Source organism: Castor canadensis, chromosome 13, assembly GCF_047511655.1.
Source record: "Castor canadensis chromosome 13, mCasCan1.hap1v2, whole genome shotgun sequence".
Taxonomy (NCBI): domain Eukaryota; kingdom Metazoa; phylum Chordata; class Mammalia; order Rodentia; family Castoridae; genus Castor; species Castor canadensis.
The window spans coordinates 32,537,535-32,825,892 of NC_133398.1; the positions used below are offsets into that span (position 1 = coordinate 32,537,535).

At 38.6% G+C, this 288,358-nt stretch overlaps 3 protein-coding genes across 11 annotated transcripts; all 3 read right to left on the reverse strand.

Moving 5' to 3' along the window:
• Positions 1-94,899: 94,899 nt before the first annotated feature.
• Cavin4 (caveolae associated protein 4) lies at positions 94,900-109,010 on the reverse strand. Of its 2 annotated transcripts, XR_012440361.1 has the most exons (3): positions 108,240-109,010; positions 99,454-101,499; positions 94,900-96,048 (listed from the first exon to the last, which is right to left on the reverse strand). XR_012440361.1 is itself a non-coding variant. In XM_020185521.2 (2 exons), the coding sequence occupies exons 1-2, from the start codon at positions 108,645-108,647 to the stop codon at positions 100,822-100,824; spliced, it is 1,086 nt and encodes a 361-aa protein (XP_020041110.2). In that variant the 5' UTR covers positions 108,648-109,010; the 3' UTR covers positions 98,245-100,821. The 2 variants fall into 2 exon arrangements, 1 of the variants encoding a protein (XP_020041110.2); XM_020185521.2 differs by lacking the exon at positions 94,900-96,048 and having other exon boundaries at positions 98,245-101,499.
• Positions 109,011-109,141: 131 nt separating this feature from the next.
• Tmeff1 (transmembrane protein with EGF like and two follistatin like domains 1) lies at positions 109,142-193,660 on the reverse strand. Of its 2 annotated transcripts, none has more exons than XM_020185519.2 (10): positions 193,365-193,660; positions 171,464-171,573; positions 161,801-161,930; positions 157,782-157,808; positions 155,545-155,641; positions 135,161-135,309; positions 133,299-133,364; positions 121,767-121,890; positions 113,909-114,067; positions 109,142-110,270 (listed from the first exon to the last, which is right to left on the reverse strand). In XM_020185519.2, exons 1-10 carry the CDS (start codon positions 193,555-193,557, stop codon positions 110,186-110,188), a joined length of 1,140 nt encoding a protein of 379 aa, XP_020041108.1. In that variant the 5' UTR covers positions 193,558-193,660; the 3' UTR covers positions 109,142-110,185. The 2 variants fall into 2 exon arrangements, with proteins under 2 accessions (XP_020041108.1, XP_073907465.1); XM_074051364.1 differs by lacking the exon at positions 193,365-193,660 and adding an exon at positions 189,356-189,395.
• Positions 193,661-210,271: 16,611 nt separating this feature from the next.
• On the reverse strand, positions 210,272-239,495 carry Msantd3 (Myb/SANT DNA binding domain containing 3). Of its 7 annotated transcripts, none has more exons than XR_012440362.1 (4): positions 234,832-234,915; positions 222,932-223,382; positions 212,166-215,781; positions 210,275-211,222 (listed from the first exon to the last, which is right to left on the reverse strand). XR_012440362.1 is itself a non-coding variant. In XM_074051368.1 (3 exons), exons 2-3 carry the CDS (start codon positions 223,347-223,349, stop codon positions 215,372-215,374), a joined length of 828 nt encoding a protein of 275 aa, XP_073907469.1. In that variant the 5' UTR covers positions 223,350-223,382; positions 239,476-239,495; the 3' UTR covers positions 210,272-215,371. The 7 variants fall into 7 exon arrangements, 5 of the variants coding, with proteins under 5 accessions (XP_073907469.1, XP_073907467.1, XP_073907468.1 ...); XR_012440363.1 differs by having other exon boundaries at positions 210,282-212,252; positions 215,231-215,781; XM_074051368.1 differs by lacking the exon at positions 234,832-234,915 and adding an exon at positions 239,476-239,495 and having other exon boundaries at positions 210,272-215,781.
• Positions 239,496-288,358: the final 48,863 nt, after the last annotated feature.

The following is a 288,358-nucleotide window of genomic DNA, read 5'->3' on the forward strand; positions in this document are numbered from 1 at the left end:
CCTCTGGGATAAAATTGCCTGTGGAAAGGTGTAATCTGTGTAGTAAACTAGGATTGACATGCCTGAGATTTGGGAGTCAGGAATAGTAGTGTAATGCATGCTGATGCTGAAAGTCTCTCAGGTCATTCTAGCCTAATGCGTTAAGAAGGTATTTAAGTATGGACTAAGGAAATAGCAATCTTAGAGTCTAATGTGAGGCATCACAGTGGTCTGTACAGAAATTCGACATTCATTGTATTGCATAGGGAAACATCAGCATCCATGGGACTCTACAGGAGCCATTTCACTGCACACTACATAGCAGCACCATGCATTCTAGGAATCAGTGACCAGGCTTCCCATTTCCCTCTAATTCTGGCATTAGAAGGATACATAATCCCCCTCAAAATTTGGACAGAATAAGTTTTGGGTGTTCTTGGGAATTTTTAAGTGAGAAGTAGAGGCCTTGAGGCAAACACTAGACATCCTATTACTAGCATACCTGGGTCTTTCACAATTAATTTAACAAAATAAAGGTGATGTGACCACATTTTTACCCTGAGTTAATAGTTATGTTGGTTACACTGTTGTAAAGGTGGGATCCACCTAAGAACCAAGCAGATACTGGCATGTTGAGGAAGCAGGTGCTGGCCAGAAACAGGCATCAATCTCTCATTAGCAAGGAATTGCCACCTTCTGAACTCAGGCATTTAGTTTAATATCTTACTTAGCATATTTTCAAGTTTTGTTTATGTCGTAACATGTACTAAAATTTTCTTATTCTAATGTATATATGTGCCAAATTTTGTTTATCCATCAATCTGTTGATGGAAGTAGTAAGTACTTTTAGTATTTTGTTGATAAATAGAAAAAATATGGTCAAAGAACTTTACTACCTACAAAAGTGTGCAAAGATCAGAAGAAACTTGGAACTTTCTGCTCATAGGACATGTTTATAAAAAGGAAAGAACGAAAGAACCTATTGTAACCTACTATCAGTGAAACAACTCATACTCCCTCACTGACATTGTCAAGGTGTCCATGCATGTCATGCTATAAGCCCTCACCAAGACTCTTGGCCCAGAAGTTAATATATGAATGAACTCCCGTGAAGTGAGCATGTGCACAGATTGGTACAACTCCATACATCATCTCATTAATTCTAATGAAAGAGACATTCTCCATATTAAAAATCTATGCACTCTTTGAACAAACATTGTATACATCAATATTTCATATGCATTTTAATGACACAAATAACCTGGCTTCTCCCAGATTAATATATATATATATATATATTCATCAGAGGTTATGTTGATAGGAAAGGAAGAGAGATTTCAAGTAATTTCTACAAGTTCAGAACTTCAAATTCATTTCACAATACAATAAAAAACAGCAATCATTTCTGTTTTCCAGATAAAGAAAAAAGGCTGAAAACAGTCAGTGACTTACCAACCTAGCCTACAGGACACAAAGTAAAAGGCAATTTCACCAAGAACTAAGAATTCACTGTCTAGAAAATCAAGAGTACATGACAGAATCAAAGCAGGGGCAGTAAGCAACTATCCGGGGCATAGTTTCTGCATCCCCACAGCCATGATGAGGGGTTAGGGTGGAAGTTTTTCCTTCCTGAATGTGTACAGTTGAGGATAAGAGTTGAGAACGTGTGCCCACCGTCACAGGATTCAGGCAGGCCTTATACGCCAAATAGTCCCCTAACTCAACTCTTGTCTCTCAAATCAAATAAGGCAAGAGGGTAGGAGACAGTGGTTCTCACCATTAGCTACACACTGGAATCACTAGAGCAGCTCTTACAAAGCACCCAGGTCCAGGCCCACCTCAAATAAACCGCTACAGAATATAAGGGTGTTGCCTGTATGGAAACCACTGGGGCAAAGGCACCACTTCAGTAAGGGACTGGAAACGTGTGTGTGTCTGCATCAGATATGAAGGAGCTACCACCTCTGCTATGGCCTTCCTTGTGACTATCACTTCAGGGGGTAAAGGCCATAAGAATTAATAATATGGAAAAGATACACAGGTGGCTCAGACAATGAGCAACAAATGAAAAGCAAAACAATGCAAGCAACTCCAAGAACCTCTCTTCAACCAAAATTAGATCAGTGATGTAGCCATGGAAATTAGTTAAATCCTCCACTGGCTTCATTTCTTCCACTGACTTCTTTCTGCTGCTTTTGACTCTTTTTTCACTAGAAGTGATCCCTGTAGATGGTGCCAAACAAGCTTATTCTTATTGATTTACTGCTGTTGAGACACTTTCTAAGATTATCCAACCTTAATGGGATTATTCAGAGGGTTTCCAATCCTTTCAGAGGTCGAGAACAAAAAGACATGTTGGAATATATTATCAGGAGGCTGCTATACCATGACAGTAAATAATGCATTGTCTCCCAACAAATGCGTAAATGCATTATGGGGACAGAAGTTCTGAATAGTCCAGGACATTATTGAATTTTATTTCAGATAGGTGCCAATGCTGATGGGAAATTTGTTTTTCACTTCCCCAAATAAATGTATAACCCAGTTCACTTGAAGGGTGAAATAGGCTTATACATGATAGTCTCAAAAAATACCTAGGCATAAACTTAATCAAGGAGATAAAGGACCTCTACAATGAAACCTACAAAACCTTGAAGAAAGAAATTGAAGAAGACAACAGAAGATAGAAAGACCTCCCTTGCTTAGGATTAGCAGAATCAAAATTGTGGAAATGGCCATACTATTGAAAGTAATCTACAGATTCAATGCAATACATCAAAATTCCAGTGTCATTCTTTGCAGAAATAGAAAAATCAATCCAGAATTCATATGGAAGGATAAAAGACCTTGAACAGCAAAAGTAATTTTGAGAAAAAAGAGCAATGTTGGAGGTATCACAATACCGGCCTTCAAATTGTACTGCAGAGCCATAGTAACAAAAATAGCATGGTTCTGGCACAAAAACAGACATGAAGACCAACGGAATAGAAAAGAAGACCTGGAAATAAAACCACAGAGGTACAATCATCTGATCTTTGATAAAAGAGACAAAAACATACACTGTAGAAAAGACAGCTTCTTCAACAAATGATGCTGGGAAAACAGGATATTACATGCAAAAGACTGAAACTAGGCCCTTGTCTCTTACCCTGTATAAAAAACAACCCCAGTTGGATCAAAACCTTAATGTAAGACTTAAAATTTTGACACTCCTACAGGAGTAAATTCTGGTAATGACTTTCTAAATAGGACACCAATTGCCTAGGAAACAAGAGCAAGAATTGACAAATGGGACTGCATTAAATTTAAAAGTTTCTGTATAATGGGCAAGAGGTGTGGCTCATGCACTAGAGTACCTGCTTAACGAGCACAAAGCCCCAAGGTGAAACTCCAGTACCACCAAAACAAATGGATAAAGTTTCTGTATACCGAAGGAAACAATTACCAAAATCTGTAGATAACTCACATAACGGGAGAAAATCTTCACCAACTAGTCAACAGATAAAGGATTAGTACCCAGATATATACAAAGAATATACAAAGAGCTGGAAAAATTAAATAGCAGGGCTGGTGGAATGTCTCAAGTGGTAGAGTGCCTGATTAGCAAGCATAAGGCCCAGAGTTCAAACCTCAGTACTGCAAAAAAAGAAAAGTTAAACAGCCAAAGAACAAATAACCTCATTAATAAATGGGCAAATTAACTGGACAGTTCTCAAAAGAAGAAATTCAAATGGCAAATAAACACATGAAGCAATGTTCAACATCCTTAGTCAAAAGGAAATGCAAATCAAACTACACTGATTCCATCTCACCCCAGTCAGAATGGCTATCAAAAAAACACCAACAAAAGCTGACAAGGATGCTGAGGAAAAGGAACACTCACACACAATTGGTAGGAATGTAAACTGGTCCAACTACTATCGAAATCAGTATGAGGTCCCTGAAAAAATAAAAAATAGTTTGTCTCTGCCATATCATTCTTGGGCATATAGCCAAAGGAATGTAAATCAATATACAAGAGAGATACCTGCATGTCCATGTTTCTTGCAGCTCTGTTCTTAGTAGCTAAACCAAGGTGCCAAAGAACTGATTGAGTAGATAAAGAAAATATTATAAAGATATATAGAGATCTATACATATATATACATACATACCTTGGTGGATTACTCAGCCAAAAAAAATGGAATTATGTCATTTGCTGGAAAATGGATGGATCATCATGTTAAAAAGCCAAACATCACATGTTCTTACCCATTTGTCAAACTTAGACCTAAAATGATGATGATGATCATGGGACATGAATGTAAAAGGGGGATGATCTGGAGGGAAGCAAAAGAATGAGGAGGGGGAAAGGAAAGGATACAAAAGGGGAAGAGGACTGAAATATGTTACATGTATATGTTCAAAGATAACACAATTAAACCCACCAAATGCTGTATGAAAAGGGAGAGGAAAAAGAGGGGGTGATCTTGTTCAAATTACACCATACACATGTATGGAATTACCATGATGAAACCTCCACATGCTATTAACATACTAATTCAAAATATAATAAAACCATTTGAAAAGAAAGAGTCACTAATCTGAGATCTGCTCTGCTGTTTTTGAGAAAAAGAAAAGTGAACTAGCAGCTATTGGGCACTGTGTGAATGCCTCTCAAAAACTAGAAGCTACTAAGGGACGCTTTGGCTAAACCTGGGCCTGCTGCATGGTACACCCTTGAGGTGTTCCCACACAAGACATCTATCATGAGTTGAATTGTTTCTTCCAAAAAGACATTAAAGTCCTATCATCCAAAACCTTTGACTGTGACCTTATTTGGAAATAGGGTCTTTGCAGATGATCAAGTAAAGTTGAGGTCACTAGTGTTAGCCACAATCCAATTTGACTGGTGTTCTTATAAAAAGGAGAAATTTGGACACAGAGACAGACATTTACAGAGAGAGGACAATGTAAAGACAGGGAAAATGCAATTTACATTCCAAGAAATGGCTACTGGAAGTTAGGGGTGTGGGGAACCTGAAACAGATCCTTCCTCACAGCCCCAGGAAAAAAACAATCCTGCTGACATCTTGATTTCAGATTGATAGCCTCCAGAAGTATAAGACAATAAATTTCTGGTGTCTAAGGCACCCTATTTATTGTGCTTTGTAGAGTGTATGCTTAATACCCACAAGGTCCTGGGTCCAATCCTTAGCACCAAAGAAAAAGAAAACATTAGTTTAAAACTTGGTGGACAGTTCAAAACTAGACCACAAACCCAGAGGTCCAGATAAAAAATAGGTATGCAGGGTATAATGTCAAAGAAACCATATAACAGACAGAGCTGGCTAGAGAAAGTTAAAGGGAGTAGGGGGGAGAAATACCTGCAAATTCAAAGTCAGAGATTAGACTGACTTCATGAACAGCACCCATTGTGGACCAGGCATTATTTTAGGTGCTGAGGATAGCAAAGTTATGTACCATCTGCCTCCCAATAAGGAGGCATTGTTGATATCGGATGCTAAGACAGAGGTAAGCAGGGTACTTCCAGAACACAGCGTGGGAGTGCTCACAGAGTAACCCAGGCATCTGGGGAAGACTCTTGAGAATGAGATGTCCAAGCTCATCTCAAAAGATAAGAAGTTGGCATGATGTGACAAAAGATACCTAGTTTCATTTAAAAAAAATACTAGGGATTTCTTGGTACTTTATTGGTACAGCATCTAATAGGATGATTTTCTACAAAAAGGAAGAGGCAAAACCTTCACACACACACTCAAACTCCAGCAGTTGGGCACCTCCAGAGCTGGAACACACCCAAGAAATATTCAGCAGAAGCAGTAATCACATTTACAGGGCAGAGGGAATGGTGGCCAGTGGAAGCAACTGACCCTGCCATATGGGGCCATGAGAGCAAGAGAAGGGGAAAAAAATGCACATGTCATGTGCAAACTGGTTACATCTGTCTTCAATATGTGTGAGACACTATACCACTGTCACCTTTGAGAATTACCAGAAAACATAGAGGATTTTGCAGGGGCTCGTGACAGAAAGTGGGAGGAGAGCCAGAGAAACCAGAGTAAGAATTAAACTAATAAGCCTTGTTGTAAGAAATCAATACAGAATAAATAAAGCAACAGGGATATACCACCTCTGCTCTATCTATCAATGTTTGGCCAATCTGCATTTGCGTTTACTTTATCATCTTGTGTTCATTTGTCATCATTATCACCTACCAATATTCATTTCTTGAAAGCAACCTATTGTGGGAATGATGGCTTCGGACCACAAATGAGGCTACTTTAATGAGTCTAGTGAGTGACAATCTAATAGGGATGACAGCACTGTTAGCATGGGCACAGACGTCTGTCTGTGCACACACCAGCCTCTTTTGTGTGCCAGTGCTCTGCTAATTGGGTCTAATGGAGGAGTTGGAGGTATTCTCCTTCTGTTTTCCCAATGGTATTAATATCTTCATGAGGTTAATGAAACCACTAACACAGGCCAACTGTGATAGGCTTCCTGCGTAATATAAAACCACCCATTTGGAATCTTATACGAACACTTGCAATTGCTATTCTTGTGATGGTTTTGTTTATAGTGCATGACATCAGGTTTTTTACTTTTTTTTCCCCTCAAGGACCACAGTCAGACAGCACCAAGGACCTGATCTGATCCAGAATCCTGGCAATTGAGCAGAACCCCAGAGGGGAAGTGGTTAGGGTCCCTCTTTGGCTATATCCTTTATGATCTCTACTGTCCCCTGCTGGTCTGGAGAAAAAAGAACAGGTTTCCAAGACCCCCTTAGGAGACAGAAAATACCACAGTCAAAATATGAAAAATATGTGCTTTCTGGATTAATGTTAAAAATTAGTACTGTCATCTTATACATGAAGAAAATTAGGCTTAAGCCAACTTACCTTGGGACACAAGGCACGGGAGTAGGCAACCCAGGACAAGGTATAAGTCTGTCTGGCTCACAACTGTTGTCATATTCCCACTAGGAAACACGAGTGAAGAGTACATTTACTTTATCACTTGATCAAACTTGAGTTTTGACTTTTCATTTCCTAAATATCCTGCTTACGTAAATTTATACAGCTCAATTTCTTCATCTGTAAACTGTAAATCGTATTACCTAGGAGGGTTAGTGTGAAAGTTAATAACAAAATAGACAAAGCACAAGACCTGGAATACAACAGATGTCAAATGCTGTTTAGGACCAGAGAGAGGAGATGGACAGAGGTTAGCACTAGTGGCTCAGTGGATGATTTATTTAGGTCCCCCAGGACACTCATACTCAAAGTCTGATACATATATATATATATACATATATGTATATATATATATATCAGAGTCTGATACATATATATATATATACATATATGTATATATATATATATATCAGAATGCTCAAATAACAATGTTGACACATCTGAACTGCTCTTTACTGCTTATAAATTACTTTATGTGTACTTTATTTGATTACAATCATATACCTATAGATTCATATGCCACAGATGATTGAGGAAATTCACAATATACCCAGCATGATACTAAGCACATAAAATACATAGCTGTTTTTCAACTTCATAGCCACCTCATTGTTATTTTTCACATTGTTAGGTAAGTAAACTGAGGCTCAGAAATGTTTAGGAACTTTCCCAGGATCACATTGTACTAAGTAGCAGACTTGTAAATTGGCCAGTCTGACCACAGCGATCATTTCTCTCAACCATTGGGCAAGACTGCCTTTTTCTGAAGGAAATAGAGAAAGTAGGCAATTTTTACTGTATACACAAGGGTATGCTGACCCATATAAAGGTAAAGCAACTTGCTCAAGGACTCACAAGTTGTATTTGACTATTTTAATGTGGGTAGGCAGGCCTCAATGTCCTAAGACCAGAGCAACTTTTTTTACGACAAATGTAGAGCAACATTGGCACAAGAAGTTTCCAGGTGACAGCTGAAGAAGAACTTTGTGAAAATAGTAATTGCTCAAAAAGCATTAATGTCCAAAGATAAATTAATAACAATGGGAAAGACCAATTACTCATTGGAACCAGAATGAGGTGAAGAAAAAAATATTATCTTCCTGCAAATCTGGAGCAGCACTTCCAGTATGAATTAAAATCTATGATAAATCATAAATAAATTGGATGGACATCTGCAGCAGAAATTAAATTACCAAAGAAAAACTGCACATTTGGGGGATTTTATGAACGTGGAATTCCCTAAGAGAGATGGCTTTCCTTATGTATTGTTTAATGGATTAATTTCTTATTTAAAATGTTTTAAAGAAGAAATGGAATGCCTCCTACTGATTAACTATTTTTGAATATGGAGGTTTTCCTAAGTACTAGAATTTGAGGAAGGTGTCTCCAGCCCTCTCTCCAGACATGGTCAGTGCCATGGTAGCAGACATGCAAGGACATAGCAATGAATAAATGTGATGCCTATATGCAAATTTAATGAGTTGTAGATACAAGTCAAACTTGTGAGCATGGATATAAAATCATGGTTCGGTTATTATTATGAAAACCATGAAGTCAGGATGCAAAGGAAGGTTTGTATCTGAAATGTCCTGAAGGCTCCTGTGTTAAAGGCTTAGTTGGCAGCTGATGGGATTTTGGGAAGTGATTGGATCATGAGGGCTCTAACTTTTTCAGGACATTAAACTATTGATGGGTTCATATATTGATGGCATTATTAGGAGGTGACAAAAATTAGTTGAAGGACATGCCCTGGAATAGAATGCCTTGCCCCTTGTCCCTTCTTTTGCTCTCTCTGCTTCATGGCTGTCAGGAGATGAGCAACTCTATCCTACCACATGCTGGCTGGCACCATGTCCTCCCTCAGCACCACCTAGAAACAACAGAGCCAGCTAACCATGGACTGAAACCTCCATGAACCAAAATAAGTGTTTGCTCCCTTAAGTTGTTTGTCTCAGGTATTGTTGTCCCAGTGACAAAAAGATTAAACTAACCCAAAGGCCTTTAAAAATATAAACTGCCTCATCTTTAAAAATTGCCTAGGTTTCTATGTATCTCAAGGTTGCTTTATATCTAAAATGAACAGTGAAAATAGTATAAGTAAAATATATGTAAAATAATGTGTTTCTTAAAAGTTGCATATACAGGAAAACATTTTTTTAATTACTGGAGATCCTGCTGTTTAAAATAAACCTATGGTTATCCTTCCCTTTATAAAGTAAAAAATAATTTACTGTTCCTCAGTTATTATGGTTTATTGATTTTGAATTTATATGTTTTCTTTCATTACAAATATTTTTATTTTTTTAATTCAGTCACTCAAGGTGAGAAAGTACAGTTTGGCTTAAACTGAGGTTTGCCTACTTTGGAAGGAGTTTGCCCTGTCTGTGACCACGGCATAAAAGAAGACACACTGGCCCTCAGCAGCAGTGGTCAGGGAAATTGCCTGCATCTTCTGAAACCCTATGGGTCACCACAACTTAATGACAAGATGGGGGATGTTAAGTGTTCAGGAACTAAAAGGGAAACCTCCCATCCATTATGAGATGCTTTTATTGTGGAAGGAAGCAAAAGTCATCCCAACAAATAACAGACTTCCTCAACCCTCAGCCTCTCCCCTCCAAACAGATGCCACCTTGTGACCAAACCCAACATAGTCCCTTCCCACTTAGGGTTTCTGCCAGCAATTCCCACTGCTGTTGATGGCATGATGTGTACTAGTCTTTCCTCTGTCTGCAATAAAGAGTGTCTTGGCCAAGAAGCATATAAAGTGACTTTTAAATTATCTCTTGAGGTGAACAAAAATAGGAGTTAGGAGCAGCATCCTTTAAAAGGGCCAAAGTAGATCCATGTGCTATTCACACCTCAGGTTGGACTATGAGCCCTGAAACAGTCGAGCAAAGCTTTCTCTCTTTCCCAACAAGGTTTTGAAAGCCATCCAGTCCAGCCACTAGCTATCAGACCAGAGGAAATATTCAGCCACCGTCACACAGAAGGACATGGACATTGCAGTATATGCTTTTGTCTGGGTGAATAAACCTCTTTATGCTAGAAAAGAGGGATGGGGGAGATGCTTATATCTTTTAGAAGTACTTAAGGAGTAAAATCATTTCAACAGCATAGAAAGGGGCTCCATAAATTGGACACTAAATCCTGGATTTCAGTGTGTAGTAGCCAGGAATTCTTTTTTTTTTTTTTTTTTTTGGTGGGATTGGGGTTTTGAACTCAGGACTTTGCACTTGCAAAGCAGGCACTCTATGGATTAAGCCACACCTCCAATAGAAACAAAGCTTGATGGGACTTCACTTGTCCTCCACATGGTCTCAGAGTGGAATGCCACTGGAGCTGAAACTGTATTCCAAGGTAGGAAAACTCCAGACATACCCATGAAAGTCAGTTTCTGCCTGCCCAGACAGGTACTCTAACACAGGAAGTAATATATATCTTTCTATAGCACCTTCCTGATCTGCAGCTTATAAAAGGAACTTGACACTCTCCTTTTCTAATGGTATAACATTGTATAAATGTTGATCATTATTATCATCTGGAATTAAATCAATAGAACTTAAAAGGTAAATGTGCCAAATTTTAGGATGTGCTATAAGATTGGACCTACATTTGGAAGACCTGGCTTCTACAATATACCACCAAGTTTTCTCTCTCTCTCTCTCTCTCTCTCTCTCTCTCTCTCTCTCTCTCACACACACACACACACACACACACACACACACACACACACGCGCGCGCGCTGGCTCTCAACTTTCCCCATGAAAACCAGAGTGCTTGTAAGATTGGAAAATTGGCAACTTGTAGGCTGAATGTTCACTGTTTCTCAAAAAGTTGACTTCCATCACTTTTAGATGGGGCATATGCTCATTTATGACCAGAGTCCCATAAATGGGGCATATGTCCCATTTATGACAGAGTCCCTTTTGTCTCAGACTTGGTCTTCCTGTGCACATTTATGATGCTAGCCTAGCCCTAAAAGTATTTGAGCTTAAAATTAAAGAATCTCAAAGAATCTATCCTAGTCTTTAAAGAAAAAACAAACTGGAAGGTTGTGACACAGGGTTACAATAGTTAATGTTCTCCCTTTCCCTTTCTACTTGGGCATCTCAGCCTGAGCTGCATTTTGAAAATGAAGAAGGAGATGAAGGCAGCCCAACAGGAGGAAGGAGAAGCCTGTGTTCAAGTGTGGCACAGTGATGTGTCATGCCATGAGGAATGGAAAGCCATTGGGTGGAATAAAGAGAACAGTATAGGAAGCAAGGTAAGGGGAAGAGAAAAAAAATGAGCAAGGTACATAAGAAGAGACAAATATAGAAAGCACTTATGGCTTAACTGAAAACTCAGAACTTTTTCCTAAAAACTGGAGGGAGACGGGAGGAGGAAGAAGCATGGATAGCTTTAACCTGTTAGATTTCTATTTTAAGGATATCATCCTAGAGGCTGGACAAGTATTTTCCCCACAACCAGCAAAAAAAAAAAAAATCCTTTCCTTCCTCACTTGTAGCATGAGTTGGTGTAGATCAAGGCTTCAGGATGCTGTTTTTGTGTAAGAATCACCTTAGAAGCTTGTAAATGAGCTGATAGCCTAGCCTTACACCAAGAGATATTTGTTTAATTGGTAGAAGGAGGGCAGATGGGGGCATTTGTTAAAGCCTGAGAACCCAAAGGGGTCTTCTTGCTCTGAAATGCTATCAACAATGTCAAGAAAGATTCCCACCACTCAAAGTGAAGAGTGGTGAAAAGTGGTTTCCATAGCATTTTCAGAAACCAAAAACTGCAGCAAGGTTTGGGAAGTACCTCCAAACAATTTATATCTCTCCTTTAAATAGGCTTTATTGGGCATATCTACCAGCTTCCCCCTAGAAAAGCATATTATTATTTCATAGAACAATTTCAAACTCCATTTTAGAATTTCAAATAGTCAAATCATTTAGATATGAAAAAATACCAACATCTCCCAAATAAATGGGAAACTAATACACAATAAGTAAAACCTACTCATATAATAATCCACTAAGGATTATTATAATCAGTTAATGAGAATATATATAAGATTTTAATGTAATATTTTCAGAATGAGTCATTCCAGTATTGTAGGTGCTCATTTTCTACTTTTTTCCCTAGTCTGAATCTGAGGATATTTTCTTGCTTGCTTGCTTGCTTTAAAGTATGATTGAGTACTTTATAAGGCCAGTACTCAGGGACTTTAACAATAAGTCATTTCATTGAGAAAACTGAAGAGAAGAAAAGTAACTCAGGCAAGGCCACAGAGCTTGTGAGCAGCAATATTGGAATCTGAATCCACAATCACATGTCCACAGGCTTCACCATTACCCTACACTGCCCCCTCATCCCTCCCCTGATCTCTAACTATATCTTGTCTCCCACCCTGACTTGCAGTACCAGATTCTACTCTGAGTTCACCAAACACATGTGAAGAAGGTAAAGAGAAAGGTTAAGGCAGGGTATAACCTGGTCCCTTAGATCTCCTTACCCTCACTCTGGGGCTGGCTGTAAGAGTGCTGTCAGTAGAGCGCCCTCTGCTGTTTAATAAATGTAGAAGTGAGTTTTAAGAGCAGAGGCTATATACTGACAAAGCCTGATCTTGAAATGAATTCACCCCTTATCAACAAACAGCTGTGCCTTACAATCGTAAAGAAAATCCTACTGCTCCAAAGTCTAATTCAAAAAGGGCTTCAATCCAAAAAAAACCACAGAGACAACAATCCCAATTTTCAGGATTCTGTCCAAATTCAAACCATGGAATTATTTACAATGGCCCTGAAATTTGTCTTTACCCTCTGGTTAGAGGTTATGTTCCTGTGTTCACATTGCCCACATTGAAATGAAGTTTTAGCCTTTCTGGCTATTGTCTTCCTTCGAAAGTATGATTGTGAGAAAAAGGAATGTCTCCTCTCCTAGGCGTTGTAATGGTTTTGAGCTTGCTGCTAAGAGCACACAGCCCTAGATGTTTGCTTTCTTTACCCAGAAATTATAAAACATTTAGGGACTCCTGGGGCAAGTTCATCATAAAATATTCAGCAACATCTATGTCATATTATTTATTGACAGAGTAGACCCAGAAAATATGGTGCCTGTGTGACAGGCTGCCTCCCATCATGTGGACAGTTAGACTGTGTCTGGAAGGCACTATTTTATGGTCTCTCTCTTTCTATCTCTCCCACACACACCCTCCCTTCCCCACCCCCCACCTCTCAGCCTTTCTCCCCCAGCACCTCACACTCATGGCCTCCTGTACAAGCTCAAGCAAAGTAATTTCTAACAAAGGCAGCCTGGTCATGCAGGGGCAGAAGTGTATGTATTTCCTCAAGATCTTCCACTGGTGAGCAGCAAGGTCAAGGAAAAAGCAGGTAAGGTCACAACCTGAAGAGGGACTTACCTCCCAGATGTTGAGTGCAATCCCTCCCTCCCTGGATTCTATCCATGCAAGCAACACATACATACACAGTGTACACACACACACACACAAGCTTCCAGCTGTTTTGCACCAAAAACTGACAGAATTCCCTAGAAAGGCTAACAACCAGAAGTCAGGACACATGAGTTCCTTAAGGCAGACAGTCAATAGACACACAATCAGCATCTTCCTGAGTAAGGCTCTGCCACCATGTGACCCTCAGTGTTCTTATAAGGGGTGGGCTTTAGGGAAGGGACTAGGCAGTCACTTGTAGAGCTACAAAAAACTATGCTAAATTCCTGGCACACAATTCTGACAAACAGCTGCTCTCTCCACCAGACTCTCGCCCTGCCCCCAACTGCATGCTTTTTCTGAAAAGTGCTTCACAGAATGTGGTTTGTTCCCTTCAAGAACAGCTGGATCCAATCTTGGATAGGCAGAGTAACCATACATCTGGCTTCTTCACACAGTTCCTATTTACACCTGATCTCCTGGCCATTTTACTAATAAGATCCCCTTCCAGTCTCAAACGTGTCCCACTTTGGGATATAAATTATATGGTCATCCTGTATATGGTCCCTCCCAGATTTAATGTGACTTTAAAACACATCTCTACTGAAAATGTCATAGCCTTTATAATCTTCCTTTAAAAAAATCTCCACAACTATTTTGAGATACCCAATTTCCACGTCACACAGAAGCTTCCACTTTTCATTGTCTCCTGTTGCTAAAAGCTCCAGGATCTCCAGTGAGAAGCTGAATGAAGACCCCTGGCCTCTCCCAATTCTGCCACCAAGGCCTAACACAGCACCTGCACAGCTCCCAATTCTGCATCTGAAAGGAGAATTCTGCTTACCTCCTGGTGCCACACCCAGGCAAAAAACCTCAAGAGCAAGGTCAATTACAGATCCAAAGGACTCCCAAGTCTTTCTTGCATAATATCTATTCTTACTCCTCATTGCCCCATCAGAGATACCAGAATGATGTCCCTTCAGCCGTACCTAAGTTGAGGATGTGTTTCTTAGGCCCACCATGTTTGGGGGTGGTATTTTTGCTTGTTTTGTTTTGAATGTTGAGCCAACATTTTAAAATTAGATTTCATATAAAATTAGTAAAGAACCACTGGCAAGAACCAAGTGATAATTTTTTCAAGAATTTTGTGAGTAACTATTAAATGTAGCTACTATTAAAACTTAAATTAGGGCTGGGGATGTAACTCAAGTTGTAGAGCACTTGCCTAGCATGCTTAAGACCCTGTGTTCAATCCCTAGTACCAAAAGAAGAAAAAATTTAAATTATATATGCATACAACTTAATAAATTCTATTAAAAACAAAGGCAATAATTAGATTGTGATGATGGTCATACAATTCTGTAAGCATACTCATTGAATTATATAGTTAGAACTGTGAATTTTATGGCATGTAAATTGCACCTCAATAAATCTGCTAAAAATTTTAAGACAATACTCAAGATACATCAGTTGCTAATTATTTTGTTACAGTTTACTATGATCTACACTCTTGAGGTTATTTTCATGTATTGTAGCTCTAGGGTAGAAATACTGTCTAATGGAATATCATTGTACATCTCTTCACAATTCCATGTAACGTTCTGTTGATGACTTAAACTAAGCTGAGAATTTAACAGCGCAGAAATGGGCAAACATTACAAAATCAGGGCTGGTTCATTGTTTAATTATTGTCCAGACTTAATAAAGTAATGGAGAAAATGTTAACAATGCAGATCAAACTTTAAAGTGTATTATGCCTACAGTCTTCACGATGGAAACTGAATTTTCTAATATTTGAAAACTATTATCCAATTCAGAAGTCACCTGTGTCACTTATGAACAAGTATAGTGTCATGTGGATATTGGTTGATATTTTCATTTACCAAAATGAGACAATAAAAGTGAAACAATGAAAACATATTGGAACTACATTCATAGTCAAGCTTTTGTCCATATTTGGTTATGTGACACTGTTGTTGGTGATAGAATTATAAAAAACTTTTTAGCATTTAGGATTTAGTAAGAAGTAGTGGGTCACACAGAGTGTTTAAAATGTAATGAGTGGTTGCAAATTTTATACTATGCATCTTGTATATCAGTGAAATTATAGCATATGTTACATGTATGAATATATACACACACACACACACACACACACACACACATGTAGTTTTTTGCTTTAGACCGTTGTATAAAGTCCTCATTTCCAGGCTTCTCTTGAAAAAAAAAGTCTGAAAATATTGTCTGTATGCCTGCCAAGTCACTGGAGTTGGCTGGAGTTGAGATGGCATCTTATCCCCCTTTGGGTGATCCAATCTCCAGTTCATGCACAGTCCCTGCCACTTTCTCTGGTTTTATACTCTGTTTCTCGTGTTTTCATGACCTCCCTGACTCTTCTTGTAAGCTTCTGAGTTTAAGTTCCCTCTTGAAGAACACATGCCCATATAATTCAACCGAAGAACTAACAACTAAAATAGACACAGCACTGACCTCCTATGGTAGGCTAACTAATGACCTCTAAAGATGTCTACAACCCACCCCCCCCAAGGACCTGTGAATATATTGCTTTATGTGGGAAAAGGGACTGTGCAGGTGTGATTAAGTTAAGGTTCTTTCACTGGAAAGATGAGTGTGGATTATCCATGTGGGCTCAATGTAATCACAAGATTCCTTGTCAGAGGGAGGCAAGAGGATTAGAGTCAGAAAGGAGAGAAGTGGAGACAGAAGCAGTGACTGGTGTGATGTGCTTTGAAGACACCATGAGCCAAAGAATGCATTCAGCTTGAGAAAAAAAGAGAAAAGCAAAGAAACAGACACTTCTCTGGAGCCTGCAGAAGGAACACAGCACTGCTTTTAGCTCCTTAAGACTCATTTCAGACTTCTGATCTCTAGAATTGTAAGATAATTACAAGATAATAAATTTGTGTCATTTTAAGTCACCAAGTTTGTAGTAATTTGTTACAGCAGCAACAGGAAACTAATATGCCTTCTAATATCCTTCCCTAACATATGTTCTCCCTCTGCCCAGATTCTCTTGTCTCTTTCAAGCCAACCACACCCCACCTGAAGTTTTCTAACCAAGCCTTTCTAACCAAGAACTGTGTTTTTGTTTAAAATATTGACTTGAATTCTGTGACAAATGGAGGATCAAGCAGGAGCAGACAGGGAAACCACACTTGGAGCAGTCTCCTGACCGTTGATGCTTTGGTTTCCTCTCGTATAGTTCCACAGATTCTTTGTTCACACTCAGAGGGAAAGGGATGGTGAGAGAACCACAGAAGCTTGTATGAATAAACACCAAATTCCTTACGGCCTGTCATACCTCCTGTTGCCTCTAGCTCCCCATTTCCAACTTTTGCCTTTTGGTCAATCCAATTTTCATTCTGTCTCCTCTTCCACTTTATGTTACCAAGCCAACTAACACACCAATCTGGTCTTTTAGCTCTTAAGCACCTGGTTTGTTTCCTGAACTCCATCTAAATGCTCCTTCTTGCTATGGTATCTCCATGAATCTCCTCAGAATTAAAACTCTTCTTGGTCCAGCACTGGAACTTCTCCCAGTAAACATTTCAGACTTTGTGGACTATATAATATTCATGTCAACTACTGAGCTTTGTTACTGTATAATTTATCAATGAATGGGTGTGACCATGTTCCATTAAAACTTTATAAAATCAAGCTACATGGTTTGCACATCCCTGGACTAATGGTTTCTAAATGTTAGCCCTCATGGGAATCAAAAGGGGACTGCTTAAAATACTATTAGCTGGACCAGCTCCATCCTCAGTTTCAAACTCAGTAGTTTAAGGAAGTATCTGGGAATTTGCATTTAGACAAGTTTCTGGGTGACATCAATGCTGGTGGGACCACACTTTGAGAATCACATTCTAGCTTACTAGTTTTCAACTCTGACTGCACACAAAAATCATCAAGGAATCTTTTTTAAAATTCAGTGCCTGAGGGGCCAGGCTCAGTGGCTCAAATCTGTATTCCCAGCTATGCAGGAGGTGGTGGAAGAGGGTCTTGGTTTGAGACCAGTGCACAGAAAAAGGAATACTTAATAATATTCTGCCCAATTCCATAACTCTTCAGTTTTTAGAGTGTCAGGATGACTTTCTGGACTTAGCCAGCAATTATGTCTGACTATGCAGTTTTACTCTAATTTGAGCCAGGTAAATGCCTCTTCCTCTCTTTATTAAGTATTCCTACTACTTAGCAAGGAGAAAACGTGCGGAAGTTATGAAAATGATAATTACTGAAGACTCCAATATAGCATCTGTGTTTGCATTTCTTTCTTTCTTATCTGAAATGGGATAATAAGTTATACATTTGTCTCCTTCATGCTCTTTTCTCTTAACTATCCATTCTTATATTTCTTCTAGCATAGAAAAAAATCACTATAAATTGAAATTGTCTACATATTCGGTTCAACCAGACTGAAATCTTTGCAAGAGCAGGCCCAGTTCAGTCAGAATATAAAGACAAAAAGTAATTGAAATGCCTAGTATGTCAAAGGCAAGAGAAATCTGGAATTCTAATCCACTAACAGTGGAAGCATAAATTGACAGAACCTCTTAATTTGCCAAAAAATCAAGTTCTTATAAATATGCATAAATTTTGACATAGAAAATTAATTTCTGGCAGTTTATCCTAAGGAAATAATTAATGTAGCAAATATTTCTGAATGAAAATAGCTATAAAATAGAGGTCCTCTAAACGTCAAAAATCAGGCGAAAGTCAAATAAATGATCATATTTATAATAGAATTTTATGTAGCTGTTAAAATTTGCTTCATAAGTGTTTTACGTTTATTGATATATGTTTGTAACATATTAAGTGAAAAAGAAGTATAAAATACCAAATATCATTTGATTACATTTTTACAAGAAGAAACAACTCTAAATGAAACAGAAGATCAGAGGGATATACACTGAAATGTATATTAAAATACAGTTTTCTCCTTATTCCCATTTGTTCTTTACAGCACTTTCAGGTTGGGGTTATCATTATGTGTAATGCTCTTTAGCTTATCTATATTTCCTTTCTTCTCTACAATTAGCTTATATTGCTTTTTTGTACTAAGGGGAAAAAAGCATAATTTTAAAACAAAAGAAAGAGAACTTCCCATCCCAGAATATAGTTTGGTCACGATACTTCTTCCCAATCAGCTTGAAAACAGCTGTATTTCAGTTAATTGCTACTTCTCTTCACAGAGCTCTTCTCCTTGTGGTGATATCATGCAGAATCATGGCAGATTCACAATTACTCATCATCTCCTCCACATATCTATTATTTTCGTCACATCTCTGGTAGGTGTATGTCATGTGGGCAAAAACGGAGAAGCAATGAAGCAACTCATCAATGCTGCTGCCACAGATTCAAATAGGAAATAAAAAACAAAGTCGAGAGCAAGAATTATTTGTAGAAGCTATATCCAGAATTTAAGCTGTCACATTATGGAAAAGAAAATCAGGGGAAAACTGCAATTGCATTTACTGTCCACGTGTTGGAGCAAACAAAGAGAACTTGACTCTTCACCTACTCCATACAGCTTGTACTACCATTTTATACATTTGCTTTGCTTATGTAGGTGATAAAAGGGCATGCTGTTTCTTCTGCTTTCTCCTTCTATGCCAGTAATGCACTTTTGGCTCTATCATTTGGCCCCAATTACCAGATCAGGAACCATGGGTTTTTCTTAAACCTTAAGCTAAAAAGCATAATTTACTTGGATCCAATAGCTCCCTCTGAAGCCGATTATTCTACTGGACAAGGAGTATTCATTCTTTAGTCTTTTACAGGATTGTAGCATGTTTAAAAATGAAAATATCTTAGAGATAACAGCAATCACTTAGAGTGATCATTAACTAATAGGTACTATTCTAATAGCTATGCATATCCCCTAACATATTTAAACCTTACTGCTATAGAATAGGGCCTGCTTCTCATTACATAGATCAAGAAACTGAGGCACAGACTGCCAAGGTTAAATGGTATGGTGTGGCACAAGAAGTATTCCAGGACTGAAACAGAGGTTATCTGCCACCAAAGACCCCTCACCTTTCTTGCTGCACTGTATTCTCAGTCATTAGCTGCACACCAAGTACAATGTCCAATGTAGAAAAATTAGAGAATATAGATTATTATAAGTGTCCTATGTTGGAGAGGGAGATGGCTGCCAATTTTTGCTGTTATATACACATGAGAGAGAGAGAGAGAGTGTATGTGTGTACATGGATGGATGGATGGATAATGGGTGGATTCATCTTTGCAAAGTTCTCCAATTATTGCTTTGAATGAATCTTTTAGATGTGAAATTGCTAATCCAATGTATACATACACTCTTCAGGTTCTTTATATATAATATTGAATATTTCTTATAAAAGATGATTCCAAGTTTTACTCCCACTGTAAATACTGAAAGTCTTGACTACTCATAGTCATGTCACTGGGTATTAACATTGCATATTAGGTATCTTTAAGTCTTTGCCATTCTAATGGGGAAAATCAAATTTCATTGTTACTTTAATCGTTTCTGTTCCCAACATAAAATGTCAAGATAAACAAAGCTTTATTGTAGAAATACTTCTTATCAATAAAATTAATCTTTTTATCAAATACTTAAATTATCTGTTAATATTACAAACTTTTTATTTGTATTTACAAAGTATATTTTATCATTGTGCTTTCAACTTTAATAACTCGACTTTTAACTAAATGTGTCTGTCTATATAGACACAAGTAATGAGATTATAACTATTATGCAACCTAAGAATCTTAATCTTTTAATAGGGAGGTTTTACCTGCATTTATTTACTATTATATCTGGTATACAGTTTTGCTAAGTTTTCACTAGTATTTTGGAAGCACTGATCTCATAGTTACATTAATTACATTAATGTTTTCCAAAAGAGTTTAAGCTGACATTTCTGTAGCTATAAAAATTAAACAGTAACTACATTTAGAATCGACCATGTTTTAAAAATATGTAGCACAATTTTAAATACTGCTGCTTTTCCAATAATCTAATTTTCCATCTTTTATTTTTCACCTATAACTCTTTTACCTGATTTATGTTTGTTTCATGAAAACAATTTTGACATTTGCATTAGGTTTGATAATCTGATTTTCTGTGCTTCATACATCTCAGTGCTCCCATAAAGATAGCAGGGAAGACTATCAATCATACAAAGCTGGGTTTTATTAAACTTGCTGAGTAAAAGAGCACCACACTGAGGAAATCTCAATACAGCCTCCACAAGGGTGAAGGAATTTAGGAATGGGAACTTTGGTGATTTAAGGAAGCACAGTGATACAATAGTCTCAGGGTAAAAATTACCAACTGTAGTCCAGGCAGGAATTGTTCAGAATTTAAAAGTTACAAAAGTAATCAGTGGTCTTCTCTTTGGAACACAAGTCCAAGTGGAATTTCTGTGAAAACAGTATGTGGTCTTAGCAGTTTATCTGTGGATCTGCATGAACTAGTGTTAAAAACAATTGGGCTTCAATCTTGAACTTCATGATTTTACATATCTACTTTGGTAGGCAACCATGGTCAGTTTCATTTCACTACAAAATCCCTGGTTTTGTTCATCTGTCTGTGATTAGAATATAGAGACTGGGATGATTAATCTTGATGTCGACTTGACTGGATGCAGAAATGTGTAAGGGAGCAGTAAATCACAACTTTGGATGTGTCTGTGAGGGCATTTCCAGAGACTATTGGATCGTGAGGTCTCTGACCTAATGATTGAGTTAATCCTGTGATGGATTTATATGTGATGGCATGATTGGGAGGTGATGAAAAGTAGAAGTGGGGTCTAGTTGGAGGAAGTAGGTGCTGGGGGTGGGCACTGGAGGCTATACCTTGCCCTAGCCCTTTCCTGAATTCTCTTCTCTCTGCTTTATGGCCACCATGATGAGAACGCTCTATTCTGCCACACCATTCCCACCACTATGGACTGACACCTCAGAAAGCATGAGCTGAAATAAATCCCTCCTCATTTAGTTAGTACTAACAGGGTTTTGGTCACAGCCACACAAAAGTAAATAAAAGAGATAGAGAATATTTTCTGAGTCCTTTAGTACATAAGTTTTTTTATGGTTTTCTGCAACTCCACTTCATGTAACATAAGTTATATGGGTGTAAGTTGTTTTGTTTGGTCACAACCTTTTCCAAAATTCTGTAAATGCTACTTGATTATCTTCTGACATTTCTAGACATAGGAAAAAAACTCTTGAGTCCAATGGTTTACTTCTTTCGTTTTTTTCCTGAACACACAAGAATTAATTTGCTTCTCATTCAAAAATTTTGATAGTATATTTCTTATGTGTAGATTTCTTTTTAGCTCTTAACTGGAGTAGTTGTATATTTATTTATATACAAAGACATCTTTTCAACCCAGAAACATTTTCATTCTATTGTTTCTTTCATCTCTTCCCCCCTTTTCTCTAAAATCTGTGAGTGTTTCTTTTATTATTATTATTGATGTACTGAGGGTTCATTGTGACATTTGTAAAAGTTCGTATATCGTATTTGAGCCAGGCACCTGTGGCTCATGCCTACAATCCTAGCTACTCAGGAGGCAGAAATCAGGAGGATTGTGGCTCAAAGCCAGCCTGGGAAAATAGTTCTCTAGATCCTATCTCAAAATAACTTTCACAAAAATGGGCTGGTGAAGTGGCTCAAGGTGTTGGTTCTGAGTTCAAAACCCAGTACCCCAAAATATATATATTTATCATAGTTGAATTCACCTTGCCCATCATTCTCTTTTATCCTTCCCCCCTCCATTCCTGGAATAGTTTCAACAGGTCTAATTTTTCCATTTACATATAAGTGAACATAATATTTCCACTGCATTCACCCTTCTACACCCTTTCCCCACATCCTCCCCTCCCCAATGGACACAACCCCCGCCCCAAGACAGGACTTATTTTGCCTTCCTGTTCTCCATTTTTGTAAAAAACAAAAAAAATGACATTTTTGTTTGTTTAAAATGCCTACACAGGGAGTTTCCATGTGACATTTCCATGTACATATGTATTATAAGCCAAATTGGTTCATCTCCTCTATTTTTCTCCCTTCTACCTTAGTTCCCTTCTTATGGTGATTTCAATAGGTTTAAAAATTCTATATTCATTCTTGCATAGGAAGCATGTCAATCATATTCACCTTCTTAATTTCCTTCTTTTACCCTCCCTCTCTTGTACATAACCTTCCCTTAGTGTGACCTGTTTTTCATAATACTACTTATATTTAAATTGGATCTATATTCTGCATATTAGAGAAAACAGGCAGACTTTAGCTTTCTGAGCCTGGCTAACTTCACTTAAGATGATGTTCTCTAGTTCCATCCATTTACCTCCAAACATCAAAATTTCATTATTCTTGATGGCTGAATAAAATTCCATTGTATATAAATACCACATTTTCTTAATCCATTTATCAGCAATGAGGCATCTTGGCTGTTTGCATAGCTTAGCTATTGCACATAATGCTGTGATAAACTTGGGGGTAGAGGTGTCATTATTGTAACCTGACTTATATTACTTCGGAAATATCCCTAGGAGTGAAATTGCTGGATCATATGGCAGTTCTATTTTCAGTTTTCTGAGGCACCTCCATACTGTTTTCCATAGTGGTTGTACTAATTCACATTCCCACCAGCAGTGCATAAAGGTTCCTTTTTCCCACATTCTCACCAACATTTTTGTTGATTGTGTTTTTTTTTTATTCATATGTGCATAAAATGTTTGGCTCATTTCCACCCCCTTTCCCCACCCTCCCTAACCCCTTCCCCCACACACCCTCTCTCTCCCCACCTCCCTGGCCTCGATACCTGGCAGAAACTATTTTGCCCTTATCTCTAATTTTGTTGAAGAGAGTATAAGCAATAATAGGAAGGAACAAGTGTTTTTGCTGGTTGAGATAAGGATAGCTATACAAGGAGTTGACTTACATTGATTTCTTGTGTATGTGTGTTACCTTCTAGGTTAATTCTTCTTGATCTAACCTTTTCTCTAGTTCCTGGTCCCCTTCTCCTATTGGCTTCAGTTGCTTTTAAGGTATCTGCTTTAGTTTCTCTGCAGTGATGGCAACAAATGCCATCTAGTTTTTTAGGTGTCTTACCTATCCTCATACCTTCCTTGTGCACTCTCGGTTTATAATGTGATCGAAGTCCAATCCCTTGTTATGTTTGCCCTTGATCTAATGTCCGCATATGAGGGAGAACATACGATTTTTGGTCTTTTGGGCCAGGCTAATCTCACTCAGAATGATGTTCTCCAATTCCATCCATTTACAAGCAAATGATAACATTTCGTTCTTCTTCATGGCTGCATAAAATTCCATTGTGTATAAATACCACATTTTCTTGATTCATTCATCAGTAGTGGGGCATCTTGGCTGTTTCCATAACTTGGTTATTGTGAATAGTGCCGCAAAAAACATGGGTGTGCAGGTGCCTCTGGAGTAACCTGTGTCACAGTCTTTTGGGTATATCCCCAAGAGTGGTATTGCTGGATCAAATAGTAGATCAATGTTTAGATTTTTAAGTAGCCTCCAAATTTTTTTCCAGAGTGGTTGTACTAGTTTACATTCCCACCAACAGTGTAAGAGCGTTCCTTTTTCCCCTCCTCCTCGCCAACATGTGTTGTTAGTGGTGTTGCTAATGATGGCTATTCTAACAGGAGTGAGGTGGAATCTTAGTGTGGTTTTAATTTGCATTTCCTTTATTGCTAGACATGGTGAGCATTTTTTTCATGTGTTTTTTGGCCATTTTTTGAGAAAGTTCTGTTTAGTTCACTTGCCCACTTCTTTATTGGTTCATTAGTTTTGGGAGAATTTAGTTTTTCAAGTTCCCTATATATTCTGGTTATCAGTCCTTTGCCTGATGTGTAGCTGGCAAACATTTTCTCCCACTCTGTGGCTGTTCTCTTCAGTTTAGAGACCATTTCTTTTGATGAGCAGAAGCTTTTTAGCTTTTTGAAGTCCCATTTATCTATGCTATCTCTTAGTTGCTGTGCTGCTGGGGTTTTGTTGTGAAAGTTCTTACCTATACCTACTAACTCCAGAGTATTTCCTACTCTTTCCTGTATCAACTTTAGAGTTTGCGGTCTGATATTAAGATCCTTGATCCATTTTGAGTTAATCTTGGTATAGGGTAATAGACATGGATCTAGTTTCAATTTTTTGCAGACTGCTAACCAGTTTTCCCAGCAGTTTTTGTTGAAGAGGCTGCTATTTCTCCATCATATATTTTTAGCGCCTTTGTCAAAAACAAGTTGGTTATAGTTGTGTGGCTTCATATCTGGGTGCTCTATTCTGTTCCACTGGTCTTCATGTCTGTTTTTGTGCCAGTACCATCCTGTTTTTATTATTACTGCTTTGTAATATAGTTTAAAGTCGGGTATCATACCTCCAGCATTGTTCTTTGACTGAGTATTGCCTTGGGTATTCGTGGCCTCTTGTGTTTCCATATAAATTTCACGGTAGATTTTTCAATCTCTTTAATGAATGTCATTGGAATTTTGATGGGAATTGCATTAAACATGTAGATTACTTTTGGGAGTATAGACATTTTTACTATGTTGATTCTACCAATCCATGAGCATGGGAGATCTCTCCACTTTCTATAGTCTTCCTCAATCTCTTTCTTTAGAAGTTTATAGTTTTCCTTGTAGAGATTGTTCACAACCTTTGTTAGGTTTACACCTAGGTATTTGATTTTTTTTGAGGCTATTGTAAATGGAATTGTAATCATATTTTTTTTCAGTTTGTTCACTATTAGTGTATAGAAATGCTAATGACTTTTCTATGTTGATTTTATATCCTGCTTTCTTGCTATAGTTATTGATGGTGTCTAGGAGCTTTTGAGTAGAGTTTTTTGGGTCTTTAAGGTATAGGATCATGTCATCTACAAATAGGGATATTTTGACAGTTTCTTTACCTATTTGTATTCCTTTTATTCCTTCTTCTTGCCCAATTGCTCTGGCTAGGAATTCCAGTACTATGTTGAATAGGAGTGGAGATAGTGGGCATCCTTGTCTGGTTCCTGATTTTAGAGGGAATGGTTTCAGTTTTTCTCCATTAAGTATAATGCTGGCTGTCGGTCTGTCATATATATAGCTTTTATAATGTTGAGGTACTTTCCTTCTATTCCTAGTTTTCTTAGAGCTTTTATCATGAAATGGTATTGGATCTTATCAAAGGCTTTTTCTGCATCTTTTGAGAAGATCAAGTGGTTTTTGTCTTTGCTTCTGTTAATGTGGTTTATTACATTTATTGATTTTCGTATGTTGAACCACCCCTGCATCCCTGGCATGAAGCCTACTTGGTCGTGGTGAATAATCTTTTTGATGTGTTGTTGAATTCAGTTTGCCATTATTTGAGGATTTTTGCATCAATGTTCACTAAGGAGATTGACCTATAGTTCTCCTTTTTGGAGGTGTCTTTGCCTGGTTTTGGGATAAGTGTAATACTGGCTTCATAAAATGTGTTAGGCAGTTTTCCTTCCCTTTCTATTTTGTGGAACAGTTTTAGGAGGGTTGGTATCAGTTCTTTTTTAAAGGTCTGATAGAATTCAGCAGAGAATCCATCAGGTCCTGGACTTTTCTTTTTGGGGAGAATCTTGATTGCTGCTTCAATTTCATTTTGTGTTATAGGTCTATTCAGGTGACTAATTTCCTCTTGGTTCAGTTTTGGATGATCATCTGTATCTAGAAATCTGTCCATTTCTTTAAGATTTTCAAGTTTATTTGAATATAGGTTCTCAAAGTAGTCTCTGATGATTTCCTGGACTTCCATGGTGTTTGTTGTTATCTCCCCTTTTGCATTCCTAATTCTACTAATTTGGGTTTTTTCTCTCCTCATTTTAGTCAGGTTTGCCAGGGGTCTGTCGATCTTGTTTATTTTTTTCAAAGAACCAACTTTTTGTTTCATTAGTTCTTTGTTTTTTGTTTTTTTTTTTTTTGTTTCTATTTCATTGATTTCAGCTCTTATTTTTATTATTTCTCTCCAATTTGTTTTGGGGTTTGATTGTTCTTTTTTTTCTAGGAGTTTGAGATGTATCATTAGGTCATTGATTTGGGATCTTTCAGTCTTTTTAATATATGTACTCATGGCTATAAACTTTCCTCTCAGGACTGCCTTTGCTGTGTCCCATAGGTTCCTGTAGGTTGTGTTTTCATTTTCATTGACTTCCAGGAACTTTTTAATTTCCTCTTTTATTTCATCGATGATCCATTCTTCATTAAGTAATGAGTTATTTAGTTTCCAGCTGTTTGCATGTTTTTTGTCTTTACTTTTGTTGTTGAGTTCTACCTTTACTGCATTGTGATCAGATAGTATGCACGGTATAATTTCTATTTTCTTATATTTGCTGAGGCTTGCTTCGTGCCCTAGGATATGATCTATTTTGGAGAAGGTTCCATGGGCTGCTGAGAAGAATGTATGTTGTGTAGAAGTTGGATGAAATGTTCTGTAGACATCAAGTAGGTCCACTTGATCTATTGTATATTTTAGATCTTGGATTTCTTTATTGATTTTTTTGTTTGGATGACCTATCTATTGATGATAATGGAGTGTTAAAGTCTCCCACAACCACTGTGTTGGCGTTTACATATGCTTTTAGGTCTTTCAGGGTATGTTTGATGAAATTGGGTGTGTTGACATTGGGTGCATACAGGTTGATGATTATTATTTCCTTTTGGTCTATTTCCCCTTTTACTAGTATGGAATGTCCTTCTTTATCTTGTTTGATCAATGCAGGTGTGAAGTCTACTTTGTCAGAGATAAGTATTGCTACTCCTGCCTGTTTTCGGGGGCCATTGGCTTGGTAAATCTTCTTCCAGCCTTTCATCCTAAGTCTATGCTTATTTCTGTCAGTGAGATGGGTCTCCTGTAAGCAACACATTGTTGGATCCTCCTTTTTAATCCATTTCGTCAAGTGGTGCCTTTTGATTGGTGAATTAAGTCCGTTAACTTTTCCTGTGGTTTGGTGCTGCCTGTATTTTCATGGTTAAGTTGGGTTTCACTTTCTGTGTGCAGAATCCCTTGAAGAATCTTTCGTGGTGGTGGCTTTGTGGTCACATATTGTTTTAGTTTCTGCTTATCATGGGAGACTTTTCTTGCTCCATCTATTTTGAATGATAGTGTTGTTGGGTAGAGTATCCTGGGGTTGAATTTATTTTCGTTCAGTGTCCAGAAGATCTCACCCCACGCTCTTCTTGCTTTTAATATTTCTGTTGAGAAGTCTGCTGTGATTTTGATGGGTTTACCTTTGTATGTTATTTGTTTTTTCTCTTTTACAGCCTTCAATATTCTTTCCCTAGTTTCTGAACTTGTTGTTTTAATGATGATATGTCGTGGGGTAGTTCTATTTTGATCTGTTCTATTTGGTGTTCTGGAGGCCTCTTGCATATGTATGGGAATATCTTTCTCTAGATTTGGGAAATTTTCTGTTATGATTTTGTTGAATATATTACACATTCCCTTTGCTTGCACCTCTTCTCCTTCTTCGATGCCCATGATTCTCAGGTTTCATCTTTTGATGGAGTCACTGAGTTCTTGCATTTTCTTTTCACAGGTCTTGAGTTGTTTAACTAATAGTTCTTTGGTTTTTCCTTTAATTACCATTTCATCTTCAAGTTCTGACATTCTGTCTTCTGTTTGTTCTATTCTGGTGGATTGGCCTTCCATTTTGTTTTGCAGTTCTGTTTCATTCTTTTTTCTGAGGTTTTCCATATCCTGGGTCATTTCCTCTTTAATGTTGTCTATTTTTGTCCTGAGTTCATTTATCTCTTTATTAATCATGTTCTTTGTTTCACTTTGGTGTTTATACAGTGCTTCTATGGTTTCCTGTATTTCTTCTTTTGCTTTTTAAATTCTCTATTTTTGTTGTCTTGGAATTTCTTGAGTGTCTCCTGTACATTTTGGTTGACCCTATCCAGTATCATCTCTATAAAATTGTCATTGATTACCTGTAGGATTTCTTCTTTTAGATTGTTCTTGTGGGCTTCACTGGGTTCTTTGGCATAGTTTGTCTTCATTTTGTTCAAGTCTGGATCTGAGTATCTGTTTTCTTCATTTCCCTCTGGTTCCTGTACTAATTTTTTGCTGTGGGGAAACTGGTTTCCCTGTTTTTTTCTGTCTTCCCATCATTGCCCTTGGTGTTGTTATTGTCCCTGTACTGTGTGCAGTTAAGTATTTTCTAGCTGGTAATAATAGCCCTGGTGATATTTAGAATGGAAGGGTGAGAGGAGATGGAAAGCAAAGTAGTTAAAGAAAAAGTGAAAAACAAATAAACAAACAAGTAAAAAAAAACAAAAGAAACAAAAAAAATTTTTCAAAGATATAAACAGGGAGAGATAGTGTACTAATCAACAGTAAGCTGTTCAGGCATTAGAGAGACAGAGAGAGGACTGAAAATAAAAAATATATAAATAAAAAAATCTCCAAGTTAAAATGCAATAAAGTTTCAGTCTTAATAATTTTGGTGTTAGTTCCTCAGCCTCCAATCCTGGAGATGGTGTCTCAGAAGTAGTTCTGTCATCTCATCAATGGGGAAAAAAACTAAAACAAAACAACACAAAGCAAAAAAAAAAAAAAAAACTCACTAAGTGTCCCAAGTTCATATGCAATACAATTTCAGTAAGTTTTTCAGCATGTAGGTGTAGTTCGGTTGTTGTCTCATCAAAGGTAGGGAGGAAAAAAAAAGTCTGGAGACAGGTCTATCTACAGCTATCTGAGGCTGTGGCTCACCTGCCCGCTGTGTCAGCCTGCTGTTGCTGGAGGCATTATTTATGCAGATCTCAGGAGTGAGCTTAGCACTCATCTGGCCCCTCAGGCTTTGTTTACTTAGAGTTCTCCTTGGTGTGACCACCACTGCTGCAAGCTTTCCCCTTTCCAAGCACACTGGGGGAGGTGACACTGCACCATCTTTCTCAGGCTGGCATGTTTATTTATAGTTCACATGGGAAGTGGGCCTTCCCCCATCTCCTGTGGAGTTTTCCTCCCACCTCCACTTTTACAAGCTTTCCTACTCCTGGTTGCTGGGCATGTGCCACCACTCCTGCCTTTTCCAGCTGGCTTGTTGTGAGGGATTTCCCCTCCTTCCCTTTGGCGCTCAGGGTGCCCCACCCTCTTTGCTATGTGTCTTTTTTGTTGTTATTGTTTATTATTCAGTTGTTTTTCTTTTTTGCCCTGGGTGGGGGTCGGTCTGTCCAGGGGGCTATGCTGTTCTGGCCCAGGATTGTCTGTGGGAGTACCGCATGCCACTTAGCTCACCTTGTGGTCCACGTCTTCCCAAGCCGTCTGGGTGCTGCCATCTGGCAGTGGCCCAGGGGCCCTCCTGGTTTCTCTGTTTAATGTGGAGTGGAGAAGCTATGCACAGGCTTGAGGTGTGGAGGAGTCAAAGTTTTGCCTCTTCTCATTGGTTTTTCCTGTAAGGTGTATCTCCAGCATCTCTCCAAGATTTTAGTTTAGGAGGCACACTTTCTGCTTCCTCCCTCTAGCTGCCATCTTTGAATTTCAATTGTGTTCTTGATGGTAGCCATTTTAATAGGAATGAAGTGAAATCTTAATGTGCAAATCTTAATTTGCATTTCCTTTATGGCTAGGGATGTTGAGCATTTCTTCATGTGCTTTTTTGCTATTTGGACTTCTTCCTTTGAAAAAGCTCTGTTCAGTTCATTTGTCCATTGCTTCATTGATTCATTAGTTTTTTGAAGTTTAGTTTTTTGAGCTCCATGCATATTCTGGTTATTAATCCCTTGTCAGATGTATAGCTGACAAAGATTTCCTCCTATTCTGTGAACAGCCTCTTCAATCTGGTCATCATGTCTTTTGTTGTCAAGAAGGTTTTTACGTTCATGTAGTCCCATTTGCCAATCCTTTCTCTTTTTCTGAGTCATTTGATTCTATTGAGGAAGTCATTGTCAATTAATTCTAGTGTCTCCCCTGTTCTTTCCCACACAGCTTCAAAGTTTCAGGCCTTATATTAAGGTACTTAATCCACATTGAATTGATACTTGCGCAAAGTGAAGACATGAATCTAGTTTCAGTTTTCTGCATCAGATATCCAGTTTTCCCAGGATCATTTGTTGAAGAGTCTATCTTTTCTCCATCATATTTTTTGGGTTCCTTTGTCAAAAATCAGGTGGACTAGCTGTGTGGAAATATATCTGGGTCCTGTATTCTGTTCCACCAGTCTTCATGTCTGTTTTTGTGCCTGTACCATGCTGCTTTTATTGCTATGGCTCTGTAGTGTAGTGTATCACTAGTTGTGATAGTACCCTGTGAGTGTTCCTAAGTTTGACATCTCATCACTGTTTCAGTTTCCAGTAGTATTATCTCTGCTCTAACTTCCTTCAAGGAACTATGATGCTTAGTGCAAGCCACCACCTCTGGACTGCCTGGATTCAAAATCTGGGCTCTTCTCTTAACTAACTCTGCAGTCGTAGATGAATTTCTCTGTGCTTTCCTTTCTTCATCCATAAAATCAATAAAGATTCAAAGAGTTAGTATACAACTGGAAATGCACAGAGCTGACACTCAAAAACAGTTAGCTATGTTCTCAATTCTTCTATTGTGGGGTTTTTTTTTAATATCTTTTTTAATCCTATCATTTTCCCCTCATTTTTTCATCTTCTCATATAAGTCTATTCTCTTCATGGCTTCATCTCTCAATTCACAAGTCTTCTTAAATTCAACTGAGGATATAAGACATTTATCAAAAACTTCTTCTTGATCCTGTAGTATTTCAATGTGCTCTTCTTCTGAGTCTTCAGGATCATATTTATTCTTCCCTGTTTTATAATCTTTTTCCAAATGTCCCATGTTGAGTTCAGGGCTTTTATTTTTAAATGCAGTAAGATGTATTAAGTAAAGCACTTGCTAAGAACAAGAAAGCAGATTTTTCTTGTCCACTTGGTACTTCTGTACTAGTTGTTTTTCTACATGAGACAGACTTTCACTCCTGACTCCAACTCTACAATTCTGATATGAAGAGTTCTTTTGCCTATGTCTGGGTCTCTGGCATACTGAACCAACCCAATGATATAAGAAACTTTTGGGGCCAGGCACAGTGGCTCTTGCCTGTAACCTCAGCTATGTGTGAGGTAGAAATCAGAAGGATCATGGTTCAGAGTCAGCCCAGGCAAAAAGTTAGTGAGCATGGTGGTGAGTGCCTGTGGAACTAGCTTAGGGAAGACCATGGGTAGGAGGTGGTGGTCTGAGTCTGGCACCAGGCAAAAATAAGAGATCCTACCTGGAAAACAATTAAATCAAAAAGGGCTGACGGCATAGCTCAAGTGGAAGAGTGCCTGCCTAGCAAGTGTGAGGTCCTGAGTTCAACCAGGTGGCCATGAATGCCACCAAAAAAAAAGAAAGAAGAAGAAATCTCTATTTCAAATCTAAACACAATAATTCCACAAGATAAAATTATCTACATATCCCAGAGGAGGGAATTGAGGCCCAGACAGGACAAATCATTTTGCCAACACTATTTAAAGTGGAAGCAGTAAGCTTCTAACCCATCTTTTTATCATTGTTGTTGTTGGTCCTCTGTACCAGATAATGTGGCCCTGACAGCACTTACCCCCTTCTTCCAATTCTGTTGCTTATTAGCAATCTTTTATGTGAACAAATACCAAAAGATACAGAAGTAGATAGGTGACCCATACCTGTAATCACAGCTACTCAGGAGGCAGAAATTGGGAGGATCACAGTTGAAGGCTAGCTCAAGCAAAAAGTTATCAAGATCCCATCTCAACAAAAAAGCTGGTCATGGTGGTGTGTACCTGTCATCCCAGCTAGGGGAGACATTAGCAGGAGGGTTGCAGTCCATGCCAGCCCAGGCAAAACCACAAACCCCTAACTGAAAAACAATTAAAACAAAAAAAAGTAAAGCTGGGGACATGGCTGAAGAGGTAGAGGGCCTGCCTAACAAACATGAGGACCTGAGTTCAAACCCCAGTACTGCCAATTAAAAAAAGAAATAATGAGACAGAATTTTGTAGCATTGCCATCTTTAAAATTATCAGTTGTGCAGAAAGGAATATTAGATGCTGGGCCCCTAGGACAGAAGAGATGGTGAGAATTACAATATTTCCTTATCTTCTATCTTTTAAATAGGGTCTGTTTCATAAGAAGAGAAAAATAAGGAGATATTTTTTAGCCCACCTTCTGTCAGTATGGGTTTTCTTCTATAATATTCTTGGGTGGCATAAGATTTTTAGGATTTTCTTTTGCCCTTTCATAATCATTTTCATGCAAACTTGGAAAAGGCATGTCAGAGGCTGCTAATCTAATACTATTTTTAAACACTGTAATTTTCTACAATTAGACCCTCTTAGTAGGTCTCTGAGAGCCGGTAAAGTACATAGTGCACACTGACCTTCCCCTTCATTCCCTTCCCCTCACATGAGCCTATGCCACAGAAATTATAGAAACACTAAGCAGGGGATCATGAGACAAGTAAGAAAAGCACTCGGCCATGATCTTCAAAATACCCATGAGTTCACTTGAAGTCAGTTAGGAGGATATGTTTTGCCATAAGGCCAAACACCTCCTCCAAGTAAAAGAAGTGATCAGAGCATGTCATTTAAAGGTGACAAAAAGGACCTAGTGTCACTTGCTGGTTATAATCATTTCTATTTATATTGGCCTTTTTATAATTTTCTACTTGAACCAAGGAATTTGAAGGAAAATAAAATAACTATTATCCATATCCAGCATTCCTTTTCACATGTGAAAATGTTCCCTAGATATTTTTCCTAGAGAAAATATTAATTCAATTACTAGAATGCTAAAAGAGCAGAATATAACCTAGGTTTTAAATTAACAACTTAGCCTATTAAATGATGAGGTTTATTCATAAATGAGCTAAATACAGAGGACAAAAATGAATTTTATTTCTTCCAAGTCAGTTGACAAAAGTGTTAGTTAAATTAGAGCTTGAGCATACCCTGAGATAAAATATTCTCTAAAATTTTCTGATTCAGTTCTTCAATAACTAAAGCACACTGTTTAGTTTCCAGGAGCCTTCAAATCTGTCCTTTATACTCTCGTTATTCATAATTTTGTGTGTACAACTATGAGTTACTAAAAATATTGAAGGAATTAGCACAAGGTTACAACAGACATTCAGAGCTGAAATCCTATGCCCAAAAACTGCTGTCGGTTTTGAAATCACCCATCACTGCTGAGTCAGTTGTTCATGGGCACGTCTGCCAGGGAGCAATGATCATTTTGTGCCAAATTTAGCAGGTGTTGTCCTCATATTCCAAAGTAGAGAAAGAATCTCTCTAAAAATATCTTTCTTATTCACACAGGCACCATATTATTCTGGGAATGAATGCCTTACTACCAACAATAGGGTATGTGTGTATTTGTTTATCTTTGTACCACTTCCTGTACCAAAAAAAGATTTTTGTTTATGACATATTATAAGATGGAGCACCAAACCCTATGTCTTCAAACATAGTTCTCAACAGATGCTGAAGGAATGACTGATTCAGCAAGCAACTCACTCTTTCCCAGGAATTATATTGCAAAATTTTCATTGTCCAAAGCATTGGTTTATTTTTAAGTATCAGCACATTTCTTGTGCATGTCTGTTCATTTTCATAACACTCATACTCACCTAGCTATGTGACAGTAGTTTTTGCAAACACAACGTATTTTTTTGCCAACACATTCCCTCCAGCTCCTGTCCTGCCAACCATGACCTTTCTCCTAAACAAATCTCCCTAGGCTCCATCTCACTACCTCTGTTCAAGCCGTTATCCACACCTCAGATAGGCTCTTTATCATTGTACAACAATCAGCATCACTTAAGTCCCAGACAAAAAATTCACCTCTTATGAGAATTTTTCCCCAGGAGACTTGTATCCCTTCCTACCCAGTTTTACCCTTCAACACAAACGTACAATGTCTGTGCTGGAGTCCCAGTATTGCTAATTCTTTATAGTTGTCCTCAAACTGCTTATGGAACTCATATCCTTCCTTAATTATGAATACCTTCAATAAAGCACCTGTTGTTTTTGGATCTTTTGTCCCACTCTCTCTGGCTTCAATTTCCCTGTGTTTTATACATGAAGAACTCAACAGTTGCTCTGCTGGGTGAAAAGCACACTTCACAACATATCCACCAAAGCTCAAAGCAGTTTTTTGTTCTCAGCAGTTCTTCAGGCAATCGATAAAGCCCTCTGACTCTATCTTTTCTCTAAATACAATTTTGCAGTAGGGCACAAGCTATCCTTTGGTGATATAGTCCAAATACTAACCTTCTATACAACCATCCTAACAAGACTAGCAAGTAATTTTTTCACAGAAAAGTGTGCATTTTCTTTCTATGTGTAAGCTTTGTTCTACTTATCCAGTATGATAGTAGGCTCTTCAAGGGGAAAATGTGGCTTCATAAAACCACCTTTAATGAGACTTCTTTGTATTTTATTATCATACAAAGTAGAAAACCAAGCACTGTTCTGCTCCTAGTTCTCAAATGATAATAACAAAAGAGTTCAGTAAGAGCTTTGCAAAGCAGAGAAGAGCATTCCGATTTTCTTCTACTATAATGGGAAGCTGCTGAAGTGCTTTACACAGGGCAGGGTTTTCTTGAGGGCCACTCAAGCTGCAGAACAGGGAACAGATGGTAGAAGAGGGGGATTGGAGGAGGAGGCTGTGGAGCAGCCCATGTTGAGGATGGCTTGGACCATATCAATCTTTACTCAGAGAATATTGGAAAATAATTGTCAAAAATATAAGGTGAATCATGATTAAAAGGAAATTAAATGCATCTTTTTGCAATTCAGCAATGCCTAAGAGTTGACTCAACAAGCACAGAAGCTCAGGTGTTCCTGTGCTGCTTGTGGATGAGAAAGCCGAGATGCCTGCATGTAGGGCTAAAGCAGCAGGTGAGCTAGGCCGACTGTGCCTTGATGTTTGTTTTATGCCCCTGCATTACATGGGATTCAGGAAAGTTCCTTGTGTATTGCAATAATTTGTTGAGAAGGTCACCTGGCTGTATGTCAAGACTTATCCCTGAACTATACCAAACTGAGAAGGCAAATCCAGAGTGTATCAGAGGTTTTCATCTCACACACCCAGTTATCCCCCACTCTGAAATTACAGGGGCAGAGCATCTACAAGAACAAGTTCCTATGTGACCGAAGATGTGATAGAAGGATGTGCCAACATCCTTCTATCACCTAAGTTAACTATCCAAAATTTGACTCAACATACACAGAGAAACTGTTTTACAAAAGTAAGAGAATGGGAAAAAATATTTATTGATCCCCTCTGTACCAAGCTCTGGGAGGTATTTTGTACTCATTGTCTTGTTTTCTTCTTCCATAAATCAGCAGGGAAGTTGTGGTTATCTAATTTTAGAGAAAAGTAAACTGAAGCCCAGAAAAGTCAGGGACACAATGCCAATGAGCATCAGAACTCATATTTGATTACAAAGCTCATATTTTAAGGAAGTTAGATACATAATACACCTTTGATTTTTCTAAAAGAATAGGAGAAAGTTAAGGCTTTAAAAAGGGAACAGTCATATCTTAAGGCAAAATAGTTTTATTTTTGTTTTTTTTCTGTGACCGGATAGAATCACTCTCTCGTTTACTTTCTACAGACCTCCACTTAGGCCTCTGAAATCTCCCCACTGTGACTGGCTATTTGTGTGTCTCTCTCCTCCACTGAATTCTAAGCTCCAAGAAGAGTAGGAGCCATTTCTTATCAGTCCTTTTGCCATGATCAGAAATGTCCTGGCATGACATGTAGCAAAACCTCACAGCAAGGGAAAATCTATCATTTCTATTATTACATGGAGAGGCAGCGTAATACAGTAGTTAGGAGAACAAGATCTGGAGCTAGATTCCCTGGTTTCAAAAAGTGATCCGGAAGCCAGGGGTGGAAGCTCAGGCCTGAGGTCTCAGCTACTTTGGAAGCAAAAGTAGAAGGATTGTGGACCAAAGACATTCCAGAAAAGTTAGTGCAACACCCTATCTGAAAAACAATTAAAAAGCAAAATAATGCAGGCATGATACCTTGCAAGTACAAGGTCCTGAGTTCAATCCCCAGTACAGATTAAAAAAAAAAATCAGTTCTGCCTTTACTAGTTCTGACTTTAGACACATCAACCTCTTCATGCTTCCATTTTCTCGTCTGTAAAATGGGGATATTGATAGTACTCACCTCATAGTACAAGATCATGAGGATTTAATGAGGTAGTATTTGTAAAGAACTTAGAACTGACACTAAATAAATGTTTGCCTAAAGTATTTGTTTAAAGGGAAAAATGCAACCCTCCCACTGCGTCACATCATTAAGAGAGAAGAAAATATAACTCATGATCACACTCGAGCCTGACATTTTTCTCCAGTGGTCCACCAGGTATTTCCACAGTTAGGGCACATGGACACCTGATACTGTCCCCTCATTGCTAAACACAGAGATCCGGTAGCTGGAACTGAGTTCAGAGACCACTGAGTTTAAGCTACTCCTTAATGGGTAAGAAGACCAAGGTGATGTGGCTCTCCAAGGGCCCCGGCTCACTTACCACAGTGCTGCCCTTGCCAACCATGAGCTCTTTCCACACATTCACAGATAAGGCCAGAAAACTCAAATGTTGCTAAAATTATCTGGAAAAAAATGCCAGCAAAACTTGTGTAAGAGCAGGGCTGATGCTGATTAACCAGCTGTTCTTATGCAAAACAGATCTCATTTCCTAACCAAAGTTGTATTTGACTCTTTCCAGTGAACTACTATGCCTTTCTCCTTGGATAAAATTGCCATGAGTTCCAGAAAACGCCTCTAATTGCTTAATGAATTGCTGGAAGAATTGCAGAATGTGAAATTGCCTTAGTGTCATGGGGGGAGAATTTCCTCAATGTTATGCTTTCAGGGGAAGAGTGGAGATGATTGTTAGTGTCACAACAAACTCTAGGATATTATGGAACAGAAATTTCTCACTTCTGGGGCAGGTGCTTTGGGCTATACCACCATCCTTTACAAGTGGAGTTCATACTCCTCTACCCTTTAGGTACTTCAGGAGGACATTTTGAGACTCAGTGAAACATTGTACATCTTAGATTACTCAATGGGAACAGGCACAAAACGCCTGGAAAGATGTAAGGACTTAAGTCTACCAAGAATCTTCAGGAGGCTTCAGGGGATTTAGTGCCTCCCTAATAACTAGTTAAGCCATTATACTTTAAACATACAATACTATTAATATTTTGTACTTCATCTTGTTAAAGTCACACTTTACCCAAAGGTTTATTTATCTAATAAACATTTTTATAGCATGTGCTATTCAACAGGCACTGTTCTAAACGAGCACCTCATTAAGTGCTACTCAGATGTATTCTGTGTTTGAAATGGGCTGCTGACTTTATAAATAACTGACTTACAAGTAAGGACAATCCTTCTGATGCAAACATTTTGCTCTAGTTATACCCAAAATCTGTCACTCCATATTTTTACCAAGTTCTACTGCCATCATATAAACATACAGTTAGCACTACATCAGCCAGTTCCATATATATATATATATATATATATATATATATTTTATATTATATATATTACTTTAATATAATATAATATATAATTATATATTATATATAACATAATATTTATACTATATAATATATATGAATCCAACCAGCCATGGATTTAAGATTTTAAAAAATGCATCTATACTGAACATATGCAGACTATTTTTTGTCATTATTCCCTAAACAATACAGTATTACAACTATTTAAATAGCATTCACATTATATTAATATTCCCAGTAATCTAGACAAGTTTGTATGTAGATTATATGCAAATACTACCATTGTACACAGGGACTTGAATATCCTTGGAGTTTGATATCTACAGGAAATCCTAGACCCAGTCCCTGGTGGATTTGGTGGAAGGAAGGACTGTACTTAGGCAATAAACATGTGTCAAAAGAAAGAATACAAGCTATCCAATCAGCAAACACATTCCGAGAGTCTCCTGGGTCCCAGAGCCTTTGTTACACACTGGAGTCAAATAAGGCACTGTCCCTGCAGTGTCCCTTTGTGACTGGAGTCACAAAGTCAAATAAGACACTGTCCCTGCATCCAAGAGGGCATTTTTGTAGAAGATTATACTTGTTTCAGCAACCCCGTTTTCCCTCCCCTTCTATTAACAGAATCTTTTTCTAGCTGTAAGTTGCATGGCCCCAACTCTGCCCCAAAGTGCTCTTTCCCCTGTACTCAGTGATCAGAGATAAACATGTAACTCAAATAGGGCTAATCAGAGATCAGGTTTGAGGATCTGAAACACACATGGAGTCTTTCCCTGTTGCTAGCCTGCCTCAGCATCATCTGAGCCATCAAAATGAAAACAGCTCCCCTCCACCTGTTTTCAATTAATCCTCCTTTTGGCTTAAGCCGGTTGAGTTATTTCCCATTGTTAATACAGCTCTTTTTTTTTTTTTACAGGGATAATTTCTAGAAGTATAATCATTCTATGATCAGAAAATATGACTAACAATTCAAAGGACATCCCTGAAGTCACTGTGGATTTCTGTTTGAATTCGATTCAGTGCACACTTGCTGCTCCTGAAGATGGACTGATGGTGGCAGAGAGTGGGAACAATTGTTACCAGTTGTATCCATCCCTATCTTGAGCTCTGAGTTCCCAGGAGTCTCCCTCCTTTGAGCACACACTACCGTGCTGTCCTTTAGTTTCACCAAAGAATATGGGGTCCTGTCTCTGAGCCTCCTTCTGGTAACTGGGAGCTTGAGATCCACAAACAGAATGACAGGTCAGCTTGCTCACATGGACTTGGCACTTACCCCCAAATCCTTTCTGGATTTCATTCATTTTCTCAGCTCTACCCCTTACCAAGCCCTCCAGCTTGATCAATCAGCTTCCTGGTGCTAACCACCAGATGGCTACAGATTACTAAAACCCCTGGATCCCTATCCCTCTGGCCTCAGTAAATTTCCCCACTACCAGAGAGGGGAGGAGAGGGGAATGGGAGGGAAGAGAAGGGGAGAAATCATGTTCTTTCTTAGAACATTTCCTTTAGAAAATTGAATTATCAGTATTTTCTCCTCTCTTTGAAAGTATATAAATAATTTCAAAAACTATATAGGTCTTTTGTCAGTTTTTTGACCTGAGAAAAACTTACTCAGAGACCTGGAAACCAAGCTGTTGAAATGCAAATATCAAGAGAGATAAAGTCCCTTTCTCCCAGTTCCTATAGGATAGGGTGATAAGAGCCTAACTGAGGTGGGCATCAGGTTCCAGGCTGCAAAACTCCCTCTTGTCATAACAATACAAGAAGTTTGTTTTTCCTTTGTATAAAACCAATGACTAACAGATCCTCACACCAATTACCAGGTGAAGTTAGAGTGAACTATGTGTGACAAATGGTACTGTGAAGTTCTCTGATCAGTTACTGTTTATCTTGTGAAAAGGTATGGAACAGGTGCATCTGCTTGGCAGTACAGAAGGGATGAGGTTTCTTCCTTTTGTTTTTTTTTTTTTTTCAGTCTCTTAGCAGGTGGCTTGTGATGGACATCCCATTCTGGTTCAGTGCTTACTTAGTGATAAAACTGGCTTTCTTCCTCTTCTAGTATGTGTGGGGAGGATTTCTTAGGCTGGGAAAATATTTTTGTTTTTAATTATATTTGCCCACTGGTACAAGAAAATCCAAAAGAATTCTAGCTCTACACATAATACCCACTTGGATGCTTCCATTCAATTTTTAAAATATGATATTTTGTCCCCTCACAAAAAATTTTTTTTTGTTTCCATTTTGCAAGCTTAGACCATCTATTGGAGAACCCAACCCTAACACTTCTTTGTGGTCTTGCAAGAAAACCCATCTGCCTTCTCAGAAAAATCTGAAATAAGGCAGTAACAACTGATTAACTCATAGAAATGATCCACTGATGGGTTACCTTCAAAAACTCACACATACAGTCTAGACCTGAAAGACAACAAAAGCAGCATAGGCTCTCTTGGGAGACAATGCCTGCTTTTTTTACCTTCCTCCCTCTGACAAAGGTGATATGTGGCTAGGAAAGGGCCATTTCCATAAATGTTTCATTCCCCCTCCCTCAGGCAGGGCATCACTGCAACATGAATTATGACCAGCTTGGCTGGCAAGCATCTTTCTCCGAGTGCATCCTTTCTCATTTGTAGTCACGGTTTTGCCTCCATTGGAACAGATTGCATGAAGAGAGCTCAGGGTCAGAAAATACTAGTAGCTTCTACATCTGCTGACCAATTCCTTGCTTGAGAGTTTAACAGGTGATTTATTTATGTTCCCTTCACAATGTCAGGGGTTTTCTTTCCTTCCTGCTTGGTACAAAACACCAGGAAATCCTGCTGCAGCTGACTTCTCCCTCTTATGATTCCTCTCATTTTAGCTCTGCTTCCCTTGTGTCATATTTGAGTAAGAAATTAATGTCCATCCTTTTATAAAGTAGTGAATAACTTTGATTGTAGATAATATTCATAATTGTGGTCAATCCACAGATTCTGTTTGTGGGCACTTCCTACTGCAGCTGTACCCAGTACTGTGGAGAACAAGCAGGGGAAACAGAAAAGTGATCCCAAACACATGGCCTCTGGCAGCCTCATTCATCTCACCTGGAATTCCTTTTCCTTGTACATAAAATTTTGCAACATAAAACTGTTCATAGAAGGCACTTAATCTATTGAAAGTTCTTCAAAAAATACTCCTATGATACTTAGGAAAGTAGAAGTCTCTGACATGGAAAAACTGAGTCATGTTTAAAATAAACACAAGACAAGTGAAAGTATTGCATTTTTGTGGATTCTGCTTCTCGTTCTCCTTGAGCCCCTCATTCTCAATGGTCCCCTGACAAACCAGGCACCCAGCTCAAAACCTTCCCATTCCTCACTTCTCTCCAATCCATTACCAACACTGTCAAGCTCTACCTTCCTAAGTATTTCTTAAATGTGTCCCCTCGCCCCTAACTCCTTTGCCAATGTCCTGATCCAAATCACCAATATTTCTCCTCAGCACTGGCTCTCCCAGACCAGTAACATGGCCAGAATCTAAGCACTTTTTAGACAAATTCTTCGACTTCACCCTAGAAACTCTGAGGGGAGCTTCAGAAATCTGTTTGATAAGCTCTCTGGGAGGTTCCATTGCATGTTGGTATTCTGAGAATTCCTGTTTTATAAGGATAGCATGCTAACTTATCTCCTTGCCTCCTGTTTTGTTTCCTTCCCTCTTAATGCATCTTCCCTCCATGAACTACCTAAATGAAAACATTGCTTATGTCAATTCCCAGCTTAAAACCACCATGCCTCCCTCTTGCTCTCTAGATAAGATAATGACTTATTGGAATAGCATCCAAGGCCCTCCCGAATCAACAACTTTCCTGTTCTTCTATTGTTGCCCTTCTGGCTTCATGTGCCCTGTGAACCAAGCATACCAGACAGCCACCCTAAATCTGCCTGTCCATGTACATATTGTCACCTCAGTCAGGGGACATATAGAGGACAAGGAAGGTGTCACAGAGGTAGAGTTCCTTGTTTGAGTCTTAAAACAAAGGAGATAGAAGACACTCCAGGTCATCCTGATGGATACAGAGGTCACTAGAGGTACTACTATTTACATAGGCTTATTATATGGAAGGACTCACTTGTCAAATTCATCTGTGGACAGGAGATCTGGCACCAATACCAATGGCTTTATTCGGTTGATGGCTTTCATTCACAAATGATTGTTAGTGATGACCATATAACAGTGTGAAAGCAAAGATAAAATACATTTTGAAAGAGCTCTTGGGAGACTGGGAACACAGCAACTAGTGATCTTTTTTCAGATTTATTCAGGCTCAGAAGTAGGAGGCAATAATATCTTCAATAGCTTGTCAGCAGGAGACAGTGAAGGCATGTGACACCGGAAGTGAGTAACCTCTCTGTGCCTCTGTTACCTCATTTGTAAAATGGGGGTAGTAGTAGTAACTACCTTGCAGAATTGCAGTGAACAGGAAATGTGATTTTGAATGTAGGGTACTTAGCACAGCTTGGGACATAGTAAATACCCCAAAATGTTAATCATTATTATTACTAATGTAGCAGGGAGGAGGGCCAGAAGAGAAACAGAAAGGCTGCGTTCTGATAATGAGGCAGGGGGAAGGAATGGCAAAGCAGAGAGGTAAAACTTAAAGAAGTGAAACATGAAGAAGGTCACATAGCACTCGGAAAATGAAATAGCCAATGAAGTCACATGCAGCCATATATGGGCTTAGCTTTGCTTTTTGCTTCTGTAATCTGCTTGCAAGGGTATATAAGGTGAGACCTCTTTGTTCTCGGGGCTCAGCTTTTGGTCATGAATCCTCTGGGTCTGTGTCGGCACAGTAAAACATTGCTTCCTGCTAAACTGCCTCAGTGTCCCCCATTTCAGCTTGAGATTCCCGCAACACTAATATTTTGATTCTCAACAGTTTGCCTGTCAATGGAGAGAAAGCATCTAAACAGGCAGGACATGTTCTGGAAATCATGATAGAATAACAAAATTCAAACTACTATGCTAATTAAGTCTGCACTTGTCCCCCTCCTTCTCCATAGGTCCTCACTTCACCAGAGGTCCTCACTGATGAAGTTGCCCAAGTCCCAAAGAATTTGTTCTAAGAGTCTGAAACGAACAGAGGCAGTTTTCCCAAACCTCACACAGCTTACCCAAGAAAACCAGCAGCTGAATGGAGACAGAAGTGAGAATATTATTTGGTGAGACACTGCTCACAAAATGAAACTTCAGGTATAGGGTTACCATTGTTTAAACCAATGACAGTATCATTCATCACTTTTTGATGATAGCTCCCACATCTTGAGGGCTGCACTGTCACTAGCTGAAAAACTGGAGGCACTTTGAAAAAACAAAGAAAGACATTGTTCAAACTTCTACACTCTGTCTTTAAGTTCCTCTAATGCTTGACATGGGTGCTAGTTTGATAAAAAGTTTGCAACAATCAACATCAAAGAAAATCACTCCTGTGCTCTTACAGCACATCTTAGGAACAAATGCTAGTAGCAATTAGTCACAGTGGGAATTCTTTCTCCCATGCATTCTAAGTTTTACTCCACTTATTTTGGAATGTTTATTTCATTTTGGACTCTATAATTTTGTGATGAGAGACCTAAGCAATGGAAGTAGAACTTAGGCCCCTAATTCACACATGTGGGGTTCTTGGCAAGAGAACTCATGATTGTTTTTAGTCAGAGGCATGGAAGCTGTAATGAAAGTGTGACCTAAAGGCAATCATCCCCCCCATCATCTCAGGAACTGGTTGGGGGTATTTTTATGATTAGTAAATGTTTATTATGAATTTCCATCTAACCCTAATTAGGTCAAATTACACATTTGGCTTCTCAGTAGGATTTAGATTACCATAAACAAAAAATTCACTTAGTTATAGCTGAAAGAGCCTGGCTTTGAATGAGGGAGTTTCTCACACTTATGCATCTTCTGTATGTCCATGGTAACAAGTCACTTTTGTGGGATGCTACATCTGTGCTCCATACCATGTTAAACACTTTTATGTATCCTCTCTTTCAGTCTTTGCAACAAACCTACAAGGAGGCTACTCTTAACATTAGCACTTTATAAATTAGAGAGTTTTGACTTGCCCAAAGTCCAATAGGTGGTCAGTGACCTATGCAGTCACTCATGGAGCCCCAATTTTGAATCATGAGTCTTTGTGTCACCCTATTGACTCTGAAAGCCTGGGTTTCTGAGCAGTTCCTGAGATATCACAGTTCTTTTTTTAAATAAAAATTTATTTCCATTTGTACAGATATTAATGACTAAGGATTATAGTGCTTTTGTTTAAAAGGAATGATAGAAGTGTTTTTGTTTTGCTTCATTTTATTTTTTTTTAGCTTTAACGTTAGCAGTACAAGATAATTGCATGGTCAAAGTTTCATAGATGTGTATAATGTACTCTGAACTGTTCTTTTAATGAGTCATCTTTCTCTCCTTTCTTTAGTTGCTGAGAAATTAAGATCCAAACGTTGAGCACTTCTTGGGGAAAGGGCATTTAGCACAGTGGAGAATGGCTCAACTTGGGTTAATCAGATGCAAACCCACCATCTCAGCTCTTCTATTTACCTACCATGAGAACACAGGTCAGCGATCTCAATCTCAGAGCTCCAGTTTCCTCATCTATGAAATAACCACAAATACCTACATAGAGTTATTGTGAGGATGAAACTAGATGAATTAAAGCATGCTGTCTTGCCAGCTGACTGGCAGCAATGAGTTTAATAAAAATATCAGCCTTGTGTAGTAATATCTGTTCAGTGTCGAGCATGCATTTACACCCACCCTGGGTCACTATGTAAAATGTGTTTGTTGCTCTGAGTTGAAACCAAAGTTTGAAAGCCACTGCTCTAATCCCTCCTCTTTCCCATCCCTTACATCTTTGATCTCTGGAGTTCCTTTCTACCCTTTTTTGTTTGTTTGGTCTTCTCTCAATAAGAAGTAGAATAACTTTGCCTCAAATCCTGAGATTTGAGCCTCCTAGCACAGCCATTAGGAAATGCTATAAACAATGTTTACATCCTCCAAAATTTCATATATTGAAATCCTAACTGCTAATGTGATGGTATTGGGAGGTAATTAGGTCATGAGGGTGATGTCTTCATGGGTGGGGTTAGTACCCTATGAAAGAGACTTCAGAATGCTGTTTTTCCCTTTCTGCCATGTGAGAACACAGCAAGAAGATGACAGTCTATGATGTCTATGAACTACAAAGTACACCTTCACCAAATCTAGGACTTCTCTGCCTCCAGAACTATGAGAAATAAATTTCTGTTGTTTATAAGTCACTCAGTCTACAGTGATTTATTAGAGTGGCATAAACCAAGGCAAAAATATGAAGTTAAAATCTTCTTACTGGCCCTTCTGGTTTGAGAAAAGGAAACAATAATTTTTTTACTTTACATGTACTAAGCTAAGTGGCAGAAATTTAAAGTGTGATTCCCAAATGCTGCCCCATAGGTATTAGTGGTCATAGAAGAGACACCAGCACAGTTTTCTGACCAAATAGCTTGCTAACAATGCTCAAAAAATTTTTTTAATGACTATGTCTGATGACTAGGACTAATTATCTCATCCTGTTTCTTTACTTTTTTCAGTGTACATCCAATTCTCCAAGTCCCTTCTTACTTATTCCTCTTCCTCATCAAATCCTTCTAATCTTCCTTCTAGACAATAACTTATTGGAATGCAAAAATGTTGATTTATAATTCTTCAACACATATTTTAATGACAACTACACAAAATCCACGTCCTTTAGTCGATTTGAATTTGCACAACTCTTCAGTAATTGGATGATTATCAAAACAGTAGTTTTGATAACAATTGCTTCCACTTGCAGTCTGCCATTAATCCATCATCAGGGATATTAAGCAAGAAGTGAATCCCCAAGTTTAAGCAGTACCTCTACCTAGTGGCTTATGGGTTGCCTTTTGATTTTCTAGTCATCCATACAACCACCATATATCATGGTGCATCCTCATGGATGCCAACAGCTCTATTAACAACCCAAAACACTGGCACAGTTATTCCAAGTCAGTAGCACCATTATGTATCCAAAACGAGATGAATGGTACAGTATAACAGGCCAAGCAGAAACCCTTCCAACACAGGATGAAAAAGACACCTGATTTACTGCAAATGCAAAAGACAATTCTCATTCTGTGATATACAGATACTTTTCTTTGCTTCAGACTATGAGGGAATAATTCAATCATGTTAGCAGGGTTTTTCACTTTTACCATAATAATTATTATTGACAGATTCATTTGGGGTAAAAAATGGTCTTTCAGAAAAACCCTGGAGGATTGAAGCAGAGCCTGGAGTAAGGGAGCAGATGTGTATTATAAAGCAATATGTGGCGTAATGAGAAAAGCATTCTTCCTTATCCTATTAATTGTTGGCACTACCTAATAATCAAGAACTGTTGACCCTCCCATCCTCTAGCTAGCAGATGTTTGTGTATTGTAATGCACCATGGCCCAAACACAAGCTCAATCTATATAATGCTGAGAATTTGCAGTTCGGTAACATTCATCTGAGCTCTGCCTGTCTCTCTCCATTGCCTAAATGTAAGTACACAACTTGTCAATAATACCTAAATACCTCTGAATAGGTGAATGGTTGGACAAATGACACAATGCAATTGATGGACTATTGTGCCAAAATTTTAATTGGCAACTTTGAAGATGACTTTAAAATATGGAAAATGGTTCAGACATGATATTAAATGATAACAGAATGTGAAACTGTCAGAATACTAAGATTACAGACATATAAAAATACAGTGGGGTATAGGAACAAGAAGGAATAGGCAAGCTGTTGTATTGACAGAGAGGATGAGATTATTCCTTTTTTCTTGTGAAAATATCCTCTAATGCTCCTATAATATTTTTATAATAAAAGCTATTTTTAAAATAAAGCCCACATCTCATGAAAAAGTTAATTACCCCTTAGCATAAAATCCATGGAATAAACCCTACATGTATAAATCCTGAAAGGCTTTTATTTTTCTTTTTAGGTTCTAAAATAGTGTTGGAATCTGCCACAGAATCAGCTCACATTATTCAATGTCAGACACATTTACACTCATATGTATTAGTAATTCCTTTGGTTGATTTTTCCTTGCTGTTGTCATGGCAACCATTTCCACTGCCATTAGTACCTCTAGGGCCCAGGATCATTCACATATTTTTATGCCATTTCTCTTCTAACAAAGCAATTAGTACTATGGCATATCTATATCAGAAGGCCTGGTGACCTGTTCTGCTTATTTGAACTGCTGAGTGTTCATTTTTCCTCCTTTCTACTTTGAAGGTATTGCTGCTTCTCCTTCTGGTTATTCTTTTCACTAAATACTGCAAGCCTTTTTACTGTTTTTAATTCTATCCTATTTGGATTATTTAAAGTTTCTTTTTTTACACCTACTCTTTCTATCATCAATAAAATAATTCATTTTCATTAGTGATCACTTTGGACTATACCCTCGGAAAAAATCAATACCTTAGAGTAATTCTGGACTGGAAATGATATGAGTATATACTATGGAATTGCATATCTCCAGTAACCAGGAGTTCACAAAAGCATAAGATATTCCCTTGAGCTTTCTGGCAACTGGAGTCATGTAATAGCCCTCTCTAATTGGATATCGAGGCTACCAGCTAACTTTATTCACCTGAGAAATTAATTTCTAATAGTAATGCCTCATATAGTGAAACCGATATGAAATGGAATTATTCTCATACTGCTGAATAGAGAATAAATTTATGAAAATTTTTGTTAAGCAGTACCCACTATCAAAATCCTTAATGTTTACTCCTCTTGGTTCTGCAATTCTTGTAGAAATATTCTCTAAGTAGGGAGTATATTATTTGCTGGCAAGTTGTTTATAATAGCAAAAACATTGGGAGCCATCTCAATGTCTAACAATAGAAAAATACTTGTTATCCCCAAATAACATGCAAATGGTGCATCTATAATGGCATAACAAGTATATATGTTAATTTTTAATGTTAATTTTAAAAATAAGACATGAATATTATATAATTATAACTTTGTAAAAAGAATAAACCAAACCATAAGCCTCATAACGACAGGAACTATTTCTCTTTCCTCCCTTGTAGGAGAGAAAAACCTAATTTTCTCCTCTATTTTTCTGTGTTCTTAGTTGGAATGGACTCCCATCACATAAAACAAATTAAGAAGAGAAAAACAGAAGCTTGTTAAGAAGTATATTTCATATATAAATGGGAAATAGAGAATGAGCAATTCTCAAAATGTGGCTTTGAATTCCAACTTACCTAGCATCTTCAACAAAGAACAGTAAATTTTTAGAGAAGTGAAAAGACAAAGGAAAAGGACTTTGAGTCTTTAGGGGTACAAAATTATAGGAAGGCAGATAAAGGCTAGTTAGCAAAGCCTATTATGAAGGTTCCTCTGGTGCCATCTCCATCCAGTCTGTTTAGATTTGAAGGAGCCTTCAGACTAACCTTTGTCCTTCTGGAAAGAAGGGGAGGGAATATTCTTGACTCTGTAAATCTGTGTCTGGCTTCTAGGGAAACAAGAGAGCAGAGATTTCTCCTCTTACCTAAATTGCCTTCAATTTAAAATAATCCTTATACCAATATATATTAGGAGGTAACATATTCTGATCTCCTACAACATTGCATCTATGTAATGATCAGTAATATTTATACATCTTGTCATATAAAGTAATGGCCACATGACAGATGTGTACACATAATAAAAGGAATGGACAATAATGTGCCAAGTTTTCAAAAATAGCTGTCTGTGGGAGATTTTTTCTTTTAGCATTTTCTAAGTACTTCTTTACTTAATTGTGTTTCCACCTTACTAACTTTTGAAGACTTTTTGAAGGAGTTGAATTAGCCTTCCTGAGCTTATTCCTAACTTGTGGAGACAATATAAATCTTCTTATGTAGATGCCTTAAGATATTGGGGGGGTCTCCTCCAGTGATCACACCAACCTTATATAACATGAATTCCCAACCCTACATAGGACCTTGTCTACATCATTCTGTAGTATGAACTATATAGAACTAAATAGAATGAAATAAAATGAATGGGAAAAGGCATTGGGAGATATGCAAACTTTAGAACTCTGTGCATATAGAATAGTTTTGTATACAATACCTACATTTATTGTTTTATAAATTTTCTTCCCAATACATGAGTCAGATCTGATTCTAAAGTATATCTCCAATTTCATGTCCCATCACAATAATACCCAAGACCTCCACATGAGGCTCATTACAATACTTGCCATTTGCTCTGTGTACAGTGGAATGTCTCTCACTACATGTGCTCTCACTATATCCTTAGATTAAGAGACTCCTTTCCCCTTCCCTTCACCAACATCAACTCAAATGTACCTTCTCTGGACTGTGAAGACATAACCAATAAGAAAACCTTTCTGTAGAATGCTTAAAATTAAAGCCTTATTGGCCCATTTCATGCCTCTATAACAGCATACCACAAACTAGCTAATTGACAATGAGCAGAGATTTACTTTTTGTACAGTTCTGGGAACTTGGAAGTCCAAGATTGTGGGGCTGTACCTGTCGACAGCATTTTTGCTATTCAAAGCATGGCAGGAGGCATCAGATGATGAGAAAGAGAGAGCAGAAGAGAGATCAACACACTTATATCTTTAAAAAGTTCCCACAGTAATGATATCGATCCATGATTAATCAAGGCAGAGTTCATGATCTAATCACCTCTTAAAGGTCACACCTCTCAACACAGTTGCACTGGGGATTAAGTTTCTAACAAATGAACTTCAAGGGAGTCATTCAAATACCTTTTAATGTTTCAAATACTCAGGCATATTAGTTTCTGCTATCAAATCAGTAAAAAATTCTAAGAAAAATCTACTGTGAGCAAGTCTCAAAAATGAAAGCTATTTTATACTGCAGAAGTTTACCCGACTCTACCTGGCAGGTGTGGATGTGTGAGAAAAAGAGAGTGTGTGGAGTGTGTGTGTGTGTGAAAGAGAGAGAGAAAATGGGGTTTTAGATTGATTGATATAACCAGCTTTTTGCAGCATGGATTCACGTGTGTTTTGGGGATGAAGGAGAGAAGTACATACAAACTAGAAGAATTTTCTGGATGAGGAAACTACTTTATAACATTTTTTTAAGAATTCTAAAATTGAAGCTTCTAGGGAGGGAAAAAGAAAGTAGCAATTTGTAGGCTGGTAGATGGGCCAAGAACAGCATGTGAAAAGGAAAAAAAAAAAAACAACAGAATTTCAGAGGACATTTGTTCCACCTTTTTAGGCATATTTGGAAATTGCACCAAAAGATGACATTTTAAAACATTTCTCTTTTATAATGGCTACACAATATTAGCTTTCACTCTGCCAGTATGCACAGACAGAGATAAAATCACCAACCCAGAAAAACACCAACTGTCAGAAGAGACTGACACATGGCAACCTCAGTTAATTCAGGCACAGAGATGCCTTCACGGAGGCCCCGGCTCTAGTAACTCCTTCCTCCTGTAGGTGACACTTCAATAGTGCCATTTTCCCTTGCCTTACAATCATCTTTCTGAAGTCATTTAGAGAATTTAGAAAATTTCCATTTTCAAAAGTATTCAAATTTCCTTCTTCATCAATACAGAATATACCTAATACTCCCTTTATTTGTATAAAAATTCACTCAACGAGTCCTTTCACAGTAAAAGCAGTGTGCACTTGTCCTAGCTTTTGTATCCCTAGTTCACTTAACAAGCTCTAACAGAATTACCAGTACTTCATCTCCCAATGCCTTTTCCCACTAAGTCATTGGAGGATTGCCAATTCATACTATTTCAAGGGCCCAGATACTTGACTGATGCTCACTTGCTTTCCTCTATTTCTCCAAAAAGATTGGACAAAAGGAAATATGATTAAATCACATTGGAGAGGAAGTTCTGTGAGAAAATCTTGAGATTATAAACCAAATATTAGAGGGATTCCAAGATAGCGGCTAGAGGGAGAAAGCAGAAAGCGAGCCTCCTATAGTGAAATCTTGGAGAGACACTGGAGACACACTTTGCAGGCATAATCACTGAGAAGAGGCATAACTTTGATGCCTCCACACCTCCAGCCGGCGCAGTGAATCTCCACTTCACATTAAACGGAGAAACAAGGAGGGCCCCCGGGCCGCCAGTCACCGGCACCCAGACGGCTTGGGAAGACGCAGACCAGGTGAGCTTCGCAGTACCGTGGTACTCCCACAGACAAGCCTGGGCCAGAGCAGCATAGCCCTCTGGACAGACTGACCTCTACCCAGGGAAAAAAGAGAAACTGAGTAATAAGCAATAAGAGCAATAAAGACACACTGGAAAGAGGGTGGTGCGCCCTGAGCGCTGAAGATTGGGGGAAGGGAACCCTTCCTGGGACTGTAAATAAACAAGCCGGGTGGGCGGAGAGGCTCTGGCGGGAGCGTGGGCGGGGTGCGTGCCCAGCAACCAGGAGCGGGAAAGCTTGTGAGAGTGGTGGAGGGAGGAAGACTCCACAGGAGAGGAGGGAAGACCCACTTCCCACATGAACTGCAAACAAACATGGCGGCTGGCAGGAGCAGCAGCACCGCCCAGTAATCAGGAGCAGGAAAGCTTGTGAAAGTGGCAGTGGGAGGAAAACATCACAGGAGAGGGGGGAAGACCCACCTCCCACATGAACTGTAAGTAAACACGCAGGCCTGACAATGCGGGGGCAGTGTCACCTTTCCCAGTGCTTGGAAAGGGGAAAGCCTGTAGCAGAGGCTCCCGCACAGGAGAACTATAAACAAACAAAGCCTGCAGGGCCAGGTGAGTGCTAAGCTCACCCCAGAATTCTGCATAAACAACACCTCCAGCAACAGCAGGCTGACAGCAGCAGGCAGACAAGCCACAGCCGCAGATACCATTCTCAGAACTGTCTCCAGACTCTTTTTTTTTCTTTTTCTCCCTACATTTGATGAGAGAACAACCGAATTAGACCTGCAAGCAGAAAAATTTACTGAAACTGTATTGCATTTGAACTTGGGACACTTGGTGGGGTTTTTTTGTTGTTGTTGTTGTTTTCTGTGTGTGTATGTGTATGTGTAGTTTTGTTCTACTTTATGCATCCCCTTTGATGTGACAACTACAGAACATCTGAAGCACCATCTCCAGGATTGGAGACTGAGACAGACACCCAAATTATTAAGACAGAAACTTCATTGCATTTGAACTTGGAGGGTTTTTTGGTTTTTTGGTTTGTTTGGTTTTTTTTTAATTTTCTATTTTCCATTTTATTTTAATTCATTTTTAATATATAGATATTTCTTTCATTTACTTATTTTTTATTTTTATTCCTATCTTAATTTTTTTTAATTTTTGATTTTCAATCCTATCTCTGTCCCTCTAATGTCTGTTCAGCTTACTGTCAATTAGTACACTAATGCTCCTGTTTATACCTTTGAAAGTTTCTTGTCTGAAACCTAGTTCTGCTTTCTCCCTCTTGTCAGTGTATTTGTTTTCCCCTTTTCTTTAACTTCTTCCTTTCCATCTCCTCTCACCCTTCCATTCTAAATATTGCCATTGTTATTATTACAAGCTAGAAAATACTTAATTGCACACAGTACAGGGACAGTAACAACACCAAAGACAATGACAGGAAGACAGAAAAAACAGAGAAAGCAGTTTCCCCACAGCAAAAAATTAGTACAGGAACCAGAGGGGAATGAAGAAAACAGGTACTCAGATCCAGACTCCAACAAAATGAAGATAAACTATGCCAAAGGATCCAATGAAGCCCCCAAGAAAAATTTAAAAGACATACTACAGGTACTCAATGAGAATTTTATAGAGATGATACTGGATATGGTCAACCAAAATGTACAGGAGACATTCAAGAAATTCCAAGACAATAAAAATAGAGAATTTGAAAAAGCAAAAGAAGAAATAAAGGAAACCATAGAAGCACTGTATAAACACCAAAGTGAAAGAGAGAACACAATGAATAAATGGATAAATGAACTCAGGACAAAAACAGACAACATTAAAGAGGAAAACAGCCAGGATATGGAAAACCTCAGAAAAAAGAATGAAACAGAACTGCAAAACAAAATGGAAGGCCAATCCACCAGAATAGAACAAACAGAAGACAGAATCTCAGAACTTGAAGATGAAATGGTAATTAAAGGAAAAACCAAAGAACTATTATTTAAACAACTCAAGACCTATAAAAAGAAAATGCAAGAACTCACTGACTCCATCAAAACACCAAACTTGAGAATCATGGGCATCAAAGAAGCAGAAGGAGTGCAAGTGAAGGGAATGCGTAATCTATTCAAAAAAATAATAATGGAAAATTTCCCAAATCTAGAGAAAGATATTCCCATACACATGCAAGAGGCCTCCAGGACACCAAACAGACCAGATCAAAATAGAACTACTCCACGACATATCATCATTAAAACAACAAGTTCAGAAACTAAGGAAAGAATATTGAAGGCTGTAAGAGAGAAAAAACAAGTAACATACAAAGGTAAACCCATCAAAATCACAGCAGACTTATCAACAAAAACATTAAAAGCAAGAAGAGCGTGGGGTGAGATCTTCTGGGCACTGAATGAAAATAACTTCAACCCCAGGATACTCTACCCCAGCAACACTATCATTCAAAATAGATGGAGCAATAAAAGTCTTCCATGATAAGCAGAAACTAAAACAATATGTGACCACAAAGCCACCACTACAAAAGATTCTTCAAGGGATTCTGCACACAGAAAGTGAAACCCAACTTAACTATGAAAAGACAGGCAGCACCAAGCTACAGGAAAAGAAAAAGCAAGACAGTAGAGAGTAACTTCAACTTAGGTACACACAATCAAACCTTCAAACAACTAAGACAACTAAATGACAGCAATCACCACATACTTATCACTACTAACGCTTAATGTTAACGGACTTAATTCACCCATCAAAAGGCACCAATTGACGAAATGGTTAAAAAGGAAGATCCACCAATTTGTTGCTTACAGGAGACCCATCTCACTGACAGAAATAAGCATAGGCTTAGAATGAAAGGCTGGAAGAAGATTTACCAAGCCAATGGCCCCCGAAAACAGGCAGGAGTAGCAATACTTATCTCTGACAAAGTAGACTTCAAACCTGCATTGATCAAACAAGATAAAGAAGGACATTCCATACTAATAAAAGGGGAAATAGACCAAAAGGAAATAATAATCATCAATCTGTATGCACCCAATGTCAACGCACCCAATTTCATCAAACATACCCTAAAAGACCTAAAAACATGTAAACGCCAACACAGTGTTTGTGGGAGACTTTAATACCTCTTTATCATCAATAGATAGGTCATCCAAACAAAAAATCAATTATGAAATCCAAGACCTAAAATATGTAATAGATCAAATGGACCCAGTTGATGTCTACAGAACATTTCATCCAACTTCTACAAGATATCCATTCTTCTCAGCAGCCCATGGAACTTTCTCCAAAATAGATCATATCCTAGGGCACAAAGCAAGCCTCAGCAAATATAAGAAAATAGAAATTATACCGTGCATACTATCTGATCACAATGCAGTAAAAGTAGAACTCAACAACAAAAGTAAAGACAAAAAACATGCAAACAGCTGGAAACTAAATAACTCATTACTTAATGAAGAATGGATCATCGATGAAATAAAAGAGGAAATTAAAAAGTTCCTGGTAGTCAATGAAAATGAAAACACACCCTACTGGAACCTATGGGACAGCAAAGGCAGTCCTGAGAGGAAAGTTTATAGCCATCAATGCATATATTAAACAGACTGAAAGATCCCAAATCAATGACCTAATGATACATCTCAAACTCCTAGAAAAACAAGAACAAGCAAATCCCAAAACAAATGGGAGAGAAATAATAAAAATAAGAGCTGAAATCAACGAAATAGAAACCAAAAAAACCATACAAAGAATTAATGAAACAAAAAGTTGGTTCTTTGAAAAAATAAACAAGATTGATAGACCCCTGGCAAACCTGACTAAAATGAGGAGAGAAAAAACCCAAATTAGTAGAATCAGGAATGCAAAAGGGGAGATAACAACAAACACCATGGAAGTCCAGGAAATCATCAGAGACTACTTTGAAAACCTATATTCAAATAAATTTGAAAATTTTAAAGAAATGGACAGATTTCTTATACAGATGATCATCCAAAACTGAACCAAGAGGAAATTAATCACCTGAATAGACCTGTAACACAAAATGAAATTGAAGCAGCAATCAAGAGTCTCCGCAAAAAGAAAAGTCCAGGACCTGATGGATTCTCTGCTGAATTCTATCAGACCTTTAAAGAAGAACTGATACCAACCCTCCTTAAACTGTTCCACAAAATAGAAAGGGAAGGAAAACTGCCAAACACATTTTATGAAGCCAGTATCACATTTATTCCAAAACCAGGCAAAGACAACTCCAAAAAGGAGAACTATAGGCCAATCTCCTTAATGAACATTGATGCAAAAATCCTCAACAAAATAATGGCAAACCAAATTCAACAACACATCAAAAAGATTATTCACCACGACCAAGTAGGCTTCATGCCAGGGATGCAGGGGTGGTTCAACATACGAAAATCAATAAATGTTAAACCACATTAACAGAAGCAAAGACAAAAAACACTTGAAATCTCAATAGATGCAGAAAAAGCTTTTGATAAGATCCAACATCATTTCATGATAAAAGCTCTAAGAAAACTAGGAATAGAAGGAAAGTATCTCAACATTATAAAAGCTATATATGACAAACCTACAGCCAGCATTATACTTAATGGAGAAAAACTGAAACCATTCCCTCTAAAATCAGGAACCAGACAAGGATGCCCACTATCTCCACTCCTATTCAACATAGTACTGGAATTCCTAGCCAGAGCAATTAGGCAAGAAGAAGGAATAAAAGGAATACAAATAGGTAAAGAAACTGTCAAAATATCCCTATTTGTAGATGACATGATCCTATAACTTAAAGACCCAAAAAACTCTACTCAGAAGCTTCTAGACATCATCAATAGCTATAGCAAGGTAGCAGGATATAAAATCAACATAGAAAAATCATTAGCATTTCTATACACTAACAATGAGCAAACTGAAAAAGAATGTATGAAAACAATTCCATTTACAATAGCCTCAAAAAAAATCAAACACTTAGGTGTAAACCTAACAAAAGATGTGAAAGACCTCTACAAGGAAAACTATACACTTCTGAAGAAAGAGATTGAGGAAGACTATAGAAAGTGGAGAGATCTTCCATGCTCATGGATTGGTAGAATCAACATAGTAAAAATGTCGATACTCCCTAAAGTAATCTACATGTTTAATGCAATTCCCATCAAAATTCCAATGACATTCATTAAAGAGATTGAAAAATCTACCGTGAAATTTATATGGAAACACAAGAGGCCACGAATACCCAAAGCAATACTCAGTCAAAAGAACAATGCAGGAGGTATCACAATACCTGACTTCAAACTATATTACAAAGCAATAACAATAAAAACAGCATGGTACTGGCACATAAACAGACATGAAGACCAGTGGAACAGAATAGAGGACCCAGATATGAAGCGACACAACTATAACCAACTCGTCTTTGACAACAGAGCTAAAAATATACGATGGAGAAATAGCAGCCTCTTCAACAAAAACTGCTGGGAAAACTGGTTAGCAGTCTGCAAAAAACTGAAACTAGATCCATGTATATCACCCTATACCAAGATTAACTCAAAATGGATCAAGGATCTTAATATCAGACCACAAACTCTAAAGTTGATACAGGAAAGAGTAGGAAATACTCTGGAGTTAGTAGGTATAGGTAAGAACTTTCTCAACGAAACCCCAGCAGAACAGCAACTAAGAGATAGCATAGATAAATGGGACCTCATAAAGCTAAAAAGCTTCTGTTCATCAAAAGAAATGGTCTCTAAACTGAAGAGAACACCCACAGAGTGGGAGAAAATATTTGCCAACTATACATCAGACAAAGGACTGATAACCAGAATATATAGGGAACTTAAAAAACTAAATTCTCCCAAAACTAATGAACCAATAAAGAAATGGGCAAGTGAACTAAACAGAACTTTCTCAAAAGAAGAAATTTAAATGGCCAGAAAACACATGAAAAAATGCTCACCATCTCTAGCAAGAAAGGAAATGCAAATTAAAACCACGCTAAGATTCCACCTCACCCCTGTTAGAATAGCCATCATCAGCAACACCACCAACAACAGGTGTTGGCGAGGATGCGGGGAAAAAGGAACCCTCTTACACTGTTGGTGGGAATGTAGACTAGTACAAACACTCTGGAAAAAAATTTGGAGGCTACTTAAAAAGCTAGACATCGATCTACCATTTGATCCAGCAATACCACTCTTGGGGATATACCCAAAAGACTGTGACACAGGTGACTCCAGAGGCACCTGCACACCCATGTTTATTGTGGCACTATTCACAATAGCCAAGTTATGGAAACAGCCAAGATGCCCCAGCACTGACGAATGGATTAAGAAAATGTGGTATCTATACACAATGGAATTTTATGCAGCCATGAAGAAGAACGAAATGTTATCATTCGCTGGTAAATGGATGGAATTGGAGAACATCATGCTCAGTGAGGTTAGCCTGGCCCAAAAAACCAAAAATCGTATGTTCTCCCTCATATGTGGACATTAGATCAAGGGCAAACACAACAAGGGGATTGGACTATGAGCACATGATAAAAGCGAGAGCACACAAGGGAGGGGTGAGGATAGGTAAGACACCTAAAAAACTAGCTAGCATTTGTTGCCCTTAACGCAGAGAAACTAAAGCAGATACCTTAAAGCAACTGAGGCCAATAGGAAAAGGGGAACAGGAACTAGAGAAAATGTAAGATCAAAAAGAATTAACCTAGAAGGTAACACCCACGCACAGGAAATCAATGTGAGTCAATGCCCTGTATAGCTACCCTTATCTCAACCAGCAAAACCCCTTGTTCCTTCCTATTATTGCTTATACTCTCTCTACAACAAAATTAGAGATAAGGGCAAAATAGTTTCTGCTGGGTATTGAGGGGGCGGAGAGGGAGGGGGCGGAGTGGGTGGTAAGGGAGGGGGTGGGGGCAGGGTGGAGAAATGACCCAAGCCTTGTATGCACATATGAATAATAAAAGGAAAATGAAAAAAAAAAAAGGGCAAATACAACAATGGGATTGGACTTTGAGCACATGGTAAAAGCGAGAGCACACAAGGGAGGGGTAAGGATAGGTAAGACACCTAAAAAATTAGCTAGCATTTGTTGCCCTTAATGCAGAGAAACTAAAGCAGATACCTTAAAAGCAACTGAGGCCAATAGGAAAAGGGGAACAGGAACTAGAGAAAATGTAAGATCAAAAAGAATTAACCTAGAAGGTAACACCCACGCACAGGAAATCAATGTGAGTCAATGCCCTGTATAGCTATCCTTATCTCAACCAGCAAAAACCCTTGTTCCTTCCTATTATTGCTTATACTCTCTCTACAACAAAATTAGAAATAAGGGCAAAATAGTTTCTGCTAGGTATTGAGGGGGCGGAGAGGGAGGGGGCGAAGTGGGTGGTAATGGAGGGGGTGGGGGCAGGGGGGAGAAATGACCCAAGCCTTGTATGCACATATGAATAATAAAAGGAAAAAATAAAAATAAAATACACCAAATATTACAATGGTTTCTGCATAGCTGATAGAATACCAGTCACCACAGTTTATTAACGAGGAGTTAAGTCTATCTTTAAAGCCAAGCCTCCTTGGAATAAGTGATCTCAAATGAAAGACCTCTTGATTTTTCCTTCACAAAAATTCTATGACTAACAAGTATTACAGCAGCAGACTCTGCTAACCACCTTCCCAGTAACCATTCTTTCTTCTTCCCGGCTAGCAGGGTTTTCCCATGCTGCTAGAGATTGTCTTATTACTTGGCCAATAAGATGGAAGCAGCAGTGACTAGAAGGAACTTCTGACAAAACTTTCAAAAAAAAAAATAAAAAACCTAGACTCAGCAGGCATGCTCCACTTACCCTTTGAACTTTTTTCTTTATCCTTTTCCATTCTTCACATCCTATTACCCAGAACACATGAATGTTTTACTAATCTATGCACTGTGATTAAAAGATCTTGAAATAGAGAGAGAATGTCCCCCCTGGGTGAAACAATGAAATCACAAGGATTCATATAAGGGAATGAGGGAAGAAGGAGTGTCAGAGTCAGATGGACAGATTAGAGAGATGCACTTTGAATATGAAGAAAAGGGCACAAGCCAATGAATGCAGGTAAACTAAAGGTGATAAAAAGGATTCTGCCCTAGAACATCCAGTGGGAACTCAGAGCTGCCAATATTTGCAGGTCAGGTTCCTCCATCTCAGGAAACTGCCCCATCAGCTACATTACCTACACATAACAAAAACCTAAGGCCTTATATTCATTCCTCTTCTCACTCCAAACATCCAGTCCTGAAGGAAATCCTATCAACTCTACCTTCAAAACATACCCCAAATGTAAGAGCATCTCTCCATTTCTACTGCTTCCTCTATAATTCAAGCCACCTCATCCCTCATACAGACTATTACAACCATCTATTCCCCATACAACAGCTAGGAATAAATTTTTAAAGGCAAATTAAACCATGCCATGCCCCTGCTTAAAACCCATTAATGGCTTCTCGTTGCACTTAAAATGAAAGTTAACCTCCTTCAGCCAACTTTCAGAAGCACTGTGAACTCTTCCCAACTCTTCATCCTTATCTCATAGCCACTGGCTTGCCATGTGCCAGCCACAAGGTCCTCTCTTGATCATGCCAGCCTCCATGTTGCTTTAGGACATTTCTACTAGCTTTTCTCTCTGCCTAAAATATTATTCTCTGGATTTTCTTTCTCAACCTTAGGATTTTCATCTCAAATGTCATCTCCTCAGGGAGCCTTCCTTGCCCTCTCTATATAAAATAGCCATTCAGTTATTTCCCAAAACATCTATTTTAATTCTTTCCAAAGTAAATCCTTATCTGGTATTTTTCCTATGAGTTTATTCTGTTTCCCTCCAGGAGAATGTAAAAGCAGCAAGGGCCTTGTTTTCTTTACTTCTGTCTTCCCAGGTCTTTCATAATCGCCTGCCATGTAGGAAGTATTCAATATTTGTTTGTAGTATGAATGAAATATTTGCTTGAGAACTGTCTTTAGAGTTAGGAGCCACTCTCATCTAATCCTCATTACTGTCATTATTCACATCTATCATTTTTCATAACAAGTAGCTATATTTTATTTCCCTGTTAATTTTTTATGTCTCATCTACTTGATATGAAGTTCTTAAAAATAGGGGCAGTGAGGCAGGCTCAGTGAGTGACTAGGATATTCCAGGCAGTCAGTCATCATAGTTAAATAAATAAATGAATCAAGCAATCAATTGATGAATCAATGAATGAATAAAAAGGATAGTATCCAGATCTGTCATTGCATCATCACTATATCCTCAACTGGTACCTCAACATACCAAGAGACACATAAAGATACAAATTAACTAGTATGCAAATTCTGACCAAAACAAGCCGCTTGTATGACTCTAGTGTTCCACCCTGGTTGGTCCAACAATCACAATACCTACCTGTTCAAGGCATCCATGTAGAATAGCACCCTAAGAATTCTTGCCTTAGGAACACTATGAAAAGGGTAAAAGGATTTGGAGGAAATTCCTAAACCATCATTTTGTAATAAAAATGATATACAGCTCACTAAATATACTAAAAGCTATAAAATGATAGAGTAGATCCTGACAGTAGTCTCCTTCCACTATGGAACTAATAACAAAATAATTGCATCAGTACTTATATAGTACATTATGGAAAATTTTCTAGGTTTCATAAACTTTGCTAAGAGCATTACATTAGGTATGTTATCATTATTCCTATTTTACAGGTAACATAAGTGCAGTTAAGAAACACAAGGTTATATGATCATTGCCTGGCAGATCCAGAATGTAAATATGTTGATCTGATTCCTGAGCACATATGCTTAACCACTGCACTGGGCTAAATTAACCAGAGCAGGCAGGGGTGGACATACTTTCTCATATAGTTATCTCTGAGCTCTCCTCTGAATGGCTTAGTACATGCCACTCTCATCCCAACTGGCCTGTTCTCTACTAGGATGTCTAGACACTTCATGGTTATTCCAGGACTCTTCCTGCCAAGATTTAAGTCTCTGCCTAAGTGGCAGGTCAAAGAAGTGATTTGATCCTGACCTAAATCCTTATGCATCTCTGGCTTGACTCCCCTCCAACAGGTTCTGGGCAAAGCTAGGCACTGCTCAATGCTAGAGCTCCTTGGCTCTCTGAGCTGGATGCCCTGCAGTTTGGCTCTCTTGGCTAGACTTTCTGATGTGCCCCCTCCTCTATCACTGAGCTCTAGCAGTTAGATTAGCATATTTCCAAGTCCCTTTGATATGAAGGGCATATATCTGCTTGAAGTGGAAAGTTAAAATTACTTCCTCATTGGACAAAAACATGGCATTTCCTGTGAGATACCCTTTACTAACCCCACATAAAATGCTTAATTGCTTCACATCTGATTTTATAAGTTATTCTAGAATACCATAGTTATTCTAGAACACAGCTTTTTAATCACACTTCATGAATTAGAAATTGATGATTTTAATAAACTAAATCATCAGGTACCTTCATTTCTTAATTGTTACAGTCCTGCAGTCAGAGCAAGAGCCCTGCTATCTCTTTTCTCTCAGATAATGTTCCCCTGGGTTAGGCAGCAATACATTTGTATTCTGTCATTTTTTTCGCTTGGCATTTGATCATTTACAACAAAAGAGGAGAGGATAACTAAAACATGCAGTCTGCTAACTTTTTTCTACCAAATTATATATGTATAATATATACATTTTTAGAAAACACACGTCTTCTATGTCATACTTTACTTTGGGTTCACACTCTTGGGATATTTAAAAAAGGCTGGGAGAACTCTAGCTAAACTGAATGGGAAAGCCACCAAACTGGGTCATAGTTACCAGTTGTATTTTCCAGGAGATATCAACCTAGTTTTTGATGCCAAGTTAGAAGGCATGTAAATGAGAAATATGCTAAAAAGCTATAGACAAGTCACTAAAACCTGCTGCTTTACTAAAGCAGTAAATGAACTTCCAAATGGAGGCCACATAGCTTCAAGAAATGAAGGCCCTCGACACATTAGGAACATAGCCAATCAAATTATCAAAGTAATTCACATCTATGTTGCTTAGCGCACAAGACATTGGTTATACCCGAAAAAAAATATTAGGGCTTTGTAGTGTGGCAGCTCCTCAAAGCTGTCAGCAGCCCAGTTCCTTATCAGTCTAGCAGGAGTGTAATTAAAGACAACAGCTAGAGCAGCTGTATTGAAAAATCAAGTCATTTGTCTTCCCCTTCCCCCCCTGCTTCTGCTCCCATAGGTAATCTGAGCCTAGCATCAGTCCCATAATCAAAGGTTCTTCAAAAGACAGAATTACAGAAAACATGTATCTGTTGCCTATTTGGATTGTAAAGGTTAAAGAAGTATTTGCTCTTATCTTGCTATTTTATAAAATGCAAGTCATTTAGCTCTAGACTCAAAAGTTTCTGAGATTGGGCCAGTTTTGGAGAGTAAGAAAAATTATCTCTAGGAACAGAAAGAATCTAGAAAAAATGGCTGATTCGCTTATGGTCTAGGAAATGCTTAACAATAGGATCTCCAAGAGTAAAAGCCCAGATCTAGAAATTTCCCAATTTCTGTGACACAAATGTTCCCACAGGACTGATCAAAACTACCATGGTGACATCACTGAACACAGAGAAAGTAAACACAGAGTTGAGAAGAGGTGCAGATCAGGATGCCATAGGACATCATTTCTAGCACAGATGCAGGAGATGTAAAGAATCTCTAGAGCATGGGTAATACTGACAGTATTTACCACCTTGTCTATAATGTGATGTATTGAATTTTAATAATTAAATTATAATTTAACTTTCCTAAGATCTATATTTAGTTACCACCTTGCAGAATGCCTGAAAATAATCACCTCTCACAAGCCAGCACACACTGGCTCTGGCCCGCCATTATCTCTGGCTGCTATGTTACTGCTGTGTTATTACAAGTAATAAAGAGCTCTCTGGTTGTGACAAATGAAAGAGAAGGCATAACAATATTCATTTCTTAATGATAGGATTTTGTCACTTCTTTAATAATTTTCCCAAGACCTATCTTCCCAGAATGATCTCTATGAAGCAAGAAATAGTAAAAAGTGCTTATGTGTTGTTACTAAAACAAAGAAAACCCAGGTTCTTTTCATAATCAGAAGTATTGAGAGTGTATTTTGTAACCCTTTCTTCTTCACATATATATAACCAGATACTCACTGGTTATTTTGACTGAAGTACTAAGACAATAAATTGGGAGCAGGGTGTAAGGCTATGCTGAGAACTTTGCAAAAGAGATGAACAACAACAACAAAAAAAACCTACACAAGCTTTTACTTCCCAACTCCTCCCACTAAAATGTCTAGAATTATCTCTAAAAACAAACAAAAGAAGACTATGAAAAGTGAAAAGAAGTAGATAGACTAGATAGGGAACAAGAACTGATTGACTTTTTCCCTTTCATATATCTCAGACTAGGAGCAAAGAACCCAGCAACCCAAAAACCAGTGGACACAGACTAAAAGGCCCCATCTATGCTCTCTCTTGCCTAAAGGCCTTGGGATGATGTAACTGTTCTGCATCTTTACTGAATTGATGTCAACATCATAGCTGTGAGATTTAACTGTTGGATTGTTTCTCTGTTGGTTTGGCTTTTAGTACACAACTTTAAACTTTTTAAAATTAAATTTTTTTGAGCTGATATATAAAAACATAGTGAAACACTAATAGAGTAACATACTATAGTTTTAGAAAACGTTACCATTGTAAAGAGTACAGGGATAACTCCATTACTTCTTACAACTGGATGCAAAACTACAACTATCTCAAGATGAAGAGTTTAACTAAAATAAGAAACAGGAATTTCCTGTGTTCTACTCCCATATCTATATCAAGTTATGAAAGGGTCCTATGTCAGACATTAGGAGATTTTGGAGAAGCTGTTGGCACGTGAAGCATGCTAAGATGCTTTTTTAAAAAAATATAAAGATGGTGCTGGATGTGAGGTCCATGCCTATAATCCCAGCTACTTGGAAGGCAGGAGGAGCGTGAGTTGGAGGCCAGCCCAGACAAGTTATGGAAATTCTATCTCAAAAACAGAATAAAAAGAAAAGGGCTGGGGGTGTGGCTCCAGTGGCAGAGCCCTTGCTTAGCAAATGGAAGGTCCTGGGTTCAATCCCCATGGAGAAAAAAAAAAGATAGAAAAGGAACTTTACCTTGTGTCACTGTAAAGATCCTATATGCAGAAGGCAATCAAAAATATTTCTAAAAAGCAAACCACCCTAACCTTTTTTCTTCCTCGAATTGGATAGTTAACTGAGTAACAAAGCCATCTCCCTCATTTACTCATAATACACATTAACTACTATGTCAGGTGGCCTATTGTAGAACTTTACCTGTAAGGAGCTTTAGAATTACATCTACCTATACTGGCTGGGTCAAAGAGTCAACATCTGAGTCACAATGATAACGGCTAACACATACGGAGCAATCACTGTGTGCCACACACTTGACATGCTAACTTCACGTAGTCCTTCAACAACACTGTGAGGAAGGCGCTATCATTGCCTCCATCTTACAATGAGAGAAGTCAAGGCTTGTGCAGAGATTGATAGCTTTCCTGTGGTCACTCTGCTACCGAACTGTAGAACCAGAATTGAAAACTGTGTCACCTGGCTCCAAACCCAAACTCTTACCCACTAGGCTGAATTTGAGTCACACACAAATTTCAAAGCATCCATGCTCAGGAAAGAAGCAAAGGCAGCACGATAGCAAAAGGAGTGGGACTAGATTGAGATCCAGAGATTCCTCATCCACTTGGACATCAAACAAATGCAGAGAGTAAATTACCTGCCGCAGAAACTGGCATCCAAAGTCTTCTCTAAAGCAAGGTTTAATTCCAAGCCTCACAGAATGGGGCGGGGGGGGGGGGGCTGACACTGCTACAGCCCTGCCCCCATCTGAACAGGCTCTGTAGACCACCCTGAGTTCTCACAAGTCCAGTTGTGGGAGATGAGGAGAAAATTAAGAGAGGGCATCTGTGGCCGGGGCAGACATGAAGCACAGATTCCTGGTTATGCTGAAGCCTGCCAGCCAGTCCATGGTTTTTATGAGAATGAAGAAATCAGGGTTTTTGCAATGCACCAGGGTACTTAAAAATGCCACTGCTTAAGTCTGGAGGACAGCTCTGTAAAATTTATGTTTCCTGTATTTTAAACAGAAGACAAGTTCAGAAGGTTTGTCATGTTGAACATCTAAGACACTGTTTGGGATAAGAGCTGCAGAATGGAACGTCTTAGTTGTCAAGTGAACAGATGATTGGTACTCAAGCCTGGCCAGAACATTTGTGCCCACTTATTAGCAGATGCAACTTCTTCCAAATAAAAAGTCTTCACAAAACTCTGATTAAATGGAATACTGTGAAATCCTTACATCTGAATAGAGTATGTTATACTTGAAAACTCATTTTAACTGTTTATACTATTGTTTGGCATCTATAAAAATTCTACCTAGAACAATTAAGGGAAAAAACTGGGTACATTCTTTAATAATAACTAATACTTTTGAGTAATATGGAAATGAGCATGCTATAATTATTCAACTATAGAGCCATTTCCTGAGTCTGATTAATCTCAGGAAAACACCAGGCAAAGTATTGATGAAGCCATGGCCAGGGGTTGATGTGAAGGCTATTTAGGTCACTGTGTTTCACGACTTCTGACTCTTTGCCCCAACAGAACAAGGGAAACAAAGCAAGGCAGAGGGAAGAAACAGCTGTACTGACAGCAGAGGAATGACACCACCTTTACAAATAAAGGGAACATATTATTAGGTCATGGCTGACATTTAATAGGTAATTTACTCAAATGACATATCATTTCATACCCTGTAATTTGATGTGGTTCTCTTTTTAATGGTATGCAGAACAAATGTACAGTTCTGTTTGCATTCAAAAACAGCAAATTCTCTTCTCCCCTCCATGATGCTTCTTCAGAAGGAGAGGAATGAGAAGGTAAGTGCATCAGGAAACCACATGTATACCTGCCTTATTCACCTGTCACATCACCAGTCCACCTCCATCTGCTCTCTTCTTCACCTCTGGGAGACCTTTTGCCTTTCTATCTCAAGAGATACTATCACTCGTATGGTTTCTCAGGAAACCTCTCCCTTTTTGCTGCAGGTTAGTTCATTGTGCTTCCCTGCAGTGCGACCTCGCAAAGCAAGCATATTTTTGAGGGTGTTTGCTATGTATCACTATGAAAAAACAAACAGGAGTGAATCAAAGTAACAAATATAAGTTATAAACTCATAAAGTTCCCCTGAATTCCCTTAGTAATTTTCCTTCCAATGGAGCACAGTTCTTGGGATGGAGAAGACTCAGTTTGTGTTTCCAGAAGGAATAAGTACACTAATCAATTAGTAGATTATCATATATTTCTAACAAATTAGGACTCAAGTGGCCTTTACAAAAAGAGGAGGTGAGCTAGTGGAGGGGCTAAAGTGGTAGAGCGCCTGCCTAGCAAGCGTGAGGCCCTGAGTTCAAACCGCAGTACTGCCAAAAAAATTAAAAATAAAAAGAGGAGGTGAGGGTGTGAAGAGGAGAAAGGGAAGGTGGGGACAGAGTAATGACAAAGGTGTCTTTATGGTTTCCTGATGCACTTATCCTTTCATTCCTTGTCCTTCTGAAGAAGTGTACTGGGGAAGAGAAATTGTCATTTTTTACTACAAACAGGAAATGTACATCTGTTCACTGTGCCGTTAGAAGAAGAACCACATCAAATTATAGGGTATGATCTGCAAAATAAATTAGGTGAATGCTAAGTAGAGAGCAGACACATTTTGTGTACAGAAAGGAAGAATATATACTTAAATGTCACTCACTTGTAAATGCTTACATTATTCCTAGAATGATAGGTTAGAGACAGATAACACAGGTACTGCCATAGATCAGGAACTGGGTGGCTGGGGGAACCCTGACAAAAAGATTTCTCCCTACAATCCATTTTGTATCTTTTCCTGTTCTAGTCCTTCCTCTCTCAGTCCCTTTACATGTGGATATACTCACTGCTCAATAGATGTGGGTAGATGGCAGACAGGTTTTAACATGCAGACTGCAGAGTCCATCTAAATCCCCCTCATGAGAGCGATGACCCTTCGCTACTTCTCTCACCATCCCCCTCTACAACCCTCCATCCACTAAAGGACTGTTGTGAAGTTTAAATGTATTTTTTGAAGTAGAAGAGAAATATGGGACTCTAAGGAACTAATTCCCTATTTTTCCCCATTCCTCTTCCCCACTCTACCCCTCTTTATACAGAGCTTCCCTCTTCTTAAAGAGAAATTTTGAAGAAGGCTCTTGAGGATGGTTAGCACCCTGTTGATTGTTACAGTGATCTTTAAAACATTTTCAGAAAACTTGCTGGAAACATACCCTTGGTCCTATAGCTTTCTGTATCTTTATATTGTGCTAAGGTCTAAGTGTCTGTGTTCCCTAACTTTGTATGTTGAAATGCTACCCCTCCCCCAAGGTAATGACACCAGAATATGGGGCTTTGGGAGGTGATTAGGTCATTAGAGTGGAGCCCTTAAAAAAGAATTATGAGGCAGGCTTTTTTGCCCCTTGTGCCATATGAAGACACCGTGATAAAACAGCTGTCCATGAACCAGAAAGCAGTCCCTCACCAAACAATAAATCTTCAGGCACGTTGGTCTTGGACTTCATAACTCTACCCTGTTCATGGTATTTTGTTACAGTAGACCAAATGGACTAAGACATCTGGGTACCACTAGCAATACTTAACCACCTAAAATTTAAACTTTCCGTGATGATTAAGCTGAAGATGGACTCACAGGTGTACTCTACCAAACTTTAAAGAAGAACTAAGACCAATGCTCCTCAAGCTACTTCATAAAATAGAAATGGAAGGAATTATGCCAAACTTATTTTATGAAGTCAGTATTACTTTGATACCAAAACTGATAAGAACACAACAAAAAAATAAAATCTATAGACCAATTTCCTGGATGAACATAGGCACAAAATTTCTCAATCAAAGAATTGCAAACCAAACTCAGCAATACATTAAAAAGATCATATGCCATGACCAAACCTAGTTTCATTTCAGTGATGCAACAATGGTTCAACATAAGCAAATCAATAAATATAGTATAACACATAAACAGAATAAAAGACAAAAATCACATGATCATCTCAATAGATGCAGAAAAAGCCTTTGACAAAATTTAATATCCATTTATGATAAAAGCTCCAAAGAAGGTAAGAATAGAAGGAATGTACCTCAATGTAATAGAGGATATAAACAAGGGATCTATATATGCCAACCTTGTTTCAGCAGGGAAAAACTGAAATCATTCCCTCTGAAGTCAAGAATAAGATAAGTGTCCATTCTCTCCACTCTTACTCAATATAGTTCTTGAATTCTTAGCCAGAGAAATAAGGCAAGAGAGAAAAATTTTTTAAAAATACAAATATGAAAGGAAAACTCACATTATCTCTATTTGTAGATTATATGAGCCTATATTTCAAAGACCTTAAAGATTCCACCAGAAAACTCTTAGATCTGATAAACTCTTTCAGCAAACTAACAGGATACAAAATCAACATACAAAAATCAATGGGTTTTCTATATACCAATAACAAACATGCTGAGAAAGATTCAGAAAAAATAATCCCATTCACAAAAAAAACCCTAGGAATGAATTTAACTAAAGAGGTGAAGTATCTCTGCAATGAAAACTACACAACACTGAAAAAAGAAATTGAAGAAGACACTGGAAGATGGAAACACATCCTATGTTTGTGGATTGGCAGAAAATTTAAATTGTGAAAATAGCTATATTCCTGAAAGCAACTTGCAGAATTAATGTATTCTCCACCAAAATTCCAATGACATTATTCACAGAAAACAGAAAACCAATCCAAAAATTTATTTGCAAGCACCAAAAACACAGATTAGAGAAAAGACAGCCTCTTCAGCAAATGGTGCTGGGGAAACCAGATAGCCACAAGTAAAAGACTGAACCTAAATCCCTGTCACTCATTGTGTACAAGAATCAAGTCAAAGTGAATCAAAAACCTTAATGTAAAACCTGAAACTACTACAGGAAAACACTTCAATGAATAGGATAGGCAATGACTTTCTGGATAGGAATCCAATTACTCAAGAAATAAGAGCAAGATTAGACAAGTGGAATTGCATCACATTAAAAAGTTTCTGCACATCAAAATGAAAAGTACCAGAGTGAAGAGACTGCTACAGAATGACAGAAAATCTTTGCCATCTATTCATCTCTCAAGGGATTAATATCCAGAATATATAAGGAGTAAAAAACTCTAAACACCAAAAGAATAAATAACCCAATTAATAAATGGGCAAATTAATGAAACAATTTTCAAAAGAAGTAAAAAATGGCAAATAAAAAAATGAAAAAGTGTTCAACCTCCTTAGCTATAAAGGAAATACAAATCAAAACATCATCTATATGCCACCTGACCCCAGTCAGAATGGCTACCACCCATAAAGCAATTAACAAATGCTGAGGATTCAGGGAAGAAGGAACCATCATACTCTGTAGCTAGGAATGTAAATTAGTGCCACCACTTTGGAAATCAGTATGGAGTTCCTCAAAAAACTAAAAATAGAACTGCCATGAGACCCTACTGTATCACTCTTGGGCACACACACAAAAGAATGTAAGACAGCATACACTAGAGACACTGCGTACCCATGTTTATTGCAGCACTATTCACAATAGCCAACTTGTAGAATCAGCCTATGTGCCCATCCACAGATGACTGGATAAGGAAAATGTTGTACATATGCACAATGGAATATTATTCAGCCATAAAGAAGAACAAAATATATCATTTGCAAGAAAATGGATGAAACTGGATATCACGTTAAAATAAGCCAGACTAAGAAAAACAAATACCACATGTTTTCTCTCATTTCTCTCAGATGCAGAATCTAGATCAAAAAAAAAGACATGAACATAAAAAAGGGACTGTTTCAGAGGAGGGAACTGGCAGGGATTGGTTGGGGGAGTAAAGAGAAGTTGAGGGAGTAACATATAAGGGAAGTATATTGTATTCACAATAAAAAGTTCATAAGAAACACATCTTAAAAACTGCTAAGAAAGTTCAAAAGGAATAAGAAAGAGTAATACAGGGGTGAACATTATCAAATGTTCCATACATATGTATGTATGGAAACATCACAATGAAACCCATCACCTTACATAACTAATATATGCTAAAGAAAATTTTTAAAGATAATCTCCTGCTCATAATGCCCTCCTTCCATCAAATATTTAAAAAACAAATCTCGTCTAGTAAGAACAGCTAGACCAAAGGAGAATCAGTTGCTATAACATGTCCTTACACTCTATTGCGGCTTCAAAAACATGCTTCCTGAGTGACAAGAAAGTGATCTGCAACATTACCCTATCCCAAAATGAAAAAATGAGAACTCAGATCTGCCATAGAAAATGTAGCGATTGCTCATATCTTGCATCCTTGCATCTCTGTAGGGCTGGAGTTGACATTAAAATATTTGTCAATTGTGCGGAAGTTCATATTGTTTCTATTTTCTGCCTTCCCTGAAAGAGAGTAACCATCCTTATCACTTGCCCTCACTCCTGCAGACAGAGCACATTTCCTGTCCATTGTCAGATTTGACCATGGGTTTGACTTGCCAATGAATGTAGCAGAAATGATAGCATGCGCACCCTAAGCAGGAGCTTATTTAAGAAGCCTATTCGTTTTTTAATTTCAGTCTCAAGAACAGTGTGTCCTAAATGAGATATGCCTTCAACCTGGATTCCAAAAGGAAGACTCATGGAAAAGAGCCAGATGTAATAAATCCTCAGCCACAGCTGCAACCTTGGGCCACCAGCAGCAATGGAAGGGGGGCTGGTGCCCGTACAGAGTTCATGCAATGAGGCAGAAATAAATCTCTGCTGTTATCAGCCTCTGAGATGCATAGGGGGCTTTTTATCACAGATTAGATGACTGATTCAGCAAACAAACTATGAAGAACACATCCCAAGAATGAAGAAAGCAGGTATCAGTGTTGTAGGAAACAGGGAAGAGACATTAATATTTACAAAACATTTACTGTAGGGCAATTATTGTTCTAGGAGTTTAGATGAAACTGCCCACCTTGATGCCTGGAGTATTGTCTTTAGTCTCGTCTAGAAAGTGGCATGGTTTTGTGACCTTGAGTCTGATCCAGAGCTAGCATTCCACATGAGTCCTTCACTGGAATGTTCAAAAGAATGGGCATCAGGCCTATGGGGTTTTTTATAATATACCTTGTGTCTTAAATGTGCCAAGACTTGTTAGAACCATTTTCAAAGAAGACTCTTCTAGCTCACTACTGCCCGAAACTTTTAGAGAACAATCTTCAATTAAAATGTGGCTTTGTCTCACACAGTCATGAATTTGATGAATATGCCTGTAAGCATAATGATGTTAATGAAAATATGACTAATAATTTGTCTTTTCCAAAAACTTGTCAGTGGTAATAGAGATATTATCAAAGGAATCAAGTCACCAGAGTCTACTATCATTAAAGATCAATACCATCACCGTTAATGACACACAGGCATTGTTCTTGGAAGGAAACTACATCTGTAGTTTGATAAATGAATTTCAAATAAAGAAGAGCAGAAGCTAATCTATTCAGGCCTAAAGGAAGCCTTTAAAGGCAGACAAAGTCAAGTGTAATATTCTGAAGCAAAATTCCCCTTACATCTCTTTTGCTTTAAAAGAAAAAACATTGGTAGAAAAGATACCATACGCCTTTCTAATGACAACAATAGTTATAACTATTTTATATGACATTTTAGCTATATACCTCTTTGGACATAATAAGAGCTCTTTAAATGTGCCAGTCTTTTTTGTTCTAGGGAATGAATGATAAAAGTATTGGATCAGAATTATAAACATAGAATTAGAAAAAATACAGGGGAGCTTTTTTCAAGTAAACCATTAAGAGTCAATGCTATGAACACTCACTAAACGTATATGAAATAAAGGCATAAACTGGACATTTTTTTTCTTTTATTATTCATATGTGCATACAAGGCTTGGGTCATTTCTCCACCCTGCCCCCACCCCCTCCCTTACCACCCACTCCACCCCCTCCCTTTCACCCCCACCCCCTCAATACCCAGCAGAAACTATTTTGCCCTTATTTCTAATTTTGTTGTAGAGAGAGTATAAGCAATAATAGGAAGGAACAAGGGTTTTGCTGGTTGAGATAAGGATAGCTACACAGGGCATTGACTCACCTTGATTTCCTGTGTGGGGGTGTTACCTTCTAGGTTAATTCTTTTTGATCTAATCTTTTCTCTAGTTCCTGTTCCCCTTTTCCTATTGGCCTCAGTTGCTTTTAAGGTATCTGCTTTATAAACTGGACATTTTTAAGACAAGTTTAGATAAGGGAATTGTGGGTGATATTTTATTAGTATTATAATAATGTTATGATTATGATAAGTCATAATCATTATAATTAGTGTTACAGTATTTTTTAAAATGACTAATAAATGATGCTATTAGTGTCCTAATTCATAAGCTAATTTTAATGACCTAATTACATGTTAATTTTAATAACTACAAACAATTCACATGCATTTTCAAAAAACATATGTCATAAGGGAGTAAAAACTAAAAACCTTCCATGATCCTACAAAAATTCTAAATTATTTGAACATTTTTGTCTATACATATCCACATGACTAGAGAATAAAAATAGAGTTCCACCCAGCAATGGACAAGGCATACTTTTAAAATAACACTGTTGCTTAGAATTAAAAGCTGGCTAGAATGTTTTAAAATACATGTATGACATACATGTTGGCCTCAAAGAACTACCAAGGTAGTGAGAAGTTGTGGGACCAAGATCTAAGAGAGAAAGGAGCCCAAGAGGGATAGTTCCAGAATTTCAGGCACTCAAGGAAAATTAAAATGACAAATGGAGGCCAAGAAAGTGAGAACCATTTTCTTCATTCTCATAGGACTAGGGAACAAACATTTGAGCACCAGACTTCCTAAGGAGAAGGCTCTCTGGTAAATACCCTACATGTTCTGTGAGATTCTGAAAAGTAAGGATGAGCAAGAAACAGACTAGCTCTCATGAGGACTGAAATCCAGACCAGAGACATCTTCATTTCTGAGAGAATTAAACTGTTCTTTCCAGATAAGCTATCTGTAAGAGCCAAAGAAAATCTTCCCCAGAGACAGAAAACAATGCCCAGAGTTTCAAACTATCTTTAAAATTCATATAAGCAGTATGGTCATCACTGGATCCAGAAATGAAGGGGAGAAGAAGAGGAGGGGAAGAGGAAGAGAACAAGATTTGTCTGAAAACCAAGGTAAAAAACAACAGAAACAAATTCACAAGGGATTTGAATACTGAGGTATCAAAGACCTATAAGTAAGCAATTATTATGTCCAATCAATTAAATAAGTAGAGAATTTCAGAAAAAAAACTAGAAATGAGAAAATAAATCAAACGAAGAGTCTTGAACTAAAAATGAAACATTGCAAATTGAGAGTCTAATTGATGGACTTAATGAGAGTTTACATATAATTTAAGTGACAATTAGTGAAGTAGTGTAGCAGGGAGGAGGACCAGAAGAGAAACAAACAGGCTGTGTTTGGATAATGAGGCAGGGGGAAGGGATGGCAAAGCAGAGAGATAAAACTTAAAGAATTGAAACATGAAGAAGGTCACATAGCACTGGGGAAATGAAACAGCCAAGGAAGTTACATGCAGCCACAAGTGGGTTGAGCTTTGCTTTTTGGTTCTGTAACCTGCTTGCAAGGGAATATAAGGTGAGACCTCTTTTTCTCCAGGCTCAGCCTTTAGACAAGAGTTGGCTGGGTCTATGTTGACACAATAAGACATTGCTTCCTGCTAAACTGCCTCAGTGTCCCGTGTCTCAGCTTGAGATTCCCGCAACAGTAGTGCATCAGGAGAAAAATATAATATACGTTTGGAGAAACAAAATAATAAAAAGATACAGAAAAGAGTATTAGAAACACATAGGAGGTAATTAAATCACCCTCAAAGAAGCAATATTTGAAGAAATAAATGCCAAGTTTTCTAAAAATGACCAAAAAGTGCTACAAACTCTGGGAATAAATACAAATGTAAAAGATGCCAATGTATCTGAGTGAATATTGACTGTGAAACAATAGTAGCAATGTCATATAGTGTTTAAAATGTCGTTACAATTCTTGACATTAGTGGCTACTCCACCATCTTGGCATTATCCAAAACAGACAAGAGTAATAATAAATAAATATAGTGTTTTAATAAATCAAGGATGCATGTCATATTCTCAAAGATAATGCCGAAACAAGTGGTAAAAGAAGAGAAGAAATAGAATAAAAACTATTTGATTAATCAAAAAAAAGACAGGAGAGGAGAAAAAAAGAACAAAAATAAATAGAAAAGTAAGTATTAAGGTGATAAACTGAAACACAATTATATCGATATTACAATGTAAATTGATAAAATACATGATTAAAAGAAAAGATTGTCAGATGGGACTAAAAATAAGCAATCACACAGAAGATATACCAAAAACAAAGGAGAATGAAAGTAAGCAGGTGATTCAAGTCCCAGTATCTGCAAACAGGAAGGAAGGAAAGAAGGAAAGAAGGGAGGGAGAGACAGATGATAAAATTACATATGCAAACACTGAAAGAAAGCTGATAAACCTTTACGAGAGGACAAATCAGGGTTAAAGGCAAGAAGCATTACTAGAAACAGAGAAATATTATCAGAAAAAAGTAAATTGAAGGGAAAATATAATAATTCTACATTTGTATAAATCTAAGAATATTACCTCAAATATATATAAAGAAAAAAAAACTGACAAAACTAAAAGAAAAAAACAGAGAAATTTACAACATGGTTAGAGATTTTAACATATCCTTCAAATAACTGATAGACAATGAAAGTAAAAAAGACAGATTTGAACAAGATTAACAAACTACCTAGTAGACACAGAACAGTACACCCAACTAGTGTCAAATACAAATTCTTTTCACTATCACAGAACATTTACTAAATTGTCCAAACTCTGAGCCAAAAAACAAGTTTCAACAAATTTTAAAGCATTTAAAAAATACAGATTGTATCTTGACTAAGCACAGTGCAATGAATGCAATAATTAAATACCAAAAAGATAATTCAAAAATCCCTTATGTTTGGAACTTAACCAATACTCTTCTAAATAGCCCATGAGTCAAAAAGAGAAGAAAAGTAAGAAATATCTTGAGTGACAATAATTTTTAAAGTACATATCCATTTTTGCAGATGAAGAACTGAAGTCTTACCTAAAAGGACATTCATGGTCTTAAATGTACATACCAGGAAAATGAAAAAATGTTGAAAATCAATGACTTTGGCACCCATCTTAAGAAATTAGAATGAAAAAAGGGTGTTAAACTAAACACAAAGAAGGTAGGAGAGAAAGATTTACAAAGATATATCAAAATTAATTAAATAAAACTGACCATATGAGATAATCAACAAAAGAAAAAGGTTGTTTTTTACAAGGTCTAAGATAATGGGGATGTTATGAATACCTTTATGCCAGTAAATTTGGAAGTGATAAATAAAATGGACTAATCACTAAAAAAAAAAAAAGATGACTTTGCAAAGGTACCAGAAAAGCAGAAAATCTTAATAGTTCCATACCTACTAGGGAAACTGAATGTAACCTGATTTCTTTTTCATATAAAACTATGTATAAAACGTCATAGCATTAAATAGACTTCTTCAGTGGTACAGCACATTTTTTGGTTAAGGTAAAACTAAGATTTCATTTACGCTTTGCTCGTTCTTAACTATGTGACCTCTAACAAATTACATAACCTCTCTATGTGACAATTTTTTAACTGTTGACTCGTAAGTGGGTATCACATCAGTACTGCGCCTCAGGTCTAGCAAATGTGTGATAAAGGTCGCGATCAGGATGTTCAAAAAGAGCCTGGTAGCCTAATTTCCCCTCTTCTAGTTGCTACAAGAAAATCTTTATCTGCCTTTACCTATATTCCTGATCTCTTCAGGATAAGCTCCTGAATGTGGAATTGAAGGATCAAAAGAGATTCATGTTAGAAGGGCCAAGTGTCCTCAGACTAGCTGAATCTGCTTATGTTTCCACAAGCAGTATGAAAACACTCATTCTACACCCTTGTCCACATGGATATTCTTTTCTATTTCTACCAATTTTGTGGGACAGGGTTGCAGATCAGTATTATCTTTTATCGTCTAGTTCATTTATTTAGTTAGAATGAATATTTATTAGATCTGGTGGCATCTGTAGTTGTCCTTTTGTGAACTGCCTTTTCTTGACTTTACCAGAGCCAAGGACAGGGAGTAACCAATACAAATGACAGGCCTGGTAGGCAAGGAGTCCCAAAGCAAAGGCCATCTGAGGACTTATCAGTCTTTTTCCCTTTCTAGGGATCCAAAAACTGTTTGCACATGGGCCTTTTTGACAGTTCCTCTTTTGTCCATTTTTCTTCAAAAATACTTGAATTTTTCATATTGCTTTATAAGAACTCTTTACAGGGTTGTTTGTCCTTTACTTTTTAACTTCACTTATGATGGTTTATTTACATTCATTTAATAATGAAAAATTAAGGCCGTTTATTTATCTTTGATTGGAGTTTTATTACAGGGAGTTTTTTCACTATTATTATTTTCTAAATTTTTGCATCTTAAACTTGTTTTCCATCATGTCTGGATTTTGTAAATAAATATATAAGAACACAAAATTAGTACAGCACAATTACCAACTTACATTATCTTTTTGGGTTTTAATTCTTTAATAATTGTAGAATATTAAAGAAAACAAATAAAAACTATGCTATGAGGATATTCACAGCCAGAGTAGTGTTTGTTTGTTTCAATAAGAAGTTAAAGAAAAAATATGGATACAAAGACAGAATATCATTTCTAAAGGGTAAAAGTTATACATATTCACTTTTAGGGGTTGTATGCAGTTGAAATAATATTACACCAATTATCAAATAACTTATTTTTATAAAATAATGTTTTAACATACCAGATGCAATCTATAATCCTTAGACCTCAGATAATGAGGTAATTCCAATGCCAGGCTGTGGACAAGGACCAGCTGTAGTTGGGTCTTGGGTGATCTCAAGTGAAAAATATGTCTTCACGACAAAATTCTCTGGGGTCTGTTTTCCCGGGACTAGGAATTACTTCCACAATTAACAATGTGTGTAGCGATGCTTATATCCTAGCACTGACAGCTTAGAAATCATTGACATTTCCAAAAAAGGTATCTGACTGAAATCATTTGAACTGAGGACAACCTATGGTTTCCTAATTAAGCTCTTGTTAAAACTAGAGAATTAGGGAATGAAAGGGAGGCCTCAAACAAGGCCTGCAGAAGTATGCAATGTAATGAGTTGATGCTGACACACTGAGTGAACCAAGATGCTCCCTAAACTTTCATATCACACAATTTCAGATGGAAATTATTTTTGCCAATTTGGTAGGACAACCCTAATTTTGCTTAATGTTGTTTATAAAATTAATAGTTGATCCTTTCCCCCATGAGTAGATGTACAGTCATATCAAAACGATCAAATTATGTCCCACCCAATGATATGCAGTAAAATGACTTATGACAGCTTGGAAAAGTAGAGGAATAAAAGACAGGGCAAAATACACAATATAGATTTTAGTCTCTCTTTTGGGAGAGAGACTATTCCTTCAAAGTATAACTGTTAGAATTGAGGCACTGGTTTTATTCAGATGCCACAAACATAGAGGATTTCTTGATATCAGCATTTCCCAAACTGACTTCCAACAGAATCCTTAATGTCTGAGAACACATTTAATATTGATCTAGGAAACCCCATTTGAAGAACATTTATTGATGTGCATGTAATATATTGATAAGTAATGCAATGTTTATGTATAAGATATTAGCAATTGCTGTGTAGTTTATATGTGATATAGTTTATTTATTTATGCTAATATAAAATATATGTAAAATATATCTATGTATTTATTGTATATACATGTATACATACATACATATATACATGTACAGTCAACCCTCATTACTCACGGATTCCATATTTCCATCTACTTGTGAAAATTCTCTTGCAGCAATGAAATGGATACCCATGGCACTTTCGCAGTCATTCTCAGACATGTGCATTCAAAGTGGTGAATTTTTTTTTTCAGTACTGGAATTTGAACTCAGGGCCTACACCTTGAGCAGCTCTTCCAACCCATTTTTGTGATGGGTTTTTTTCAAGATAGGGTCTCGCAAACTATTTGCCCAGGCTGACTTTGAACTGTGATCCTCTTGATCTCTGCCTCCTGAGTATCGAGGATTACAGGTATGGAGCCACTGGCTCCCAGCACAGAATGGTGGAATTTTTGAGACCTCCCAAATTCACATTGCTAGTGGAGGTCAAACAAAGTGACATTTTGCCTTATTTCTCCTTTTATACTATAAGCAAATGCCCTTTCCACATTTTGTTTAATATCAACTTTTTCAAATGTTTGCATTTTGGTGGGCTATTTTTTTTTTTATTTGAAACTTCACTGTTCAAAACAGTTCCTACACTTAATGTTCTATCATGTTCTTAGGAAGTCTGCTGTGATATGCCTTAAGGAAAAAAGATTAGTTCCCATCAAGCATGAGTTATAGTGCTATTGGCCATGAGTTAAAGGCTAATGAATCAACAATGATATTAAATAAAGTGTCTTGGAACAAAAGCACACAAAATAGATTATAAATTGATTGGTTGACAAAAAAAATCTTGTAACTACAGGCTGACAGAAACTTAATCCTTTTTTTTTTTTTTTTAGGAGCAATGACTCTATACTCACTAACTCAGGGTTCACAGTATCTTCGTAGCTAATACAGATGAGAATGAATTATATATACAAATGAGACAGAGAAACTTATGAACCTCAATTTTAATACAAAAAAAACCTTCAATAAGAACCATCTCTGGTAGACATTTATTTATTCAACCAATAAATACGTATCAAGTTCTTACTGTATGGTGGGAATCAGAAAATGATACCCCAAAGTGTGTCACTTTGACGTGCTAAGTACTTTGAACAGAAGAACACTGGAAGGGCTTCAGAAGCAAAGTTTCTCTCTCACCTTCCCCTGCCATCCCTCAATGTCCCCCAAAGCAGTTATAGAAACAAGAATTTCTCTTCCACAAGGTTGGTCGTTGAAACTAGAACTCCCTTTCCTCAAAGTAAGCCATAAAGCCTAAAAATATTCTAACCTTCCCTGACCTTTCTGTGTAAGAGCTGGTAATAAAGAAACTCTTTGACCTGTCTAGTCTGATAGGAGATCATAAGTCCCTTGTTCCAGAAGGGGTCCTGCTCCATACCTGGATGGGAAGAAAGAATTCTACACAAAGAGGCCAAGAAGAAACTGAACAGACAGGCCTGCTGGGTCCCCCTTTGTCTATTACATTAAGTAAATCCTACCCTTTTGTCCAATCACATTTCTACATAGTCACTCATTCTTCATCTAATCTAAGCATAAAAATGGACAGTTTTCCCCAGGTATGTGGGTCTTTAATTGGAAGGCTCCCATGTCTCATAAAACTCTGATTAAGTAAATCTGTTGTTAACTCCTCTTTTGACATAGAAATGCGTTAGTCAGGACCCTCATAAGGGGTGTCCTCTCGGCCCCTACAGCGGTACGCAAATAGGACATTGTCCTGACTCTCTAGACAGTGGTCTAGCCAGAAGGAAAACCATTTGTGTATGTTGTATAACGCCTAACCGAAGTGGAGAAAACAGACTTAACTAATCACATTAATGAATTAATGATCTCAAACTTGAATAACTACTGAGAAGGAAAAGAGTATGGTTCTCCAACAAAGAAGCCACCCAACTGAGATGGAAGGTGAGAGATGGGGAGGGTATTCCAATCAGAAGTCCTGGGCAAAGGAAGTGTAATATTCTGAGAAACTGAGACAGGACTACTATGCCTGAAGCAACAGAAAGAAAGACAGGTGGTCTAAAATAATGCCAGAGAGGCAGGCAGGGGGCAAGCCAGCCAAGGCCTTATAAGCCAAGCCAAGAAATCTTGGTTGAAACCACTGAGAAACCACTAATAAGGGATAATTAGATTATTTACCTTGAAAAGTTCACTGTGGCTACAGCATTTAACTGGAAAGCAGAAGGGGGTAATCGAGACCAATGTGGGAAGAACAATCAAACTCTGCAATCTCCATGAAGTGTCTGTTGAATGTAATTATAATTCTAGCCTAACAAGTACACAGAATGAATGTGAAGGGTTGACCTGGTGCAGAAGGAGAATGATGCAAAAATTAAGCACAGCCGCAGTCAAAAGAGTTTTATATCCTTTATTCTAAAAGTTCTAATCCATGGGAATACTGTGACTTCTTTTCAATTACATATATGGATTTCCTTTCAGATGCATCCTTCAGCTTTACTGTGATTTCCCTTATTTTCAAAAGCTTTGATTGAGTCTTCCTTCAAATGTATACATCATCTCATTTTGTCATTATTCCCCCATTTTCACAAAGTGAGCTTAAATCACTTTTTGAGTATATTCTTTTGAACACAAGGACTCCTCTGTGGATCCCAAAACCACCTCTGAAAAGGATGAATGCAGCAAGGAATTTTGAGTTGTTATAACCATGATTTAAAAGTAACCCACACAACTCAAGCTTTAAGACATCCTACCCCCATCTCTTTTCTAGCGGAGATAAACTTTTTCAAAGGGCTGTACACATTAGCAATCTGTGTTCATCACTACTCTCTCATTTCAATCTGGACTCTACTCTTACCAATCCCCTGAAATAGTTGTTACTAAGATCAAAAATGATCAACATGTCACAAAATGCAGTAAAATGGGAACCCATAAAAATCTCAGGAAGTACTAAAATTGATCACCTTGTCATGACTGCCCATTTTCCCTTAGGCAAAACTGTAAAACACAGAATAGGAACTTTCTCTAATCACAAATTCTAACCAAAATCAGCTTGCAATTACATTTACAGAGCATTACAACAAAAATAGAGCAAAGTTGAATGTTAAAAACAGATGTGAAAGAAAATCCATACATAAAACTTGCTAAAGAAAGCCACAAAAGAAATTTGTACTTGTCTTAATCTTTCCTTTAATGATTTTCACATGACAAAAACAATGCATGCTAGCTTAATAACTAAAACAAAACAAAGGTGACCAAAGATACCATCCGTATCTAGCATCACACTCCCAATCTCTGATCCCTAATGAAACCAGTATTGAGACAGCTTCCTCCTAATCACAAAAACATACACAGGCTGGGCACAGTGGTCCAGGTCTATAATTCCATACACTCTGGAGCCCAAGGCAGGAAGATTACAAGTTAAAGGCCAACCTGAGCAAGCAACTCAGTGAGACCCTGTGTCTCACAATAAAATAAAAACAGCGCTGGGGGTATGACTCAGTGGTAGAGTGTTTTCCTAGGATGTGTGAAGCTCTGGTTTCCATCCCAAGAATCACAAAAGGAAGAAAAATATACAAAGCTTATTAAACACAAATAAAAGTGTTTGGCTTGATTACCAATTAATTTGGTTGGAGTTTTGGGCTTAAATATATTTACTAAATTTATTTTTTAGAGCAGGTTTAGGTTCATAGAAACTGAACAGAAAGTACACACATACCACAACCTCCCCTACTAACAACATCCTGCATCAGAGTGGTGTATTTCTTATAATTGATGACCACTATCATCCACAGTCCATAGCTTACCTTAGGGTTCACTTGGTGTTGTACAGTCTATGAATTTTGATAAATGTATCGTGTCATATTCATCATTATAGTATCATACAGAATAGTTTCACTGCCCTAAAAAAATCCTCTGTGCTTTATCTATTCATTCTTCCCTCTTTTTCTCCCTCCCTCCTTCCTAAACCCTGGAAACCACTTATCTTTTTACTGTCTCCTCAGTTTGGCTTTTCCAAAAAGTCATATAGTTGGAATTACATAGTTTCCAGCCTTTTCAAATTGGCTTCTTTAACTTACTAATAGTCTTTAAGATTCCTCCATGTCTTTTATGGCTTGATAGCTTATTTTTTACCACTGAATAATATTTTAATATCTGGATGTAACACAGTTTACCTGTTTACCTACCAAAGGACACCTAGATTGCTTTCAAATCTTGGCAGATATGGATAAAGCTATAATTAACCATGTGCAGATTGTTATGTGACAATCTTTTACCTCATTTGGGTAAATACCATGGAGTGTGACTGGTATGTTGTATGGTAAGAGTTAAGTTTTGTAAGAAACTTCCAAGTGGTATACCATACCGGCAGTGAATGACAGTTGCTGTTGCTTTAGATCACTTTGTTTTTATAGAAATAAAATTATTCTACACACATTACTCTAAATACTCCTTTTTTCTGCAAACAGAAATCATGGAAATCCCATAGGCCAATAATTAAGACCACATTCTTTTGTCCATTTTCATGCATATATAAACATATTTGTATACTTTTACATATATAGGGCAGGATGCATATTATTTTCTAATTCTGGCTCCTTCATTTTACCATCAGCAAGTTAAAACCTCAATGCCTTCATTTTCTCATCTCTAAAAGATAATTTTGTGAAGACCTATTGAATTAAGATGTATAATGTGTTTATAACCACACCAGACATAGTGAACGCTAATATTATTGTATACAAAAAGGTGTTAAAGACACTGCAGTGGACAAAACAGATTAGAGTATCTGTCTGTCTAGCACAATCTTCCAGGCTATATTATCCTTTGTCTTTGTACTATTTTAAAACTCTGCAAATCACAGAAAATTGGAAATATTGCATATTATTATTATTATCCATTAAAATGCTAATTGATTGTGTCTACAGGAATATAATTATTGCCTCATAGATGGTCCTGTTTTACATCTGTTTGTAGATTCAGTCCAGCATTCTTTATTTGATCTTGTAATATGTGGCTCTTTGAACTTTCCTATGGATAACTATAACATCTTACTGGTTCCTGAAATAAATTAACTCATTAATGAGTTAAATAAAATCTTTATACTATGCATGTTAATTTATATTTCTATGAGTCATGATTATTCCTTAAAAAAAAAAACCACAACATGCCTTTTTTTCAAGAAAAATGGCTATAAAAAATATTATGCCCAGATACATTTTTTATATATAAAATCATAAAGATATTCTCACACATGCAAGTATAAAGAAAATATATAAACTACATAACACACATACCTTCACCATTAAAAGCACTTAAAGAAATCAGCATACTAGGGCTGGTGGAGTGGCTGGAGTGGTAACAGCACCTGCCTAATAAGCATGAGGCCCTGAGTTAAAATCCCAGTGCCACCCCTCCCCATAAAATCAACATACTGGAAGAAAAATAAGCATTAAGACTCTATAATCTATAACAGCAAAGGGCTGAAGTTAAACACTGAAGTCCCTAAACAGGAATAAATAATTGTAACTGTAGGCTTCAAATGCACAAAAAAGACCATTTTTGAGGGCTGGCAGGATGGCTCAAGTAGTAGAGCACCTGCCTATCAAGTGTGAGACCCTAAATTCACACCCCAGTACCACAGGGGAGAAAAAAAATACTCTTTTTGAATGTAATCTTTTTTTTTTGAGACCATATCTCACTGTGTAGCCCGGGCTGGCCTCAAACTCATAACTCTTGTTCCTCAACCTCCTGAGTGCTGGGATTATAGGTGCACACCACCATGTCTGGCTACAACACAATATTGTTATGTGCTGGTGTCAAGGGTCTTTGCCTTCACAGGCCAGAGAACCCGCTCATGAGGCAGCTGAATGATGAACCAAAGCCGGTATATAAAGTAGGATTTATTAGAAAGGAAAGTCTACAGCTAGAGAAGTGCAGCAGAGCCCAGAGCCCAGAAATCAGTAACTCAGGTGAAGGCTGGGGTTTTTATGGACGTTTCAACTCTGGGTTAGGTGGTTTTTCTCATTGGCTGTGGATTTGAGGACTTTCTCAGGTGAACTGGTTTGGTTTGCACCTTTATTGGGGGAGGGAACAATCTTAAGAGCATTTTGCTCATCAGCCCTGTGGCAGATCTGTATCTCTCCTTTAGGACGCAGGAATGCAGGCCTCCATCCCCTCAGGATGCAGGAATGATACTGCCCTCCGTGGGGGATGGGATGCTCGCTCATCTGCCTTAGGTCTCTAGACCCAACAATATTTTTATAATAAATTTAACCACAATAATCTGGAGAGGATTCTGGGGAAATATGGCTAAGCATATATCTCTGACACTTTCCCATACCCAGTTCCCTTCCTAGGTAGAAAAAGACCCGATTCCATAGCTAACTTGGAATATAAATTATGTGCTGTTGAGAGTAGGGTAAATAGCCTACCTGCTTTGTTCTTCACCATCCTCGTGAGTTGAGAATTTCCCTTCTGGTGGCTCCATTCTGAAAACTTTGCCAGAAACAGACCTTCCCACAAGGCCATAGCAACCATCTACCTATACTAAGGTGATCTAATAGGGCCAAGGTAATCTCTTATGTGTGGGTTCTCAAAAATAACCAGTTTGGCTCTGACTTTCCTGGTTTTGTAAATTTAAGAACACTAAGAAATACTGATTATCTTTGCCCAAAATATTCGGTGGGAAGGCGACTTTTTGAAGCGTATATAACTGTGTAAACAAATGCACATGGTTCTGACCCAGTGATGTCTGAGCACTTATAAACTCATAATCTAGCCATGCTACCCATGCCAAGCACATTTCTTGAATGAAAGGTAAATAGCTACAGGGCTCTTTCTTGGTATCTTGACAAATGAAGTAATTAGTCAAACAGTCCTGCTTTGGGACCACATGTTAGAAAAGGAATTTACATCTGCCCTTTTTTCTACTTAACATAGGAAAGATTCAGCACATCTGAATATGCAGATCCTGAAATGAATTGATACACAGAATTCTGATTTACATTTCTAAGAAAGCTCAAGGGATCTATATCATCCCATCCAGACTGGTTGCTTCCCAGAAAGAATTTATATCTTTCCCCCAAAAAGGGTCAAATCACTCTTTATTAAAAAATAAAAAAGTTAACTAAATGGGAACCAGATATTTAGACTTCTAAAAAGTGTACATGCATCTAGGCCATATATTCCCAAACTCTTGTCTGTAAAGGGTCAGATAGTAAATATTTCTGGTTTCACAGACCATACAGTCTATGTCACAACTGTTCATAGCAGTCAACAAATGAACATGACTGTGTCCCAATTAAACTTTATTTACAAAAGGAGACAGGGGGCCAGATTTGGCCCTGGGGCCATACTTTGCTGGCCCCTTGCTCTAGACCTATCTTCTAGAACTTGCAGATAATGCCAAGGAGAGGAGCCATAAGCACTCCCCATGTCAATCAGACCCCAGGGTTCTTGCGCTCTGCCTAAAACTGATTTCTAAATAATGCCATCGGCCCCCAGGCCCCCAGAGACTCTCCTGTGTGTTCTTTGATAGTGTTCCTGAACAATCCTCAGAGTAAGTAAAGGATGCAGAGGCCATTTTCAGAGAAATCTGTAACATGTGATTTGTTCACTTCAACGGGATCCTCTTCAGGCTCAAAGCCATTTTAACTTACAGCCCTGTATCTTTCTTTCTCGAGGGAAATCAAGCCTGCCATCTTGTGGCAAACAGGAGAATAAACTCCATATGGGACCAAGACAACTGCAACAGGCAGAATGCATGAACACTTCACAATGGGCACTTGACACTGGGGCGACACAGGGAGCCAACAAAACCACTGTCCCCAGCCATTAGCTTACATCTGTAGCAAAGGAGACAGATATTAACCCAAAAAATTACAGGAACATATGTAAAATTATGGTCATGAAAAAATGGTCTGAAGGATTTGTACCTCATGCTCTGAAAATGAATCAAAAGGAGATTCAACTTAGGGAGGGAAGGCAGAGAAAGCTTCCCTGAGATAAGATGATTAAACTGAGGCCTGAAGTGCGTGAGTATGGATGTCAGGTGAAAAGGTGAAGGAAGATGATTTCAGAAAGAGGAACACCATCTGATAAAAAAAAAAGAAAGAAAGAAAACCACAGTAGAAGGAAAGCAAGGGGAACTCTGGAATGAGATGTCAGGAATTAAAGAGGGGCCAGATGGTACTGGGCCTCAGAAACATGAAAAAGAAGGCTTTACTTTATCTTATCTATCACTTGGAATGAAGCCATAAAATGGCTTTAAGCAAGAGGACAGAATCAGATTCATACATCAAAAAAGATCACACTGTATCAGGAGTCAGAGATTATACAACAGTTTTATCAGGGAAAGTTTACTATCAGTAGTGATCAACTATTTAACAGATTGGAGTACTGAGGGACTGGCCCATAAGAACTAAATAAAACTGGAAAAAAAATGAAGAAAAAATATACAAAAGATGCCGCCCAGGAGGAGGAGGGTACTGGAGAAGTCATGCATGCTGTGGGCCTGCACAGAGCCATGCACCGCACCAGGAGAGGAAAGCCCTTCCTCATCTGGTGTCTCTCCACTGCCCTCTGCTGGTAACATTTAACATTGTGCCAGCTGCCCAAGGAACAGTACGTCAAGGACCCAGTGAAGCAAGCAGTGTAGAGTGGATTTGTACTTTTTTTTTAATACCAAATATATTTTTTAAATAGTAGAAAAGTTTCCCCCACCACAAGTAAGGGGCAGAATGAGTTTTAGAATGTAAACATTTAGCTGATTTTTGATAGAACTCAACATTTTATACAAAGTAATGGGTCTCATTATGACATTTTCACACATACTTTGACCATATCCACCCCCGATAGCCTTTCTTGCCCCACTCCCCCCGACCACCTTCCAACTCTCAAATAGTCCCTCTCCTAATTTTTTCAGGTTTTTTGTTTTGTTTTGTTTTGGGGGTTTTTTGTTTGTTTTTAAATCTAGATCCCACATGTGAAAGGAAATATGCAACATTTGTCTTTCTGAATCTGGCTCCTTTGCTTGAAATGAAGATCTCCAAGTTCCATCCATTTTCCTTTCAATGGGATTGTTCTTCTTCTCTGGGAGCGAATAATACTCCACTGTGTGTATATATATATATATTTTTTTTTATACATTCATCCATCGACAGGTACCTAGGCTGAATCCATAACTCAGCTATTGCAAACAGTGCCACAATGTACGTGGGTATGCAGGTATCTGTATTGCATGCTGACTTTGATTCCTCTGGGTATATACCCAGGAGTGGTATAGCTCCATCATATGGTAGTTCTATTTTTAGTTTTTTGAAGAAAAAACTCCATACTGATTTCCTTAGTAGTGGGACTAATTTACATTCCCACCAATAGTGTACAGGTATTCTCCTCACACACACACACACACATATATCCTCACTAACTTTTTTTGCTTTGTTTCCTTGATAACAGCCATTGTGACTTGGGTAAGATGGAATCTCAATGTAATTTTGATTTACATTTCCCTGGTGGCTAAAGATGTTAAACACTTTTTCATGTATTTATTGGAGAAGCCATACATTTTAACTAGTACACATTAGCCTCTATTGGGGAGAGTTTCTGGAAGAAAAGCAAGAGTGGCTGCAAATTAAACCAGTTAGTAGGTACTTAAGTAGGCCAGGAGAGGGAGGAAGAATTAATAATACACAAGCACTCAAAAAACTAAACAAGCAAGCTCTCCCATGGACTACAGGAAGGACAGAAAATAGCATGGTTCATATTCCTCACTGAGTTTGCAGGACAGCTACCTTAGAAGACATGGCTAAAACAGCACAGAAGGCCAGCTGTCACAAGTCCCAAGATAAGAGATTGACAACACCAGCTGTACTGAGTCAATTCGTGGAATACGAAAGGTATAGGTTTAGTATTGCTCTAGAGACAGACTGGCCAGGCTTAATGAGGACATCAGGTGCAATCAAAGCTACACCCAGGCCCACCAACACTACTGCAGCCAGGTTTACAAAGGCAGACCTTTGGCTGTGACAAGACAATCACACCTATTTTCAATAAGATTTTAAGTGAAAAGGTTTTTTTAAGCTAGCAAGCCTCGCCTTCTGCAGGTTTATAGAGGCCTTCAATTTACCAGCTGAGACAAGATCATCAGGGAGTGGGCCCAGGTGAAGGGTAGAATGCCACAGCATGTCCCCAAGAAGGAGCCATTCCTCATTCTTCAAAACATTAACATTTAACCAGGTGATAGAATTTGAGCACCTTAGGGTTGAAGTAAATGTGTCAGCAACTACAATTTACTACTTAAACATAGAAGGGTTTAAAATGGCTTCCTCACGGCAGTAGAACTGCACATGGGGAAAGGAGCAAGGCAGGTGACTGTTGCTTTTTAAATAAATACTCTGCATGGTGTAATCTTTTATGATTTCACTGTAGTGAAGGGAACGTTCAATTGGATAAGAAAAAGTTGTTATATGACATTTGACTGGAATTTTAGCAACTCAAATTACTTCTATCTGAAAGCAACCGGAGAAACATTTATGATCTGATACTAAAGAAGTTTTAGGATATGCATGTCAGTAGGAGAAGAAACTGTCCCTCTGCTGGCACCTTGAATTTGGCTCTCTCAATATGACAACACCCATAAGAAGTTTGCTAAGAGAGAATAGCATAGACTTGAGCTCTGCTTGTTTGGTGCAACTAGGATTTGAATAAGTCTGAATGTAGGAGTAGCATTGGTTTCTGAGATGGAGGTAAACATGCTCTTTTATTCCATGAATCTATAGTAACAAACCAAAACTCTTCCTGGAGGTACGAATCATATCAAAATGAGTACTGAAACAGACCATCCTGACTAACAAGTTCTTGACTCCATCATCCTTCCCACAAAGAATTTATAAAAGGTAAAAAGATGGGAAAGGAGGTCAGTGGAGATTCATTTGAAGAGATCTGCTGAACCTCCAGCACCTTCCTCTTGGAGTTTAGCAAAGGTGGTCTTCACAGGACCACACAGGGAGCTTTTGGACAGAATGGATTTCTGTCTGATTCCCACCTGAGAAACCTGGAGAAAAGTGGTGCCTTTCAAGTGTGGCACATTCCCAGGGCTGATTCTTTTTTCTTGTGGAGCACTTTCAGAGGTTCTTGGGCAATGCCTTTCCTTCAGCAGGCCCCTGACAACACCCCCACACTTGTGCCTCTAACAGGACAGCTCCAGCCTCCTTCTGCTGAGGTCTACTCACCTCTGGGAGGACCTCCTATTAAGCAAATTCGTTTCCAAGTGGCCACCCTGTCAGCTCCCTATCACTGACCCACTTGGTCCAGAGAAAACCCACTCATCGTTGCCCTGCATGGAATAGAAACTGCAAAGTTTTGACTTAACAACTTGGTCGCCAATCAAAAATAGCAACACAGATCTGGAAGATGATATGGATATTTCAAACAGAAAGAGACCAAGAGAAAGGAATAATTTAAACTTCTGGTTCATGTTGGTGGGGCTGCAAAAGCAGTGCATTCATATGTATATAACTAATTTTAACTAAAAGAACCGTAATAGTAGACAGCTTTATTACAACCAATTTTTCTTACTAACACAAATTCCTAGAAATCAATGGACTGGGCCAGACAAGCTCAGCTCAAGCTCGGAACTAAGGCCCAGAGGCCCCAGCGCCTGCGCAGTGGGGCCGGCTCGGCCCTGTTGCTCCGCAGTGCGCATGCGCCAGGCTGTCAGTTTCCCTGGTCCAGAGCCACTCTGCTCCACTACGCCTCCTGCGGGCAATGCAGTTTTCACTCCTCCATCCGTGCAAAGCCAGTTTCAAGATGGTGATGAGTTCTGGTACTAACCATTTCTGGGAGTTCAGCGCTCTCCTGGTGACTGGGCGGGGCTTCAGTTGTCTGTCAAAGATGAAACCCCTCCCCTATCGCTCCTATTTGCTCCAGACAGGTGGAGTTTTTATTCTAACAGTGGATTTGTTTTGAGAGTTAAAGTACATACAGCTCCTGGTCCTTTAAAGAGCATAATGAACTAACCATTGTTACCTTTTCCCGTCTACTCATCTTCCTTCAGATACTGAAGCTGTTGGGCTCTTCCTCTCCAAGATTAATCTGTGTGCTGCACCTTCATCCACCTTCTCAAGAACCTCTCTTAATTAGCTGCCACACCTGTGGCCTTCACTTTATTCGTTCCTAGCTGGATCGTGTCCTTCAGCCCTTCTCCATCATTTATGAATGATGTGTTCTTTCCTACCCATATCTGTCCCTCTTTTCCATCTCGTGAAAATTATAAAAGTGTATCACATTTATTTCTTCGTCACCCCTCATACCCCATCAACTCAACTCACTTGAATCTGGCTGCTTTTACAAACTCCACCAAAACTGCTCCCGGCAAGGTCTTCTGTGATGGTCATTAAATCCAACACTATCCTGGGCTGTGTTCTCTGCACATCTGCCTGTAATTATTGTAAATCCCTCTGATACTCCCCCTGGCATCCAAATGCTCACACTCCTGGTGTTCCTATCTCCCTGATTACTGTTTCTACCTGCCACAAATTTGTCTTCATTGCCCTGCCTCCTCTGCCACCAGGTCACAGGAGTCCTGATTCCTTTCATTCGCTATACTTTCATATGGGGATCTCTTTTATGTCATTGTTTATGGTTTGCCAATAACTTCCAAATCTGTATCTCTAACCCAGATATTTCAGACTCTTGGCTCTCCCCCAGTCACCTCAGACTTAACATCTCCTAAACAGCTCTTTCCCAGCACACTTGCTTCAATTTCTGCACCTCATCTTTCTTCTGTATTCTTCATCTCAGTGGAGCCATCCTTACATGGCTCTCCCACCTCTCCATCATGGCCAGATGGGAGCTAGGTTCCCTAGGAAACAGACTCTGAGACTTGTGTGCTGATGGTTTATGAAGGGCTGCTCCCAGGAATAGCACCTGGGAGGGACTGAAGGATTCACAAATGGAATAGACAAGAGATGAACAGTTGATGTAGTTTGAACAGTGGTCCACCTGCTCCCATGGTGACTCCTGCATCTGAATGGTCCTTCAGTATTGCTCCATGCTGAGGCTAGGAGTCAGACACATATTCCAACCCCAGCCAACCAGTCACCAGATGTGAGCTGCTCTGGAGAGGGGCATGACCTTGAGTGGGTGGCTGTGTGTGCTGGTGAAGCTTCCTGCAGTGGGAACTGTCTAAAAAGCCATCAGCCATCAAAACTCTCAGCATCTGCAGGGATGAGTGCCTAACCTAACACAAGGGTCCAGGACATCACACCACAGCCCCCACTATAGCCCTCATACTCAGTCACCAAATGTTTTGCCTATTTCTACATTTTGATTTTTAAAATAAGATTCTTCCCTTTTCAGACTACTCTCCTTACTGTTCAGAAATAAGAAGCACTGTGGCAGGGACAGAGCAGTGGACCAGGTACAATCCCAGCTCTCAAGATGCTTACCGTCTAGTTAGGGAGTGAATAATCACCCACACATATACATTAAAACTATGAATTGAAAAGTGTTCTTGAGATCATATAACAGAGAAGACTTACCCAGTCAGAGATGGTGAAGACAGGGAATGCCTCCCTGGAGAAATATCATTTGAACTGTGGTCTGAAAAAATGAACAGGAGTTAACTAGTGGGCTGGGTGGATGCCTTCGAAAAGGTCCTCAGACGGGAGGGACAAGACATCAGAGAATGTGAAAGGCCAGCAGGGGAAAGAGTAATAAGAGATTGAGGATGTCCTCAAAAGGAACGAAAGCCACTGAATGGTTTTAATCTCTGTGTAGCATAATGATGTATCTTAAATGGAATATTTAACTACCGCAGATCAATACAGATCAAACAGAGCATATAGATACACAAAAGGGTTTAAAGTTGAATTCTGCTAATGCTAAATGTTGAGGGCAAAGATAATTTTTTAAGCCAGGCATGGTGGTGCACACCTGTAATTCTGGCTCCTGAGACATAATTGTGAGTCTGGAGTCAGCTTGGGCTACATAGTGAGATCCTGTCTCAAAAACCCAAAGAAAATAAGTGAATACAAAAAATTAACATATGTGTTATTATTATGATAGGCTGCTTCCCTGTCTCTAAAGTCCACCTGGCTTCTAAATAGTAACATTTAGCTGTTGCTGCTTACTAAATGCCACTATGCCGGGAGCTTTGCATAAATCCCTGACTTAACAAAACATCTTTACAAGGTAATACTAGAAACTGAAGAGTACAAGTTGCCCAAGTTCTCTTAGTTAGTAAACGGCAGAGATATGAAACCAGGTGTCCAGTTGTAAAGTTAAAACTCTTGATCTCCACACTGAAATACTCCAAGCTTTGGGAAACACCAGACTCTTGTGACTTTATTTCCCATGACCCTGAGTGCCCTCCCACCACCACTTCCTCTCGAGAGCACCCCTATAACCAGGAAACTTCTCTTTCTTGACCTGACCCAATATTGATTACTCTCCCCCACCTGACCTCCCCACAGTTTTGGATATTCCAATCTTCTGTTAACTGAGCTCATCAGTTCGAGTAACTTCACGCTAAAGAAATAAAGATGAGACAAATACATTGTAATCTAATAAAATCACAATTGTTCTGTCATCCTATTGTAATTTTCTGTGCTCTAGTGTACCCTCAATTCCTAATCAAGCTGGATGCTCTAAACCGGTGTATAAATAATTATAAACATATCCAGCAGATGGCAGCCTTGAGCTGCAATGGTGTAAAAGAACTTAGAAATTGAGCCCAGACAACCTAATGGAACACATTTGGAGTCTGGGTGGTTTCCTCTGCAGTGTGAACTAAGACAGGAACTGCAGTTAGCTTTTTGTACGAAACACAGTGATTTGATTTCTCAACAAGAATGCAATAAATGAAAGTATGTCACTCCTCTGCTCAGCACACTCCAAAGGGTCACCTCATTCAGAATAAAAACCTAAGTCCTTAAGACAGCCTAGAGCACCCCACCCTCCCACTCTCCCCTCACTTCAGTAAGGCTGGCTCCTGAACACACCTGAAACTTCTTCCAGAAATACCTATATGCTTGACACACTCAAGACATTGTGGCCATCACAGGCCTTTCAGACATCATTTCTAAGACAACAGCACCTTGCTCTACCTTGTCCATAACACTCTTTCGCTCTTACCCTTAGTTTTCTTGAGTTTTGTTTGTTTGTTTTGGGGGTTTTTTTGTTTTAGTTTGGGAGGAGATTGTTTGGTTAGTCTTGGTGGTACTGGGGTTTGAACTCAGGGCCTTGGGCTTACTATGCAAGTGTTCTATCCCTTAAGCCACATCTCCAGCCCCTAGTTTTCTTTGTAACATCACCATCTAAGATTATTTTCACTTCCTGTTAAGTCTCTATGGAATTAGTTCTTTGAAAACAAGGTCTCGCTCTCTGTTTTACTCCTAAGAGCCTAGAACAGAGACAGGGGTACAGATACTAAACATGTAACTCTCCAAAAAACTAAACAACCTTAATCCAAAGGTAGTCTGAGAGGAGGCCAGAATTCAAAGAGGCATTTGAATTCAGTAAATATATATCAAATTCCTACTATACAGTAGGCATTGGATTATGGGAGGTACAAGAGACATTATCTTGTAACGAGAAATACAGTAAGACCCTTACACTAAGTTCATAGAATCTGGGAGAATCCATGCACATTATTATACAAGGTTTTACAAAAAGAGCTATGTGAATATGACAGTCATCACTGCCCACTGCAAGAAACTGGAACAAAACAAACATGATGCGTGCATTCATCTCTGGGCACTTCATTTACTATGCCCCCTCCAAATAGAGAATTGTTCAATTCTTAAAACATCCCTGGAAAGAGACATTTCTGTAGCACAGGAGCCTTTGATTCCCTTCTCCTGAATCCTAAACTCAATTTTTGTTTGCTTTATCCTCAGTGGCAACAAAGACCATTCCAGATTCCTCCACACACGCTATTCCTGGCTTTCACCCTTAACTCACGGTTGAGTTGGGCCTTTTTTGTTTGTTTTTTGTTTAGAAGACCTATGATTAAGTTTCGTGCTTTCCATGTCCATTCCCCTCATTCTTACACCTCCTGGAGCCACTAGATGTTTTGTTTTGTTGTTTTAATGTAACAGTCATCAATCTTTCTGAACAAATTTTGAAAGAAAGTCAGGAAAAATAATCCAGTATATGCATATGGCTAGGTTTCCTTCAAACCCCAGGAGCAAGTCACAGCCTCTTTTGGATCCTAACCAATATTAACTATTCTCCAGCCCCTCCAACCTCACAGGCCTATCATCATAGAGAGAATAGCTACTAAAAAATTTAACTAAACATTCCAACCCAGATTTCCCCGAAAAATCCAACATGTGGGGTTTTTTGTTGTTTGCTTTATGGGTTTTGTTTTTGGCGGTACTAGGGGTTTAAACTCAGAGCCTCAAGTTTGCTGTGCAAGCACTCTACCACGAGCCATACCCCAGCCCTTTTTGCTTTTTTTTTTCCAGATAGGGTCTCACACTTTTGCCAGAGACTGGCCTCAAACAAATGTACATGCCCCCACATTGGGCCTTTACTATCTCTTTTTATGTGAAAAAGATGCATGAATTTCAAGTGCAGAATATTTTGGTGCATTTTCTTCATGAATTTACAATCTATAGTTTAGATATTTTCTTTTCCTGTTTTAAAAAAAATTAGTCCTCTATTTTGTCAACAAGTGTATCAGTGTTTCCCTCTGAACCTTTCTTTTTAACTTTGAATTAGAACCAAGTACACACAGTTAATTTATTCATTCTCCTTATAAAAATGTTTCCAATAAATGTGGTCACATGAAAGGTGCTTATACAATTAAAGTGATATTCATTACAATGGGTTTTATCTTACCCTAAAACAATGTATCTACCCAACTACAGTTAAGAATTTAAAGCCTGTTCAGATAAAAGGTCTAATGAGAACCTAATAAATTATGAATATTGGCCCATGAGATTATTAGAATAACTTGGCTGCTTTACAGTATTATACAGTGGGCAAACTTTCACCAGGAGTAATCTCTTAATGGACTCACAGTAAGAAATGGAGCCAAACCCTCCAAACTACTCATTGTAGTTCTAAATCTCCCCTTAGAACAATATGTCATGTTCCTCTTGAGGTGGATTAAGTCAAGGGATGGAAATCAGGTGATAGAGAACTTTCTAAGTAATGATGTCAAAGACTCTTAACGAGAAAATTCTCCTTCAAAAGACAGCCCAGGAACATCTGTTCAGAAGAGGAGCTTAATTTGGAAGGTAAGTAAAATCTTACCCACTCCTTCGAACTGCCTGAATTTAGAACCCACCTCTTCACCTATTTAGGAGACGTGAGAGTACCCTGCCCTCTTCCCTAGGATCTGCAATATCTTAACTTGCTCACTCGCCTCCACCTTAATTCGGTGTCCAAAACAGTCTCAGTAGTAGCAGCAACCATGTTTAACTCTGAACTTCAGGCCACGAAAGAACAAACCAGGCTGTGCTTTCAGAATGAATCCTACATTCAGGGGTGTGGGTTTTCTGCCCTGAGGCCCTGCCTCTCCACCTCCTGTTTTCTTGCCCACTTGAGTTGGTACTCACCTTGCAGAGGAAGCCCTCCACTCCTGTTGCTCTTACTGGCTGAGTACATGAGGCAGGCCTCTGGCCCTTATGCCAGCTGATGAGATGGACTCCCCTCCTGCTGCTCCCCCTGCTGCTGCACAAAGGCATGCAGATCCCCAGGAAAATAAGGAAGGCCTATCTCCTGTATTGGGTCTAGGCCATCTTTTACCAACAGAACTTACCAGATGACCTAAACTAGGGGCATTTGCTAGAAGTTTGCCCAACCCATAAGGATGACAGCTCAATGTCCATTTTGTCAGCAATCCTTATATGAAGTCTCCATCATCCAGAACCTGAAGGGGAAGAATGGGTTGCATCAAATCCATCTTGAACCCCTAATACATTTTTTGATGCTTTGACTCAGATGTGACATGACAGACACCAAGAGACCAAATATGAAAGCAAAGAATCCTAATGAGCTGGAGGCTCTTGCTGCAACCATGGCAGTTGATGTGAACAGCCACTGTGTACTAGAGCAACTGGCCTTGGCCAATGTAGCAGGTTACAGCAGCTGTTATTGTGGTCAGCTAGAATAAATGTCAGCATGCAACTCTCAGGGGCCAAACAATACATCAGAAAAAATAAGTAAATAACCTAGTCTAAGAATCAGGATAGCTTTTGTGTGAACCACACATTGAGCAGGCAGAACTCTGGCCTTGGGCAAACAATAGATGGGAGAGAAAACGACATTAGCTTTCCCCCTGCAAAGCAGTTCTGCTTCTCAAGGACTTAGCGTGGGGGAGCTTGGGGTAGGGAAGGTGCTTGCTACAGCCAAGACAGCAGCTCTTCCAAGCCTGCCTTTCTGCAAGTGTAGGTGAAGGCCTTCGTGGCTGGAATAACAGACCTTTAGTGTGGGAGACATGGAGCACAGAGTTCCCTTGTGTTCCTCAGGCTACACCAAGGGACAAATAATCAAGGCTATCAGAGCAGAGAAAGGAAGAGCATCAGGAAGCTAAGAATCATGGAATCCTGAATTTCCTGTGCCCAGCCATTTGCCCAAGTCAGAAGCCTGGCAACACTTTGCTCCAATCACAACCCATACAAGTCTATTCAACCCACAGTTTGGTTAATGTCTTAGTTTGGGTACTCCTCTCACCTAGAAAAATGCAAAGACATGGCTCTGGTCTGTTAATAGAGCATCCTTTCAAAAGCATTCATTGTGGCATGACTCAATCTCTCCATACAACTTCTCTAGCCTCATCTTGCCTTGAATTCCATGTTACTTAGCTGACTTCTGATTGCCCTTCCAAGTGCTGTATTTTAAGCAACACTTTCTCTAGCTTTCTCTGACAGCCTCCCCCAGATTGCTCAGGTGTTCTTCCTCTTTGCTCCATCATTTCTTGAATCTGAGCATAATGAGTCTATCTCTCCCCACTAGGGAAAAGTTCCTCATCACAAGGGCCACCTTTCTCATCTCTGAATTCATGATATACAGGTGGCCAGCACATGGAAAACTCTACAAGGCTGGTGACCCAAACATGAGCAAGTACAGTCCCTGCCTTTGGGAAGCCCAGACTAGAAGACAGTTACACAAGTAAATTGTAATGTAATGCACATGCTAGGGCAGATGAGTGATCAAAATGCTACCATGAACATCTAGTCACACTGCTCAATTTTTGCTTGACTATCTCCCAGAACTATGAGCCTGAGATAAGGGCTGGAAAGAAGGAAGAAAGAGTTTCTACTCATCTTCGAATCCTCAATATTCACATACACTGTCTACATATACTGAATATGTGAGGTAATTAATCATACTCTCTCTAGGGGATGACCAGAAAGTTAAAAATGAGGAAATCTACATCATTATAGAACTTGAAAGTCATCTCCCAGAATGAAGGGAATGGTGACATTCCAAGCATAGATACAGCAGAAGTAAAGGTATCAAGTAATACAGCAATCTTGGGCGGGTGGGGCTTTTGACTCTGACTTTAGGAAGATGCCCAAAGGAAATTTAAAACCCCAGGGACATTCTGTTCCTATTCTACCCTCCCAGGGTCCCATGTATGTCCTAAGGGACTCACAGTGAGGCAGTAGTTATTCTAGATCCCCCTTCACTACTTATGACAAATTCTGATCTGGGAAGGGCAGCTATAAATCCTCAGACATAACCTGAGAGGCAGTCACAAGAACAACACAAACTTTAGAATGAAGCTATTTCATTGTTCATTCTCTACACACCAGGTACTAGAATGCCTCAAATTCAAACAGAATTGACAATGAAAACATAATGATTATTCACCTTATTTGAGAATCACAATTATGTACATTTTCTTAGCAGGGTTCAGTAAAAGAAACTATAGAAAATATGTCTCAGAAGTGGGGGGGGGAGGCCCAGTGATTTCATATATCAGAATTATACAGTTAACAATGGTTCTGAGGAATATTTTCTATAACATGATCCATGCTTTTTTAGTTGTTAAGAATCACAATGAATGTCAGGCCTTGTTCTAAACCAAACCTTTAACGGACATTGAAAGCAAAGAATGAACTCAAAATGGTTTGTATTTTTATTTTGGCTTGTATTTTTAATTTGTGAGAACTTGCTAGTAGAAGTTCACACATCCACAAGTATACTCTCAGCAAGCTGAACTTTCATGCACTTTATCATTTTATATTAGCCCTGTTTCTCTAACCTTTAAGTCAGGATTGAGCCACTGTCCACCCATAGAGGAAAGGGCCTGAATCATCACTTGCAGGGACCGTCTTACACTTCCCTCTTCATCTGTTGTGGGGAAGTGCTTCACTCCCTGCCCTGGGAGCTTCAGATGCTGCACTGCTCTGCCTCAGAGCAAGATGGGGGATAAATCCTCCTCAGGGTTTTATTTGAATAAACAGATTAAAGTCTCATATGTTTAATTTCTAAAACACTGTTGGGTACTGACTTCTATGTTTTCTGAAACTTTTAAAATAATGAACATTGTAGAATATTCCATACATTAAGTGAGATATGTGACTTTGCAGACCATTATTTTTGTACCATGGAAATGGTGAACGTAGAAGAAATGATGAGTGTGAAATTTAAGAAATGTCCCTAAATATGGAAAGAACCACTGACAAATGTGACACGGAAGGAAAATTCTAGCAGCAAGGAAGCAGTACAAGATTACACGAACCTCCAAGGGACTTGATTGTTTTAGCACATCTGGAGTTGCACAAAATCTACCATTATGAAGAGCTGACCAGGCTGTAACTCTTCCCTCATGAAAACTCAAATATACTTCCATAACCTGTCAAATTTGGTTAATAAGGGGTCAGTAAGAAAAATTCCTTGACGATAAAATTTGCAGACATATATCTTACCCCAACTGATATTTATTCTGCATGGTGCTGGAAAGAAAAAACCTGTAACTTTACATTCTTCCTAACCTAGAAACATATCTATTTATAAGAAGGGTTACTCTTCGATTTGGCATCCAAGCTCCTTCTAAGCTGTAATAAACATGTTTTTAGAATTATTCTTTTAAAGTTTTATTCAATGTTGCATACACTTTACTTTTCAAGTAAAAACATAATGACATGAACAATTTATGCATTGAAGCAGTGTGAAGAGAAACGATGCCAAGTTAAACTCCCCAAACAAATATCTGGGCCATTGAGTTAAATGTTTTAAAGCTGATTTGTCTGGGTGTATGATGTGTACTTTGCTTTTCCTTTTTTGAGACAAGGTCGTGCTAGCTCATAACTCATGATCTTCTTACCTCTGCCTCCTGAGTGCTGAGATTACAGTATGTACCACCACATCTGGCATGTTATTTTTAACTACTATATGATCCAACACTGATCTGAAAGTGAGAAAAAAATACGATCGAAAAGTTGTTAAACTCTACAAATTGAACAATTCCATCATTTTTTCCATATAAAAAAAAAAGGCAGATGACTTAAAGGTGCTGAAAGTGCAGAACCAGTGTGACTATCACTCTTTCTTTAACAGCAACATTGAGTACCTGATTACACAGATGGAAAGCTTAGTGCTAAGGGGAGTCTGGCCTCCTCCAAAGCAGCTAAGGTAAAATATTTACAAATACTGCTTTGGACAGCTGAGCCTGAAGGGTTCACTCTGGAAAACAGAAATGTTGGAGGTCCTTTTCAAACCCACTGCACCAGGGCAGACATTGGAAAGGCCACTTGACAGCAGAGCCACGGTCTTGCGTACCATGCTGCCCAAACAAAACTTGCCATAGTCCACCCTATATCTAAATCAAAAGAAAATTTCAGAAAAGGATTTTCTAAGGCACATTTTAAGACCCAACTAAACCCAAGGTTTTGTTTTAAGTTTTGATAAAGAAAAACAAAAATCTCCCAAGCAATGATTTTCCATTCCCGAGTCTGTGAAAAGACTTGTGAAGACCAGATTTAGTTTCTGTCCAACCTATGCCCTCTCAGCCTGGGGCTCATGGCTTCTCCACAAGGTATAATTATTTCAATTGTTTTTGAGGGACCAGCATTGTTTGTATTTCTCTGGATGGGGTCCTGGTTCCCCCGGAGTGTGTGCCATTTCCTCTGATCTTCACAACAGTCTTCTGAGAAGAGAGGATATAGGAAAGCCCTCCCAGTTCTATAAATGAGAACACACAGGTGACTTGAAGCTAGCTAAATGTTTAAGTCCAGAAATTCAATTTTTTGTGCAAAATCTTCAAAAGGGGTGTAGCTACTGATTTACCAATGAATCTACTGATTTTGAACATCTGGATGAAATAGTCCACACAATAGGTATTAATTATCCTTTGAGTTTGGCCACATTAATCTAAGACCAAAAATTTAGAATTTGCATGTAAATGGCAGGGAAAAATTTGCCCTTCATATGTTCTGGATGACCCTAACTTGCCTCAGTTAGGCAACTACTTTCTCAGTGGCCTAGAGGGAAAAGGAAATTAAAGAGTGTCAGAAAAGGCTGCTACAATCATATCTACTCAGAGGAAATGAAAAGAGTTCCCAAGGAAGTTAAAGATTTTAAACATAAGAAATTAAACAGACTACCATTTGCTTTCCTACGTGACATATACATGTAAATGACAACTATTCCAATTTAAACTGCATGATCAAGGAGATTTATACTTAATTCCTCTTTATGAAGACTGCTTTAAATCTAGCAAGAGAGACTCATCATCTTCTACCCTCACTTGAGGTTTAAAAGTAACCTTTAAAGGCTCAGAGACTGCGATGCCCCCTTCCTCTTGGGGAGCATAGCCTGCCCCGGACACCTCCTCTTCTGTTTCGCTAAGCTCATCAGGGTGGAGCTCATGGATGGGGCCCAGAGATGGACTCCCTGCAATGATGTCCACGCCAACATCCCTGCCCACTTCCTGACCTTCGGCCTTCGGGTCCTTAGCTTTCCTAAGGCTTCGCGTCTTAAAAGCTTCCTTTGAGGGGGCAGCATTAGAGATAGATTTCTTAAATCTTTCCCCTGACTGTTTCAGCCTCTCTCCTGACTGCCTCAGCCTCTCTCCTGACTGCCTTAACCTTTCTCTCCTCTCAGGTGTCACTATTCTAGTTCTAATTCTGTTCACTTTCTTGTCAAAATTCTGTCGTGTCTTCTGCATGTTTTCCTTGGAAAACGCCTTTTTGATATGATCAATGCGTTCCTTGCCTGACTTCCTAAGCCTGGTAGATCTGCTTTCTTCAACATAATATTCTTCATCCGATGAAAGATCTACTGGGGGATCAAAGACTTCCTCCTCCTCTTGGTTCTCAGTTAGGTTTCTGTCTTTAACAATAGACAGGGATGTCGGACACCGAATTTCCTCCTGAAGGAGAAGGAAAACAGCATGTTAGTGCTTCCTTTGCAGTGTAGAACAGTTCTCTCACCTCTCGCCACACCTAGCAAACCTCCCCGTACTCCTTATCCTCTGCTGGCTCCTTAAGTTGACATTTCTCTGGGTTTCTCTTTCCCTGGCCCTCTCCTCATGAATATGTTATCTGTACCTCTTGATGAAGACATATCTAAATGATGGGCAAACTTCTCCACTGCATGTAACTCAGGTACCTCACATGTCATCCTCTCTACTTGAACATCTTTTCCTGTGCCTTCAGCACTAATAACCATCCAGGTGCCACACAAGATGGAGACCTCAGAATCATCATTCCAAATATTTCTTCTGGCTCTCTCTTCCCATATTCTACTGGTCACCAAGCCCTACCAGCCAGTAATAATGCACAATAACTTACCTTTCTCTTCTCACTCCTCTACCTATGTCTTAATTCAGGCCTGAACTTATACAGTAACTCCTCACAGATCCCTCTCCCTCCAGAACATTTCCTGAGAAATAGTTCTGAAGCACAGGCTTGATGATATTCCTCGAAAGTTTCTAGGAGCTCATCAATACTCAAAAGACAGAAGTTGAATCTTTAGCATGCCTAGAAAGCTCTTCAGTTTGCCCTGACTCTACTCTCCCCCTTCTCCAGACCAGCACCACTCATTTCTCAAGAATAAATTGTTTTCATCTCTCTCTGTAACTTTGTGTACGTGGCTTCTGATACCTTTTAATGTCCCTTCACCTCTTTTTAGCTTTATGAAAGATAACTTTCTTCAAAAATCAATTCAAAGGTCCAAACTACCCCAAGTAGATACTTTTCTTGTCCATAAGTACACCAAAAGGATCTGAACATACCACTATTGCAACATTTATTACACTTTGAGTTGAACTGGATTCCACTCACTTATATATGTGCTCCTGTCACCTTCACAAGATGACAGGTTCCCCAAAAGCAGAACTGATAATGTACCTCATTTATGACTTAGGACTAGCATCTGTGAGTGCCTTGTACATAGTAGGTATACTTAATAAATTACTGAGTCACTAAGCACCCACCACACATCAAGTCTGAAGAAAACAGAAAGCTTACATTCATGGAAAGAGAGATAAAAAGATATATAGGATGTTGGATGATAAGTGCTAAGATGAAAAGAAAGCACAGATGGGGTATTCAGTGAAAGGAGAGGGTGCTGTTTGAAAGACCTTGCTAATAAGGTGGTTGGTAAGCCCTTACTAATAAAGTGATGGCTGAGCCAAGACCTGAAGGTTGTGCAGGAAGAATGGAGAGCCACAGGAGAAAGTGGCTCAAACGTGTAATCCTAACTACTAAGGAAGTGGAAACTGGGAGGATCATGGTTAGAGCCCAGCTCAGGCAAAAAGTTAGCAAAACCCTCATCTCAACCAACAAGCTGGGCATAGTAATATGCACCTCTAATCCCAGCTACAGGGGAGGCACAGGTAGGATTATGATCTGAGGTTGGCCCTGGCTGGGGGGGGGGGCAGCCATGAGACCCTATCTGAAAAAAATGACTAAACCAAAAAGGGCTGAAGGCATGGCTCAAGTGGCAGATGCCTGCCCAACAACTGTGAGACCCTGAGTTCACACCCTACTATACTACAAAAAAAAAAAAAAAGGAATGGAGAAATAGTTAGGAGGGCAGTGTGGCTGGAGTAGTTTGACCAAGAGGCAAGAGAAGGAGGAAAGAAGGTAGAGAATGGAAGAGGGCCACTCTCACAAAGGTTTTTGTGCCCAATAATACAGGCAGTGGCTCCTTTTCTGAGTATGACGGTTAGGCTTTTAAAGTTTGGGAAAATGAGCGACACAATTCCACCCACGCTGTAAAAGACTCACTCTACAGAAGCAAGCTACAGGGGAAGATAACAAGGAGGGACAACAGGTAGGCAGCATTGAGTTCCAGCAGGTGAGAGACGGACCAGGGTGTCATAGGCAGAGGAGGGGAAAGAAATGGTCTGACTCTGGCTGTGACTGCAGGTAGGAGCCAACAGTATTTGCTACTAGATGAGGGGTTAGTGTGTGTCAAGGATAGTCCTCAGGTACATGGCTGGAGAAGGCAGAGGAGCACGTGAGTCTGCAATTCAGGAGGGAGGTCTGGGCAGGAGAAACAAATTTTGGAGTCATGAATATAGACATGGAATGAAAAATCATGTACGCTGGGGATGTAGCTCAGTGGTAGAGCACTTGCCCAACATGTGCAAGGCCCTAAGTTCAACTCCCCAGCAGCACAAGAAAACAAAACAAAAAAGTCAGGACACCAGAAGAAATCACTAAGAGAATGAATGAATGGGTCTACACTCTTATTTAATTCAAAACTCCTTGGAAGATGCATTTCAAAATTCAGAATATTTCAAGTTTTGGGAAACTAACCAGTGAGATCTTGGGAAGAAGCATTTTTTCAGTTAAAAAAAATATATATATATACGTATATACATATATATGCATATATACATATGCATACACATATACACACACTAAGGTACAAGAAAGACTATAACTCAGCCTCTTTTTTTTTAACTACTGAATGGTTTTATTTTGCTGAGTGGGATGGCCCATACCTAACCACAGCACTCAGGAGATAGAGGCATCACAAGTTCAAGGCCAGAGGGGCTTCATAGTAAGATTTTTGTCTCAAAAAAAAAGTTGGTTTCAGAAATTTTTTGGATTTGGGTGTTATAGATCATAGATTTTGGACTGTAGATGAGAAAAAATAAAAAAGGAAAAATATCAACCAATGAGGCAGGCAGAAATACAGGGGAGACCAGCACCCCCAGAGGCTGAGGGTACAGTTTCAAGAAAAGAGGGAAGAACCAAATACCAAATGTCTCAAAAGAGTAGGATGAGAACTGCTCTGGAGGGGATGACTGACACTTTATGGTCTTCAGAGCTGGCCCAACCATAGGTATGAAGGAACCCAGCTCACTATTTATAGATGTTTTCTGAAACTAAAGAGGCAAACCTTTAAAAATCATGAGATTTCTTTAACTGATTCATGAGTTAAAATTTCTAAAAGAAACTGTGTACCAACTTGAGATCGAGATTAATTCTATCCCATCAAAAAAGATAATATACAGAAACACATTTACATATACTCTAAAACTTAATCAGCCTGATTTTCAAGAAGAAATTCCTGGCATCTTATTCCTTTAGAAACTTATTTTAAATTAAATTCTATGGCTACAAGATTGGAGAGTCTAAGAGCTAAAAAAGGCAGAGGTGGGTGTCTCATAACTCTCCAATGAATCAGTTGGAAGCAGTGAAGTTATTCCTCTCGCTTCCTGACACCTGCTGCAGGGAGTAGTTCAATAACAGTGTGGGCTGGACTGGCCTGAGAGGTATAATTAGAAAAAGGAAGGAGCCAAAGAGTAATTAGTGCTTGGTAAGGAAAAAACCCTCACAATCTTGCTGCAAGGACATCAGATACAGCTTAACTCAGGAATCACATACCCTTCTCTTCAAATGTACAATGAATAGTACAAATTTAGGCTTGAAAAGAAAGTAAAACAGAGGCAGAGGCAAAAAAGGACTTGCCATGGAGATCTATTTATTATAGCTCTATTGAGTCAGCACAGGAAATCTGTATTAATCGTGGATTTATTACATGCTTTTTGACCAAACGTGGTCAAAAAAAAAATTCATGCACATATATTATAGCACTCAACTGATATGAAGAAGCTCTCAAGTCAGTCCGCATTATCATGGTTGTGTTTAAACTCTATGCACCCTGAGCATTTGTGACTTTTTCCTCAATGGCACTCTCCTTAGAACCATATATGCACAGATACCAAGGGTCTACTGTAATGCCATGATTAATGGTAAATACACTGTAATAATAATCCAAGATTGTAGGATTGAGTGACAGCTCATTCCCAAATACAATTATATTTGTTTGGAAAAGTCCACATAAAAATACCATTTTTGTAACAGAATAAGTACTGTCGGCCAGAGTAAAGGGAACTTGATTATCAAAAACACAGCTAAGGGAATTTGGGGTACATACAGATCTGGGAGTTATCATTAGGGAATGGCCAAATGCCTCCTCTGGTAACCATAGACCTGTGGCTAGTAACCAAAAATTTTAGAAGATATGGTATGGCTTCCAGCTTGTATAGTGAGGGGGTCATTAAGATGAAAGTGTGTTCAAACAGAATACATTATTATGTAGGATATACAAGATAAACTCTTAAATGCCAATATATACAATTTAGCAAAAGTTTAGCCAACTATTGGAGATAGAATGTAAATAAAGATACAGTCAAGATACACCCAGGAAACTTTTGGGGAAAAACTCAAATGGAAATCAAACTGTACTATGGCTGACATAGCTCCATTTCTACTTGTAGTAGAAAGGACAATCTTCACATAACCACTTATACATATTAATTATATGAGAATGAATTATAACTAATTTAGCTGCTAAGAATAACCATGTGAATATCATATGTAGGGTTCCAACATTTAATGAATTTAGAAATCTGAATTTTATGTCCATTGCATGTGCTTTTATCTTTTCTCTATAAGCTTATAAAAGAGTTGCTTTTTGACAAACAGCTACTTACTCCAGATAACTTAATTTCATGGCATAGTATCTTAAAAGAGATCTATCCTAAACCAGCACTTTTGTTTCTTTAATAAGCTATAAGAGCTCAAAGAAAGGGAAAGTTATAAGTTACAAGGAATAAAGAGGCAAATAGAGAAACAATTCAACTTTAAAGGAAAAAAAAGCCAGCCATAGTGGTTCATGCCTATAAGCCCAGCGCTGGGGAGGCAGAGGCAGTTCCAGGTCAGCCTAGGCTACATAGTAAAACCCTGACACAAAAAACCAAGCAGACAAATAAAATTTAAAACTAAAAGGAAAAAAAAAAAGAATGATGTCAATATACAGGGTCAGATAGAACTTATCAGAAACTTCTTTGCTGTAGCTTTTGTAAATCTTGACTAAAATCTGGTCCTACTTACTTTGCCCAGAGGTCCTCAGAAGAAATGCTGGGCACCAACTATATCTCCTGGCACACCACATGCATGGGGAGAGGAGGTATAGCTGCTAGTGCTGGTGCCCTTGGAAGGTGAATAGGAGAAACAATGCCACAGTTTCCAATAGCAAATCTAGATCCCCACTGTGTGTGCTAACACTGGAACTGGCCTCTGAAAGTAAGGTGAAAAGTTTAAGTCTGGAGAAAGGCCCCCAAGGACCTAGAAGGAAAAGGACTTCTAATATTACCCAATCTGTCTACCTTTTAAATAAGCACCTCTTCTCTCCCCACCCTATTCTTTTTCCTAAGCAACCCAGGAGCTCTTAAGGACAAGTCCAAAATACCACTCTACCATCCCAGTGTAACTAATCAGTCAACAAAGGGCAATGAGAACTGACTAATGCACAAAGAATGCTGTGGAGAGTTACGGCCACATCTCTACTAGTTTGGGAATATTTGCCACATAATCCAACTATGTTCCTATTTCATTTTGTTTTTATTCTTCTAGGGATTTCCTTTTCCCCTACGCACACAGGCATCCCTTTTAAAAACATAAATGGTAACACTTTACAAATGCACATATTCTTGGTCTTACACTTAGCTCAAATTCTGTGTCACACATTTTGAGGGCTAGAAGGTTTATAAATTTTTAAAGATCCTAATACTACCAAAATTACCTCCAGAAATGTTCCTACCAGCAGAATATTACAGTGATTGCTCTCTTGGCCCCTTAAAATCTAAGTTCATATTTTAGTAACTGTCAGTGTTTAAAAAGGGAAAAGGAAAATTCTAGTCTTTTGTGAACTGCCCAAAAATGAGTTTCCTAGTGTGTGTGTGTGTGTGTGTGTTTACTTTGTGACTCTTCCCACAGTAAACTTTTTCCTTTAATTTGGAAGAATTTAAAAAATAATTGAGTGTATAATGCAGGCTATGGATATGCTTCTATTTCAAAAAATATAAGCGTTGAGCACAGTATTATAAGAACTTAGCTCAATACACAATGCCACACAAAAATGATTAAAATCACTAAATAAAGACTTTTGCAAACAAATAAGGAACGATTAGACTTCTATATTATGTTACTAAAATAACATAGAAATAAAGCAATTTCCTGATTGTTCATTCAGAAAGAGCTTTTTTTATTATGGTGACTTACATGTAAAAATTCCAATAGACAAACTACATTAAAAGTTTGTATTTTACTGGTTGGACTTTCTGGGCTCTCCATAGAGTACAACCATTATTGTGGGGGTAGTGCTCCCCAGTTTCTTCTTCTTTTGAGGGGATTCTAGGGGCAGAACCCAGGGCTTCACACATGCTAGGCAAGTGGTCCACCACTAAGCTACACCCTCCCAGTCTCTTCTTTTATACAACAAAGAGGTGTTTTAAGCCAGAGATTTCTTAGAACTCTTCTAGTTCTAACATTCTCAAAATCTATGAGAGAGCATCATGCTAATAAGGCTAATATCTCAAAGAGCCTTGCCAATATTAAATTTCAAGGGCAAGAAATAGCCTTAGCTATGAGCCATAGTTCATATTACAAGAAATGGTTGAGAAGCTCAGAATACTGATATGATAGATAATATCGGTAGGTAACACTGAAATGGTTTTATCCTGAAGTCTGTGCTGACACAGAGCTCCACAGTATTAATGTGTATAACAGCTGAAACCCCTGATATAACATGTTGAAAATTAAAGGATGCCAGAGATTATGGCATTCAAGCAGATACAAGCGCACTTACCTGGAATATGACCACACGGAATTTGTTTTTCTTCATTATTTCCTCTTGCTTGGTTTCAACTTTTGTCACGTGAACTTGTTGCTTTTCCACCCGAGCCTTCACATCTTTAATGTGAGCACTGACTTTTCTGGTTTTCTCAAACAGCTTATTAATGGCATAACCTGTATTGCTATGTGATTGTGAAAGCTTCAACAGATCAATCTGGACAGATTTTATGGCGTTTTCCATCTCCCTATGTCTCTCTTCTATTCTCTTCTGGCTTGCTTGTACACTGTCCACGATGGTGGCTACTTTGTCCAGCACAGTCACTATGGTAAGAGCAGCATCTTGGTCTTCATCTTCGGTAACACTTGACAAGCGGTTCTGGTGGATTTTATCAGCATTTGGAGCAGACCCATCATGTTCCATTTTATTAGTTTCTCAGCAAAAGATGTCCTATGCAATCAATTCTGGCACTTGAAACCAAAAGGCAGCTTGACAGCAGGCAACAGAGCTGCTTCAAGGGTTGGAAACCCCAGTGCTGGAGAGTGGTCAAGTATTTATAACTACAAATACCCATTCGTGACTGCTTTGCAATATGAGCCCTTGCAAAGCACTGGGGACTATTCCAAACATGCTTGCTGACTTACTAAAGGACTCAAATAAGACTGTGTGGGTAGAAGAGGAAAGCTGTTTTTAAAAGTTCACTAAGCCACTATGTTATTAATGTTAAGTCTACAAGCCAAGTAACAAAAAAGTCAACTTCAAATACTGGGTGAAGAAGCTTTTGTCTTTAGCTCATTTCAAGCAGTATTTATAAAAGCAATGGGGAATTCTGAACTATTAATATCACTTATCAAAGTGATAAGTGATACTTATCAGCATCAAAGAAAATAGTAAATAAACACACCAAACAGAGGCCATATAGTGAAAACATTATATTATAACATGCTTTTCCAATCCAAATATTAAAATTAATACTTAATTTTGAACATATTCTTTAAATTCTACATGCATACTTTTGAGAAACTAAGCTACACATTTAACAGCTCAATACATTCTACTCACACTTCAGAACTTTAAACACCAACAATCTATTAATATAGCTATTACTACGGGACCAATTTGGATAGAGGTTTTAGGTCACTTTTAAGCTCACTTTAAGAGCACCAATCAGTAACAATTATTTTTGCATTGTACTCACAAACACTTGATACAATTTATTTATGTTAAAACAAGTATTTTGTTTAAAAGTGAATGTGTATTAAAGTAGTTTAACGGATAGTACAGGCTTTATTCCAATTTGTTATTAAACAGCCTGTTTTTTGGGAATATCTACGTCTACTTTTCAGTGATCTGTTCCAACATTACTACCAGGTACTTTTTCAAATTATTAGAATTATTTTTTTTCAAAGGGAGGAATAATCAAATTCCAGTCCGTACATCTTATAAATACTTTACATCTAACACACACAGCTCTACAGTTCATGCAGTAGGCAGTGTCTAGAAAACCAAGTACTAAATCTCAAAAACATTTAAATAGCTATTTAAACACAGTGTCGTCTAGATTTTTTTTTTTTGTAAGAAAAGTAATCTGTAAACATCTTTACCTTTAATTCATGCTTGGTAAATTTGCTGTGGTCATTGTGGAAGAAGTGAGTAAGACTTTATAACCATTTGTGAAGTGGGTCCATCTTTGCAAAAATATTACATTCCATGGGTAAAGAACAAGTCTTCATATTACCATGTGGTACAAATTTGTGAAATCAATTTCTGTATTTAAAAACATAAAACAAAGACTACTAAGCAGTCCAAAACTGTTGTAGCTAAATATTCTAAATACGAGCCAACAGTACTACACTAAAAATGTCCAAAAATAAGGCCTCTGAAATAAATATTTCCATTCTTTAAAAAAAGACATAATAAATGTACATCACATGGTCAGTGTGCATATAAAAGTCATCGGTTTAAACCATTCTGGAGGATGTATCTGAAGTAAAATGACCTAGGTTCTGCTTCTGTCGACGTCCTCTATTGTTTTTGGGGCATTTTCTGTTGAGGAGGAAGAGAAGAGAAGGAATTTTGTTAAATAAATTTCAAAGGTTCCTACAGTAATATACATCACACATAAAGCCATATTTCGTGCAGTTACAAGGAAAGGCAACACGATGCTATTTGGTGCAAGACAAAGTGAGGATGAGTATGATGGCAGGTTGCTATCTTCCCTGTGATGCTGGGAGTTGGGGGGATCAGACATACAATTAACAGTAGAGAGACGCAAAATTAATTTCCAGTGTACTACTGCACATGCTTAGAGAGAAATGCCCATCCACCCAGAGTGGCAATTCCCTAGCTACAGTGACTGATAACATAAGAAACCTATGACAGTAGAAAAGATCTTGACCTGTGTGCTTTTTCTGAGCATTGTGACACTCCCAAAAAAGAGAAGAAAAGCTGAAAAGAAGAAATTGGCAAGAATTCGGCATTATTAACCTCAGATATGAGCACACTGGAATGCCCACTGATTTTAGACAGGGACTTAAAAGGGATTGCTCCACACCCTGCCAGGGCACATCACAGAACCCCAGAGGGAAGAATGAGATAGTCCTTGATTCTGCTCTCATTTTATGACAAATGTTTCTCCATTGTGGAGCAAATCTCATTGCATTGTAACTGCACTTCTCCCCACACTTTGTAAACTTTGCTCTTACTATGCACAAGGTGCTATGTTACACAAAGTAAAGAGGCTGAAATGAATTCTGGCAATTTTGAGTTTGGGCCTTATTAATGACTAGCTATTCAACCTCAATTTTCCTTAATGGAAAGAAAGTCTTAGAATAATGAATGCTTCTACTATAATGTTCCACATTTTTATCCAATTTCAGAGAACTGCTTTGCCTTAGCTTAAAAGCTTTAATAATAATACTTCCACTTTGTGGTATGGTTTTTAAAAGATTTTAACTCACTCATCCTCATAAAAATAATTTTAGGTAGACAGAGCTGAAATCATACCCATTTCATAAATGAGGAAACTAGCTGAAAGGTCAAGAAACCTTCTTTAACCATCACTAATCATCATGACTTTGGAAAAGCCCCAGCTTCTTGGGGCCATGGAATTTTCTTCTATAAAATAAAGGGCGCTTCGGCTAGTATGATATTTGAGGTTACTGCCAATCTATGATTCTATGAGTCTAAAAACACACAAGAATAGCCTCAGCATCAAAGAAGAAAATGTGACTCACAGAGTCTTGATAAGTGGGTCAGTAGGAACATCCTTTTAAAGGAAGATTCCTTGCAACCAACAGCCACCACAGGAGAGATAACAGTTGTCCCATAATGGACTGTGGGGGAGAGGCACTCCTTAAAAATTCAATGGTGTTAAGTCCAAGTACATAACTGTAATATTCCAAATGCAAGATAACAAGACATTCTGGGTGGGGAGGGAGATTACCACAACAAAAAGCCTCGAGGAGGAATCTGTGATAAACACACTGAGATGACCCCACAGTCATGAAAATAGTGGATAATGAAGAGTCAGTGTCACTGTCCAAGAGGCTGAGAAGGCAGAAAATGGATCTTGGGTGTAAACTCAAAGGTAACAACCTAACAAACATCTTCCAGGTAATGTTAATTTAGTAGTGGGGGATAATAGCACACTGAGAGCAGAAACACATAGTGGGATAAAAGGCTAGAGTTTTAAAAGGGGTTGCCTAGCTCTCTGACCTTTTCAACAGAAACACAGTTTCCTCACTTCTCTAAGAAAGGAACTGAACTCAAAGCCACTTTTCAGTGCCTCCATCCTATGATCCTTCAAGAGTACAACACAGCCCAGTCTCAAAAGTCTTCCCTTTACCTATTTCTTTCTTTCACCTTTCAAATAATTTATCGTCCCATTCTTGCTTTGCTTTACTAATATCTTAAATGATATCCCCCTATGAGGCTATTTCAATGAATTTTGCATGGTCCTTTGATTAATGCTCTGGAAAAATGGTTTATACCAAATCCCCTTGCCCCTGCTCAAAAATCCTAAACTGCTTTAAAATCAAGTTTGAACTCTGACCCCATACAATGGTCATACCTGGCAAACCTACTTCCCAACATGACTGAACATGGACCCACCTCTTGATGACACAGTGGAAAGTAGAATGATTCAAGAATCAGAATGTACTGAATCCAAACCCAGGCATTTGCACTTACTACTTGGATGACTACAGGCAAACTAGTTAACCACTGAGCCTGTATTAAATGGCCACAGTCAGCCCCGCTGTTGATTATTTTTTTCCTATCTTCTCTTCCTTTTGTCATTATTTGTTATGTCACTATGTCCCTACTTTGATCTACTGCCCAATTTTATACTCAGTAGTCTTGCCTAAGGGCAGGTTATCTGTCTGGTGGAATAAAGCACACTGACTTTAGTGCCTGAATTTCATAAAAAAATATTACTCAGAGAACATTTTTCCATCATTTCTAGATTTATCATATCAGCTCCAGACGGCTCAGACTACTAAAGGTCTGGCTCTATCCACGTCTTGGATAAAAGGGCCATACATACAATATGGCCTACCAATATTTGTATTTGATATGTTCCAACCCTCTGCCCAGAAAAATGCAGGAAAGAACAAAGATGGCATTTCTGGAACATCTGAACCAAACCTGAAAGGAGGTAAAGAAGAGGTGAACAAGAAGAAAGACAAGGGCAGGTACAGCAGTATAGGTTTGTAATCCTAGCTACTCAAGAGGCAGGGATTGGGAGGATAACAGTTCAAGACCAGCTAGGGCAAAAATGTTAGTGAAGCCCTGTCTCAGCCTATACACACCTCAGTTGGGTGTGGTGGCATCTGTCTATAATCTCAGCTACGTAGGAAGTATAAATAGAAGGATCGAGATCCAGGCCAGCCCAGGCAAAAAGAACATGACCCTATCCAAAAAAATAACTAAAGCAAAAAGGGCTAGGTGTGTGGCTCAAGTGATAGAACACTTGCCTAACAAGCAGGAGGTCCTGAGCTCAAATCCCCATCCCCTCCAAACCCCCCACCCCCTCCAAAAGAGGAGGAGGATGAAGAGGAGGAGTTTGGAAAGCAGCCATTTTATGCCAACCATGCTCCAAATAAGCCCTTTAATGATAAATGGTTTTATTTACAACAGTATTTTAAACCTATTCCTTATCACTATAACCTAGAATATGATGTAATGTTAAGACAATGATGTAATAAGCAAAGTAGTTTTACCCTTCCTCTCTGATTTACTTTCTTGTTAATTTACCATGGATGAAGTACATTCTCAGGGCATGAAACACATTACAATGCTTCAGGGCTTAAAATATGTCTGCATGGCTCTTCTGTGCATGTGTTGACCATTCTAGACTCTGTTATTACCATTATTGTCCTTGAATGCAGTGCTCATAGCACACCATTCTAAGATCCCTAAATTCCTTTATTTCACTGACTGTTCTCATATTCTTTCTGCCTCTAGCCCCAAGAATGAGTTCTTACTCATATTCTAAAGAAGCAGAACAGAGGGAAGTCAGACTCACATGAAAATAGCAGGGAACTGACTGACCCTAGAATTTTTTCCTAATGGACTGGTAGATTTAAGGCACCTGTCATTTTGGGTATGCTTCAAGGTTTTCATCCATTTTAACAGCTACCCGCCTCCAGTTCAAAGCTGACATTTCTTCCGTGGTTACCTACCTTGTGATACACATGACAATTGCTACTATAATGGCGATCTGTACAGCTCCAATAATGGCTGCAATAAGAACATGAGTGAGCTTCTGCCTGCTTGGCACTACATAGAGAATACTAAAGTCTGTCTTTTCACAGCGCTGTCCAGTGTAACCAGATTCACACCTGAAAAAGAAAAAAAAGGAATTCCTATGACAATTATAACAGTATATGTTACCAGATTTCTAAAATAAAAAATGCAAAAGAAGAAAGAAATTTAAATAAGAATAGAAAATCATCTTACCATCACCTGGAAAAAAAAACCCTATGTATTTTTTACAGTCTTTCTGACATGCCTATTTTATATGGTGTTTCTTTTACCTTTTATTAAATCACATTAATTTTAAAGTTGCCAAACTGTCTTTATCACCATCATTTTAAAATACAACCACAATATTCCATCCAGTGACTATAATAAGTTAACTTACCTGGTCTCCATTCTAAGATATATTATCAGTTGTTTTCAATTTTTCACAAGTATAAATTACATGTGATAAGTATCTTGTGAATGTGAACTTTTCTATTTGGAGTTATACCAGGCTACATACCTACAAATGAAGTTACTGAATAAACAGGTACAATCCTTTACAGTTCTATGAACACGGCACCAAATAATATCCAAGATACTTTTCAGTGTACAAAGCATAAATATTTAATATTCAGGGGGAGATGGAAATAAGTTATTAATGACAACCAGAGCAAAGCAGTCAAGTTGATGCTAGTCATATAAATTACCTGAATTCCAAATAAAAGTACATACAAAGGCAATACCATTTACTGATGATGATAATTTGACAGGGGAAACATTTAAGATATTTAACAGAAAGTTTGTATTTTAGGCTGACAAAGTGGAATGTATAAATTAACCAGGCTTCAGCCAGAACTGATGAATAAAACATGTGAAAACTAAGGGCAGGGTATGTATTTATTACTGGCCTACTCCTCGTAACAGAAAGATTTGAGGCAGTTTATCATAAAGCACACATAAAAACAATAATAACAGAGGAAACCTGGGTGAAGGGAAACAGGGAAACCAGTGTGACATGAGTTTACCAACGGAGTTCCTAAAGTTCCTAGACACCTGCCAGAAGGCTTCACATTGGTTCAAAGCTTCCCAGCAGACAAAACAAACATATGGGCAGATACATAGGTCATGGGATAGAATTGAGGACCCAGGAATAAACACATACATCTTGGTCAACTGATTTTTGACAAGGAGAAAGAATAGTCTCCTCAAAAAGTGACGCTGAGAAATCAGGTTCCCGCATGCCACAGAATGAAGCTGAACCTCCTCCTCACAATGTAGCCCTGAGAGCACAGACCTAGATGTAAGAGGCAAAGCTACAAAACTCCCACAGAAACATAGGAATGTATCTTCTGACCTTGTATTTGGCAATAATTTTAAAGATATGACACCAAAAGTAACAATAAATATAAGAACAAAGATAAATGTGACTAAATGAAAATAAAGCTCTTTTGTGCTTAGGGGCATTATAAAGAAAGTGAAAAGGTAAACTACAAAATAAGAAAAAAAATTTGCAAATTGTGCATTTGATGAGGGATTTATACTCAGACATACAAAGAACTAATACCAAAATGACCCCCCTCAAAAAAATACTCACACCAATTAAGAAATGGGCAAAGGATCTATATAGACATTTCTCCCAAGAAGATACACAAACAGTCAATAAACACATGCTTAACATCAGTAGTGATGTGAAAATGCAAACTAAAACCACAATAAGCCAGGTACGGAGATACACCTGTAATCCCAGCACTCTGGAGGCTGAGGCAAAAGGAGGACAAGTTCGAGGCCAGTTCACTGGGCTACATAGTGAGTTTGACATCAGCCTGGGCTACACAGCAAGTCTCTGTCTCAAAAAAAGCCAACCAAAAAACAACAAAATTTATAACCACACAAAAAAGATACCATTTCACACCCATAGTACTGCCTCAATCAAAAAGTAAGGTGATTATTTATGCCAGTGAAGGTACTATAGAGAATGTAAAATAGGGCAGCTACTTTGAAAACAGTCTTTCATTCCTTTAAATGTTAAACAGAGTTATCACTTAGGCCAGCAATTCTACTCCTAGGCACTTACCCAGTGAAATTAAAAACTTGCAAACAACTGTTCACAGCTGCATTACTCATAATAGCCAAAACGTGCATACAATCCAAATGTTCATCAACTGGTGATAGATTGAAAAGTGTATTATCCACATTACAAAATAGTATTCAGCCATAAAAAGAAACAAAGTGCAGGTACATACTACATTAAGGATGAGCCTTAAAAACATTATGCTAAGAGAAAGACGCCATACACAGACACAGAAGACCACATAATATGATTTCATTTATATGAAATGTCCCAAATAAATAAATCTGTGCAGACAAAAAAAATAGATTAGTGGCTGCCTAGGGCTGGGGTAAACAGGAAGATTTGGGAATAATAACTAATATGGGATTTCTTCTTGAGGTGATAAAATGTGCTAAAATTGATCATGATGATAGTGCATGTGTAAAACCACTAGGAGGGCAGGGAAGGGAAGAGAAGGAAGAGAGGGAGGGAGGATGGATCACTGACACAAAAAGCAATCTTCATAAAGTAAGATCAAGCAAGTTGTTTCAAAGACACATATTTACTACTATTATTAAACTCAAAGAAACTTTGTCCCATTGGTCCTCATTTAAAGAGGGCACCTTCTAATATAGAAAACAGCATCCTCAATAACACAGCCGCAGTAAATTCGGTAATATAATAATGTCTCAGAGGACCTTTAAAATAATGTCCTTCATGGTAGGCTAATGGCCTGAAGCCAAAGCTCAGTAAAATCAAAACAGTTCCATAGAGCGCTTTAACAATGCCCTAGATATGCAACTCAGACAGTTCAGCTTAATCCACAGATTAAAATCAGAATATCGAGAAGAATCTTTGGCCATATATTATTCAAGTAATCCTCCCTGGGTATTACTTTCAGCAACCATCATATTCTACAAATGTCCAGACTATTTCTTTCTCTGTTATTAAAGACACAACATCCAGGGGATAAATCCACCACCATCTTTTCCTTCATTCCACACACCTTCATTCACTCTCATGGCTTCATATGCTGAATCATTCACTTACCTATTTAGCATAGTTACTGAGCACCTGCTGTGTTGCAGGTTTTAGTGTAGTGAGCCTTTGGGACGTAAGTTAACAAAAGAGATAAAGATCCCTGTTCTGCTTACCCTCTAGTAGAAAGGAGTCAACACCATTAAAAGGTATTGTGTGTGTGAGAGAGAGAGAAGTGTGTTGAGGGAAACTGTGATGCCATGTATGGGTCAGAAAAGAAGGTGTCAGGTATCTACTGGAAATGTAAAGGAGGCACATTTATCTAAATTGAAGCTCTGTGGCTGGATGGAATCACTAAGGAAGAGGACTAGACTGAACCTTGATGTACCACAACCTGCAGAGGTCAGAGAGCAAAGGAGGAACCAGCCAAGAAGACTGGTATGTCCATCAAGGTAGGAGAAAACAGGAGAGAGTATAATCCTAGAAGTCCAGTGAAGAATGCACAGCATATAGGAAGGAGCAATCAATTATGTCAAATGCTACTGCCCATTCAAAAGTGATTTAAGACTAAGAATTAACTACTGACTTCAGCAACGAGAACAGTCTCTGTGGAAAGTTAGGGACAAAAGCTTATTGGGGTGGGTTCAAGAAAGACAGAAAGTGAAAACTAGAGACAACCTACAGACAGCTCTTTCAAATTCTTCTACAAAAGAAAGGAATGGGGCTGGGGACATGGCTCAAGTAGTAGAGCATTCCCACAGCAAATATGAGGCACTAAGTACAAACCCAAGTGCCACCAAAAACAGAAAAAAGGAATGTGGCTAATAAAAATGATAATGAGTTTTTCCCCAAGATGAAAGGAATAAAAATATTTGTAAAATATATTAAATCAAGGTGTGATATGGAGGAAAAGGGAGAGAACTGGTGAGATGAGAGTAACAATCTGTGGAAGTTCTCTTCATACTGCTTCAGTTTTCTCAGTGAACTTTCAAACAGAATTATCAGTGGAGAGTAAAGATGAGGGAGGACAGGAGATACTGACAATCTGAGGAGGGCTAAAGGTAAACATCAGCCTTCCAGGACAGAAGGAAGACGAATGGACTATAGTCATTCTGTGGTGATTAGAAGCAGGAAGAACCTACTTTGAGACCTCATGGCACAGGTCAGTGAGACAAGTTAAACTGGTGGCATGCTTTTCAACAGCAGCCATGTTCAACTGCTTGGGTATCAGTGTGTGGTAGGTAGGAAGCTGGAATGAATCAAGACTATAGTTTTGTCAAGTGAGTATGATGATACAAGAGGCACATACAAGAATTAACTACAATAAATGATCATGATGGCATCCAGCAGGTGAAAGACACTGAAAAGGTGACAGGGTCAATAAACTGAAGGATTACTAGGTTAGAAGGATTGCTAGGTAGAACTAGAAGGGATATGCTAGAGATGGAATTATTCTCAAAGGTATGAGTTCTTAAACCACAATAATCCTAAAGAAACCTTTAAAGCATACTGGAAATTCCTAAGTGGATATCCTACAGGTACCTTAGACCAAGCTTGTTAAACTTAATACAGTTTGAATTTTCTTCAAACTGCTTCTTTCTTCCTAATGAATTTCTTACTCAATTTTGCCTAGCCAGCAACCCAGAAGAACCTTGACTCTTCACTCTCCCCCATACCCAAGTGATCACCAGTATCTGCAGATTGAACTATTTGTTATCTATGTGATCCATATACTTATCTCAGCCCCAGGACAACTCTGTTACTTAATTCAGGCTCTCACTTTTTTTAATTTTTTTGATGATACTGGGGTTTGAACTCAGAGCCTCCTCTTACTGGGCAGGTGCTCTACCACTTGAGCCACACCTCCAGCCCTACTTACTTCTTACTAAGTCTCACTTTCAGACTTCTAATCCATTTTCCATAATGCTACCATAGTGTCTTTCAGTAATACCACTGTTACTAAAAATCCTACAACAGCTTCTCACTGCCTTTAAACTAAGGGCCATGTTCCTAGGATAACACACATGTTCCTGTAAAATCTGACTCCTCCTCTGACAAAGTCCCCCTTTCAGGCTGAAGTGCCTTTTCTGAAGTCCCAAAACATCTCATGTATATCTATGCATGATAGCATATTTCCGATTATATTTTAGCTACTTATTATTTGTGGGTCTCCTCCACCAGACTGCATGGTTTTCTGAAAGCAAGATCCCTGCACTCCTGCCATATTCAAGTTTAACACCCCACTGCCAAACAGAATTTGCTATAAAGGAAGCAAACATATAAATGAACAAATCAATGGTGGGATAATGATAGAAGAGTTCAATCTAATAATGGGACTATGGCTGAAGGTGGTTCATCCCTGGTTGTTTACTAGGGGCATGTGATATTCTTATAGACTAAAGGAAAGACTAGCTGCTTTCTTGGAGTTCTACATATGTAGGAAAGAGATTCTTTAGCAGTTAAGAAGCTCCTCTGATCTGGGAAAGTTGGTAATCATCATGTCATTTAAAAAATATTTAGCAACTACTTGCTGGGCTAGGTCCTACAACAGTAGGCATTGACAAGACAGTGGTTAGTAGAATAGCCTCTGATGTAACAGGCTTACAGTCTAATAGCAATTGCTATTTATTAAATACATACTATATAGCAGATATAATACTCAAAGTAAACACTTTACATATACTAACTCATCTAATTTTAACATGAGATAGGTGCTATTGCTATTCCAATTTCAGAAATGAAGAAAATGAAACTTTCAAAGGACATACAGACAATAACTGGCCAACTCAGCCAGTTATCAGGCTGTCTCAACCTGATTCCACAGCCTCAACCAGCACTCCGGGGATTAATCCCAGGGCCTTGCACTAGCACTTTAACTACCCCCACAGTGCTTTTGTTTTTATTTTGTTTTTGAGACAGGGTCTTACTAGCTTTGCCAGGGCTGGCTCAAACTCTCAATCCTACTGGCTCTACCTCCTGAATAGCTGGGATTATAGGCGTACAACACTATACCTGGCACCATTCAAATCTCTGATTATCAATTAGTAAAATACTACAAAGTGGCCTTGCATCATATACTTTCAGAACATCATCCTCTCTCATCCTTCATGTAGCTGTCTTGAATGATGTCCCATTTCAAGAGGACAAGAGAACCCAAGACCCTGTCAAGACAGCTTTGTGGGCAAACATGAGGAATCCACTGTGTGATTTAGTTTCTAACCTGGTGTGTTCTTTTTCATACAGCTATTTCGGGTTTGGGGGCAATATTGGGGTTTGAACTCAGGACCTCATGTTTACTAGGCAGGCACGCTACCACTTGAGCCATGCCCCCTCTCCCCCAGTCCTTTTGTGTTTTGGTCATTTTTGAGAGAGAGTTTCATGCTTTTGCCCCAGCCAACCTGGACTACAATCCTCCTACTTCTACCTCCAGCATAGTTGGAATGATAGGCATGCACCACTATGCCCAGCATTTTTTAATTTGTTGAGATGGGGTGCCATGAACTTTTTGCCTAGGCTAGACTCAAACCACAATCCTCCTGATCTCTGCCTCCCAGGGAACAGAATTATAGGCTTGAGCCATCATGCTGGCCTATAAAACTGTATGTTTTAAATGCTTAGGAAAAAAGAGTCAGAGGAAGATATCTCCTTCAAAGACAATGAAAACTTTCAACCAGGAAAAAAGTCAAAGACTTAACACAAAACTATTCAACCATTAACAGCTAATCATGGTATTTGTTTGGCAGTACTGGTATTGAACTCTTAAACCTCATGCTTGCTAGGCAGGGGCTCTACTACATGTGCCACTTTGTCAGCCCTTTTCTGTGTTGGATATTTTCAAGCTAGGATCTTGAAAACTATTTGCCCGGGCTGGCTTTGAGCTGTGATCCTCTTGATCTCCGCCTTCTTAGTAGCTAGGATTAGGCGTGAGCCACCAGTGCCCAGCTACATTTGTTTACTTAAAACAAAAAGAGGGGAGAAATAAGGAATATCTCTCCATGCTTTGATGTTTCCACAGAAAGGAAAAAGGATTCTGACCCAACTCTCAGAGGCAAAAGAGAAGACAACGACAGCAATCTCCCCTGTGTGGAGCCCTGATGTAGCTAACTAGACCAACCTGGGGTAGAGGCTGAGCCCCTGGCAGCAAGAGCAAGAAGCAGAATCACTTAGTAGATACAGAGCAGCAAAAAAAAGAAAAGCACTAAGACCACTAGGCTCAGCATCAGACAATCTAAGGTATAGTTTTTTCCCCCGCTCTTTTACTAACTTACTGTGACCTTGAACAAGTTACATAACTTCGTTGGAATCAGGGAGTTGAAAATTTGCACCCTTTCCACTTCCATCTCTCACTTCACACCTGGTTCTTCATCCCCACTCCCTTATTTTTAGAAATCTATTTTAGCATAGATTTTGAGCTATAGTTCCCTATTCTTAATATATTTTTCAGTCCCTCTACCACCTTGTGACAGATTGCCTAAAGACCAAAATAGTATAGGATTGTGGCATATTTGTTTTTCTTATATTTAAAAAGATGTAACATTATATTAAAGATGCTAAGCCCATAATCTCAAAATCCTAATAAAATACATGTTTTGTTTTTCATATTTCTTGCCAGGGTTTATATATATAATGTTGCTAGCTCATGCTTTACTTATCTACTTCAGATAAACACTACTTTTTGATTCTCTTTAGTCCGTATTTCACCATCTTCTATAAAGTAGCAACCATGATGGAAACAATTTCTCACCACTGATCTGGAGGCACTGACTTACCTACAAGAAGCCTTCTGAGTAGAATAGATGAACTCACATTTCCCATGGATGCAGTGTCCATTGAGGTTTTCGGGGCAAGGCATGTGGTTTCCAATATAAACATCTTCTCTTTGATCACTAGCATCTTAAAAGAGCATAAATGAGGTCACTGAATAGTGAGAAGAAAACTGAAAAATATATACTTGTCAAAGGTTTTGAAATAACAAATAATTTTACCCTCTGTAAATCACCTGCTGGGAAATTTAGACAAGAGATTAGTCAGGTAGGAGGATGGTTGGGATCCAAGGTCCCTTCCAATTTCCATTATGCCAAACACAGCAGGTAGATGATTTAGATTCAAAGCATTTAAGAATGTTTACAGGATTGATCACTATGAGCTTCTGCTGTGTAAAACAATAATGTGCCTAAGAAAATGAGACATCTTTGCTCTAAAAGCTAAATACCAGGTCAGGTCTAGAAGAAAGTTCACCTCTGTGAGGGGGTTGGTATATATGGCACTGGTTCTAGGGCATGAAGTCCTCACTCACTTGGGGCCTATGAAACTGAGCAATCATGTTCAACTAACAAGGCCACAGGTATGACATTTTACCTCAAAATGGTTTTCTGGCAATACTGGGGTTTAGGGCTCCATGCTTGCCCTGCCTCTAGCCCTGCCTCAAAATGTATATATTTCCAACACACTAACTTAATTTATGCCTACAAAGAGAACTGAACTAGAAGTCAGGAAACTGAAGACATAAAATCCCAATTTAAAAAATGTCTTTGCTACTTCATGACCATGGTCAAATCACTTCCTCTCCCTGAAAGAACTGAATGACATCAGTGCTGTATAACAGCCATAGGAGACACATATGTAATTTTACATTTTCTAATAAAATGAAACAGGTAAATTAATTTTAATTACATAGTTTAACTAGATTTGCCCAACAAATATTACCATTTTTATACATTATCAATATAAAAATTAAGATAATCTTACATTCTTTTTAAAGTAAGTCTTTAAAATCTGGTATTTTTATGCTTACAACACATCTTAATTCTGACAAGGCACATTTCAAGTGCTCAGTAGCCATGTGTGGCTTGTAGTTACTATCCTTAATAACAGCACAGAACCGATAACTAATTTGTTGATCTACTGATCACCTTCCACAGGCCAAATACTCTGGAAGGCACTGAATTAAGCCATATGCTGACCTCAAAGGATTTACACAGTCTCCTCCAGCTCCTACACTATAATTTTGCTGTTGCAAAAGAAACCAAGCCCTCCTTTGCAATGCTATAACCATGGAGTACCTTCTGCCCTGCTACAACAGTCATGATACTGTGGGGTAGCTAATTGGGTTTTTAAACAGGTCTACCATAAAACTTCAAGGTCCTTGAGAATCTAAACATTTATGTTATTCATTTCTGTATAACTTTTAACACTTAAAACGCAATCTATACAATGAATGAACTCTACAGTCAAGACTGCCTAGGTCTAAATCCTGGTTAAAATACTCCCTAACTCTGTGGCCCAAAGGCAGTTACTCATCATTCATGGCCCTCTAGTTCCTCATCTGAGAAATGAAGATAATCAATAGCATGCATTTCTCACAGGGCTGTTTTGAAAACTAAATGAGATAATTATATTTACTATATCAATTGGTATTTAAGTTTATGCACAAATTAAAACACATAGCAAACAATAAGTACTTAATAAATATTGCCAACTATTAGTCCAGGCTCAGTAAGTGTTACACAAATGAATTCTAATTTTTACTTGTCAATAAACTATACTATAAATATCAATTTTATAGGCTAGAGGTGAAGTTCAGTGTGCTTGCCTAGCATGTATGAAGCCCTGGGTTCTATCCCAGCACCACCAAAGAAAAACTTTTTTTTCAGTTTTACATGTTAAAAATCCTTTACTGAGAGAAAAAAATAATTTATGAATTCCGTCATCATTGATTGCCACTGACAAAATAATTAACCAAATGAAGGACTCAAGTGTCAAAGCATAAATAGTTAATAGAATGTGTAAACCTTTATTTCGTGGAAAAGAACTGCTGTTAGCAGTCTGTGTTGCACAACAGAGGCTAACACTTAATTAAAAGAGCTTTAGTTTATAAATACTTGTGATCAAAGCAGAAGATATTGCTCAAGCAATAGCATTGATGAGAAATAGTTTAATAGAAACTATCTAAAATAAATGTACTTCTCTTGCCACCTCTTCAAACTAAAAATGCCATTCTCCACTCCCAATCAAGCCTAAGTGACTGCAGGAAGTAGCCATCGCCCTGTATCACATCACTGGAGAGCATGGAACTTTCATAGGGGATACTATGAGAGTACACAATAATGTACTAAAGAGAGTGAGAGCATGTACCAACCTATAATAATAAAATCCTACAGCGGGTATAACAGTAGGACCACAGAGCTCTGTAGAGTACAATAACATACTAATCTACCATAAGAAAGTTCTATAAATGGCAGGCAACTTCAGGAGTAATGCAGAGCTGAAAGCTACTAAATTATAGGGTTTTGAGAAATTAATATACAAAGTATGGCACCAATAAACATTTACTGAATAAGTTAATGAAAGAATGTGGTATCAAGTTCATAGATAAAAGTGAAGCTGTATGAAACATGACCATTTTCAGTAAGGCTTTAAAGTCTGGCTGACACAGCCCAAATTCAGCATTCCACTTAATGACAGTATTATTCAAACCATTATACTTACATGCTATTCTGTGCACAGCCATAGGCTCAGCTAAACTACAAAGGATATAAAGAAAAGCCCTCAAGAAGCTTATAATCAATTTAGGAAATCACCATATACACAGGAAAAGTTAAAAAGCATAAGAGGTCACTATGTGGCAGGATATAATTAAACACCGCTAAGTGCTAGAGAAGCTCACATTCAATTTTAATTCAATTTGCAGCAGGCCAAATTACTTAGAAAAGAACTTATAGACAGGATAAGACTCAAGTCAGGCCTCTAAGCAAAAGCAGGTTTAGATAATGGAATGGTGGAAGCAAAGGGGAAGGTACAATGCACAGAGCCTTCTCAAGAACAAGAAGCAGGTCAACCGAGCAAGAGAGGTACATTGAGACTGTGTGTAAATCAAAGCTGGAAAAGCAAGTTGAAACCAAATTATGGAAAAATATGAGTGCCAGGTAAGAAATGTTTTTAGACATACAAATAAGGAAGACACTGAAGGCCTTCTAACAGGAGAACAGCACAACAAAAGCTGTTATTTATTTAAAAAAAAAAAAACTTCAATTGAGAGTGGTTGGCTAGAGTCGATGGTTATGGGGAAGAGGAAGTAACTGGGTGTGAGGTTTCTTTTAAAGGTGATGAAAATTAGATAGATTAGATAATTAGATTATGGTAACATTTAAAACTCTGTAAATATAAAAAACTACTGATAAACTTAGCCAAGGAAATACTGAACAAAAAGAGCAGCACTAGAGGTATCACAATACCTGACCTCAAACTATACTATTGACCCATAGTAATAAAAACAGCATGGTACTGGCACAAAAATAGATATGAAGACCAGTGGAACAGAACAGAACATTCAGATATGAATCCACACAGCTACACCCACCTGATTTTTAACAAAGGTGCCCAAAACATACAATGGAGAAAAGACAGCATCTTCAACAAATGTTGCTGGGAAAACTAGGTATCTGCATGCAGAAAACTGAAACTAAATCCATGTCTTTCACCCAGCACAAGTATCAACTCAAAGTGGATTAAAGACCTCAATATAAGATCTGAAACTGTGAAGCTGGTGCAGGAAAGAGTACTGAACACACTGGAATTAATAGGCATAGGCAATGACTTTCCTAAAGAGAACTCAGATGGCTCAGTAGCTAAGAGAAGGGACTGACAAATAAGAAGGATTGACAAATAAGAAAGGATTGACATGAAATTAAAAAGCTTTTGCACAACAAAAGAAATGGTCACCAAACTGAAGATTCCACCTCACTCCTGTTAGAATGGCTACCATCAAGAACATAAACAACAACAAATATTGGCAAGGATGTGGGGAAAGAGGAACCCTTATACACTGTTGGTAGGAATGTAAATTATCACATTCACTATGGAAAATAGTATGGAGGTTAAAATAAAAATAGAACTGCCATATGATCCAGAATTCCACTCATAGGGATATACCTGAAGGAATGTGACTCAGGTTACAATAAAGGCACCTGCACACCCATGTTTATTGCAGCATTATTTACAATAGCTTAGCCATGGAAACAGCTAAGATGCCCACTACTGATGAATGGATTAAGAAAATGTGGTATTTATATACCACATTCTAAATAGAATTTTATTCCGTCACAAAGAAGAATGAAATTTTGTCATTTGCATGTAAATGAATGGAAGTGGAGAGCATCATCTTAAGTGAAGTTAGCCAGGTTCAGAAGGCCAAAAGCTGCATGTTTTCTCTCATATGTGGAATACAGACCTAATACAAATACAGCAATATTATGAAAAGCAGGTCATGCTAAGGGGAGATCACATACGAGGGAAGGAAGGGTAAAAGAAGGAAGTAAAGAAGGTAAATATGGTTGATGTACTACCTATATAAGAATGAATACAGAATACAGAAAAAGTCACAAGAAAACTGTAGCAATCTTAAAACAAAAATGTCATTTTTTTTCTTTTATAAAATCAGAGAACAGGAGGGCAGAACAAGTCCTGTCCTGTCTCGAGGGACTGGTACCAGTGGGAGGGGGTAGGAGGTGGGGAAAGGGCATGGGAGGTTGAATATGGTGCAAATACTGTGTACACATGTAGGTAAATGAAAAATGATACCTGTTGAAACTATTCCAGGAATGGGTGGCAAAAACTGGCTATGGCTAATTTTAGCTTTCATCTCTGTATTGTGGCAAATAAGTTATTTTGTAGATATGATAATTAGATCACAGTTAGAGAAGTGATTTTTTTTTCCAATTTTGATTAGTCTTCATTTGAAAAGGTTGAAAATTGTTTCATTTATTTATTTATTGTTGGTAATAATGGTGTTTCAATTCAGGGCCTTGAGATTGCTAGGCTGCTGCTCTACCACTTTACCTCAACCCCATCCCAGTTTGTTGTTTTAGTTGTTTTTCAGATAGAGTCTGGCATTTTTGCCTGAGGCTGACCTTAGACTATAATCCTCCTAACTGTGTCTTTCATGTAGCTGGGATGACAGTATATGCCACCATGCTTGGCTAATTTATTGAGATATGGTCCTCTAAACTTCTTTTCCCCAGACTGGTCTCAATCCATGGTCCTCCCAATCTGCTTCCCAAGTAGTTAGGATTACAGATGTGTACCACCAAGCCTTGTTTAAAGGAGTTTTAAAGTGTATAATTACTTTCCTTCTAATATTGACCCTATATTGTTGTGAACTTGTTTAATATCATTAAAAAGTCACTGAGAAAAATCACTGAAGCTTGAGAGTTGAATACGAAAAGGGTTATTCATTTCACATACTGCAGCATGCTGCAAGTCAGTGGGCAGGTGGGTGGAGGGAGTGAGTTCAAGTATGATATATTTGATACACTATAATACCTTTTGTAAATGCCACAATGTATCCCCACCTAGAACAACAATAGAAAAAAAAGATGCTCTTAATACAGAATTATGTAATGTTTCTAAATGTGAGCCTAATTATAGGGGATCTAGTAGAGACAATGAAGTAAGCTGAATTCAACTCAAAAAGTGTTAAGCAAATATTATATTCATCAGTATGATAGTTTCTGAAATTTGAGCAATGGCAGAATAAACTATGAGTAAGCACAAAGACCCACTAAGCAACTGAGTAAGTCAAACTAATGCTCAAGAAAGATAAGGATAGAGAACAAATGTGAAGGTTGGCCAAGGTAATATCTGCAAGATAGACATTCCGAAGAAGATTCTGAAAGATAGCAAAGGGACAGAACAGAATTCTGGAACAGCTGGGATTCAAGGGAAAGAACCCCAGGGATTGGGGTCAAAAAGTCCGAATTCTAGTCTTTGATCTGCCATTCTATATGAGCAACAAACTCTCAGTTTCAGCTTCTTCATCTCCAAAATGAGGGTAGCATGAACTAACACAAATAGTGAAAGCAGCTGGCACTTGCTTGTAACTGTTAAATGGATGAAAAACCTACTTATGTCACTGATGAACAATAATATGAAATAGCAAGATGGGTGAACTCACCAACAGTGAGATCTTTGAATAGCCAAGTTACCAAGAGTAAAATCAGAAAGCAAAAGTATCAGCAACAACCATAACAAGATCAATATGAATTTGGGAATCCGGCATTTAATATTCAGCAATCACAGGCACTAGATATTACTGCTCCCAGTTTACAGATATGATTACTGGGGCTCAGAGAAATCAAGCTGCACAGCTTTTAAATGTAGAACAAGTCTGATTCCTGAGCACAAGCTCTTAGCTTTTACACTATGGTTTCACCAAGCTACCCTGGGAGATATGTAAGGGATGGACAAAATCATAATGTCCAAAGCACCTGCTTTCTAAGGTGAGTAAATTAGACAACGTCAAAAAAGGAAAGGTAAAAAGGCTTTAAAGCTTCAATAAAGTGTGGTTTCAGAAGCCACAACAGAGATGCAGCCTCTGCACAGTAAGAACTAGGCACAGAATGACCTATCTAAACAATGCCCTCAGGCAAGTGGTGTCAGGCTCCAAGAACAACAGCTGCAACTGCTGGTGTCTGAACAATGTTTGTGTGTGTGCAGCAGTATGAAAAGTATACTTGGTCACTCAGTCACTCGTTCCACCCACTCACAGAAGCTGTCACAAACAAATTCACCAACAGCAGCAGTGTTTTCACATACAAAGGACAGTGTGGCTCTAAGTGATAATGTTCCCAGACAAAGCATGAGGAGTTGCTCTTAGCAACTGAGTGCACCTGAAAGGTACAAGTACAGCAACATGCGTCAGCAACTATTAGGCTCATTATTTCTATAAGTCGTTTAAGAAATGTAAAATATTCTTTCTTGTTTCCTCTATTCTGCCCTACATCCCAAACTTCATCACTAACATAACCCTCCACATGCCATTCCCTAACCCCAGTCTTCTTGGACCCAATTAAGGAATTTTCTTAGTGTACAAACCAACATCCTCTCCAGCACCTCCCATGCTCTCATTTTCTGAACACCACTACTCTCCATCCCAACCATGACTTTTCCTTTCCCCACTGTGCCAACGAGTCACCTTTTCTAATGTGAATACATTCATCTACCTCCTCAACTATTCCCTTAGAAAATACTTCTTCCAACTCCCTGATGTACCAAGACCACATTACTTCCTAGATCTCCTCTCCTGTCACCTTTTCTTGAAATGCTGGCCACAGTCATGTCCAGACCAGCCTTCCATTCTCTTCCCCCTGCAAATCTCTTCTCGGGAGCCTTCTAACCACCCTCAGCACGATGCGCTGCCTGCTCCATATCACACGCTCAGGCTTCCTTTCGTTAGTCTAGCACCTAGATCATGACTCATCATATGGAAAAGCACATCAAAAGAGCTGGATTGAAATATCATAGTTGCCAAGATTCATGACACTGACATCTCACTAATCTCTGTTATATTTGACCAGTAGGAGAACCGAAGTTTTTAAGACTCAAGAATGAGGTCATAGATGGGGTGAGGGTTGCAATGAGGTGAACCTCAGAAATGAAGTGAGAGTATTTTCTGTAATACAACAGAGCTTTTTAACACTCCAGATTCAGTATTTACTACAAGTTTCGCAATTCCACAGCCATTTTTTTTTTAAATTCCCAGATACTGGGGATTTAAACCCAGGGCCTCATTCATGCTAGGCAAGCTAAGGGCTCCACACTTCCAAAGCTTTCTCACTGATCACCTCCCTTCTACTCTTTACAGCTTCTTATTCCTGCTTTCCACTCTCAAGCACCATCCCAGGTCCCTTGCCTACCTACGCAGCCTTGCCTGTGTATTACAGGCATAAATATTTACTAAGAGCTAGAAATGCTGTGAAAATAAAACAAAACCAAAAAAAACAGCAATAGCGCTACTTTTTGGTCTTTTTTTTTTTTAAACTATTGGAACACTTCTTAAACCTTTCACAATCTGGGTTTCATCTTTATTACTCTAGAGAAACTCGGCCCAAGATCCTCTGCTTTCAAATCCTTTTTCACTGTTTGGTCCTCATTCTCCATTACTCTTCTGCAGCATTTTAAACTATGAGCCATCCTTTCCCAGAGGCTTCTCTGCCACTGTACTATTCTTGGTTTCCTGCCACTCTATCCTCTTTCTGCTTCATCCCATGTTAGGCCTCCTTTATTTCTGCAACTCTGGAAATGTTCTATGTCTATGCTGAGCACTACGGCAGCCATTGGTCCCACACAGCTATTGAATACCTGAAACAGAGCTAGTAAGAATTCATTTCAATTAATTTAAATTTAGGCAGCCACATAGTACCAGTGCTACTGTACTAGACAGTGCAGTGATATATAATCTCTCTTTAATTCTCATGTCTTTTATTAGCTATTATCTCTATATCCAGGTACGCCTCCCAAAATTTATGCTGAACAAAGTCACCAGAATCAATTCCACAAGCACCTCAAATTCCAAAATGCAATTTAATCACCTCCACCATCAACTCCTTTTTCAACCTTACCCCTCCCATCATCTTTAGTTCTATAAAAAAAATCCATTCTCTAAATCAGCTGAATGGAAGTCTTAGTTACTCTTAACTATGTTTCCTATTTAAGCAGATGTTCTCTTAACTGATCTTCCTGCCTTAGTTCCAATGCATACAATAAGCACAATGTTCCTACCAGGTATCACTCATTCAAGTGGTTATCCCTGCAGTCTTTTTTTATTCCACCGAAAAATATTTTCCCCCATTGTCCAAAATAAAGCCTAACTTCCCTAAGGTAGCACAGTCTGATCAAACTATCTAGCATGGCCTTCCACTCCTACCTCCAAAACCCTCTCCTGTCTAGCAAAAAAGCAGGATCCCTTTCCATTCTGCAGTGCATCCTGTCTGTGTCCACATCTCTGCTCCTGCTTTTCTATCCTCCTTAAATAACCTTTGGGTCCTGGTCAAATTCTAACTGTCCTTCAAGATTCACTCAAACTACATCTCCTCTATGACATTTCTCAGATCTTCACCTTCCCTACCAAAGAGTAATCTCATCGTTTCTGAATGCCCATTGCACGTTGTTTTCATTTTTTGTTGTTGTTGTTGTTTTGTGGTACTGGGATTTGAACTCAGGGCTTCATGTTTGCTAGGCAGGACCTCTACTACTTGAGCCACACCACCAGCCCTTTTTGCTCTACTTATTTTTGAAATAGAATCCTGCTTTTTGTCTGGGCCAGCCTGGACTGAGATGCTATTTGTTCTTCCCACTGTTGTCGGGATGACAGTGCACACTGCCATGCCCAGCTTTTTCTGTTGAGATGGGGTCTCGTGAATTTTTACTCAAGCCTCAAACCAAGATCTCCTGATCTCAGCCTCCACATAGGTGGGATGACAGGCATGTGCCACCATGCCCAGCTACTGACTGAGATGGGTTCTCATGACTTTTTGATTGGGTTGGCCTCAAACCTTGCAATTCTCCCAATCTCCATCTCCCAAGTAGCTAGAATTACAGGCATAAGCCTGGCTCTCATTACACTTTTTAACTATAATACATTTATAACAGTTAATTTCTACTTTGTTAGAAGTTACATACATTTCTTATAAACTCTAAAGATGAATATCCTGTTCTAGATTATCTTTCTACCCACAAGTAGTGTCTGCTAAAAGGACTGGTATAAATTAGGTATATAATAAATTATATCTACTGATTATGATAATTTTTATTTAAGCTAGAGATCAAATCTTAAATATACAGACTTTTCAGTATCTCCAAAATAGGCACTAAATTGTCAGTGTATAGTCATATTATTATACAATTTTATCAATAGCATGCAAGTGTTTTGGGCATATGCAATTCCCTAAATTGCCTTAAATATGAGCTTCTAAATACTAAAAATGGTCTTCCTATGGTAGTCATGTACTATCAGTAGAAAGAATAAAACTAGAGCTGATATATTATGTCTCCTGTGTGAATACAAGAGATTTCCTATTTTAAATACAGCACTTTGTATCAACATAGGAAACTGGTATTTAGGAGACTCGTGGGTTATAAATGGATTCAGGTCTGATAAAATTCAAGTAAAGTAAGTAACAAATTATTCAGTGACAGTACCAGTTGACATTTACTGAGCTCTTATAAATATATCACTGTTCTAAGCACTTGTGGAATTATCTTGTTTAACTCATGAGATTATATGATGTAGGTACTATTATTATTCATACTTTTTTTTTTTTTTTTACAAATGAGGTAGATCACTCTTTTCTTCTTTTTTTCTGTGCTGGGGATCAAACCCAAGGTCTTATGCACACTAGGCAAGCATTCTATCATTAAGTTAAATCCAAAGTCCTTGGTTTTTCAAGATAAGGTCTCACTATGTAGCTCAGGCTGCCCTGGAACTTGCAAGATAACCCAGTTTGGTCTCTTGAACTTGCAATCCTCCTGTCTCAGTCTCCTAAGTACTAGGATTATAGGCATGTACCACCATGCCCAGCAGATACACGTTTTTTAAATGTCTATTAGTATAACCAAGCAAATGAGAAGAAGATGCACTCATGATGGGGCAACTATTTAGTATTCTGATCTAGAAGTTCGAAGATCTAGACCTGCTTTGGTGAACTAGATGTAACATCATTTAGTTTCGGTATTCCCATTGGTCTAGTATTCATCTTGATTTAGTAGTTGTAAGAATTAAATTCACCATGCATATAAACACAAAATGGGAAAGAGCAGCAGAACTTGAGGTCAAGGGACCTACATTCCAGTTTCTGCTTTCACCTTTACTGGATGTCAGACTTTGTGAAAATAAGTCCTATAGCTTCTCTGAGCCACATCTATTCTTTGACAAGTATGGAGAACCTACTCATGTGCTAGACATTCTGCTAGGATTAGCAACACAAAGTGAAGATGACAGATACTGTCTGTACTGAATTCATAACCTAAAGTGGATACAAATGAGTTTTAAAAAAATATTATAGACTGTTAAAGAGGCACCCAATACAACTTTAAGGGTCAAGGAATACTCCCCAAAAGAAAATGACTTCAATGCTAAGACTAAAAAGATATGTAGGAGTCAGACTTCCAGATAGAGGTAAAAAGGTTCAAAGACCTGGGCACAGAGGAAAAGTGTTAATGGTAGGTTTTAGAGAAGGGTATTTTTAAAAAGCAGTATGAGGGATCTTTCTGTATAATTTCTTACAATTTCATGTGAATCTATAAATATCTCAGTAATTTTAAGAAATGAAAAGCATATGTGGGAACACTGTATAAACTGAGATGCATCATAGCTATTTCAGTTAATACTAATAATCAACCGTATAATGTATATTAGTACAGAGAACAAAGCTAGAGGAGTTGTTATAATGGAAATAGAACTACTAAGGACAGCTATGAGCATATTTCAGTAGCTGGTCAAAATTTAGAAAATCATGATTCAGTACCTTTCACATCTGGTCGATACTGTAGTCCATCATCTTTCTTTCCCAACACACTCGTATCATCCGTGTCTGTTAAAAAAAAAGAAAAACTGTTCAAATTAACAACCATACAATGTTGAAGTCACACATGGAACTCCCAGTTATTCCAAATGCTCCAGGTGCACCTATCACATTTTCTCCCATTCTCTTTTTAAAATTGGTAACAATTTAAAACATATACAACATAATGCTTTGAAGTATATAACACTGTAGAAGTGTTTCTACCATTCTCTCAGACCTCAAGGCATCCCAGGTATATATGCTCTTTGTATGACAACAGTCTCACTTCATTGGGACTTCAGCTCAAAATGTCACCTACTTTAAAAAAATCCTTCCTGTCCAAATTAAAATAACACACAATCTGAGGAAAAAATTCTCTCCAAGGAACAATGATCTTAAGATTTATCTTCTCCAACCACTATTTTCTTGGAAACATCAAATTAAGATTAATATGGAATCTCGGCTCTGTTATCAAAAATTTACTGTTAAAAAAGAAAAAAAAAAGCAAACCCTTGATTTATGAACTGCATCTGTACTGAGAAGACTAAAAAAAAAGAACCATGAACACCTGCTAGGAGGCACAAGCTTCAGCCTCAAACACACAGTGAGGGAAGATACAGTTAGGTGTGGATAGAAAATTACTGAGACAACTAAAAGGAAACTTAAGGCCCAACCACTCCAAAGCAGTCCAAATCTGCATTAATTTATTTCAATTTAACTTCTCAAGCTTGGCCAACTGCTCTAACTTGATATTCAAAGGCGTAGCATTCAAACATGTATCAGCTCCTCAGAGAAGCGGACTTTACTAAGATATTCCTCCCACATAAACTAAATGCTACTCCATGAAATAAATATACCTCACTTCAAGATCAAAGCCAGAAGGAATATCTACCTACAGGAGATCTTTGTTGGAAAATGGCTTCCCCTATTGTGCCTACACTAGCCCTCCTGGAAATCTTCTGACAAGTTTCTTAGGCATTCTTTGGTACTCAGACCAGAGGTGTTGCAATCAGTTGGGTGGTATGTCACAAATTATTTGTTACCAAAACAAAGTACCAAACTTCAGTTTACAACCTTTTCCCCTTAACTCAGATAAAAGCATATTCTTTAGTAAGCCCAAAACTGGGAAAGAACTGGAGGGGGATGGAACTAGTAAGTAGGAAAGGTGTACAATCCTAGTCCGTGAGAATGTGCCTGGTCCATGTGTACTACTGAGAAAATGATCTGTTATCCCAGGCCACTTAGGTATTATTGAGGAAAGAAAATATTTGGCTCTAGCAAATGTTGGTAGTTCTAGTAAGAGTAGAAAACAAAAACTTAATTCTTATATGTCAATCATAGTTCCTAAACCATAACAAAAAGAAGGACAATTTTAAACTGAAGGTAATAGTTTTTCTTTACATTCTACAACTTCACACTAAAATCTGTAACTGTTCATAACATGTATTGGGGCAAAAACTACATGGAGGTAAGGTAAAAACAAAGTAAACTATTCTAGAAAAAAAGGTTTAGAAATACATGGCAAACTCACCTTAGAACTACAAATACATCTAAAACTGCTGTAGATGTATCCATGTCAAGATTCATGCAAGGATATGCTTAGTAAGTAAATAAACAACCAAAAAGCATGATGTCTTGAGAAAAAGAAAATAAAGGAAAAAATATCCAACAGAATTTTTGTTTTAGAATTTCTTATAAAACAGGTAGTAATAAAAGAAGACCAAGTTTCAAGGATGCCTCATTTTATAAATGTGAAACACTAACAAACAAGATTATAGACATATAATATTAAAAACAGATCTCTGGGTGAATAGAATGGATTTTACCTGTGCAATGGCCAAGATGTCTTATATCGATTTGTTCTTGCTTTATACAAGATGCTTCTCGCACAAAACAGGGATTGTTATAGGAACTCCCATCAGAAGCACACACAGGATTAAAACTGTATCCACTGCAATCTATATTACATACACACCTATTGGGAAAGATAACACCTATATTTTACAACAAAATTATTTCACAATATGAAACAGCAAAAAAAGAGCAATTCTTGTCTTTTTCTCAGCTTTCTGTAACACAAGTCAATGTATTTCTTAATGTTACTAATGAAATCTTAAGCAAATTGAACACTGAGCTAAAACTTCCTTTCAGGTGAGGGCTTAAAGATAATTTCATCTAGACATAATTATTTCAGTGAGTTCTCTAGAATTTTCACATCTAGACGAAATCATCAGGAGTGATCCAATGTGGACGACATGGATTAAAAAGCAAGATGGCACAGTGGAAAGAACACACAGTTATGTTATCAATATAACATATGAATGTTATCATATAACATATGAATCCAAGTCCTCACCCTACTAGTCATCAGATTTGTTCCAGATTCTTCCTTGAAGTCTTATTTTCCAATCTGCAAAACTGAGGCAATAATGATACGCTTACCTTACCAAATAATTGAGAAGATTTAAAAAGATAACAGACATAAAATACACACACTACGAGCCCTCAAAGTGTTTTCTAGGTACATGTCTACCTTGGTACAGTGCCCACCGGACACACACAGGACGGTACCACCGAGAAGGTAGAGAGAGTCATGCAAACTCCTCTCAAGAACACTGATAATTAGTTGGGAATGGAGGAGGGGAGAAGGAAGAGAGACTAATTCTTCTGCTTTCAGCAACATGCTGTTGGACTACAAACCTTTATTAACCTCCCAGCTAAAAACCCACTGGGTAAGCCATTCTTAAACATCCTCTTGCTGGGTACAATGGCACACACCTGTAATCCCAGCACTTGAGAGGTAGAGAGATGAAAAGTCTGGAGTTTGAAGCCTGCCTTAATAATATACAATGCAACCCTATGCCTTGAAAATCAAAACATTAAGACTAAAAAATAAAATGCAATAAGACATCAACTTAAATGTATACATAAGTTGGTTAGGAAAGCCAGGAATATTCCGCAAAGTTAAATGACGACAAGAAGAGAGAAAGGGCAACTAAGTGCTCTAAAGGTGATTTTCACCTGAAGGCATTTGCCAAACTGGGTAAGTTAAATTATCAACTCTGGTTTTGTGCGCCTCTGGGAATAGCAGACAAATAACACTGACAAACCTGCAAAATGCCGCAACCCTCAGCATGAGGGTAAACTGGAAACAAGCTGCCATACTCTAAAGTCTTGAAGTCTTAGATTTAAAAAGGGGGTGAGGGACAACTGTCCTGGGCCATGGCAGTGAGATAGGGAAGAAAAACATTCTCCCCTGAGAACTCAAAACCACAAGCCAGATCTCACATGGGTGATTACAACTTAAAACACTGCTTGGCTGCTCTAGAAAACCTCACATCCAGAATTTATATTAAAAGTGCCCTGGTCAAATAACAAACACAGATAGGATCTTCTTCGGAGAAGCCCAACTTTATCCTACACCTCAATGATTCTCCACGGACAAGAATTCTGAGAAAAAAAGCAATGCTTCTCTCTCTCCCTCTATCTCTCTCCCCCTCTTCTCTCTCTATCTCTATCTTTCCAAATATGGAAACAAAACACCATAAGGCAAAAACAAGCCAATTTTTAAAAGAACCACACAGAACTTCTACCACAAATAAACAATGTATTACTGAGAAACTAAAATTACCATGGTCAGATTTAACAGCTGACTAGATAAACAAGGAGAACTGGTGGACTGAAAGGGAAATTTAAATTTGCTCAGGCCTCAGCAAAGACAGGGAACATACAAAAACTAGATTAAGACACGAGTCATAGAGAACAGTCAAGAAAGCCAATAAAAAACAAATCCAGAGCTGCACAGGAGTTAAGATAATGAAATGGGGCTACACTCTCAGGGATTTTTCTTCAAACTTTCTAAAACTAAAAAAAGACACTAATCTAAATTTCTATGAACAGATCCCAAACAGAATTTTACAAAATGAATCCATACATTGAAATATCATAGTGGAATTTTATAAACAAAAAGAATATTTTAAAAGCAACCAGAAAAAGAAAGATAACTTTAAAATGGGCAAGAATGAGAAGGAAAACTAAATTTTACAATCAACACTGAAACCAAATTACTTATAGCAGAAAGACGGTGAAATAGTACCTGCAGTGTGCTGAGGTAAGATAGAATTTTACATGGAAACGACTATGTTTCATGATGGAGAAGGGGAAAATAATTTGGAAAAAGTAAAAACTTCTTTCTCACCTGCTGACTCTTCAGAAGAAATTCTAAATGCAATAGAAAAATGATCTTTTGGGGGAAGGCGGATGGGAGCGCAATATGGGGTAAGCTTGTTCAAGGTGCACTGTACACATGTATGGAGTTCTCAAATGAAACCCCCTCATATTAATGCAGAACAAATAAAAAATAAAAATAAATAAAATGATCCTATGAGGAAGTCTGAGATGAAAACACAAATGAAGACAAAAAGTGCAAATATGTAGGCGATGTGAACAAAACATGACAATACAAGACAAAGACAATATTCTGTGTGAATAGGTTTTTTTAACAGAGAATTAAAATGTATCATAATGACAGTGTATAAGCTTGGAGGGAAATTAAAGTATTTAAAGAGAGTAGGAATATTAAGAATTTTTGACTGTGGTAAAGTGAATATAAATGTTAAAACTGCTCTGGTTACCAGTAAATGGAGAATCTATAGTTTTGAAACTAGTGAGGAAAAAAAGGAAAGAAAAACAAAGGAAAGGCAAGATAAAAGTACAAAATAACAGAGAAAATTAAAATATATCAGACTTAAGATACATTTAAGTGGACTAAACTTTCCAGTTAGATAACAAACTTAACAGGATAAAACTACAAAATCCAGCTTATGAGATATATGTTAAAATGCAATGAAATGACAAAAAGGATAATAAAGTTCCCTTCACAATAATAAAAAATTTTATCCACCAGAATGTTATAATAATTCTAAACATTTCCAGAACAGCTTCAAAATCTATAAAGCAAAAGTTGCTAGAACTAAAATGAAATACCTCTCTCAGTATTGCATACTTCAAGCAGATAAAGTATCAGTGAAAATGAAATCTACACAGGTAAAATAACTTGATTCTGGGAAATGCTTAAAATACTTCCCCAAAAACAAGTAAGGAGGGAAGAAAGGTGAAACCAAAGTGGACTTTTTGGAAATTAGTAATGCATATATGAAAAGAGCTCCATTTTATTTTTTTTTCCTTACCTATGTGTTTACAGACATTTTCCCTTAATTCATGATGAAATAAAGACCTAAATGTGAAAGGCAAAACAACAAAGACTTAGAAGATCAAACATAATACTGATAAATTTAACTCTGAAAGAATGTCTCATAAAGAGAATAAAAAGGCCGAGAATTACAGCCCATATATCCAAAACTAGAAGTATCCAGAATACATAAATACAAATCAGCTTTTTAAAGGATATACAATGAACAGAGGGGAGAAGGATTAAAAGATGATTAAGGATAAAAGAAACATGTAAGAACAATACATGTGAAAAGACGTTCAACCTTACAATAATCACAAAAGTAGATTAAGATCACAAAAAAGATAGCATCCACTCTTGCTGTATCAGCTGAAGTTGAGAACAAAGACAGTATCAAGTACTGGCAAGGATGAATGAAGAGCATCTGCTGGTGGGAGAGCCTACTGGTATAAACACTTTACTTAACAGGCATTACCATGAAAAGCTGGACTTGTACTTGCCCAACTATTTCACTACCAGGTAAGGCCCTTGAAAATCTCTTACACATGTGCATCAGGAGAGATGTGTAAGAATATTTACGGAAGTGTTACTCATGACAACAAAAGACTGGAAACCATCCAAATGTCCACCTACAGTAGAAGAGGACTATAAAAGGATGAGGTACAAACAACTGAATTCAACATACAGTGAAAGTGAATGAACTATAGCTATATGCATCCACAGAAATGATCTCAAAAACATGCTGTTGTGTTAAAAAAGTCAGCAAGAATGTACATAGTATTCCATTAACATAAAATTCAAAGTCAATCAAGAGTCAAGTAATACAGTATTAAGCAATCTATTGCATAGGAAAAAACTATAAAGGAAGCAAGGATGCCAGGAGTGATGGTGCATACCTATAGCCTCAGCTACTTACTTAGGAGGCAGAGATAACAGGATCAAGAGTTCAAGGCCAGTCCAGGCAAAATTACAAGACCATGTGTAGGATGCTTGCAGCAGCAATGTTCACAGGTAGGGCTTTTGGAAAGTGGTTGGATAATAAGGGTTCTGACTTCATCAATAGATGCAGGCATTGATGGATTCATAATTTGACTGCAGTATTGGAAGGTGGAGGAAATTAGTGTTGTTAAAAGAAACAGGTCAGCAGGAGCATGCCCTGGAAAGACATACCTTGTCCCTGGCCCTCCCAGTGTGCATCTGCTTCCGGGGCACCAGAAGTGGTCATCTCTGCTCCATTGCACCCTCTCCACCATGACACCCGCCTCACCCTCACCACAGCCCAAAGCAATGGAGCCAAGCAACCTCTGAAACCATGAGCCAAAATAAAACCCTCCTCCCTTCAGTTGCTTTTTCAAATGCTTTTTCAAATATTTTATCACAGTGATGAAAGCTAACTAACACAGTAAAATCCTAAATTTCTTGGCTTGGGAAGTGCAATTCACAAAAACTAGTTTCATTTTTGCACATTAAATCAAACATGCAAGCTTTCATAAACTTTTGAGTATCTTCTATATCTCACAAGGAAAAATTTTAATCAACAGGAAAAAAATTAAATTCATAAGAATATTCATTAATTTACATAAAAAGAAAATACTACTGTACCAGAATTTTTATTTCTGGAAAACAAGAGTTAAAAGAACCAGAGAGTGTACTGGAAAGACAGCTAATCAGAAACCGTGAGTTCAGGTAAGAGTAAGATGTAGCTCAGTGGTAGAGAGCTTACCTAGCATGTGCAAGGCCCTGGATTCAATACCCAAGGACTACAGATAAAAGGAAGAGGCACAGAGGTTATAATAACCATCAGCTATGTGAGAATAAAAACATATGCACAAACACTGAGCCCTATCTCTCTATCTAAATGAACACTGAAAGACTACCAGGACTGAAAAGAAAGTCATCTATTCCCAATCTTGCAATCAATGCAGGGTTGCCCTGAGTGATACTTGTGACTTCATTGTCACTTAGCCTGTCAGAGTATTTGCAGTGGTGGACAGCTTGCTATCTCACCAAGCCAGTACACTTCATAGTCAACTAAGTCCTTTCCCAGCTGAGCCCAGAACACACATTTCCAATAACTTCTACCCATTGACTCTGACTCTGGTTTCTTGTTATGATTTGCATATGAAATCCCCCACGACAGGTTCATGTGTTGGATGCTTGGTTCCCAGCTGATGGTGCTATTTCAGAAGGTGGTGGAAACTTTGGGAGATGGGGACTAGCTGGAGGAAGTGTGTCGCTAGGGGCAGGCTTTGAAGGTTATACCAGGTTCCCAGTCCTTTCCGCTCTGGTTCTAGTTTGCCATGAGGTGAACAGCCTACTCCCCACTCCTGCTACCATCATGTTCTGCACAAGCACCCAGAGTCAAGCAACCATGAACTAAATAAATCTCTCCTCCTTAAGTTATCCTATCAGCTATTTTGTTCACATCTACATGTAATAAGCCAAAAATATCTTCCAGGGCTGCCCTTAAAATATTCAGAGATAATCATCATATTATAGGTAAGTTTTCATTGCTTAAGACTAGATTTCTCAAGATTATTCAACAATTCCTTATTTGTTGTAGAGTCCAAACCATCCCCTACTATCCTGATCACTCTCCAGCTTCAGTATTTCATCATAACTACAGTATGGAGAAATTATTAACCTTCACTATTCTAGACACTATGCATACAAAACATGGGGAGGATTATATGAACTTTTCTAGTGAACATATCAAACTTCAGGTCCATATGGAAGTTGTTTCTTTTTTATTTAGGGGGTGAGGGGTAGGACTGGGGTTTGAATTCAGGGCTTCTCACTTGCACAGCAGGTTCTCTACTGCTTGAGCAACACTTCTAGTCTATTTTGCTTTGATTATTTTGTGGATGAGGGCTCATGAACTATTTGCCTGGGCTCACCTCAAACTGAGATCTTCTCAATCTTGGCCTCCCAAATAGTTAAGATTACAGGCATGAAGCCCAGTTGAGGGTCTTATATTTACTCAATTCCATGACTCGCAAAATACGTAACCACTATCATTTTGAACCGAACACCAGGACTTTATATGTATCTCTATCAAATTTTAGAATGTCAACATGCTGAAATCTTTTGGAATCTAATTCTACCATTTAATATGTCTCCTAGATTGATGTACTCATGATTTTGATAAGAATATCTCTCCCGGCGCCAGTGGCTCATGCCTGTAATCCTAGCTACTCAGAAAGCAGACATAAGGAGGATTGCAGTTCGAAGCCAGCCCAGGAAAATAATTCGTGAGACCCTACCTCGAAAAAACCTTTCACAAAAAGGGATGGTGGAGTGGCTCAAGGTGTAGGCCCTGAGTTCAAGCCCCAGTACCACAAAAAAAGAAAAGAGTATCTCATACCACATCAATAAAATCATTGAATAGAACAGAATAAAACAGAGCCATGCATCATAGTATCTTTAAAAACCTACCTTCAAGGTTTATAGAAAACTTAAATTACTAAACACCACTTAAGAAAGTTGTTAGCCAGCTTGAAAGGTAACCATCATCTGATCCATTCCTCCATATTATGTGTATCAAACTAGATTGGTGAGTATCTTGCTTAGATTTCTACACACAACAATTAAGTCTTGGTCCTGATACAGGGATCTTATTACACTATCAAAAAAGAACATGAGGTTACTTTAGTGCGACTTGTTCTTGGTAACCCCATGCTATTACTAGAAATCTCAGAAACAAAGTTAATAAAAGAGAAGACTTAAAAGAAATTCAATGCTAAAAGGTCAATGAGGCTCAAAGATCATGACTTGCCCATTACAAAGTTAATAACAATGCATTTTGTATTAAACAAATGTCCAAAGACCTTTCCAGTTACTGGAACAAAACCTGAGGTAGTAAATTAATTGTGAAACCCCATAATTTATCAAGGAAATACTTGCTAAAGCATTATCTTCATTTTTTTTTTTTCTGTTTTCCCAGTTTCTTTTCCTCAAGGCTTAGCAGAATGGGGGTGGAGGAAGAGCCATACAATTACTTTCTTTTATACACTTTTTTAAACCCTACAATATGATGCTAGTTCTATATAAAAACTCCCATAATTTTGGCCCTAAAAATGGGCTTCCTAAGAGTCAACCTGCTTTTTTTTTTTTTAACTGAGGAACAATATTTTAGATTCTTTGTGTAGGCTATTGATAATATACTTACAAATGGGTTCACTGCTGAAATGAAATGCCAAACTTTTGTAACACAAACACAGTTTGATCTGTACACAGTTATATTTTACAGAGCCATGCTGCTTTTCATAGAAAACATTGTGCTTTAAATAAATTAAAATAAGATGAGGTCTTTAAAATATCTCCTAAATTCCAAATTGCTGCATTGAACATCAAATCTAAATATTGTTATTCCTTCAAGGAATAACAACAAAAGCATCTCTCAATGATTATTCTGATGTTGTGGGTAGGGTACTGTGAAATAATCTGAAAAGAGGAGACCAGCAAAAGAGAGGAGGTGAAACCAAGCAAGGGAATAGATAAAATTAATTTCAAAAGCAATCTGATAAAGTTAACAGATTCATGATAAATTTCTAATTAGTAAAGGAAGATGAGTTAAAGGTAATAAAAGAGATGATATCCCTCCCCCCTCCAAAAAAGGGAAGCTTTTCTTTCCTTGCAATATGGCCCAAGGAATGGAAAAGTCTGTAAATGATATGAAAGAAGTAACTAACTAAAGAAAGGAATAAAGCCAAAGGCTGCACTGAGCAAAACAGAATTCTTGTCTGTTCAAAAGATCAATGGAGCCAGGCACCAATAGCTCACTTCTGTAACCCTATCTACTTTGAAGGTTGAGATTAGGAGGATAGTGGTTCAAGGCCAGCCCAGGCAAATAGTTCAAGAGATCCCCATCTCCAAAATAAGAATAGCAAAATGGACTGGAGGTATGGCTCAAGAGGGAGATCACCTGCTGCTCGTGTGAAGCCCTTAGTTCAAACCTTAGTCCTATCAAAATAAAAAATCAATGGAGAATATAGATAGAACAAAAAAGGTAAAGAAAATAGAGAAATAATGAAAATAAAAAGAATAAGAACTAAAAAGGGGAGAAAGAATACAGCTCAATCTGAAATAAAGGCACTATTTGCTGTCACTGAACTGTATACTAAAAATATTTTTTAAAAAATGGTTCAAAGCAAAGACTGACAAACTACAGCAGGGGGTCAATCCAGACCAGTGCATATCTTTGTACACCTATGGGCTAAAAAGGGCTTTTACATTTTTAAAGGGGTGGATGTGACAGAGACCATATGCAATAGGCAAAGCCTAAGGAATTTACCATCTGACCCTTTTTTTTTTTTTTTTTGGTTTCTATGACTTTTATTAAATCCTTACAAAACAGAATACAAAATCCTGGCACTGACAGTTGGTGTAAAAGAACTTTCAAGCTCTATCAGTTCACCTGGTACAATGGAGTTAAAGTGCTTTGATGTCTTCGCCCCAATTTAAAAAAATATTTTTTGTTATGTGTTTTTTTAAATATCTTAACATTGTTAGTGACTGGCCCCTTCCCCAGCACCCTGAGCGGACCCATGAGCTGGTGCCAGGATCATCCATTCATTCACAGTAAAGGTTCTGACCAGTCTTCCAGGTCCTGGTGGAGGCAACAGGGAAAGGAGAGAAAATGACAGCCCCACTCTGGGGGTAAAAAAGAAAAATCAAATCTGCTTGTTTTTAGTCTTTCAGAGTAACATAACATGGGCACCTGCAGTGGGCGATGGTCCCTTTGTTCTTTTATACAAAAAAGGCAGGGAATCCCCGCCCCCAGGTGCAAAACATGGAATCACTGAGAGCATTGAAAATAGAGGTGGGGCCAGGCAGCTTCTCCCACCTCCAGGGGTCTTTTGAAAAGGCCAGTCCATAGATACAGGCCAGCAGAGGCCAGGAGAAGACACGTAACCCTCCCTTCCCCATTGGCCACCAGACTGTGACAATCCTACAAGACTAGGGGGTGGGAGCTGGCAGTGGAGGTGACTCACATTCACGTATTCTTCAAGAACAGGGAAGCAACTCAGATGATATATTTTTTTTAAATCCCAAATGCAACAAACAATCCTGACCACAAAGTTTGAGGCTAGGGTGTTGCAGTCCCTGCCCTAGAGACACCCGAGCAGATCCAGGGCAGGCTGATGCCCTAGCTGCCGCTCCCCTGACCAGCAGGGCTGTGTGAATGTAGAAAATGTGAATCATATTGCATAGTAGTTCATGGTCAGGCCCAGGTGGTGGTCTCCCCAGCCCAGAGGCTGGCTGACCAAGCCTGGGTAGAGCTGTGGAGGAAGTAGGGGGCCCCCTAGTAGATTCTCCCAGTCATTCCTGGGTGTCCCAAGGGAGGTCAAGGTAGCAGTGGCCCTTGGAAGTGGGGATGAGGAAGTCTGGGGACCACTAGGTCTGGCCCCAGCTCTGAGATAAGAGGGAGGAAGGGGGGGTGGTCAACGGAATTTCCAAATGCTAGACTCAGGACCAATGCAGGGCAGGACGTGGTCCTCTGACCCTTTTCTTATAGAAAACCTTTGCTCCCCACTGGTTGAAGAGGTAAAAGTGGGCAAAATTAGGATAACAATAAAACAGAAAAGGTAGCTTATAAAAGAGACAACTGCAGAACTGTTTCAGGACAAAGAAAAAAAAGACTCAGCAACAAAGACAAAGTAGTGTACCAAGCTGGTAAAGAGAAACAATAATCACTTGCTTAACAAGTGGCATTGCTTACAGTGGGCATTGAGATCAACCAGAAAATGCCTTGAACAAGCGTCTTAAAAGATCATGCACCTCAGTGGGATGGTACAACTGCATCTAATTCCAAGGCCTAGGAACACACCATTGCTGCTGCTTTCCATGTCATACAAGGAAAGAAAATTAAATTAGCATCTTAAGTAAAGCCCTGCTCAGTGGAACAGCAAGCAGGAAAGGAAAATATTAAACTGGAAAGGGCACAGAGACCACTGATGACAGTGATTACAGGTGTTTGTAGAATGAGAGTAGCAGCACAGGGCAGAATGCCCACAGCACAAAAGGATGCACTCAAATGAAGAGAAATCAATCACTCTTTAGTAAAAATGCCAAATACAAAACATTTAACAACCATTTACTCTGCACCTACTGTGTCGGTATAGACACATTCACCTCATTTACTCCTGACAACTACAAATTATCAATAAGGAAACTGTATATAAAAGAAGTTTAAAAGCCCAATATCGAAAAAACAATAAGTGACTGAAACAATGCTTTCTCTATTCATTATATTTGTTACCTAAAGTAGCTATCTGAGCATAAAAACTACCAAATGGTTGTATCAGGAAAAAATATCTTTTCAATAAATCTCTCTAACTCACCAGGAACACTCCTGCCTGAGAGCTTTCCCTCCTCCCACAACACTTCTCTCCTCCATCCCTGACCCCCAACTACCTAGTTCAATCCATCACCTCCATCTCTTTTCTCAAGTCATAAAAAGAATGGCTGAAAAGGAAATCACTGTTAGAAAAATAACAACAGAAAAAATCCGGTGATAATAAAAAGAAAAAATACAACAGCAGAAATTTTTTTAAAAGCTACAACAGAGAAGATCAATAAAGCCAAAAGTTGGTTCTTTGAAGATACATAAATGAAAACAGAGCAGACTGAACAGAGAAAGAGCAAAAATGAGAAAGAAAAAACAGTATCAGGAATAAAAAAACAATGAAAATACAATAAGGACTATGATTTAAAAGAAAATAAATGGTTATGAGAAACAATTTTATGCTACCAAGCTTGAAAGCCTAGGTGAAATGAGTAACTATAAAACACATATCAACTATCAAATCTTACCAGAAGAAGAAATAGAATTTGAACAGTACTATAGTCATTAATGAAACCACATTAGTTGTTTAAAATCAAAAGTCTCGATCAAGGACTGGTACCACATGCCTATAATTCTAGCACCTGGCAGGGTAAGGCAGGAGGATATCCAGTTTAAGGTCAGCCTGGGCTACATGTTGAGATGTTGTCTATGAATGAATGACCTGGGCTACATGTTGAGACCCTGCCTATAAATAAATAAATCAAATAAATAAATAAAACTCTTAAAGATATCATCATAGCCAAGAGTTGGCACTCACCTATAATCTCAGCTACTCAGGAGGAGGAGATAGGAGGACTTTGGCCCAAGGCCAGTCCAATCAAAAGTTAATGAGACCTATAGTCAGACATGGTGGTGCACACTGTGGTTCCGGCTAACTCATGAGATGGAAGCAGAAGGATCAAGGTCCAAGGCAGGACTAGGCCTACCTGGACCCTAATTAGACCCTATCTGAAAAACAAGCTGAAAGCAAAAGGACTGGGGCACAGCTCAAGTGGTACAACATGTGCAGTACAAAGTCCTAAATTCAATTCCCAGTTCTTCAAAAAGTACAAATTAAAAAAGAAAGCATCAGACTCAGGCAGTTTTTAAAAAGACAATTTGTTAACTAGTGTGTTACCTGGGTAACCTACCTAAACTTCTACCTTACCCTAATCTTTTTTTATCTTTGAGGACAATATGTCTACAAGCCAAAAGTATCTCTTCATGTGGGCTCAGCAAAGCCAGATGGACCTGAGAAAGCTGCCTGAGATGGCCATAAGGAGGCTAAGTTCCTGCTCTCCCCTCCGTGTCACAATACCTGGACCATCTGAGTGCACACACCTGAGAAGTGGAAGGAAGAATGCACGGAATGCCCAGCATGGTCACTCATGTCTAATCCCAGTACTCAGAAGGCTGAGGCAGAAGCATCATGAGTTCAAGGCCAGCCTCTGTTATTAGCAGGTTTGAGGCCAGCCTGGGCTACATAGAGAGACCCTGTCTCAAAAAAAAAAAAAGAAAGAAAGAAAAGAATAATTAACTCTGACCATGTTCCTGTCATTCATCCACACATTAGAATCCTGGCAGATGCTTCAACTAAAGCAACACTGTGACTCTGACTTCCCCAAAAGGGAACCTTATAGACTCTTTGGAAACCCAAAAGCGACTCTGACTTCCCCAAAAGGGAACCTTGTAGACTATTTGGAAAGCCAAAAGCCAAACTCCAATCCAGAGACTGTTCATGTTCCTTGTTCTGCAAGCTCCACCTAAGAGTGACATGGTTGCCTCCATTCCATGGTAATGTTAATGTTTGGTACTGGAAATAGGGTGATATAATACTTTGCAGTCTAGGTATTAGGTACGTAGGTATTCCCTAAATTGCACATGTTTTAAACACTTCTGTATGCAATGTATATTTTACAATAAAATTTTTAAATAAGGTGCAGAACTATACATATAGTGTCCTGACACTGTTTTTTAAAAGAAAAATAATACATGTGCATATTTGTTTGCAAATGCATAATATAACCCTGGGAGATTAAACAAGAAATCACTCACAGAGATTGCCTCTAGTGAAGACAACTGAGTGACTGGGAAAGAGACCTTTCACTGTATGGTCTTTTAAAGCTTTTGAATTTTAAACCCTGGGAATTTCAAAAGCATGAATGCATATATACATGGGTAAATGAATGAATAAATAAAATGACTTCTATGATTTAGCTTTGTGATTTTGGCAAATCACAATTCCAAGCTTGTAAAATAGGGAAAATGCCTCATCATACTGCTGACAGAATCCAATAAAATTTGTAAAAAGTCCTTTCAGATATCCCAAATAATAAGTACATATGAAAGGTATCATTATTACTGAAAAACCCACCCTTTCTTCTTTCTCTACACAGAAAATGCCAGTTTTCCTAAATACAGTTTTATTTAGCATTAGAAAAACGCTGCCCTAAACTGTGAAGTGATTTACATTTAATAAATACCTAATGTAGCCTGCAACAAGTTCAATAGGATACTAGACTTTTTCATATATACTAAATACTCACAAGCAATGCTAAGGGAATAATGAAGCCTGTGTTTTGAGCATTACTAATTTAACAAAGACCCAAAGAAGCCCCACCCTAAGCTACCCAACCTTATGGCAAGATCACCCAATAAAGAAATCAATAAGACAAAGTGCCTGTGCTCAAGGATCCAGCAATTTCCTAGTGATCCCAAGAGTATAACAGGTGTCACTCAGAGGTTGTTTTTCCTAAACAAGGAAGAACACAGAATATGGTCACCTAACTCATAGGGACTGTGGAAGAGAGAAAGAGCTTCCAAAAAGAGGTGGTCAAGTTTGACCTGAGTCACACATCTCCTGAATCTACAAGTTAAACAGATAAACAAGGTTGGGACTTCAGGCAAAGAGAGTATCAGAGGCACAGCGGGTAAGAAAGTGTCCAATAGTAACAGTACACTCTGAAAACTCCAGAAGTTATGGGGATGTGGAGTTTCGCATTTTAAAAACAAATCTCTTAAAAGAAACCTCTGCTGCCGGGCTCCAGTGGCAGAGATCAGGAGGATCAAGGCTCGAAGGCAGCCTGGGCAAATAGTTTGCAAGACCCTATCTCAAAAATACCCTTCACAAAAAAGGGTTGGTGAGTGGCTTGAGGTATAGGCCCTGAGTTCAAACCCCAGTACCACAAAACAAAGAAAGAAACCTTTGCTGGCAACTGTCACAGAACAATTAGAAGTTCTTTCTGGACCAAGGAGTCTGTCATTGCTAACATCCAGATTATATTTTGAATAAAGTATTTAACATAAAATTATTTTTCTATTCTAATCTAAGGGGCCAAATAGCAGTTTATTAAACCTAAATAATCTTAAGTCTTCTGTTCTATAAATCCAGAATAAGGCAATAATAAATGACAACAATTACTGTCATCTCTGATTAGAAGGAAATAGAGCAGAGAAGTTGAAAATGATAGAGAAGGTACTTCTTTGGTTTTTTGGGTTTTTTTGCGGTACAGGCTTAAACTCAGGGCCTACACCTTGAACCACTCCACCAGCCCTTTTTTGTGAAGGGTTTTTTTTCCTAGATAGAGTCTCAAGAACTATCTGCCTGGTAGATCTCTGTCTCCTGAGTAGCTAGGATTACAGGTGTGAGCCACCAGCACCCAGCTGGTTCTTTTTTTTTTAAAGTGTATGAAACTTCCAGAAAGGATAACACAAATGTATAGCCCCACTCTGTTTTAACCAGGAGAAAGATTTCAGTGTACCTTTAAGAGAGAGAGTCATCAGATGGCAATATTGTCCAGGAATCTGCCAAAGCTGAAAACAGTACCACAAATAAAAAGGATGTCCAGTATGTGGATTAAGCTGCTTACCAATGTTGTCTTGTCTATCATACTCCATAGCTATACCATTCTCTGACAAACTCTGAGATATTTATATCACTCAAAGGGAAGAAAGGAAACAACACCTCCAAAAGGAGTTTACATAAAGGAGGCAGAAGATCATTTCCATAAAACATAGCAGACAAAGTTTGAAGGAATAATTTGAGGATATTTGTAACTCACCTCTGTTGGCATAATGCCTGATGATTCTATAGACTCCTCAAACCATTCATGGGCAGGGACTTAGGTCAGGTATAAAAAAGGTACTGAAGTGAAACTAGGATTATAGACATGAGCCACCAGCGTCCAGCAGCAAAGGTTTCTTTTAAGAGATTTGTTTTTAAAATGCAAAACGCCACATCCCCTATAATTATGTGGCCTCACTGGTCCAAATAAACAGCTGATGGCTGTCCTGAGCAATAACTTCAGTGAAAAATGCCATTGACAAAAAGAGGGGGGAGGTTATGGTACTAAGAACATATGGTTTAAGAAATGAAATTTTCTGTAAAGGAGGCGCTGTTTTCAAGATTTAAGCCTAAGCAGAAAGTCTATTGCTTGTTTTTCACAATAGTCCTGGTGGAATACTGAAACCCCACTATAAAGGGAACCACATTTCTTAGAAACTCAACTACCTACCTGTAAGTATAAGTTCAAAAGATAAGCAGTAGTGAATATAGCCCCCATAAACCCATGCAAAGCTCACAATGGTACTGGCTGCCTCGAGAAGGAAGAAGGGAAAGTATCTCAGAAGCAAAACTGAAATTATAAGTGAATGAAAACTGCCAATGAGCAGACGAGAGATAAAGTACATGCAGCAAAACCCATTCACTTTGCCCAGTAGAAACTATATACACTTATCTTACATTTAGAAGTTACCCCTACATCACAGACAGTTCTACAAGTGTGGTGTTTCCTATTCCAGGTGGTGGAGAAGCAGGTGAGAAGTTGGGACACCTACAGTCAGACTCATTGACAAGGAGCACTGATAGCACCCAGAAGCAGTAGCTAACAGCCTGACAAGGGAGAAGAAAAATTAGTTTTAAAAATAGATGTAAGAAACCAAAATGCAAAGCAGCATGAGCCAAAAGTGTAATGGTGAAACAACCACATCAGTGGCCCTAGGAATATCATGGTGTTACACATGTATTCATCACACAGTGGATAAATTCCTCGTCACAAGACTTGTGCTCTAGCCATTTAAAAGCAACTTTTCATGATCTCCTGAAAACCAGGATAGCATCTCCTTGCCTCCCTAACAGATAACTTGAAGAACTGGGGGTGGGGGGGAAGGTATGTAAAAACACTCTGAAAACTAACGCACTGTATGAAACTTCACATTAAGAATATGTTAAAAGTATATTCTATATATCTAATGCATTTAAATCAATTTTCATTTAAATAGTTAAATAAAAATAGTGATTTTCTTAATAACAGAAAATTAATTTACATGGTATCACTTACTCCTTTCCCTAAAATGCCAGATTTTTCTAAACTTAAGTACATATTAGCAAGATAAAAAGTTCTAAAACAAGCAAAAGATTTTAGGGGCTTTTCAGAAACCAGATAGGTTATACAGCATCTCTTCAACAGGAAAGTTATTTCACAAATGAGAAAAGATAAAATATGTTTAACAGATATTCATGCCTAAAAATATGAAATATATGTTATAGTTATTATCCAAGCTATAAGCCTTATATAATAACTAGTGAATTATGGAGTCAATTTAATGGTTCACTACCAGTATTTCTTAAGAAAATAAGATTGAAAACATTAGAATGTACAGCCTTCCACAGAATTCTGTTTCACTTAATAGGTATTAGTACTATGTATATATACAAACAGAACTGTTGCTTAACAAGATCAATATTATTTCCTAAATGGGATGTAGTCAAAAGGTCCAAAAATTGTACCAGATGTAGTGGTGCATGCCTGTAATTCCAGCACTTCGGAGGGAGACAGGAGGATTGTGAGTTTGAGGTTAGCCTAGCCTACAGAGCGAAATCCCATCTCAAAAAAAAAGGGGGGAGGGGGGAATTCTGAAAACTGCCAATGAGAAAACCAATACTCATTCAGCTTCTCAATGGCAGAAAAGAACAACAAATTTAAAAGCAGCTAGTACTCAGGTGAGTAGAGAAAAAGGAAGTTAAGAAATCATAGCTGGAACCAGACCTGGGAAAAGAAAGAGACCTATATGGGGCTTCTATTCCCACAGAACTATATAGCAATAAACTACATTATCTCAAGCCAAAACACAAACAAGACAAACCAAGAGTCATCATGGGTTGAACATAGTGGTGCATGCCTATAATCCCAGCACTCAGAAGGTGGAGGCAGGAGGACTGCAAGTTAGAGGCCAGCATGGGCTACACAGCAAGATCCTGTTTCAAAATCAAAATCATGTCATCATGAGCTGGGGATGTAGCTCAGTGAGAAAGCACTTGCCTAGCATGCATAAGGCCCTGGGTTTAATCCACAGCACTGAAAAAAAACTTTTAAGACAATCATCTTTTAGGTAGGAAAAAGATAACAACCACTCTTCCCAATAATAAGGGAAGAAGGCAATTTGTAGGAAGGCAAATGGTAAGAAAAACACTGTGTTGGAACTTGGGAGAATCCATTCCTATCAAACCTCTGGCTTTAGTATTCAATTTCCTCATCTGAAAAATGTGAAGATTAGACTGAAAGATAAATATTATGATTCTAACTGTGATGGTTGATCTTGATTGTCAATTTAATTGGATTGAGAAATGTCTGAGGGGTAATTAGATCATGAGGGCTCTGACCTAAAAAATGGTTTAAACCACTGTCAGACTCAAATTGGAATAGACTGTTGGGAGGTGGTGGAACTCTGGAAGGGGGACCTGGCTGGTGGAGTACATCACTGGGGGATGGTCCTTTGGGGCTGTATCTTGCCCTGGTCCCTTCCTGTTACTGCTCTCATCTGCTTCCTGTCCACCATGATGTGAGCTGCTCTGCCACATCTTCCCCGCCATGATGGATTAAAAACCTCTGAAACCGTGAGCAAAATAAAACTTTCCTCCCTTTAAATTGTTTTCTCAGGTATTTTGTCATGTCAATAAGTAACTGACACACACCCAACCTTAACACTCTCAGATTCTGGTGTAATTTATAGTCGTGGCAGGAGTACCTGGTTTATAATTAAAAGCTTTTGTTTGTAATAACTAAAGTTTTATCTTTTAATAACAAAATTATAACTTTTTTTTTTTTTTTGGTTTTTAGAGACAGGGTGGCCTGGAATTCACAATGCTTGTGCCACAGTCTCCCAAGTGCTGGGTTATAGGTGTTCACTACCTCAAGGAAGTCTTTTTTTTTTTTTTTTTTTGCAGTGCTGGGGCTTGAACCCAGGGCTTTACACATGATGGGCAAGCACTCTATCAATGAGCTACATCCCCAGCCTAAGTAAATTATGACACCTCAATAAAAAAATATATTTGAATATATTTTTATACAAAATCAAGACTTAGATGGCCCAAACAATGTGATTTAAAAAAAAAAATCAGACTTAGTGGCTGTTGCATTTCTGCATGTCTCAGTTTCCTGTGACTAACAGGTGCATCTAGCAGACAAGGTTAAAAATAACCTTACGCAAGCACGCTAATACTCACCTGGCGGCAGCCACGGAAAGCACACGGAAGGTGTCTTGAGGAAGTTATGCAACTTACATACGGCTACATTTCTACCATGGCCCATTTAAAAACTTAAGTGACCACTGGGACACACATTTTAAAACAACTGCAATCAGTAAGAAGTGTTTTAGAGACTAAAAGATTAGATGTTCCTAAAATTTTCTTTCGTCCCTTCCCATAGTAGGACTAACCACTTTAGTCTCATTTATTTTCTAGATAAAAGTATCAGTACTTCCTTAATATTTTCCTATTATTGCATCATTTCCTTGCCCAGACTTGGCTGATTACACTCATCTCTGTGCTCCTTTTGCCTGTTGGTAAAAGCCTGTATGCTCTACTATTTCTAAGCCCTTTCCTGACCTGTGCCACTTATGCTTAAAGCCCGTATCTGCAAAGTGGCAGCAAGTTCGCAGATAAATAGACACACACAACATCTGATTGAGAACAGGACACATATCACGAGGAGATATTTGTATAGATTCATATTTTCCCATACAGATGTCCTACTTAGGGCCACCTTTGAAAATAGATGGAATCTGTTTCAGTTCTAAGCAAAAGACCTCTATCTCTTTCCATTTAGGCAAGAAAAATGAGAGCAGAGACATGTATAAAATAGGGCTGAATAGAAGTACTGTCAAATAAAAACAGACCAAATGGACCTAGCATCTGCACTATGAACATTAATATAAAAGAATCCTAAGGAAAAACACTGAAAAGAATGAAATATCCTCAAACACAAAAATACAATCACACACAAAACACAGTGTTTCACTGTGCCATGTTGTTTGTAACATCAAGAGGAAAAGACAGAGTAATATCTATGATTTGATCTCTCCCTAAGTCCACTGCTCACCATTCTCCCTTGTTCCATAGGCTACAATCTGCTTTGCTAAACATGTTCTCCCAGATCAAACCACTATGCTTGAAATGGACGGACACAGATCACTCCTGTGACCAACATACAGAAATAAAATTCAGATTCTCCTGAATTTTTTACTGCGTCTACTTGTCTTTTGGGCAATTCTCACCTACTTTGAAATACCCATCAAGTAAACTACCAAACATTTAATTTTACCAAATGCTACCAGACAGATGGTGTTGTACCATAAATACTAAAAAATGGAATGATCTTGATTTGTAAAACTCACACTGGGCATTCGTGCTAAATAGCTCATAATACTACTGTCCTGTGAAAGGCATTTAAGGGCTGAATAAAACATGAGACTGAAAAACACACACCAAAAATATGTTTAAATAAGGAAGAAAGTGCAACTCTCTACACAGTGAGTGTTTTAAAAGATACACAAAGAGAATGCAGGAGTGAAGAAGATTCACTGAGCTATCAGATCAACTATTAGTACTAAAGCTTTTAAAATCAAATACTCAAAAAGGCAAGCACCACAGGAAAATGAGAGGAGGACGAGACTAGGAATAAGTAAGCGGGGCACTGATGAATGGACGAAATCACACATGACTGCGATGATAAATGTCCACACTGTTACTGTTCTAACAAAGAACAACATTTCTTACAGAAGAAATTGGGCCACGCTCTAAGCCACAAAACCCACCTTTGTGAAGGCTGAACATGAGTGAGAAAAACAACATGTCAGCCTATACAAGGAGGATTTCTAGGAATAAATTCCAACTATGTTAAATATTACTTAGTATATCTAAAATTCTTTAACCACTTGGGATTTTTCTCAGTACACTGAAATATATGAAATTTTTTTGCATAAAACTGTAAGGTAAGGAAAAATTGCTTATAATAGAGTCTAGCTGAAAGTCTAACAGGATATTTCAAAATAACAGTTTTGATTAATAATATTGGAAGTTGTAATAGATTCTAGTTGAAAGTCTAACAGGGTATTTCAAAATAACAGTTTTGATTAATAATATTAGAAGTTAGTATAAAACAGAAAATTATTGATGAAAAATGGCCAAAAAAACTTCAAATGGATTCTCATTCTAAAATACGGCTTTTTCAGAGAGCTATCCTATTATATATCGTAACTTCAAGAAAATCAACTAGACTAGCATTAAATTTAAAAAGTATATCAAAACACGCACAAAATATACACAGAACTGAGTAAATGAACCCTTTCTCCAATGCAGTCACACTGAGGATTAGCCTCTATGTGAGTTTTCCCCTTTCCCTCAGCCAACTCACCCAACATTTTCTGCATCTTCATCACACTCAGCTTTGTATTTGCAAGGTCCACACTTGGAGTGCTTTCTGTGAGCTTCTGCCCCTGACCCTTCTTCTTCTGTTGAAAAAGAAAAACTAAACTTTCAACCAAAAGTTGGGATCCTTTCCAGATATGCTTCATGTTTTCAGGAGCCATTATCTTATTTGAGGGGAAATGTGCCCAAGCTCTTGAAAACAGTCACTTTCAAACCTATCAATGCTGGAGTCCAAAATGTTGCCAAACACTGTACAACCTAATCTGTGACACAAACATTGTTATTAGCAAAATAATCCCTTAAATGATGTGAGAAGGAGCAATATAGTAGGGTGTAATAACAAATTGCTTTTCAAAGAATTATCATGTAATGCTGAATAAAAGAAGAAAAAACAAACAGGAACAATAAATTCAATCCCGTGACTATCCTCCTCCCAAACTAAGCCCATACATTGCTGGTCAGCATGGACAGGTTCTTGAACACAGTAAAATATAACTATCACCATTTCCTCACATCAACTCCACACCTGCCTTTGTAACTACATAAAAAACTAATTCCAGAATTAAATAAATATTTATCTCCAAATTTTAATAGGAAAGGGGTATCTTTATAAAGGACTTTTCCCCTTTTTCTATTTGGCCTCTTAACACAGACAAAAAACACCCAGTTGCAGAAGTATGAGGGTCTCCTATACCCACCAACAAAAAAGGCAAACACCTCTAGCTCTCAACTAGGCTTACACACCACACTTAGACTGATCCTAAACGTGTGGGTCGCAACTAGAGTGGATCCTATCCTGGTCATCTCAGAGTCAGGGAAGGAGGTCAGTTCTGAGGCCAATTTAAGGATCTCAGCTTATTCAAGGGATTTCCTAACTTGGTTCAGAAAGAATACTCTTCCAATTTTTTGGTGCCTACTTGCACTTTAAGTAGAACTACTCCTCAAACTCTCATAAACACTCCCAAAAAGATTCCAGAGATCATGATCCTAAATAATTCTAAGGCCTCAGAAACATCATCAGATATAGAAAAACTGAACAAAACTTTCAAACTCATACTCCCTAAAAAAAAACTAAAGGCAAGACATCCAGTATTGCATTATATTAGCAAATCTTGACATCAACTGAGTTTCCTAACTGCATATGTAACAACAGGAGCTAGCCCACATGATCTCTTAAAATCCTTTCTAGTTCTAGTATCTAAAATTTATGAACTGATCCTTCACACATGATTACAAAGCTTCTGCTTGAACACGTTCGTTTAAATCAAATCCTATTGTTCAACAGCTTTAATCAGTTTCTTTTTGGCTGAAACTGCCATCCTTGAATTTCCTCATGATTGTTCTATTCTTTAGATGACTTTCCAAGTCCCTTCCAACTCTGAAATTTTAGGATTCTATGAAACGTGAAGAGTAACCTGCAACAAGGTTTCATATAGTTAGTGTTAAAGAATCATAACCACCATTTACATTTGGAGTGAGCTTTCCCAGCATGAGTATTACAATGTACTTTCACAGTGTCTCAAACATTATTCTGCATACAGTAAGACAGTAAGAATTACAGCCTCATTAGACTATGCAATAGTCATTCTCAGTTCTGATCATTTATTATATGCTATTACCAAATATTAAATTTTTAAGTGTGAGAAATAATTTATATATTTATGAAATAAAATTTTAAAAATAGGACATTTTTGATGGCTTAAATAAAATTCTAAATTCCACCAGAATTGTCCTGCAAGTTTTCCCTACACTATACTCAACTCACTCTGGAGTTTTTTTGAACCTACATCTTCAATACTCCTTATGATAAAAAAAAATCTGGAAACAAGGGGTAAGAGAGAGTTGCAAATATTCTGGCCCAAGCTAAAATTACTTGAGTAAATGGTCACTTTGTACAATGTCAATTTCACAAGAGCTGCAGCATTTTTTCCACAGTCTGACAGCAAACCTTCAGTGAAAAATGCACACAGCCACGCCAGGCTGAGAGGGACAGTCAAATCACGGGTATGCACAGGGATGTGGTGGCCGAGAGGCACAGTTTCTTCCTGGAGTGATGAGACATTCTAGAGTTGTCTGCAGTGATGACAATACAACTCCTTGAACAAGCTAAACGTCACTGAGTTGTACACTTTAAACGGGTAAATCGCCCGGTACGTGAACACCTCAAAGCTGTTAAAAAAGTGAAAGAAAACAAATGCTCTTTAAGAAATATTTAAAACTCACCTCCTTCCCCCGATCCGGAGCCATTATCTGAGGAAAAAAACAATAAATATAAACATTTTCCTAGAAATTTCATCTCTTCAAGTAGTAAAATTTCTTATCAAAAATAAAACTGTGATATCCCTTACTATACAGTCCTTTTCTCATAGTTAAAAACTTGTATTTTTTTTCCTTTTTCTTTTATTATTCATATGTGCATACAAGGCTTGGTTCATTTCTCCAAAAACTTGTTTTTATATGCCTATGTTATACCTCTCAAAATACAAATGGTTTAGATACATAATCATCTATATCTCATACATCTTTATAGCCCACTTAGAAAATATCTAGGTATAAAATTATCTAGGTACCTTGTACAGAGTAAACACCAATAAATATTGTAAACAGCTAAGTATAATTAATTTTAGCTCATGCATTTAAAAAGGTAAAAGAGTTTTTTTTTTTTTAATTCTATTAAAGCATGAGAGGAATGGTGAATTAGGAAGGCAGGAGAAAAGCTTTAGTCTTGCTCCAAAACTCTTCTTAATGAAATCTGCAGATTTCAAAAGATAAACGGTTTTTAAAAAGAAAAAAAGCCCAAAGGTTGAGGAAAGAACTGCAAGATTGAGGTTTTCATGTTACTAATAAAATTAACTTCCTCTAGGAAATCTAATCATAAGAAATCTCAGAAAGAGGCCAGCCCAAAATGTAATTAACGTAAAAGAAAAAAAATTTTTCTAGTGCTGAAGATTGAACCCTGGTCCTTGCACACGCTAGGTAAGCACTCTTCCACTGAACCACATCCTCAGTCCTAAAAATCTTATAATACTAAAAGAAGCAACATATACCACAGAACATGTTGAAAAGAGGGTAATGCTGTGATATCATCAGCACAATCTGTTTTTAAAAAGACAGAGAGAGAGAGATGGCAGATAAAGAATTTGACACTTTAACAGGACTTTCCAAAGGAGAGACTACCCTGATACCAGAGAATTCATTCTACTCTTCAAACAGTTCTCTGGAGTGGAAACCAATGCCCAGACAATACTGCTCCTTTCCCTTCAAACTCCTTCAGTCAAGAATCAAATTCCCAGACATGGTAGAAACAAGAATAATTAGGAAAATAAATATTGTGTGCACTACCAACTGGAAAATCTTCATGGTCTTTTATGGAAAGTTTTCAATTATGTTTACTTTTTATTTAATCAAGACTTTTTACTTTTACTTTTTCTGTGGTACTAGGGTTTGAACTCAGGTCTTCATGCTTGCTAGGCTGGTGTTCTACACTTGAGCCACTCCACAAGCTCTTGAGCAAGCTTTTAAAAACATCTTCTCTAAGTAATACAGAAAAGAAACAGTGAAGGGGCAGAAAAAAGAGGAGGAGAACAGGAACTAAATTTAAATTTTTTAATGAACAAACTTCTTAGGGAAAACACCCCTCTTCCCCCTTCTATTCCATAGATGTTGATTAGGTATATACAAAATGCCAAGCACACATACAGTAAATGCCAGGAAAAAAATCACAAGACATATCGTCACTGCATGAGATACTTAACCTTGTTTTCAACCCATGTTGGAAAAAAATTTAATATTAAAAACCTCACAGCTCCCTTGATCAATCAGAAGTCCTAAATAAATTAATACTATGACTGTTTTGATAATGAAGTAGAGTTCTCATAGATTATATTTTGTCTGCAGTACACACGCCTTCCCCAGCCCACACGACTCCATCTCAACATTGAAATTATGTCACACCTTCCTGAGCAGGATGTACTACCTTCTAGTTGCAAAATCACTGACCTGGTGGGAGGCAGATATGTCAGATAAGTGAAATACAGCATGCTACATGCATGGAGATACACACCAGTGCAGATATCACAGAAGAAAGATTTCAGAGGAGAAAATGCTTAAGCCCAATCTTAAAAGCATAAGGAAGGTGTTTTCCAGTAAGTAAAAGAAAATAATATTTCTAACTCACAGAAGAGGACCCATAAAAAGACCAAATGACATAAAAACATTAGCCCACTCGGGAAATAACAAAATCAATATAGCACCTCATAGCTTTGTGCTTTCAATCTTAACAAGCCCAGGAAATGATATACATTTGATGATTTAGAGAGCTGGGGCTCAGGGACCTACTTGTCCAAGGTTATATGGTAAATAAGCCAGGTGCAGTACCCTTTCTAATCTACCACTCTGTCACTAATGTTCAACATTCACTGCCCATCAAAGCTTCTGGTGTCTTAAAAACATGCTCCTCACAAATGATGCATAATTAAACTGGGATCAGAATGAACTTCATATTCCTCTTTAGTTTATTGATCAAGTCTGTGAAACACACCATACTTAGAGAAGTACATAAGAACCAAATCAAATGATAACCTACTAGCCTAAGGACATAATAATTTCTCAAACTCCCAATTATTTAATGTATAGTGAAAAAACTGCCCTTGCTCAAAGAGAAGTCTGGCCCTTACCCTAGGCTTCCAAAAGGTAAAGAGATTATCTGACAGGAGTGTCTTTGTCACCAATGGGTACTACATCAGAACTTAGGATGGGGCTATAGATACATCTAATAGTTGGGTGGGGAATGGCCAAACTAGAAAGATAAGTCAAATGATTTAGAATGGGGGCATTGGGTCACATGACATTAGCAGGCCTGAAGTCTAAGATAAGTCACATCAACAACCAACCAATCAATCATTCTTATGTAATGAACCCCAATTAAAAAAAAAAAAAAAAAAAAAAACCTGAGCAATGAGGTTTAGACAAGCTTTCCTGGTTGGCCGGCCACACTTCGTGTGGACTGTCTCACAGTGTAGCTAGGAGATAACACTGTCAACAATTCCACAGGGAGAGGACATGTTTGGACCCCTCCAGGAATCTGCTCTATGCATCTCTTCCTTTGGATGATTTTGTCTTGTATCATTTCCTTGAAACAAATCATAACCATGAGTACAACAGCTTTCAGTGTGCTCTACAGGCACTCCTAATCATTGAGTAATTATTGGGTAGTTTGCAGAAACTCTTGAACTCAGTTGGTATCAAAAATGAGAGTAGTCATGGAGACTGTGCCTTCTAACTTTATACTTGGCCCTAAAATCTTCACATTTAGTAAAAAGGAGAACTTTTAAACACTGTAACATAATAGGGAAAAGATATGGAGATAGGATTAGTAGTCTCTACCTTTACCACAAACCTCAATGCAGTAATTCTAAATTACAATACCTCACTGCATCCCTCCTGTTAAACATAAACACAAATAAGAAGATAGCATGAAGGCTTCCCAAAATCAACCATTACCAGTTCACGAAGGAGGAAGGAAGGAAGTAAATACAGACAGCAGGGGAAGTGATGGGTGACAGAGAAAAAGAGAGAACTTCAAAAGAAACAAAACCTGAAATCTACTAATGGCTATTTAAAGATATTCCTCATCTCTCAAAAAAAATAAAAAAGGAAAAAAAAAAAAACCAAAAAACAAAAACAAGATGGATCCCATATCATTTTCTACCTCAAATCTTACCTATCTAATGTTCGACCCATAGGGCAAAGGATACAGCTGGGAGCAGTGGTTCATACCTATAATCCTACTTGGGAAGTAAAGATGGGGAGGACTGATGTTCAAGACCAACCTGGGCAAAAAGTTCACAAAACCCCATCTCTACCAACAAAAGCTAAGCACGATGGTACATGCCTGTCATCCCAGCTGTATGGGAAGCATACATGCAAGGATCAGGGCATAAATGTGACACCTTTTTCGAAAAATACCTAAAGCAAAAAGGACTGGGACATGTCTCAATATGTACAGCACCTGCCTAGCAAGTGCAGAGCCCTGAGTTCAAACTCCAGTACCATTATAACACACCACACACACAAAACCACCCAAGGTTAAAAAGCAATATATAAAATATAGGTGAAAAAAAAATCTGATTCCCCTCACATAATTGTCACCATTCCAGACAATAAACTTCTAGCTGGAAACTTCCTTTTGGAAAACAGGGTGGACCATTTCTAACAGGTATTCACAAAAGCATCACACATACCTGAGTAGCACGGTCCTCGTGCTACCACTGTTATCTCTCTCTGGTGCTTACAAGCAGCTCTTCTGAGAAAGCATTCATTTTGATAAGTGTCCCCATTTGATCCACAGACAGGAATATAATTTGTATGGCACTGCAAAAGAAACAAAAATAAACTCTCAGAACTAGGCATGAATATTAATAGTTTATTTCACATTCATGAATGCAATAACATACTATTATGACATTCTTCTACGATTGAATAGGTTGTTCTTTTATTTGTTTTTTTTTAAAAAGACAAGCTACTTCTTCATACTTTTTTTCATATTCATAATGAAAATAACTACCAACAATCCATAAAAATGAGGCTGAAAATCCCTATGCTATCCACTTTATCTGCTTGCTATGAAAACCCATTGTGACAGTAGGAAGAAACTCTGGATTTGTTTGTAAATAGCACTATTTAGGTAATGTTATTTTATTACCATCAAAATTCATTCGTTCAATTCCTATAGTGGGGACTGGAGGAGTGGCTCAAGGGTAGAGTGCCTGCCTAGAAAGTGTGAGGCCCTAAGTTCAAACCCCAGTGCCACCAAAAAAAGAAAAAAATAACCTATAGTGGGAAAGTCCCAAAGTTGGTGTTATGAGACACAAAAAATATAAGAGGATCTCTGTTCTCAGGAATCTTATAACTTGGTTAGTCCTAAGAATAGGAAAAAACAAAAAAAAAACCTGCAAAGCTAGAATATGTTCCAAATCAGTATGTATAATGCCTATTACTTAGTATTGTATTCAAAGAAAACCTTCTTGGAGAAGGTAGAATGTGAACTAAGCCTTGAAGGATGAGTAGACACAGGACAGATGAAGATAAAAGGTGATGGAGGTTTGAGAAATGAATTGGATCTACATGCTGAAAAGCCTTTGAAACTTCTACATACCAAAAATATCATAAATGACTAAGTTTTAAAATCTGGAGAAAATATTACAATGGTACAAATTACTATCATTACTAAAAAAAAGAGATAATACAAATTAATAAAAATAGACCAATGACATAGAATTTACAGAAAAATTACAACCAGTTAATGCATAAAAAAAACTGACTTTCACTACCAATCAGGATTGTACAGGTGTTATTTTTAAGTTATAAAATCTGCTATTAAAAAGTTCAGCTGCATACAGTAGCTCATGAGTTCAATGCCAATCTGAGATGCACAGCAAGACAGTGTCTCCAAAACAAATTTTTTTTTTCAATTAAGCCAGGCACTGGTGACCCATGCCTATGATTCTAACTACTTGGAAGGCGAAAAGCAAAACAATCACAGTTTGAAGCCAATTCAGGCAAAAAGTTACAAGAGCCCCTCTCAACCAGTAGCTAGACAAGGTGGTGTGTATCTGTCATCCCAAGCTACATGGAAGGCTGAGGGAGGCTGATATCAGAAGGATGTGGTTTCCAGGCCAGCCCAGGCAAAAAAGCTTGGAAGACCCAATATTAAAGGAAAAAATCTGGGGTGTGGTAACATGCGCCTGTCATCCCCGCGATGGCGGGAAGCATAAAACAGGAGGATCATGGTCCAGGCTGGCCTGGGCAAAAAGTAAAAGATAACCACATCAAAAAAGGGCTAGAGGCATGTGGCTCAGTCGTAGAGCACCTGCCTAGCAATTATGGCCCAGTGGTAGAGTGTCTGCCCACCAGCATGAGGCCCTGGGTTCAATCACCAGCACCACAAAAAAAATCTGAAGAGAACTTACACACAACTATGCATTATAGCCATTTCAAACAGAAATTTATAATATCCTACCTAAACAGCCAATAAGGTAATGTTTAATTAATTAAAACATGCTGTATTTATTCAAGGCACTAATACAGCAGTCATTAACAATTAACTTTTAAAAGAATGTTGTGTGACAGGAAAAGCTAATACAATGTAAGGTGGAAAATACATATGTAACTTTGGGAATTTGGTACCATTTTTTAAAATATTATCTACTCCATGAGAATAAATGCAAAATTTTAAAATAATGTAAAATATAGAATGAAAATAATTATATTCATATTCCAATTTAGAAAAAAATGAATACGCATAAAATTAATCCTAGAAGAAAATGTGAATAAATTTTGCACATTATATGTCTTTATACTTTTTCTGCATTACTCAATTTTTCTGTAACAATTACTTTTAATATTTATCTACTTTTAAAAGTGGTCAGATTTATCTTATGAAGTATCAGTATGGCACACTACCATAGGTCAAGCACTGGTAAGACCAACTTCTAACAAAATATTATAAACGGGTTGATTTTACTAGACATTTAGTATCAGCAGAATCTAATGTCAACTTTATTAAAAGTAAATTTGTATTTAGGAAGGCTTATATTACTCCAGTTTTCAGATCATGTCTTCATTCTTTTTCCCTAAAATCTGCACAACTACTATGCTGTCTGCATGAGCCAATATGTCACTATGTAACTATGTAATGCTTTTCACTGGCAAAGGGCACTGTCATGTCTGTGATGTTCCCAACCCAGCTCTCTGCCCTCAGCAAATGCTTAATGCCTTCCTCCAGGAGAGTGCTCAAAGGGGAGCTCTCCCCAGGGGAGCACAACATTGACACCTGAGTTTTTAGTTGTCAGAATGACAGAGAGATGTTACGGTCATTTAGCAAATAGATTTCAAAAATAATGTATTACAAAGGAAGAGGACAATTCCACACAACAAAGACAAGTGCCACATAATTCCTGAGAATCTGGCCATTCTGTAGAAACTATGTAACACTTATCATATACAATAAGTCTGATTTGTTATACCTTATCCTACTAGTTTTTATTTTAGCATCCACCATACCTCGACTTCTTTGTTTCCATGTACTTCTGGTAGGAGATTTCTGGTACTTCTGATTTCTTTAAAAACCCAAACATTCATTGTAAGTAGACATAAGCATCTAACTATTGTCTCCCAGTGTAATAGTGCTCAAGTATTTACATTCTGAAATATTTGTATTATAAACTACTTTTATTTCTCTTTTATATTAAAATTATGCATGATATTCATTTCTTTAATTATGTGTGTGTAGGTTACACTATCTATGCATTTCATTTAGGACAATAAACAAATGGAATATAAATTATTGGTTATTAAAAAGAGTATTAAGTTTGACAGGCCTGAGAATCTTAACATTTCTTAAACGGTATCTATCTACCAAGCACTGGGCTGCATCAGTAAATGTCCTATCTACTTCAGATATCATAACAACCATATGGCTTCATGCTTAGAACTAGGGCTCTGAACTCAAAAATGGTTGAGCTCGAATCCTGGGCCCACCATCCATGTGACTAAGGACTATTTACTGTTTTACAATGGCAATTATAATAGTCCCTACTAATAAAGTTGTTACAAGGGTTAAATAAAAGAAATCCCTATAGCATTTATATTTGGCCAAGGTAAATTCTCAATAAACACTGGCTATTTTTGTTATTGATGTTATCATTTCCAAGTCTCAAATATTTGCCCAGAGTCACATTTAGTAACTGAAAGAGCCACAATCCCTCACAAGTGATGTACTTTAACCATCACACCCTCAAGTTATTCAGCAAGGTCTCATCGTGTGTCATTTGGTGACAGTGAGCAGGAAACTTAAATGTCCCTGAAATTCAACCTCACAAGCACAGACTAAGGAGTGAGCCTGAGATGGGAGAACAAGTAGACCTGATATTCCTTGGTCATTCTTGGTTTATAGAGGCCTCTCTCAGAAGCATCGTGATATGCTTATGCACAAATAAGGGAATCTGGGTCATTTTTATAACATGTTTTCTTGGGAGGCGGTTGTTTTTATTTTTTACAGTGCTGAGGATTGAACCCAGGGCCTTGTACATGTTATGCAAGTGCTCTCCCACTGAGCTACATCCCCAGCCCACAACATTCAATATCTGACTTATGAACTAATGTTAGACTCTATCTCTAAGCTAAGACCCACCACCTCTATAGTGCCACCTTGCTGGGGAAAAGAACTCTCCTCTATAACTTCTCTTTCAAAGAAAGACTTTCAAAAGAATATGATGATCCTGCCAGCCATTAAAAGTAGTTTAGAAAGTGTACAACTCATTGTTCACCTACCTGTGTATCATAAATTGTTCTGAACATAACAAGTAAGAAAATAATGATTAGGTTTGTGTGGTGGCTCATTTTGATTGTCAACTTGATTAGATTAGGAAGTACCTAATAGTTTAGTAAACACATTTCTGGGCATGTCTATGAGGGCATTTCCAGAGAGGATTAACTACAGCTTGCACCACCCAAAAGGCTGGGGCCCAGATGGAATAAAAGCAGGAAGAAGTCCACTAGCACAGGCATTCTCTCCCTCCTTCTTGATAGCCATGTGAGCTGCTCTAATCTATAAAGTGCTCCCCACCATGATTGACTGAAACCTGTGAAATCATGAACCAAAATAAATCTATCCTCCCTTGTCACAGTGATGAAAAGTCTGACTAACACAGTTGTGATGATAAAGTTTATGTAGCAACTGAACCCCAGGGTACCCAGATCACAAAGTATTTCTGGATGTTTTTGTTAGGGTATTTCTGGATGAGAGTATCTGCATTTGAGTCAGTGAACCAAGTAAACAGACTGCTTTCCCCAGTGTGGGTGAGCATTATCCAATGTGTTGAGGACAGAACAGAACAAAAAGACAGAGGAAGGGAGAAATCTCTCTATGTGCCTGACTGCTTGGACTGGTATAGCAATCTTCTGGTTCTGAAGCCCTCCGTCTCAGATAGGGACTTCTACCACTGATTTCCCAGGTCTTCAACATAGGGATGACAGATCATAGGACTTCCCAGCCTCTATGTAATCAAATGAGTCAATTCCTTACAATAAATCTCTTTTCCTCACTCTCACACCCCTTACTGCTTCCAAAATCACTGGCACCTAACCAGAGCAGACACTAATAAATTCAGGAAAAAAAGACACGTAACCCAGAGAACTCCAGGCAGAACAAGAGGAAGGAAGAAAATGGGGAAATTCATAGGCACTAACTTTTAAGAGAAAGATCAGTATTGATCCTTTTTCTTTGTGCAAAATTAATAGATGTGGCCTTGTTTCCATAGTGGCAAGGTAACAGTTCTTATTAGCAGACTGAATAAAAAAAACAATTTTAGACTTTTATAAAAAAAAAACTTGTTATCTTTTACATTGTATTTAAATCATGCTCTAGAAAGCATATTAGCACTAAAAGCATGCTGAGTCATAAGCATGATTTTTAAGTAAGTTGTAAGATACTGCTGAAGTACACAGCAGAGAGAAGTATTCAAGGTTGTCTATCAAGTCCCTGTTTTTCAGCTGGCAATAACCTACATCTAACCTGAACAGACTTATAAGCTTATAGGAAGGAAAAGTGGTCAAAGGAAGGCTTCCTCAGCCGAAGATCAAACCATGATGTAAGTCCTTAGGCAGTTTGCCCCTACAAGGCAAGGAGCCAGTCTTTAAACACCTTCACATCGTCCACGTGTAGCGCAGAACACAGCATAAAGCAAGCTCTGGATAAAGTCTGCTTATCTCAGTTCCTAACTTGTATTTCCCCTGCCTACTTTGCAATAAGCAGGAAGAGGATTCAGACAGATCATGGGAGGATTTTCTAGCTGCTCAAGTATGTTAAGGCAATTTCTTTATATTCTTAAAGACTTTCTAGAAAAGGCTTTCAAAGAATGAAAAAAAAAGTAGTACCATAAAGACAGACACAAAGATAAATATAAAGTGAAACTTTAAAATTTATCTATGTCAAAGAAAATAAAAATGAAACACATACACAATTATTATTTGTCAAATAAAACTAAATAAAATCTTGGCCAGGCACACTGGCTCATGCCTATAAACCTAGCTACTCAGGAATTAGGGATCAGAAGAATCAAAGTTGGAAGTCAGTCTAAGCAAAACAGTTAGTGAGACCCCAATCTCAATCAATAAGTTAGGCACAGAAATGCACATCTGTGGTCCCAGCTACAAGGGAGGCCTTAGTAGGATCAAAGTCTGAGGCCAGCCATGTGCAAAAACAGGAGACCCTACCTGAAAAATGATTTAACAAAAAAGGACTAGAGACGTGGCTCAAGTGATAGAGCACCTGCCTAGCAAATACAAGGCCCTGAGTTCAAACCTCACTACTGCCAAAAATAAATAAAGAGATAAACAAATGACAAATAAAAATAGTCATTTTTTTCCAAGCACAGTAGGACACTTCTGTAATCCTTACATTTGGAAGGTAGAAGCTATTCAAAGCTACATACTGAGACCCAGTTCAAAAAACAAAGAATAAATACTATTGAAAGAGAAAAAAGCAGAAAATGAAACAAGGATAACTTTTTTAAAGTACAGCACTCCTTTTTTTTTTTTTTGCAATTTATATGAACTGAAAAGGAACAATCTCTAAGATAAAGTCTATTAAGTGATTTATGTAACTAATAGGGAAATTAGAACCACATACAGGCTTATATACATGCAGAATATGTTAGAAAAAAAGCACAAATAGTAACAAATATTGCCTCTAAGAAGAGCAATTGATAGTCTGGAGTATAAGGAAGATTTTTTCCATTATAAATCTTCTTTATACTGTTTAAGTAGTTTACTATAGACACAGATTACTCTTTTCAAAAACACATCCAAACAGTAGGTTCTTGTGAGAGTTTAAAAGTTAATGGATATAAATTGTTCAGCATGGTAAATACTCAAATACCAAATTATATACACTGTAAATGCATACATTCACATATAGATACACATGTCTTTACAAATCAACACAAAGGCAAAGAAAATACTAAAAATATCAAATTACATGAAGAATTAGTTAACAAAATGGTCAATAAATAAGTGCAACATTTTCAATTTTGCTAGTAATCAAATGCAGATAAAAATTCAGATTTACAAAATTTAGGCAGGTTGAAACAGACAGCCTGATAACCTTGCTATTGGCGAGGATGTCGATCTGCAGTGAGCATCCATTGGCCCAAAAATTCCATGTCAAGGAATCAAACATAGGGAAATACTTAAAAAAATCCCTGAAACTGAGGAACAGCCTCAGCCTTCTTCATGCTAAATCTCCACTAGGGAAAAAAACAATCTTTCTGTTTCAATGAGCCAGAGGAAAGAGCTCAGAGCAACCACAGGCACTAAAAAGTAAAGGGAAATCCCAGGACAGAGAAGAGCCCAGTTCTGGCTGACTAATTTCTGGCTGACCCTGTACCATACAAGAAATCAGTTCAAAGTGATTCCATAGGTTCAAAAGAAATGAGCTGATAATGTGAATATTGGTAATTTGAACCAAAGACAAAATCTGCAGTTTGAAATGTTCAATTTAACCACTTCAAAAATCATAATACTCTTCAAAGGAACATAACACAATTGAGCCACTATAAATCATTATCATTTAAAATGTGTACCATAAATTCAAAAGTACTCTGACATGAAGACACAGAAAAACACAATCTATTCTTAAATTTAAAAAAAATCGAGACATTTAAAATGTTCTAAATATTGACATAACAGAAAAAATTTTAAAGCAGCCATAGTATCTATGCTTGAAGAAAATATGTAGCCAGGTGTGGTGACTCACACCTGTAATGCTAGCTACTTGAGAAGCAGAGATTGGGAGAATTGTGGCTTGAGGCCAGCCTGGGCAAAAAGTTCACAAAACCCCCATCTCAACCAATAAATTTGGGCATGATGGCATGTGCCTATTATCACAGATATACAAGAATGTAAAGAGAAGGATCACAATCCAGGCTACTAACCCAGGAGTAACAGAAAGACCCTATGTGAAAAATAAACACAGCAAAAAGAGCAGGCAGCACAGCTCAGGTGGAAGAGAGCCTGCCTAACAAGTATCAGGTCCTGAGTTCAAACTCTAGTATTTCCAAGAAAGAAAATTATTCAAATGAATAAAAACACAGAAAATCTCATCTGACAAAGAGAAACTACAGATTCTAGAAATGAAAACTCTAAAAATTAAAAAAAAAAAACTCATTGGAGGACTGGTGGAATGGCTCAAATGATAGAGTGCCTGCCTAGCAAGTGTGAGGCCCAGAGTTCAAACTCTAGTACCATTAAAAAAAAAAAAGAATGGAGAATGGAGATAACAAGAGTTAGTAAGCCCCCAAAAAAAAAAAAAAAAAAATTCCAAGTTCCACAACATGTCACTAAACTAGATTGGAAGAGCGAATGGATAGAAAAAAATATTTTAAGAAATAATGACCAAATATTTCCCAAAGTTATAAATTTATAGATTTCAGAAGATCAGTCAACTCTTAAGCAAGATAACTCAAAAGAAAGCCATACCTGAGCAATTCACAGTCAAATAGCTAAAAAAAAAGTAAAGAGAAAAATTAAAAAAAAAAAAAAAAACAGAGAGAAATCACATATGCCATAGAGGGGAAAAAAGAGCTTGAATTTTCACTGCCTTCCCATCCCATTCTAGATAAGGTCAGCCTCCATGCTATAAGAAGCCCTACAGGAAGGCACTCATGGAAAAAAAAAAAAAACGCTGACTCCATCCAACAGACAGCAAGGATCAGAAACCAGCCAAAAGCCACCTAAGTATGCTAGAAAGAAGGTGGTTATTGTGAAAATGTCCAAGAGAAACCCTCTTATCACTCATTTAACTGAATGTAAAGACCATTTTAATTATGAAGGACCTCTTCGACTGAATGGATAAGAGTAGTCCACCATCTACCCTTCCTCCTTTACTTACACTCTCCACTTTTTGATGAAAATGAACATCATGATGTTTGTAATTTTTACCAAGGCTTCATATAAAAGCCCTCCTACCTCCTATGATACTATAGAGTATTATAAGAAAAGGTATGAAATGTGCCTTCTCTTTTCAGATGGAATATTAGTAAGGAAGAAATTACCTGAGACCAGGAGGTCATGGGATTACTGAAAATACTAACTTTTCTGATTTCCTCATTTCTGAACTCTATCCTCTTTTTCAAAATCCAAAATGGCCAGCACACGTAAAACAAGATCTTAAGCGAGAAAAATTCTAGTTCCTTCTTTGTCTCAACTCAAATCCTGAATCAGGGACCATCTTAAAAAAACATTCACAAGCAAGATTATAAATTAATCACAGAAAACAAAGAAAAGGGAAGAACCAGATACGCACTTTCCTCCTTTTACTTTTTTCAGACAAGAGAACAGAAATGAAAACAGCAATGGAAAAGCAAAGGTAACCATACTCTTAGTTTGAGGTTCCACTTTCTAGTCCATCTCTAACCCTGATCTTCCCTAAGGCGCCAAGTCAGTCAAGTTGTAAAGAGATGAGACAGCAAAATGTCTCATCTGAGAGAGAAAAAGGAAAAGAGCTAGACTAACAGGAGAAAAAAATGGAAAATATGCCACCATGTTAATTAAGAGGCTCTAATACAACCTTCTTTCCTTTCAGTGGCAATTGCAACATACATTTGGATAGAACTTTAATATCTTTTCCACAGCATTTTCCCATTTATCATTGCCAGTCTATCTCTTTAATTCTAGGATTAAAACATGGAAAATACAAATAACAGTGCATCATCTGACAAAAAAAGAACGGGTGGGCTATGAAGCCAACTTTTTTATGGATGGAGTTCAAGGTACTGTAAGCTTTTTAATTTGAATAATGTAAGTTATAAAATATAAAAAATCTAAAATAGGTTTGGGTTCCTCACCTGAAATTGGCATGCACATTTCAAACCATCTCCATCTTCTTTACAGATGCCGCCATATTTGCACGATGACTCATCACAAACTCTTACATCTGACTCCCTCACATTCAATTCTGCAAGAGAAGAAAACATTGTTCCACATATATATTTATGTTTGGTCTTTTTCTTACCCAAATATACATAGATAAATAAAAGAGCAAATCCTTAGCACATGTCAGGCATCCCCTTCACAGGTATGATAATAAAACAATATACAAAAGTGAGTGCTGCAGGACCCAAAATGTTCAGTACACCCCAAAGAGAATCGTACACAATGATGTGCCTGAAACAAAGTCAAGCCAGTGAAACTCAAAATTTCAGGACTTGCTGTAATTCTCAAAGGTAACTCTTCTTACTATTGTCTTAACATTTTAGATGATTACTCTAGTAAATAATTTACTTTTCAGGAAAACAAAGTGAGGTACTTGCCAAGTATGCACAAGGTTCTGGGTTCAATCACCAGCACCGCAAAAATAAATAAATAAATAAAAAGGGATCTTACTTTAGTGGATACTCAGAAAAAATTGTATGTGGCCATTATTCATTCTACAAAGAAAAACAATTTTTTTAACTACAAAAAAATTATAAAGTGAACTTAAATTCCACACAACAGGTATAGAGGGAACAAGGATGTACACAGATTAAAAGATATGAAAAATCTTCCTAAACTTAAAACTTTTAAATAACCGACTTAATTTAATGCTACCAAAGGAAGCAGAGTCAAATGACATTACAGAACATCATTCTATGATGATTTTGTGCTTGCTCCAAGATTGTATATTAAGCTTTTTCAATAACCAAGGTTATTGCTAAGTTACCAGGTCATATGGAACAGGTGAAAATCACTAAATGCAATTTTTGTATCCTCTCTATTAGGAACGTGGGCCACAATAACAAATTATCTTATGAAAACAATAACAGAAGACTTTAAAAAAATCTCAAAGCAGTGGTGATCACTTAAAACTGGAGCAAAGAGCCTAAGTTAACCTCAGGCCATCTGTAGTTCAACAGCTGAGTGACTCAGGGAAGAACACAAGGATTCTTGCATTCTACATCATGACAATATTTTGGCAAACAGATCTCAGGGCGCGCTTCTCCAGCAGTCCCCTATCCCTAGTTATTTTCTATTTCTAGATTTCAAAACAGGACTCATTAAATCAAGGGGATTTAATGTCCAGTGACATCTTAGTCTAATGACATTCCATTATCCTCTCTGCCCCATTTGTCCTCACTGCTCTGCAATGGTGTTTTGGGTATGACATTCCTAGGAACTGGCAGTCAAGTACCTAAATACCCAAGGAACTGACAGTCAATAGGACTTAAGTAGTAGCCACTCTGAACCAAGCACTATACTCTAGGGTAAGCATAGCACACATAATTGGGTTACAAACTTATTTTTCTTTTTCTTTATTTAAATGGATCTCAGATACACAGAATTAGATTACTCAAGTTCAGGCATTCACACTTAAAACACAGCTGTTTTGCTGCTCTGTTCCCAAACTATTCCATGTATAAAAGATGATCTTCTAACTCTTTCTAACCCTGGCTGTGAATTCTTTGGATTCTTGGTTCTCCTCCTCTCCCCTTCCCTATTGACCACATGCTTTAGCTCTTGAGGCTCAATTCTAGGCAGTGTTTGTTGTTGTTTGTTTCTCCTATCTACCTACAACCCTACAGAAATGTATTCAAGGTCCAGTTTCAAATATTACCTAATATACAGCTTTACAAACCCAAGAAACATAATGAAATATTAATAAAGAACTGTTCTGGAAAAGAGAATAAGAATGTATATCTTTGCTCAACTACACAAACTTTATCAAGTTTAAGGGCCATAGGAATAAGAACTGCACAATTTGAGAAATAAAATTTAGTACATTTCTCTTCTTTCCTTTCTTTGGAGGCTTAAAGTTCACACTGGGTTCAATTACAATCTATAATACAATACATAAGAAATACGAATGAAAAAAGTTTTTATCTGTGAGTCAAGATCATGCTCTTGCCACCTTTGTTTAAGATTCCTGTAAGCTGTAACATGTTGTATTTCACAGTACAGTGGATTGCGTGCTAAAACCTAAACTATCTCTACCACTAAGAGTCGCACATTTCGTAGCCAACTTAGTCAGGCATCTGTATGCATGAAGGACTACAGAACATTTTAGGAGAATAATCACCCTTACCAAAGTGAAGCAAAAAAGCTTGGTCCAATAACAAAGCCTTGAGCAGGAGGAAGGATCCCAAGCACAGTGTGGGGTCAATCACTTGGAGTGCTCCCCAGAACAATCTCCAAGAGCTTATCATTGCAGAGATAGAGGGACAACAAGAAGAAACTAAAGAACGGTTTTCACTAAAAACTCTTAATGAGGAGTTCTGCTTTGACACTCACACATAAGGTAGAAACAGAGGAGAAACACAGCACTGAAGCCCCTCAACAAGTCATCATGTATAGGTCACATAGGAGGACAGCACACAGTCAAGGAGAAAGTAAAATCAGGTTAGGAGCTGTTGATAGCTGGCAGGAGGTACCAACGCACACCTCCAGGGGCAGCAAACATCACAGAAAGAAAAAGGATGCTATATGCCAAGGGCCAGAATACATTGATACAACACCCTTTGGTGACTCCAAGAATAAACTTGGGAGGGAGGCATTTATGAGAGAACTAGAAATTTGCTATGGTTTGAAGGGTCCCACAAAAGCTCATGTGTCAGAATCTTAACTCCTCAATGCAGCAGTATTGGGAGAGGTAGCAGTGAAGCCCTCATGAATGGACTGATGCCTTTCTCAAAGGAACAGCTCAGCTGTCTAGGGAGTTCAGCCCCTTTTCTCCCTTTTGCATGTATCCATGTCCTCTTTTGCTTTCTGTAAGAAGCTGAAGCAGCACAACACTCTCACCAAATACAGCAGCCAGATCTTGGATTTCCTAGCCTCTAGAATCATGAAAAAATAAACCTCTCTCTTTATAAGTTACCCAGTCTCAGGTATTGTTAGGCAACAGAAAATGGACTAAGACAAGATCCTTTATATTAACAGGTAAGGGTAAAAGTCATGAAATTCTAATTACAATGGTTAACAGTTAAGTGTTTTATTTTATTCCTATCATGCAATCAAATTCATGACATTTTAGTTTATCAGAAAGCAAGTATTAAGCATTTGCTATGTGCTAATACTATGCTAAGAATTTGGGACACATTGAAAAATACCTACCAAGAGGTTTATGATGTTGCTACCATATGGAACTGAATATATTTGATAATTGAGGGGATGTATGTTATCTACAGTCTGTGACTGATCCAGGAGTTTGAAGAATTCCAGGATAAAAATGGATTTGAAGCACAGGATCCAATGTCAGAAAAGGCAAGACTTGTATCAACCTTGAAAAATTATCAGAACTTTTCTGATAATGAAACTTATACAGACTGAATTTAGAAGATATTTCAAAATAATGTTTTAATTATTAACATGTAACAGTAAAAGACAAAAGATAATTTTTTACCTAAGAAAGCAGTAAGCAAAAGTAGAAACAAAGAAATATGCCTATACACAAAAGGTATTAGTATCAATGTTTCGCAAATCATGTTCCTTGGAAAACTGGTGTCCTAGATGAGAGCACACATGCATTAAAATCAAGTAAGAGTTTTATTTTTTTCATTGCAAAAAAAACAAGCAATGGAATAAATGTTCTCATTATAAGGGATTTTTTTCACTTATATTTCTTAAACTTTCGGTATCTGAGTTACTTCCTTGCTGGCTGTTGGAAAATTCCAACAGCATTTTATTAAGAATATATGGTTGTACACTTAAAAAAACTCATGAGCATACATTTAAGTTTTAATTGTGGTGGGCACTGCTAATTACCTTCCTTGGATCAATTCTTACTCAGTAAGGAAAGCCCAATTTGGTTCAGGGAAATAAGCTACCCAGATAACTAGCCTGTTTTTCTCAGCCTCCTTTGCCCTGTAGCACAATTCATATATAAACAGTGTCCCTTCCTCCTTCACTCTTCCATTCTTTTTCCTGACTAGTGACACATCTGTTGTCTATGGTAAGAGGAGCCACCTTACACACATAAAGATGAAAGCTACAGGCTGAAGATGATGGAGCACAAAGACAGGAGCAAGAGAGTAGAAAAGAGAAGACTCATGGAATCACCATACAACTGAAAACTCACTCCTCCCAACTTATAGGAAATAAAAAAATGAACACTAAAAAAAAAAAAAGTCATCCTATAAGCCACCATTGGGCAAATGTAATAATGAAATACAATCCTAACATAAGAATTGCATGTAAATTAAGTATTGCTAAGCAAAGCCTTAAAACTTTTTGTGCTACAACGTAGCCCATATTTATGAATTTGTCAAGAGAACCATAACTTCGTGCTCTGCCCCCTAACAAATGTGACAATCACTACAGTAGCTCAAACTCACTACAGAAGGAATCTATTCTGGGATATTTTCGGAATGTTCTTCCTTTTCAAGTATTCTGTACAGTACCAGGTGTCAAGAGGGCACTCTGCTACCTGTCAGTGGTGATGATGATTACACACCTGCCTTCTTGAGCCCAACATGAAAATTCAGCAAAATGGATGAGCCATTACTAAGACCCTTAAAAATCAATTCTCCAAATAGAAATATTTTATACAAAGAAACACTCAGAAGAGTGGCTCAAAACAAAAATATTTTGCTCCGGTTGCAAATCTCATCATTCAATTCTCAAAATGCAAAACCTGTCTCAAATTCCATTAATAATGCAAAACTGGGAGAAAACACACGCTAAGAAAAAGGAACTCAGTTTAGTAGGAACAAGAGCTGCTAAAATTCCCAACTTTTGGCACCACTTGCTAGGTTCATGGTATGGTTCAAAATAAGACTCAGCAGCCCTCCAGAATGACAGGATTTATCTACAGTCCTTCCAGTAAACAGAAGGTAGTTTAGATAACACTTATGGAGCACTAAAGCATAGCAACTTTCAACATGTTACAATAGAATTAAGGGCTTCTTAATCAGGATACTAAAGGCATTTGGGGCTGGATTAATTCTTTGTTGCAGAATATATCCCATGAACTGTCGGAGAGTGTTGAGTAACATTCCTGGCCTCCACCCACTAGATGTCAGTATGACCACCCCAAGTGTGACAGCTAAAAATGTCCACAGAATTTACCTAACATCCCCTTCAGGGGCAAAAATCACCCTCAGGTGAGAAAACACTATTAAAAAAAAATGAAACCAATTTACTTGTTTTTTAATTGCTGTGCTAGGTGGGGGTACATTGTGGCATTTACAAGAGTTCTTACAATGTATCAAATATATCATACTTGAATTTACTCCCTCCGCCATTCTCCTTTATGCTCTCCCCCAACCCCATTTCTGGAATAGTTTCAACGGGTCTCATTTTTCCACTTACACACACACATGTACACAGGATTTGCACCATATTCACCTTCCCATACCCTTTGGTTTTCTAACACCATCACTATCGGGGAAAATGAGTCAAATAAGCAGTAGTCTGCAAAATATCAGCATATTACAACTATTTTCCATATCACTGGAAACTCTCAAATATATTGACTCCAAGTTTATGTTAAGCTAGGTTTCAAAGTAGAGGCATTGGCCACAATAACATCTCAACTTCTAAGCAGCCTGGCCTCCTCTCTCTTCTTACGACTTTTTTTTCAAAGTCAATGAAACCTCCTAGTCTAAAGATCCAAAGGTGTTTTGGTTTTTTTTAACCCTAAATCTTCTAAATCTTTTCTGGATCTTTCTACAGCCTCCCTTTCTAGCCCAGTAATCTTCACTATCCCTCCAAGTCTGACTACTCCGTCTTCCTTCTCCTACTGTCTAGTCCAAGACCACAGCTCCCTTAGAATTTGTCTCCAGCTTAGTCAGCTCTCCAGCTTAACCAAAATGCACTGTTCTAAAACCTACAGACCAATGTGTATGGCATAAAAAATCCTCAAGGCTACGAGGTCATACTCCAGTGCACTCAGGAGCACTTTAGCTCCAACCAGGGGAGCTGTTCCCCTGCATCAATAACTACTCACCCTTACTTATGCTCACTGTATTTGTTACTATTACTTACGTGATTTCAACATTTCACAGGAATGAAAATACATTGTTTTTATGAAAGCTAAACTGAAAAGGGTGAGCAGCTTTAAAAACAACTGCAATTACATTTACCATTCTGTATCCACAAGACTAAGTTCTTTTAAAAGGATTAAAAACTGGAATTTGTAACCAATGCATTATAAATACATTTTATGAGTTAACTATCTTCAATGAAAAATTCTGAGCTCTTTCTCAAAATATTACTTAATAAATACATATTTATGTATTTAAGTTAAAATAAAATGCTATGTGCATTTATGAATCATTTTTGTGACTCCCCATTTAAAATAACTTTCATAACCAACTACCTACCATAAGAGGGTTCCTACTACAAATAAAAATGTTCTGCCTTCAGCACCTGTGCCCATTGTGTCATCTCGTCTTTTTCACTCTCTTGCAGCATTCTCTATTCGCACCCTCGACTTCAAGTGTTCAAATCCGGTTTTCCCAACCTTGTTACAGCAGTGTCTGTTTGTGCCAGTGTTATTTCTAGTTTTCACAGCCTTATAGGAAAAGCCCTATAAATACTCTCTAAGGCCTTAAACATGTGGAATTTTTTATTCATCTGATTCCTTACTGACTCCCTACAAAACATGTTCAAACTTTTTAGCTTGTTCTTTAAAACAAATTTTAAATATGCTTATAATCACTATTTAAATGTTGATAGAATTTAAGGAAACCTGTCCTTTTTCAGAAAAATCACACCAATCCAATCTGATAGGCCCCCTGTTGGATGATTTCACTTTCAGAACAACCCTAGCTCATTCCTCAAACTGTACCTGGCTACCCGCTAACCAATTCCATGATCTCTACACTGAAAACAGTAAAAGTATTTAAAATATTTAAACATCTACAATATTCCCCAACAGGAAATGGCGTGGCACAGCCATGGAATATTACATAGCAATTTAAAGATGTGTGTTTATAGAATATAAAAATATTGCATAGTATTATGAAAATATGAATTGCTAAACTAAAATAAGAACATAAAACTAAATCCATACATGTAATTATATGTATTTTTAAAACACATAGAGGAAAAATTCAGCCAGGCAGGAAAAGACAAAAATGTATTAGATTAATTGAACAAGTGATTTTTTTTTCCTCTTTTTGAGGTTTTATGTTGGTAATTATTCAAGGGAGAAAAACACAATGTGATTTCAAATCACCCTACAGATAATTTGCTATGCAATGAGCAAAACACAAGTCTAGCTCGAGTTGTGGCTCAAGTAGTTAAGAGGACCTGCCTGGCAAATGTGAGGTCCTGAGTTCAAACCCCAGTGCTGCCAAAAAATAGTAATAATTTTTAAAAATCACTCATGTCTGGGGGTTAGTTAAGGCCAAGTTCAAAATAATACTTTTCCTTGGTATTCTAATGATTAGATGTAAAAACGTATTCAAGCGCAACAGTGCCTGGAACAAGTATGCACAGTATACAGCAAAGATTGACTTTATTCCCCAAACATGACTTCAACTCCCAACACATCCAAGGAGCACCTTTAATAACACAAATCATAAAAATATAATTCAAAGTAAAATTAAGCAACAGATGTAATCAATGTTAACTTTAAGTCCCAGCAAATCAAATGTACTAGAAGTTAAATTTTCAACTTGTTTACTAAATTAACCATATTCCAGTACTTATCTTCTAATATAAAGATGTAAATGGGTGAATAAACTTAATATCTCATGACACAAAACCAAAAGCAGTTTACATTAATATTAAAAAGTGTTAACAGCAGTGACAACTAAAGCTTCTCTAAGCTATATTTAACGAAAGGCTTTTCACATATGCCACACAATTATCTGATTTTTTTTCACTCCATTCTGCATGCTACTGCCAAACTACTCTTTGTTAAACCATCACACTTTGATCCTGTCAATCCTGCACCCCCACACCTGCGATCTTTCCCTGCTGCCTACTCCAAATCTAAATACCTGTGTCAGGATGCTTGAGGCAAGGTGACAGGGAGGACAACCACTGCAGGATCAGGGGAAGAACTAGATTCCAAGCTCAAAAGTAAAAAAGCTCCAGGGATATTTCAGACCTGCCCAGCACTCCCCCAGGTCCTCAACAGCAAAGCTTTCTCCTGGCTTCCTATTTCTCATCAGTTCTGACACTAGCTTGGCAAACCTGTGTTTTTTCCTCTCACAGATCCATAAACTGAATCTATTATGGTGGTTATTAAAAATAATGATGACAAATCTCCACATTTCTTGACATGACACATTACAGCTTTTTTTTTTTTAAGGCAGATTAAAAAAAAAAAAGTATAACATGTAGGCTGGAGATGTAGCCTACTAGAAGAGCACTTGCCTAGCATGTTCAAGGCCCTGGTTTCATTACCAGTGCCACAAAAAAAGAAAGGAAGGTCTATCTAACATAAACTTTTTTTTTTTTAAACTCTGGAAGGTACATACACCAAAGTAAAAAAGAGTTATCTTTTGGTGGAATCTCAAATTTCTTCTTTATTCTGTGTTACTGTGAATTGCTTTGAATTTTATGATGATCTTGTATTACTTTTTAAGCCAGGAAAAAAAAAAAAGAGAGATGCTATGATATTTAAAAACCTTGAAAATATTAAGCTAAGAGAAAGAAGTCGGGCACAAGAAGGCCACATATTGTATAGTTTTGCTCACATAAAATATCCAGAAAAATAAAGCCATGGAGACTTTGAGTCTCTCAGTGGTTGCCAGGGGACAGAGGTAAGGACAATGGGATTGATGGCTCACAGTTAGATTCCCAGGTGACAGAAATGTTCTTAGTGGATACTGATAATGGTAGCAACAATAGAATGAAGATACAAAAACCACAGTATTGAGTACTTTAAAATAGTTAAGTTTTACTTCATTTGAGTCATCTTAATAAAAAAAATCTTTAAAGATCAGATAAAACTATCATGTTATTTAAAATTTTGGAAAAATTTCAGACAAACAACAAATGAACATGTGTCATAATCTGGTGTTTAAGAGGCAGGCAGGCCCTGACACCAGCCCTCCTCAGTTAGTGTCCTGGCTCTCCCACTTACAGCTGTGTGACCTTAACACTTACCACCTCTGTGCCTATAAAATAGTAAACAGCACCTCTCTAGTAATGCTGAGGGAGGATTCAAGAAAGGTAAGAAAGATATCAGAGCAATGTGTGACATATCCTGTGTCCTATTAAGTGTTGGGTACTATTTTCTTATCAGCATCAGTGTTAGGAAAGGTGTAGAAAAATGAAAACTCAAACTGACTATGAGAGTACCTACTGGTAAATCTTTTATGTGGCCATATGTATTAAAGTTTTAATTATCTTTATCTGTTTACCCAACAATTCCATTTCCAGGAAAATATTATGGAGATGAAGAAAAAACATACAAAAATATATGTTCAAGACTGTTATCATCAGCTTTTATTTGAAAGAGGGTTTGACTGTGTTGCCCAGTCTAACCTGGAACTGGTGGACTCGTGTATCCTCCTGGGTCAGCCTCCAAAGTAGCTGGGACTTCAGGTGCGTACCACCACACTCAGCATAACATAAGCATTTGTTAGGAAATAATTAAATAATTATTTATAAGATAATATGCAGACATAAAATATATGGTAGAAAGAAACCCATGTACTGATATCTAAAAGGATCAAGACAATGTGAAATTAAAAAAAAAAAAGCTTATCAAGCTATACATACAGTATAATAAATACACATGTTAGGATTTGGCAAGTTCTGTCAATGCACTTCCTCCATCCAAAGTTTTACAGTTAATAAATAAATCTAAACACAAGAACTATGTCTTCCGGTTCTACTTCTAATTGCTGGTCATTACTGTCTGCAACACTAAGAACAGGAGGTGGCCAGAACCCTGAGAATTCACCCACAAAGGCTAAAATCTATTAAAACAACTTGCAAATTGGCACTAGAGAACTTGGTATTAGCTATTTTAAGAGAATTTTTTTAAGACTTCACAAATTCTGGTGCATTAGAAAAGAATTCCACACTTGGGGTTCCAATTATTTGATTAAGTAACTATATGATCTGGGCCAAATACCCACCAAAGCACTAAATCTGAGAAATCCCCTGGAGTAAAAAATGGATATAATTACCTCTCATAGGATTGTAAGAATTAAATGAGATGCTTACATAAGAGCACTGGACACTGTAAAAGATAGTTCTGCTCTTTGACCAAAACCACCAAAACCAAACTTAAAAAGACACAATCACAATCTTAAGCCCCATCTTAAATTCTGTTGTAAAATGCTGAATTAAAAAACAAGAAAGAAAATACCCACATTTAATTAAACAGTAAATTAGGAAGCACTTACGCTATAAACTTAAAGAAGTAAGCAACAATGGTAAACATAAGAATACCACCTAAAAAGTATCTCAAACCACTCTACAAAGGCGGGGGCGGGGCAGGTGGGATGCGGAGAAGCTTTGTAAAAATGAACTCAGACTAAAACAAAGACTGAGCTGACTTGTGAACAAAATAGACTCTGAATACATCAATTTGGCTATAAACAACAGAACTAATAAGGCAGTATCAGCAGTTTACTTTCACTTGGAAAACAATTTTAAATGAAAGCTGACAAGGCAAAACAACTTAAAAATCCCAAAAGGTAATCTGAGCTATGAACAACAGTGGCTCCAGTATAAATGGAAAATGCCAAAGCAAACACTAATATCCAAAAAAAAGTTCAACTTTTTCTGGTATAAAATGAAACAATGGTCAGCATAAACATTAAGAGATACAGAAGAGAAGCAATCATGACAGATTGCATCTTTACATTTTTCCATATTCCTCAAGTTTTCTACATAGACCATACACTACTTTTACAACAACAACAAAAAAAGGTGTGGATTTTTTCCCCCTTTTTGTAACCACAGAAAAAAGAGAATATTTGCACAAAAATGAGGGAACTGGAGCTGTGGTTGAAAACCTAACACCTGCCAAAGTTTCTGAAGGCAGGAGAGCACGTTAAGAACTTTAGAACCTTAAAAATGACTTGAAAAAATGATGAGCCAACTGGGCCATGCACCACACATGACACCTGTTAAAAATAAATGGATCTGAACAGTTACAAAGGATTAAGACCAAATGAAGTCACCTAATAAAAGCAAATACTGAGAAAATTTTAAGACTTAAACATAGAATTTTAAAGTACATGAGAAGTGTGCCAAGTTCCTAAATCCCCCATTTCTCTCATGAGAAATGCTCATAATAGAATTAATACTAGGAATAATGAAAATAGTTCTGTTAAAACGACATTTCTAACTATGTGAAAAGGAGGGCTGGAGGACTAAATTGGTCAGTTACCTCCTAACCCATCTTAAAAGACAATGAAATTTTAAATTCCATTAAAGAAACCACATATATATGTACACGAAAAGAAACATAACAAATAACAAATTTAATTAACTTAAACTGACAATAAAAAGTGGGAAAGGGACTGCCCACATACAGCTGGCAAAAATGTACCATGGTGTAACCACTTTGGAAAATAGTCTGGCAGTTTTTCAAGATGTTAAACAGAGTGTTAACCTTGTGATCCAGAAATCTCACTCACTCCTTGGTATGTACTCAAGAGAACTGAAAACACATGTCCACACAAAAACTTATTCAGAGCAGCACTACATATAACAGCCAAAAGTTGGAAACAACCCAAATGTCTATCAAAAGATGAATAGAAAAAACAGTAAAATAATTTTTTTTAAAAAATGAATAGACAAATATAGTATGGTCCATACAAAGGAATATTATTCAATTATATAAAGGAATGGATTTCTGGCACATGCTACAACAGGGACCAACCATAAAAGCACTACGCATGTCAAAGAAGTCAACTACACAAGGCCATATATTGCCTGATTCCATCTAAATGAAATGTCCAGACTAAATGAATCTAGCAAAAGATAGATTAGTATCTGCCTACAGCTGGGAAGAATGATGATGCAGACTGGGAACTGCTAATGAAGAAAGACCCAGTCAATGACCAAACTCCATTTTGTCCTTCTCTTACTCAACTCTCCCCTATGCTTTTTTTCCTTTTGAGTCATCTCTTCTGCAGTTACCTTCGATTCAAGGAAGGAAGAACAGGACTGATCAGTAAACATCTTTATGACAAGAGACCAAACCAGACAAGCAGAACTGACAACCCATGATGAGATGACCCCATCACCAAGTGGGAGCAATTACCTCCATAATGGGAAAGAGGCTGCCCACCTTAGGCAGGACCAAGGATCCCCTTCAAGGCATAACAGACAATGTAGAGCAGCCCAGAACCTAGACAATGATCAACCAGAGCAAGGCCCTAAAAGATAGCTGCTCTGTCAGCTGTGCACACTCCCCCTAGTTGGACAAAACCCCAACTCTTGCCTCTTATTCCCCTTTTCTATAAAAATCTCAAGTTCCTTTCAGCCCCTCAAAGACAGACCTGGGGTCACTGAACCTCTTCAACTGTTCCTGCTAATGTGACCACAATGACCAGAGCTCCTTTCTCTGGCTGTCCCCACTGCTCATTTCTTTGAGTAGCATATGGAGACCCAAGGTTGAGGCTAGCTCTTTGAGATTCCCAGAGCCAGGGCTTTTGCCCTAGAACTCCAATAACACTAATGAATATGAAGTTTCTTTTGGGGGAGATGAAAATGTTATAAAAGTGATTATGGTGATGATGGTTGTACAACTCTGTTACTGAAAAATATAACAGATTGTACACTTTTTTGAAAAATGGTAAAGAGTAACACAAATATCATAATTAGTGCATTTAAGTAAATGTGCTGAATGCCTATGAAAGCCCAATGATCTATATCTCTATTGGGAAACAAACCCCAACACCTAAAAACTAAAAGAACAAACATAAACCCAGAAAAGGCCATGCAGCATTCTAACTTCAGGAGATCCTTTAAATCTACCTGATGCAAAGATTAAAAAGATTAAATTATGAGACAAAATAATATTTAATGTATGTGTCCTAAATAGGATAACAAGAATTCTTATAAGAAAACTTAAAGATAAAGCTATGTAGTGGGAGTCTTTAATATTTCACTAGCAGGAGATGAGAAAAGAAAAAATTAAATGTACATAACTGATAAAATAATAAAGTTGTTCTCCCTGTCCCAGAGACCAACCTTGGCAAAGCTATCAGAAACAACCTGACAAAGGGATGACAGACAGAAGATAGAGCAGAAGTGAGGATTATGGGAAGGCAAATGTGGTAAAATCTTAACAACTGGAGAATATGGGTGTGTACTCCTACAACTTTTCTCTGAAATTATCTATAAGTCTTCAAAAATTTTTAGTAAAATTAAGAGTTAGTGTAGAAACTGAGAAGACAAGGAAATCATACTTCCTTTCCTGGGAAGAGTACTCTGATACCCCAGGATATTTCACAAAATTTGTTCTCCATACTTAGGATGCAAAGATACACCCAGCTTTTTTTGTTGTTTTTGATCCCCTCCCATCCCTTCCCCCTTGACACACCTACTTTAATACAAAAAAAAAATCCACATAGAAATTCTATGACACAATTCTCAAACCATAATGCAAAAATCACTAAACAAACTACCTATAACATATCTAAATTTGTGTGCTTTACAATGATTAAAGAAATTTTATCATAAATGCCTATTGCTAAAGAAAAAGAAACATCATGAACTTAGAGAAAAGGGGAAAGGAAAGGCAGTACTAATATAAAAAATTTAAAAATAAAGGAAAAAAGATATGTGAAAAACTCATTAGAGTTTCAAGGAAAATGGTACAATCAGATATTGGGTAAGTTTCAAAGAAAAAGACACAGAAGGTGGATTCAAGGAAAGGGTTAAGAAGGAAAAAAATCATCCTGCGTGAGGTAGCCACTGACAACCATTCTCTTCTTTGGGAGGGTAAGAAGGGGATGCTAAATAGGGAAAAAACTTAAAAGGAGGAAAAAAACAGCAATGGAAGCTACAAGTACAGGCTGGAGGAGTTTCAGACAGGAACAGCTGGGCACTGCAGAAGTAAGAATTTGCATCCACCTCATGACTGATTGTGAATAATGACTCTCCTCCAAACAGGCTCTCTTATCCCAAATTAAGCACCTCACAATTCACCCAACCTGTATTATAGCAGGAGATCCAGTGACTAAGGCAGAAAAAGATGAAATAAGCATGATGGCAGAATGAGAATCAACAAAGTGATTCATGTCAAGACATGACAAAGTTCATGTCTTGCTAGACAGCTCTGGCTCATTTTGGAAATGAGCGCCCAAAGTTGCCAGTACAAAGTCTAAAAGAAAAGGCAGAATTTTAATCCATATTTTAATCTTAGAGAACAGTAGGACTGTGGTTCAAAGCAGCCTGGCAAGAAATCTAGGAGACCCCATCTCAACAAGTAAAAGGCTGGATGTGGTGGTTGTCACCTGCCATCCCAAGTACAACAGAAGCATAAATACAAGAACAGTAGCCCAGGCTGGCTGAGGCATAAAATGAAGACCCTATTCAAAAAACGACAGCAAAGGGGGTTTGGGGAATGACTCATGTACTAGAACACTGCCTAGCAAACACAAGACCCCGAGTTCAAATCCCAGTACCACCAGAAGAAAAAACAAGTGAAACCTCTAGATTTCCAATGGCTATCAACTAGTGCAACTTCTTTAAATACAATGCAAGTCAAACGCATTTTCTCATTTCTCTCCATCTCCACTTTTATCTTTCACCCGTTACCAGTCTTTCCTCTCCTCTCTCTTGGTCACCAATTCCACAGTTTGCTTTCTAAAACCAGAATGTTACTCGAATCCTTTAAAAAGCCTCCTTTGTCTTTAGACTGATCTTGATGGACTGATCTTGCCAGCAACTTATACCTTGTCTCCTTTCTTCACCCACTTGCACTAGGTCAGTACTCCAGAAATACTGCTGTCACTTGCTCACCATTGTGCCTTTTCTTCTAAAACTTTCCCTCAATCCACAATACTGCCTTCTTAACTCTCAGGTGCTATGTTTATTCAGTCATTAATCCATGCTATAAATAAATATGTAAGGGACAACTAATGGTGCCAGACTTCATTCTAGGTACTGTTGACACAACAGTGAATAAAACAAAAGTCCCTACTTTCACACACCTATATAAAGGAGAGAAATAATAAGTAAAATATGTAGTAGGTGACACAGGAAAATGGGCTTTGGCATAAGAAAACAGTATGAAGGAAGATTATGCAGAGGAGAGAGGATATGGAAGGGTGCAGAAGGCTGCCATCATTTGATGGTGACATTGAAGGGGAAGGGATAAATAACTGAGAAGAGAAGGTTCCAGGCAAAAGGAATGTCAACAGCAAAGGCCTCAGGCCAAAGTGTACCTAGTCTTTCAAGCTGAGATTCTACTCACCCTTAAAGTCCAGCTGAAGTGTTACTTACTCTGGGAAATGGTTTTTGATTCCTACAAATCAGCATTATTCATTCCTTCAACAAGGTACCTATACCTTTCTTCTGACACCTCGGACAGTGGAGACCCTCTCTTCAAACATACACAAGAATGATCTCGAATCAGTCTATCAAAAAAGTCAGTTATAGTAGAAAATAGCTTGCAAATGATAGACCTACTGTAGCCATTTTAACTTTAAATATAAATGTACATTCATTTCCCAGTGTTGCACACCAAGACCTTTTCTTTGAATATGAGTCAATTCCCCATTTTCTTAAATAAACCACACTAATAATCCATTTTCCCTTGCTTTTAAGAAAAGCAGTGACTTAAAAATATGTTTTCCGAGAAATCCTTCCAAAAATTGTCAGGGTTTCCTCCACTGTTCTAGTGGCTATGATCACAAATTTAATTTATTCAAAGGCAATTCTTTCAGCTTCTTGCCTTTATCAAATCTTTCTAATGCATTTCATAAAATAACTTTTGTATCTGTATTTCTCAATTTGAGTAACAGTTATTAAATTATACTCCAAGTACCATTAGTATAAATAAGTTTGAGGAAACACAACTAACTCTTGGTAAGCAGGAAAGGAAATGACACACAGACAAACTAAAGCTAACCTATCAGTTTGAGCGTCTGTATGCTTGCTGTGGGAACTGGTTAGTATGATTTATTAAAGGAAATGGTTAATCTAAAATGTCAAAAGCCCGCCCAGAAAAGGTATTTCTCCAAAGAAGACACACAAATGACCAACATTTGCAAAGATGATTAATATCATTAGTCATTAGGTAAATGCATATCAAATCCACACTGATAAACAATTTCACACCCACTAGGAAGGCTACAATTAGAAAGACGGACATTGTAAGTGCTAGTGAGGACATGGAGAAAACAGAACCTTCATACATTGCTGGTGGGAATATAAAATGATACAGCCACTTTGGAAAACAATTTGGCAGCTCTTCAAATTGTTAAACAACTGAGTTACTGTGTGACTCAGCTATTCCACTCCTAAGTATACACTCAAAAGAACTGAAAATATATGTCTACACACGGCAACCCAAAAACCCATCAATAGAGGAATACACACAGAAAATGTGGCACAGCCATACAATAGAATATTATTCAGCCATTAAAAAAAATTAATGAAACCAGGCACCTGCCTGTAATCCTAGCTACTTGGGAGAATGAGATCCAAAGAACTGTAGTTCAAAGGCAACCTGGGCAAAAAGTTTGCTGAACCCCATCTAAACCAATAGCTGGGTGCTGTGGCATGCCTGTCATTCTAACTACAGTGGGAAGCATAAATAGAAGGATAATGGTTCAGGCTGACATGAGCAAAAAAATGAGACACTATCTCCAAAATAACCACAGCAAAAAGGGCTGGAGGCATGGCTCAAGCAGTAGAGCATCTTCCTAGCAAGTGTGAAACCCCAAATTTCAATTCCAGTACCACCAAAAAAAAATAAAGTTTTAGTTCATACCACAACATGGATGAACACTGAGAATATTCTGCTAAGTGAAAGAAGCCAGACACAAAAGCCACAGCACGCAGAGTAAGATTCCATTTACTTGCATATTCAGAGACAAAACATTAATTAGTAGCAGCTGGGGGTTTTGGGGAATGGGGAAATGTGGAGTAATGGTTAACAAGTGTAGGGTTTCATCAGCAGGTGAAGAAAATGTTCTGGAATTAGATGGTAGTGATGGTCCAACTTTTTGAACATGCTAAAAATTATTTAACTGTATGCTTTTTTATTTTTCCAGTGCTCTTAAGAGTCAATAAATGCTTACTAGTAGAAGAGGTCCAGATGTGCTAAGCAGACATTTCCACAGTATGTATTTGCAGCAGGCTAACCACTACTTTTATGACTATAAGGCCCTTGAGGGCAGGGATGGCCTCTCACACATTTCCCTTAACATCTGGTATATTAGATTACACTAAGCAGGCCTTCAATCAAGGTTTCCCAAGTAAATTAATTAATATCCACATTTTATATTAGAGATGAGATAGAGAAAAGTGTCCCAACCAAGACTCCACACACTAGCTAGAAAAATTTACTTTTTAATCCCCAGAATCCTGAATTGCCATTAACAATGCATTTCTCTTAAGCTGACATTTATACCATTCTTACCATTATACAACAACTCAGAGCACCCACTTCTAACCTCCTTGACATTTTTAAAACCTATTTCAATTTCTCCGTCTGTGTCTATCATCAAATGCCACTCACTTACTGGTGTCTCAGGGTGTTTCTCTGCCTCTTTAACCATAAGATAGAAATGCACATGCTTAAATTCATTTGTTCTTCTCAAACACCCTCAATCCAAAAAGGACCACTCATTCATGTTACAAGTGGAAAAAAAAGTCACTTATCGGGTTACCTGGTCTACTGAGCGCAGAGTTCATCTTTCTTCACAAACACCACATATTGTCAAACTTTTTTTCCCTTTAGATGAACAGAGAACTTTCTCATAAACCAGATTTTTTTTAAAAGCCTAAGTAAAATATTGTAAAAATTTAAGATTTAAAAAACAGCAATGACCCTAAAATGCAGAATGAGTTGAATACTGGGGACAAGAACACAACAGAAAGGGCTTGTTTAGAACAAGAGATACACAAAAGGCCCACTGCTTAGGGGAGACCCATTCAGCTTCATGCCCTGCAAACTGGGAAGCACGCCCTGCAAACTGGGAAGATTAAAACTCTGATAAAAGGGAGCTAACATCTAAGATAAGTAGCCTGGATACCAGACAGTAAAGGAATATAGAAGCCAGCTCAAAAGCACTTGCTTCCTGATCTAATGAAGTGTAGTCCATGATACTGAAAAAACTCTTAGATCTGGCTTAAAAGCTACTGCTAGCTATTTAAGCTATCATGACAAGGATCCAGAATATCAGAAATGAAGGAACACAGCCTCAATTTTCAAAAAAGCAGACATGCAGATCCAGAAAAAAATAGCTATGGATAAAAGCTTGCCACATATCTGCTGAAAAATTCTAGAACAGGTATTCTAAGTCTTTGAATACTGTAAAAAGAGAAAGCCACCATGGGCTCCTTATGAAGTCAGGCTCTACATTTGCTTTCCCACTAAAATGGAAAAGGGGAAGATAATACAGACATTTACCTAATTCTAACAAGATAATCTGACCAAATCTTCTAATGTAGGCTGGTGAACAAAATGGAAAATGTCGAACTGCAGAAGCTCCAAAATCTATGAAACTCAACGAAGAGGATGGTCAAACATCTGGTTGACTAACATATCAACATCAACCAACTTGGCAGGAAGTCTCCAGTAAAACCTCTTCCACAAGAAGTTTTTTAATTTAATAAAGCCATAACCCTACTCTTCATATCTTAAGTGTCAAAAAGTTCTGAGTGACCCAACATCCATAGGCTGAGAGAATCAGGTTTAAGGCTGAACTGATGTCCTAAAACCAAAAATGACAACGGACAGTCAAGGCCAGCATTTACATTATAAAACTCCAATATATGATTGAGTTAAACTTCATTTTGTTAGAAATAGCTGGACAAAAAAAAGCTACTGAAAGAACCAGGTGTGGTTGTACATGCCTACAGTCATGGCATTCAAAAAGCTGAGGCAGAACTGCCAGCCTTAGCTACATAGCAAGAGCCTGTCTCCAAAAAAAGGAAGAGACAGGTGCCCTGGCTCACACCTATAATCCTAGCTACTCAGGAGGAAGTGATCAGGAGGATTGCAGTTCAAAGCCAGCCAGGGCAAATAGTTCCATGAGACCCTATCTCAAAAAACCCTTCACAAAAATAGGGCTGGGGGAATGGCACAAGGTGAAGGCCCTGAGTTCAAGGCCCAGTACAGCAAAAAAAAAAAAAAAAAAAGGAAGGAAGAGCGGGGCACCAGTGGCTCATAATAGTTACTCTGAAGGCAGAAATCAGGAGGATCTCGGTTGGAAGCCAGTCTTCGGTAAATAGTTCTACAGACCCTATCTTGAAAAAACCCATTTAAAAAAAAAAGGCGGAGTGGCACAAGCAGTTAGAGCACCTGCTTAGCAAGCATGAGGCCCTGAATTTAAACCTCAGTGCCTCCAAAAAAAAAACAAAAAAAAAAAAAAGAAGGGGAAGAAGAGAGGAAGAAAGAGCTACTAAACTAAAGGCTCACATGGAATTTCAACCTGCACTAACAGATACTATGTCCAAACTGGATTACTATAATTCTCAAATTCATTGATTAAAGAAAATTCATACTTTATGAATCTTTCCTAGTCTTCATCCTAGAAAGTTATAACAAGAATCTAAAATACCATGGAGTTAAGGCTCTAGCTTTAGTCCTAATTATTTAAGTAAAACTTAGCACTACAAAATGTTTTGTTTTATCAGCCTAATATATTGACTTTTATATCAGTGACAAATATTCCTTCAAGAAAGACTTAGAAATTAAATCCAAAGTCTCTCTCCTAATAGAAGAAACTAAGAAAAGTTAAATACACAGCTATGTATCAATGGCCAGAACCCCTAGGGTGAGTCTCCTTTTTGCTACATCATGTGGGCCTCTAGTCCTCCCTATTCTTTCTTAAAACTTGACCAGCACACTAAAGAGTTAGACAACATACCCAAAAACATAAATCAACACTGTATTTTGCTAAGGACAAATTAGCTTAGCAAGAACAAATAACCACAACACATTAGCCCATAAAATATTTTGACATGCTGTGATCACTTACAAGTTTGTTAACCAACATTTGTTACAAAAAAAAGGCATGATAGTGTACAAGTGGCTTTTATTCCTGAATAAAGTGTGATTACTTACTAAAGCATTATCTCATATCCCACTTACCATTAGAAAAATAAGTGATTTCATGGATGGAAATGCTTTTAATGGACATGCCATTGTTAACTGTTCTCAAAACCCCTCCCCTCCAGTAAAACATACATGTGAAAATTATTAAAAGGTTTTTAAGCCTAGAAACCTAAACAGCAGGCCATAGCTTCTCTTCACCGAGGTTGGCATAAGCCCTGTGCTCAGCCCCTTTTGCTCCTCCATCACTCCCCTGGAAACAATGCCTTTTTAAGAACCCACAGGTATAAAGGTTGTCTGGCAGGTGGGCCAGTAGATTCTCAGTGGCCTCACGTCCGTCCTCTCTCCTCTCCCCTCTTCACTGGTTAAATAGGACAAGCAGAGGATTGAGAACTGATAAAAGGGCAAGAAAGCAAGGATTGGCTTATGACCAGGAGCATCTGCTAGGACAGCTCCAGGAAGACCCCACCCCCAACCCCAAATGAGACCTGGATGCCTCTCCTTGCCCCAGGGCCTGAGTCCATGGGCTCCTCTGGGACCCCTTTATAAAGGAAGAGGGAACTTTACTGCCTAGTCCCCTCCTCCCCAGTGTCATCCATTAAAGCCCCAGTAAGCTCTTTGTTCCCAACAGCTGTGGGAGGGCAGGCGGCCTTGGAGAGAGGGGAGAGGTCACTCCCTTGCTCCCGGGACTGCCAGTCTCTAGACCCTCCTGCAAAACACACAAACACAGGCACAGCATCAGTTCCTAGCTTCCACACAGCATTAGTGACCCAGGGTTCCAGCTTACTACGCAGGGTGCTCCCTGAAACCTAACCCCCTCTTTCTATACCCAGACCCCACACAAGAAGACTCCCTCGCCCCCTCCCTATGTCAAAGAGGCTGGCTCCTGGACTCTCACCCCTCCTCCTCCAATGCATGGCCCTGGGTGGCTGCCTGAACCCCACGCTTCATCCATACACAAAAACACAGGGTCACTTCCTGGTGCCTGGGACTTTGCACTGCCCAGAACCAAAGATCCAGTGACACTCCAAGTCCCCATCTCTAATCTGAACCCAAAAGACATACACAGTCAAAAGCACTCTCCATAGCCAACCCGCGTCCTCAGAGCCACCCGTTTCCTTTAGCCACATACCCTTTGGAGGCCTCAGGACCAGCACATGGTCACTTTTCTGGCCCTGGGCCTCGGGTCCCCCGCCCGGCACCCCTGTCAGCACTACACACCGACACACACACACACACCGCGATCCTCCCTCTCCTGAGCCTCCACAACACAAACACGCGCTCCCGCGAGCACACCCACGACCGCTCCACGAGCCCCGGTGGCTGCTCCGCCAGGCGGGTCCTGGCCTCATCGGCTCAGTCCGCGAGGGGCCGCCCTCGCCCAGCCACTCGACACCCACGGACGCACGCACGGCCACTCCCCACCCATCCCGAACGCCGGTGCCCAACCCGACACCGCGCGCTCGCGCTCTGCCCTCCGCCCTCGGCTCCCGGGACCTCCACGCTGCCTGGGGGGACCCGGCAGCAGGGAGCGCGGGGAGAGGAGGAAAGGAGGGGAAGGAAGGAGGGGGAGAAAGGGAAGAGGGTGGGAACCACGGGTGGGCTCCGGCCGGTCCTACCTGAGCAGTTGATGCTCTTGCCTTTACCACCGGGACAGTCCCCGCCACCGCCGCCGCCACCCGGGGGTTGGTTGGACGCACGGCTCCCGGGCACGGAGAAGGCGAAGAGCAGAAGCACCGACGTGTAGCAGCAGAAGGCAAGCGGGGGCGCGGCCGGCAGCCGGAGCGGCGCCTCAGCTGCCGTGGCGCCCATGGCTGGCGCCCCTGGACGGCGGGAAGTACAGGGAGCTGCAGGCCAGGGGCATCCAGCCGCGCGCCGGGGACCCCCGCGCCACCTGGGCGCTTCCTAGCAGCCGCGCCGCTGCTCCCGCGAGCAGCCCCTCGGCATCCCCCGCCCCGCCCGCTCGCCCGCAGCGCCCACCAGGCCCCGGCCCGCCGCGCTCGGGACAGAGTCGGTGGGACCGCGTCGCGGGCGCGCGACGAAGGGAGCGCGCGCAGGGGAGGAGGGAGACCGAGGCAAGGGAGCAAGCGAGCGCGCGCGCGTGCGGGCGGGGGTCGCGGGCAGGCGTGGGGGTGGGGGGGCAGACCAGCCCCTAGCTCGCCGGCTCGCCTCTTCTTTGTGTCCGCGGCCGTTGCCAGCGCGTCACAAAGACCCCGGCCCTCCCGGTGAGGGGTGCGTGACGGAGCTGCCGGCTGGAAGGGGGAGTAAGAGGGGGGCTGCGACCCCGCCCCGCGCACACCCCCAACGCCCGCGGCTCCGCCCCCCGCCCGCGGCCGGCGCCGCCTCTGGGGGAGCTATTGTTCCTGCCGCCGGCGGGGCGCGGGGCGCCGACACCCCTCGGACCCGCCGCCGCGCGGAGCGTGCCCTGGCCGCCTTCCCGAGACAAGATGTTCTGGCCTCTCTCCGTGAGCGCGTCGAGGCGTTGCCTTTAAAAGGCTGGGGAAGAAGGGCAGATGGTCTATCTTCTGTCTGTTTTCCAGGTGAAGAAACTGAGCCGCAGATAGGGAAAGGTGACTTGTCCAAGGTCACAGACCAAGAACTGAGCCGGATCAGGATGGGAAACCAAGTTCTGACTCCAGCTGTGCTGCAGTGTTAGATGAATGGCTAAAGCTCTAGGACCGCACCCCACACCCGGTTCCCAGATAACTCATCCACCAACCGAATTTTAATATGCCCTCTCCTCCCTCGTTATGGCGAAGATTTAGAGGGGATTTGGTATACACAAGGACTGGAGGAAGCTCTTTGCGTGCATTCTCTCGTTCATTTTTACAGCCCTGCAAAGGAGTTTTTATCCTGATCTCAGATAAAGAAGTTGGGACCCAGAGACAAAGTGGTCTGACTCCCAGTCTAGTGCTCTTCCAACTTCCCCAGACATGAACTGAATTCTTCCAAAGTCCTCTTTCTTTTTCTGTCTTTTATGTTGCCTTCCACCTCAAAAGGAGTTTTAAAATCTCATTGAAAAACTGATCAACTTATCTAATAAAAGCAAGAAATAGATTAAAGCAGTCACACACAAAAAGCCTCATTAGAAAAAATGCCAATGTTAATATTAGGCAAAGCACTTCAATATAAAGAAGTTACAAGTCAAGTCAATAAGAAATGTTGACATAATATAAAAATGGAAAGTTGAACTTGTCTTATTCATAAAAACTGACAATAAATATATGAAAAGATTTAAAGCCACTAGTAGTAAAAGGAAAGATAAAATCACAATTTCTCCTGATGATTTAACAAGAGCTAACAGAATTGACAAAACCTAGTACTAGTAATTTATAATTTTGGAAGCTCAATTTGTGTTTTAAAAATAAATACACATGCACACAAATATATTTACCCTTTAACAATTGCACTTATTGGAATTTGTCCTAAGGAAATTATTGGACAAGCACGCAAAAAAATGTATAAATAAGGATCTTCAGCACAGCCTTTTTTTTTTCTTATCTTTTTCTTTTCATAATATTGAAATATTACCTAAGTGTTCACCAGTGGGGACTAGTTCAAGTATGGTACCTTCGTAGGATGGGGTATTATGCAGCCTTAACGACGATGATTAGGTTGATGGGGAAAAAGCAGGACACTAACGAATAAATATAAGAAACTTCTATTTTTCTAAAATATACATGTGTATTTGTCCATAGAAAAAAAGAAGGGTCAGGTGTGGTGGCTGAAGCCTATAATCCTAGCTACTGGGGAGGAGGAGATCCAGTGAATCTCAGTTCAAAACCAACTTAGGCAGTGCTAGAAACCCCATCTTAACCAATGGATGGGCCAGCATTTGTCATCCCAGCTACTTTAGGAAACAAATAGGAGGATCACTATCCAGGCCAGACCATGCATAAAACAAGACCCTGTCTCAAAAATAACCAATGCAAAAAGGACTGGTGGAGTGACTCAAGTGGTAGAGTGCCTGCCTAGCAAGTGGAGAGTCCTGAGTTCAACCCCAGTCAGGAAATACACAGCAGTATGTTACTCCTACCGGGAGTACATAATGAAAGGTGGTTTATGAGTAACAAGTACTTTTCCTTTTTATTTTCCTGTATAGTTTGAATTTTTCAGCAAAAAAAAATTATTATAATTTTTTTAAACTTTTAAATTATGCTTTCATCATGCTTTTTATTTTAAAAAATGCACTTTTAACATTTTATTAAGATTTGCCTCAGGCCTCTAAACTGTTAGCAGTGACATGGCTGTCATTCTAAATGAAGTTGAACTTCTGGCTTTCCTCAAACCATTGTGCTCTCAAGTTCCAGACTGATGACCCCAGGCTTCTTCTCAGACCACTTCTTTCACAACTTCTCTGCTAAGCTTGACTTCATTTGTGCTTCGTCCTTGACCTCTATCTTGGCTCTCCAGTCCCAGTATTCTACCCTAAATTTTCATTTGTCTGCTGACCATAAGCCCAGTCAGAAATAATCCTGAGACAACCCTTAGATTTAAAAAAATAAGCAAACAACCTTGGGGCCATAAATCACAATTTATTTTAAATCATCTTTCTTCAAATTAAGAAACATTCACCACATATTTCTCAAAAGTTTTCAAATTGAAACTTTGAAACAGGATTCCTCTATCTTTGATCATACAATCTCAAAGAAGAAAAGGGGTCTTGGAGGTTATCTAATAAAACCCCCATTATACTTTTGTATTGGTGACCCCAAAATACCAGATAGCAAAAGGATATGGAACGTACTACATAAAAACCATGCAGAGTTTAAAAGGAATGTAGATTTCTGAACACCACTCCAGACAGTCTGAATGAAGCTTTAGTGTTTCATTTCTTTTAAAGTTCTCTAGATAACTCAGATGCACTGCCAACTTTAGAAAACTCTGATCTAACTTTGATCAATCAGCTATTGCTCCATAACAAATTTCAAAATAAAATTTCAGCAGCATGAAACAATAATCATTTCTCATAGGTCACATAGGGTTTGTAGCTTGGGATCTACTGGTCTGGGCTAGGCCTGGCTGGACAGGTGAGCTTGGCTCCTATGCACAGGCTGAACTCTGGTCCATGCCACCATTTTTCATCCTGGGACCCTAGCTACATGGGCAGCAGCTACCAGAAGGAATTCTCATGGAGATAACAATGGTGCAAGGGGACAAGTCCAACCATGCAAGCAATTTTCACACTGCTGTTTGTATGCATGTGCTAACATCCCACTGGCTCAAACTAGTCCCAGAGCTGAGCCCAAGGACAATAGGTACAGTAGTCTTTTCTTATACAGATATCATTGAGAGGAGTTCAACAAGGAGTGAATGTTCTTGAGCAATAATCTATCAGAAGTCCTATTAACTTAAGCAGGAAAGAATTTCTTGACTCAGGTTTAAGGAAAAAAAGTCACAAGTAGTTCCCTCTCCTATGAGTTGGTTTTTTTGCTCAAACTAAAGCTTCACTCATGGGAAACCTTGCATTCCTTCCAGAAAACTTTACAAGTATTCCTTCCATGGTAGACACTACAGTAGCCTCTGGGGGCAAGAGATAATTCTGCCCTCAGCTGTGTGGGAGTGGGAGAGACATCCAAAAATTAAGTTACAACAGTGTGATAAATACTAAATATAAATACGGTGAGACTGAGGTAGGAGTAATTGGCAAATCCCATTCCTTACTCCCACCAACCCCTGCCAAAATCCCAGCTTTTCGGGACCTCCTGTTGGGTGGTCTAGCTGCATAATGAAATCCTGATAAATAGTAATGAGATACCTTGGGACCAACTAATTGGCCCCGGTAGGAAAGAGTCACAGTGCTTGAACCAGAAACAGGGAAAGGGGTGATTTATGGTGGCAGAGCCAGGGATTGACCTCTAGTCTAACCCCACTTCAGAGAGAGAGGGAATATTTAAAAAAAAAAAAAAATGGGAAGTGGAAAAAGTCATTCATTCATTCATTTAGCAAATTTGTACTGCAGGTCTACTCGTCTCTGGGAATTCACTGGTGAATACTAGAGACCTGGTCCCTGACCTTAGGCAATTTACAGTCAAATATTAATCAGACAGTTGTATAAGTGACAGTGAAATTGCAACATCGTTAGCAAATGCTTTTATGGCGAGGAAGGCCAGAGAAGATTTCCCTGAAGGAGTGATGCTTATGGTAAAATCAGAAGGATGAGTGAAGGTTAACCAGGTAAAGAAAGTGTTACAGGCAAGCAAGCAAAAACTTGTGAGAAAGAGGGTCTGAATGCCAGTTGGTACAAGAAGAACCTACAAAAGAAGGGCCACTTGTTCAGAACTTTGTTCATTGATTCAACAAATATTTACTGAATACTTGTAACCAAGTTCCAGGCCAGAGGCCCAACTGTGAGGATTCCAACATGTCATTCCAGCCATTCCCCCCAATACACCAAAGAGACAATTAAGGGCAGAAGAAGATTAATTACATGACACCAGCACACCATGGGCAGAGGCAAAATAAGGCCACCTTCAGGTTGCAGACATGAGCTTTAGTTTCAACTAGTTCCAGGAAGAATTGGGGCAGCAATTCTGGTCAAACTGTGGACTGGTCATTATCTCAGTTCTGGTTCTCACTGTCATCACTGGAGGGGAGCAATCTGGTTCCCATGACATGATTACTCCTGCTCCAGGGTGCAGCCTCATCATTATAGGTAACTGTCCTCATTTGTGGGGTGCTCTGTCCTATGAAGCTCTGCTGATCCCTTCCTTGGAGGTAGTTTCAGCTCTGTTGTAAAGATACTATCCATCAATCCTGTTCTTCCTGGAACCCAAGGTGATTGCAGGAGAGAGAGAGAGTCAAAATAAAGAAGACGGATACAAAATGGAGACAGGTTTTCTCCTGCTTTTAATTAACTTGTGGACCCCAGTGAGGAGCCAGGGCTTTTTAACAAAGGCAGTTTCTAGGTACCTGTCATGTACTTACTATGATCTAGGTACTGCTGTAGATACAAAGAAACAGCAGTGAACAAAAACTGCTGTTTTTTTCATAGAGCTTACGGTCTAGTAGGGGGGACCAGAAAACAACAATGATGGTGAAAGAGAATAATTATTGGGTGGAGGGATAATAATAACTATAATTCACTGAGAAACTGCTTCATCCTAGGTGTCAAGCACATCATATCTGCTGTTACTAATCTTCCTACCCACCTTGCTAATAGGTATTATTTCCATTTCATAGATGAGGCTACAAAGCTGGAAAGTTGTACTCCAAAGCACCACCACATCACAAGCATAAGACAATGGGAAAGCATCATCATCTGATACAAGATGGAGGAAAGACTGACATGATCAAGACTGTAGTCAGATAACTAAGTAATCAGCCTAGGTGCCCATCAACAGATGAACGGATAAAGAAAATGTAGTGTGTGTACACAATGGATGGAACTGGAGAACATGATGTAAAGTGAAATAAGCCAGGCACAGAAAAAGTGTTGCATGTTCTCTCTCCTATGTAACTACTTTGAAGAATCAATGAGAAAGTAGAATAGTGATTACTAAGGATTGGGAAGCATGGAAGAAGGGTAATTGGAAATGATCAATACACACTGTATGCATGTATGGAAATAACACACCGACCCCCGTTCATAGGTATAATCGGTATGAGTTACTAAAAGATTGCATCCAGGGGCTGGGGATGTAACCCAGTGATGGGTCACATGCTTAGCATCCCCAGCACCAAGAATAAAAATAAATAAATAAATAACTGCAGTCACCAAAATTTATGCACAAGCCATCTTGAGCACCCTACAAGAGTGTCAGGAGATTCTCATGGGGTTTCTCTGTTTGTATAATGCCTGGATTCTTGTGATTACATTGGTGAGGACTTACCCATATCCCCTTAATGGTCCTCAATTACGTAGAAAGTGGGCAGAAGTTAAGGAGGCATTTGCAGACATCTGAACAAAAAGAACTATGGAAATCCAGAGAGCTAGCCTAACTCTGCCTTGGGGAAAACAGCCTCCCCACTGTAATTGTCAATTTGAAAGTTTTCTCACCCAAACAGTCCCTGTGAGTGGGTAGAGAGAGTGAAGAGGTATCTCTGGGTTTTTTCCTGCAGGTCTTCTTGTCATTCAATTGTTCAGAACTGCTCTGAATACAGAATTAAGATTTTTCTTGATCTTTCAGCAAATGGAAATTTTCAGCTGCAATTCAAATATCTCTCCAAGGGTTTTAATGCATAAAGATTGTACCAAAGAAATAGCTTCTCTGACAAAGACAATCACATATAAATGGAAGTAGGAGGTACAACATAGTAATTAAGACTGTAGGCTTTGGAAACAAATCATCTGGGTTTGCATCTTAGCTTTGCCAGTTGGTAGTGCTATGACCCTTGGGCCAGTTACACAGCTTCTCTCTGTCTCAGTTCCATTAGTCTACTTAGTTCCATTCTTATCTACCTCATAGGGTCGTTGTAAGGTTAAAATGGGTTTGTAAATATAGAGTTGCTTAGAATGATGCTTAGTACATCACAAGTACTTAATATAACTAGCTAGAAATAGTCATATCATAGTAAGCATGCAATAAATGTTAGTTTTTATTAGTGGCAATTGTCATTAACTGCGCTTATATACTTGACTAAAGCTCTGCATGCGTTATCCAATTTACCACTACCAAAAAAATCTAATGGAGAATGTGCTAATATTACCTTCATCCTATGGATAAGAAAACAAATTTGAAGAAGTAAGTAATTTGCCCAAGGTAACACACTCAGTGGGCAGCAGGGCAGGGACCAGGTCTAACTCCACAGACTGTACTCTGAATCAACACCCAGTGAGTTAAAGTACATAGTCAAAATAGCTCATCTAGGGTGACTGTCCACTAGAGAAACATACAGGAGGGCAGCCTGGTGACTGGCAGGGGTAGCCACGCTGCTAGGAAGTAAAGTGGTGACAAATAGTCAGGTGGATCAAAGAGGACAAAAAGTTATAGCCAAAAGCCTGGGAACTTGAGAGAAGTATCCACTGAGTGAAAAATTGTGAAAGAGAGATAAAGGAAGGAGCTAGGTACATGGAAGAATCAGAGTGAGTCAAATGGAACTAAATAATTTTATTTTTACCACGGAATGTGTTTAAGTATGTCAGCTTGCCTCTGTCTGTATACATATGTATTGAGCATATGTCATTTGCCTGTGTGCATACATATGTAATGAGTATATCAGCTTGTCTCTGTACATATGCATAAGTGCCAAGCATATGCCATTTTACTGTGTGTACATATATAAGGAATGAGTATATATCAAGTTGCCTCTGTAAGAGTGTGCATGCATGCATATTTGAGTGTGACAGCTGGGTCCTGTGTTTATACATGTACACGTGTACTCTTGCATATATTACTGTATAAATTAATTCATCTATATTTGTACCTGTGGACTTGCACTTTTTTTTTTTTTATAATACTGGGGTTTGAACTCAGGACCTCACACTTGCTAAGCAGGTGCTCTACTACTTGAGCCACTCCACCTGATCTGTACATGTGAATTTGAATTGAGTTAATAGTTTTTAAATTCTTTTTCTTTGCTCCCAGTTGAAAATTATTGCCTAAAGTCTACTGCCCTAGGGAGGAGGCTTAGCATCATAGTTAATACAACTGGACTCAACACTTAGTCTGGATTCCCAATTAAGAGAGTTGCAAATATGAAACAGCAAAGTCATATTCTGGAGCTGTTTTGCCTCAGCTCAGAACAAGTGGTAAGACATAAGGCAACTTTGGCAGTGGTGACTTCATCGATGAGAGCAGGGGACAGGGCAGGCCAGGGACCATAGTGACAGTAGCCCCATTCATCTAACAGTACTTAGAAATTGCACATCATGTGCCAGGCAACCATGTAAGGCAGCGAGGACACAGACAGTCCTGTAGTCTAGTAGGGAAGTCAAACTTCAAAGAATCACAGTTGTGAAGGGTTGTCAAAGGATTGAGAAAGCATTAGATCCCTACTGTACCAGGAATCAAGAAAACTTTCCCAGAAGTGATATTTTAAGCTGAGGCTAGAAGATGGATAAAGAGTTAGAAGTAGGTAAAGAAGAGACAGTACTCCATGAAGAAAGTACAACAGGTAAACATGAAATAAAAATTTTGGCAATTTCAATAAACAGAGAAAAAAAAAAAAACAACTGCCACATGATCTCACTTATATGTGGGACCCAAAAAAAGTTGGTCTCATGGAAATAGAGAGTAAAATGGGGTTAACAGATGCTGGGGTGGATAGACGGTGGGGTATTGGTTAGGTAGGAAGAGTAAGTTCAAGAGATATGTTATATAGTATGGTCACTATAGTTAATGGTGGTATATAGTATTTGGGGGGATTATTGGAGATTGAACTCAGAGTTTTCCACATGCTAAACAGATTCTGTATCACTGTATTATATTCTTGAAAAAATAATGTAAAGAGAGTGGATGTTACATGTTCTGCCCCCAAACATGATAACTATGTGAGTGGTAATAAATTTGTTAATTAGTTAGGTTTAACTATACCACAATGTATATATACTTCAAAGCATCATCCAGTACACAATAAATACATATATTTTATCTGTCCTTTAAAAAAAAGAAAGAAATAGTGAAAAGGCAGCTATATGTGATGCCTAAGGCATGCATGACACAGAATGTAGAAACTTCAGGAAGCAAGAAAAAGGTCATACAGCCTTATTAGAATAAGGGTTCAGACTTGATTTTAAGATTAATCAGGTGCCAGTGGCTCACACCTGTAATCTTAACTATTTGGGAGGCTAAGGTCAGGAGGATTGCAATTTGAAACCAGTCCAGGCAGACAGTGCAAGAGATCCCATCTCTGAAATAACCAGAGCAAAATGGATTGGAGGTGTGACTCAGGCAGTACAGTGCCTGCTTTGCAAGTGCAAACCTTGATTTCAAACCCCAGTCCCACTTAAAAAAAAAAAGATTAATCAGGCTGCTGGTGTGGTAGCACACACCAGTAATCCAAGCACTTGAGACAAGATGATCATGAGTTTGAGGCCAGCCTGGACTGGACAACATAGTGAGACCCTGACTCAAAAAAAATATGTTAAAAGATTATAAGCAGGGAATAATCTGCTCAGACTTGGGTTTAGAAAAGACCACTTGGTTAAATGGATGAACTGTAAATTATATGATAGTATCTCAGTGAAGCTGGGGATGTAGCATAGTGGTAGAGTGCTCGCCTTGTATGTGTGAGGTCCCGAGTTTGATTTGCAGTACTGTAAAAATAAAAAAATAAAAATCTCTATGAAGCTGTTAAACAAAAAATCACATGGGCTGCAATGTGCAGAATGGATTGTAAAGGCAAAATGCATGCAGAAAAATCAGCTAAGGGCTATTGCAGTGGTTCAGGTAAGTGATGAAGGTGACTAGGGAAGATGGGGATGAACAAATGAATTAGACAATTAGAACTTGGTGATTGAGTAGATATGGGAGAGATTAGGGGTAGAGTGTCAAATGATGGTTATCCCTACATTCAACAACACATATAAAATAGCCCACTCTGTAGGATAGGCAGGTTTGAAGATGGGACAATGAGTTCAGTTCTAGGTAACACTGAGTTTGAGGGGTCAGTGATGCATCTGCATGGAAGCCTCCAGCAGCCATTGGATTTGTAAGTTTGGTGCTGGACTTACACTGAGCACATACATACATATGGGAGGCAGGAGAGGATAAATTAGTAGAATTCATGGAAGAGAATGTGACGTCTTAATGAGTTAATATGAAAGAGAAGAGCCGAGGCCGCAGCTTCAGCTGAGCGATGGAGGGAATTTCATAGGAGCTGTTAGAAAATTAGGAGGAAATCAGGAAAGAAGAGTGTCATGATGACCAGGGAACAAATGTGTTTCAAGAAGCAGGACATGGGTGCCTGGTCAAATGCTGCTGAGAAGTCAAGAAAGATGAATACTGAATAGTTTCCAACAGACAGCAGTCACTTGAAGTCACCGGTCATCTTACTAAGAGCCACTTGGTAAAGTGGTAGGGGCAGAATCCAGATTAGAGTTTAATGTGACATGAATGAAAAGTAGGAAAAGGAAACAGAACATTTGGACAGCTCAGCTGTGAAAGGAAGAAGAAAAACAAAGCAGGAGGTGACTGTGGGCAGAGGAAGAACTTTTAAGATGAGACTGTAAAATATTTAAATGATGATGATAAAGATCCAGGAAATAGAGAAGTCTTGAAAACTCAGCAAATGAAAAAGGTTATTAAGTTGTGTATAATCTTTGAGTAGACAGGAAGGAGTGGAATTCAAAACAGAGATGGAAGGACTTGCTTTTGTGAGCAGACACTTTCTTCTTTGTAGCAAGAAGGAAGGTGGACAGAATGGAGGCTGATGCATCCGGGGATGTGGATATGGTGTGGAGATACTGATACATGATATAGGACATGCCTATATCATGGCTTCTGTGCTCTTGGAAGAGAAAGGCAGGAGAGTAGAGCAGGGATAAGAATTGGTGGCAGCTTTAGCCTCACTATAATCTCCATTAGCTTCCCTTAGCCTCTCCAACCCAATCTTCATCACTCTATTTGACGTGAGCAATTACATTTTCTCAATCTTATATAAAATATTACTTTAAAAAACTGATCCATCAAATACAATTTTTATAACAGATACCACTCCTAAGACAAGTACCCTGGCCTCTCCCTTCCAATCAAATTGCTGCCCCAGTCCCTGCTCCATAGAAATTCTGGGTCAGATTTGAAAAGGGAGGAAAAACATTGATGATAATGGGAGAGAAAGTATATGATTTTCCCTAGCAGAGCTCAGAAGCAATCAATAGTGCCAGGCAGACACCACAGAGGCAAGCTGGAGCCAGGATGCTTAGGAGATGGAAGTTAACAGCCCTTTCTCTCAAGTGGGCATTCCTTGGCATCGGGGGGAAAAAAAAAACCTATCCCTGGTACTCCCACAAAGGAGTTCTAAGACAGATGGGCTCTTAAGAAAGATCAGGTGAAGTGGATCCTTTGCCGAGTAGCCAGTGGAACTTGAGGTGACCTAAATTTGGGTTTTGTCAAATCGGGGCACACCTGCTGCCCATATGAATACTTACAAATGGCTGATTTGATCACCATTTTGTAATTCTCAATGAAATAACTGATTTAGGTAAGAATCTTCAGTGGGTTCTAAAAACATTGGATAAATGAATGGCAATAAAGGAACAAGATATCCACAGTCTTCAATAAGTGAAAGAATGTAATTTTATAGTGGAGAGATCTGGTAGATTCCACCTTCACCAGATGATCAAAATTAGCATCACTAGTAGTGGGACAATTTGCTGAGATGTGCCTCTGAAATTGTGCATTGAGAGGTACATGGCATTTATCTATGTGGTCCTCATACCAAAAACGTTGAGCCTGAATCTAATCACAATTATGTAATTAAATAGATCCAGAATGTGAAGGACTTTATAAGGCTTGGAATTAAAAAGAAATTAATGTCATAAAATGATAAGGGGAAAAGTTTGTTCTAGAAGAGACAAAACAACCAAATACAATAAACCTTGGTTGAGTCTGAGAAAATAAACAGCAATAAAAGGCCTTAGGATAACTGCAGAAATTTGAATGTAAAGTACACATTAGATGATATTATTGAATTAACACTAATTTTCTGAGGTGTGATAATAGAATTGTAGTAATTTGGAGAATGGTCTTATGATTAGTACAAGTATACTGAAGTACTTAGGTGTGAATGAACTGTCATGATGTCCAAAACTTTCTACAAAATGGTTGAAAAAGAGAAAGAGAAAAACAATTGTTAAATTTAGGCAAAGGGTAAAAAAAATTTTTTTAACTCACAGCAGTCTATTTCTTAATTACTTCACCAAACTCTTTCTTTTTTATCATGACCTTGCTGTTTAATGTACTAAATTAGATTGAAATCCTTAAAAGCATCATAGCAAGAAAATTGCTCTGCAAAGCTTTGTAGGCATAAAAGAACTTCTAATTTGTGTAGGAGTATAAGTAAAGATATGGCAAAGTGAGAAAGCGAGTCCCTGAATAACAAAGAATGTTTTCCTGAGAGTCAAAAAACCCTGGGGTCTGGCACATAAGGATTGAATATGTTGGTTTCCTCACTTGCCAAGTGGGTACAGGTAACAAAGAAACAGGATGTGAAATGGGCCTTTCTAAACTGCAAATGTGCGTGCAAATGAAGTGATTTTAACTAGCATCATATCATGGTGATGTGCTATTACCAATGCTCTCAAATGTTATACATACCAAATAACTCGGAAGCATGTGAAAACTTGTTCATTCCAGTGATGTCCTATTAGGTCCTGATTCAGTAGGTCTGGGAGGGGGCCCACAACTTGCTTTGTGAAAGCACCCAGTATTCTCTAGTGCAAGTGATATGAAACCCACACTTGAAGAGTCACCTTGGAGGAGGTTACTATCATCTAAATGTTTGCTACTCGGTGTTTGGCCCATGGACCAAACAACATCACCATCACCTGGGAGCTTGTTAGGAATACAAAATGTAGCCACACTCCAAATTTACTGAATCAAAACATGCATTTTTTACAAGATGCCCAGTTGTTCGCATGTACAACACGAATCTACATCTAAATGGCAAGACCAATTGGAAACCTCTTTTAGCTTGGTCACTGGTTCTCAGGTTGCTGTCAGAATTGAGGTTGTCAGGTTTGTTGTTGCTGACACCTTTAACCTCACTTAGCTCTTCTCTCTGCTTCTCTTTGTTTTTGGCTCCTCAGCATCCTGGCAGATCTTTAATACACAGAACCAGCGACCACAGTGTTTTCTCCCATGTCATATATACACCAAAGAAAGCACACTGACGGGACCTAAATCTAGTTAAGTTACTATATATGACTTTTTCTTCCTTCCTTCCTTCCTTCCTTCCTTCCTTCCTTCCTTCCTTCCTTCCTTCCTTCCTTCCTTCCTCCCTCCCTCCCTCCCTCCCTCCCTCCCTCCCTTCCTTCCTTCCTTCCTTCCTTCCTTCCTTCCTTCCTTCCTTCCTTCCTTCCTCTCTCTCTCTCTTTTGTGGCAAAGCCTAACATTTACCATTTGTAACCATTTTTAACTTATAGTCAGTGGTATGAGTACATTCACTTGTGTAATCATCACCACCATCCATCTTTAGAATTTTTGGTATATGATTTTAAACAAATTACTTAACCTATCCAAGCTTCCTTTTCTTATCTGTAAAATATAAATAACACAGAGCATTTGAAGCATCAAATGGAACCATACAGAACATGCCTATGGCCCATATGAAATGTTCAATAAATGCTGATATACATCTTTCCTTCCATTTAAAGTAGGCTTCAGACTGCTCTGGTTTCACAATAAATATTATCCACTGAAATCAACTCTTTTTTTTTTTTTTTTCAGTTCTGGGGTTTGAATTCAGAGCCTTCATCTTGAGCCACTCAACCAGCCCTATTTTTGTGATGGGTTTTCTTTCTTTCTTTCTTTCTTTCTTTTTTTTTTTGAGATAGGGTCTTGGGAACTATTTGCCAGGGCTGGCTTTGAACCATGATCCTCCTGATCTCTGCCTCCTGAATAGCTAGGATTATAGGCATGAACCACCAGCACTTGGCAAATTTTTTTAAATAAACAAAATCTACATATTCTTGGCACACCATTGCATTAGAACAGGGAAAATTTTAAGATAGAAGTATCCTATAACCTACAGAATTGGGCAGTTTGGAGCAGTTAAATAACAGCCAATTCTTTCACTAGGAAAATTACATTTTGGGATGCAACAACTTTTTGGTTCCCATTACACAGAAATTCTTGTATTGACTATATGTAAATTGTGTTATAAACAGTGTAAATAAATCATTACCCTAATATAAATAGCATTCACAAATGGTGCTTTCAACCTTGGGGCCGATTCACTTGTATGCAGTATATGAATTCCATTTACGTACACATTATCCTTTAAGGAGAATGCTAAATTAGAAGCTTGGGTTACATTCAGTAAATTGAAAATATTAGTTTAACTTCAGCACTAGATTAATTAGAACTCAGGAAGAGAATTTAGAGATCATCTTCTCTAATACTCTTATTTAACAAACAAGGAAATTAATCCAGAGAGACCTAGTAACTTGTCCACAATCACATGATGAGCTCCAGGCAAAGCTGGGACCAGAGCCCAGTCAGAAGTGTGTCCTGGTGTTGATTTGACCTTGAAGAATGGGTAATGCTTAGTGGCAAGTGTAAAAGAAAGTGTAGAGAGACTGACAGCACTCTAGGTAGAGGGATCCACAGAGCAGTTTCACAGAACCTGGCTGTGAAACCGAGAGACTCATGATTGTGCTCAGGAATTGTCAGACTGAGGAGGCTAGAAAGAGGAATTAAGATGAGGTTCTGTGATGGGAGAAGATAGTCTCAGAGTCTCTTGCAACACAAAAGATCAAAAGAAAGGTCTAGGAATTTTTTTTCTGGTTTTTGATTTTACAATTTACAGGGCCATTCCATGTTTGCATTCTCATGTAATCATTATAGCAATCATGAGCTATTTTGCAATCATGAGGTATTTTGCAAGTGATGGGCTAATACTCAAGAAATCACTGTTCTTTGCAAAGCTAAAATTTGAATTGAGACCCTCAAATAGAAAGTCCGTGTATTATGATTCTGAAAAGCATGAGTTCTAGAGCCAGATCACTTGAGACCAAACCTTTCCATCTACGCCATTGTACCTTGAAAAAAAAATGGACTAAAATGTATAGTGTTTCATATGTGCCTGGTACTATTCTAAATACGTATACAGATAATCCCTGACTTAGAATGATTCAACACAGGATTTTTTGGCTTTTTAATGGTGAAACGTGGTAATAAGCACCATACTTCAAATTTTTAATTTTGACCATTTCCCAGGCTAGCAATATGCAATAAAATATTCTTTTGTGGTGCTAGGCAGGACAGCAAGTCATAGTTTCCAGCCAGTCATGTAATCACCAGGAGAAACAACTGCATTGTGTTGCTAAGGTATAATATTCTGTAGGTTAGGTGTATTAAATGCATTTCCAATCTATGACATTTTTGATTTACCATAGGTTTATCAGGATGTAACCCCATCATAAATAGAGGGACACCTGTATTATTCACTTAATCCAACAATTTAATGAAGTATATTCTATTATTATCACTATTTAAAATCACCTCCCCTGAAAAAATGGAGAGGAAAGAAAGAAGAGGTGTCTCAGTAGAAGATGAGGAATGCATTTTAGCCTTAGATTTTCTGTTCCTTGATTTATAACATAACAACTCTTTGGTATCACACTAGCTCCCCTCCCCCTTGAAATACTATCATAGATTGAATTATTGTTCAAGAATATTCACCTTCTCAGATGAGGGAGAGAGATGGTGGGGGTGAATGTAACCAATGTAAAATTTAAGCATAGTCAGAAATGTCACATTGAATTTCCCATGTACAACTAATGTATGCTAATAAAATGCTTTGAGAAAAATATATTCACCTCCTCCCCTCATCTTCATGGGAATCTATTTTCCTTCCACTGACTTTGGGCTTAGTCATTTGAATTGCTTTGATCAAGGAGCTGTTTAAAGATACAACAAATGAAACTTGAAGTGTTCTTCTACAGTTTAGCTATCCCTCTTGTACTTCTGTCTGTGAAGAGTGTCCACCTTCGGCATGGGACTCAGAGTGACCCCAGACCTGCTAAATGTCCCAGTGGCTCACTCCAATCCTTCAGAATGTCTATTGCCATCCCATTGCAAGAAACTGAAAACTCATGGATAAGACCCTAGATCCAGGGGCTAGAGGTGTAGCTCAGTGGTAGAGTTCATGCTCAGCATGTGCAAGATCCAGGGTTTCATCCTCAGCAGTTCCCCTCACAAAAGTCTAGACCCATGTGTGCTTTACCAACAGAGTATCTGCTCTGAATTTCCTTCTTGGTTATGCTGGTAGCTGAATCAGATGATTAGAATAGAACTAGAACCTTACCTTCTGCTACTCATAGTATTTCTACTGTGATAAATATCTTCTTGACTAAAAAGAATTGACCTCTTATTTATTTATTGGTAGGACTGGGGTTTGAACTCAGGGCTTTGTGCATGCAAACCAGGTACTCTAAGGAATCAACCTCTTAAGTAAAAAGATCACACCCATGGAAAAGAAAACAGGCCAGAATCTAATGAAAGTTCTTAGCAGTCTCCAGCAGTTAAGAAATGGAGCACATGTTTATGGCTAAAGACCTAAGACACTTAGCCCTTTAGTGAATATAAATAGTTAATCTTCCCCTGCACCCCCCCAAACCAGCAGTGCTGTAAGGACATTTTACCAAGTAGACTGGAGTTTTGGATTCTCTCATTCACAACAGAGGATCACCATTTTGTCCATCCCAATCCATACTAATGATAAGGGACCTTCTCACAAATTCTAGGCATCTGGATAATGTAGGCACAGCTTTCACCTAATGATGACAAACTGCACCATTAGGCTAAAAATCAGCTTGTAAACCCAAAAATTATATCAGGCAACACAGGTTCAATAGATGTATTCTTTTAAATTTTTGCATAAATCATATTTCTATAAATTGAATGTCACTCCAAATGTACCAAAGGATTATTTAAAGAAATGCCATGTTGAAATTTTTCATAAAGAAAATAATCATACTCTTGTATTTATTACGGAAGTTTCATATATTGGGTGCTCCTACAATATTAGTCCACTTGGGATACTTCCTCTACAGGGTAGTATCTTTACAGGAGGGCATCCATAGCCCAATGACAACAGTAATGTTAAAATGCTTTACATGATTCTTTATTTTAAAAGCGTTTTTACCAACATATACTATTTTCACAACATTCAAGGGAGGTAGATAAGTATTATACCACTTTCACAGATGGAGAAACTGAGGCAGAGATTGAAGGGTATAATATATGGCACAATTGGGAAAAAAAAAATCTGTTGTAGTCAGGGATAATGATGACCTTTCCCATGACCTCTGAGTCCTACTAACACAAAAGTAGCAGACTCAGCATGGAAGCAAGCCATCCACAGTTTGGTAGTCTAAGGCTGAGTGTGAAAGTTACTTTGACAAATAATCCCCTTGTTGTACATTGCCACACATTTCCACCTCCGACCAGGAGAGAGTGGAAGCCAATGTAAGCACAGAAGGAGCTAGAGAAACAGAGCTGGGAAAAAAGATGATAAAAGAGAAAATACAATCTGATATTAGAGCAAAGGCAAGGAGGAACAAGAGGACTAGCCAGAAACCAGCCCAACAGAAAATAAAGCCACAGCAAAAGTGTCATTCATCTGAAAGTTCAGACATCCAGAAATGCTATTAAAAGGGTAATTCTTAGCAATGACATTACAGAGTCACTCCTCATGGCTTTGCCAAATATAATTATCAGGTCCTTCTGACGTTCCCAGGAGGCAGAATCATTCCTTTCCTCTGGTCCAGACCAAGTGCTGATGTAATTGACCTGACACTGCAGAGACTGTTGACAACTCTAATGTACTCTGCCACTATGCCACCTCTCTTCCTCTGCCTTTCTAGTTTCTTCTGGAACAAAACAAAACAACAACAAAATGAATCTTAAGATCCTCCCTACAAAAACCCTAAAACATTTCCTGAAACCTTTATACATTAGGTAGGATTCCTGTTGGGTAAGATTCCATGTTTGATTTTGTAAAGTGGCCATGATAAGCCTGCATGGTGATTACCAGCCCTTCCCAACCAATGCTCCTTAATATGGGACATAAAAAAAAAAAAAAACCAACCTACCCTGAAATTTGTGAATGCCAGCTAGCTAGAGAAGAATGAGGCTCATGAGAAAGAAAGAACCTTTTCCTGGTTGTTCTAGTGTAGAAACAATATAAGAGACGATGAATGAAATGCACCAGCTGCAGTAGGGGTATTGATGGCAGAGGTAATACCAAATGAGTGGGGTGACCAAGGACCCAGCAGGGAGGGGCTAGTGTCAGATGAACAGATGGGAGAGGCAGCACAGGAAGCTGAAGAGGCAATGTCAGAGTAGAGATATGATAGCCAAAGAAGAGATGAATGGAAGTGTGGACATTTGGGCTGGGAGGATGGCAGTAGCACCAGTTTTCATCTAGGTCTTGCCTAAGACAGGTAAGAGCCACAAATGCATCCTTCTTTCCTTCATTTCAATCAGCAGCAACATGACCTTTCAAGCACCTAGCTTTAAAATTTTACCTCTCCTCTCCAATGAAAGCCATCAACTGCCAAGCCTTACTGATTCCACTTAAGCAGTGTCCTTCACCTTGGTGTCTTTCATTTTCATTCCAATCTCCTCTGCATCCTCCTATCATTTCATCCTAACCATGCCCAAACCCTCCTATCTGGAATTCCCAACTCGTTTTCTTTCCATTCAGTTTCATCTTCTAATCTTCCTCCTGGTACACAGTTCTGATCATGATACTACCCAGTTTGGAAATTTTCCCCAGGCCTTCCTTCATTGCCTCCTATTTATGTGTCTCACCTTGAATTTTCAACAGGACTTGGCATCTAGTGGAGTTCCTCTGCTTCCCAAATCCCCACCAGCCCAGGTCAACTGATTCAGCCTCCTCTGGAAATGAAACCCAATGGGACTAATTATTTATAAAAATACTGTTTCTAATGCATAGCCAATGTTGCAAGTTAAAGACTTAGTGTAAATACCACTCCCTCCCTCAGGCCTTCCTTCAAGCTTTTCAGGTCTTTTCTCTCAACTACAAGTACACTTGAAGACATGCTCTAATCAGATCCTTTGTACAAGCTTTACCTCCCTCCTGGGCTATGTCCATCATTTGGCAGGGTGCAGGACGGTGAACAGTGTCTTGATAATTTTATCTGTTTATTCCCTACAACATCTGCCAAGAAATGCTTGCATTTGCACCTCAGGTAATGAAAGGCTTAGAGGTGATATGAATTGGGATGTACTACTACAGTGCTTTGTGAATGAAGATGCCTCCACAGGTAGCCTGTCGTGTTAGCTAACTCTGGATAAAACAAATCTGATATGATTTCAAGGGAAGGAGTGAGGGCAGGCAGGTGGGGCTATGTTTTGGAGTCAAGAAATCTGAGATTGAAGTTCTACTCTGCCATTCACCAGCTACAGACTTGGTGACAGGAAGTTCTTTTCTGAGCATTGTTTCCTTACTTCTGCAGGACTTCACAGGATTGAAAATCAAATGAAATATTTGTAAATAAACTCTATATAAGTGGTTCTCAGCCCCAATCATAATCACCTAAAAGGATTCCAAAAAATACAGAGTATCAGGTGCCAGCCGAGGTCAAGGATTCAGACTCCTCTGGAAGTGAAACCCAATGGGACTAATTATTTATAAAATACTGTTTCTAATGCATAGCTAATGTTGCAAGCTACTGTTGTAAGCTCATAAATACCATGAATAGTAGAGCAAGGTGCTTTAGGTTGCTGGCTTAATTATCTTTTATTTGTTCAATGAGGAATTAGTGCAATGTTTGTATAGTTCAATTAAAATGCACTACTATGTGCAAGCATTTTTGGTGTTGTTCTACACTGTTACATGCTTAAGTCATAAGCTCATAGAAAATAACCAGTACACCACTGTATACAAAGATGTACCTAACACAGATCTTTTTTTTTTTTCAGAGAATAAAATCTTCATAGGATCTTCCAAGCCCTTGCTTCTCAGAAATCTATTGACTAGACAAGCAGATCCAGCATAACCCAGGAGCATGTAACAAATGCAGACTTTCAGGCCTCACTCCAGAATACATACATTGTGAAGATTTTTAGATTGATTAGTAGGTGAAGCAAAACCTTTTCTTCACCTGAACCTTTTCTCAGTTCACATCTGTGTTTAGGGCCTGCCATTTGCTGTCCTAATCCTGAAGAGGTAGGAGGGTACAGAGAGTTAAGTTCTATCTTCCACAAATGATTTAAGCTTGAGACTTTAGGGTTCATTCTTTACATTCGATCTTAGCAGAAAAAAAGCCAAGCAATAGATGCTTCATTCTCTAAAGGGTACATTTGGTAAAAACTAAATTAATAACAGAATTCCTTATAAAAGGATCCTTAGTTCTAGTCTCTGAATACAGAATGTATCTAAAATAATTAACCAGTTCTTCTAAGATATTAAAATATGATTCAGTGTATAAAATAAATTGACATCCATTTAAGTTTTACACAGTGCACAGATTATGAGTCTGTATGCATCTTAGAGTACTTATAGTTCCCAAGACCCATCCAAAACTATGAAGGAAGGAAGTTTGGTCATTGCAAGAGATAACTACTCCCTTTTAGCCCAAGTCTTCCATGATGTTGGCAGTACCCATCCAAGATGACATGAGTAATCCAAGGAGTTAAAGCAGACTCTGACCATTATCAAGCCCAACTTCCTTGTTCTGTGGTCAGGTAGCACCATGACAAGATTTAAGAAATACCAAAGGGCACATAGCAACTTGAGGTACAGCCAAGCTTAGAACTCAGGCCCCGACTCCTAGTCCTACTACTTTATCCTCCCTAATAGAGTCTGTGCAGCAAGTACTCCTTCCCCACGCAGTCTTGAAGCCTCATTTGCAGAAATTGTTCATCTGCTTTGGCACTTAAGGGTCACTTTGCTACTTCCAGCTACTACTGTCTGCATCTCCCAGGAATGTTTTTAACACTAGGCTACAGAAGTTGCATCACAACTCAGTCAAAACATTCATTTATTAATTGGTATTTCCAAATATGTTGGTAATGGATCCCTAAAAATCCCAATGCTGACTGTGTAATGCCAGTTACATAGCATTAGCATTACCCAGCACTATGAGCATGGTGAAAGGGAAGGGCCTTCCCTAAGGAGGCTAGAGACCAAAAACAAGGGCAACCCTTAACTCAGTAGTACAAAGTCAGAAGAAAGGACAAAGGGAAGGCAAAAAAGGAGCTTGTTTGGTTGGGAAGGAAGCACCTTTAAAAAAACATACACAGTGTGACTATAAAATTGAAGTCTTTTTTTAATAAAACAAACATAACAGAATGTAGAAACCCAAATTAACATGAAACCCTCATGTTGTTACATTCTTAATTCCAAGGAAACCACCATTCTTGGAGACATTTCTTGGAGCTCCTCTTTGGGGAAAAGCCTTAAAAGGCAGTTTATGAGCCACATTAGAAAATATCCTTCCAAATGCTAGACTGTTTAAAAACAGAAAATCCACACTCAAAAGCCAACACTGAAAAAGTGAACAAAGGACTGCAGCTCTCTCAGAGGTTTCCCCAAAGACCTCTAGCAAGTTCTAAGCAATCGCTTTGCCCCTAGAGAAACATATGGCCACCCAAGATAGCCACTTTCAATGGGAGGGCATTCATTTGGATAGAAAATTTCTGCTTAAAAAAAAAAACCAAAATCAGCCACACTTCTTTATAGTCACACTTGCATTTGATTTAAAAAAAAATACAACACTCACACATGGTTCTTACATGAATTCTAATTAACAGACATTACATTCAGAATTATAGCACTCATAGTGATAACTTTCAGAAGACCATGACAGCTTTTTTGCCACTTAAAGGGTACATAGGGTGCAGCTGTTTACCTGAATGTATTCTTAAATAAGTGACTACTACCACTCTAATTTTCCTAGTCGTAGCTCAGTTACAGGTTACTGACCGCAAGTTCCTATTTCAGACTTTCTTTGCCAACACAGATTAATTACAAGAGAGTCATTCCCAAAGTCTTAGGGTGAATTGGGAAAGGGCCGGTTAAATGAAGAAACAGGCCATTCCTTGGTAAAAGTTTGTAGCTTTCTTTCCCAATACATCTTCTTTTTATTGAGAACTTCCATTTTTATCCTGTGTTCCTCCTCTGCCATCTCACACTCTCGCTCTATCTGCTGGATTTTGGCCACATGCACCTCATTCATTTGTATCAGCTGCAGTTGTAAGATGGACATTTGTTGATGGTGTTCTTCCTCATGCATCTTTTTTAAAGCACCTTCCTGAGAGGTTTTGCTCCTGTAGTTTTTATTGGCTGTTATTCTGACAGCTGAACATGAGGGTTCAGGTTGAGAGGTCCCCTCACATACTGGAAAATGTATGAACTCTTTCTCATCATCGCACAGTTCTCTATTTGAAACAGCAAGTGATTCTGAAAAACAGTAGCAGAAAACATACGTTCAAAGATTTTGCAGGCAGAGGAAAAAAGTTAATCCTACTTCAAACGATAAGGTCCCTCATTGCAGGATGGATTAAAAATAGTGTCTGCATTGACCTTCCTATCTACAGGCACCCTGGCCACATGTGATTTTTTTTTTTAAACCCATGAAATCAAAAGGAATCTTCCCTTAAGAAATAAGAACAAGGGAATTTGTTATGTTATTTCTAGAACTGCAAGCTATGTAAACAGTGGTTGTCAGAGACCTTGTGATGTTGATACCAATTCTAAACTGAAACGTGCACCACTTTGATGAGCATGGGACCACAGCCTAATGCCAACCTTGAGGGTCTTCAGATGAAGTTCTTTCTCAGACTGGCACTCCTTGCCAGTCCCTCATTCAGTCATGAACACTTCTGGCCAGTCTCTGTCATAACTGTTTCCTTCTCACAGGTGTTTAGCCCTTATAGCCATCTTATAAATGTTCCTCCTTGAAAGATGAGTCTACACTCTCTGGCTTAGTTCACACTCCATTTCTCTTTAATCTTCTGTATTTGGCTGTTACTCCCAGAACTACCAATATTCAGATCCCAAGGATATTTGTCAATGTTCCTTTTTTGAAATTTCTTTCCTTTGTAAGCTTGTAAACTGTCACTCTTTCCTGTTTCTGTCCTTCCTCTCAAATTGCTCCTCTCAAAGCTCCTTGAAGTGTGAGACTCTTGCTCCCCCACCTGTTTCCTTTCCATATTCCCCTGAGGTTACCATATCTGACCCTGGTCTCAATCCACTCTAAGGAACCTTATAATCTAGTTCTAACTTTCTCCTATCTTCCTTGCTTTACTCTTCAAAATACCCTCCCATCCTACCAAAAACTACTCACATTTTTCAAAAAGTCATGTTTATTTTCATAATTCTGCATTTCACAATCCTCTCAGTATGAAGCTGGGTTCACTATTTGTCTCCTCTCACTCACTCTTCCCCACTCCCAATGGCTACTAGTTCAGGACCAACCTTGCTTATTGTGCAAAACCTCAGATCTCTCTTTTCTATGTACTCCTCTAAACAGCATTCAACACATACTAGTATTATTTTGGCAGCAGGCCTTATTCACTTCTTTTATCCTTGGGTACTAATTACTCTCGTTGGTACACAGTGGATGGCTAGTGATACTTATAGATTGAGCCATTGAACACAAAGGGAGATGAGCACATAGATGCAAACGATTCTACTTTTGGTAGGTGCCATGCTTGCACTGATATTTTTGTAAGGCAGTGACATTAGTGTCAATTAGAGCATTTCAATAAGGAAACCACTAACTCTACTAACGCATGGAGTCTTCTAGCTGTGACTCCAAGGCTTCCTTGAGATGCTTTACATTTCCGATAATGAGAATCTTCTCCTGGGAGAAAAGTAATATCAATTTATTAACAGAGTTGATTACATTATTATGTCCACTCCATTATTCTAGAAGATGGGATGCTGGGAATGTTAATGGCTACTGAGGGAAACCTAATTCATAATACTCTGTTAATAAAAGGAAGATGGCTACTGTTTGGATTATTTCACTCTAAGGGGTAAGGTAACCATAACTAGCCCCTAATTAAGATTAAAGAAAAGGTAAAAATCTTACTCTTGGAAGAGAAAGGTGAAAAAAAAAAAAACTTCTTTGTCATCTAGAAATAATGAAAATGTCTCCCTAGGACTCTTTCCCAACTCCAGCTGCTCTGGCCTCAATTCAATGTCCTTTCATGTTCCCACTGTCTCCTGGACCCACCGCTGGCAGAGCACTTACTAAAACTGATGGTTTAGCTGCCTCCCAGTCAAATCTCTGAGTTCTTTGAAGACAGAGACAGTCTGTTACTCATTCTCATGTAGAACCCAGAACAGAGCCTGGGACAGCACTGGGCACATAAAAAAATGTATGTTGGATGAACTGACTACAGTGGGTCATACCCCTCCCTATCTGACACAACTGTGAAAAAGAACAGTGAACTGAGTGGGTGACTAAGGCATAGGAAAAGGAAAGGGTTAATTCTGGGGACCAGGGTCCTCAGATGTGTGCGTCAACCACAAAGAGCATTACCTTATCCATTTCCTTTCTACACTTAGATCTGAAAATGTTTTCTTTGAACACTGGACACATTAGACATTTTTGTTGCCTCTACTCTCATTGCTCTCTCTGGGTCTTCAAAGTTCATCCTTTAACAATGCTGCTATTTCTCCCAATTTCTAGACATTCACTTTTATCTTATCCTAGCAGGTGATGATAGCAACTATCATTTTCTGAGCAGTAAGCCAGGTGCTAGTGCTTTACATTTCCTCATCCAAGCCTTATAATGACTCTCTGAAGGAAGTATTACAGAAAACTAAATATGATACCCATGGTCAGCTGGCTGCTTGAAAGAGCCAGGATTCTAACCCACATCTACCTGACTCCAAAACCCAAGCTTAACTACTACAACCTTGCCTCCTAGTGTGCTACTTGCTTAGCTGATCACTTGCATACCATGAAATACAGCCTCCGAGTTGTACCCACTATAAAACCATCTACTACTAAGAATATCAGGGTGTATTACAGCTTTCGACCTCCAAATTTCTCTCTGGTCCCGTGAACATTATATTGCCTTCATGTCTGAAGCAAAGAAATGACTACTTTAAAGCTATTTTTTTTAAATGTGTGCTAACATACACATTTTAAAGAAAGATAGCCAGGCCTCTTAAGAAGACTGGCAGAAACAGGACTTAAAACTAGGAAACTTGATAGACTAATTACCTTTCAAACAAATATTAGCTTCAGTGAATAGAAGCCAGTGCTCAGATAGCAGATTATTCCCTTAATTGGAAAAAGCCCAGCCTTGGGATTAGCAACCTGCTGCAAACACACACCATGTAATCTCTTTCCCAGGTAAAACAAAGCCACCCGAAGTACAGAGCAACTCAATTTTATGCAAAAAGGGTAGCAAAGCTTTCCTGGGACTCAGCACACTGCCAAGTTGGTGTTCTCTCACTTGGGCAATTTGGGTAAATTTAGTACTAGCAGGAAAAGCTCACTACGGCAGTGAAAGGATAGGAGGAAACTGTACATGCCAATCTACAGTTCTTCTCAAGAGTACAAAGGAAGAGGGATACGGAGAAAATAGATAAATAAGACGTGGTGGATGCATATTTTAGGAGATAAAGCACGGAAAGAAAAAGTAGATTTACACACTGCAATGTGAATAAATCTTAAAACCATTAATCTAAAAAAAAAAAAAAAAGCAAAAGCAGAGGTATCTGCAGCACAAATTTTACTCTACCTAAGTTAAAAATATAACACATAAAACACATATTGAGAGAATACTCAAGCATACTTGCCTGATTAGAGTACAGGAGAAGAGAATCAAAGTGGGGAGTGGGGATAAAAAGAGGAATAAACAGGCCTAACACAGAAGAGAGGCTTTTCACAGACTAATGATGCAGGTGTGCCAAGACTGGACAACAATTCAGCTCTCTATACCTGAACCCCCATCCCAAAAGAATAAGATTAGATTAAACAGCAATAATAATGGAACTTTTAAAGAAATATTCACATTACTCAATTATAGCTCTCTAGAAAATAATAGTATATTAAATTAAATACAAATTCTCCTAAGACATTTGAGTGCTATTCAAAAGCTCAGTTTTCTTAAATGTATTTGCCCTTCTGTCACCTACTCTCACAGCCACCCTTCATAAATTTTGATTGGCTCCCTTAGTTTGTTCTCTACAACTGTTCCCCAAGGATAATGGAAGATAAGTGTCAAAGCCAAATTATCACAGACCACAAAATCCTCAGAGTGTAAACTGTTTTAATGTATTTATGGGGCAAATACTAGTTTTTCTTAAAAATACATTCCCAAGCATTTTCTTAAACTTTAAGACTACTATATTCAAATACAGCTGTATATTTTAAGAAAGTCAGTGTCAAAGGTTAAGGATACCCATGGGATAGTGATCAGCATGACACGGTGATACCAGCTCACACCAAAATGTAGTTAGAGGGAGGCCTCTAGTGGAATTCTACTTGGCTCCATTCTGCTTAACATTTTTATAACAAATTCCAACAAATTTCTGAATGTCTGCTTCTGTGGAAAGGCACTGTGTGAAGTGTTAGTATATTAGTGCCCAACATAAACAGAATATAAGCCACATAAATAATCTGAATATTCTCTTACCACATTAAAAAAAAAATAAACAGGGTCCAAGTGGTAGCTCATGGCTGCAATTCCAACTCCTTGGGAGGTAGAGATCAGGAAAACTGGAGTTCAAGGCCAGCCCAGGCAAAAGGTTGCAAAACCCCTTCTAATTAGTAAGCTGGATTTTGGTGGTTCATGCCTGTGATCCCAGCTACACAGGAGGCATAGCTAAGAGAATCATGGTCTGAGGGCAGCCCCAAGCAAAAAAAAGTAAGACCTCAACCTAAAATATAAAAAAAAGGGCTCACATGGTAGAATGCCTGCCTAGCAAGCCTGAGACCCTGAGCTCAAATTCATTTCAGCCAACAATAAAAGAAATAGGTGACACAAATTTTTGTAATATATTTTAATCTAATATATCTAAAATATTATCATTTAAACATGTAACTAATATAAAAATTATTGATATATTTTACATTGTTTTGTGGTATTAAGTCTTCAAATTGTAGCACATACATTTATAGCACACCTCAATTTACTCTACCCACATTTCAAGTGCTTACTAGCCTCAGGTGGCTTATGGCTGCTGTACTGGACAGAACAGTATTAGAGGTGTAAAAGTAAAACAAGCACACACACAGTCCATGTATTAAAAATGCACACAAGGTCATGAGGGCCATAACCTATAGCAGATTTTCAACCTTTTCCCCAGTAATTCCCAGAAGGGATGATTGAGAACTCTAGTCTTTTTTTTGGCAGCACTGGGGTTTGAACTCATGTTTGCTAGGTAGGTATTCTACCATTTGAGCCACTCTGCCAACCCTTGAAAGTAAACTGAAACACAAAATAAGTAAAATAACCTCAAGGATGTTTTTAACTGCAGAAAGTGTTCTAGTACGTTAACTACTAGTATGAACAGATTACTTTGGGCACACTGAGTACCAAGGTTCTCCACTGTTCTCCAGATCTGACAGGGAAACATAGGAAGGCAGCACATGGCTATAATTTAATAAGCACCAGCAATAGATGACTGTGTCATCTATATACAAACATCTGATCAAAAATAAATCTCTTTTACAAATGAGTCTCTACCAAATGTCACTACAGGGAGAACAGCAAGAATCCATATTTATTTCCTTCTTCTTGTAGATTTGTAAGTTGTGTTTATGAGTAAATTAATTATATCATTTCTTCTAAGAAAGAAAAAAGGGTGGGGTAAACTTTATAGATCTTACCTCCGACTTTGAAAATGTGAAAATGACACTGTCTCCCTATGAATAACCCACCCTATAAAATCGACACACAATAATCCAATAGCAAAACAAACTAAAAGCAGTCCACACCAGCATCTTTCTCAGCAACATGGCTCAGGGAACATAAGAAATGTGAAAAGCAGCCCTATGGAGTCTCCTGCCTCCCCTTCCCCAGCACTACTTCCTACACTGCCTCATGGGGACTGAATGGCTCTGAGGCTAACAAGATAAAGAGAAATTGGCTGAAGCTGTAAACATCTCCAAAGCAGGACAGTCATTTAGTAGTGGGGCCCATGTCCCACAGAAGCAGCAAGGAAGGAGCAAAGAGAGTTGGCAGTGCCCATGTAAACACTGTCTGCTAGGAGTTAGTCTGGCTTGAGAATCCAAGAATCAAAACACCCACAAAAGCCTCCTGCAGTTAGAAATGATGTCTGAGGTTCATGACATTAACCATTAATTAGGTTACCCAACTAGTTTCTTGAACTTAACCTTGGTCAAGCAAACTTTTGATAATAATTTAGCTTTCCAGGATAATTTGCCTATAGGGGTAAAAAAAAAAAGGTGTTAATCAAAAGCATGTATTTGGTTCTCTCACTCTGTAATTAGCTCTCTCACTCTCCGCAGATAACATTCTTGGTTTCAGACAGTTTCTTGTGACTTTTAATTAACAGAAGCCAGTCCCTCAGTGGCTCAATCTACTCTGGAGACACTGACAAGCGAGTTTCCCATCCTATAAGCCAAAACCCAGATTTTCCCAGCCAAGTGCTGACTGGGTCCTTGGAGCTTATGAGTAACCCTCTGGGCTCCCCAGCAACTCTCCTCTGCTTCAAGATATGTCTTCTACAAACTGCAACAAACCTTTATATAAACTGGCCACATCTAGTCTTAAAAGGAATTAATGCAAATTAATTTTCTATGCATTTCTACCCTGCACTTGCCTGGAGACATTTTGGTGAGATTGGGGTTTGAACTCAAGGCTTCATGTTTACAAAACAGGCACTCTACCACTTGAGCCACACAACCAGCCTGGAGACATTTTAACAGCCCCTTTTTGCAACCTTTTGAAGCTATGAGAAGTTGTTACTACATCTTTGATAATATGGCAGTCTTTTCCTTCCCTAAGAATTACTTATGACCTATTTTGCTCTTTTCAATGGAAGTACATTAAAATTACAGTTATTTTTTCCATAATTTCTCTAAATCACTATAGTGCCACAAACCAAAACTTTAGATCACAATTATTATAATGGACAGAAGCACTATTTTTAATCTGGGTGAACACAAGATTGGTCTTTTGCTATTATAGTCTCTGTAGTTTTGTTTTTAAGTTTGAAATAGTTTTAATATGGCCTTTTGAGTGACTTACTGCAAGGCTTTGCATATAATAATCCTCAAAAGGTATTTTTTTAAAAGATTGACTGAATGAATATAAATTCCAATCAAATTCTCTTTAACATACTAGAGATAGGTTGAGATAAGCAACTGAGGTGCCTCATTAGTAACCACCTTATTAGTGTAGTCCCTGATGTTTAAGTAATAGTTTTCTCTAAGAGAGAAAGCACAATGATTTAAACAACTACTTTCATTCTTAATTATTACTAACTTGAGTCCTAGATAATCCTGAGACTTTTTAATTAGGAAAGTCAAGTTTGATGTAAAGTTTCTGTCTTACAAATTCCCTCCCAGTGAAGGATTTTAAAAATAAAGTGTCAAACTGGTACCCAGTAAGGAAGGTACCTTGGGCTGCGGTGTCAGGGTGGTACTCAGGCTCTTCCTCAGGCGGGCTCTGCAGGAAGTAGAGCTGCTCGGGTAGCATGGCGCCCATCTTCTCCTTCCCCAGGGTATGGGCACTCAGCAGTGGGCTGACACTCCGCTTCACTTTCTCTCTCCTTTCATGGGCCATAATTTTTTTGGTCCGAGCCTTGATGTTCTCCCAGCACTTCTTCAGCTGTTTGAAATCCCGCAGGGATACACTAGGCTGGGAGTTGTATTCGTGGGCCAAGGCCTGCCAGGTTCGCTGCTTGAGGGCAATAGTTCGTGCATCACTTTTTTTACATTCCAGCACATATTTGTACTTTTCTACTAAAGCAAGCAAGATGCTCTTTTCCAACTCTGAGAAGTATTTGGCAGGTTTTATAATTTCGTTGTTTTGCATTTTCCACTGTATTTCTCCTGGTCGTTAGCTATCCTGTAAAAAGAAGTTGGAAGCAAGAATTACCAACTCTAGCAATAAAAATGTCACCCATTGCTTATGTGTAATCCCTAACTTGATTCCCTTGTTTGAAAGGGGATGAGTACTTTTTTTTCCAGTAATGCTGAATTACAACATTCACAGGAAAATATTCAGAAGTTTACTAGGAATAGGGGTTTAGATTTTCCCAAGTAGATTTTCTAGCAGGTCCTTTTTCTTGGTCATACTGTGAATATCTGGTATATAAAAGCAAAACATCTATGTCAAACTCTAATTTATTTTATGTTAGGGAACTGAGTAGAGCTTAATGTCAGGCAGCTTTGGAATGCAACAGCTCTCTCAAGTTTTTTCACATATGAAGACAAGAGAAGACACTGTGTAATCAAATAGAACAGATAATGTAAACACTACCAAGATTTCAGAATCACAAGGAAATAAATTCAAAAGTTCTGACATTTCCATCATTACATCTATTAACTTAGGTCATGCAGCAACTTCAGATTCATCTTTAAAATGAGGGGTGCAGTCTGTGATCCTTCAGGTCTGAGGACTACTTTTAAAAGCACATAATCTTATATAAATAATTTCTATCATTTCAAAAATAAAATGGCCTGTGCACTCAGAGACTGAGTCCACTGCCCCACTTCACAATTGAAAGAACTAACAGCCAAAAACATAAAGTGGATTGCCCAAGCATATAAATATGACATGAAAAACACAGAATCTTTTTTGTTCCAGAAGCCTGGTATTACTAGTGTCTTTCCACAGCTATCTTTTGGGCTCTTGGGCCTTGGGTGGCTCCAAATTATTCAACCATGACTCCTTAAATCACCCTGCCATCCTCACAGTGTTAAGTAAGCATCCTTCATACCCCAGGTACTTAGTAATAATTATTCCACTCAAGTGTATGAAACCAGTGTGTGTTTCCCACATCTTCTCATCACAGGAAGCTTCCTATAAGATCAATCCCTCAAATACGTGGTGGGAAACGTAGCAAAGCAGCACCAATTACAGCAATAAGAGCATTTTATGCCCCCCTTGCAGCAAAGGGCCAACATACTCTCAGACCTTCTTGTTTCCCAGCCTCTGAGTGTTTGGAGTAACAGACAAGCCACCAAGATGATGATGCAGTCCATTTAAAACTGGCCACTCCTACTATTCACAATAGCCAAGTTATGAAAACAGCCAAGATGCCCCAATACTGACGAATGGATCAAGAAAATGTGGTATCTATACACAATGGAATTTTATGCAGCCATGAAGAAGAACAAAATGTTATCATTCGCTGGTAAATGGATGGAATTGGAGAACATCATTCTGAGTGAGGTTAGCCTGGCCCAAAAGACCAAAAATCGTATGTTCTCCCTCATACGTGGACATTAGATCAAGGGCAAACACAACAAGGGGACTGGACTTTGATCACATGATAAAAGCGAGAGCACACAAGGGAGGTATGAGGACAGGTAAGACACCTAAAAAATTAGCTAGCATTTGTTGCCCTCAATGCAGAAAAACTAAAGCAGATACCTTAAAAGCAACTGAGGCCAACAGGAAAAGGGGACCAGGAACTAGAGAAAAGGTTAGATCAAAAAGAATTAACCTAGAAGGTAACACACATGCACAGGAAATTAATGTGAGTCAACTCCCTGTATAGCTATCCTTATCTCAACCAGCAAAAACCCTTGTTCCTTCCTATTATTACTTATACACTCTCTTCAACAAAATTAGAGGTAAGGGCAAAATAGTTTCTGCTGGGTATCGAGGGGGTGTGGGGGAGAGGGAGGGGGCGGAGTGGGTGGTAAGGGAGGGGGTGGGGGCAGGGGGGAGAAGTGACCCAAGCCTTGTATGCACACATGAATAATAAAACAATAAAAAATAATAATAATAAAACTGGCCACTCCTTATCAAAACAATTAGAAATCAACTTGAAAGGAGTCCTACTAGCCAAAACTGGGAGTACTTGAACACCAAATAGTTACACCAAGATTTATTAGGTTATTTTCTCAATCTTTGTGTATGTCTAAATTTTTCCATATAAAGAAGGGAGGATGCTATGGTTTTTAAAAATATCGCACTATGACAAATCAGCTATTTACACACTAAGCTTAGGGAGGGGTGACTATAGTTAGGGGTTACTGTGAATGGGTGAAATTTGTTAGACTGAGACCAGATCAGACAGTTCTAACATTTGGAGCCAAGTGTGTAGGTTTTACATGAAAGCAACAGAATCTGACCAGGGTCTCCCACGATTCACCACCTCATCCCAAAAGTGAAGGTTAAAATGAAGTGTTATCAATTTCTCCCTACCAGGCACCCCTCCTCGCAGTCACACCAGCACATCAGGTACCAAAGACAGAGATTTAAACACACCAAGTGCAGTTTAGCCTCTGTTCCTAAGCAAAGTTAGATGAGGGGACATTAAATTCCCTTTGATTATATTGCTTTAATATCCCTAGAATGATACCAGATCCAGGCCATTTCTTTCTGAAATGTCCAAAAATTAATTTTTTACCTTCATCCATTATTCTATTCCCTATAAATCAAATGTTCCCCAAACTGAGATTTAGTAGCACATGCCCTGTACAATCTATCTTTTCTGTATTATCTCTAACTGCCAAGCTATCCATGTTCATCTTGCATTTATTATGAAATCGATGGGTACACTTGAACGTTCTTAAACTGCATAGCTCCCAGAGTAGGTTCTCACTCAATCCCCCACCCCAGCTCCTCTGCCCCAAGAGTGGTCAATATGCCCACTTTCCCAGTGCCCTGACTGTTTTTAAGAATTACTGCTCTAAGGACACAGAGCTCTGACTCAAAATTGAAAAAGGGATTGATCCTTATTTTGTTTATTATATGTAATGTTATTTTATACATACCTTATACATGTGTATATGTATATATACTTTCTAAATATATCTTTTTCCTATCTTTATTACTTCTTAAAGAGAAATTCCTAGAAGAGGACTAGTTGCCACAGAAGATGAAAACATTAAGATTTTTAAGACATCACCAACTTGTCCTCGTAAAATGTTATACCAACTTACATTCCTATTAACAGCACGTAAGCATATGTTTCCCTACTAAATTCATTCTTGCTGTTAATACTTAAAAAATATTCTATGACAACTATGGAGGTTAAAAAAGAGTCACTTCAATTGTTTAATGATATATAGATTCCAGATATTAGGCAAATAAAACACACTCTGACGTTCAGGACTTGTGATACTTGGTAGAACTGATATTACATGGAATTAATGCCAAGCAATTTAGTAATTCCTCTCATCATGTACAGTACCAGCTGTACCTGCCACCAGGTGGTGGGACAAAGGATTTTGCCCTAAGTTGGCCAGTTGAGTAATGCTAACAGCAGATAACTTTTTTGCACTCTTATTGTGGGCTAGACACTACACCAAATGCTTTATATGCACTATATCATTTAATCTCCCCAAAACAGCTCTTGAGAGCATCATTTGCTACACTTCAATTTTTCTGTTAAAGAAAAATTTAAGTACCAGAAGAAATATACAACTGCTCTCAAAAGCAGAATTACCAACACCTGGGGACCATTAATAGCCTACTAACTTAACTGTTATTTAATCACTAGTTAAGTAAACCCAGAGTTACCAATTTACTTTGCTTAATTTTGTAGAACAGCAGGCCTTTCTGGGCCATGTGGTTGTGTTGTACAGGGATATAAAGAGACTCTAGTGAAAGCAATGTACACCAAAGGCTCCCAATGGTTTCTCAACAACCTCATGAAGCAGACAGTTTATCTTTACTAACCAACTATTATTCCCATTTCCCAGATAAGAAAACTGAGGCTTGGTAACTTGAGTGGTCATATATATAGTAAGTGGCAAAACCAGAATTCAAACCCAGCTCTGACTGCAGGGACCTTGCTCCCCTTCTCTGCTTAGTTCTTTTATTTCAGACCTCATGACAGCTTCCACTCCCCTGCAATCTAGCTGGGTGGATAGAGGGTAGGTAGAGCAACTTAAGGAAGCTGTGCCTGCTCTGTCCATCTTCAGTTGTTGGCTCCATCCCTCCTTTCCCTTCCCTTCTTTTGCTTCTATTCCCTCCTTCCTCTTTCACTCAAACCCAGGACTGGCAGCCCCCCATGCCTACCCCCAGGTATACCTCACTTGTGATAATCAGAGTTCTGAAATAATTTCTGCTGATGATCTGATAAGAATGCATATCTGGAAAGCAAATGTAGAGATCATGTGGAACTTTAAAGTGGTCTACACCCAGGGGAATGCTAGAACTCCTGACTGACAGTCCTCAGTACACAAACACTTCCAAATACAGATCTTCCAGCAAAGCTTATTGGAAACTTTGAGGCGAGAAGCTATTCACCAATGTTCACAATCAGTTACAGATGACAACATAACAAGCGTTCCCTTCTGCATCAGCTTTAGAAATGAACCCACCCTCCCTGCCCCCCTACTCTGCTCAGTAGCAATCTCCCTACTGTTCTGCTAAAGAGTGTGCCACCTGTTCTTATCATGGTCCAACAAATAGCCCAGAACCTTACAAAATTGTCCCTCAGTAAACATTTAATGAATGTATCCATTTTTATACATGCAAAACTGCCTAACATATACAGAATATCATGCCCAACAAAGCAGTACACTAAAAGCTACATTAAAGTAAAAATAGTCCATAAAACAGCAAAATCCAAATGCAATGAAAGTTCCCCTTGGGCTTGGCAAAGACCCGCACAATTCTAATACCACAAAAGAACAATGAGGAAACAATTAGGGCAATTCCCTAAACACTAACATAGACCAAACTACCAGAATATTGTAACTGGTACCTTTAATATCCACCTTAAAATAAACATCCAGCTGTTTATAGACTAAACATTTGTGTGTTCCCAAAATCCAAATGTTGAAGCCCTAACCACCCCCCTGCCACACACACACAGTGTGGCTGTATTTTGGGACTGGGAATTTACGGAAGTAATTTAGGTTAAATGAAGTCATAAATATGGGACCTTGGTCTAATGGTAGTGCCCCTAAAATGATCTCTCTCTCTCTCTCTCTTTCTCTCTCTCTCTCTCCACACACACACACACACACACACACACACACACACACACACACAAAAGAGACCATTCGAGTACATGGTGAGAATGGCAACACCCACAAGCCATGAGAACAGCCTTAGAAACCTACCTTGCCACACCTTGATCTTGGACTTCTCAACCTCTGAAACTGTGAGAAACAAGTTTCTGTTGTTTACACCACTCAATACCCAATTTGAGGTATGTTATGGCAGCCTGCGAAGACTAATACACCAGCTGCCGAAGGTAAAACTAAATCTTAAAGTTTGAGCAAAGGCTGGAGAAACTTGACAAAGATTCTGTCTGTGCCTAGTGCCTCATCACTGAAGAGCCTGGCATTGAGACCTTGGACAGAGGTCAGGACAGTAATGAACTGGGGCTCCTACCGTGAAGGGAAATGGACCAAGACACTGGACACAGAAAACCTGGACTCATATCCTGACTTCAGCACTCACTTAGCTGTGCACCTTGGGGCAGTCAGTTAACCTCCAATGCTTCCTCTGTAAAGTGGAGTTAATGCCCCCCATCTGTCTTTTCCCTCAGCACAATCCTGCAATGTGAGTAAAAAACAAGCACAGAGTACAGCTTCAACAAATTATAGTTCTTTTCCCCACATCCCACCCATATCAAACTGCTTCCTTCCAATAGCAGAACTGTATTCTGGACAACATATACTCAAGCTTATACTTATTGGCTTTTTATTTCATACACACAATTCAACAAATATGTGGGAAATACAAAGACAAGCTGAACCCTATAGCCTGGATAAAGCACTCACAACTGAAAGGAGAGGCAAACTGAACAGACACCATGATAGAAGACTATGTGCCTGGTGTTCAGGAGAGGGAAGAAGTACCTCTGCTTTCTTTGTGAACAAGAGGACATTTGTGCAGTATCTTTAAGCATGTACAGTATGTAACAGTATATATGTACCAACAGAGAGCTGAAGGAGATGGTACAGGTAAAAAATTGTAGGAAAAGGTCTGCACTCTTACGCAGGGGACAATGTCCCCTGCATAAGTACACACAAAGGATGGTTTCACAGGAAGAAATGGCCAAGAAGCGTGTGTGTGCATAGCAGGGTAAGAGAGAAAACACCAGCAATGAGATGAGCAAGGACTAACAGAGCACCTACCCTGTGCAGGCATCAGAGAGAACAGTGTTCCACGAAGATGTAACAATGTAGCATAGTGTGGGGCAGCCTGGTGACAAGGCACTGTGATAAGCAGTGACAGAGTCTTGCTGGGACACACTACTCCAAGATGGGGAGTTCCTACAATAGGAACCTTCATTCCTAGTAGGATAAAATTAGTATTACAACAAAACAGGTCCACAACTTGGTCAAATTGAAGCTTCAAGGTTTGTCTTCAAGACCTTTCCCCACATCTCCCTTTTTGCTACGTACCCTCAAGAATTTCCCACCATCCCTTCTGCTGTGGTTTGGATCTTGAATGTCTTCAAAAGGCCCATGTATTAGAGGCATGGTTCCCAGCTTAGTGCTATTGGGAGGTGGTGGAGTTTTTAAGAGGTGGGGCCTAGTGGGAAGACTTTAAGTCTCTAGGGCTGTGTACTAGAACGAGATAGTGGGACCCTGGCCCCTTCCTCTTCTCTTCTTTCACATCCTGGTCATGAGATAAGTGGTTCTGCTCTGCCACACACTCCCACCATGATATACTTCCTTCTCTCTGGGCCAATTGGTACTAAATCCTCTGAAAATGTGAGCCCAAATAACCCTTTTCACTCTACGGACTGATTATGTGGGGTGTCTGTTATACAGAAAGAAAGCTAACACGTCATCTGAAAACTAAAGGGCACTGCTCTCAACTCTGTCACTCATTTTGTGATATTCTTCTTATCAATTCCTCACCTCTAAATTTACAGCTGAAGTGGGTGCCTTCTAAAGCCCTATCCAATGCTGGCAGTCCCTATTTGCACTACTGTTAACACTACTGTTTTTCTACAACCTCATTTCCAGTTTACTGCCAAAGGTACATCTTCTGATTACTTATGAAGCTAGTGGAGCTACTGACCAATGAAAGAGAACACTGCAACAGAATGAAATGATTCCAATGCTTTAGACAACCCTCCTACTTGCTTTAAGGCTCATATATATGTTTTATCCTGTGGGGTAAGCAATTCCAGGTGAACTAGCTGAAAGGCATGATCTCATGGCTGAAAGCTATGTTCTCCATGGCTCCCACTACACCAGAGACACCTGATAAATATTCGTGGAATAGATGTTGAAATCCACCTGCTTGACATTTGCATTTTAAAATAATTATAGCTAGATGTTCTACTGTCTAACATTTCTCCTTTGATAAGGGATTTACCAGAAAAGTATCATTTTCTAGCTTCTTATAAATGTCATTAGGGACCAAAAGGAAGTAGACATGCCTTTTTTTCTTTTCCTTTTTTCTGGGAATAGTCTCAGTAGGTAGCCCAGGCTGGCCTTGAACTTACAATGTAGACCAGGCTGGCCTCAAACTAGTGATCTTCCTGCCCTGGCATCCCAACAGCAGAGATTTTAGGCTTGTACCATCATGGCCAGCTGAGATGTGATTTTTTCCAAGAGCCTCACAACAACTATGATGGCTTCGTGATCTCATTTTATTCTCACATGCTCAGACCTGTCTGCAGGGGACGGTCACTCTCCAATGTCCTCTCTGCCAGTCCACTTTCTTTCTTTCCTTCTGGGGGGCCTTGCAGTCCTAAACCTAGACTGAACTTACTGTTCTCTAACGTGTTCCCTCTCCTTTCCCACCCGCTCCAAGCAGCCACATAACTTGTGTTGATTTTTACTGTGTCTTTGAGTAGAATCAGCCTTGTGTTTAAGACAAAGCCCCTCCTGCATCTTCCCCTCCCCCATCCTCCTACCCATATAGCACCCTCTTGAAACTAGATGAAGGTTCTTTAGAAGTCCTGATCCCTTCCTTCACCTCCCCAACAGCTCCATCCTAAACCACCCACACCCAGGCTTCACTGAGATGCCTTTGCCATCATTATTACAGCATCCTCCACAGAAAACACTTCTGAAATGCACAAGGTCCCGTTCCAGCCTGCCTCTCCTCTTACTGAGGACCATTCTCCTCTGCTCCCACCGCTTCAGCTACAACCACAGGCATTCAGATATTCTTAGGCCAGGGGTACCTAGTGTTTTCCTCTTAGCACAGCACTGAGAATTTCTCAGTGTTGTGATCCATCTGTACCCTCGAGGATCTGCCCTATCTTGAAGGGGAACGCCTGAGGTTTGGAATTGCACTTTACATGTAACTTTTACAGACAGTAAATGCTCAGTGTTTGTTCAAATTAAAGTGGGAGTATCTGGGAGAACATCTCTCCCTGGCCCCATCCTCTCTCAGCATGAAACACATTGCTAGTTATATATCAACTACTTCTTTCCGGCTATCCCATATGGGCACTCAGAAATCTCCAATTCGCCAGAGCAAAAAGACCCTTTTATTATTTCCCTACCTCCAAGTCTCCTGCTATCCAATCATTTCAGCCATATCAATTGCGCTTCCCAAAGCAGAAACCCCAGTGTGTCTTCAACATGTGCAACTTGCTAACAAGACCTATTCTATGTTTTTCCTCAGTATCTAGTCTTTCCTCTTTCTTTCTCACTGCCCACATCTGAGGCCAGACCCTAATCTCTAAAATGGTCTCCCAAACTTTCAACCCATCTTCCATACAACCATGGGAGAGACTTTCCTAAACACAATGATTATGCCACAGCTCTAATTATACCCCTCTGACACATCACCTACTGCCTAAGACAAGTCCAACCTCCTCACATGGCACTCAGGGCCTTTCTGGATCTGGCCCTGACTATAGGACCCCTCCCACACCCATGAATCTTTCAGCCTAACTAGATCAAACTCACCTTCATGCCCTTGAATCTGCCATGTTCTCATGCCTCTGTGTACACAGCGCTTCTTCTGGCTGGAATGCTTATCCTAAGGTCCATTCAGGGCCTATTTCCATCCTATAAGGCCCAGCTCCCATGGAATTTTTCTAAAGCCTTCCTCAAGTACTGCCCAGGTTGTTATGTTTATTTTACTTTATAAACACCTGTGTTCCAAAATGAGTTTGAAGTAGTATACAAATTATGCACCCTCTGGAACTAGATTTTTCTTTTTTTAAGAGAGAATATCAGGGTAGAGACAAGACAGGGTAAAAGAGATAAAAGCAAGGAGGCAATGGGGCATTCATAACCTCTGTCATAGGTCTCTCACTCATCTCTTGAGGCAGACTGGCCTTGAGTATCAAATGAGCTGGCTACTTTTCTATGAGCCCACTGCCAATCATGTATGCCAACACATATGGTACCACTTTTTTGTAATTTGCTCTTTGCATCAATCTTCTTCTCTGGACTGGGAAAATCCTAAGGGATTCATAATTTCTGACTTATCTCCGAATCCCAGCATGTAGCATATGACTCAGCACACCATCAGTGCTAGGCAGACATTTGATGAATGAATGTTTTCATGGACAGGAAAAACAGTGCAAGAGCTTGTTGAGTTCTCTCCTAGGTATGTGAGTAAAACATTATTTTATCCTCACCCAAAAAAAAAAAAAAACCACACTAAAAAAGTGACAGAGAAATGGATTTGAACCCCAAATTGTCTATCTTCCAAAGCAACTGCTTTTTCCATGATGAATGGTATTGCCCACATTCACCTTCACTGTGATCCCAAATACCCTCTCCCTCAAGACCTGGTGCAAAACAAAACGCTCTTCTCCAAGAAGCCTGTCCTGCTCACCCATGAAAAATGCGAGACTGAGTCCTGCCCCTGATCTTCCACAACACTTAGGTGAGAAATCCAGAGAGGGCAGGGTGCCTCCATGGTGACTGAGAACTGAAGGCTGTCACGTATTCAGCAGAGTGTGTGCTGAAGTGGCCAGCTCCTCTTCCTACTGCCTTGCCCCTAGTATAGTTCCTGGGCCTTTCTTCTTTTCCTCTTCCTTTTTCAGAGTCCAAAGTCTTAACAGTTCTCCCCATTCCAAATTGAAACCCCAAACACCCTCCCCAGGTTCTTTGCTTCTCTAACCAAGTAAACAGGGCTCCAAACACCCTCCTCCATCACAACAGTTAGACCTTGGTATTTTAGGCATCTTATCAACCCTTAGGGCTGGTGAGCATCCCTATCTCCTGAAACACGTCACAAGAACTGTAGGCATTATGATAAGGGACAAGGACACTTTAGGAGGTCCAGTCTCAGAGCTTGCATCCATCTGAACACTTCTGTCCTGGCCCAGGAGTAAGAAGGGACAACTTGTGATCTCTCCTCCCACCACCCCTCCCACCCTGCCCTGGACTCTAAAGGAAGGATGGATCTACTCCAGAGCGCTCCCAGGAGGACGAGGGTAGACCTGCTTCCTTCTACATCTTCCTCCAGGCCTCAGAACACCTCCTCTTCATTCGCTGTCTCCCAGGTCCCAAACTTTCACAGTAGTCCTCAATCCTAACTCAGGTTAACATTCAACAATTTCCTGGGTAACACACTGGGTGGTCTTTTCTGACATGCTGAAATACACACACAACCCATGGCCCTATTATCCTACTTCTATTAAATGTGTGACAAATGTATCTCTTGTAGCCTATAACCATTCTCCTAAATACTGCAAGAATATCTGTACTCTTAAATGTTACCATTTGAAAGAAACGTCCATTCTCCAGGATCAGAAAAGGAGACTAAATTCTTGCACTGTTTGCTACTCCTAAATTAAGATTTGTTTCTCATGCAATTTACAGTAGCTACCTCCTAGTGCCAAGTGCAATGATTTAACGTTAATTCATGCTAACTATTTAGGAACTAGGGCCTGGTATACAGAAAGTATTGTGTATACACATTATCTTCTACAATAGTATCTGGGGAGGGGAGGGATTACATCACGCTCTCTCCCCCCACCATTACCGAAACAGCAGCCCAGGGTAGGAATAGTTTTCCCAAGGTCAGTCCAGCAGGATTGTGATGCTAAGCCTTCCTCCGAATGACCGACCCCTCCCATGACACCCTTCGACAAGGCACAGGGGGTCTTCATGGAGACAAGTATGCACAAGAGCTGAACGCAGTGCCTAGCACACCGGGGGGACACGGGAATGGGGTACGGCAGCACTGCGGGTGTCCCCAGGCCCAGGGGGTCCCGAGGCCCCCTAGGCCGGCGCGCCTGGAGCCCCGCGGAATCTCCCGAGGCCCGCGCCCTGGGGCTTTGTACGGAACAGGCCGGCCCGGCTCACCGAGTCCCCCAGCGCGCGGAGCCGGCCGCCCCGCGCCCGGCCTGCACACGGGGGTCGCCGGGGCTCGTCCGGAAGCGGGCCAGGCCAAGCCCGGGTCCCGCCCGCCACCACGGCCCGCACGCCCGCCCCAAGCCTCCTACCTGCAGCGGCGGCGCGGCGGCCGCGGGACCGGCGAGGGGCGGGCGCGGCGCGAGCGCGGCGACCTGGGCTCCTCTGGCGGGCGGGGCGGCCTGGAGGGCCGCGGGCTCCGAGCGAGCGCCGGGCGACGGCGGCGCGCCCCCGGCCGGCCAGGCCCCGCCGTGCGCGCCGCGGCCACAAAGCCCCGAGCCGCCTGCCGGTCGCTCGGCGCCGCGGAGGGGCGGGAGCGCGGCCCTGCGCAGTACCCACCTCCCCCAGCCGCGGCCGCGGGGTCCGCGCCGGCCCTCTGCCGGCATCATTGGGCCGATCCGGCTCCCTTTGCCCACCTTGGCGGGGGAGCACCTGGCGGGGCCCGACCAACTGTGTGTCACCGCCATGCACACCAACAAAAGAACGCATTTTTCACAAGGGATGTGGCGGGCACGGGCACGAGTTAGTTGAGCCCAGGCTCTTTTCTTTGGGGACAGCAAAGTTGTTCCCCTCCCCCGGGCTGAGTTCGTCACTAACTTTTGGGTTCTAATTGGCGGGATGTGTCGCCTGGCTAGTGCACTCTTCCAGTGCCCGGACTGTGCCCACCGAGCTACGGGCCTGTCCCAGATACTTCGCTGACCTGAACTAACCGCGGAACTAACCACGTGTGCACGAATGCACAACAGATCGAACAACAGTGGGACAAGGCGCTTTTCCCCCCTCCCCCCAGGGTGGTGGCTGGATGTTTCTTTTGCCCTAGATCCAGGAGCTGTTGAACTTTTTCTTTCTAATGGAGGTGAAATTCACATAGCATAAAATTAACCGCTTTAAAATAAACAATTCAGTGGCACTTATTACACTGATTATGTCCAGCAACCACCATCTCTATCTGAGGCCGGACAGAGCAGGAAAAATGAGGCCCTGGAAACAGCAGCAAGGATTTTAGAGATAAACAATGTACTAAGAAAAGGCTTGATCAGAATCACACAGACAGGCACTATTTCCTTTGCTTGAAGCTTTACATCCCCTCAGTAAGCTGCAACATTTAGTAAAAAAGAAAAGAAAAAAAAAAAAACAAAGAAAAGCAAGTGTATCTTGACACTTATCCTGGGAAAATGACTCCTCAGGGCAGGGAAAATGTTTACAAAGGAAAACATTCAAGGCAAAGAGGGACAGCTGTCTTGAAGAAAGCATCTGGCAGGACCCATCCTTTGCTTAAAGGGATGCATAGGCATCTATGTCATAATGACCCAAATTTTATAATCAGGCCAACCTTGAAATATTTGGGCCTAAATGATAAAACAGTGTAACAGCAAAAATGATTAAATATACCAGGTGTCGGAACACAGGGGAGAACTTTTTCTAAGGAAAATTAGAGCCAAACCCCTAACCTACTTTTTCACTATATATAAATACCCCTGATGTTACAGCACTCATTCCACCTGTTCTCAGATGTGCGGACACCCATCTCTTGTCTGGGTTATGTACTATATTTCTATTTTTCCTTTGCTTCACTTTACTAATAAACTTTATTGGTCTCTAACTTGATGTGTCCAAAAATTATTTTGTGCAACCACATCAAGTACCTGGTACCCAAGTGGCAGGCAGAAGCCTCCTCTAGAGCATACCAGGGTTCCTATAACATATATAGTTCTGAAATGTTTCCATCACCCCAGAAAGAAACTGCTGCACCAATTTAGCAGTTACTTCCCAGTCCCTCCTTCCCCCAGCCCCTGGAAACCACTGAAACTGGTTTTGACCCTGGAAACTATTTTTGACCTCTTTATCCAGATATTTCATATAAATGGTATCATGCATAATGTAGCATTTTGTGTCTGGCTTCTTCGACTTAGCCTAAAAATTGAAGGTTCATCCTTCATTGTTTTTCATGACTGCATAAGATACCATTGTGTGTATACACTACAATTTTTTTCTTATCTGTTCATCCATCATTTGATGACTATTTGGGATACTTTGGCTATTGTGAGTAGTGCTATGATAGCGCTACTCTGAACATGACTGTACCTGTACATGTATCTGTCTGAGCACTTGTTTCCAACTCTTTTGGATACGCATCCAGGAGCAGAACTGCTGGGCCACATGGCTTTATGGTCATTGAGGAACCACTGAAAAGTTTTCCTGTCACTGAATGAATCATTTTACATTCCAACCAGCAATGAATGAAAGTTCCAAATTCTCTACTATCTCACCAACACTTGCTATTTTCCTTTTTTAAATCCCTTGGACTTTTTTTTTTTTTTTTTCTGGTCATTGCCTGCCTTTCCAGCTCCTACCACCCACAACCCTTAAATAGGGCTTGATCCAAAAGAAAAGAAATACTGCTACTGAAGGGCAGAAGCACCAATAAAAATAAAGACTCTACACTAAGAGCTATACAACTCCTTGTTATTATTTTAACAATAACTGTCCTGGTGTCCAGAGAGCCTAGAAACTAAGACTATTCCTACAGCAAATTTTGACACTCATGCACTGAGTGCCACCTTGTAAGTCTGTGAAGCCAGGCATGGGAGTGTGTTTCTATAATCCCAGTACTCAGGAGGCTGAGGAAAGAGGATCAAGAGTTTGTGACCCTCTCTCAAAAAAAAGTACATGAAAATATTTCCCTCCTTCTCTTCCTCCTCCTTCTCTTCTGTTTTTGAGATTTCCTTCTTAAATGGAAGCACAAAGGAAAACTATCTTCCACACCGTTTGTCAATGTGTCCTTCGTCTATGTCTCTGTCTCTCTTTGTCCCTCCGTCTCTTCTCTTTTCTTGTCATATTACATCTCTCTCTCTCTGCATGTGTGCTCCATTTTCCTCCATGTCCCAGTCTGCTCCTTCTACTTAGTCAGCTTACACTTGGCCATAATGCCTCCCCAATGGCAGTCCAGGTCAGTGCAGAAACCTCCTCTTGGTCTCATATTTACCCAGATAAAAAATTCTGTCTGGCTCCATTTCAGGCCAGGACAAGCTGGTCACCTGTGAATTGACTGCTTTTGGAGCAGAAGTCCATTTTGGATCCAATCAGCTGTTCTGTGATAGAGGGAAGATATCAACCGGTGCAAAAATACTCCTTCAGGGGGCTGGAGGTGTGGCTCAAGTGGTATAGTACTTGCCTAGCATGCCAGGCCCAGCATAGCAGGGGCTGTAAGTGGGACTATCACCAAAAGTTGTCATAGAGAGTAGACACACTACTTGTACAGTATGTCTTGTATAGAATAATTGAATGAATATGACCGTATTTTTCCTGAACCAAAAAAATTAGGATAAACAGTATAAAAATTATTTGAGGTAGAGGCAGTCTGGGAGATGTAGTTCAAATGCTGAAATATTGGAACTTCTGAAGTATTTTGATAGCTAATGACAGTAACGGCACAAGATTTTTGAAATTTAATCTTTCCTGGAAGATCTTAGTCACTATACATAGTGAGTGATCGTATAAAGCATAATATCTACCTCACAGCATTGTGGAGAGGATTATATGAGTAAATGTGTGTACATCCATTTGAGGTTCCTGTAATAATATTAGATATTATTATCATATAGTGGAGTACTGGATTGTTCCTGATCTGTGCTGATCCCACCAAGATAATGGCTATGCCTAACTGCTGGTCAATCTCTTTCTTCTTCTTGCTAAATACAACATCAAACAACAGACAAGCAGGAGGATAGTTTTAAAAAGCTTCAGAGAATGGCAGTGATGTCTCCTACAGTCTTACTAGAGCATGCATAAAGTTGATTTTCTTTTTTTTTGGCAGTACTAGGACTTGAACTCAGTGTCTTAAACTTGCTAAGCAAGCACTACTCCACTTCAGTCATACCTCTGACCCTTTGTTCTTTAGGTTATTTTTAAGATAGGGTCTTGCTTTTTGCCCAGGCTGGTGTAGGATCATAATCCTCCTATCCATACCTCCCCCATTGCTGGAATCACAGGTGTGTACCACTAGGCCCAGCTTCAATAAGTTGAGATGGGGTCTTTCTAATTCCTTCTCTCTCCCAGACTGACCTCTAACCACAATCATTTTGATCTTTGCCTCCTGACTAGCTGGGATTACAGATGTGAGTCATGAGCACACAACCATAAAGTTTATTTCCTATCTCAATATTCCCTTAGCTAACTTGAAAAATTCCTCAGAATGTCAGACACATCTAAATATCTTTTTAAAGACATGGATATTGAGAAAAACAAAGATGCCTCAACTTACAGGATCCAGTTGTCCAAGGGAGGGAATGAAGAGAGAGGAAGTTGAAGTACAAAACAAGAGACCACAGGTAGAGCTCTTAAAAGCCCAAAATCTAGTGCTGAAAAGTGACCCAGAGGAGTGGCAGGACAAGAAAGAGTGAAGAGCAGATCTGGAAAGAAATACAAGCCACATGCAAATTCTAGGACTCACAGATTCAAATACTTACACTCTACCTTCCCTAAGGGCCACTCATCTATTTTCACATGACTAGACTTCAAGCTACTGGTCACTGGATTTGCTGCTGTCACCACAATTTAATATTAAAGTGGTTTTGTTGAACATACTCTAAGCCCATAATACATGGAAACTGAAGCTTTTACCATTTGAGGAATTGATTTCTTTAAATAATTGATCCATAGATATATTAGTTACTTATTGCCCTGTAGCAAACTTCTCTAAAATTTAGAGCCTTCAATCAACAAATATTTAGTACCTCTCAATATCCATAGGTTGAGAAGCATCTTAGCTAAATGGTTCTTCCTGGAGGTCTCTTCAAAGATATCAGCTGGGGACAGAGTCATCTGAACTCTTGCCTGTGGTTAGAGAACTCATTTCCAAGACGGCTCACGCATATGGTTGTCAAGCTGGTGCTGGTTATTGGCATGAGTTTCTCCTGGTGTGGGTTCCTCATGTTGCTCAGGTATCCTCATGAAATGGTGACTGTCTTTCCCTGTAGCAAAGTATTTATAACCATATTTTAAAGGCTCTATGCCAGGCAGGTTTGTGCTATGCAATTTAGCCAAGCTAGAATTATATTTCCCAAAACTCCATTCCCTGTGAAATCCTGGTTTCATCTTGGTTATAAGAGACATTTTGTGGGAGATTTGGAAGGTGGGGATGTGGCCTACTCCTTGGGCAGCAGGCCAAGGAGAGGGGCCATCGCACACATCATATCACTGAGCTACTGGCTTACCTTATTGCAACAGAGCTGCATCTTGTTCTGCTGCTCCTTCAGCCTCTCTGAGTCCTGGGCCATGGTGATATCCTGAGTATTGAGGTTGATGTTGGTGAAAGACAAGGCAGTTTCCAGTGTGTCCTCCTGGTTCTGGTTCTTTGAGGCCTAGTTTGTCCTGATAGTTCTGGTTTGTCCTTGATCTTGTTCATATTCTATTTTCTTCTTAGCTGCCAATACGTCTACCCAACAGTGACTTCAAGCTTAACGCTAGACTCAAAGGCAATAGCAGCCTGCATGACCGTACCAGCTGCCACAATTGCTTGAGATCTAATGCCTTTAAAACATCTAAAGACACTGATGTAAGCCTGTGTTACTTTTCATGAAGCTGCTGAAAACCATTCTTTATTTCTAGACCTGCTCTGCCAGTATAAGGCTGTGAAGCCTTGGGGGAAAGGATTAGTGTGGGTTTGGTTTGGAATTCTAATGGTTGTTTCAACATTAGTTGCTACTGCCCCTCATCTTTTCACTACCAAATTACAAGCTCAGCAATTCCACCTCTAGGTGTGTTTTCTAGAAAAAGAGTTACCTGTGATTACAAAGAGACATGTTCCCTAGAGCTCCGATAAAAGAAGAGAGAGAAAGAGAGATTGGGAGTAACCTAAAGGTCCATCAATAAGAGAATTCATCAGTAAACTATTATGGTATTTCATAGGAGTGCTAGAATATTCTGTTGATGTGGGTTGTAGCTTGGTTTTGTTTTGTGAAGCCATTTTCACTCCATAATAGTGTGTGTGTATGTGTGTGTGTGTGTGTGTGTTGCAGCAGATTGAATCCAGGACTTTGTACACACTAGGCAAGTACTCTCCTACTGAGTTACATTCTCAGCCCAGCTTGATTCCATAATTATAAGCCTGATGAACATTTTAGTCCTAGTCTCATTCACATCCACAGACATTTTGATCCAATCTATTGACCTTAATTCTACCACAATATGAGCAGTTTGTACTTTAGAGAAAGCTAAAAAACAAATACACCATTGGAAGATGACACAATAATGTAAGTTCTCTTATACACCTAAAAGGATTTGCTTATAATGTTCTCATGAATTAAGAATTTAAACATCAACTGTCAGTATTTTATCCAATTCATAACAAATATTTCTGGTAAAAAATTAATACAAGACAAAATTGACCATGTCTGAAACTACACATGAAAAGTGTAAAATATTCTAACTTTGACAGAAAAACAGGACTTGCTAGAAATATTGGTCACAGATAAAATTCAAAATGCTAGAAACACTAACCAATTAAACTTAAAATAGAGAATTTTAATAGGAAAGAACTGGCCCTACTAATTCTATTAATTATAATTCAGTAAAATAGAAATAAAAATCTTAACATTTTGGAATAATTTAGCCATACCAACTGGTTAAGGCAATAGTAGAGTTGCCAACAGAAAATATATTCTCAACAAAAACTCATGAATGATGGTATAATTATGATTGACAATCTTTTTACTGTTGTTCAGACAGGATCTTATATATAGGCCAGGCTAGCCTATGAACTGGTATTTCTCCTGCCTCAGTTTCTCAAGTGCTAGGATTGCAGGTGTGCCTCACCATGCCTGCTCTTTTTTTTTTTTTTTTGACAGTACTGGGATTTGAACTCTGGGCCTTGTGTTTGCCAGGCAAGGACTCTACGGCTAAAGCCATGGTCCATACCTTTTAGCTTTAGGTTATTTTTCAGAAAGGATCTATGGTCTTTGCCTAAGCAGGCCTGGGACCATGATTTTCCTACCTACACCACCTGCATAGCTGAGATTATAGCTTTGACTCACCATGCACCAGCTTGTTTATTGAGATGAGATCCTGCTAACATTTTTTTCCCCACATGACTGCTCTTGATTGACATTCTTTTGTTCACAAACTTAGATTGGAAATGTACTTGTGTCAAAAAAGCAGACTAAAAATAGCTGGATCATGGTGTTGAAAAAAGTCCTGTTTCTCTCTATAGACCCCATGCTCTATTATAATTATTCTTTTTTCATAGAGTTACTTTTTATACTTAGTTCTGATGGCTTCATGGATCTGAGCTAAGGATTGTCATACCTCTCCCAGGACTCATACACTGAAGAATACATTTCTACCAACCAGGCAGCATTTCTATGTGTTTTCTACTTGATTCCTTCTTTTCCTGGATTAATGTTTCACATTTCTCCATTAATCTGAAAGAATGTTCTTTTGTCCATCCTTGCTAGAGTTTCTTCAGATATAGGACTATGTTTATTTCTGGATGGAAGTTCTCCTTGTCCGTCACTCAAAAGTGTGATGGTTACAGTTTTATCTTTAGGCAGTTAACTTTTCAATCTCCTTCCACTGTCTCTCCTCAGGCACTTATTCTTGAACACATGTTAACTCCCAGAAAGATCCCTTGGTAATAAAATCCTTTCTGATTGGTCAATTAAGAAAAATGGCTACAATTTGCTTATGGTGTGTCCCCTATAAGTCAAACTCTGTTCCAAGTACTTTACATACTCTGTATATTTAATCCTCAGACTGTATTCAAAGCCAGGAATGGATGAGATCACCAAGCAAGAGAGTCCTCTACAGAGCAGTGGTTCTCAAAGGGTAATTCTTTTTTTTTAAAATGGTATGGGGATTTGAACTCATTGCTTCACACTTGCTAGGCAGACATTTTGCTACTTGAGCCATTCCACCAGCCCTTTCTTGTGTAAAGCATTTTTGAGATAGGGTCTGGAGAACTATTTGTCTGGCTCGCTTCAAACCTGATCTCTGCCTCCGAAGTAGCTAGGATTATATATGTGAAAGGGTAATCCCTGACCAACAATGTCACTTGTTGAACTTGTTGGAATTGCAGATTAAGTTCATGGATCCTGCCCCAGACAGAACCTCTGAGGCTGGGTCCCATGGAAGAGCTTTTAATAAACTCTCCAGGTGAATAATTTTGCATGTTAAATTTGCGAACCTCTGCCATAGAGTTAAGATAAGGAAAGAGGGTCCAGGGTATATCAATCAAAATCCCAAAAGCCTTTTTATAGAATTTGACAATTTGATTCTAACATACATCTGCAAGAGAAAATGACCAAGAATATTGTGAAGAAATTTTTTTCAGAAGATTCAAGATTTTCCCTACCAAACAATAAAATAGCCTATAAACTTATAGAAATTAAATCTGCATGTTGATATACAGGAATAAACAATTAAATTCAAAGGCTAAAACAGAGCCCATAACAGACTCTCGGACATGTAGGGGTATCACAGAGGAAAGATTAGTCCATGAATGGGATTGAGAATGCTATCCATTTACAAAGAAATTGCGTTCCTACTCTATGTCATATAAAATGAACTATTCTGGATGGATCTTAAAGGTACATGTAAAAAAATCAGGCAGTAAAAAAAATACAGAGCTTGTTGGAATCATCAGAAATGTCAATACTTTCTTGTATAAGATATGCAAGGCAAAATCACACAGGTCAAGATTGATAAATTTAACTAGGTAAAAACTGACTTCTATACATAGCCCCCAGATGGGAGTGGAGCTTGGTTTCTACTATCATTTACGTTAAAAGGAACTAGAGTTTCTTGAAGAAATGCCTGACTCTAGGACTGAGGTAGAAAACATACAAGCTGAGTTTTCAACATTTTGTAGTCAGAAAGTAAGCAAGAGTTAAAATACACATGCAACCCCCACACAATTACAGAGATATGCTGAAGGGACAAGAAGCCAATTGAAGTACTCCCAATCACCAAGGATGCCACAATTTGAGCAAAAAAAAAATAGTAGTATTGAGTAAATTACAGCCCAAAGTATAAAATCAATAGCGATGAGCACAGGAATAAATAAGTAGGGGATAAAATCTTCCAAATAATTTATGAAGACACTCTACCCTGGAGGATGTGGAGCACCACTTCCCACTCCTTCAAAATGAGCTGACTTGTGACTGCCCTTCAAAGAGCACTGTTTGGAAAGAGGAAAAAGAAAGAGGAACGTCATAGAGGAGAAGTCTGAGAATGGTTACCTCAGTCGGACGATCAATGTTAATATCACTAGTGATAAGTCACATTGATAGTCTATGTCCTTCAAATGATGTAATAAGAGTGGCACTTTACCTCTGTGGTTTTCTTCCCCCAAATGTAACTCCCAGTCTAATCATGAGAAAAACATCAGACAAATCTCAATAGAAGGGTATTCTATGAAATACCTAATGAGTGACCAGGGAGGGTAGCACATGCCTGTAATTCCAGCACTAAGGCAGGAAGATCATGAGTTTGAGACCAGCCTGGGCTAGGTAGTGAGACTCTGTCTTGAAAACAAATAAGTAAATAACAAAACTAGTCAGTAAATCGCAAAACATCATGGCCATTAAAAACTAGAAAGACTGAGAAATTTTCATAACCAAGAACATAGGAAAAAAGATGAGTATGTTTAATCAACTTTGAGCATGGGACTGTAAGACAGAAAAAGGACATTAGGCAACAACTGAAGAAATCTGAATAAAGCGTGGGGGTTAATTAATAACCAACATTTGCTCATTATTAGTGACAAATGTACCCTGCTAACGTACAATGTTAGCAATTGGGAAATGAGGTGCGGGGTATAGGGAAAACTGTATCTTCATAATTTTCATGCAACTATTCAAAAGGGAAAAGCAAATTTTTAAAAATTGATTTTAAATGATATAGACACTCTTAACAATATTACAAGACAAGAGAATAAAACAGTAAGATATTATTTTCAGACATTAGATTCACCAAAATATAAAACTATTCTGACAAATGAGTTCTCTCATACTTTGGAAGAAGTGTAATTGAGGGGAAGTTGTATTGGAATTTTTAAATGTGCAATCCTAGATATCCTTGCACATATGTAAAAGAGAGATGAACAAGGGTTTACTGAAGCATCATTACAAAAAAAGCACACAACCAAAAACATCTACCAGAAGGAAAATGATTAAATGAGCTATGGAATGGTCATAGTTTTGAAAACTGTATTTCCTCAGCTCCAGGATGTCAGCAATTGTAGCCGTTATTTTAGGTATATTAAGAAAGCAAAACGCTCCTAATTAAATGATGACACAAGTCTTCTGATCATTTATAATTTTTATTTTATACTTTTTGAAAAAAGCTACATGAGATGTAAGGTGTAGATTTTGAATTCTGTATCATCCTTGTGCATATATTAAAAGGAAAGCATTCATGAAATAAATGGATTAAGGCATATATAAATCCTCTTCTTAAAGTCTGACTCCTCTGAATAATGTTTGGACTCAGAATCATCAGTATTCCAGGCTGCTAGCCTCCATTTTACAAGTTTGGATGCATATCCAGCAGGCGACGACAATGACATCCTATTACTGCCTGGCTGACAGCAACTCTAAGATGCATAGCAATTTTAGAGATTGTAAAATGTGAATTTAAAAGTGTGCCTTAGAATAATGAAATAAAGGTTGCATGCAGCAGCTAAAGGAACCAAAGATTTTCAGATATGCCTCCATGGAAAGTTCCAATTCATATTGCTAAGGAAAAGGAACAGGTTGCAAAAAAATAATATGCAGCATGAACTTACTTATGGAAAAAAAAAAAGCAAAAACAAACCTCTAGATTTCTATGGCAGACACTGAAATTTGGCTACCCCAAAGACTCACAAGCCCCCTTTCTGTGCCACTCTAAACTTGAGGTTCTCAGTAACTTTTGTAGACTCCCTGTTGAGAGGCCATGTGGTGAAATTCTGGGGAGCAAGTTGTAGGCAGACATTTTCCCAGGTTCCTTTTCCTGAATGAAAAAATAAAGCTTTACAAGAAGGTGACTTTTGGACTTTTCTGTCTAGTACCTGACACAGTAGAAAAGCAGCAACCATCTTATGACCATAAGGATAAAAATCAAACTCCAGGGATAGTCAACTGAAAGATAGAAAGAACCTGGGCCCCTGTTGACATCGAGCTGAGCTGCTCTGCACTGCCTGCTTGTGCACCTGCACCTCGGCTTCTTTCCCTTTTTATCTTTTTGTGGTAAAATGTACATAAGTGCACAGTTCCGTAGAATGAAGTACCCATGCGTTTTTGTGCAGCCATTATTACCAGAATATTTTCATCATCCCCAAATCTATATCCTTTGAACACTAACTCTCCATTCCTGCCCTGTCCCTACCTGTGACTACCACCATTCTACTTTCTGTCTGTATGTATTTAACTGTTCCAGGTCCTCACTCATAGGTGTAGAACCATAAAATATGAGTTCTTCTGTCTCTAGCTTAGTCCATTGGCCTTCTTCAATATTTATCTCTGGTGTAACATGAGTCAGAATTTCACTCATTTTAAAGGCTGAATAAAATTACATTATATGCCTATATCATATTTGGTTTATTCATTTGTGTTGCTTATCACTTATGTAGGAACATTTTCATTATTTCCTCTGGGCTTCTCTCTGAATGAGATTATTGACCTGCTTCCTTGTGTTGGGGTTTCACTTCCCCATAGCAAAATAAATTCAAGTCATATGTGTAGACATACATGTGTAAAAATGCCAGGACAATGCATGTGACACAGGATAACTCTGGAAATGAGAGGAGGATAGGGAGGATGCTTTTTTCTCCTTTTAAAAATCACAACATTTTGCAGCTTGCGTCTGGTGGAAATAAGGACTTTTTAGAGTACAATTTCATGAAATATATGACTTACTGCCCTACAAAGAGAATTTTGCTTAGGTTCACAATGCTAAAAAAGAATAACAAGATCAAACTATGAAGTGAGTGAGTTCCAAAATTATTAAAGTCCAAGTGTTCAATTAAGAAGGATCAGACCTCTGTGGAAAGTAGTCTAATTAAAGTTTGAAATGTACTTTTGTAAGAGCATTTCTCAGGAGAAAATGGCTTGACCATCACACCAGAGCTCCACCATTAGAAGTCATAGATGCTAGAGGCAAATAAAGCTTCAAAACTCCAAGGCTAGCAGGGTGTCACCTTGTTGCGGCCTGAGCTCTCTGAGAAGTGGCTCACACACTGCAGCGGGTTTCAGAAGCTCTTGATCTTTGAGAAGCAGCTGGCAGAATGTATCCCTGCCATAGCCTAAGATCTCAAAGTGTGGGTCAAACTCCTGAGTTTATCTGTATTTTGAAGTCCAGTAGTTGAAGTCAGTAACTCACTTGGGTGGGGATCTGATAAGATTTGATGTAACTTTCCATAGAGGAGGGCAAGTTCATTCTAAGTTGTCATATATGAGATAAATTGTCCACTCTTAACAAAATGTCAACACACACAGCAAACTATTTGTTTAGAATAATTTTAAATCTTCATGATAAGCCACCCTGAGATTTTAAATCACTTACAATTTAAGTTACCCTTTCTTATTTGTCTTAAAGCCAATTCAATAAGAAATACACATAGAATAAGCAAATAAGCATGAAAATAGCTTGACCTGGTACCATATCTAATCAATAAAATACCAAAAGTTGAATTTCTTAAACAATTCCAACAGACTATATTGACAATTCTTTTTCCAAGTAAATATCAGTTCTATCACACTCTGCAGGGTCTAAGCACTCATTGGGTGATTCAAAACATGCTCAGTTACCATGACACCAGAATTTACTGTAGTCATGATTGTTGGAAATTTGCTGCTTCTTTTTTAGTGTTTGGAATGCTTTTTTGTAATTCAAAAGTCTTCTACATAAGATTGTTTTTAGTTAATCTTACTGGCTTCAGGTTCTCTGAACATCCATGATTTTTATATTAGTTGTTCAGATACGGAACATTTAATTTGTCAGTTTGATGATTTCTTACCTTCAATTGACCCAGAAAAGTATGTTTTATTTCCTATAGTAAGGTTCATGGTTTGTTCAGTTTTCATGCAATCAAAATCTTGGTTACCGCCTCTGTTCTGATATATTATATTTGTGGGATTTTTGAGCATGTAATCCTGACCCAATAGCCAAGATCATAAGTTATGAAAGTACTCTGAATTAGCTCCATAGTTGTAGGCACTTGGAACATTAGTATTTCAATAGGTCTGAGGATATGTAGGTGTCATGATTCCATGAAGTTAATTGATATGCTGGGACGTGATACCTATCAATTAAAATAGGAGCTTGAGTTCCTTACAGATGTCATTCTTCTTTTTTGGATATTTGGGAATTGGAATGGCATGATACCCCAAGGTCATACCTTCTCCTTTATGAGACAATTCTAATTTCAGATATACCTAGGAAGTCACACCCATTAGGATATGTTGAGTTAGGTTTTGATCTAGTGGGATCATCCATTAGATATGGACAACCACTATGCTCCTGTGATCCACATCTCCCTTAACTTAATTTGGAGTATCTCATATTTATTCCTAATGGACAAATCTCTCAAGTGTGTCTATAGTGGCTTACAGTATTTTATCCAACAGCTTTATGAAGTATATCCAGGGCATTCAAAGTTTCTTTTTCAGAACTTTGTATGTTGCCAATCAAAATTGGAATGTTATTAGGCTGAGTTACAACATTTAATAAGATTGTAATTGTGTGGATTTTAAATTTTTGCCATTTTCTTCCAAAAAAATATAAAGATTAAGACCAGTTAGACCGCAGAGAACTGTGAAATTGTGGCACCTAGAGCATCTCCAATGAAACTATCAATGCAGTGTCAAGGACGAAATGGAGGTGTTTTCTTCCTTTTAGAGAATCAGTGCTGGGCATAGGCTGTAATTCAGAAACTAAACTAGGACTAGCAAAATTGTAACATTTGGGTGCTCTCTTAGAAGCATGGAAGATGGCTTCGTTAAACTGTAGAATATATACCCGAATGATAGGTGAGAGAATCACACTAAATATTTCCATAGTCATTGGTTTCCAAATCCTTGATTTAGAAATAGATGGAGTCAAATAATGACCTGCTATAAGGTAGCATGTATGATGTAGGATAAAATAATTTTTATTGTTAATTTATCTTTATAAACTTTACAAAGCTGACAGGGTGTTTTAAAATCAGACATAGATTTACATTCAATCTTTTTTCTTTTCCTTCCTTCTTTCTTTTTTTTTTTTCAAATTGGGGTTTGAACTTAGGGTCTCACACTTGCAAGAAAAGCGCTCTATCATTTAAGCCACACCTCCAATCCTTTTTGCTTTAGTTATTTTTCAGACAGGGTCTTGTACTTTTGCCTAGGGCTGGCCTCAGACTGCAATTTTCCTACCTCTGCCTCCCACGTACCTGATGTTAGAGGCATACAGCATCATGCCCAACTTGTTCTTTGAGACAAGGTCTCACTAACTTTTTGCCTGGGCTGGCTTCAAACCACAATCCTCCCATCTCTGCCTCCCAAGTATCCGGGATTACAGGTGTGAGCCTCCATGCAGGGCCTGCATTAATTTTTTTTTGAGGGACTGAGGTTTGAACTCATGGCTTCGCACTTGCAAAGCAGGCACTTTACCACTTGAGCCACACCTCCAGTTCATTTTGCTCTGCTTATTTTGGAGATGGGGGTCTCACAAACTGTTTGCTTGGGCTGACCTCAAACTATGATCCTCTTGATCTCAGTCTCCCAAGTAGTTGGATTACAGACATGAGTCACCAGCATCCAGCCATTCAGTGTTTTGATACAAGCACACACACAGCACATTGTCAATCATGGATGTGTTAGATAGGCATGTATTCCTAGACATAATCCAGTCTATCAGTTTTCAAGTGAATGTGCTTTCACTGCATCATCGTTCAAACTAAAGTCGTATCCTATAGCATCTGATAAGGTAGATTCATCTGCATATGCACTCAGTGGAATAGAAAATGGATTCCACATGCTATGAGATAATAGCATGTTTTCCTAAGCTTCCAATCTATGTGGTCATTTGTGGTGAAATTCCAAATCACTAAAGTAGCAAACCCAAGAGCAGATGCTAGGGAGATTGTTTTGACCATAGATAAATAAGCACAGTGTACTGTTAAATATTGTAGAAGTGTCTGAACATACTGACTTTCAGGTTTGTAGTGTGTTTTGATATTAGAATATATTTCTGAAGCATTAAAAGTGTGTTTGTAGCTTAGCGTGATGATGCATTTCTGCAATCCCAACAGGTGGGAGGCAGAGGCAGGAGGATCTCAAGTTCCAGACCAGTGTGGATTACACAGTGAGACCCTGTATCAAACAAAGTAACAAACAAACAAAAAGAGTAATTGTAGGCTGTACATATATGGTACTAAAGAACATTTTACATGTAAAATTTAAAGCTGTATTTGACACAACTGGTAGCAGCTACCAGTGTTTGATAATTGTGAGGGTTAGTCTTATTGCAGGTAGAATGAGTGAGGTTATCGTCAAACCCTGTTTGTATTGCTGATTCAGAGGTATTGAAATGTTTATTATTATAATACTACATTTATGGAACAAATATTGTTGAGGAGTTTTGCTTTTATGTTCATCAAGGAAATTGGAGCCTAGTTTTCATTTTTTTCTTGTGCTCTCTTCCAGTTTTTGTATCAAGGTAATAATGGCTTCATTGAATGATTTTGCATTTTGTGGAATATTTTGAGGAGCAATGGTGTTAGTTCTTTTTTAATGATTTGGTAGAATTTAGCAAATTCTGGTAAGTCATTTGTATCTAGAAATGTATCCTTGTTTTTCATATTTTCCAGTTTGTTGCAGTATAAGTTTTCAAAATATTCCCTCATAATCCTCTGGATTTTAGTAGTATATTTGTAATGTCATCTGTTTCATCTCTGATTTTATTAATTTGGGTCTTCTCTTTCTTTTGGTTAGTTTAGCTAAGGGCTTGTCAATCTTTATTCTTTCAAAGAACAAACTCTATTTCATTGCTCCTTTGTCTTGTTCTTTTAGCTTCCATTTAGTGAATTTCAGCCCTGATCTTTGTTATTTTTCTCTTTTACTGATTTGGGGATTGGCTTGTTCTTGTTTTTCTGAGACTGGGGTGCATCATTAGGTTATTTATTCGAGATCTTTCTGATTTTCTAATGTAGGTACTCATAGCTACAAAATTCCCTCTTAAAACTGCCTTCGTTGTATTTCATAGGTTCTAGTATGTTGTATTTTCATTTTTGTTTGCTTCTAGGGTTTTATTTCCCTCCTGATTTCTTCACTGACCCACTGACCATTTTTTTTTATCATGAATAAAAATAATTTATTTTGTTCAAAGTAGCTACCAGTGAGCTAAGGACAGATGCTGTCAAGTCCCCAGCAGGAGGGACCCCTCACTCAAGAGGAACAGGAGGAGCCCAGCAGCAGCTTGCGCCGAACCAGCAGGCGGCCCTGCTCCAGGCTGTGGCCCTTGAGCTCCGCCTTGAAGCACAGGGCCAGGCGGTGCACCTGCTCCTCCCTGAGCCCATCGAAGCAGAAGTCCTGGTCCAAGACGTTCTTGTGTCTGTGCAGAATCCCCACGCTGCATGTGCACATGGAGGCCACAGGATCAGGCTGAGGCAGCAGGCCCTGGCCCAGGGTTCCAGGGCACCTCCTGCTGGGCTCTCGGGGCAGCAGCCAGAGGCTGAGGAGCCCGCTGCCCCCACTCTACTTGGCAGCCAGGCGCATGGGCACCGCTGGAGCAGCCCATGTTCATGGTGGCCTCGGCCTGCAGACACTCGAGCCACGGGCCTGGCGACCCTGCTGTGGGCTCCGGGGAGGCACCGCACTTGTCTTTGTCAGCTTGTCCTTGTCATCTCTGCTGCACAAACAGCGGGGGCGACCTGACCACGAATCCTGCGGGATCGGTGACTGGGCCTGGAGTGGCAGGATAAGGGCTCCTGGGCATTCCACTATCCTTTTCTACAATCGTCTTGGCCAACTCAACATGAATATCCGTGGGTTGCAATATATGCCTAGTTGATGGATGCTGAAATCATTTTCCATTTTCTCTCTGATCTTGTCAAGAGAAACTTCATACTCTTATTTCAACATCAAACTTGTCATACATTTTATTATTTCTTCCAAACATAAATTAGCAGTCTTCTGTAAGCCTGGATCTTTACTGTTAAGCTTAGCACTTGTGTTCCTGGTCAGTGAGAAACTTGGGTGCTGAGGCCAATTATCTGAATTTTAGTATTTCTGGCATATTTTTGTTTTCTCGGACTGTAACAGAAGTGCTTTCTGACTTCAGGATCATTAAGTGGGTAACATATTCTGAAGCTGTCTTCCTGCCTGTCCCTCCCCAGGAGGAGGACAGTTCCGGCTTCAGAGGAGGAAGCAGTTCCCGCTGCTGTGCGATGCTGGGAAGATGGCGCAAGGCCGTTTTTCCCCCACTGACCCATTCAAAAGTGTGTTTTTCAGTCTCTATGTGTTTGCATATTTTCTCTACTTTCTTTTGTTGCTGAGGTCTAGTTTTATTCCATGGTGCACTGATAAAATACAATGTGATTTCAGTTTTCTAGTATGTATTAGGATTTACCTTACATTCTATAACATGGTCTGTTTTGGAGAAAGTTCTGTGAATTCCTGAGAAGAATGTGTATTCTGTCACTATTGGGTGGAGTATTCTATAGAAGCTTGTTGGTGTTGATGAGGATGCCGGGAAAAAGGAACTCTCTTACACTGTTGGTGGGAATCTAAACTAGTACAACCACTCTGGAAAAAAATTTGGAGGCTACTTAAAAAGCTAAACATTGATCTACCATTTGATCCAGCAATACCACTCTTGGGGATATACCCAAAAGACTGTGACACAGGTTACTCCAGAGGCACCTGCACACCCATGTTTATTGTGGCACTATTCACAATAGCCAAGTTATGGAAACAGCCAAGATGCCCCACCACTGACGAATGGATTAAGAAAATGTGTTGTCTATACACAATGGAATTTTATTCAGCCATGAAGAAGAACGAAATGTTATCATTCGCTGGTAAATGGATGGAATTGGAGAACATCATTCTGAGTGAGGTTAGCCTGGCCCAAAAGACCAAAAATCCTATGTTCTCCCTCATATGTGGACATTAGATCAAGGACAAACACAACAAGGGGATTGGACTTTGAGTACATGATAAAAGCGAGAGCACACAAGGGAGGGGTGAGGATAGGTAAGACACCTAAAAAATTAGCTAGCATTTGTTGCCCTCAACGCAGAGAAACTAAAGCAGATACCTTAAAAGCAACTGAGGCCAATAGGAAAAGGGGAACAGGTACTAGAGAAAAGGTTAGTTCAAGAAGAATTAACCTAGAAGGTAACACCCACGCACAGGAAATCAATGTGAGTCAATGCCCTGTATAGCTATCCTTATCTCAACCAGCAAAAACCCTTGTTCCTTCCTATTATTGCTTATACTCTCTCTACAACAAAATTAGAAATAAGGGCAAAATAGTTTCTGCTGGGTATTGAGGGGGGGGAGCGGGAGGGGGCGGAGTGGGTGGTAAGGGAGGGGGTGGGGTCAGGGGGGAGAAATGAACCAAGCCTTGTATGCACATATGAATAATAAAAGAAAAAGGAAAAAAAAAAGAATTTTATCTTGTGGTATTAGAGATTGAACTCAGGGCCTTGCACATGCTAGCAAGTGCTTTACCACTGAGTGACATCCTCCAGGTCCCCCACTCTTTGTTTGAAATTTTCAGACAGGGTCCTACTAAGTTGCCTAGGCTGGTCTTGAACTTGTGATCCTCCTGCCTCAGCTTCCAAGTGGCTGGGATTACAGGAGTGCACCACCTTGCCTAGGTGGCTAGTGAAGCATTCTTACACAGTATCAAAAGAACCTGCAGGATTTGCTGGGAGTGAACACATATAATCTATCATCTAAAATGTTGTTTGATCAATAAAGAACAGGAAAGTAAAACAGGTCATGTTAAGAAGAGGGTACTGGATAAAACAGGAGGGCTCCCACACTACAAGACACCAGCTCCAAACCTGCTTGGGAGACATTCAGTAGACCAAACAGCAGGATGGCTGGTGAGCTACAGAGCTGATCTCCAGAACCTGAGGACAACATACAAACTTAAACTGTGACACCTAACTGAGGAAGGAGCTGACTAAGCAGCTGCCGCTGAAAGACAGAAGAAAAACTGGTGAGATCCCTCAACCACCTGGTAAGACTAAAGCAGGCTTCCGCTTAAATACCAACACCAGGACTAGATGCTGAAATTCTATTGTTCCTGAACTTGGATTTTTTTGTGTGTGTTTCTTTGTTTGTTTTGTTTCTTGTTGTTTGTTTGTTCATCTCTCCCTCTCCTCCCCATTGATTTCTTTGGGTTTTTTGTTGTTGTTGTTGTTGTTAGTTTTACTATTGTGACTTAGTTAATACTAAATTGCACCCAGACCAGGGACAGAAATAGCACACATACACTAAGCTAAAAATTTGGTGTCACAAAACAAAATTAAACCAAGGGAAAGAAAACAGGTGGCTCAAACCACCAATAGCATATCAAAAACATAGTTACACAGTACCAACTGGAGTGCAGGGAAGACAAAAAAGGTAAGGAAACCATTCTCCCCCCAAAATAACTTAATACAGGATTCAGAGGGAAATGAAGAAAATAGATACCCAGTTCCAGACTTCAACAAAATAAAGATAAATGATGACAAGGAACCCAACAATGCCCAGAAGAAAGAATAAATCCTGCAAGTAATCACTGAGGATTTCATGGAGCTGTTACTAGACATGGTGACCCAAAATATACAAGAGGCACTCAAGAAATTTCAAGACACCAAAAATAAAGAATATGAGAAGACACGGAAACAAATAAATGAACTCATAGAAGCCCTAAACAAACACCAAAGTGAAACAGAGAACAGTACAAATAGAGAGATAAATGAATTAAAGATGAAAATTAACAACATTAAAGAGGAAGCCACCCACGATATGGAAAACCTCAGAAAAAAGAAAGAAACAGAAACACAAAACACAATGGAAGGCCACTCCAGCAGACTAGAACAAGCAGAAGATAGAATCTCAGAACTTGAAGATAAAATAGAAATTAAAGGAAAAACTGAAGAGCTATTAGTCAAACAACTCAAGACCTGTGAAAGGAATACGCAAGAAATCACTGACTCCATCAAAAGACCAAACCTGAGAATCATGGGTAATAAAGAAGGAGAAGAGATGCAAGCAAAAGGGATTTGTAATGTATTCAACAAAATAATAATGAAAATTTCCCAAATCTAGAGAAAGCTATGCCCATTCAGGTACAGGAAGCCTCCAGTACACCAAACAGACTTGGCCAAAACAGAACTACCCCACCACATACTATCATTAAAACAACAAGCACAGAGTATAGAGAAAGAATATTGAAGTCTGTAAAAGAGAAAAAACATAACATACAAAGGTAAACCCATCAAAGTCACAGCGGAGAAGGAGAGGGCAGGGGATAGAGGGGAGAAATGGCCCAAACAATGTATGCACATATGAATAAATGAATTTAAAAAAAAGGAGGGCACTGGTGGTTGGAGAAGGGTAAAGGAAGGTGAGTATGGTTGGTTGATGTATTTTCTACACATATATGAATATGGAACTTTTTATTTTCTTTCTGATATTTTCTTTTTTTTAATTGTTGTGCTGTGTGGGGATACATTGTAGCATTTATAAAGGGTCTTACAATGTATCAAATATATTATACTTGAATTCTCCTCCTCCACTGCTCTTCCCCATCCCCACTTCCCTGATTTCTGGAACAGTTTCAACAGGTATCATTTTTGCATTTACATACATGTGTATACATTGTTTGCACCACATTCATCCTCCTATCTCTTTCCCTGCCACCTCCCCCCACCAACCCCGCACTGGTGCCACCCAGCCTCCCCTCCCCCACCCCCTCGCTTCCAGGCAGAACCTGTTCTGTACTTTTCTCCAATTTTGTTGAAGACATAAGCAATAAAAAAGAAAGACAGGATTTTTGCTAGTTGAGATAAAGATAGCTATACAGAGAGATTCCTAGCATTGTTTCCATGCACAAGTGTATTACAACCTGAATTGATTAATCTCTACCAGACCTCTTCACTACTTCCTGGTCACCTTCCCATACTGACCTCTCATTTTAAGGTTACTATTTTAGCTCCTCTGCAGTGGGGACATCAAACACTTTCAAGTTTTGGGTTTCCTACCTATCCCCATTCCTCCCATATGTGCTCTCCCCTTAGTGTGTGACCCAATTCCAACATTTCTGTATTTGCCCTAGATCTAAAGTTCACATATGAGGGCGAACATATGATTTTGGGTCTTCTGAACCTAGCTAACCTCACTCAGGATGACGTTCTCCAGTTCCAGCCATTTACTTGCGAATGATAAGATTTTATTCTTCATGGCTGAGTAAAACTCCATTGTGTATATAAATACCACATTTTCTTAATCCATTCATCAGTTGTGGGCCATCTTGGCTGTTTCCATAAATTGGCTATTGTGAATAGTGCTGCAATAAACATGGGTGTGCAGGTGCCTCTGGAGTAACCTGAGTTGCATTCCTTTGGGTAAATCCATAGGAATGGGATTGCTGGATCATATGGCAGATCTATGTTTAGATTTATAAGCCTCCATATTGTTTTCCAGAGTGGTTGCACTAGCTTACATTCTCACCAGCAGTGTACGAGGGTTCCTTTTTCCCTGCATCCTCACCAACACCTGTTGTTGGTGGTGTTTTTGATAATAGCCATTTTAACAGGGGTGAGGTGGAATCTTAGCGTGATTTTGATTTGCATTTCCTTTATGGCTAGAGATGGTGAACATTTTTTCATGTGCTTTTTGGCCATTTGAATTTCTTCTTTTGAGAAAGTTCTGTTTTAGTTCAATTGCCCATTTCTTTATTGCTTCATTGATTTTGGGAGAGTTTAGGTTTTTGAGTTCCCTGTATATTCTGGTTATCAGTTCTTTGTCTGATGTATAGCTGGCAAATATTTTCTCCCACTCTGTGGGTGGTCTCTTCAGTTTAGAGACCATTTCTTTTGTTATGCAGAAGCTTTTAAATTTTATGTAGCCCCATTTGTCCATGCTTTCTCTTAGTTGCTGAGCTGCTGGGGTTCTATTGAGTAAGCCTTTGCCTATACCTATTGCTTCCAGAGTATTCCCTGCTCTTTCCTGTACTAACTTCAAAGTTTTTGGTCTGATGTTAAGGTCCTTGATCCATTTTGAGTTGATACTAGTATAGGGTGATAAACATGGATCTAGTTTCAGTTTTTTGTAGGTGGATAGCCACTTTTCCCAGCAACATTTGTTGAAGAGGCTGTTTTTTCTCCATCAAATGTTTTTGGCGCATTTGTCAAAAATAAGGTGGGCATAGCTGTGTGGATTCATATCTGGGTCCTCTATTCTGTTCCAGTGGTCTTCATGTCTGTTTTTGTGCCAGTACCATGCTGTTTTTATTGCTATTACTTTGTAATATAGTTTGAAGTCGGGTATTGTGATACCTCCAGCATTGTTCTTTTTGCTGAGTATTGCCTTGACTATTCGAAGTCTCTTGTGTTTCCAGATGAACTTTAGGGTAGATTTTTTGATCTCTGTGATTAATGTCATTGGGATATTGATGGGAATTGCATTAAATATGTAGATTGCTTTGGATAGTATACCCATTTTTACTATGTTGATTCTACCAATCCATGAGCATGAGAAATCTTTCCACCTTCTGTAGTCTTCCTCGATCTCTTTCTTCAGCGGTTTGCAGTTCTCATTGTAGAGGTCATTCACATCCTTTGTTAAGTTTACTCCTAGGTATCTGATTTTTTTTTTTGAGGCTATTGTAAATGAAATTGTTTCCATATAGTCTTTCTCAATTTGTTCATTGTTGGTGAATAGAAAAGCTAATAATTTTTTTTTTGGTATAATACACCTTTACTTTCTGTCACTAAATTTTATTAGTAGTATGAGTAATAAGTAATTTCACCTGTAGCACAGGTCTAATTTTCCTGGGTGGGGGCATTGGTAATAGTGGGAGAGGGGAGGAGGTGGGGAAATGTGAAGGAGGGTGAATATGGTGCATATACTTTGTACACATGTATGTAAATGGAAATTTGATATCTGTTGAAAATATTCCAGGAATGGAGGAGGGGAGGATGAAGGAGAATGGAGGAGAGAGTGAATTCAAATACTATATATTTTATATATTGTAAGAACTTTTGTTAATGCCACCATGTACCTCCACTCAGCAAAACAATTTAAAAAAGAAAGAAAGAGAGAGAGAGAGAGAGAAGGAAAGAAAGAAAGAAAGAAAAGGTCTTCTTTTATTTTTTTTCTGGTGCTGGGAATTGAACCTAGGGCCTTCTGCATGCTAGGCAAGTACTCTATCCTGAGCAACATCCCAACCTCATGTTTCTAATTAAGACTTTCCTTCATGATTATTGGTTGTATTCATATGAATAGTAAAATTTGCTAGTGCTGGTAATAGTTTCCAAAGGATTATGTCATTGTATTTATATCTATCATTTAATGATTTAGTAACCTGCTAGAGAACTTTGGTCCATGCCTCCATTTCAGGGTTGTTAATCAGCCCTCTTGTTTAAGTAAGCCAGTAAAGCATCTGATAGGACCAAAGGCAGATGCATTATAAGGAATGTGAAAATTCTATGAATACCTTGTTCATTAGCCCATGAATATCTAAGTTTGCCTGTGTAGTACCTTGATCTGACTCAGGTTTCATAACATGCAGTCTGTATTTTTAATGCCTTAATAGTATGTTGTTGGTCATTTGTCTCAGAAGCATAGGACAATATTAATTCTTACCCAGTACCAACTATGCTGCACAGGTAAGCCTCGTTCAGGGAGAAGCCCTGAATCAGTATCTGCCTTCAACTTATTAAGGGTAGTAAGTAGAGATTTACATGCAGTGTCTTCAGTTTGGCATTTTTTGATTTACTGTTTTATGTATCAAAGTGAGATAAAGAATTTCCCTTTTTCAAACCATACTCTCATGCCTTAAATACCTGTGTGACCGGTGTGTTCCTGCATTCACGGTATGATCTTGTTGGTTGGCATTGTTAGTGTCATGATTGTTGATGTTCCATGTATGACAGTGTTTTTCTAACATGACATTATAAATTCCTAACATTTTGAAGCCCAGTAGTTGAGATATTTCATGTATGAGGGTTGGATTCTAATAAAAGTTTCACATAACATACCAAGGGCAGTAGAAGTTCTCACATCTGGGATCTGATGAGATGTTCACTCTTAGACAAAATAGTAAAACAAAACTCCAAAGCAAAAACATCACGTAGCCAGCTATAACAGTCAATCTTGAATTTCTTTACTTCTCATGTTCTCTGATAGTTCCTAGTTCCAAAGGATTGTCAACACAATTGCATACAAAAGATCCTGACGCAAAACCCCCATGCCCAAAGTATGATGGTTTCTGTGGTGATAATAACACCTGTCATTTATTAGACTTTGCCTGCATACCAGACACTGCTAAGTAAGCATTTTACACAGTTTCATTCAGTCTCCCACAAACCCATGGCTATTATCAGCTCCATTTTACGCAGGTAAATACTGAAGTTTGGGCAGGTAATTTGCCAGGACCAGAGTCACGCAGGGTCAGAACCGAGCTAGAACTTGGGTCTTTCTGCAAAGAACCAGTTCTTGACTACTGAACTGCAAAGAGAGGACAATCAATGAATATAATGAGCAGTAAAAGGCACGTGATGTGCAAAGTCTGGTGAGTTCCTAACGGTACCCTGAGATACCCCGTAAGAGGCAGCTAAAACTTCCGTCCGCATCCTTCCCGCCTTGGCCTAAGGACCAGGGGCCGCCGCCTCCCGCGCAAGCGCACTGAGACCGGAACTGGCTCCCGGGTCCCAGCAAGGCTCCCGCTGTAGGCGCGCGCAGACGGGGACGCGCGGCGGTGGGAGAGCCGGCGACTAGAAGGCAGGGGCTGAAGTTCTCAAGTGGAAGGAGTCACAGGAGGTTTGAATTGCACAAGTGTTTCGTTCACCCATGCATTTATTCCAGAAGTAGTGTTAGTAAGGGCTGGGTGAGGTCACCAACTGGCACGAAGGCTGTGCTCTGCACTCCTGCCCTTGATATAGCAGAGCATGCGGGAGGCAGGGGACTCGCGGGTGTTAGCCACCTCCCTTAAAGCCCGCCTCCCATTCCCACCCCACTACCACCTTCAACGTGGATACCTGAGGACCCTTAGTGCAGCCAGAGGAGAAAACGGTCCTAAGCTCCCAGGCTGTCCCCAGGCCTACTAATCCATTCTCTCTCCAGTTCTCCAGGCACCTGCGCTGACCCCATCCACGTTTATCTGAGGGTCCTGTAATTGCCTGTTTTACTGTCCCAAGACTGTGTGTTCTAGGCAGCTGTGGACAGGGTCTTGGTCATAGTCGAATCCCCAACTCCTAACAGTCCTCCAGGTATTGAGGATTTTCCCTCCATAAATGATCAACAAATGAGCAGGAACTGCCCCTTCCTCTTGTGCGCCTTCAGGCTAAGAGGTGCCATCCATCAGCGTGCTGCCATACTGCCCCACCCACCCCTTTGTAAATGTCCCTTGTATTTAACACTCCTCAAATTACACTCTTAAAGCACACCATCTGTTTCCTCTGGGGACACTGATTGAGACACTGCCCTGGAGAGTTTTTAATGTGACTAAAATTTACATCATTGGTGTCAGACCTTTTCCTCATAATCAACAATAAGGGGTAATCTAATCTTTTGTATTTAAAAATGGAATGCTATGTGCTTATTGAAAAATCATGGATTTTCTCTCCCTTTTTTGAGAGAGGGTCTTGCTTTGTAACCCAGACTGGCCCCTGACTCACTATGTAGTCCAGGCTGGCCTTGATCTCCCAATCCTCCTGCCTCTGCTTCCTGAGAGCTGGAATTACAGGAGTGCACCATCTTGCACAGCTCTAAAAACATGTTTTTGAAAACAGAAACAGAATATAAAGAATATGATGAATTTGATCTCAATTTTATTTTTAAAAGTCAAACTGAGTTCATAAATATTTATAAAAGATTCAATGGATATGCTCTAAAAATGTTACCAGTTACTTTTGGTATTATGGATTTTTTTTTCTTTCTGGTTTTCTATATTTCCTTGGTTTTCTGTAATGCAACATTTTAATTTTTTCAATATTTTCACCTGATCCAAATATGCAAGTTTTAAAATTCACTCATTAAGTATGAATTAGATAAAACAATGAAAATGTATTGCCTAGGACATTACTTGGCATGTCTCAATATATCAATAATAGTTTATTGTTACAAGTCAGTGTTTTCCATACTCTGCCTTACCAAACGAAACACAGAGAACAGAAATTAGCCTTTTCTGGATGATGCTGGAAAATTAATTATTATATTGTACTTTAATAGAATGATGCTCTGGGATCACTCAGTTCAGTTCTATCATTTAATGCACAAGAAAATTTCTAAAATGGAATGGTCCCCAGGGAGGTGAAGTGACTTCCCTGAGGTCATACGCAGCTAATTAGTGCTCTCACTTCACCTTTTCTCTTTAAAGACTTCCTCCAGGATCTGCTTCCTTCCCTGTGGAGAAATACTTTTTGTCCTGTATTTGTCATGGCACACAACTTAGTTAATTCTAGTACAAGGTTTTTCTTTAAGTAATTAACTCTGTTTCTATCTTTGTCATACTACATCGTCATCATGTACATTTTCTTCTTTTTCTATTTGTCTCAGTTTTATTTTGATTCTGGAAGTAGACTTTATCAGGTGAAATGAGTACTAGTCAGAGAAATGGTAAAAAGAAAATTAAAACATTCAGAGTCAAATTAGATTTAATAAAAAATGAATGCCTTTAAATTTTAGTGCCCATTTAACAGGTTTTGTATTTCCCTTCAGAAATCACACAAATTCCTATTATCAACTTTTATAACTCCTTATATCAAATATTTTAAGTGAAGTATGATTTATACATTAAAAATGAACAAGTCTACCTGAGCGAGCTTGTGCACACCTGTAATCCCAGCATTTGAGAGGCTGAGGCAAGTGAATCAAGAGTTTGAGACAAGCTTGGGCCAAATAATGAGAACCCTGTCTCAAAAAGGGAGAGAGAGAGAGAGAAAGAGAGAAAGAGAGAAAGAGAGAGAGAGAGAGAGAGAGAGAGAGAGAGAGAGAGAAGCTTTGAATGTAAAGCTTGATGAGTTTTGACAAAAAATTCACTTGTGGAACCATCACCTACAACAAGAATTTTTCGTTCACTTCAGAAAATTTCCTCATGTCTTCTTCCTGTCATGTACTCCCTCCCCTCTTCTCCAGCACCACCAACCACTATTCTGAGTACTTTTCTTTTGGGCTCTGGGGATTAAACTCACAGTTTTGCATATACTACATACACACACTCCATCACTGAGCTACACCTTAGCCTCAACCGTTCTGAATTCTATCACCAGAGCTTGGTTTTGTCTGTTCTTAAACTTCTTGAAAATGGAATGATGTGGTGTGTACTCTCACTGTGTGAGTCAGCTGTTCATTCCTTTACACTGCTATGTAGTATTCTACTTCATGAATATTCCACTATTTGTTTATTCTCCTGTTGATATATAATTATGTTGATTCCAGTTTAGTAATATGAGCATTCCTGTATCTATATATATTTTTTGGTACTGGGGTTTCAGCTCAAGGTCTTGCAAGGCAAGTACTCTACCACTTGAACCACACCTACAACCCATTTGTTTTTAGTATTTTTCAACTAGGACCTCATGTTGGTTGGCCTGGACTGTGATCCTCCTATTTATGCCTTCTGAGTAGCTGAGATTGCAGTACAAACCAGCTTTATTTGTTGAGATCGGGGTCTTGCTAACTATTCCCCCTGGGCCGGACTGGAACTGTAATCCTTCCTGTCTCTGCCTCCTGAGTAGCTAGGATTACGGATGTGAGTCACCACACTCGACTTCTTTCTTGTTCTTTTCTTCCACTTCTTTTTTTTTTTTTTTTAATAAATATGTACTCATTTCTTTTGAGAATATGCCTAGGAATAGAATTGCCTATCACCAGGTTAATGCATGTTTCATTTTATGAGAATCTATCAATTCAGGTTTACAGACTGTTCTACTTTATACTCTTCCCCATAATCTCACATCCTCACCAATCTTAGAATTACTATTCTTTTAAACTTTGTTCATCTTAATGAATACGTGCAGGTATCACAGTTTGATTTTCATTTGTTGAGCACCTTCTCATGAATTTAGAAGATACCTTTTTTCGTGAAGTTACTGTTCAAATCTTTTACACATTCAAAGTGTTGGATTTATCTTTTTATTAGTAATTCATGTGAGGTTTTGTTTTGTCTTGTTTTTGTTTTTAGCTTTTAGAGAGGGTCTTGATATGTAGTCAGACTGGCCTCAAACTCACAATCCTCTGCCTCAGCTTCCTAGATACTGGGATTATAGTCAGGCCCTACCACGCCTGGCTAAAAGAGTTTTTTAGGTCTCCTCTTTACCTGTCCTTTGTCTTTTCAGGTCTGTAGCTTGCTTTTTAACTTCTCTAAAGTATCACTTCATAAGCAGAATTTAAAAAAATTTTTATGAAGTTCAATTCATCAGTTGTTTCTTGTCCAAGTAGTGAATTGTGTTTTAAGAAATAATTATGTACACACAAGGTCATGAAGAGGCATTCTCCTGTGTTTACTTCTAGAATATATATATAATTTTACTTTTCTCTTCATTTTCCAAATTTACCTGCCTTTCATGTAATTTTGTTACTTATAAAAATATTTATCAGAAAATGGATAAAATCATCAACAGAAAGTGTGAAGAGCTAGGAAAAAAGGAACCAACATAGGCCAATCAAGTTTCTAATAGGGTGTTTTATAAAATTCAACTAGCATATTCTAACACTTGTCTTGAAAGATTTGCTAAAGAAGAGTCCAAAGACTATTGCAAAAAAACAAATCGATAGGGTTTGCAAGATCAGATATTAAAACATTTTATAAAGATACGTTATTTAAATGTACATCACAGCCAGGCACCAATGGCTCATGCCTGTCATCCTAGCTACTCAGGAGCAGAGATCAGGAGGATCGCAGTTTGAAGTCAGCCTGGGCAAATAGTTTGTGAGACCCTATTTTGAAAAACCCTTCAAAGTACTGGTATGTTAAGAACCAAAAGCCACAGTCTAATAAGGTCACTGTGGCTTAGCAGCATTCCGACAAGGGTGGAATCTGCAGGTGCACCATGCCTCTATCACGGTGGGAAGAAATGCTAAATTGTTTCCTTGCCTAAAAAGAAGTTTATACTTAGTCAAGGACAGTGGCAGTAAGAACGCAGGGTGGAAAACACAGAAAGGTTTTAACTGGGTCAGAGTGTTTTTGATGTTTAAGTCTCTTCCTTTTTTGTATAAAGCTGACTGAGAAAAATAAAATTTTGCCAGTTGGTCATCAACCTGCTGGCCCTCTCAATATGTGTCTTGTCTTGTCTTGTTCGTTCCTGCCCTAAGCCCTTTCGGGTCAAGGACCTCTGTGATCCCAGCACTGGTAGAGTGGCTCAAGGTGTAGGCCCTGATTTCAAACTCCAGTACCTCAAAAAAAAAAAAAAGTGCAACACTATGAAGAAACAAATTTGTAACAAAGAAACAAGATTCACGTACAAATAGAAGTTTAATTTTTTTGTAAAAAGTCTTATTTATTGAGACCAGTGAGTTTTTTATTAGCATACATTAATAGTACAAGGGGGTTTTAGTGTGATAATTCTATAAAGGCATACACTGTACTTTGAACAAATTCACCCACTATATTATATTCCTTTAGCCTTCCCCCCTTTTCAAAGTTTGTGGTGGATTTCATTATGTTATCTTTGTACATATACATATATATGTATATATATGCACACACATACATATATGATCCTCTTCACCCCCCAGTACCTTTTCCTTTCCCCTTCCCCCATTGATCCTTCCAGACATTACGCCTTTTACATTCATGTCATATTGTTATTATCATTTTAGATCTACATTGCACATATGAGTGAAAATATGTTATGTTTAGCTTTTTGACTTGGCTTATCTCTCTCAACACAATGATCTACAGTTTCATCTATTTTCCTGCAAACAAGAAAATTTCATTCTTCTTTATCGCTGAATACTCCTCCATTGTGTATATATACCACATTTTCTTTATCCATTCATTAGTTGTTGGGCACCTAGGCTGGTTCCACAGCTTGGCTATTGTAAATAGTGATGCAATAAGCATGGGTGTGCAGGTGTCTCTCCTGTAGGTTGATTTACACTCCTTTGGGTATGTGTCTAATAATGGTATATCAGGGTTATAATATAGTTCTATTTTTAGTTTTTCTATGGATCTCCATGGTGATTTCCATCGTGCACTAGTTTACATTCCCACTAACAGTGCATAAGTGTTCCTTCTCCCCCCGCCCCAACATTCACACTGGCATTTGCTGTTTTTGTTTTCTTATGATTGATGTTCTGACTGGGGTGAGATGGAATCTTAGTGTCATCTTTATTTGCATTTTCTTATGCTTGAAGATGTTGAACACTTCTTCTCTTACTACCCATTTGTACTTTTTGAGAACTGTTCATTTCATTTGCCCATTTTTTAGTTGGATTACTTGTTCTTTTGGTGTTCAATTTTTTTCAGTTCTTATATATTCTGGGTATTAATCCTTTATCCAATGAATAGCTGACAAAGGTTTTTTTTTCCCCATTCTGTGTGTTGTCACTGGATTCTGGTAATTGTTTCCTTTGCTATGCAGAAAATTTTTTTTTCATTTTTCTTTTATTATTCATATGTGCATACAAGGCTTGGTTCATTTCTCCCCCCTGACCCCACCCCCTCCCTTACCACCCACTCCGCCCCCTCCCGCTCCCCCCCCTCAATACCCAGCAGAAACTATTTTGCCCTTATTTCTAATTTTGTTGTAGAGAGAGTATAAGCAATAATAGGAAGGAACAAGGGGTTTTGCTGGTTGAGATAAGGATAGCTATACAGGGCATTGACTCACATTGATTTCCTGTGCGTGGGTGTTACCTTCTAGGTTAATTCTTTTTGATCTAACCTTTCCTCTAGTTCCTGGTCCCCTTTTCCTATTGGCCTCAGTTGCTTTAAGGTATCTGCTTTAGTTTCTCTGCATTAAGGGCAACAAATGCTAGCTAGTTTTTTAGGTGTCTTACCTATCCTCACCCCTCCCTTGTGTGCTCTCGCTTTTATCATGTGCTCATAGTCCAATCCCCTTGTTGTGTTTGCCCTTGATCTAATGTCCACATATGAGGGAGAACATACGATTTTTGGTTTTTTGAGCCAGGCTAACCTCACTCAGAATGATGTTCTCCAATTCCATCCATTTACCAGCGAATGATAACATTTCGTTCTTCTTCATGGCTGCATAAAATTCCATTGTGTATAGATACCACATTTTCTTAATCCATTCGTCAGTGCTGGGGCATCTTGGCTGTTCCCATAACTTGGCTATTGTGAATAGTGCCGCAATAAACATGGATGTGCAGGTGCCTCTGGAGTAACAGTCTTTTGGGTGTATCCCCAAGAGTGGTATTGCTGGATCAAATGGTAGATCAATGTCCAGCTTTTTAAGTAGCCTCCAAATTTTTTTCCAGAGTGGTTGTACATTCCCACCAACAGTGTAAGAGGGTTCCTTTTTCCCCGCATCCTCGCCAACACCTGTTGTTGGTGGTGTTGCTGATGATGGCTATTCTAACAGTGGTGAGGTGGAATCTTAGCGTGGTTTTAATTTGCATTTCCTTTATTGCTAGAGATGGTGAGCATTTTTTCATGTGTTTTCTGGCCATTTGAATTTCTTCTTTTGAGAAAGTTCTGTTTAGTTCACATGCCCATTTCTTTATTGGTTCATTAGTTTTGGGAGAATTTAGTTTTTTAAGTTCCCTGTATATTCTGGTTATCAGTCCTTTGTCTGATGTATAATTGGCAAATATTTTCTCCCACTCTGTGGGTGTTCTCTTCAGTTTAGAGACCATTTCTTTTGATGAACAGAAGCTTTTTAGTTTTATGAGGTCCCATTTATCTATGCTATCTCTTAGTTGCTGTATGCATCCCCTTTGATGAGACAACTACAGAACAACATCTGAGGCACCAACTCCAGGACTGGAGATTGAGACGGACACCCAAATTATTAAGACTGAAACTGCATTGCATATAAACTTGGAAGTTTTTTTGTTTTGTTTTTTTTTTTAATTTTCTATTTTCCATTTTATTTTAATTCATTTTTATATATAGATATTACTTTCCTTTACTTATTTTTTATTTTTTTTATCTTTGATTTTCAATCCTCTCTCTGTCTCTCTAATGTCTGTTCAGGTTACTGTCGATTAGTACACTAACACTCCCTGTTTATACCTTTGAATCTCTCTTGTCTGATACCTTGTTCTGCTTTCTCCCTCTTGTCTGTATATTTGTTTTATCCTCTTCTTAAACTTCTTGCTTTCCATCAACTCTCACCCTTCCATTCTAAATATTACCATTGTTATTATTACAAGCTAGAAAATACTTAATTACACACAGTACAGGGACAGTAACAACACCAAGGACAATGACGGGAAGACAGAAAAAACAGGGAAACCAGTTTCCCCACAGCAAAAAATTAGTACAGGAACCAGAGGGGAATGAAGAGAACAGAAACTAAGATCCAGACTCCAACAAAATGAAGATAAACTATGCCAAAGGACCCAATGAAGCCCACAAGAATAATTTAAAAGAAGACATACTACAAGTACTCAATGAGAATTTTATAGAGATGATACTGGATAGGGTCAACCAAAATGTACAGGAGACACTCAAGAAATTCCAAGACAACAAAAATAGAGAATTTGAAAAAGCAAAAGAAGAAATAAAGGAAACCATAGAAGCACTGTATAAACACCAAAGTGAAAGAGAGAACATGATGAATAAACAGATAAATGAACTCAGGACAAAAATAGACAACATTAAAGAACAAAACTGCCAGGATATGGAAAACCACAGAAAAAAGAATGAAACAGAACTGCAAAACAAAACGGAAGGCCAATCCAGCAGAATAGAACAAACAGAAGACAGAATCTCAGAACTTCAAGATGAAATGGTAATTAAAGGAAAAACTGAAGAACTATTAATTAAACAACTCAAGACCTGTGAAAAGAAAATGCAAGAACTCACTGACTCCATCAAAAGACCAAACTTGAGAATCATGGGCATCAAAGAAGGAGAAGAGGTGCAAGCGAAGGGAATGCATAATGTATTCAACAAAATAATAACGGAAAATTTCCCAAATCTAGAGAAAGATATTCCCATACAGATGCAAGAGGCCTCCAGGACACCAAACAGACCAGATCAAAATAGAACTACTCCACGACATATCATCATTAAAACAACAAGTTCAGAAACTAAGGAAAGAATATTGAAGGCTGTAAGAGAGAAAAACAAGTAACATACAAAGGTAAACCCATCAAAATCACAGCAGACTTCTCAACAGAAACATTAAAAGCAAGAAGAGCATGGGTGAGATCTTCCGGGCACTGAATGAAAATAACTTCAACCCCAGGATACTCTACCCAGCAAAGCTATCATTCAAAATAGATGGAGCAATAAAAGTCTTCCATGATAAGCAGAAACTAAAACAATATGTGACCACAAAGCCACCATTACAAAAGATTCTGCAAGGGATCCTGCACACAGAAAGTGACACCCAACTTAACCATGAAAAGGCAGGCAGCACCAAACCACAGGATAAGAAAAAGCAAGACAGTAGAGAGTAACATCAAGCTAGGTACACACAATCAAACCTTCAAACAACTAAGACAACTAAATGACAGGAATCACCACATACCTATCAGTACTAACGCTTAATGTTAATGGACTTAATTCACCCATCAAAAGACACCATTTGACAAAATGGATCAAAAAAGAAGATCCAACAATTTGTTGCTTACAGGAGACTCATCTCACCGACAGAAATGAGCATATGCTTAGGATGAAAGGCTGGAGGAAGATTTACCAAGCCAATGGCCCCCGAAAACAGGCAGGAGTAGCAAGAATTATCTCTGACAAAGTAGACTTCAAACCTACGTTGATCAAATGAGATAAAGAAGGACATTCCATACTAATAAAAGGGGAAATAGACCAAAAGGAAATAATAATCATCAATCTGTACGCACCCAATTTCATCAAACATACCCTGAAAGACCTAAAAGCATATATAAACGCCAACACAATGGTTGTAGGAGACTTTAACACTCCATTATCATCAATAGATAGGTCATCCAAACAAAAACTCAATAAAGAAATCCAAGATCTAAAATATGCAATAGATCAAGTGGACCTAGTAGATGTCTACAGAACATTTCATCCAACCTCTACACAATATACATTCTTCTCAGCAGCCCATGGAACCTTCTCCAAAATAGATCATATCCTAGGGCACAAAGCAAGCCTCAGCAAATATAAGAAAATAGAAATTATACCGTGCATACTATCTGACCACAATGCAGTAAAAGTAGAACTCAACAACAAAAGTAAAGACAAAAAACATGCAAACAGCTGGAAACTAAATAACACATTACTTAATGAAGAGTGGATCATCGATGCAATAAAAGAGGAAATTAAAAAGTTCTTGGAAGTCAATGAAAATGAAAACACAACCTACCGGAACGTATGGGACACAGCTAAGGCAGTCTTGAGAGGAAAGTTTATACCATGAGTGCATATATTAAAAAGATTGAACGATCCCAAATCAATGACCTAATGAAACATCTCAAACTTCTAGAGAAACAAGAACAAGCAAATCCCAAAACAAATAGAAGGAGAGAAATAATAAAAATAAGAGCTGAAATCAATGAAATAGAAACCAAAACAACCATAGAAAGAATTAATGAAACAAAAAGTTGGTTCTTTGAAAAAATAAACAAGATCAATAGACCCCTGGCAAACCTGACTAAAATGAGGACAGAAAAAACCCAAATTAGTAGAATTAGGAATGCAAAAGGGGAGATAACAACAAACACGATGGAAGTCCAGGAAGTCATCAGAGACTACTTTGAGAACCTATATTCAAATAAATTTGAAAATCTAAAAGAAATGGACAGATTTCTAGATACATATGATCATCCAAAACTGAACCAAGAGGAAATTAATCACCTGAATAGACCTATAACACAAAATGAAATTGAAGCGGCAATCAAGAATCTCCCCAAAAAGTCCAGGACCTGATGGATTCTCTGCTGAATTCTATCAGACCTTTAAAGAAGAACTGATACCAACCCTCCTTGAACTGTTCCACGAAATAGAAAGGGAAGGAAAACTGCCAAACACATTTTATGAAGCCAGTATTACACTTATCCCAAAACCAGGCAAAGACACCTCCAAAAAGGAGAACTATAGGCCAATCTCCTTAATGAACATCGAGGCAAAAATCCTCAACAAAATAATGGCAAACCGAATTCAGCAACACATCAAAAAGATTATTCACCACGACCAAGTAGGCTTCATCCCAGGGATGCAGGGGTGGTTCAACATACGAAAATCAATAAACGTAATAAACCACATTAACAGAAGCAAAGACAAAAGCCACTTGATCATCTCAATAGATGTAGAAAAAGCCTTTGATAAGATCCAACACCATTTCATGATAAAAGCTCTAAGAAAACTAGGACTAGAAGGAAAGTTCCTCAACATTATAAAAGCTATATATGACAAACCTACAGCCAGCATTATACTTAATGGAGAAAAATTAAAACCATTCCCTCTAAAATCAGGAACCAGACAAGGATGCCCACTATCTCCACTCCTATTCAACATAGTACTGGAATTCCTAGCCAGAGCAATTAGGCAAGAAGAAGGAATAAAAGGAATACAAATAGGTAAAGAAACTGTCAAAATATCCCTATTTGCAGACGACATGATCCTATACCTCAAAGACCCAAAAAACTCTACTCAGAAGCTTCTAGACATCATCAATAGCTATAGCAAGGTAGCAGGATATAAAATCAACATAGAAAAATCATTAGCATTTCTATACATAACAATGAGCAAATGGAAAAAGAATCTATGAAAACAATTCCATTTACAATAGCCTCAAACAAAATCAAATACCTAGGTGTAAACCTAACAAAAGATGTGAAAGACCTCTACAAGGAAAACTATAAGCTTCTGAAGAAAGGGATTGAGGAAGACTATAGAAAGTGGAGAGATCTCCCATGCTCATGGATTGGTAGAATCAACATAGTAAAAATGTCGATACTCCCAAAAGTAATCTACATGTTTAATGCAATTCCCATCAAAATTCCAATGACATTCATTAAAGAGATTGAAAAATCTACTGTTAAATTTATATGGAAACACAAGAGGCCACGAATAGCCAAGGCAATACTCAGTCAAAAGAACAATGCAGGAGGTATCACAATACCTGACTTCAAACTATATTACAAAGCAATAACAATAAAAACAGCATGGTACTGGCACAAAAACAGACATGAAGACCAGTGGAACAGAATAGAGGATCCAGATATGAAGCCACACAACTATGAGCAACTTATCTTTGACAAAGGAGCTAAAAATATACAATGGAGAAATAGCAGCCTCTTCAACAAAAACTGCTGGGAAAACTGGTTAGCAGTCTGCAAAAAACTGAAACTAGATCCATGTATATCACCCTATACCAAGATTAACTCAAAATGGATCAAGGATCTTAATATCAGACCCCAAACTCTTACGTTGATACAAGAAAGAGTAGGAAATACTCTGGAGTTAGTAGGTATAGGTAAGAATTTTCTCAATGAAACCCCAGCAGCACAGCAACTAAGAGATAGCATAGATAAATGGGACCTCATAAAACTAAAAAGCTTCTGTTCATCAAAAGAAATGGTCTCTAAACTGAAGAGAACACCCACAGAGTGGGAGAAAATATTTGCCAATTATACATCAGACAAAGGACTGATAACCAGAATATACAGGGAACTTAAAAAACTAAATTCTCCCAAAACTAATGAACCAATAAAGAAATGGGCATGTGAACTAAACAGAACTTTCTCAAAAGAAGAAATTCAAATGGCCAGAAAACACATGAAAAAATGCTCACCATCTCTAGCAATAAAGGAAATGCAAATTAAAACCACGCTAAGATTCCACCTCACCCCTGTTAGAATAGCCATCATCAGCAACACCACCAACAACAGGTGTTGGCGAGGATGCGGGGAAAAAGGAACCCTCTTACACTGTTGGTGGGAATCTAGTCTAGTACAACCACTCTGGAAAAAAATTTGGAGGCTACTTAAAAAGCTGGACATCGATTTACCATTTGATCCAGCAATACCACTCTTGGGGATACACCCAAAAGACTGTTACTCCAGAGGCACCTGCACATCCATGTTTATTGCGGCACTATTCACAATAGCCAAGTTATGGAAACAGCCAAGATGCCCCAGCACTGACGAATGGATTAAGAAAATGTGGTATCTATACACAATGGAATTTTATGCAGCCATGAAGAACGAAATGTTATCATTCGCTGGTAAATGGATGGAATTGGAAAACATCATTCTGAGTGAGGTTAGCCTGGCCCAAAAGACCAAAAATCGTATGTTCTCCCTCATATGTGGACATTAGATCAAGGGCAAACACAACAAGGGGATTGGACTATGAGCACATGATAAAAGCGAGAGCACACAAGGGAGGGGTGAGGATAGGTAAGACATCTAAAAAATTAGTTAGCATTTGTTGCCCTTAACGCAGAGAAACTAAAGCAGATACCTTAAAGCAACTGAGGCCAATAGGAAAAGGGGAACAGGTACTAGAGAAAAGGTTAGATCAAAAAGAATTAACCTAGAAGGTAACACCCACGCACAGGAAATCAATGTGAGTCAATGCCCTGTATAGCTATCCTTATCTCAACCAGCAAAACCCCTTGTTCCTTCCTATTATTGCTTATACTCTCTCTACAACAAAATTAGAAATAAGGGCAAAATAGTTTCTGCTGGGTATTGAGGTGGGGGAGAGGGAGGGGGCGGAGTGGGTGGTAAGGGAGGGGGTGGGGTCAGGGGGGAGAAATGAACCAAGCCTTGTATGCACATATGAATAATAAAAGAAAAATGAAAAAAAAAAGAGCTTTGATTCATTCTGAGTTGATTTTGGGCAGGGTGAGTGATAGGGGTCTAGTATAAGTCTTCTACATATGCATAACCAGTTTTCCCAGCACCATTTGTTGAATGTATATTTTTTATTCCTTTGTCAAAAATCAGATAACTGTAATGATGTGGACTTATTTCTCAATCTTCTATTGTGTTCCATTGGTCTTTGTGTCTCTTTTTTTGCCAGTACCATACTGTTTTTGTTACTATGGCTCTGTAGTTTAATTTGAAGTCTGGTATTGTGATACTATCAGCATTGCTCTTCTTGCTCAGAATTGCTTTTCCCATTTAGAGTCTTATAGGTTTTGATATGAATTTTAGGGTTGATTTTTTTCTATTTCGGTAAAGAATGACACTGGAATTTTGATGGGAATTGCATTGAATTTGTAGATTGGTTTTGTTAGTTTAGCCATTTTCACAATATTAATTCTGTCAGTTCATGAACATGGAAGGTCTATTCATCTTCTTCATTTTCTTTCTCTAAGGTTTTATAGTTTTCATTGTAGAGAACTTTTATCTCCTTAGTTAAATTTATTCTTAGTCTATGTTTTTTGAGGATATTTTGAATGGAATTATAGTTTTGATTTCTTTCTTAACCTGTTTATTGCTGGTATGTAAAAAGGATACTGATTTTTGTATGTTAATTTAATATCCTGCTACATTGCCAAATGTGATTATCAGATACAGGTTTTTGGTGAAATCTTTGGGGTCTTTTAAGAAGAGGATCATATAATAGGGATGATTTGACTTCTTCCTTCTCTATTTGATTTCTTTTTATTCTTATTTCTCTGGATAGGAATTCCTATCCAGAGAATTCTTGAGTGGGGATTAAGAGTGGGGAGACTGGATACCCTTGTCTTGTTCTGACTTTAGAGGAAATGGTTTCAGTTTTTCTCCATTTAGTATGATGTTGCTTATATGTTTGTCAAATGCAGCCTTTATTATGTTGAGGTACATTCCTTCTATTCCTAGTTACTTCAAAAGTTTCATCACAAAAGAATGTTGAATTTTGAATTTTCTCAAAGGCTTTTTCTGCATCTATTGAGATAATCATGTGTTTTTTGCACTTGATTCTATTATGTGCTGTATTACACTTATTGATTTGCATATGTCAACCATCTTTGCGTCCAAGGAGTAAAAACAACTCACACATAGTATATAATTTTTTTAGTGTGTTGTTGAATTTGGTTTGTAAGTATTTTATTGAGAATTTTTGTGTCTGTGTTCATCAAGGAAATTGGTCTATAATTTTCATTTTTTTTGTTGTGTTCTTATCCAGTTTTGGTATCAGGGTAATGCTGGCTTTATAGAATGAGTTTGGTAACATTTCTACAGTTCTTGTTTTTTGTTTGGTCAGTTAGGTTTTTTTTTTTTTTGATGGTGGTAGTATTGGATTTGAATGCCTAGCTTTACACTTACAAACCAGACAACTCTACTGCTTGAGCAACACCTCCACTCCATCCCTTCTGTTTTAGTGAATCATTTGAGGAGGGTTGCTGGTAGTTCCTTTTTAAAGGTCTGCTAGAATTTGACAGTAAATCCATCTGGTCCTGGGTGTTTCTTTATTGGGACACTATTAGTGCTTCAATCTCATTGCTTATTATAGATCTGTTTAAGTGTTTCATACCTCTTCGTTTAATTTTGGTAGGTTAAATGCATCTAGAAATTTATCCATGCTAGATTTTCCAATTTATTAGAATATAAGTTTTTGAAATATTCCCTAATAATCCTCTGGATTTCATTGGTGTTTGCTGTGATATCCTCCTTTTCATCTCTAATTTTATTAATTTGGGCCTTTACCCTCCTTCTTTGACTAAGGCTTTATCAAATTTACTTGTATTTTCAAAGAACCAGCACTTTTGTTTGATTATATTATTTTTAGTAACCATTTTATTAATTTCTGCCCTAATCTTTAATATTTCTTTTCACCTACTAATTTGGGGTTCAGTAGGTTCTTGTTTTTCTAGGAGTTTGAAGTGCATGATTAAGCTATTTATTTGTGATCTCTCTCTCTCTTTATTGAATGTAGGTGCTCATAGATATAAACTTTGCTCTTAATACTTCCTTTTCTGTATCTAAGTGGTTCTGTTTTTATTTTTATTAGATTCTACAAATTTGTTTATTTCCCCCCTTATTGCTTCAATGACCCACTGGTCGTTTAACATTGCATGGTTCAGTCTTCATGTAATTGAATGTTTTCTGTAGTTCCTTTTGCTTTTGCTTTTTAGTTTTAATCTCTCGTTGTCTAGTAGAATACAGGGGAGCATTTCTATTTTCTTATATTTGTTAAGACTTGCTTATTTACTCAAATATTATCTATTTTGGAGAAAGTTCCATAGGCTGCTGAGAAGCATGTGCATTGTGCAGCTTCTGGATGGTCTATAGTGTCATTTAATTCTAAAATTTCCCTGTTTATTGTTTGTCTGGATGACCTGTTGGTTAGGGTATTGAAGTCTTATACTATTACTGTGTCAGTTGGGGGGTCTATTAAATTGGGTGCACCAATGTTCAGTGTGTATATGTTATCAGTTGTTGTCTTTTCTTGATGGATTATTCCTGTTTTAAATATGAAGTGACCTTCTTTGTCTCTTCTGACTAATTTTGGTTTGAAGTATGTTTTATCAGATATGAGTATAGATACTCCTGTCTGATTTTAGGGTTCATTTTCTTGTAAAATCTTTTTCCATCCTTTCACCTAAGCTAATGTTTGTCTTTTTCAGTGACATGCATTGCTTGTAGGCAACAAATTGTCAGATATGCTTTTAATCCAATTTGAAGAATTGAGGCCATTAACATTCAGTGTTAATATTAAAAGCTATTTTTTTATTTCCTGTAATTTTGTTGTTTTGGTGATGCTTGCTTCTTCCCTAATTCTCATATCCTAATCTACTCATCTATTCAGATTTATTCTTTCCTATATTTTCCTGTTTGCATTTATTTTTCTCTTCTGTGTATCGAATTCCTTTATGTAACTTCTGCAGTGGTGATTGAGTAGTTATGAATTCCTTTATTTTTTTTTATCATGGAAGGTTTTTCAATTATGTAGGATAGCTTTGCTGGGTATATTGATTTAGGTTGACAGGTATTTGCTTTTGGGGCTTGGAATATATCATTCCATCCCTCCTTGCTTTTAGAATTTCTATTGAAAATATGATGCTATTCTGATGGGCTTATCTTTACATGTGACTTGTCACTTCTTTCTTGCAGCTTTCAATATTCTTTCTTTGTTCTGTATACTCAGCCTTTTAAATATAACGTATCTAGAAATGTTTCTTTTCTGATCTTGCCTGTTTGGTGTTCTAAAAGCCTCTTACACTTGGATGACCCTCTGTTTCTCTAGACTGGGTAAGTTTTCTGTCATTATTTTCCTGAATATGTTATTAATCCCTTTAACTTGTACCTCTTATCCTTCTTAAATTCCCATTGGCCTTTTGATGGTGTCCCAGAGATCTTGCAAGTTTTCTTCATATTTTCTCGGTATCTTTTCTTTGTCTTTGTCTGATTTAATTCCTCTATTTTCATGTTTAATACCTATGACTCCACTTTCAGCTTACTCCATTCTATTAGCAAGGCTTTCAACTGAGTTTTTATTTTAATTATTGAGCTTTTCAATTTGATTTTTTCAGGATTTCGGTCTTTATTGAATTCCTCCTTCATAGCCTACATTGTCTTCTTTATTTCATTGAGCTGTTTGAGAATTCTCATTGAGTTCATTCATCTGTTTATTCAGGTGCCTATATGATATGTCCTCTTTAATTTCATTGGTCATTTTTATTGTTGTTCTTTTCAATTTAAAATTGTTTGAAATTTCAAACAATTGATAACTTAATCTGTTTCACAACGAACAAGTTATTTATTGTGGAATTGTTGAGTTGTGGAGAAGACATGTTGCCTTGTTTTTTTCATATTACCTTGCTTCTACACTGGGGTTTATTCATCTGATGCCAAGTTGTTGGTTGGAAATTTTAACCTATAGTCTTTAAGTTGAAATAATCCTAGTGTTCAGGCTGGTTTGAGGTGCTATTTCTCACCACTGTACTGGGGGTTATGGTTCAGTACCCAAACATTCACCCATATGCTTAGGGTTCTGAACCTGCCCACTTCTGGGCTGCTTTCACTATAGAAGCTTCTCTTCTTTGTGTTCTGGGAGCCACTGTTGGTGATAGGGAGCTTTACAGTCTGTGGACTGTTGACTGTAGGGAGCTTTTAGCCTGTGGGCTAATCATATTCCATCTTGCTCCTTACATCCTCCGTTTTCTGTCCCCAGGGGCAGCAAGTATCCAAGCCTCATGGTTACCTCTGAATGCATCAGAGAGTGGGGGTAGCAAAAACAGCATTGAGTTCTATACTAGCTAGGGGAGAACTGAAGGACCTAGTCACTCTGTTCACTGGTCTCAACACTTACAGACCCCGTCCAGCAGTTTCCTATGGGGAGGAAGAGGCTGTGGAAGTTCCATGATTCAGAGGTTCTGGTCTTTGGGCCCTCAGTCCTGACTGTCAGCAAACACATGCAGGTATGCAGGTCCCAGGGGTACAGCTCAGTGCTTTCAGGCCCTGCCTGATAATTCACCTCTTTGTGTCAGGGGAGAAGGCTGTGGGTATCACAGGATTTAGAGGATCTGGGTACAGGGCTCTGACCTACCTAGTGGTCAACATGTGCAGCCAGAGGCAGGCCCTGGAGGAAGAATACTAAGCCATCCACAGGCTCAGTGCTTTGTTACCACCTGAGCCTCTGACAATAGAACTCCCTCCTGGTTGGTGAGTATGGGGCCTCCAATCACTGTACCCTTTGCTGCTGGAGTTCTCTGCTGCTTCAATTTCTCTGCAGGAACATGTCAGATCCTCTCCCTCTTCTTGATCACCTCTTAAGGCCATCTCCCTCCCAGACACTGTGGCTGGGCTTCCCAAGACTCCCTGAGCTATGAGTGTTCCTTGTTTTCAGGCCCCCAGAGTATCTCAGTCTCAAACAGTAGGCCCTCTCTCAAGACTCTGGCTTGCTATCACCCTCTGAGATAAAGAGAGTAACAGAATATCTTTGTTCACTGAGGCCTTCCACACTGGAGCAGCCACTGTCTCACAAATCTCCGCGCTGAGTTTAAGGCTTGTGGAAGGTGCAGACTTCTCTGGAAGAATTGCAGTCTGTCACCAGCGCTGTCTGTATTGTCCTGTGATGGCCCTTCCTCCTCGCAGTGAGCTGGGGACAGACTTTGCTCCTTTTCTCTGTGTCCTAGTTTCTCTCTGCTTTTCTGCCATCCTACTACCCCTTGCCTGCTTCCCAATGCTCTTCCTCTCTTTCTATCTTCAGAATATAGTCTCTCCTGTATTAACTGTCTCTTCTCATTCATGGAGTCATAATGAAGTATGTTTCCAACCAATCCACCATCTTGTCTTGCCTCTGGTGAGTACTGTTTTTTTTTTTTTTAAGGCTTCCTTTATTGAGAGCATGAAGTGTTACAAATAGGGACTTTTAAGCACAAGTCCATAAACAATTTTGAAAGAGCTAGTTATCAATTTGGAAAAGAAATAAATTCTTTACCATATTTAAAGACAAAAATAACTCCCATATGAATTATAATTCTTAACATCAAAAAGTCAAACAAGAAACTGGGCACAGTGGCACACACCCCTAATCCCAGCTATTTGGAAGGATGAGGCAGATGGATGGCCCATTTGAGGCAGCCTAGGCAATATGTTGAGACATTATCCCCCCAAAAATTTATTTAAAAATCATACATAGATTAAAAGCAAATGCTATGAGAAATTTGTCTATAACCTTGATGATTACCTTATGAAAATGTAAACCAATGACAAATTAACCTCTTAAAATTGTCTTCTTCATGAGTTTATAAGAAAAGTTAAAATACAGCAAATCAAAACATACTTAAGACCCTGGGTTCAGTCTTCAGTACAAAGAGAAACAGAAGCCCAAAACCAGGGTTGGCAGAGTGACTCAAGTGATAGAGAGCCTGCTTAGCAAGCATGAGGCCCTGAGTTCAAATCTCAATACTGCCCAAAAAACAAAAAGCATAGACCCAAAACAATGGGATACCACTTTTCAGGATTAGATGAGGAAATAAATATCATAAAAAATAGCCATTGTGTGTCAAAATGGATGCCATGGTACAATGTTAATACAAACATTTAAATTCATATATTCAGACAAAGTGGCAGGCACTTGTACTCCCAGATACTCAGGAGACTGAGACAGGAAGATCACTTGAGCCCATGAGTTCAATGTAGGCCTGGGCAACTTAGCAAGATCCTATCTGGCCTCAAAACTCGTTATCCTCCTGTCTCAGCCTCCCAAATGTTAAGATTACAGGTGTGTGCCACCGTGCCCAATGCAGGCTCCATTTCTTTTCTTTCTTTCTTTTTTTTTGTTTTTGGTACTGGGGTTTGAACTCAGAGCCTACACTTTCAGCCTCTCTACCAGCCCTTTTTTGTGAAGGGTTTTATTGAGATTGGGTCTCTCCAACTATTTTCCAGGGCTGGCTTTAAACTGTGATCCTCCTGATCTCTGCCTCATGAGTAGCTAGGATTACAAGCGTGAGCTACTAGCACCCAGCGTAAGCTCCATTTCTTAAAGGTTCTACCACCTCCAATATTACCACTTTGGGGACCAAACTTCCAGCACATGAACATTTAGGGAACAAACTTAAACTATGTCTAAATGATAGTTTGCAAGCTAAAATTTAAAGTACAAATGGAAGAGGCACTCCTAAAGAACCAGATGATAGGAGATTCCAAGATGGCGGCTAGAGGGAGGAAGCAGAAAGCAAGCCTCCTATAGTGAAATCTTGGAGAGACTCTGGAGACACACTTTGCAGGCATAATCACTGAGAAGAGGCATAACTTTGACCCCTCCACACCTCCAGCTGGTGCAGAGAATCTCCACTTCACGTTAAACGGAGAAACCAGGAGGGCCCCCGGGCCGCCACTCGCTGGTGTCCAAATGGCTTGGGAAGACGCAGACCAGGTGAGCTTCGCAGTACGTGGTACTCCCACAGACAAGCCTGGGCCAGAGCAGCATAGCCCCCTGGACAGACCAACCTCCACCCGGGGAAAAAAGAGAAACTGAGTAATAAGCAATAAGAGCAATAAAGACACGCGGGAAAGAGGGTGGGGCGCACTGAGCGCTGAAGATTGGGGGAAGGGAATCCTTCCCGGGACTATAAATAAACAAGCCAGGTGGGCCGGAGAGCCTCTGGTGGGAGCGGGGGTGTGCGCCCAGCAACCAAGAGTGGGAAATCTTGTGAGAGTGGTGGAGGGAGGAAAACTCCACAGGAGAGGAGGGAAGACCCACTTCCCACTCTTGACTGTAAACAAACATGGCGGCTGGCAGGAGCAGCAGCACCACTGCCCAGTAATCAGGAGCAGGAAAGCTTGTGAAAGTGGTGGTGGGAGGAAAACTGCACAGGAGAGGGGGGAAGACCCACCTCCCACATGAACTGTAAATAAACACACAGGCCTGACAACGCGGGTGCAGTGTCAGCTTTCCCAGTGTGCTTGGAAAGGGGAAAGGTTGGAGCAGAGGCTCACGCACAGGAGAAATCTGAGTAAACAAAGCCTGCAGGGCCAGGTGAGTGCTAAGCTCACCCCTGAGATCTGCATAAATAACACCTCCAGCAACAGCAGGCTGACAGCAGTGGGCAGGCAAGCCACAGCTGCAGACACCATTCTCAGAACTGTCTCCAGACTCTTTTTTTTTTCTTTGTCTCCCTACCTTTGATGAGAGAACAACCGAATTACACCTGCAAGTGGAAAAACTTACTGAAACTGTATTGCATTTGAACTTGGGACACTTGGTAGGGCTTTTTTTGTGCATGTGTGTGTAGTTTTCTACTTTATGCGTCCCCTTTGATGAGACAACTACGGAACAACATCTGAGGCACCAACTCCAGGACTGGAGACTGAGACGGACACCCAAATTATTAAGACTGAAACTTCATTGCATTTGAACCTGGAGGTTTTTTGGTTTTTTAAAATTTTCTATTTTTTCATTTTATTTTAATACATTTTTATATATAGATTTTTCTTTCATTTATTTATTTTTTGTTTTTATTCTTATCTTTTTTTTTTAGTTTTGATTTTCAATCCTCCCTCTGTCTCTCTAATGTCTGTTCAGCTTACTGTAGCTTAGTAGACTAAAGCTCCCTGTTTATACCTTTGAAAACTTTTTGTCTGATACCTTCTTCTGTTTTCTCCTTCCAGTCTGGGTATTTGTTTTTCCCATTTCTTTAACTTCTTGATTTCCATCTCAGCTCACCCTTCCATTCTAAATATTACCACTGTTATTATTACAAGCTAGAAAATACTTAATTGCACACAGTACAGGGACAGTAACAATACCAAAGACAATGACGGGAAGACAGAAAAAACAGGGAAACCAGTTTCCCCACAGCAAAAAATTAGTACAGGAACCAGAGGGGAATGCAGAAAACAGATTCTCAGATCCAGACTCCAACAAAATGAAGATAAACTATGCCAAAGGACCCAATGAAGCCCACAAGAATAATTTAAAAGAAGACATACTACAAGTACTCAATGAGAATTTTATAGAGATGATACTGGATAGGGTCAACCAAAATGTACAGGAGACACTCAAGAAATTCCAAGACAACAAAAATAGAGAATTTGAAAAAGCAAAAGAAGAAATAAAGGAAACCATAGAAGCACTGTATAAACACCAAAGTGAAAGAGAGAACATGATGAATAAACAGATAAATGAACTCAGGACAAAAATAGACAACATTAAAGAGGAAACAACCCAGGATATGGAAACCTCAGAAAAAAGAACGAAACAGAACTGCAAAATAAAATGGAAGGCCAATCCAGCAGAATAGAACAAACAGAAGACAGAATCTCAGAACTTGAAGATGAAATGGTAATTAAAGGAAAAACCGAAGAACTATTAATTAAACAACTCAAGACCTGTGAAAAGAAAATGCAAGATCTCACCGACTCCATCAAAAGACCAAACTTGAGAATCATGGGCATCGAAGAAGGAGAAGAGGTGCAAGCGAAGGGAATGCGTAATATATTCAACAAAATAATAACGGAAAATTTCCCAAATCTAGAGAAAGATATTCCCATACAGATGCAAGAGGCCTCCAGGACACCAAACAGACCAGATCAAAATAGAACTACTCCACGACATATCATCATTAAAACAACAAGTTCAGAAACTAAGGAAAGAATATTGAAGGCTGTAAGAGAGAAAAACAAGTAACATACAAAGGTAAACCCATCAAAATCACAGCAGACTTCTCAACAGAAACATTAAAAGCAAGAAGAGCATGGGGTGAGATCTTCCGGGCACTGAATGAAAATAACTTCAACCCCAGGATACTCTACCCAGCAAAGCTATCATTCAAAATAGATGGAGCAATAAAAGTCTTCCATGATAAGCAGAAACTAAAACAATATGTGACCACAAAGCCACCATTACAAAAGATTCTGCAAGGGATCATGCACACAGAAAGTGACACCCAACTTAACCATGAAAAGGCAGGCAGCACCAAACCACAGGATAAGAAAAAGCAAGACAGTAGAGAGTAACATCAAGCTAGGTACACACAATCAAACCTTCAAACAACTAAGATAACTAAATGGCAGGAATCACCACATACCTATCAGTACTAACGCTTAATGTTAATGGACTTAATTCACCCATCAAAAGACACCATTTGACAAAATGGATCAAAAAAGAAGATCCAACAATTTGTTGCTTACAGGAGACTCATCTCACCGACAGAAATAAGCATATGCTTAGGATGAAAGGCTGGAAGAAGATTTACCAAGCCAATGGCCCCCGAAAACAAGCAGGAGTAGCAATACTTATCTCTGACAAAGTAGACTTCAAACCTACATTTATCAAATGAGATAAAGAAGGACATTCCATACTAATAAAAGGGGAAATAGACCAAAAGAAAATAATAATCATCAATCTGTATGCCCCCAATGTCAAAGCACCCAATTGCATCAAACATACCCTGAAAGACCTAAAAGCATATATAAACGCCAACACAGTGGTTGTGGGAGACTTTAACACCCCACTATCATCAATAGATAGGTCATCCAAACAAAAAATAAATTATGAAATCCAAGATCTAAAATATGTAATAGATCAAATGGACCTAGTTGATGTCTACAGAACATTTCATCCAAGTTCTACACAATATACATTCTTCTCAGCAGCCCATGGAACCTTCTCCAAAATAGATCATATCCTAGGGCACAAAGCAGTCTCAGCAAATATAAGAAAATAGAAATTATACTGTGCATACTATCTGATCACAATGCAGTAAAAGTAGAACTCAACAACAAAAGTAAAGATAAAAAACATGCAAACAGCTGGAAACTAAATAACTCATTACTTAATGAAGAATGGATTATCGATGAAATAAAAGAGGAAATTAAAAAGTTCCTGGTAGTCAATGAGAATGAAAACACAACCTACCGGAACCTAAGGGAAACAGCAAAGGCAGTCCTGAGAGGAAAGTTTATAGCCATGAGTACATATATTAAAAAGACTCAAAGATCCCAAATCAAAGACCTAATGATACATCTCAAACTCCTAGAAAAACAAGAACAAGAAAATCCCAAAACAAATAGAAAGAGAGAAATAATAAAAAAGAGCTAAAATCAATGAAATAGAAACCAAAAAAAAACTATACAAAGAATTAATGAAACAAAAAGTTGGTTTTTTTAAAAAATAAACAAGATCGATATACCCCTGGCAAACCTGACTAGAATGAGGAGAGAAAAAACCCAAATTAGTAGAATCAGGAATGCAAAAGGGGAGATAACAACAAACGCCATGGAACTCCAGGAAATCATCAGAGACTACTTTGATAACCTATATTCAAATAAATTTGAAAATCTTAAGAAATGGACAGATTTCTAAATACATATGACCAGCCAAAACTGAACCAAGAGGAAATTAATCACCTGAATTGATCTATAACACAAAATGAAATTGAAGCAGCAATCAAGAGTCTCCCCAAAAAGAAAAGTCCAGGACCTGATGGATTCTCTGCTGAATTCTATCAGACCTTTAAAGAAGAACTGATACCAACCCTCCTTGAACTGTTCCACGAAATAGAAAGGGAAGGAAAACTGCCAAACACATTTTATGAAGCCAGTATTACACTTATCCCAGAACCAGGCAAAGACACCTCCAAAAAGGAGAACTATAGGCCAATCTCCTTAATGAACATTGACGCAAAAATCCTCAACAAAATAATGGCAAACTGAAAACAACAACACATCAAAAAGATTATTCACTACGACCAAGTAGGCTTCATCCCAGGGATGCAGGGGTGGTTCAACATACGAAAATCAATAAACGTAATAAACCACATTAACAGAAGCAAAGACAAAAGCCACTTGATCATCTCAATAGATGCAGAAAAAGCCTTTGATAAGATCCAACACCATTTCATGATAAAAGCTCTAAGAAAACTGGGAATGGAAGGAATGTACCTCAACATTGTAAAGGCTATATATGACAAACCTACAGCCAGCATTATACTTAATGGAGAAAAATTAAAACCATTCCCTCTAAAATCAGGAACCAGACAAGGATGCCCACTATTTCCACTCCTATTCAACATAGTACTGGAATTCCTAGCCAGAGCAATTAGGCAAGAAGAAGGAATAAAAGGAATGCAAATAGGTAAAGAAACTGTCAAAGTATCCCTATTTGCAGACGACATGATCCTATACCTTAAAGACCCAAAAAACTCTACTCAGAAGCTTCTAGACATCATCAATAGCTATAGCAAGGTAACAGGATATAAAATCAACATAGAAAAATCATTAGCATTTCTATACACTAACAATGAGCAAATGGAAAAAGAATCTATGAAAACAATTCCATTTACAATAGCCTCAAACAAAATCAAATACCTAGGTGTAAACCTAACAAAAGATGTGAAAGACCTCTACAAGGAAAACTATAAGCTTCTGAAGAAAGGGATTGAGGAAGACTATAGAAAGTGGAGAGATCTCCCATGCTCATGGATTGGTAGAATCAACATAGTAAAAATGTCGATACTCCCCAAAGTAATCTACATGTTTAATGCAATTCCCATCAAAATTCCAATGACATTCATTAAAGAGATTGAAAAATCTACTGTTAAATTTATATGGAAACACAAGAGGCCACGAATAGCCAAGGCAATACTCAGTCAAAAGAACAATGCTGGAGGTATCACAATACCTGACTTCAAACTATATTACAAAGCAATAACAATAAAAACAGCATGGTACTGGCACAAAAACAGACATGAAGACCAGTGGAACAGAATAGAGGACCCAGATATGAAGCCACACAACTATAACCAACTTGTCTTTGACAAAGGTACTAAAAATATACGATGGAGAAAAAACAGCCTCTTCAATAAAAACTGCTGGGAAAACTGGTTAGCAGTCTGCAAAAAACTAAAACAAGATCCATGTATATCACACTATACCAATATTAACTCAAAATGGATCAAGGATCTTAATATCAGACCACAAACTCTAAAGTTGATACAGGAAAGAGTAGGAAATACTCTGGAGTTAGTAGGTATAGGTAAGAACTTTCTCAACGAAATCCCAGCAGCACAGCAACTAAGAGATAGCATAGATAAATGGGACCTCATAAAACTAAAAAGCTTCTGTTCATCAAAAGAAATGGTCTCTAAACTGAAGAGAACACCCACAGAGTGGGAGAAAATATTTGCCAGCTATACATCAGACAAAGGACTGATAACCAGAATATACAGAGAACTTAAAAAACTAAATTCTCCCAAAACTAATGAACCAATAAAGAAATGAGGAAGTGAACGATACAGAACTTTCTCAAAAGAAGAAATTCAAATGGCCAAAAAAAAACATGAAAAAATGCTCACCATCTCTAGCAATAAAGGAAATGCAAATTAAAACCACACTAAGATTCCACCTCACCCCTGTTAGAATAGCCATCATCAGCAACACCACCAACAACAGGTGTTGGCGAGGATGCGGGGAAAAAGGAACCCTCTTACACTGTTGGTGGGAATGTAGACTAGTACAACCACTCTGGAAAAAAATTTGGAGGCTACTTAAAAAGCTGGACATCGATCTACCATTTGATCCAGCAATACCACTCTTGGGGATATACCCAAAAGACTGTTACTCCAGAGGCACCTGCACATCCATGTTTATTGCGGCACTATTCACAATAGCCAAGTTATGGAAACAGCCAAGATGCCCCAGCACTGACGAATGGATTAAGAAAATGTGGTATCTATACACAATGGAATTTTATGCAGCCATGAAGAAGAACGAAATGTTATCATTCGCTGGTAAATGGATGGAATTGGAGAACATCATTCTGAGTGAGGTTAGCCTGGCTCAAAAGACCAAAAATCATATGTTCTCCCTCATATGTGGACATTAGATCAAGGGCAAACACAACAAGGGGATTGGACTATGAGCACATGATAAAAGCGAGAGCACACAAGGGAGGGGTGAGGATAGGTAAGACACCTAAAAAACTAGCTAGCATTTGTTGCCCTTAATGCAGAGAAACTAAAGCAGATACCTTAAAGCAACTGAGGCCAATAGGAAAAGGGGACCAGGAACTAGAGAAAAGGTTAGATTAAAAAGAATTAACCTAGAAGGTAACACCCACGCACAGGAAATCAATGTGAGTCAATGCCCTGTATAGCTATCCTTATCTCAACCAGCAAAACCCCTTGTTCCTTCCTATTATTGCTTATACTCTCTCTACAACAAAATTAGAGATAAGGGCAAAATAGTTTCTGCTGGGTATTGAGGGGGGGAGCGGGAGGGGGCGGAGTGGGTGGTAAGGGAGGGGGTGGGGGCAGGGGGGAGAAATAAACCAAGCCTTGTATGCACATATGAATAATAAAAGAAAAATGAAAAAAAAAAAAAAAAAAAGAAAATTTTCTCCAATAAAAAATAGCCAAATAAATGTTAAAAAAAAAAAAGAAAGAAAGAAAGTGGAGAGATCTCCCATGCTCATGGATTGGTAGAATCAACATAGTAAAAATGTCGATACTCCCCAAAGTAATCTACATGTTTATTGCAATTCCCATCAAAATTCCAATGACATTCATTAAAGAGATTGAAAAATCTACTGTTAAATTTATATGGAAACACAAGAGGCCACGAATAGCCAAGGCAATACTCAGTCAAAAGAACAATGCTGGAGGTATCACAATACCTGACTTCAAACTATATTACAAAGCAATAACAATAAAAACAGCATGGTACTGGCACAAAAACAGACATGAAGACCAGTGGAACAGAATAGAGGACCCAGATATGAAGCCACACAACTATAACCAACTTGTCTTTGACAAAGGTACTAAAAATATACGATGGAGAAAAAACAGCCTCTTCAACAAAAACTGCTGGGAAAACTGGTTAGCAGTCTGCAAAAAACTGAAACAAGATCCATGTATATCACACTATACCAATATTAACTCAAAATGGATCAAGGATCTTAATATCAGACCACAAACTCTAAAGTTGATACAGGAAAGAGTAGGAAATACTCTGGAGTTAGTAGGTATAGGTAAGAACTTTCTCAACGAAATCCCAGCAGCACAGCAACTAAGAGATAGCATAGATAAATGGGACCTCATAAAACTAAAAAGCTTCTGTTCATGAAAAGAAATGGTCTCTAAACTGAAGAGACCACCCACAGAGTGGGAGAAAATATTTGCCAGCTATACATCAGACAAAGGACTGATAACCAGAATATACAGGGAACTTAAAAAACTAAATTCTCCCAAAACTAATGAACCAATAAAGAAATGAGCAAGTGAACGAAACAGAACTTTCTCAAAAGAAGAAATTCAAATGGCCAAAAAAAACATGAAAAAATGCTCACCATCTCTAGCAATAAAGGAAATGCGAATTAAAACCACACTAAGATTCCACCTCACCCCTGTTAGAATAGCCATCATTAGCAACACCACAAACAACAGGTATTGGCAAGGACATGGGGGAAAAAGGAACCCTCTTACACTGTTGATGGGAATGTAAACTAGTACAACCACTCTGGAAAAATATTTGGAGGCTACTAAAAAGCTAGACATTGATCTACCATTTGATCCAGCAATACCACTCTTGGGGATATACCCAAAAGATTGTGACACAGGTTACTCCAGAGGCACCTGCACACCCATGTTTATTGGGGCACTATTCACAATAGCCAAGTTATGGAAACAGCCAAGATGCCCCACCACTGACGAATGGATTAAGAAAATGTGGTATCTATACACAATGGAATTTTATGCAGCCATGAAGAAGAACGAAATGTTATCATTCGCTGGTAAATGGATGGAATTGGAGAACATCATTCTGAGTGAGGTTAGCCTGGCCCAAAAGACCAAAAATCGTATGTTCTCCCTCATATGTGGACATTAGATCAAGGACAAACACAACAAGGGGATTGGACTTTGAGCACATGATAAAAGCT

What these genes read in the sequence shown, in the direction of transcription:
- Cavin4 (XM_020185521.2), bottom strand. Translation starts at nt 108,647, where the DNA reads ATGGAACATGATGGGTCTGCTCCAAATGCTGATAAAATCCACCAGAAC. An exon ending in TCCGTGTGGTCATATTCCAG is followed by an intron (nt 101,500 to 108,239) that starts GTAAGTGCGCTT and finishes CTTCTCCTTCAG; the next exon opens with GAGGAAATTCGGTGTCCGAC.
- Msantd3 (XM_074051368.1), bottom strand. Translation starts at nt 223,349, where the DNA reads ATGCAAAACAACGAAATTATAAAACCTGCCAAATACTTCTCAGAGTTG. An exon ending in CCCTGACACCGCAGCCCAAG is followed by an intron (nt 215,782 to 222,931) that starts GTACCTTCCTTA and finishes ACTGTTTTTCAG; the next exon opens with AATCACTTGCTGTTTCAAAT.
- Tmeff1 (XM_020185519.2), bottom strand. Translation starts at nt 193,557, where the DNA reads ATGGGCGCCACGGCAGCTGAGGCGCCGCTCCGGCTGCCGGCCGCGCCC. An exon ending in AATGTGCATGCCAATTTCAG is followed by an intron (nt 161,931 to 171,463) that starts GTGAGGAACCCA and finishes TTTCTTTTGCAG; the next exon opens with TGCCATACAAATTATATTCC. An exon ending in ACTCAGAAGGCTTCTTGTAG is followed by an intron (nt 114,068 to 121,766) that starts GTAAGTCAGTGC and finishes TTTCTTTTTCAG; the next exon opens with GTGTGAATCTGGTTACACTG.